General features: G+C 39.9%; 9 protein-coding genes and 1 long non-coding RNA gene across 22 annotated transcripts; 3 read left to right on the plus strand and 7 right to left on the minus strand.

The window, feature by feature from the left end:
• Positions 1 to 14977: 14977 nt before the first annotated feature.
• On the minus strand, positions 14978 to 34923 carry cry2 (cryptochrome circadian regulator 2). Of its 3 annotated transcripts, none has more exons than XM_005454272.4 (13): positions 34612 to 34923; positions 29135 to 29243; positions 28319 to 28461; positions 27105 to 27289; positions 26830 to 26918; positions 25082 to 25222; positions 22703 to 22828; positions 22247 to 22432; positions 21975 to 22126; positions 21405 to 21607; positions 19758 to 19838; positions 19207 to 19658; positions 14978 to 17646 (listed from the first exon to the last, which is right to left on the minus strand). In XM_005454272.4, exons 1-12 carry the CDS (start codon positions 34767 to 34769, stop codon positions 19213 to 19215), a joined length of 2019 nt encoding a protein of 672 aa, XP_005454329.1. In that variant the 5' UTR covers positions 34770 to 34923; the 3' UTR covers positions 14978 to 17646; positions 19207 to 19212. The 3 variants fall into 3 exon arrangements, with proteins under 3 accessions (XP_005454329.1, XP_019216760.1, XP_005454330.1); XM_019361215.2 differs by having other exon boundaries at positions 34875 to 34905; XM_005454273.4 differs by lacking the exon at positions 34612 to 34923 and adding an exon at positions 30181 to 30308.
• A 10976-nt stretch (positions 34924 to 45899) lies between these two features.
• On the plus strand, positions 45900 to 68167 carry tango6 (transport and golgi organization 6 homolog (Drosophila)). The gene is made up of 18 exons (XM_005454271.4): positions 45900 to 46112; positions 46679 to 47319; positions 47523 to 47639; positions 47891 to 48035; positions 48318 to 48424; positions 48893 to 49055; positions 50056 to 50123; positions 50802 to 50914; positions 51292 to 51468; positions 52248 to 52374; positions 53774 to 53974; positions 56001 to 56144; positions 56897 to 57382; positions 59537 to 59594; positions 59671 to 59829; positions 64120 to 64271; positions 65874 to 65987; positions 67764 to 68167. Exons 1-18 carry the CDS (start codon positions 46061 to 46063, stop codon positions 67938 to 67940), a joined length of 3201 nt encoding a protein of 1066 aa, XP_005454328.1. The 5' UTR covers positions 45900 to 46060; the 3' UTR covers positions 67941 to 68167.
• A 2803-nt stretch (positions 68168 to 70970) lies between these two features.
• has3 (hyaluronan synthase 3) lies at positions 70971 to 91714 on the plus strand. 2 transcript variants are annotated; one of them, XM_025909402.1, is made up of 6 exons: positions 70971 to 71189; positions 71383 to 72423; positions 80104 to 80197; positions 80288 to 80823; positions 82680 to 82781; positions 84946 to 91714. In XM_025909402.1, exons 3-6 carry the CDS (start codon positions 80104 to 80106, stop codon positions 85873 to 85875), a joined length of 1662 nt encoding a protein of 553 aa, XP_025765187.1. In that variant the 5' UTR covers positions 70971 to 71189; positions 71383 to 72423; the 3' UTR covers positions 85876 to 91714. The 2 variants fall into 2 exon arrangements, with proteins under 2 accessions (XP_025765187.1, XP_003449238.1); XM_003449190.5 differs by lacking the exon at positions 70971 to 71189 and having other exon boundaries at positions 71219 to 72423.
• chtf8 (CTF8, chromosome transmission fidelity factor 8 homolog (S. cerevisiae)) lies at positions 91469 to 95569 on the minus strand. The gene is made up of 3 exons (XM_005454270.4): positions 95329 to 95569; positions 94257 to 94380; positions 91469 to 92962 (listed from the first exon to the last, which is right to left on the minus strand). The coding sequence occupies exons 1-3, from the start codon at positions 95346 to 95348 to the stop codon at positions 92696 to 92698; spliced, it is 411 nt and encodes a 136-aa protein (XP_005454327.1). The 5' UTR covers positions 95349 to 95569; the 3' UTR covers positions 91469 to 92695.
• Positions 95570 to 95705: 136 nt separating this feature from the next.
• Positions 95706 to 109285, plus strand: utp4 (UTP4 small subunit processome component). The gene is made up of 17 exons (XM_003449247.5): positions 95706 to 95856; positions 97286 to 97450; positions 99328 to 99516; positions 99626 to 99710; positions 100109 to 100198; positions 100313 to 100524; positions 100607 to 100778; positions 102588 to 102679; positions 102896 to 102992; positions 103580 to 103644; positions 104693 to 104812; positions 105298 to 105454; positions 106446 to 106552; positions 106639 to 106734; positions 106822 to 107007; positions 107772 to 107882; positions 109048 to 109285. The coding sequence occupies exons 2-17, from the start codon at positions 97292 to 97294 to the stop codon at positions 109162 to 109164; spliced, it is 2055 nt and encodes a 684-aa protein (XP_003449295.1). The 5' UTR covers positions 95706 to 95856; positions 97286 to 97291; the 3' UTR covers positions 109165 to 109285.
• Positions 109190 to 111107, minus strand: LOC112847569 (uncharacterized). Its single transcript, XR_003221178.1, has 2 exons — positions 110856 to 111107; positions 109190 to 109369 (listed from the first exon to the last, which is right to left on the minus strand). It is a non-coding gene; the product is annotated as an uncharacterized LOC112847569 (long non-coding RNA).
• Positions 111108 to 116684: 5577 nt separating this feature from the next.
• On the minus strand, positions 116685 to 122987 carry il17c (interleukin 17c). Of its 2 annotated transcripts, none has more exons than XM_025909404.1 (3): positions 122395 to 122987; positions 118472 to 118707; positions 116685 to 117429 (listed from the first exon to the last, which is right to left on the minus strand). In XM_025909404.1, the coding sequence occupies exons 2-3, from the start codon at positions 118675 to 118677 to the stop codon at positions 117186 to 117188; spliced, it is 450 nt and encodes a 149-aa protein (XP_025765189.1). In that variant the 5' UTR covers positions 118678 to 118707; positions 122395 to 122987; the 3' UTR covers positions 116685 to 117185. The 2 variants fall into 2 exon arrangements, with proteins under 2 accessions (XP_025765189.1, XP_003449294.1); XM_003449246.4 differs by lacking the exon at positions 122395 to 122987 and adding an exon at positions 118842 to 118968.
• A 2781-nt stretch (positions 122988 to 125768) lies between these two features.
• On the minus strand, positions 125769 to 184405 carry zc3h18 (zinc finger CCCH-type containing 18). Of its 9 annotated transcripts, none has more exons than XM_005454263.2 (20): positions 184267 to 184405; positions 182378 to 183336; positions 177851 to 177935; positions 169399 to 169547; positions 169100 to 169195; positions 168039 to 168181; positions 166836 to 166865; positions 165176 to 165290; positions 164233 to 164507; positions 152849 to 153031; positions 150452 to 150577; positions 149968 to 150060; positions 147651 to 147935; positions 136516 to 136632; positions 136292 to 136300; positions 135997 to 136202; positions 134070 to 134284; positions 131312 to 131411; positions 128353 to 128440; positions 125769 to 126922 (listed from the first exon to the last, which is right to left on the minus strand). In XM_005454263.2, exons 2-20 carry the CDS (start codon positions 183290 to 183292, stop codon positions 126712 to 126714), a joined length of 3441 nt encoding a protein of 1146 aa, XP_005454320.1. In that variant the 5' UTR covers positions 183293 to 183336; positions 184267 to 184405; the 3' UTR covers positions 125769 to 126711. The 9 variants fall into 9 exon arrangements, with proteins under 9 accessions (XP_005454320.1, XP_005454321.1, XP_005454322.1 ...); XM_005454264.2 differs by having other exon boundaries at positions 182378 to 183303; positions 184267 to 184401; XM_005454265.1 differs by having other exon boundaries at positions 182378 to 183303; positions 184229 to 184389.
• A 33830-nt stretch (positions 184406 to 218235) lies between these two features.
• LOC100708003 (aminopeptidase Ey) lies at positions 218236 to 237579 on the minus strand. The gene is made up of 21 exons (XM_019361212.1): positions 237286 to 237579; positions 235733 to 236033; positions 234751 to 234893; positions 234405 to 234541; positions 233218 to 233344; positions 231816 to 231970; positions 231256 to 231369; positions 231019 to 231162; positions 230877 to 230942; positions 229271 to 229336; positions 228688 to 228860; positions 228396 to 228472; positions 226855 to 226988; positions 226709 to 226764; positions 225179 to 225326; positions 224997 to 225088; positions 224533 to 224640; positions 222236 to 222403; positions 222007 to 222147; positions 220962 to 221043; positions 218236 to 218776 (listed from the first exon to the last, which is right to left on the minus strand). Exons 1-21 carry the CDS (start codon positions 237554 to 237556, stop codon positions 218618 to 218620), a joined length of 2862 nt encoding a protein of 953 aa, XP_019216757.1. The 5' UTR covers positions 237557 to 237579; the 3' UTR covers positions 218236 to 218617.
• An 11344-nt stretch (positions 237580 to 248923) lies between these two features.
• Positions 248924 to 272842, minus strand: LOC102079959 (aminopeptidase Ey). The gene is made up of 21 exons (XM_019361211.2): positions 272530 to 272842; positions 270120 to 270420; positions 269110 to 269252; positions 268757 to 268893; positions 267604 to 267730; positions 266186 to 266340; positions 265626 to 265739; positions 265389 to 265532; positions 265247 to 265312; positions 263960 to 264025; positions 263543 to 263715; positions 259431 to 259507; positions 257482 to 257615; positions 257346 to 257401; positions 256373 to 256520; positions 256191 to 256282; positions 255645 to 255752; positions 252312 to 252479; positions 252083 to 252223; positions 251242 to 251323; positions 248924 to 250069 (listed from the first exon to the last, which is right to left on the minus strand). Exons 1-21 carry the CDS (start codon positions 272822 to 272824, stop codon positions 249911 to 249913), a joined length of 2886 nt encoding a protein of 961 aa, XP_019216756.1. The 5' UTR covers positions 272825 to 272842; the 3' UTR covers positions 248924 to 249910.
• Positions 272843 to 274400: the final 1558 nt, after the last annotated feature.

The raw sequence follows: 274400 nt of genomic DNA on the forward strand, positions 1-274400 counted from the left end.
TTTTTCCTTTTCCCTGCTCTCGCCAAATACTCCGCCTGCACTACTACATCTCTCTTATTACCCTTTATTCACCCAAAATACCCGTGCTTGCACCTCTTCATTCCTCAACTATTTGCTCGCTTATTACTCCACCTTGGACAACCTGCACTTTCTCTCTTCAGGCTAACAACTCTGCCTTCATTTTTTCATACTGTCTCCCACACTTTTACAGCAAATTATTAGCACCTAATAAGCACAGCCTTGTCCTCAATATTCACATCATTAATAGAAAGTACATGCACACACTCAAGCTTTTTTTAAAAGAAAAAGACAATCTTTAATGCATTATTTACATCCCGTCATTTGGCCTTTTCTTTCTACATTTTGTCTCAATTGACTTCAAATTCGCATCAGCCACTCATGTGCCAACAAATGTCTAAACCATCACTGCTGCTCCTCACACTGAGCAGGATTTGCAGTTAAGCTCCTCTAAGGAGCCATAATGCCTTTTCACATTGTAAAGTCACACATACATACAAGTACAATAAGTACAACCTGAATATTTTTTTTTTATCTTCATTTTTTTTTAGTTGCTTCTACTTGGCTGCTCTATCATCATATTTCAGGATGTATTTTGCATCATATAACACAAGGCTGTTCATTGGGCTAAAACCTCATCTTTACAGCTTGACTGGCAGCTGCAGTCACGGAGAAACTTGCTCATTCTGTTCGGGAATGGCAGATAGAGCGGGACTCCACTATTTACTCCACTGCCAGACTAAAGAAGAGTTGGCAGTTTTGGCACGCGACGCTGAGAAGGCATTGACCAGATCGAATGGCCCTATTTGTTTGAAATATTAGAAAGATTTAATTGGGTTAAAAAAGTATGGCTTATGAGAAGCTCACTTATCTGGGCATTCAGGTTACAAAAAGCTATTCCTCTCTATTAAAATCTAACTTTTCTCCCTTAATATCTGAGCTTCAGTCAAGTAAACAGTTCTGGAATACGCTTCCTAAATCACTCATTGAGTTAATCATATAAAGATGAGAATTTTGCCTAAGTGGTTGTACTTTTTTCAAAATCTCCTTGTGTTCCTTCCTAAAACATTTTTAAAAACCTAAATTCACTCATCTTACCTTTTTCATGGGGCAATAAAACACATGGAATTGCTGGGAAAAATCTTTGCAAGTCTAAAACAGAGGGTGGATAATATATGAGTAGAAAAACCTAAAGAATAAGCCATTCCAGATGAAAATAACATAGCTCAGGTTTTAGCTCAGGTTTTCTGCAACTGCATTTCAGAAAGTGAAAAACATTGTTCTCATCAAAGGAAGCATTACATTTAGAAAGTTTGGGGTCCTGAGCAATGACTCTTTGGGTTCAAAGGGATGAAAAGCTGCTGGAGTGTGTGCTAATGTCTATAGAAAAAGGTTTTTATGCAACTGGACGTGTCACTCTCTTTTCAGGAAAGTGCAAATTTGATCTAATCATATTAGAAACGTTGTGTTTCAGACACAGATGTTGCTAGATTTACTAATTTGGAGCGAGTATAATATTTTGTATAAGGATGAGGGTGTTTATGTAAGAACTGGAACAAAAAGTGAAGATTTCTTACAACGTGACGTGTCACTCCCTACAACAAAAGTGCAAACTGGGTCCAGTTATGTCTTGATGCATGCTCAATCATCTAGGTAACTAAATCCAAAAGGTTCATTCTGTTAGATAAGATAAGATAGATAGATAGATAAGATTTTATTGATCCCACGGCGGGGAATTTTTGCGTTCCTCAGAGGTACAGATAGCAGAAGGAAATACAAATAAAATACAAACAAATATAAACATAGAATAGAATAGAATAAACCTTTATAATCCACGGATCAGAAATTTCTAACCTTACAGCAGGGAAAATAAATATCAAAGGAGACACAGGGTGGTCCTATGAACGTAAGCAACCGAAGTTCGTATATACAGGTAACAATGTACAGAATATGTATAGAAAAATTGTACGGCGATATGTATAAATGTAGAGTAAACTAACAAGCTGCTGAGTAAGATGACCAAGAATGTTAAGCTGCATTATAGAGTCTGACAGCTGCTGGTAAGAATGACCTGCGGTAGCGCTCCTTCCTACACTGTGGCGTAAAGTCCACTGCTGAAGGAGCTGCTCAGTGCTCGTACAGTCTCATGCAGGGTGGGAGGTGTTGTCCATGATGGATGTTAGCTTAGACAACATCCTCTCCTCCCCAACCTGCTCGATGGACTTCAGCGACAGTCCAGGACAGAGCTGGCCCTCCTGACCAGCTTGTTGAGTTTCCCCTGTCCCTCTCTGCCATTCCACACGCCAGCAGACCACAGCATAGAAAATAGCCGACGCCACCACAGTGTCATAAAATGTCCTTAGGAGTTCCTGTTCACCCCCAAAGGACTCAGCCGCCGTAGCAGGTGAGACGACTTAGACCGTAGAGTGGTTGAAGGAGAAGGAAAAGTGGGACAGGTGAGGTGCATTTCATGTCCCCGGTGCTATGGGGGCTGCAGAGAGGTGTGACGAGCTCTGGTGGATGGGGAGGGAAGGGCTACTGAATCAAACCTGTTAAACAACTGGTTCAATCTGTTAGCCAGAACCTGGTCTCCAGATCTGGACCCCCTCCGCTCACAGTGCTCCGTCCAGTGATGATGTTCAGTCCTCTCCACATACCTCTGGTGTTGCTCTATGAACAGTAACTCTGGAGCTCTGTGGAGTGTGCAGATGATCTCATGACTGTCTAAAAATGGATAACAAAACCGAAGGAGTGCTGAATCATTGACAAATACAGAGTAACAGGTGTGCAGCATGGCTAACTAGGTAGCAACAAGCCTCTAACACAGCGTGTATGCTAGCGGCTAATCTAGCGAAGAAATGAACAGAGTGCTTTTAGGTGTTGTAGAAGGATAAGATGATAAGCTGTGTGTGTTTTTCAGAATGACCTGCTTGTATTTACCTTCATTGATGAGTGGGACTAGGTAGGTGTGCTGAAACGAGGCAAAAAAGCCGAAGTTGAAGAGCGTGGTGTAAACATAGTGGCGCCGCCAGCAGGTTTCCGAGCAGGAAAGCTGATTCCGGGTAGCAGGAAGGCTTTGTCTTGGTAAGCCGTCCAACATTGGCAGTCCCATTTAGTGAATGGCAATGGAAAAATTGCTGGGTTTCCATGTGTAATTTGTGTGGAAGAATATTGCAGAAGAAAGTTAATAGGTCATTTAGAGAGCCCGCCCTGCCCCGGCCCGGCCTGCCCCGCCCGCCCCAAAGAACAAGTGTTAAAGAACAGAAGATAAAAGTCCTTTTTTCCCCCTATTTTCCATGCCGGCAGTGTGGCGTAAGACGTGTGACGGAGCGCTCTGGAGCAGAGCGTCCCGAGTTCGACTCCCTCACGGACTCGCTGCCACGGCCCGGACTTGGGGACGGGGAGGCGACAAGTCGCCTCTCCTTTTTCCTTTTCCCTGCTCTCGCCAAATACTCCGCCTGCACTACTACATCTCTCTTATTACCCTTTATTCACCCAAAATACCCGTGCTTGCACCTCTTCATTCCTCAACTATTTGCTCGCTTATTACTCCACCTTGGACAACCTGCACTTTCTCTCTTCAGGCTAACAACTCTGCCTTCATTTTTTCATACTGTCTCCCACACTTTTACAGCAAATTATTAGCACCTAATAAGCACAGCCTTGTCCTCAATATTCACATCATTAATAGAAAGTACATGCACACACTCAAGCTTTTTTTAAAAGAAAAAGACAATCTTTAATGCATTATTTACATCCCGTCATTTGGCCTTTTCTTTCTACATTTTGTCTCAATTGACTTCAAATTCGCATCAGCCACTCATGTGCCAACAAATGTCTAAACCATCACTGCTGCTCCTCACACTGAGCAGGATTTGCAGTTAAGCTCCTCTAAGGAGCCATAATGCCTTTTCACATTGTAAAGTCACACATACATACAAGTACAATAAGTACAACCTGAATATTTTTTTTTTTATCTTCATTTTTTTTTAGTTGCTTCTACTTGGCTTGCTCTATCATCATAATTTCAGGATGTATTTTGCATCATATAACACAAGGCTGTTCAATTGGGCTAAAACCTCATCTTTACAGCTTTGACTGGCAGCTGCAGTCACGGAGAAACTTGCTCATCTCTGTTCGGGAATGGCAGATAGAGCGGGACTCCACTATTTACTCCACTGCCAGACCTAAAGAAGAGTTGGCAGTTTTGGCACGCGACGCTGAGAAGGCATTGGACCAGATCGAATGGCCCTATTTGTTTGAAATATTAGAAAGATTTAAATTGGGTTAAAAAAAGTATGGCTTATGAGAAGCTCACTTATCTGGGCATTCAGGTTACAAAAAGCTATTCCTCTCTATTAAAATCTAACTTTTCTCCCTTAATATCTGACTTCAGTCAGTAAACAGTTCTGGAATACGCTTCCTAAATCACTCATTGAGTTATCATATAAGATGAGAATTTTGCTAGTGGTTGTACTTTTTCAATCTCCTTGTGTTCCTTCCTAAAACATTTCTAAAACCTAATTCACTCATCTTACCTTTTTCATGGGCAATAAACACATGGAATTGCTGGGAAAATCTTTGCAAGTCTAAACAGGGTGGATAATATATGGTAGAAAAACCTAAGATAAGCCATTCCAGATGAAAATAACATAGCTCAGGTTTTAGCTCAGTTTTCTGCAACTGCATTTCAGAAAGTGAAAAACATTGTTCTCATCAAGGAAGCATTACATTTAGAAAGTTTGGGTCTGAGCAATGACTCTTGGGTTCAAAGGGATGAAAGTGCTGGAGTGTGTGCTAATGTCATAGAAAAAGGTTTTTATGCAACGGACGTGTCACTCTCTTTTCAGGAAAGTGCAAATTTGATCTATCATATTAGAAACGTTGTGTTCAGACACAGATGTGCTAGATTTACTAATTTTGGAGCGAGTATAATATTTTGTATAAGGATGAGGTGTTTATGTAAGAACTGGAACAAAAGTGAAGATTTTTACACCGTACGTGTCACTCCCTACAAACAAAGTGCAAACTGGGTCCAGTTATGTCTTGATGCATGCTCAATCATCTAGGTAACTAAATCCAAAAGGTTCATTCTGTTAGATAAGATAAGATAAGATAAATAAGATAAGATAGATAAGATTTTATTGATCCCACGGCGGGGAAATTTTTGCGTTTCCTCAGCAGAGGTACAGATAGCAGAAGGAAATACAAATAAAATACAACAAATATAAACATAGAATAGAATAGATAAACCTTTATATCCCACGGATCAGAAATTTCTAACCCTTACAGCAAGGGAAATAAATATCAAGGAAGACACAGGGTGGTCCTATGAACGTAAGCAACCGAAGTTCGTATATACAGGTAACAATGTACAGAATATGTATAGAAAAATTGTACGGCGATATGTATAAAATGTAGAGTAAACTAACAAGCTGCTGAGTAAGATGACCAAAGGAATGTTAAGCTGCATTATAGAGTCTGACAGCTGCTGGTAAGAATGACCTGCGGTAGCGCTCCTTCCTACACTGTGGGCGTAAAAGTCCACTGCTGAAGGAGCTGCTCAGTGCTCGTACAGTCTCATGCAGGGGGTGGGAGGTGTTGTCCATGATGGATGTTAGCTTAGACAACATCCCTCCTCCCCAACCTGCTCGATGGACTTCAGCGGACAGTCCAGGACAGAGCTGGCCCTCCTGACCAGCTTGTTGAGTTTCCCCCTGTCCCTCTCTGCCATTCCACCACGCCAGCAGACCACAGCATAGAAATAGCCGACGCCACCACAGTGTCATAAAATGTCCTTAGGAGTGTCCTGTTCACCCCAAAGGACCTCAGCCGCCGTAGCAGGTGGAGACGACTTAGACCCAGTAGAGTGGTTGAAGGAGAAGGAAAAGTGGGACAGGTGAGGTGCATTTCATGTCCCCGGGTGTATGCTATGGGGGGCTGCAGAGAGGTGTGACGAGCTCTGGTGGATGGGGAGGGAAGGGCTACTGAATCAAACCTGTTAAACAACTGGTTCAATCTGTTAGCCAGAACCTGGTCTCCAGACTCTGGACCCCCTCCGCTCACAGTGCTCCGTCCAGTGATGATGTTCAGTCCTCTCCACATACCTCTGGTGTTGCTCTATGAACAGTAACTCTGGAGCTCTGTGGAGTGTGCAGATGATCTCATGACTGTCTAAAAATGGATAACAAAACCGAAGGAGTGCTGAATCATTGACAATACAGAGTAACAGGTGTGCAGCATGGCTAACTAGGTAGCAACAAGCCTCTAACACAGCGTGTATGCTAGCGGCTAATCTAGCGAAGAAATGAACAGAGTGCTTTTAGGTGTTGTAGAAGATAAGATGATAAGCTGTGTGTGTTTTTCAGAATGACCTGCTTGTATTTACCTTCATTGATGAGTGGGACTAGGTAGGTGTGCTGAAACGAGGCAAAAAAGCCGAAGTTGAAGAGCGTGGTGTAAACATAGTGGCGCCGCCAGCAGGTTTCCGAGCAGGAAAGCTGATTCCGGGTAGCAGGAAGGCTTTGTCTCGGTAAGCCGTCCAACATTGGCAGTCCCATTTAGTGAATGGCAATGGAAAAATTGCTGGGTTTCCATGTGTAATTTGTGTGGAAGAATATTGCAGAAGAAAGTTAATAGGTCATTTAGAGAGCCCGCCCCGCCCCGCCCAAAGAACAAGTGTTAAAGAACAGAAGATAAAAGTCCTTTTTTCCCCCCTATTTTCCATGCCGGCAGTGTGGCGTAAGACGTGTGACGGAGCGCTCTGGAGCAGAGCGTCCCGAGTTCGACTCCCTCACGGACTCGCTGCCACGGCCCGGACTTGGGGACGGGGAGGCGACAAGTCGCCTCTCCTTTTTTCCTTTTCCCTGCTCTCGCCAAATACTCCGCCTGCACTACTACATCTCTCTTATTACCCTTTATTCACCCAAAATACCCGTGCTTGGCACCTCTTCATTCCTCAACTATTTGCTCGCTTATTACTCCACCTTGGACAACCTGCACTTTCTCTCTTCAGGCTACAACTCTGCCTTCATTTTTTCATACTGTCTCCCACACTTTTACAGCAAATTATTAGCACCTAATAAGCACAGCCTTGTCCTCAATATTCACATCATTAATAGAAAGTACATGCACACACTCAAGCTTTTTTTAAAAGAAAGGACAATCTTTAATGCATTATTTACATCCCGTCATTTGGCCTTTTCTTTCTACATTTTGTCTCAATTGACTTCAAATTCGCATCAGCCACTCATGTGCCAACAAATGTCTAAACCATCACTGCTGCTCCTCACACTGAGCAGGATTTGCAGTTAAGCTCCTCTAAGGAGCCATAATGCCTTTTCACATTGTAAAGTCACACATACATACAAGTACATAAGTACAACCTGAATATTTTTTTTTTTATCTTCATTTTTTTTAGTTGCTTCTACTTGGCTTGCTCTATCATCATAATTTCAGGATGTATTTTGCATCATATAACACAAGGCTGTTCAATTGGGCTAAAACCTCATCTTTACAGCTTTGACTGGCAGCTGCAGTCACGGAGAAACTTGCTCATCTCTGTTCGGGAATGGCAGATAGAGCGGGACTCCACTATTTACTCCACTGCCAGACCTAAAGAGAGTTGGCAGTTTTGGCACGCGACGCTGAGAAGGCATTGGACCAGATCGAATGGCCCTATTTGTTTGAAATATTAGAAAGATTTAAATTGGGTTAAAAAAAGTATGGCTTATGAGAAGCTCACTTATCTGGGCATTCAGGTTACAAAAAGCTATTCCTCTCTATTAAATCTAACTTTTCTCCCTTAATATCTGAGCTTCAGTCAAGTAAACAGTTCTGGAATACGCTTCCTAAATCACTCATTGAGTTAATCATATAAAGATGAGAATTTTGCCTAAGTGGTTGTACTTTTTTCAAAATCTCCTTGTGTTCCTTCCTAAAACATTTTCTAAAAACCTAAATTCACTCATCTTACCTTTTTCATGGGGCAATAAAACACATGGAATTGCTGGGAAAAATCTTTGCAAGTCTAAAACAGAGGGTGGATAATATATGAGTAGAAAAACCTAAAGAATAAGCCATTCCAGATGAAAATAACATAGCTCAGGTTTTAGCTCAGGTTTTCTGCAACTGCATTTCAGAAAGTGAAAAACATTGTTCTCATCAAAGGAAGCATTACATTTAGAAAGTTTGGGGTCCTGAGCAATGACTCTTTGGGTTCAAAGGGATGAAAAGCTGCTGGAGTGTGTGCTAATGTCTATAGAAAAAGGTTTTATGCAACTGGACGTGTCACTCTCTTTTCAGGAAAGTGCAAATTTGATCTAATCATATTAGAAACGTTGTGTTTCAGACACAGATGTTGCTAGATTTACTAATTTTGGAGCGAGTATAATATTTTGTATAAGGATGAGGGTGTTTATGTAAGAAACTGGAACAAAAAGTGAAGATTTCTTACACCGTGACGTGTCACTCCCTACAAACAAAAGTGCAAACTGGGTCCAGTTATGTCTTGATGCATGCTCAATCATCTAGGTAACTAAATCCCAAAAGGTTCATTCTGTTAGATAAGATAAGATAAGATAAGATAAGATAAGATTTTATTGATCCCACGGCGGGGAAATTTTTGCGTTTCCTCAGCAGAGGTACAGATAGCAGAAGGAAAATACAAATAAAATACAAACAAATATAAAACATAGAATAGAATAGAATAAACCTTTATAATCCCACGGATCAGAAATTTCTAACCCTTACAGCAAGGGAAAATAAAATATCAAAGGAAGACACAGGGTGGTCCTATGAACGTAAGCAACCGAAGTTCGTATATACAGGTAACAATGTACAGAATATGTATAGAAAAATTGTACGGCGATATGTATAAAATGTAGAGTAAACTAACAAGCTGCTGAGTAAGATGACCAAAGGAATGTTAAGCTGCATTATAGAGTCTGACAGCTGCTGGTAAGAATGACCTGCGGTAGCGCTCCTTCCTACACTGTGGGCGTAAAAGTCCACTGCTGAAGGAGCTGCTCAGTGCTCGTACAGTCTCATGCAGGGGGTGGGAGGTGTTGTCCATGATGGATGTTAGCTTAGACAACATCCTCTCCTCCCCAACCTGCTCGATGGACTTCAGCGGACAGTCCAGGACAGAGCTGGCCCTCCTGACCAGCTTGTTGAGTTTCCCCCTGTCCCTCTCTGCCATTCCACCACGCCAGCAGACCACAGCATAGAAAATAGCCGACGCCACCACAGTGTCATAAAATGTCCTTAGGAGTGTCCTGTTCACCCCCAAAGGACCTCAGCCGCCGTAGCAGGTGGAGACGACTTAGACCCAGTAGAGTGGTTGAAGGAGAAGGAAAAAGTGGGACAGGTGAGGTGCATTTCATGTCCCCGGTGCTATGGGGGGCTGCAGAGAGGTGTGACGAGCTCTGGTGGATGGGGGAGGGAAGGGCTACTGAATCAAACCTGTTAAACAACTGGTTCAATCTGTTAGCCAGAACCTGGTCTCCAGACTCTGGACCCCCTCCGCTCACAGTGCTCCGTCCAGTGATGATGTTCAGTCCTCTCCACATACCTCTGGTGTTGCTCTATGAACAGTAACTCTGGAGCTCTGTGGAGTGTGCAGATGATCTCATGACTGTCTAAAAATGGATAACAAAACCGAAGGAGTGCTGAATCATTGACAAATACAGAGTAACAGGTGTGCAGCATGGCTAACTAGGTAGCAACAAGCCTCTAACACAGCGTGTATGCTAGCGGCTAATCTAGCGAAGAAATGAACAGAGTGCTTTTAGGTGTTGTAGAAGGATAAGATGATAAGCTGTGTGTGTTTTTCAGAATGACCTGCTTGTATTTACCTTCATTGATGAGTGGGACTAGGTAGGTGTGCTGAAACGAGGCAAAAAAGCCGAAGTTGAAGAGCGTGGTGTAAACATAGTGGCGCCGCCAGCAGGTTTCCGAGCAGGAAAGCTGATTCCGGGTAGCAGGAAGGCTTTGTCTCGGTAAGCCGTCCAACATTGGCAGTCCCATTTAGTGAATGGCAATGGAAAAATTGCTGGGTTTCCATGTGTAATTTGTGTGGAAGAATATTGCAGAAGAAAGTTAATAGGTCATTTAGAGAGCCCGCCCTGCCCCGGCCCGGCCTGCCCCGCCCCGCTCCCCCCCCAAAGAACAAGTGTTAAAGAACAGAAGATAAAAGTCCTTTTTTCCCCCCTATTTTCCATGCCGGCAGTGTGGCGTAAGACGTGTGACGGAGCGCTCTGGAGCAGAGCGTCCCGAGTTCGACTCCCTCACGGACTCGCTGCCACGGCCCGGACTTGGGGGACGGGGAGGCGACAAGTCGCCTCTCCTTTTTTCCTTTTCCCTGCTCTCGCCAAATACTCCGCCTGCACTACTACATCTCTCTTATTACCCTTTATTCACCCAAAATACCCGTGCTTGGCACCTCTTCATTCCTCAACTATTTGCTCGCTTATTACTCCACCTTGGACAACCTGCACTTTCTCTCTTCAGGCTAACAACTCTGCCTTCATTTTTTCATACTGTCTCCCACACTTTTACAGCAAATTATTAGCACCTAATAAGCACAGCCTTGTCCTCAATATTCACATCATTAATAGAAAGTACATGCACACACTCAAGCTTTTTTTAAAAGAAAAAGACAATCTTTAATGCATTATTTACATCCCGTCATTTGGCCTTTTCTTTCTACATTTTGTCTCAATTGACTTCAAATTCGCATCAGCCACTCATGTGCCAACAAATGTCTAAACCATCACTGCTGCTCCTCACACTGAGCAGGATTTGCAGTTAAGCTCCTCTAAGGAGCCATAATGCCTTTTCACATTGTAAAGTCACACATACATACAAGTACAATAAGTACAACCTGAATATTTTTTTTGTTTTATCTTCATTTTTTTTTAGTTGCTTCTACTTGGCTTGCTCTATCATCATAATTTCAGGATGTATTTTGCATCATATAACACAAGGCTGTTCAATTGGGCTAAAACCTCATCTTTACAGCTTTGACTGGCAGCTGCAGTCACGGAGAAACTTGCTCATCTCTGTTCGGGAATGGCAGATAGAGCGGGACTCCACTATTTACTCCACTGCCAGACCTAAAGAAGAGTTGGCAGTTTTGGCACGCGACGCTGAGAAGGCATTGGACCAGATCGAATGGCCCTATTTGTTTGAAATATTAGAAAGATTTAAATTGGGTTAAAAAAAGTATGGCTTATGAGAAGCTCACTTATCTGGGCATTCAGGTTACAAAAAGCTATTCCTCTCTATTAAAATCTAACTTTTCTCCCTTAATATCTGAGCTTCAGTCAAGTAAACAGTTCTGGAATACGCTTCCTAAATCACTCATTGAGTTAATCATATAAAGATGAGAATTTTGCCTAAGTGGTTGTACTTTTTTCAAAATCTCCTTGTGTTCCTTCCTAAAACATTTTCTAAAAACCTAAATTCACTCATCTTACCTTTTTCATGGGGCAATAAAACACATGGAATTGCTGGGAAAAATCTTTGCAAGTCTAAAACAGAGGGTGGATAATATATGAGTAGAAAAACCTAAAGAATAAGCCATTCCAGATGAAAATAACATAGCTCAGGTTTTAGCTCAGGTTTTCTGCAACTGCATTTCAGAAAGTGAAAAACATTGTTCTCATCAAAGGAAGCATTACATTTAGAAAGTTTGGGGTCCTGAGCAATGACTCTTTGGGTTCAAAGGGATGAAAAGCTGCTGGAGTGTGTGCTAATGTCTATAGAAAAAGGTTTTTATGCAACTGGACGTGTCACTCTCTTTTCAGGAAAGTGCAAATTTGATCTAATCATATTAGAAACGTTGTGTTTCAGACACACTCATTCTGTTAGATAAGATAAGATAATTATTGTACCGCTATGTATGTGTGACTTTACAATGTCTTATCACAGGTTAATTTTTCAAAAATATTAACAATGATTTAAGCAAGGAAAGGGCTACATGTCAACATACAACTCTTTATTTCTATTAATGTCTTACTTCATTCCTACCTGATTGACATGTTGAGGAATTATGAGTGATTGGCTCACTGTAGGGGTAAAAGTTGCTACCAATCAAATTATGATATGTTAAAGTTAAAACAAAACACAACTGACTGTTTTATATTATATCTAATATATGTTATGTAATTATCCTTATAATTACAAAATGTTTTATGTAAGATTTATGCACTTGCTTGATTTTGTTTAAACAATTATTGCACACTTTTTGTAAATCCAGTAAACTTCTTTTCACTTCTCAAATATCACTGTGTGTGTCTCCTGTATGATATATTTAACTGACATTTTTTATTGTAACAACCAACAATTTATACAGGAAAATAATGGCTATTAACAAGGTTGCCCAAACTTTTCCATCCCACTGTATTAGTATATTCTGTCATTAGTATAATATGAAATAAATTCTACATGTGTCAAGTCGTGTGCCAACATTTGCTGTGTAGTAGAACTGAGACATTAGTCATTATAAAAATTTATTTGAAATAATGTTAAAATTCTCAAACAGAAAAACATTAAACATAAATATATAAAATATAAGTATTTACAGAGAGACAGGAATAAAAAGGACCCAGCTGCTCTCCAGAGCAGGAACAAGGCTGAGGAGGAAATGCTCCATTGGAGACTGGTGTGGCCTCTTCAGGGACACCAGGATGGCCAGCTCCACCGCCGATGGACCGTCCTGGGACCAGTCCCTCATCTGCCTCGGAGCTGTCCTCCACTCTGGGCCTGTAAAACAGCACAAAACACAAAGAAATGAGAAGGCTGCTACTAGATTTTAATTTCAACATTGAAAAACAAAAAAAACAAAAACAAAAACAAAAAACAGGATATAATCAGATTAGTTGTAGATATTTAGTAAAGGTGATCACAAGGGAATCCCACCGAGTAAAAAGCTATCAGTGCTTGCTGTACATATGGTGCTACAATTGCATACCTGTGGGTGCAGCAGCAGGAGCTCAGGGACTGGGGAGCAAGGAGAAGCAACAGGGGATGCTCTGCTGCAGAATCAGTTGGTTCTATAAATGTTAACAGGTTGAATACAATAATCATAGAGAAAGTATATACAGTGGTCCCTCATTTATTGCAGCAGGGGTTGTCAGAATAACTAGCCCCTCGCCACGCACTTTATACACTTTTTTCCCCACACACATGAACATTAGTCACAGTTCTCACAAGTTGATTCTCAAAGTGCAAACTTTTGTAGATTGCAAAACGTAAAAGTATTATGCCGTGTTTTGTCTTCATCTGCCTGCCACTTTCGTGCGCCTTTTTCCCTCGCGGTGCAGGTGTCTATTTCCGAATGAGGGTCATAGTTATGGGTGTTTTTGTGCTGTTTTATCTATTGGACATGATGGTTATAAAAACAAAACATGATAGATTTGACAAGCACAGGAGACACAGCACGGAGGAGATTTGTCAATCAGGCTGCAGAATGCAATGCTGTACTGTGCAAAAAAAAAAAAAAAAAATCAGCGAAAAAGCGAGGCAGTGACGGATGAGCGGGACCACTGTGTGCTGTTTATTAATAAACAAAATATATTCCTATATGACAACATGCATACATACATGCATGCAGCCAAGCAACCAAAGGGTTCAATGCTTTGTAGATCGAGTGGCAGTCAGAGGCAAAGGTCGTGGTGCTCCAATCCTCAGCTTCCAAAACTGGCCTTTGGTACAATGTCACCTTGCAGGTAGGGAAGGAACCTGAGCTGGTGCGTGAGGTTGGGCGATACCAATTAGATATAGTCAGGCTCAGCTCAATGCATGGCTTGATCTCTGACACCAGTTTCCAGGTTGGATTCTGTTCCACTCTGGAGTTGTTAGGTGAGAGGCGCTGAACAGGGGTGAGGATACTTGAATCCCCTTGGTTTGCTGCCTGAACGTTGGGGTTTTCCCTTATGGACAAGGTGGTTGCTTCCCTGTTCCTTCGGGTCAGGGGAATGAGTCTTGACTGTCAGTTGTACCTATGCGCCAAACAGTTCAGAGTAGCCAGCCTTTTTGGAATCACTGTGTGCAATGCTGGAGAGTTCCTCACTCAAGGACTCTATTGTGTGACCTGGAGGGGTGTGAATGGGAGGAACAGCCTGTCCAAGCTGAATCCAAGTGGTGTTCTGTCACTGCTTATTTCATAACAAACATCATGTTCGAGTGTAAGGGTGTTTGTAACTGCACATGGCACCAGGATGCCATAGGGTGAATGTTGATGATTAACTTTGTAACCGTATCATCAGATCTGTGGTTGTTTGTCTTGGACACTTGAGTGAAGAGAGGTGCTGGTTGTCATCTGATCACCACCTAATGGTTAGTGGATCAAGTGGTGGGACAGACTTGGGGTAGCCAAACATATAGTGAGGATGCATTGGGAACATATGTCAGAGGCCCCAGTCTGTGAAATCTTCAACTCCCACTTCCGGCAGACTGGATTTCGAGAGAGGCTGGGGACATCGGGTCCAAGTGGACCATGTTCTGCTCCATGTAGCTGCAGATGAACATGGAGCAGAACATCGACCATGTTCTGCTCCATGTAGCTGCAGATGAACATGGAGCAGAACATCGACCATGTTCTGCTCCATGTTCATCTGCAGCTACAAGGTTCTTCGCACAATTTTTGTGGTGGTGGTAATCCCAGAATCATATGGTGGACAGGTGAAAGAAGCCACTAGGCTGAAACAGGAGACTTATCCGCACTTGACAGGTACAGCAGGCCAAGCAGATTGTGGCTCTGACAATGATTCATACAAACTCTCAAGTGTGGGAACCGTTTACCCAACCAGTCCGCATATGTTTTTTGGACTTGGAAAAGGCATTTGTCTGTAGCAAGGAATCCTTTTACAGACCAAGCTGAGACACCGCATCATCAGTGCAGAGCACATTATCAAAAACAAACAAAGAAATAAAAAACCCCACACACATTCCAATCACAACTTTTCATCAGTTTTAATCAAAATAAACATTTTGTTTAGAATACAAAACAAATAAATATCCATTTATTTCATGCTGGACTCAGGCAACACATTATGCTGTCAGCAGGTAGAATGTGAAGGAGCACACCAGCATGTCAGCACTGCTGCTGCTTTTAGGAAAAGTTGGAACTGAACTTTTCTGGCCAGCGTACAGTTTCCACTTGTTTTTTCCCCTTTTGAATTTTGGTTGTGTGGCTCCTGCAGGTAAATTTGACTTGTGCATGGTTAGGGTGGGGGTGTTGAGCTCCTACTATGGCTATTTCAGCTTCTTTTATTTCTGTCTATCAATATAAGTTGGAGATGTCTATAGTAGCTTTTTTTAAAAACAAACAAACAAACAAACCATTTCCTACATTTTGTTTTGGCGTGACTAATTATGACTAATTATTCATATAAATATTTTATGCTTCTTGTAGTCTCACATGATTTTTTTTTGAGGGGGGGGGGATTATAAGGCATTTTAAGGCATTTAAAGTTGTCACCTAGAAACATGTTTAATTACTAATAATCAGCAGATAGTGTATCAAGAGCGAAATTATTGGCTATACCAATGTGTGTCAGTTTATTTATTTGTTGCTGTTGAGCCATGATCCAGAATATCTTTGAAGTTTGCTGGTGAAAGAAAGTGATTACGCTAATCCTATTTATTTAAAAAGTAATACTTTTTCTTTTTAAAACTGTTGGTTGAAGGAAAGAAGGGAATGATAGTCAGTTTAACTTTGTTATTATTATTATTATTATCATTATTATTATTATTATTATTGTCGTCATTATTATACCCGCAGGTTAAGAGAAAGAACAAGCTGTGGAATCACTGTAGTACACTCACTGCTGGATCTGGTGTTGCCCTCTAGTGGACACTCTGGGCCGCCATGAGCCTTTAAGAAACCCTCTCAATACTATTTCTATGAAAATAGACAGGTTATGATATTGAATTTTATATACAAACAGATAAATGTGGGAGAAAAGCACAACACTTGTTTCTGCTATATTCAGGTGACACAAGCAGGATCTTAAGTTGCCACAGAGGAAAATGACTTTCTTTCATGCCTTGCATCCCCCTGCGCCATATCTACAGGATCCACTGTCATATTCAGTCAGCCATCTGCAATTTTTTCCACAAACCACCAAATACACAAAGGATTCATGGACTATAAAATATTAGCCAATTGCCTAGTTAACATGGTTAGTAACAAAAAATATCAGATATATTCAAAATTGGGCATTTACAGTATTGACAAACAGGAACTCTTTTACAAGAGCTTTCTCCAACTGTGTAAACAAGTTCTTCCTAAAAACTACTGTCTTCACACTGAAGCCACATGCAAGATTCAGACTGAGGAAAAGAAAAAAAGAAGAAAGAAGAAAATAAAACAGCTGATTTAATGCTCAACATGAGCATAAAACCATTTCAAAACCATTTTACGTCTGTGTATTTTTTGAGTAGAAGAAAAGAAGTCTTGGATGCTTTTCTTCATCAAAACTATTTACAAAAACAAAAAAAGTCCCCGAAACTTTTTTAGACTTAAAAAAATGACAAATTTAATTTGGCTGTATGTGGTACAGCAACTCCAGTTCTTCAGGTGTTTGAGCTTTAACAACTAGATTTAACAACTAGATTTAACTTGGTCGAGAGCACCCGCTTTTTTATAATCTGTTTCTTTGACAAGAAAATCCATGTTACATGGGCTAATGCTCAGTCTTTGGTAGGAAAAGATGGCAAAAAGTTGAAGATACAACTTTATACAGTGCACAAAACAAAACCAATCTACCCTTGGTCTTTCCTTTAAAGGGAATGCTGCAAAGTCTGAACCTAGTGTATAACCCAGTGAAATTTGTTTGAAGCTTTTGCTGGGCTGATACCTGCAGCGGTAGTTAAAGATGAAGACCCAGACTGTTTGGTATCAGTTCTTAACTGGAACGGTTCCCCATGTTACAACAAGTGCACAGTTGTCTACTGCTAACCATCTTTGTAGAAAATATAATTGTGGATTCTCAAGATGGCCGGCCTATGTCAGGATGAACCTGAAGAAGTGACATTGAAGTTCCTCTATCAAACAGCGCAAGATGGTTTCCACCATACTTAGCTTTACTTGTGCATCTTCATTTAGTTAGCGATTCAGATCATCACTCATTAAACATTGTAAAGCATAGTAACAAGTCACTGTATGCAAAATCTTCATTTCACCCAGAAATATGTGCAGAAATATGACAGACACATTCAGCGCTAAGGGAAGAACAAGCAGGTGACTGCCACTGTGTGTTGTATGGCTTCAGTGTGAAGAAGTCGACATTGCTTCTTATTCACCGTGTGTGCTTCAGAGGTGGAATTCTATAAACGTTTACTCATACTTAAGAATTTCTGAGGGAAAAGAACGTCCACATGCTGTAATCAGTTTCAGTCAAATTACTTTTAATGATATTATTAAAATGCTCATCTAGACAGCTTTTTAGCAGTTCTCTTGACTGAAGTAGGATCTAAATGCTTTTGTACAGCTTTCACTAGTGTTGTATACATGCTTCTGTTTGTATTTATCCACATATCCAGAACATTGTTCTTTGTGTGTCTTTACGTGTCCAGGTGTCCGGGATGTATTTCTTCCCCCATTCTTCTTTTACATTCCACCTAAAGAAAAAACAGCAGGAAACTTATTTTAAAATCGCAAAACAAACACAATTATAAAAAAAAAGTACTAAAATAATAATCAGCAGTAGAATTCACGTCTGTGCCTCATAGTAAAGGTAAGAGCATTTCGATATGCAGAATGTAAAGAGAACAAGGAATTAAGACTTCACTGTGTTACACTATTATCATGGCTAAGGGTATGTGACGATACCCTGAGCAACATTTTGGGCAACATTTTGCTTAGTAACCACGTATACTGTAATAAATGTTTGCTCACAGTACATCCCATGTGACTGTGCTTCTGACTCTATTATTATCAATAAAAAAATTGAAGCAACTGTGTGGAAATAGATATTTTGACTAGTAGTTAATTAATAAGAATTTATCGATTCAGATATCAATATGACTTTTCGATTCGATTCCTTATCCATTCTCATTAGATTCTCATTAGCTCTGGTTAGAGGAGGTATTTCCCATCTTTGTTGTGATCAGTGTCGAGGTCGTTACTCAAAGAAAGTAATTATTACTCATACTACACAGAAGACCTTTCTTTAAAAGGAATGCACTATGTTACTCCAAGGACAAAGTAATTCATTATACTACTTGTATTACTTTCACTTTACTCTGTAAAATAGCTGAAACACACTGTCTCATAATCATCATTTACCAAGATTAACTCGAGGCTTCTGACCCACACACCAACACAAATCCCTATCTCTACGAGAACACACGTATGATCTTTCTCTTAGTATTCAGGTATCAAAACAAAGCCAAAAAACAAAGCAAAAGTAAAAATGAGCACAAAGACACTTCTAAGCAATTACCAGAGTGATTCTACTGTAGAAACACAAACAGGTAGAAACAGCTTGACTGCTCATCAATTTGTTACCTGTTGAAGTTCAGGGTCAAGCTGCTGGGCTGAGGTCGGCACTCACTAAGACACTCACTTAGCTTTCACTCTGGGTTCTTGGGTAGCTTAGCATTAGCATGCTATCTGGGTCGCTTAGAGTTAGCTTGCCGTCTGTGCAGTTGTTTGCAAAGAGTCGAATTTGTGTTAGCTGCATAATGTAGCAATTTCTGTCCTGGATCAGGTTGAACGTACCATTGCGCTCTTGTCTTTTTGTGCAATAAAAATTTAATGTTATTTCCATTTTCACTGCACTGGTATTTTCCTCCTCTGACACAAACTGAAATCACCTGATTGTAGTGCAAGTGCAACTAGAATTGATACGTGAGATCGACAAACAAGCAGACTAACAATTCCAAGGAATGGGACAATCGGTTCTTGACTCTCATCCAGAAATGTGACAATGCACAAGCTTATCGAAGTGATGCGATAGCATACATCATAAAAGCTAAAGGTGCTGAAATGCCATATTAGAATGTGTGACATGGTACAGGAGCACAGAATAGCTTAACTTCAACTTTTCAGTATTGTTCTCATCTCTTTTGGTGACTTTGCTGAGCTTGCATATCAGTCACTAGCAACAAAATCCGCATTTTGTAAATAATTATTTGTTTCTATGTATTGAATACAAATGCAGACACCAAATGTTTCACCTTTTATCACTCTAGCTGTCCTGCAGTTTCTGCACAAGTCTCCTCTTCCTCCTCCATTCTTTCCTCATCCTGCTCCATATCCTCCTCCATCGTCTCCTCTTCTCCTGCCTCCTCGCGAGCTGTTAGAGTGCAGTACTGTCGCCCTCGCTGCCTTTGCCCACGTCGTACCTTGCGGCTAAGGCCTTTTCTCTTTGTTCCCAATGAGGATGACTGAGATGAAGAAGAAGATGAAGGGGAGGATGGTTTGGACTTTAACAGGGGGCTGTGGCCCTGTGTTGAGGAAAGGGAAGGAGGATGACTGGGATCAGTGTGGCAACCTGAGGAGATGCAAGGAGCCTGGTGCTCCTGGTCTGGATGTGGGGCTGATGTGGAGGATGGACAGACTGTGGAAGAATCAGGAGCTTCATAGCAGCCAGCTCCCTCTGTATTTGCAGGAACTCTTTGAGGAGAATCTAAGAAAACAGAAAACAATAATGAGCAAATTGCATACAGTTTATTTGTGAACATTCTTTTAGGGAGAAAATAAATCTTGGTTCTTTGTTTCTTCCGACCTGGACCACTGCTGGTCTGGGACTCATCAGTCATCGGCGGCTCTGCTTCTTCCTGGATTGTTGGTACAGATGCTAGCAGACCTAACATGCACACATACACACTTTATAAGTGCAATGTTGATTTAACGTCCTGTCTAATGATAAAGTGATAAATCTTTTTATATTGTCCCAATTATTTGTTATGTCGAGATATACTGTGGTAGCACTGTCATTGGTAGATAATGACATGACACTCCCTCCGTGTAAAAAGGTGTTTATTATTAAGGGGGGGAAAAAAAAAAAAAAAAAAACTTATATGGCCCTGTGTGGAAAAAGTGATTGCCCCCTAAACCTAATAACTAGTTGTGCCACACTTAACAGCAGCAACTGCTCAAGCGTTTGTGGTAACTGGTAGTCATTCACAGCACTGTGGAGAAATTTTGGTCCACTCATCTTTAGAGAATTGTTTTAATTCAGCCAGACTAGAGGTTTTTCGAGCATGAACCGCCTTTTTAAGGTCATGCCACAGCATCTCAATCAGATTCAGCTCTGCGTATGGTTTATTTAGCAAGTCACACAACAGTGTCAGTACAGATTTTTCTGTTTAACTGCCGCCTTCTTGGATTGTTAAATCGGGACTGGTGGGGCTGCTTTTCAACTTTCCAAACTAAAAGTCCAATTTGGGGGGATATTAGTTATTTTATATTTTGACTTGGGGTGTCTGTGTGTTGTCAGTCTGTTCAGGTTATCGACAGACAACTGTCATGTCATGCTGCTACTGCTACCATGTATGAGGTGCATGCATGCATGCAAAAAAAGTTATGTCTAATAGAAGTCAATCCACAGTAGCCTCTCTCTTATTACTCTATTTGAATTGCACATTCCTACAATGAATTACTGATGGAATTTTCATGGAAAAAATGAAATATCCTGGAGCGGGGTTAGGCCCACAGTTAAAAAATCTTGAGGTGTAGTAGGAGAGCAGTATCAGAAGCTGTGTAAAATACGAAAAATACCAAAGTACATAATATTGGGAGGAGGATGTAAGTTGAGACCCGCTTTGAAATCATGTTTGTATTATCACTCGTCTCTCATATTATGGCTAATTTTGAATCCATTTTGAAATGTTACTGTTATAATGCCATTTTGACTTTTCATAATGGACATTTTTGTTGTGTTGCTTTATTGTGCAGTTTTTAGAGTGGAATGGTGGAATGGTCTGTGCACCCAACGCGTCCCTGTATTACCTTAATGGTGCACTTCAACCGAGACTGGACACTCTGCAGTCAATGTTTGTACACAAGCTAGATGCCTGACAAACATACAGGAGCAGTAATGAAAGGCAGAGGCCTCAGGGAAGTACTTGCGTGACTGCATAGGGTCATGTAGCGTGTATCACTACATGGTAACGCCACATAAGCCCCCATGTTCATTTCATTTTTGATTTATTTAAATGTAAAACAGAAACAGTGCTTTCGATGTAATGATTACATTAACTATTTAACATATGTACAGAAAATGCACTGTGATGTGATATATGTCGTAATCCAGGGAAACAAATTCTTATACCAGGACCAGTGAGATTCTAGTCATATTGCACTGCCCTAATCCAAACTAATCTCAGCATGAAGGGAGTGGCACACTTTGCCCTTTGGTATGATGACTTACTGAGTCCTCTGTAGTGGGAAAGCTGCTGGTAAACTTGTTTCATCCTTTCAATGTTGAGCCTACTACTCTCTGCATGGTTGATCATGGGTTTGGGGTAATCCACTCCCACCACACAGTTGGCTGCTTTCTGTAGCGACTCAGGAGCGTTCCATGGCTCATAGATATACCGGTTCGGGTAGTCCTTAAGAATGGGGATGTAATGCCTGCAGAGATTTCAAAAGAATATAATCTTAACTTTAATATGGCATGTTTTTCACTTCAAATCACTTTAAGTCAGCCTATAGCAGAGCTTAGTCATCTATTCCAGACATTTTTAACCCTTTTCACATGAGTGCATTACGACATCAGTTATCTACATGCTCAAAAGCCTCTGTAGTCAAGCTTATATTGGACAAAAAAAGAAAACAATTTGGTCCTCATGTGCACAGTGTTTTGAGCTGTTATTGGTATATACTATAACACAAAATTTGGAAATTATATCTTAAAAACTTTGGATGCTAGACTGTCACAAAACAGACTAACAAGCAAACAGAATTGATTACGTGTTCGGAGTGTGATGGTACGAGATACCTGATGTAGTCTCCCGTCGGGTCAGTTCTCCTTCCGAAGCCAACAGGACAGTAGCAGTGGAAGAACTGCTGAAAGAAAGCACTACAGGACAACCACATCCAGCTACCAGCATTCACACTCCAGTCTGCATCCAGCAGCAGTTCCTCAAACACCTGCAGGAACACAGAACCAGATTGCAAGGAGCACTGTTACTGTCTTATAAGGTCAATTTACATGTTCACCACCTGAGAGACAACAGGTTTCAGATTGAATGAAAAAACAGACGGTCCTACTTTCATGCCACTCTCCCAGCTGATCCACAAGTCTCCCCTGGTGAGAAAGCAGGCCACAGCGTGCCGCGCCAGGTGGTGGATCCAGCCCTCTTGTCTCAACTGGGTCATGATGGCGTCGATCCAGGGGAAACCAGTCCGACCCTCAGCCCACTTGGCCAGTGCTTCTGGGTTCTGGTCCCATGGGATCTGAAAACAAACATATTACATAGTAAGTAACTGTGTTTAGACAAATATTTAGGCTGATAAACATGTTTCCTGTACTTATAAGTTGAGAAATCAACTTTTCAGTCTCTCTCACCTGGTTCCAAAATTGATAATGCAGCTGTTTATCTGATTTTTTTTTTTTGGGCTTATTATAAAATGTCAGTTTGTGGCACTTTATCTAGAGACAGGTGCTAATAACTCTGTTACCTACAGTAATGCTTATTTACACATCCCCTCCCTGCAAAGGTTCACCTGGACACAGATGGGGTTTCCATCCATACGGTCAAAATTTGGGTTGTTGGTGGCTGCCGTGTAAAAGAATTCCCTCCATAAGAGCTGGCCGAACAGGGACAGAGGAGGACTACAGCGTTTGCGGACCTGATGGAAAAACAGACAGGGGAAAAACTGGGATGAGAAAGTAATTCATCTTCAGTTAACACTGTGTTAAAACACTGTGTTGCTGTTCGCACATATTTAATAATCAGCCCTGGAAACGATTTGAAGAAGAGCCCAGCCTGTTGCAGAAAGCATCTTTGTGAAAAATTTATCTGAGGAGAACTTTGTAAACATTTTTTTAGGTTGACCCCACTCCCATCCGATAACACACAGGAGACGGCGTTTATGACCTAATCTGCAGCCAGACACCCACCACAGGGTGATAGAGACATTTTGGCTTCATTTTTGGGGAGCTGTCAGGTCATCCATGTTTTCAACAGTGACCAGGAGTTCAGGAGAAAGACTTGAGTTGAGTAGAAAGAGGCTGAAGAGCAAGTACAGAGCCATGAAGAAGGAGACAGACATAATAAAAAAAAGAGATGATAAATCTAATATATAACATTTTTTTTGAAAATTCCCCTCTCGCCCCTGCGGGCGGTCTATCCTCCAGCTCGGATCCTCTACCAGAAGCCTGGGAACTTGAGGGTTCTGCACAGTTTCTTAGCTGTTTCAAGCACTGCACTCTTCTGGACAGAGATCTCCGATGTTGTTCCTGGGATCTACTGGAGCCACTCGCCTAGTTTGGGAGTCACCGCACCTAGTGTTCCGACTACCACTGGGACCACCGTTACCTTCACCCTCCACATCTTCTCAAGGGCTTCTCTGAGCCCTTGGTACTTCTCGTTTTCCTTCTTCCTGATGTTGCAGTCATTCGGAATCGCTACATTTACCACTACTTGTCTACCAGTACTATGTCCGGTTGGTTAGCCACCACCATTTTGTCGTGGGGTCTTGCCTGGTGTGATAGACCCCAGCCTCTATCCAGCCTCTGGATCTTGTGCTCAGAGCTTGTTCCTGTGCTGCCATGATTTGTGCCTCCGTGCTGTCTATCAGTCCAGCTTTGTCCAGCCACTGATAGAGGAAGTGGCTGACATCCAGAAATCCTATCTGCCGGTGGTACATACCGTGCAGGGGCCTGTTCTTCCATGACGATTCTTCCTCTTGCTCCTCTTGTTTGGGTTTCTGCTTCCTCAAGTATTCATTGAGCATGCGGTTGGTCATGGACATCTCCCTGGTGTACTTATGGATGTTCATTGTGTCATCCTCGACCGTGGTACTAATACTCACTAGTGTCTGGCCTCCTCCTTTCCACTTGGTGTACAGTTTCAGGGTGCTGGATTAGGGGTGAAACCCTCCGTGCATGGTGAGTAGCTTCATTGTCTTGACACCGGTGGCTTCCATCTCCTCCTTGATTACTTGATCACGGGCATGGTGTGGGTGTTGATAGCCCAGCTCTTGTTCTTCCCATTCATCTGACTCCTTAGGACTTGCCTGACTCTCTACAGGTATTTAGTGGTTGCGCGTTTCCTAGCGGCCTCTTCGTGGTTCCCATTTGCCTGTGGGATTCCCATGTACTTGCAGCTGTCCTCAATGTCTGCAATGTTGCCTTATGGTAGTTCAATCCCCTCATTTCTGACTACCTTCCCTCTCTTTGTTACCATCCGACTACACCTCTCCAGTCCGAATGACACTCCACTGTCACTGCTGTATATCAGTAGTGAAAAGTTACTACCATCAATGGGAATAAAGCTCTTGTTTACAGGGAACAAATGGACAGTAACAATGGGCCAGAGATCCCATACTTGGGAAGCCCCCCCCACTGGATACGTCAAAGGACTCAGTCGAATGTCTTTTCCATGTCAACAAACCATTTCTTTAACTGGTTGGACAAACTCCCAGGCACCCTCGAATATCTTCGAAAGGATTTAGAGCTGGTCCAGAGGTCCGCAAGCAGGACGAAACCCAGATTATTCCTCCTGAATGCAAGACTCTACAAACAGATGGACTCTCCACTCCAATACCCTTGCATAGACTTTCCCAGAGGTTGAGAGAGTGTGATCCCCCTGTTGTAGGAGCACACCCCTCGGTGCCTATTCTTAAACAGGGGAACTCTTTGGCAAAAGTAATTTTAAAAAAATTAAATACATTTTTTTTAAACTAATAAATACATTACAAAATAAACTGAATCACTGTCTGCTGGAAATTCTGATGTAGTCAAGAGAAACATACAATAACTATCCAATACAAATTTAGGTCAATTTAACATTTTTTAAGGCCTTTTTTTAGATGAATATTAATTGAAGACATTTTAAACCACCCTGCGGTTGTTTTGAGTCATTTTATCTGTGACAGTACCTTCATGTAGAGCTCTCTGAGGTTGTAGTACAAAACTCTGCAGGACAGACACCCGAAACGCAGGTAGGGGCTGAGACCGGTGGGACTGGCATATAGAGAGCAGGTGTTAACACGGGGGTGCTCCAAGCTGGTTACCCACACCTAAAGAGACAGACACAATCAGGAATCATCAAGCTGAGGCTGTATCATGTGATAGAAAAAAAAAAAAAAAAGCTTGACCCCACCAGTGTGACCGCTCAGCTTAGCAGATACACCTATGATATCAATTTGAAGCTCCTACAGCGCCTCATTCTTGAGTTATCACATTTACAAACTTAGCTATCCATGCTGTCCACAACACTTAAATTAAAACCTAAAGCTTATCACTGTCCAACCACTATGCCAAAAAGTACTTTATATTTTATGATATATTCTCTACAACCCAAGTGGGGTGACGCAAATATCTCATCAGCATTTTACATGTGAGGGGTAAAAACTGAAAAGAAGCAAGAAAAGACTAGCTGTGTAATGCTTAGAGAAATATGTGTAGTAACTCTAAATTAATTGCTACAGGTAAACAGCACAACTGGATACAAACAGAGCATCTTAAAGACACTAAGCCTTTCAGGAGCCAAAGTAGGGAGTGATTCACAAACGCAAAATTACAATGGAAAAAAAAGTATATCAATGAAAGCCTTATGGAGTCACAATCATGATATTATTTGGCTATATCACAATATACGATATACATCACCATATGTTTCAATAAACTACAAAAACACATGTTATTTTCTACCATATAGTGCCTGAAATTGCACTGGCATACTCATTCAAATCAACCATTCAATGTTTTTTTTTCTACTCTGAATACAAAAACCATCAGTTGCACACAGGTTTTTCATAAATGACAACACTGCCACAGTAAGTCTCTTTCTGTGGTCAACACTAGACCTTTAATAAACAAAAGATCATAACAACAAAAAAAACTACATCAAGCAAGAATTCATGAGACAAAAATTAAACAAATGCACTTAAAAATGTTTGATGCATTTGCAGTGTGTGGGAGAAGAAAAGAAACTCAGTGAATTACATGCAAACAGGCTTAATGCTGCCATGGCAACTTATACTCGATTGTTACGATAAAACCATTTTAACCATCATACACGGAAAAACTTGCAATGCATCCGAGTATATTCGATATATCACCCATGAAGGCTAAACTCCTCAACCTCCCTGGGAAGCTCTATGCCAGGGTACTGTAGGGAAGAATCTGTCCGTTAGCTGAACAAGGCAGTTGTTCTCCTGGTTAGAGAAAGCTGGATCAGTTTTTTATCCTGTGAAGGATACTTGTGTGGGAGGTTGCCCAAATATGGAGCAGCCGACCTGTTGCCAGGCACTCAGTACCTGCACAACAGCAGTAAAAGCATGGTTAAGTCCATGGTGATAATAACTTCTACCTCGGAATTGAGCAGTCTGCAGCCAAGAATGAAGAGAAAACATTTCCAAGTTCAAGGTCTCAGTTGGGAATAGGTTAAGAATTAGTTGCTGTCTCAGGAGATTACCAGGTAAGTAGGTATGGATAGCAGAGGCAAGGAGGCAAAACTGTCAAATTACTAATTTATCCCTATTCTGTGGGCATTTACTGAAAGTTTAAGAACAAGGAGGACTTCAGCAAACAAACAAAAAAAAAAAAAATCAGCCAATGCAACTTAGCATTCAAAATAAACTCCTGGATTAGACCAATTAAAGCACTTTGACTTTAGCTTTACCTTTTTGTCCAGATGTTTACTGAGTCTGTCCAATGCCTGAGACTCTCCTCCACGCCACACAGCTGGAGGTAAACCAGCTGTCCTGAAACCTGGGCACATCAAAATAAGTTCAAATACAGATCAATGTGTTAACTTTAGATTCAAGTTAATTTACTCTACTTTAAGGAAAGTAGAGTTGTGTAGTGTGCAAACCATTAATTCTTCTTCTTAAAATCAGATTAAAAAACATAAATGTTATAGAAAACCTTTAAGTGAAAACATAAAATTATGCATACCCAATTCTTCTAAAGAAGGGATACTGTATAGCTGGTCATGGTTGTCTCCTATTTTGGTGTGACATTTGTCCATTTGTTGCTGAGTGATGGGAGGCAGAGGTCTCCTAGGCAACTCCAGTCTGCTCACAATAGTCTGAAAACGCTTAAACGTCAGAGGAGGACTGTTGTTGTTCATCTCTATTATCCTGTAGCAAAACAGAAAAGGAAGAAAATTTGAGTAACACACAGCAACATATCTGTATCAGTTTACCAGTGGCCTCTCTGGGAGAGAAGTCTGGGAAATACAGTGTGCCGGTAATATGTAAAGGGGGTACACACGGCGTGATGACACTCTATGCTCAGCACTTGACCAAGTGATTAAAAGTGATGGTCACTTGGTGCGCCCTGATGTAACACTGACATTCCCACATTTTTTAATGATTAGGGGCAGATTGCATTAAGTGAGTTGCCAGTTGTTGGTACAAAAAAGCCATCAGGAAATTATTTTCCAGGTGAACCACACAGTGATATTAACCAAGGAAAACACTGAGTAATGTTACAACAGTTAATAAACAAACTATTAATGAACTGTTCTTAAGATGTAAGTTTGCAAGAGCATCTGTGTTTAATCAGCTAGCTGATTAATTTCACATATTTTTTTTTATATGATTAGTCAGTCACTTGAGTTCAGTTTGACTGAGCATGTGATTCACTTCCTGAATACAAAACTAAGGAAAGTATTCAAGTATCAACCAAAGACAGCAGAAGCTAAATCTAGGACATCACCTCAAGGCAGGAAACCCAGTCATCAGTTTCAGTATTAAAGGTGAAGGTCGACACTTTAATTCACAACTGCTTAATTTTAAAGCCACTGTTGTTGTTGTATGAGGTCAAAATTGTCATTTTCCAAATGGGCTTGAATATACGTAAACTGAGAAGTGAATTAACAAGTAAAAAAAACCAACCAAACAAAAGGAAAATGATACCCAAGTCCATAAGCTTGCTATCAAATACTGGTTACAGCAGACTATGAAGACTTATTCATCACCTTTTGTTAAGGTAAAAGAATTACTTTTTAAAATTACTTCTCAAACACCTGTCAATAAAGAGCTCCTGTCGTTATACAAGAATGGACTGCTGATACAGGAAAGAAGAGACTAAATGGAGTTGCATAATACCTGCGTTAGTGGTGGGGATACCATTAGAAATAGACTAATTGTGTGGAAAACACAAACCTATCTAGATTGTAGAGGGTATGAGAGTTTCTGACAATAGTCTCCACTCCAAATTCTTGAGCCATCTTAATGATTGCGCCATCCCTCTCTTTCCCATAAGGCTCTGGGTCATATTCAAAGGTCAGCCTGGTCACGTTCCACTCCTGTAGCAAAGAATAAAAGAATTCGAAAAAGGATTTTAAATAGTAACAATGATCAAGGAACTAATTAAATCTTAGGCTTTAACAGTTCGTAAGTCTTGTATAGATCTACCATGTGCCTACTTATAACCCAGACCACCAAGTCAAACTTTTGTATTCAAGTTGTGCATTCAAGCTTTGGTTTATAATGCCAAACTGGATTGTTCCAAATGGGTCAGTTTGAACAGAAATAAGTAAACAAAATGAAATGTATGTGACAGCCACTTCATCTGTTGTGTTTCCTGTTCACACTGATGGTAGCAGATGATGATAATAGCGAAACACATGACTAGCTTAAAAGAAAAATTATCTGAATTGGTTTGTAAATACAGCATAAAAAATGTTACCTAATAACTAGATACATGGTTAACAGAGAGCTAAATTAATTGTAATAGATTAGCTAAAAGCATTGAAAACATAGATGAAAGGTTTAGTTTTAGTTTTAGTATGAATGTGAACTTGTTCAGTTCTAGATCTTTAATCTAATTTTAGAAGCAGAAAAACACTAGAACAGCAATTTCAGTGAGAAAAATATGAAAATAAATATATCCCACATGCAAATTCTGCATCTGTACTATCTGAACTTTCTTTGCAGATGAGGAATAACAGAGGAGAGGCAACTGACAGGAATACAGACCTTAAAAAGCCTGGGGAACACATCAGTAGGCTGCCCTCTGACTACAAAAAGCCTGGAGTTGAGCTTCTTGAGACTGCTGTCCAGGTCCTCCAGAGCTTCCAACAGAAACCTGCACAGACATAAACATGAACATAAACTCCCTTGTGGGGTGTTCCCAGTTTGCAGTGATCAGCACCTATCAAAAGTGGTTCGCATCTGTGAAAAGTGGTCCAAGGAAAGAACAGTGTATGAATGTTAGTTAGGTAGCACTGAAAGCCTAGAAAAGTGCTTGTGTGAATGGGTGTGATTGGGTGAATGAACAAGTTGTATAAAGCGCTTTGAGTGCTCAGAGTAGAAAAGTGCTATATAAGAACCAGTCCATTTACCATGCTGACGTGAGAGTTTTATCCACATTTGTGATAAAAAAAAAAAAAAGAAAAGAAAAAAAGATCTGCAATAGAAACATACTTGGGAGCATGCCTGTGAATGAAAAGTACGACTACATTACACAGCTCCCAATTTTTCAACAAAAAGACTGATGACGAAGACACTGTGTTTAATGTGGAGTGGATTCCATCCACACACACACACACACACACACACACACACACACCACGAAGAGCAAAGCGGCAGAGCCACTACAGAGAAGACGGTTTTTCCTAGCATCCAAAACAGCAATACTGTTTCTGTAATTACCATTAAAAACTTGGAATCAGCTGGTGGGAATCCTTCATCAAACCAGCTGATCAACAAAGTCCAATGTGAAGAAAAGTGAACTTTGTAGCAGCTTCAATCCAGCACTGTTTGTTCTACAGCAAGAAAATCTACAGTAAGCCTCCAGAAGTTGTACTAAAATATACAGACCGCAGCTGTAGCTGCTTATCTATTTAGGCAACAGAAACTGTGCGTAGTAGGCTACTCCGACCGTTTTGTCCCAGCAGGTAAGGGGACTTGATTGCCCCATTTACTACATCAGCCGCAAACTGTCTGAGAGAGAGGTCAGATACAGTACAGTGGAGAGAAAGTGTCTGGTAATCCGGTGAGTGGTAGACTCCCTTTGTTATTACCTCCTGAGACGCCCGTTCACTCTCTGCTCAGACAATGCGCCGCTGCAGTGGGACGTAGTGATATCTGGCCCTAGAGACATTTAAGTTCAAGGTGGTCGATAGGCCAGGGGTTTAGTCATATGGGAGGGGCTGAGAGTAGAGGTGCTACTCCTCCACACTGAAATGAGCCAGCTAAGGTGTTGCAGCTGATAATGTCCTACTGAGAGGAGGTCCTGATGTAGACCCAGGACACACTGGAGAGATTACTTACTATTGGCTGGGCAGGGAAAGGCTCGAGGTTTCCTCCAATTGTTCAATTATTTTAGGTTTTAACTTTTATTAAAGTAGCTGTCAATGAGCTTTGAACAGTGTGGACCATTCATAATCCACAGCACAACGTGCCACACTTTTCAGTCGCAGCTTTTTAGTTTTTTGGATGTTAATTTGTCATATTATATTAATACGTGAACATCTTTTATAGTAAGAGGTTAAGATTGGTTTATTTTAAGTGTTTTTCTTCTTGTCTGTTTGGAGTTAGGGCTGGGTGATATGAGGAAAATCTAATTTTGCAATTTTTGTGGGCTATATAATGATACATGATACATATCGCGATATGTTTCAATAGCATCCTAAAAAGTTTTTTTTCAATCATACAGTGCCTAAAATTACAGAGGTATACTCATTCAAATTGACCATTCAATATTTGCACACAGATGTTTTTTCACAAATGACAATACTGCCACAGTAAGTCTCTTTCTGCGGTCAACACTAGACCTTTAACAAACAAAATATCATAGCAACAAAAAAAACTACATCAAGCAAGAATTCACGAGACAAAAATTAAAGAAATGAACTTAAAAAGGTACTCTTTGTGCTTTTAACATACAAAAACTATAAAATAAAAATGTGATGACCTCAAATTACTAGGGATGGGTATCGAAACCCGGTTCTTGTTGAGAACTGGTTCCCACTGTTTCAATTCCTTGGAATTGTTTGCCATTTTTGCAAACGATTCCCGTATCGATTCCAGTCGCCCCGAAAGACGTCACCACGTTGCGGAGCGTCATTTACCTGGCAGGGCGCTGAAGCGGCTCAAACGCTCAAAAGTTTGGTTATACTTTACGAGAACGGATGACAACGGGGCAACTTGCAATACTTGCAAAGTAGATATTTCATTTAAAGGAGGAAACACTACGAATATGCAAAAGCATTTGCTCACAAAACACGCGATAACCTTAAATGAATGTCGTGTTTTTAATTCCGCTCCGGACTCGTGAATCTCAACCCAGCAGCAGCGGTAACGTTTGCACGTCTTCTCCCGTTAATGCGGCAGGTAAATAATCAACTAACAGTGCATATTATGTTAGCGCGATCTGCCTTATTACAAAACCTGCCATTACTGTGCGCTGCATTTAGGTGACCATGATGAGAGAGGCAGAATCTGGCTGGCAGTTCTCGCTGCAGTCTACCGGTAGTGTCTCCTTTCAGGCCAGGATAGACGAATGTCACCGAGCAGTGACTAAGTTTGTGGTCAAAGGCTTGCACCCATTTGCCACAGCAGATGCCCCCGATTTTCGGTAAGTGAATGTGTTTAATTGTAGGCAGGGACATTACTGGATATTCTTGTGTAATTGCTACAGAATAATTTATGTTATACTTTGTTATTGCTACAGAAGAATATTTATTTTATTATTTTACATTTACAATTTTTTTTCCTGGGGACCCTGTGACACCCCATTGAAGAGCCGTAGGCTGTGGATCTCTTAAGATCTCACTGTTGGGTTTGTAAGGCCATGTTACTCCTAAATTTCTATCTTGTTCAAAGAGAAGATATAAAACAAAGTTCTAAGCTAATCGACCTTAGTGTTCTCCTTTTTTAAAAATAAGAATCGATAAAGAATCGAATCGTTAAACAGAATCGAAAATGGAATCAGAATCGTGAAAATCTTATCAATACCCATCCCTACAAATTACAGAAACATTCAGAAACAACAGTCGCAGATATCAGAGCTGGTTTATTTAATGTTTTCTTTGCTGTGTAGGGAGACGCTGATATGCCGCGTTTAAAACAGGCTTCATTTTGCAGTGGATGACTTTTCAGCTGGTTGAATAAATTAGTGTTACTGCTACTTTTTGCAGCAATAGTCTTTAAGGCATGTTTTGGTAATTATCGCATTTTGTTTAACATCCTCCTAGTGAAATCCAAACGACAGCAAGTGTCATTCTCTCACTTGTCTGAAACTCCCGCTGTCGCCATATTTTTCCCTATTTGGTAGTATATGAACACGCATGCTCAGCGCAGCATGCGGGGTAGAAGATTTTCCGGTTGGGAAGCGGGGTGGTTAATGTTGCATTCGCAGTGTGTGGGATGGTAAATAGTTAATGGACTGATTCTTATATAGCGCTTTTCTACTCTCCTGGAGTACTCAAAGCACTCTAAACAACATGCCACATTCACCCAATCACACCCATTGACGCAAGCACTTTCTTTCTATACTTAGTGCTTCCTAACTTCATTCATACACATTCAGATTCCGATGGATGCATCGGAGAGCAACTTGGGGTTAGTATCTTGCCCAAGGATACTTGACATGCAGACTGGAGGAGCCTAGGATTGAACCACTAACCCTGCGATCAGTAGGTGACCTGCTCTAAACGATGCGAGGTGCTGCATGATTCATTACTGAAGAATGGGATTAATGGGTTCAAATATCTTTGTTGTTGGTTTTTTACACTGTCCATTAAACAGTTCTCAAATTTAACGTAATATCTGAGTGTTTCTTAGTTTTAGACAAGTCAACTAAAAAATTTTTTTTCTCTAAACTAAACATTTTTTTAGTCGACTGGGAAATTAGTTGCTGGAAGTATCGATAATTATTAATAATTACATATTAACATGTACAGCATTATAACTTGTTGTTTTCAGCAGCACAAAATTTTGCATCAACACAAAAGGCAAACTTCCAAATGCTGATTTGGTTCCTTTTGTTTATTGCAGCCACAACATACTCATTTAAAGGCTTACAGACACACAAAATATACACTAAATGACTTAAACACGGAGACACACACACTCACACACACACACACATACATATAAACAGACACAAAATCCACCTCATCCAGGTGATATAATACTGTCAGAATGCTTTTTGCCTTCTATTAATGTAAGAAAGCCTAATAAAGCCAAATTTAATTTATGCCTTAGTCTAGATTGGTGTGTACCTTATTTTATTTGACTGACCTTTGACTGTACTTGGGATTATTTTATTTTTTGCATTTAAGAAATGTATGCAATTAAACGTAAAAACCTTATGAATTCTATATTCCAATCCAATGAGCAGTTCATTTTGAAAGACCCGTGGGGTTTTTTCTTTTAATATTTATCAATTACTCAAATATATGACGGAATAAGTGATAGAATAGACAGATTACTAAAAATAATCCATAGCTCCAGTACTATTATTGAGTGAACACAGTACTTTGTATTACCAAATACCCATATCCAAGCCGCTGGTATATTATAACTAGAATAAATTAAATTGATGAATATGCAACAACCTTAACATATCTGAACCAATAACCAAAAATTGTGAAAATATATAGAATTTTAAAATACAAAAGTAAAAGTATCAAACTGTTACGCTTGAGAAGCACTGACATTTGAGGAAATTTATCAAATGTGTCGCCAAATAACTGTAGTAAACAGAAAGTACAGCGTTCCCTTCTGAAACGTGGTGGAGTGTTGGGGTTGATGTAGTGGCCCAAGGGGCGGGACCATTAGTGCAAACACTCGTGGATTCATGTTGACGTTTATGCAGTTTTTCCAGCTATGTCGTGTTGGAGCGTCATTATCAATTAATTTACTATAGCAACCTCTATGTTTCCTTGGCAGGCTTGACAATCAATTATTTTGTAATAATTTTCGCATAGCTACTCACTAAGCAAATCGAAATTGACATCCAACTCCCATAGTGCACCTCTCTCCGCTTGCGTGATTAACCAGGCTTTGCCATTTCATGCGAACCTTTCTTTTACTCATGTTAAACTGACGTCGTTGTCTCCGTAGTTTCTGTACCAAACTGTTGTGAGTTAACTTGGTTAGCAGAAACCTTTCAGACACCCTCAAGAATTAGCTCCAGTGTTTTTAAATGTAATTTTGATTATAAGCCGAACAAGAATGTACAGTATTTAATTTACGTTAAAACACTTCCTCTTCTAAGTGGACATACTTGGCTGATATACGACAATAAGTTAAAGTTATGTATTTCTTCAATGGCGCTCAGCATTAATCGGGTTCCATTCCATGCTAGCATTAGCTAAATGACGTGGAGCAGAGGCCCAAGAGTAATGGATCGTGTAAATAGTGACCTAGTAAATGCTCTTCCTGTATTTCACTGGGTTGAGTTAGCCTTTAATAACTCCAAACTGTAACAATATGAAGTCACAAACCTCCATCGGTTGATTCCCACGTTAGCAGCTCCAGCAAAAAAGGGGTCTAGAATATAAACACAGCGCACTGCGTCCGCTCCATTCAGGGCCTCCTGCAGCGCAGGATTATCGTGCAACCGCAGACCTTTACGAAACCAGTGGACTGAATTCACCACCATGCTTGTTATTCCATCGTTATAGTAAAATCCGAAAAAAACAGGGGAAATTAAGCAAAAAGGTTAAAATCACTGACAATTCAACGACTCCCAACAAACTTTACTCACTGTCAAACGAAAACCCACACTCAGGGGCGTGGCCTGTTCCGTGGGCATGGCTATAGGTTAGGATTGTTGTGTCGGTTTGCTGGTTGGACAGAAATGAAAACGTGAACATGAATTACAAAACTGGAGACTTGTAGTTGGTCGAAGCTGCAGATGCAGGCAGCATCAGTGAGAGGTTGTGTCGCCTTTCTGATACAGACCAGCACGGGTGCCTGCAGGGATTTGTAGACCCGTGAAAACAAATATCACCTTGGGCCTCACCGTTTAATTTTGGAAACCATTTCAGCACTAAAACTATAGCACATTGCAAACATGGATATATATTTTGCTTAGGTTTTGATTTTGCCCAAGATTGTTGAGATATGTGCCTCTTTTTTTTTTACATTTTATTTTTTAATGTTAAAGCTATTTATTTATTTACTCATTCATTTAGTTTACATTGATTGGTACCTTATACAAAATAAAAAAGTTTTTTTTTTTACTCCTTAAACAGGTTTATGTATAATATTTAGTATTGGGAAGTATAACTTTAATGATCCTTTGGATATTAATTTTCAAACAAAGTATAGTCAACTAAAATATGTCTCTGTCCTTAGACCTAGTGAAACTCAAAAAAGGTTTTAATCTAAATTCCCAAAAGCCTTTCTGCAATTAGACACAGTGTTTTACATAAAAGAGCTCACCTATAACTAAGTCTGAGCCAGGGGTTTGATCTGTTTGGCCTGGCAGCGGGTTGTCAGAGAATTGATTTTGTGTACATATGTAGAAAGGGTCTGTCTGCACCGATTGCATGTTGGCTATATTAACAGAACACATTATTTTCTGTTAGAAATGAATTCAATTAAATTAAATTCAATTTTATTTATATAGCGCCAAATCACAACAAAAGTCACCTCAAGGTGCTTTATATTGTACAGTATACTCTATAATAACAGATACAGAGAAAAACCGAACAATCATATGACCCCCTATGAGCAAGCACTTTGGCGACAGTGGGAAGGAAAAACTCCCTTTTAACAGGAAGAAACCTCCAGCAGAACCAGGCTCAGGGAGGGGCGGGGCCATCTGCTGCGACCGGTTGGGGTGAGAGAAGGAAAACAGGATGAAAGACATGCTGTGAAAGAGAGACAGAGATTAATAACAGATATGATTCAATGCAGAGAGGTCTATTAACACATAGTGAGTGAGAAAGGTGACTGGAAAGGAAAACTCAATGCATCATGGGAATCCCCCGGCAGCCTACATCTATTGCAGCATAACTAAGGGAGGATTCAGGGTCACCTGGTCCAGCCCTAACTATATGCTTTATCAAAAAGGAAAATTTTAAGCCTAATCTTGAAAGTAGAGATGGTGTCTGTCTCCCGAATCCAAACTGGAAGCTGGTTCCACAGAAGAGGGGCCTGAAAACTGAAGGCTCTCCCTCCCATTCTACTTTTAAATACTCTAGGGACAGCAAGTAGGCCTGCAGTGCGAGAGCGAAGTGCTGTAATAGGGTGATATGGTACTACAAGGTCATTAAGATAAGATGGGGCCTGTTTATTTAAGACCTTGTATGTGAGGAGCAGGATTTTGAATTCAATTCTGGATTTAACAGGAAGCCAATGAAGGGAAGCCAAAACAGGAGAAATCTGCTCTCTCTTTCTAGTCCCTGTCAGTACTCTTGCTGCAGCATTTTGGATTAGCTGAAGGCTTTTCAGCGAGTTTTTAGGACATCCTGATAATAATGAATGATAATAATGAATTACAGTAGTCCAACCTGGAAGTAATAAATGCATGAACTAGTTTTTCAGCGTCACTCTGAGACAGGATGTTTCTAATTTTAGAGATGTTGCGCAAATGGAAGAAAGCAGTCTTACATATTTGTTTAATATGTGCGTTGAAGGACATATCCTGGTCAAAAATGACTCCAAGGTTCCTCACAGCATTACTGGAGGCCAAGGTAATGCCATCCAGAGTAAGAATCTGCTTAGATACCATATTTCTAAGATTTTCAGGGCCGAGTACAATAACCTCAGTTTTATCTGAATTAAGAAGCAGAAAGTTAGCGGCCATCCAGGTCTTTATGTCTTTAAGACATTCCTGCAGTTTAACTAACTGGTGTGTGTTATCTGGCTTCATGGATAGATAGAGCTGCGTGTCATCTGCATAGCAGTGAAATTGTATGCTATGTCTTCTAATGATGCTGCCTAGGGGAAGCATGAATAATGTAAATAGAATTGGTCCTAGCACTGAACCCTGTGGAACTCCATAATTGACCTTAGTGTGTGAAGAGGACTCTCCATTTACATGAACAAATTGGAGTCTATTAGATAGATATGATACAAACCACTGCAGTGCACCACCTGTAATACCTACAGCATGTTCTAATCGCTCTAATAGGATATTATGGTCAATAGTATCGAACGCTGCACTGAGGTCTAGCAAGACAAGCACAGAGATGAGTCCACTGTCAGAGGCCATAAGAAGATCATTTGTAACCTTCACTAAAGCTGTTTCTGTGCTGTGATGAGCTCTGAAACCTGACTGAAACTCTTCAAATAAATCATTCCTCTGCAGATGATCTGTTAGCTGTTTGACAACTACTCTTTCAAGGATTTTTGATATGAAAGGAAGGTTGGAGATTGGCCTATAATTAGCTAAGACTGCTGGGTCTAGAGATGGATGAGGTAAGTGAAGTAAGCTAACTGATACTAGTAAATGTCAAACTGTTTCTTTCATGTGGAGCTTGCTATGAGTTGAATTTCCACTGTCTCCCTTTTCTTTTTTGAAACCCAGACTTTACTTTTAAGGTGCCATCCTTACTTTAATGCTCAGCATCAGCTCCACTTGGACCAAACCAAATCATGAAATAAGGAGGGGGGAAGCAGGGTCAGAGGCTGACTTAATTTATTCTTTGTTGCCAAAAATAAAATGCTAGGAAATCAACACGTTCCAGGTTGTGACGTTCCAAGTACCATGTGAAGCAAACATTATTTTATTGTGATAGGCTAATCATTTTCATTAAAAAGAAAAGAAAGACTGTACAGCCCCTGTCAGGACTGAGCTCTTTGAATTGTCATCACTTTTCTCCCCTTACCTGGGGAACAGCTTTATTCTAATACAGGGTTCAGCAGGTTCAATTAGTTTTATTTCTAGCAGTTGTACAAGACCATCATTGTAGCAAAACGTTTTGTGCATGTGTGTATTTTGATTTGTGTGCAGATTTGCATGCAGTTTTTAAATGTTTTGAATAAATCAGTAAATTTGTACAGACATTTCTGAATTTTCACAGGAATCTGTAAATGTGTATTTATAGTTCCAGAGCAGCAACACTCAATTTTAGCATAAAAAAAAAAAAATGGCATTGAAAAATAAAACTGTTTTACATTTACCGTTTCTTTTTTTCGCTTTTGGCTGTAATGTCACATAATTTGCATCGGACAGACCTAATAGCTGCCCATTTTTACTGAACAACTTTGTAATGAATGTTTTGAGTTCAGGTGAGACTCAGAAAGCGCTATAAGGGTTTGTGCTTTTTCCTTGTTATCACTTGGAGGTGGACTGGTTTACAGAGGTCCACTCTTAACTAGCTTAGTAGTTGCATTTGACAAACAGCTGCAAGATGAGCTAGATGACCTTCCTGCGGCGCCCTAAGCCCCTAGGAGTTAAAAGCCATTGGTACTGCTGCACAAGCATCATAAAGCTGCCTGTCATTCCCAAGGCTCGAGTCAGACTATTTTAATAAAACATCCTTTAACCTTACTTCTGTGCCCACAGCAAGCTATATATAAGAAAGCCTCCAAGATGACAGTAAAGTCCATTTTGTCTTAGTTTAGATTGCATGGATCAACTTATTGACATTTGATCATTTTTGGACTTAAAGTCTTTTAATAATATATATATATTTATAAAATAGTGACAAGAGTGCCAGTTTTTGGAAGATTGCCTCATCAGGAAACATGGCAAAATGCATCAGAATTGATTAAACAATTTAAACCAAAGTCATTTATTGACAAATTTTCAGTCATAAGCAGTAGAGACACAACATTAACATCTGCAAGGTAAAGACAAGTCCATCAACCATCACTAGCTTAAGAAACCCAATTCAAAAGAGCTAGTCCCAGATCTTCCGTACACAGTTTTGACAGTGTGAGGACTGCCTCATGGAGCAAACATGTAGCTGGTGTATGGGAATAGCGGCACAGACAAACCAAGAGATTCTGTGGGGGTGTAGCGGGTTTGGGCGAAGACCGCTCTTCCTTTGTGGTAGCGTGAACGGGAACTTATGGAGTAAACTGGCTCCAGACCAGACACGTCACTGAAAACCAGCTTGTTTTCGTCATCGCTGATACCAGATTGAGTGTTAAACTGTGTAGGTCCTGTCTGATACTGACCCACCGCATATCTGTCCGATCCTACTCCTGGAGCCCCATACTGACCCACTGTATATCCCAAAGAACCAGCTGCTGGAGCTTCATACAGAGTATATGGAGGAAGGCTTTGTACTCCATAGCCACTACTAGTACGTTGTGGCGCTTTGTCAGAGTCACTCCCCAGTTCAGAACTCCCCGTTCCCCTGAAAGTATACCAAGGAAGAGTTTGTGTTTCAGCACTGTTCAGTCCCAGCCCTAGAAGAGAAATTAATAGAAGCTAAGACTTAGCCAATACAGCCAAGTTCTAATTAACTTTAACTGGTCAATCATTTAAGTTTAGTAAACCGCTTACCTTTTTCCACAGGTGCACAAGTGATGCTTCCAGTGAGACATAATAGCCACACCAACCTGCAGACCAGGGGTTTAAAAAAAAAAAACAAAACAAAAAAAAAAAACCCCCCCCCCCACACACACACACACCACAACAACCACACCCACACACAATCATGATGTTTATATGTAGTACACATCATTCAATCCACACCCATAATGCACCCTTGCAATGAAGCATCACTGCACATTAACAGTTTTTCAAATTTCAGATTTTAATACAGATACTGCTGGATTATGGCACTCTTCTTTAGTTGTTTTAAAGCGTCACTTACCTCATTTTGCTGTAGTTAAGGAGTTTCAACCTCCCCAAGAGCCTGTAACAGGACCCAAAAAACCAAAAACATGTTAACTGCATAATAGACCAATAAACAAACTACACTGCATACTCAATACCAGCACTGTACCTTATTGCAACAGGAGCTTCCACATACTGACTAGAAACAACAAGAGCTGATTTTATATGATCTTTGCTGCAGAGGGGACTGATTGCTCAGTGGTAACAGCTGCCTGTGTAGTTAATTGGAAACAGGTAGCTTCTCATTTGTGGAAATGTCCCCATGTTTCCCTCACTTCCCTTTTATTCTACCATCTTAAGTTGTTTCTACATTGTCTTTCCACCAAATTTTGTCCTCTCTCTAAACCTTTCATCGCCAACACAGTTTTGTTCCATCCTTCTCACAGCTTCAAATCAGACCAGATGCATTTCACAATTCACAAGCATTTGGAGTTTTAATTTAACTGAGTTGATCCAACCCATGCAAATTACGTTAGTCCTACAAAACAACTTAATGCTAATAGGAAGCCATTTATTAATGTGGAAATCCTTTCCACGTTTAAAGAGTTAACCTTTGAAGTGTTTGAAAAAGTCTAGTCTGGTTAATGGATTTAACATTACCAACTTCCACTCCAGCGATCCTCTTATCTTTATCAGGGTTGCAGACAGGGGCTCTGGCCTATCCCAGATGTGATAGGGTGAGAGTCAGATTACACCCAGGTCTAACACAGAGAGACAGACAACCATTTGTACTCACATTCATTTAGAATCACCAGTTAACCTAACCCTAATAAATGCATGACTTTTAACTGTGGATCTGCTGCAAACTCAGCCAGAGCGCAGATTTGAACCCTAGACCTTCTTGCTGTGAAGCAACACTGCTAACCACCATGCCACCAAGCTGTCGATACAGCCTTTAAAAAAGTAGGAAAGCTGTAATTACAAGGCTTGATATGGAATTTTGGTCATTTGGTTTTTGTACTTGTCAGATTAAACCACACTAAATAGCTGCCTTTTTTGACTCCAGTGATTTTCCTGTGGTGTGAAATCTCCCTCTAACTGCATCATGGCACCTCAGCAAGAACAAATTGATTATTTGAATTATTTTTTCTTGATGGCAGTAAACAATTTAAAAACTATTTTAATGTTTTATAACCCTTAATATATGATCATAAAACAGGACACTTAGCCTACACTGTACTTGCTGACTATAGTTGAGTCTCTTTTATTCTGCTAGAATTGCAGCTAGAACACAGGACACATCAAGAATATCTGTTCAGTCAAGCAAATTAATTTTACTTTGATCTGCATCAGACTGGAACGATTTCCACATCTGTGTTATTGTAATGTAGGACAGTAAGTTTAATGTTTTAATAGTTTCAGAGCTCTAATGTGCAGCCATCACTTGGCCTTGTATATTGAAGGGAATACATACATACACCAGTCATTTTCTTTTTCATCCTGGTCTTTTTCCACTGATGAAAACCCTTGGACTGATAAACTATGCTTTCTGCCTGAGCTTGCGAGCTCTTTCCACAGCTGGCCACAGCAGCACTCTGGCCTTTTTCTCATCTTTTCCTTCAGTCCTCACCAAAACAACACTTCTTTTTCAGGAAGGACCTGTTCTTTGCTCTCTTCCAGATGATGTCTCTCACAGAGCAAAAGGCAAATGGACGATGATTGCACACTTGTACGTGTGTTCTGAGAGAACACACACACAGATTTCAACAGGCACACACAAATCTTTACAAAATACACACATGCAGACTAAGATAGGCTCACACAAAAATCTTTTTGTTACAATAGTCCCATAAAGGTCAGCATTTAGACACAGACTTCAGGTATTAATAGTTAGAGTACTAAGTAGTGATGGAAGCTGAAGCTCCAGCACATTTGTCAAAAAAAATCAATACACTGCTTCAGAAACACTATGCCAGGGCTTTGTTAGTCTGAACAGTCACATGATCAATGACGTCCGGAGCTTAATTCAGCACGTCACTACCTCAGTACCCGATTCAGTGGTTTATAAGGAATTGAATCATTAGCGGGATTTGTGCTGTGTTTGGGTGATTTTGTGTGAGCGGGAGCGAACCAGTGTGCGTCATAATTAGAGACATGGAGCCAGGAAAAGAGGACACGCTGCCTGTTCCTAAATAAAAACCAGTTCATCAGCACTTGTGCTCCCAGGTATAAAATGTACATAAGGATTACACTACAGGCTACTTATAGTTATAATTATGGAAGTTATAGTATATTATAAATCAACATACCTGTCCACTTGTTAATTACATAATCACGTGGAGGCAGGGACTTCACAGCACAACTCCCAACCTATTATAAGATTGTGTTGTACATTGTTATATATAGTGTATTTTAGTTTTAGTTAAAAAAAAAACAAACATCAAGATGTCACAAGGAAAAAGGAGAACACGCCGTGGCACATGTTTAAACAAGGAAGGTTTATTTGTCTGAATTATTTATTATTAAAATAGACATAAGATAATTTTTTCACCCCCCAAAAACATATTCAAAGCACCATTACTCTGTAGAGTGGGCAGTCATAATGAAGCAGTTCATTATAAGTTGAGGATTCAAGCTGCTCTTCATATTTCTGGCCACCAGATGTCCCTAAAGAGGACTGTGTTAAAAAGCTTTGAGTAATGAGCTGTTTTTCAGTACAAACTTCCTTAAACCTCAAATGCTGTTTTGTAATACAGAGCTAAGGTGATTATCTGGTCCATTTATCAGTGTAAATAAATGGATCGTCAATTATAAGGGTAAAAGCGAGGAAACTGAGAAGCCGACTGTTTGCAATTAACTTCAAAGGCAGCTGTTATCACTAAGCAATCAGTTCCTGCTGCACTGAGGATCATATAAAAGCAGCTTCTGTAGGTTGCAATAACTAAGGAGAAGCTCTTGGGACAACTTACAGGGTTGGTATAAGCTATGAGTTTGTGGTTGATTGTTTTGGCTGGCATTATTGATGCGTTATGGTTGACCAGGTTTTCCCCATTTTTGTATTAGTACAGGCTCTCAGGGGCAGGTCAGAACTCAAACTGCAGCAGAATGAGGTGAGTAATTTATGTTGAAGTCTAAAGCTAAATTTTAAAGGGCCTGTCTGATGCATGAAGATAAATGGGTACTAAAGCAATGAGGGTAAAGTGCTAAATATTGGCTTAAAACCTTATGTTCTGAAATTATTGTTTACAGGGTTTTGTGGATTTCATGTATGCTGATTGGAAGCATCGTCTGTGTTCCTGTAGAATATGGTATAATAACACTAACAAAATGGAAAAAGCTGAACAAAGTTAAGTGGCCTCAAATAAATTCTGGGTCTTGCCTTGTTTCTCCTCAGATTATGGATTTGATATGGAATATGAAGATATGGGCACATACCCCATGCAGGAGGGAGCATTTTTTTATGACCATTCCCAAGAGAGTGCAAATTATGAGGCAGATGATGGCTATGACCACATCGCCACAGGCTCCAGTGCTGGTCCTCGTAGCTCCCGGAGTAACGAGATGGTTGGGGATGACTGGTTCACTAGTGGCTATACAGGGGGGAACAGTGCTTACACTGATACCAGTGGTGAGGAAAACAAGCCTGTTTTTAGTGATGTGTCTGGTCTGGAACCAGTCTACACTACTGGCTCTCGTTCACGCTACCAAAGAGGAAGATCAGTGTTTGCCCAAACCCGCTACACCCCCACAGAGTCTGTTGGCTTCCCTATGCCACTATTCCCGTACACCAGCTACACACTTTCTTAACATGCAATCTTCAAACTCCAGTCAAAGCTGCCTATTAACTCTTGGTGAGTTCAGTTACTCTTGGCTTTTCATTTGAGTGGTCTGAATGTTAACTGGTTGATTAACTTGTCTGCTCTGATTCTCTATTCTCAGGTATGTCCAAAGAGTCTTTGCCCAGTTGCCAAAATACTTAATAAATTGCTTTAAACTTAAACAATGGCACTTATTTCCTCCTAAGCAGTTTATTTATACTGGTGTTTAACAGGTTAAGGGTTAATTGCATATAGATGCATGTTTGACAGTTCTGAAAGTTTGCCAAAAATATCAAGTGTTGATATCCAAGCAGAAGGCTTTCTACAATAAAGAATTATAATCCTTTTTTTTTTTTTTTTTTTTTTTCCTGGAAGTCCATTTAAACTTCTTTAGAAAGCTGCTCTGTTGAGCATTTAGACATGTGGTGTATTGTAAGGCGCTCTCGAGGTGGCGAAATGCAGGGTGGCTGCCTGGGTTTGTTATGATAGCTGGTTAAAAGGTATTTGACTTTTTATTCCCTCTGCTCAAAACAGGGCAACTGCAAAGAAATGGAGAGCTTAACCTCCTAGTGTGCCCTGTTGGACATGGCTAATGCTAGCATGTAACCTAATGACTGTAGACCGTCCTACAGTCATTGCTGTAGCCCCACTCTCAGGCTCGTGTAGTGTATGTGGATAGATTTCTACGGCCATTTCTCAATGTGAACTGTAGCCCTGGTATTGGTACGGTTTATATAGTTGCAGTCAGCTGAGAGTGAAGTCACTTGGGGACGAAGCTATGCTCCATCCAGATGAACAGAATGAAGTTTTGGGGGGGGCGAGAAATCAAGGTTTTGTCTGGAGACATTTCCACCCTACAAAGAGCTTTCTTGGCTCAGGCCCAATGAAATTTTTAAATTAAGAATTTATTTTTGCTTCTTTACCAACACATTTTAAAATGTTTCATAAGCTTTCATGTTCAGCTCTCATGACTGATCATGGTGCAGTTTCTGTCAATTTAAAACCTGAAGCAGAGTTAATATTTATACAAATATTGGACACTTAATGCAAATTTTTAAATGAGTATTGCATGGTGGTGACAATATTCAATTGTTCAATTAAAAGGTTAAACTAAAGGTGAGCATCTTATTGGGGGGGGGAGTTAGTACTGTCTACGGCAGGAAGACAAAGGCCTTTTATTTCTCAGCTTGAGCTATATCTGAAAAAGAAATGTGACTGATTTGAAAACCGACAATCTTGGCTCCCTTTATTAAAAAAAAAAAAGGAAAAAAATGGCTTTGTCAAAATCACCAGGACAGAATGGTTTAACTGATTTGTTATCAGTATATTCAGACATGTCAGAATTTATTTTTTTTGAAGCAATGAAAGAATGTGTACAAAATAATTCACCTTTAACAACGGGGCAAGGAAAATTTACTTTATAATTAAAAATATTGATAATTTAAGAACATAATTTGATGTTGATTAAAAAATATTTACTACTAGCTAGACTACAATTGGGTATCAAAATTATTAGTGAAGCAATCTGGCTTTCTCCACAATGGATTACTCTGTAATATCTGTCTGATGCTAGATCTGTTAAGTTATGCAGAATGGATAGAAGATGATGGGGGGGGGGATTTTTTTTTTTTTTTTTTTTTAAACGAGAACCCACCGAGTGTCTACATGTTCTGTCTCTGGGACACTGTCCCTCTCCTGCCTCATTGGTATGCTGACTGGGAGGTGTAAGCTCTTCCTCATTTCAAGCCATGTCTTCTCTCTCACACTTGCTCGCTCTTTTCTCAGTCTCTTCCCTTTTGCTTTTCTCTCTTTATAAGCACATGGTACTGTTAACTGACATTAAAAATCTTGAAATAACAAATTTTCATTATTTTCTTGTTATTAATAGATTTTTGTAGCCATGTTATTTTAATTAGTATGGCTTTTTTTTGGTTTTGCCTTTTTGTGAACAGCCAAAACTGTTTTTAGCTAGTGGGTCTCAGTAACTGTTCAGATTAACCCTCATATATTTCACTGTAAAAATACATATGTATGTAAACACGCAATTGTATGTGTTATGTAAATAAGAGAAATTAATGCATTTAATAATTTCCCAAAAGTGACTGTCTCCATTTAAAGCAGCGGTAAGCACTGCTGGAACTGTTTTAAGTCTCCGTGCATCACGTGACACCCCGAATTCTGAACCCACTGTTGGGAACGACCCTCTGGCACTTGCCAGCCAATCCCATGAAAGGAGCGTGCTGACGTCTTATTTCGGCGCCCCTTGGAAATGTTTTTAATAGCCTTAGCCGTCTATATCCGACGATCATCTTATTCTGTCTTACTTTAAATCAAACGCTGAAGTCGTACCCAGACTTGGAATGTAAAATTTGTAATCTGTATGAAAGTCAAATGACTTCCGCGATTATATGTGCGATAAACATCCTCACCAGACCTCTGAAAGGTAAGTGGACTGTTTGACAGCGTTAACCTAAATAAACGCATGTATTCCGGAAGCACATCGGTTAAGTACATTGAATAATGTATAGCAAATATTTTAGCTGTCGTAACTTTTGCCTTTGGTCTCACAGTCGTGTAGAGAACGTCTTTGGTTTACGGCTACAGCTGATGATTTGTAAAAACAAACAAACACAAAACAAAACAAAAAAACCCCAAGTTGATTTATACATTTTAATTTATTTTCCAATACCTGCTTATAGAATTATGATTTTGGAAGCTAAACATTTCAAAATACTGCACCCCCAAAAGTCAAAAAGGATGACAGATGTACTTGAGGACATATTTAATGTGTATATTATGATGTTTAGAGAAAACAAGCCCAATTATTATATATTGTTGTAGGGTCTACCTTACAATATAAAGTGCCTTCAGGTGACTGTTGTTGTGATTTGGTGCTGTGTAAATAAAGCTGAATTGAATTGAATTTACTATTTTTCTCTCATAAAAAAAAAAAAAGTTTATAGTGCTGTATAGAATTTTTGTGGAGTGTGATGTTCTGTATGTCTGCAGAGGTATCTGCACATGAGGCTCAACTCTCACATCAGGAGGTCCTTCTGGCAGCTCTGGGGGCCAACCGGGCCCATCTCCTGGAGCAGCTTCAAAGGGAGAGCAACTTTGAGGATGTGAAGAGGCTAAGGGAGGAGGTCAAGGGAACAGCAGATTGGTTCTGTGCTGATACAGATGATGCCACATGGGCTTTTGTCCAGGAATGCCTCCTGCTGCTACTCACATTATCACGTCACCTTTCTGATGAACTGGAGCGTTTCCAACAGGATCAGTCTTGCTTGGCACCAAAAAGTCGTACCCCTGAGATGGCCCCACCTTTAGCCCCTGACGTTCTCAGCATCACCCAGCAGAAGACAATTGGAGCTGCTCTGCAGTTTGTGGTTTGTCTGGGGCTCTGCCCATACCTGGCCCCTGGAGTGGGTGTCCCACTAGGACGGAGGTCAGCTTTTGGAGCCATGGTGGAAAAACTAGTCCATGTGGGCCCGGTGTCTGCAATGACACGCCGCCTTCTTACCACCACTAAGGTCCTGTTGGAGCTGGCAGAGTTGTCGTCTCTTGCCACGCTCGTGTTCACACGATATCTGGGAGACATTATTGCAGCAATATGCCAGCTTGGATACATGCCACGCCACAAGGATGAAAAGGTAATTATTGTTCTCACTGTCAGGATTATTTTTGCACAAATTGAAATGTCAGGGAATAATGACTTAACTGACTTAATAGTGGGGTAGGCGGGGTGGGAGATGGGTTTTTGGTTTTTTTGGTTTTATTTTTTGAGACCCAGCGGTCTCTCTGGTAGATACTGTTTTAATTTTCTTTCGTTCTTCTTGAATGTTTTTTAATGCAGCTGCTCAGTGCTGAGGAATGTCAAACATGTAAGGAGACCCTCAAGACCCTCCTTGGAAAAGTGTACCAGCCGATTGTCATCAAAGAGCTCCTTATTCTCCAAGGAGGAGCCAAACAGGTGATAATGACGGCATAGTTTTTATTTGACAAATATAAATTTGTGCTGCTGGATGGTGATTTGTTTGCTTGAAATCACCCCAGAGTTTAGACAAACGTCATCAAGGGTTATTGTTCTGATTTACTCATTTGGGCTGCTGTGTAGGTCATGTTTTTTATTCTTATTTGATCTTTGTAAGCCTGTTTGTTTATCACATAATAATAAATATGTTACTTCAGAGGTCTCACTTTAGATGTCGCCTTCCTTTTCAGCCTGGTCCAGTTCAGAGCTCCAGTGGTTGTAGCTCCAGGGCTCCAGCTTGGCTGAGGCGTCTGTGTGGTCAGCTGCTGTCTGAGCGACTAATGCAGCCCAATGGTGTGCAGGCTGTTATCAGAGCAATTTTAGAGGGTGGCACAGGTGAGAAGTGTAAATGCAGCCATCATGCACAGTATTTTGAAAAGAATTAGCACAAACATGCTTGTGGAAATGTTGTGGTTGGTGTATCACCAGCTTGTGATCACTAATTCATCTATGAAATCTGAATCATATCAAATACTGCCAGAAGATAATGTGAGCTCAGAAACACAGCAGCAAAAAGGCTTCAAGTGCAAAGTCCAGAGACCAGTGGGTGATGCCATTTGTGCCAATATATGTCTGTGGTTCCAACCAAACAGAAGAACTGTTTCTGTCCTGTTTCAGGGGGTGAGTCAGACTGGAGGAAATGTGATGCTGTGGCAAAGATCCTCATTGCCTGCCCTCAGCAGTCTGCCTCAGCTGACGCCTACTTCAGACACATCTGCCCTCAGGTCATCCTCACATAGTTGTGTTTGTGGAGAGTACATCACAATGACACTAACCTGTGTTACACCAACCTTAATCAGTATTTGACTGATCCTTACCTTTACTCTAACCTTAATCTAAAACTAACACTCTCCTTATGGACTCCTTCTTGCTTTAACCAGTTTTCTTTATTCAGTTTTCTGTCTAGTCTATTACTAGTTTATTACTTGTAATATAATGTATTTCTCTTTTATCTAGACTCTTAAAAGTTGAATAAAATATAATTTTTGTTTACAAGGATGCAAAATGAAATGCATACAAATATAAAACTATAAAAGCTATAAAACATTTTCAGGTCAAACTGGACAATTTTTCCTAAATATTACAAGCCAATGAAATGCATTTGATTAGTTTTATCCCCCCCCCAAAATTACAAAGTCTTTTATTTCTTGTTTAAATAAATCAACTTGTTTGTTGTTTGTGTTGTTTTCCAGATCCTCGAACTCCTGCACTTCAAAGACAAGCTGACAGCCCGTCAATTCCAGCTTGTGGCCACCAGGGCGGTGCTCTTTATGGTGCAAGAAAGATCTAGCTTTGCTGAAAAGTACCTTCTCAGCCCTCTACTTGCTGCACTGCACCGTTGCACCACTATCCCCAGTCAGTAACACACCATCTTCATCTCTATGTCATAATATGACAACATAAAATGAAAAAAATATATATATATTTTGGGTGTAAGTAAGTAAGTAAAATTTTATTTATATAGCACATTTCTAGATAGAAATCACAAAGTGCTTTACAAGATATAACAGATTAAAAAGACAAAATACAAACAAAGTTAGCAAAAAGCAATTTTAAAAAGATGTGTTTTCAGCTGTTTTTTAAAAGTAATCAATGAATCAGCGGATCGTAAGTCCTGAGGAAGGGAATTCCAGAGTGTAATTTTTTTTATTGCCCAACATACTTCTCTAAAAGGTTCTGCAAATTCTCTTCTGGAGTCCCAAAAGGTTGATTCTGTTCACCTGGATGTAGCATTTTTGGTGGTAGAAATGTTTAGTCACTCATCCAAGTTACTGAATGTTTCTCCCATTGAAAATGCTACGTCCAGATGAACAGAATCAACCTTTTGGGATTTACTTCCCTGGATGATTGAGCACGCATCAAGACTTCTCTTCTGGAATTTAATATATGTAATAAACTGTAATTTGGCATCTTAATAAAAAAAAATAATAATGTGCTGTCTTGGTAGACAGTAAACAACAATTGTATTTTATCATGAAAGTTTTGATTTGCTTAAAGAGCTTGAACACACTAGTGGATTGACCATTGTATAAACATCCAACATTTGTTAATACCAAAAATGGCAATACTATTAATTTAGGCCAGCTGTGGCATAAAGCTCACATTGGGTTAGTAGTCTTATACATTTGTTAAGTAATGCACATGACTACGGCATATGTTAACAACTAAAGCCAGTATCAAAAGGTGAGTTTAGATTGAAGATGAGGATTTACTTTGTGTAATTCACGTAGGAAGATGTGCAGGCTGTTTTGTCAGCACTTTGCATCACCTGAGGTTCTTTAAAGGTGCTTTATAAATAAAGGTGGATGGATGAGCAGTATATGGATGATAAATCAGTTTATGTGCATTTTTCCAGATGAGGGTGATTCCCAAAGTGCTGTGGAGGAGTCAGAACTGACACAGTGTGTGGAAGATGTATACAAGGTGAGGACGCAAGGCCTTTACAGACATGTAAAAGCAAGAATGTAAGAGGGGTGAATTTCTTTCATCTAACAGAGCTCTTTGGGAAGGATGTGTCTGGCATTGAGGATGTTGGTAGAGTAGAATAGGGCCATCAAGATGATCTCTGAATGTCCCATCCAGCATCTTCCTAATAACTAGGTCCAGTGTATCCCATTTTTTAGCCAGGCTACCCATGCTGCATTTTTGTATTGCCTCTTCCTATTCTTCTGCTTTAATCCACCTGAACTGTGGTCTTTGAGTAACCTGGGTTTGAGTTTCATTGAATTGCTGTTGCAGATGAGTCAGACATGTCTTCTCAGTGGTGTTGAAGTAGCATAGAAAAAAGTGCTTGTGCGAATGGGTGAATGAGGCAAGTTGTAAAGCGCTTTGAGTGCTCAGAGTAGAAAAGTGTGACTATAAGAACCAGACCATTTACCATTTACGAAGACCACAGATTAACTTTTGTAACAGTATCTGGATAGTGAAAACTGCAGATCTTGAATAAATTGATTTGAATGAAATGCCATGAAGAAAGAACCATCAGCTGACTTCATGCCTGTTCCTGCAGCTTGTGGCTTTGGTAAACAGAATGTTTTCACAGGGTGAATCCTTGTCGTGCTGTTTACTCGATGCTTGTCTTGTGTCTCCTGTTGCTGTCAGATCTGCATGGTTGAAAACACTCCCTCAGCTTCTCTTCTCAGAGCTCTAGAAGAAGTTCTTCCTGTTATCTTCACACTCTTCTGTTTTACCAAGAAGAATGTTTCTCACCTCCGGTAAATATTTTCTGTGTTTTTTAGCTGCGATTTAACTTTGTTTCACTCTTCAGCTTCTCTTTTCATCAGTTTGTGTATTTAAATGCATTTATGCCTTAGAGTGTGTAATGGATGCAGCTATAATAATATTACCCATTGCCGTGTGGATCACTGCTAATAGTTTGGATACTTTGACCGGCTCTTTTTTTTTTTTTTGTAAGCCTGAGTTTTGGAAGAAAGGGTGGAGACACAATTCGAGTTCAGTTTTGGTCTTAGTGTAATCACAATTAAAATGTCGCCCAACAAACATTTTTTTAGTCACTAATTTTGTTGAAAAAGTTCAGCTGATACTGGATGTAGAACACAGTAATTACCTGTGTGCGGTCTGTGCTCCACAGCGCCCCCTGTCAGGAAATCTTGCTGTGGTACTTGACCCACGCTGAGATGTCTGCAGCCTTGCCAATGCTGAGGCAGCTTTCAGGCCTCCAGAGAGGGAATAACCAGGTGGCAGCAAACTTCCACTTCACTGCTGGCAGTGAAGGAGGGGTCAGGCTCAGCTCCAGAGAGAGCTGCAGGTAATGATGTTAAACATACAGCTGACAGATCTTAAGTATTAAAAACCTCTATTTACAGTAAAAATAAAAGTACAGCAATGTAGAAATGTTATATTACAAGTAAAATGTTAAAGTATTACAAGTTAAGTGTTTATTAATACATCTTTAATGACTTGCAAAAGTCTGAATTTATTTTTGATTTTCGTCTAATCCACAAGGTGTCGACGGTATACAAACAACTAGAAGCACTCGGACAGCACAAACCTGACAGGCAGTGTTTAGTTTTAAGGGAATATTGTTATATTTTGCTTTGAAACATTGTGCAAACAAGTAGATAATGAACATTTGGTATTAATTTGTAAATAACTGTACACGAACCACTTGAGCTTATTATATAATTTTATACTATAGTATATTTCAAACTAACTAGGCAGCTTATTCTTTCAATACAAACACAGGCAGTATTTGAACTTGCAGAAGAGGTCAGAGCTCCAAAGTAATATAATATTTAGAATCTCAATATATCGTTCCCTATATGCTCACGTAAGTTGTCAATATGAAGAAAAAAGCATTAAGAAACATAGTTTCAAATGCCTCTGTATTTGAAAATCTCATATCATCTCATATGGGAGATGATTTAAAAATGGGGCAAGTTAGAATAATGAGGGCTGTAGGTGTGTGATCACTTATAATGACTGGTTTTATTTAACCAAATATTAATGGGGCCAAAAAAAACCCCATAATGCTTAAGCAGAGTAGTATATTAAATATGTTATTTTCTTTCTGATGCTGTTTCCCAGTGATGAAGATGATGAGATGTATGAGAGACTGTCAGGGGACCAGTGGAGAGTGGAGTGTCTGATGCACCTGCTGGCTGAGCTCAAAGACTGTGATCTGCCAGGAGACTTTTTCCTTGACCTGCTGCAGGTAAACGGGGATGCACCAGGATAGACCGCTGACCTATGATGGCTCTTAGTTCCTGCAGTGCAGACATGATTAAGTGAGGGTTACTTCCAGCATTCAGTCATTACCTCTGAGTCTTAAATGACTGATGACATATTATTATCACCCTGCCAGGTGGGCGGGTGGTGTGGAAACCCAAGTTTGTGAATGCAATAACTTGAGAACAAGGCAACATAGGATTTTGAAATTCATACCATAGGTGCCTCTACTAAAAATCTTTGATGAGTTTAATTTCAGTGACCTCGACCTCAAGGTGACCTCTGACCTTGACCTCATGTTCGAGGTCAGAAGACAAGCTTTCTGAAAATTTTGTAAATGCAGTAACTCGAGAAGAAAGTCACCTTGGACTTGCACACTCATACCATGGCTGCTACTACTGAAAATCTCAGTTTGAATCTCAGTGATCTTGATGTCAGGTTTGGAGTTTTTGGGGGGTTTTCCCTACAAATTTTTTCCAAGAGCCTCAGGAAAGTATTAACAGGTGTCTTGCACCTGCAGGTGAAATTGGCAGCAAACTGACATGTCTTATGTACTGTACTGTGTGGACACCTCCACTCCCATCAAGATCACCTAAATCACCAGATTTCAAACAACGCAGAGTGTTGATGATGTTATAAGAATCCACAATCTGCCCAGAAACCCCAGTTGGTCACAACCAAAAGCAAAAACCAAGAAGCCAAGAACACCAGAGTGCTGTGTGAGAGAAAAGTAGAAAAGTTTCCACTAAGGTCCACAGCCTCTACGGAGATCCAGTACAAGCCAACCAGCACATACAAGGTGACATAGTTACGAGAGAGGGGCCCGCAGCATCGCTGAAGCCAAGGGACAGTGAAGCCCCAAAGGGACACCAGCCAGCACGATCCGCCACGGCAGTCCAGTCCCACGGGTCCCACTGGGCCCACCCACACTCACCAGACAGACCATAAGCACCGGGACAAGGAGAGAGACAGTGGTAGTGAAAGACAGTGACACGGGGGGCCAACGGCACAGCTCCCACTCCCGGGACCCCACCAAGCTGGACAACGATCCAAGTCAACTCTTACATGTCCTCCAATTTCCTGATTTCCTGAAATAATAATTAATCTAATTAGTTGAACAAAAAAATTTGCAGTGAAAATCAGAACAAAACGTTTTAATTTGCTTTATTTATCTTATTTTTTTGGCCATTTTCATTTAAATATGGATCAGTTTCAAAAGAACTAAAACTCATAAACAGTGCTTATGTAAGCATTCATCAGCCTGAGTAGAAATTGGTAATTTTATGTTGTTACCATTGGGAACGGGAGCGTTTTATGTCTAGATTATATTACAGTGTTTGTTCTGTGAGAGAAAGTAACCTCAGATAACTTTGCTCCTTCTGTAGGAGCTCACCAGCTGGGCCGTTGCAGATGAAGAAACAAAGGATGAAGAAGAGGTTGACATGTCAGCCATGACGCTGCTGGAAGTGGAGCAGCAGCTACTGAGTCGAGCTGAGAAACAAGCCCAAAGACTGGCTCTGCTTCATGTACTGGCTATGATGGTTGAGTCGCTGCAGCACACTCATCTACTGAGAAAAACAACACAGGTGAGTGGAGACATACAGAAACGCATGAAATTAGTCTTAAAAGGTATACAGATCTGTACGATGTGATCCAGAGGTGTAAAGTACAACAATTATTGTGTATATATTTTGAGCACAAATGAGTGTACCAGTCCATACACTAATAGAGAGCAATTTAAACACATGTAGCAGTATTTTACAATCGCTTATGTGAAAATGTTAATAGTGATAATTTACACACAAATTTTTAAGGTCAGTGTCAAAAATCTGATTTCTGCTCTCAAAAAGCTTCTTGTGCATAAAAATGTCTTAAAAAAAAAAATTACATTTCTGACATTTCTTTTTGCTCACTTGCGGATTCTGCACAATACACACAGGTCACATGTGTAGATGGGGTTTGAGGCTCCTCAATGTTTCAGTAATATAATGTGTGTTCAACTACTAGTAGGAAACGGGGAATTCAACTTCCTGTGAATTCCTGTTTTTCTAAATAAACAGAACAACTGATCACCCCTCTACTAGAAAACATACATTTACCAATACCAATATTTCACCCCATCTCTGTCACCTGTATAATCTGTCACTATTAACTATTTCTTTTAAATTGCTCAGTATTAGTGTATCAATCAGAGCATGCATGTGTGAGTACTCAAAATGTAAACACAACTGTACACATTTTAAAATCTTAGTTTATCCTTGTGAATCTTTTTTTACATTTGTAAACCTTTGTTTTTACTAATTTTGCTCTATACAAGATTTGTGAGTGGAGATAATGAGATCTAATGCAGCACTCCATCACTCTGCTTCTTGGTCAGACAGACCTTACTCACCTTGGGGTCGTTTTCCTGCTGAAAAATTAATGATTTTCCCAGTAAGATCAAAGCTGTGCTGCAGCATGTTGTGGTAGCCATGCTGGCTAAATGTCACCTTGAATTCTCAAATAAACCTTCTGGTCTGGGCCTTCTGGACCAAACACAACATTTATACAGCAAGCCATTACCATATTAGATTTGAATTGACTCGATATATGTGATTTAGTTTCTCCTAGTCAGAAGGAACAGAATGGATGTCTTCAGTGTCATTTTTCCTAAAGCAGATTACTTCAGTTTTACACTGTCTTTCAGTTACAGCCACTAAAAAGTGTAGTTGTAGTACAGTAAGCGGCTCTGATCCCATGTAGTGCTTATATTATAGTTCTTTCTGTGAACGATGAGCAGTGTTGGGGCCACTGCTAAAAAATGTATTGCATGTATTACACATTATTATTTATTTTTAAATAATGTTTTAGACTACAGTCCCACACTAACACGACTCTTGAATTATGATCAGAAATGTGGATGTTTGGGGAAAAAGTTGACGGCACAAGTGGAGGCCTGTTACTGGCTTTGGAGCAGTTGGGACCTTTTTTGCAACGTTCTTCATGCAATTGAACCGAAAGCAATATCAATATGTGCAGTCCTCAAAGTTGTAGACCACTATACTGCCCTACACAAAACCTGAAGTCAGGTGAAAGGACACATTTATTACCCATCAGTTTCTGGAGGTCACATTTTTGAACCTCGCCACACTTACCATGTTAGTTTTTGGAGGTCGTGCTTGGATGAGAAGATGGAGGGCTACATTACTGGTCTATGTTAAGAAGCTTGGTTATCAAGATGCATCCACACACTGCACAGGTGCAACACACACACACTCATTTCTGCTCATTTGTACTAAGTGAAAGGCTAAAAAATACTATAATTTTACTTCCCAACAGTGAAGCATAAACTTCTTAGAAGTTTCAAAGAAAAAGAAAAATTAAAAAAAATAATCCATCTAAGAGTTATTTTTCAGTTTTGAGTATAAATTTTAGTACTTTATTAGTATGTTATTTATGATATGAGGTATTTATGATACACCTATGCTAGCTAATATCTTAGCACATCACCCTTTTAAAATGAATTTTGTCACTTCAGTTTTTCACATTGCTTTTGTTGTTTTTAGTCTTTCTACATTTGCCTGCCTGAAGTTTAATCACTGAGTAACTTACCCCTGTTTGGGTTTGTTATAGGTTGTGGACTTCATGATGTCTCTGCTCCAGAGGGCCTGTGTGGGCCTGGATCAGACCACTGGGCCAAATGCTGGCATTGCAGTAGAGAGCCAGACACTGAGAATGGGGATGGGTCTGGTGTCTGCGCTGTTGTCTGAACCTCAGGTATGAACAAGTGACTGACAGCTCCATTCTGGTGCATGTGGCTCATTCACGTACAGTTCATCATGTTCTGTAGTTTCATTTTTTGTAGCTTTGATTATACGTTATATTTGTACAATAACAGGGTATCTGCTGTCTTGAGCATTAATTTAGCTCAAGACAGCAGCTTTAATTAAATTTCAAAGGTCATTTTCTATGTGTTTTTATAGACGGCTACAGTTGGTAGTTTTTTGTTGGGTTTTTTGAAATGTTTTTATTACCTCCAACCATAAAAGGCGATGTAGGAGCTTCATATTGTTAATATGGGCATATCTACTAAATATCTCAGATCAGTCCAAATCTCAACCTCTCAGAGGTTTTCTGAAAATCTTGTTAATGCAATAACTTGAGAACAAGGAGATAAAGGATTTTTAATTGATACCATAGGTGTGTCTGCTAAGAGGCTGAGGGGTAGCACCGGTGGTCACCAGTATTTTTAAGTCATTCTAAGCCTGTGATGTTCATATGTTATTTAAGGAGCTTTTGAGACTCTTAGGATGTACATATGCCTGTTATATGGAGATCTAATCAAGTAGTATAATTCCAGCTTTAGCTATTACGCACTTCTGTTTGTGTACATGTGCAAACAATTTGACATCAGTTTCTTGAAGAACATTAAAGCAACATTAAAAACAAAGTTTTAGAATTTTAACACACTTTATAACAGTAAATGCATAACAGAAACTCTCAAGAAATCCTTACATTTGACTTTACAGTTCAGTGCGGACGACTACTTGTCGATGTCAAAGCTGCTGCCACCTTTGGAGATACTCTCTCAGCAGCATCCTGACGTGATTATTCAGGAGCTAGCGTCCAACCTGAGAGCTGTCATTGCCACTCATGGGGCCTACCGCCCTGACAGCAGCAGCGAGGCTATCTCTGTCACTGATGCACCGCCCCCCAGAAACCATAAAACAGCTGTAAAAAATGTAGTGAAAGGTGAAGCAAACGACTCACATAAACCTGCCAAAAGCCATGAAAGACTTACAGCATCTTCTGGAGGGTCTGGAATAAGTCCAGGATGTGAAGGACAGATCTCTGGCTCCAGTGACTCTTGTCCTCCTTCCAAGCCCATCTCTGATTGGCTGCTAGAGGCATGTGACCCAGACGTGCCAACAAGAGCATACGCCCTGAGGATACTGACACAAATGGTGCAACGTAGAAATCCAGAGGCCATCCAGGCACAGGAGAAAATCCTGACGGTAAGTTACCTGGTAGATGCTTTGTTTGTTTTTTTGTTTTAAATATGTTTTGGCTTTTTTGGTGTTTTTGATTTTTTTTTTTTTTTTTTTTTTTTTTTTTTTTTTGTTCTGTTCTTTTTTTGTTTTTGTTTTTTTAACTTAGGATTTTCTTTTCTTTTTGTTTGTCAAGTTCAGTAGATGTTATGTTCTTCACAATTTGCAAGTTCTGTATTTGATTCAAGTACTTAATTTAAAAATTAAATAAATGATTATCCACACATATAGTATGCAGGAGTTGGAGGGGAAATGGCTCACCTATCCCACTTACAGAAGAGTTCTTCTTAAACTGCTCAGATACGAGGGTGGGGTTGTGGTGGCCTGTGTAGAGCGGGCGAGATACTGAAGCGTTAGTTGCTCCCAGTGTGTTCATCTTAGTGTGACTGTATGTCAGTGTTAAATAGAAAACACTTAGACATTAAATAGAAAATCAGTATATAAGAACCAGTATCTTTGCCATTTACAGTACTGTACAAAGGTCTTCAGTTACCCGTCATTTCTTTATATATTTTGCTAGGAAGGTTGGAACTGCGTCCAGCAATTTATTAAAATTTGTTGAAACTGGTCACGAGCTGTGGGTAGTGACCGAAAGAACGAGATCGCGGATACAAGCGGCAGAAATAAGCTTTCTCCGAAGGGTGGCTGGCCTCTCCTTTAAAGATAGGGTCAGAAGTTCAGCCATCCGGGAGGGGCTCAGAGTAGAGCCGCTACTACTCCACATCGAAAGGAGCCAGCTGAGGTGGTTGAGCCGTCTGACCAAGGATGCCTCCTGAGTAAAGTGTTGCAGGGATGTCCCACTAGGAGGAGGCCCTGGGGCAGACCCAGGACACACTGGAGAGATTATATCTCTCGGCTGGCCGGACAAGCTGGAGGAGGTGGCCGGGGAGAGGGAGGTCTGGGCTTCTTTGCTTAGGCTGCTGCCTCTGCGACACAGCCCAGGATAAGGGGCAGAAAATGGATGGATGGATGAAAAGACCATAAGTAAGGGGAGAAAAATGTTCTAAAGCTCTTCCTAAACATCAGTGTCACCACCTTGACGTAGCCTCCACTGTGTGGCTGTAGACACTCACTGTACTGTCCTTACAGACCTCATCTGTACATACTGATGACAGTTTTAACCAAGTTTTGATTGTTTTTTTTATTTATTCATTTATTTATTTATTTATTTTTACCAGCCACTTGGTTTGATTTGGCATTAGTCCCCTCCCCACACCCCTGTTTTCTTCTGATTTGTCACTAGGTCATTTTTTCCCCCCCAAATTTTTCAAGTTTGGATTCATCGCTCCATAAGACCTGTTAAGCCTCCCATGGTGTACTAGTTAACACTTTCACTTGACAAGTGAAAGGTCACTGCAAGGGCATCCAGCTTGAAGCTCTGCCAAATCATGCAGGGGAGCAGCCAACGTAGCTTTTACTCCATAAAACCTGTTGTCACTGATTCTCTGCCCAGTTCTTGAGTAATCTGGCGTACCATAGCTTTCCTCCCAGTTTCCCTTCCTATGGAACCACCTCTTCCATTGAGACCATTTCTGTTTAGGCTTCTGTGAACAGCTCTCAAATCTGTGTCAAGTTTTAAATGGATTTTTTTTTTCTCTTTTTCATGACTTTTACTGTTTATCTGGTGTGGTTTTTAGGCACATGTATAATAACATCTGTCACAGCGTTTTATTGTTCTTTGTCTCTTGAGACTTCTATAATAAATGAGGGAGCTGAACCTCTTTGAGACAGCTCAAAAGAACTTTGAGCTCTTGGGGCTTGTTAAGGTGGTATGGGCAAGAGAAGATACCAACTAATGTATTATTCTATTTGATCAGAAGCCCATCCCCTTCAACCATCCTTCAGCAAAAACCCCCTTTATTGATTTTTCTGCTTTGTCACACAGTTGAGTTTTCTAGGACTTTGGAGGTCACTTTTCACATGTATTGTCTTTTCTCCTTATTTTAACTGAAACTACAGTTGTTGTTTTTAAAATATGTTATTTGTTTGTTTGTTTGATTAATGTATGGAGTGGTGTGTATTCTTCTTGGCTCTGCAGTTTGTAAGTGTTTTGATGTTGTTGTTTTTTTACACAGTAGACCGTGTGGTTATAAATCATGCTGATGGTCTATTTTTCTCCAGCTCTTCTTAGAAAACCTGGAGCATGTCGACTCATTCGTCTACCTGTCAGCCATTCAAGGTAATCTAGTGGTTCATCCCAGTGTTGATGAAGTATTCAGATGTTGATTGATGGACTCGTTATAAACCTTCTTTAGGTCTGGCTGCATTGGCTGATTCCTACCCTGACAGAATACTGGAAAGGCTCCTAAAAGACTTCCAACATGGACCCTCCCTCCTTTCCTCCAACAAAGAGCGCTCTGTGGAAACCCGCCTTAAAGTGGGAGAAGTTCTGATGAGGACAAGCAGGGCCATGGGTGAGCATCATCAGATTCAACCTAACAATTATGCTGTGATGTTACTTTTTTGGTTGTTGTTGTTGTTGTTGTTTCTGTTTCATGTCTGTCGTGTCTGGTTTCTCTTGTGTGTTGAATCAGGATCTGAACGCACTGTTTTGACAAACATATTTGCTTTTCCAAGATCGGCTCTATAGACTCTATAAGCTCATCTTATTTCTGTATATATAAAAGAAGAAAATGGGTGAAAAGATAAGAATAAAAACACGTGTCTCTAACTGCTGCACCTGTAAGAAAAAACACATACAAGAAGGCAGCAGCTGACAACAATCTTGTCAGTGTATGTGTGTGTGTTTGTGTGCCTGTGTGCCTCTGCATGTGTGTTTGTCACCAATTATACTTGGTAATGATGGTTAGAAGCCACACTAACTGCGTCTCAGGAGCCAGAGGCAGACAGAGAAAGACCCAGGAGACCTGAGCCATCTGCAGCCTCCAGACTATGAAAAATGTTACTTAAAATTAGAATGAAATAAGATATAAACACTATATAAACTAAGGCATAAAATGTACCTGTTCTCGACCTCTTTGACATTAATAAAAGGCAAGTTTTTGTGTTGCTGAAAACAGATGGTAATTAATATTAACAATAGTTCACTTGTCACCGTCAAATCCTTCAAGTCAGTGGCTCAGAGTTTTACTGGCCCATGTACATCTTTATTGGCTTGGGAAAATAATTTTATTCTATTTTAGTTCACATTTTCAATGCAATTTAATGAATACAATATTTTATATTATTTCACTTTTAATCTTAAAAATGTTGTGAAATCCTTGAAATATATATGGCCTAGTACACCCGTGCCCCCCTTTAGACTCGCCCCTGTTATGCAGAATAGGTCAGCTGCCGTCAGCCTTCAATAAGCTGTGTAATTTAAACATGCTATCAGACTAAGTTAACAGTTCATCTGCATATTTCTGGAGGCTTTCTGCACATTTTTCACTGTGTAAAACAAACGGTGTGGATGGAGCAGCTACAAAGTTTGTTTTCTTCATATCAGAGTTTGTTGATCAGGTGCTTTGATAAAAGACTCCTGTTAGGTGTTTCCCAGTAAAGGTTTGAAAGGTGATTACAGGAGCAGTGCTGCTGCCTGAGCTCAGTGTGTTGGTAATGGCTCTGCCTCTTTGCTCTTCGCGGTGTGTAAACTCTGGCTCCACATTAAACTACACGAGCATCATTATCACTGCTGCTGTTGTGTTATCAGGTTTCTAACAATTGCTTCTGAATATTTTTGTATCACAGGTCTGTTTTTAGTTGCAAATGTGGGTGACACGCTTGCATTTACATTGTTTAACACAACGATCTGCAGCATAGCTGTGCCTTAAACCAGGGGTGGGCAACTCCAGGCCTCGAGGGCCGGTGTCCTGCAGGTTTTAGATGTGTCCTTGATCCAACGCAGCTGATTTAAATGGCTAAATTACCTCCTCAACAAGTCTTGGAAGTTCTCCAGAGGCCTGGGAATGAACTCATCATTTGATTCAGGTGTGTTGACCCAGGGTGAGATCTGAAACCTGCAGGACACCGGCCCTCAAGGCCTGGAGTTGCCCACCCCTGCCTGAAGCATCAAAGAATTTCTGTCTAGAATTTTTTATAATAGAATTATTTGAATTACTTGTTGAATTGTTACAGCCCTAGATGTAATGTTCGATTTAGTCATACCAGCTGCCAAGCTAATGTGTGTGGTGGCATTATAATGTTAAAGCTGTGTTCAACATCCTCAAAAAGCTGTACAAAACAGGAAATGGCATTCTCACACCAAAAAGTGCTGACCAAAGAGCTAGCTGCCTGACAAGTTGGTGAAACATGGCACATGTCTGCATGGTGTGCTGTGTGTCCTTAAAAAATGGAGGAAACTGGACAAGTGAAGGGTAAAAGTAGTGTAACGTCTAAAAACTATCCACAGCAGATAAACAATATCTGAATATCATGTCCTTAAGAAACGGGTAAAAAAATGACTACTTTGTTGTAGTCATCACAGCCACACAAAAACCACAGTGCATGCTTGTTTTCTTTGCAGATCCCCATCAGAAGGAACCCTGTGTATAAAAATCTTTCCTGACAGAAACCCCCCCACCCCACTCTGTTTTAATGTGCCAGATTGCCATCGTACCACTTCTCTGGGACAATTAGATGGTTTATATCCTTGCAGAGAGATTGGATTGAGATTCAGTTTGTTGCACAGGCACCCAGAGAGCTCCTCTGTTTGGCTAAAATACTCCCACAAAACTGGCCAAGATTCGGCTTTTGCCAGGCCATCGTTTTTAAGTAAGAAAGTTCTGTTAATTGACTCGCCTGGTTGAGCAAATGTTTAATAAATGAATGTTTGGTTTGCTAACTGTGGCTGGCTTAATGGCCTTGCACAGTCCTGTGAACTCTCATAGTAACCAGTGAGAGGACGTACTGAAAGGGAAGAGCTCTGAACCAGCTGCTGTTCTCAAAACATGATGTTTATCAGGATGTACAGGAAGAGAACGTGCAGATTTATTTGTTGGAGTGCATCAGTTTTACCAGCTTTACCAATGTTGAATATTAATGTGTGTAGTTGAGACACACACTGATTTATTCAAATGCAGCTGAGAATAGGTGAGTCTTCAACCTGGATTTAAATAAACTGAGTGTTTCAGCTGATCTGAGGCTTCCTGGGAGTTTGTTCCAGATATAAGGAGCATAAAAGCTGAATGCAGCTTCTCCGTGTCTGGTTCTGACTCTGGGGACTGATAACAGACCGGATCCAGATAACCTGAGGGATCTGGAAGGTTCATACTGGGTCAGGAGGTCACTGATGTATTTTGGTCCTAAACCATTCAGAGCTTTATAGACCAGCATCAGAACTTTAAAGTCTATCCTCTGACGGACAGGCAGCCAGTGTAAAGACCTCAGAGCTGGACTGATGTGGTCCACTTTTTTGGTCTTAGTGAGGACTCTAGCAGCAGAGTTCTGAATGAGCTGTAGTTGTCTGACTGATTTTTTAGGTAGACCTGTAAAGATGCTGTTACAGTAATCAAGCCTACTAAAGATGAATGCATGGACTAGTTTTTCCAGGTCCTGTTGAGACATCAGATCTTTTATCCTTGAAATATTCTTGAGGTGATAGTAAGCTGATTTTGTTATTGTCTTAATGTGTTTTTCTAAGTTTAGGTCTGCATCCATCACTACACCCAAATTTCTCGCCTGGTTTGTGGTTTTTAGGTGTATAGATTGAAGTTCTCTGGTGACCTGTAATCGTTTTTCTTTGGCACCAAAGACTATTACCTCAGTTTTATGTTTGTTTAGCTGGAGAAAATTGTGGCACAACCAGTCATTAATTTCCTCAATGCATTTACCAAGAGCCTGTACAGGGCCTCGGTCTCCTGGTGACATTGTGATATATATTTGTGTGTCATCTGCGTAGCTGTGATAGTTTATTTTGTTGTTCTTTATAATCTGTGCCAGTGGGAGCATGTAAATGTTAAACAGAAGGGGTCCCAAGATGGAACCTTGGGGAACTCCACATGTGATACTTATCTGCTCAGATGTGAAGTTACCTATTGATACAAAGTATTTCCTGTTTTCTAAGTATGTTTTGAACCAGTTTAGTACAGTTCCTGAAAGACCTGCCCAGTTCTCCAGTCGTTTGAGTAATATGTTGTGGTCAACTGTATCAAATGCTGCACTGAGATCCAGTAGAACAAGCTAACACGATTAAGGTGCAAGGTGTCTGTTTCTGGATAAGACAAATATAACTAGCTCTGTGTAGCATACCCACCCACATGAACATGGGTCAGGCGAGTCTGATTTAGGCTTCTGTGAAAACTCTACATCATAACTTATGACATAACCAGAAACCCCCTTTGACCCTGTTCAGTTACTTTACTTGTAACTTTACTTGGGCTGCCACTTTGTGATTGAGTGGTTCTGAAATGCTTTCACTTTGCTGTAATACCGCTTACAGTAAATTGTGGAATATCTAGGAGAAAAATTTTTTACAAATTGATTGTTGCAGTGGTGGCATCCTATTACAGTACCATGCTTGAATTCACTGAGTCCTTTAGAATTAGCCCACTCTTTAACAAATGTTTGTAAAGGCAGACCGCATGACTAAGTGCTTTATTTTTATACGTCTGTGAAAATTGGACTGAAACTTTTGTCCATATAGTGTATTTTCCACAGAAGATGACTAGAGTCACCTAGAGAACCGCAGACATGACATCATCTGATAAATGGTCAGTTTTATGGAGCCTTAGATCTAACCTGTCTGCTTGATGTTTCTCCTTTAGGGGAACTAGCTCCCCACCTTGGCCGTCCTCTGGTAGGAATCTTCCTGCGAGAAACCAGAGACCCTGACCAAAGCATCCGGGCTAGCAGTCTGTCCAACCTGGGGGAAATCTGTCAGAGACTGGACTATTCCCTGGGGCCGCTAGCTCAAGAGGTAGGGTTAAACAATAGACAACAGAAAATAAACATATTAACATTTTAAGGAACCCATTAAGCAAAAAACAGGTTATTGTTGGATTATAAATTAAATGATATGAAATTCTAGAGGCTTCATCTGACTGTTCAGTGGTTGTTGCTGCTGTTGCTCAGGAGGTAGAGCGGGTTATCTACTGATCAGAAGTTTGGTGGATCGATCCCAGGCTGCTCCAGTCTGCGTGACAGATATTCTTGGGCTAACCCCATGTTGCTCTCCAATGCATCCATCGAGTATGAATGTGTGTGAATGTTAGATAGAAAACTATGATTCTTGTATGAATGGGTGCTTTGAGTGCTCCTGGAGAGTAGAAAAGAAACAAAACAAACAGCTGTACAGCTTCAACTGACAAAAATAAAACCAACAAGATTTTACAAATAACCATTTTACAGCATTATATAACTCATGCCTCATACAGGACGACAGATGGAACAATGTAAACACAGGACAATAATCTACAATAGAAAACGTGAAAAGATAATTAGTAAAAGAATTGAGTTGAACAGGCGGGTTTTCAAGAACTTTGGTTTAACTTCACTCTGTAAACTGGCTGACATGTTGGTTCCATGCTGCAGCCAGCTGGCATGAATGAGCAACCTCTGTATAGGTCTGCAGCACACAAAGAGATCTCACTCTAAATATACTGAATGTTTGTCCTGAGAATGCACAGCTCAGCTCTATAGTGACTAACTCTCTATAATTTGTAATTGTTGTTAAATTAACAACAGACGTCATGTCTGTAATAATTACATGGCGTCAAAATATTACACTTTCTAAATAAAAGAGCTGCATGTTGTATGTTACAGTTTTAATTTCATTTACAGTGTGCGAGACAAAAAGGTCGGTGTTGAAATTTTTTAACCCAGAATGTGAAAAAATGACAAAGAATACAGCAAGTTAAAAACCCAAAAGACGCGTGATAATGAATCTGTCTCACTAAGAAAAACAAAAGATCTTAAGCTCTCATGGGAAATGTTGGCCTACAGCTACTAAGATGACAACTATTGGAAAAAGGGGGGCGGAGCCCAGCCAGGCTTTCAGAAGCTGATGGAGGGTCTAGCAGTCCCTCCTAGTTTGCCTGAAATGAAAACTGCAAAGCACACAAAAATACTTAAAATACACCAATTTTTTTTCAACCAGGCTGCAATAACCAACAGGATGTATTTGTGATTCGTGGTTATTTTGGTTTGGTAGGTGATATTTTGAGAGCAGCTCTGTGCAAGATAAAGATGGTAGGTATTTAAAATAAATCAAACTGCACTAAGTCCAATTGGGAAAATAATTTTGTGTTTCTGAAATATGAGACTCTATGCTTCCACAGTTATCTACAGTTGTGTTATCTGTGCTTGTTGGTTTAAAGCATTAATAATTAAGCATTAATTATTGTGTAAAATAGGAACACATTCATAGGACATATATAAAATCATTTACATTTGACTATTTCATGCAAAGTAACTCAATTCATATTTGATGACAACAGCATAACTAAAAAAGTTGGGACAGGTGCAGCAAAAGGCTGTAAAAGTGCTTAAAAAGAACATCTTGCATTCTGTTTTTGTGCAGATTAGCTCCTGTCTGACGTCACTGATAAAGACGGAGAAGGAGGCAGAGGTGAGGAGAGCTGCTGTCCACGTTATTGCGTCGCTGCTCCGTGGTCTTGGGGACAAAAGCACACAGGTACACTCTCACAGCTCACTGGGTATTTTTTTAAAATGTCTTAAGAAGCATTGAATTCAGTTTTCTAAACCCAATACCAGAAGACCTTAGGATGAGATGTTACTTCAGATTTGGTAGGTGTATTGCTGGGGACCCACGTAAGGTACAACCAGACATCATGTTGTTAATGAGAGACTAATGTAAGGTAGTTTCAATTCTCAGCACGCTCTTTTCATTTCCTGAGTCCTTTTCAGATTTCCTACCCACTTTTGCTTGACCTCAATGATGTTTTTATCAATGACATTTTTATCGAGGTCAAGGAAAAGAGGTGAGGAAGAGGAGATAGGAGGTACTTTTGGAATGCACCAGGCAGAGTAGAGAGGAGAGATAAAAATAAAATCCAGTGAAGTCGCACAGAGAGGACTGAGGGACCATGACGTAAAACTCATGTCTGCAGCCACTTTCACTCTGTCTTTTTAGCTGTAAGTGGTTCTTCATTGTTGTCTACCTGAACTGAAATGGGAAAATCCATCTGTTAGCCTTAATGTTAGGTTTTGTAGGTGTAGAGCACTTTCTGAATGAGAACTATGTGGAGAATAGACTGTTTGAGTCAGCTACACAGGTGATTCACTAGACCAGCAAGCTGCTCAGCAACTAAATCCAACGGTGAAAGCAGGGAAACAGTCACAGAACTAACTAGAAACATCTGATGAAATAACAAAAGAACACCAAAGAGTCCTGGGGTCTGTTTCTTACACAGAACCCCCCCACCCCCACCTTGCAACCCATAGGAACCAATCAGCACAGTACATCCTTACAGTTCCTCTGTCTATGGCCCAACTGATCAAAGCCATGAAAGAGAGCTAATAATAATAGGATAGGCTGGCGGTTTTAAAGCTGTAATTGCTGGTTGTATGTAAAAAGCTGGCTCAGGTGTTATACAGCTTTTAATAGCCTGTCATGACCCCAGTGATGTGGCTAGCTGTTTGACTTAGTCCAGGTTGTATAATTACTGGAACAGCTGGAGAATGGTGACACCAGCTGCACAGCACTAATGACACACAGGGACATTATTGGAAGATAAGACTGGGAAGAAACCAGAAGGACTGTTTAACCCCCCTCACCTCCCCCAACGACAGAATCCATTTGAAGGCTGGAACATAATTTTTTGTGAATCATAGTTTTCGAGGTAAATTAGAAATACTGAATGTCGTGTTCCTACTTTGTTTAATCAGACACTAAACCAATTTATAACAATAAGTCAGATTTTTTAAAAATTCCAGATTTTATGTAAACTGGTTTCTACTTTATGTAAAAATGGGTTGTGTTGATTAAACTACTTTAATGAATTTTCCAAGGTAGCAATTGCCTTACAGTATACGGGGCTGAATTCAGGGCAATTATCAATTGGTAATATAACTGGAAAAAAATTATTTTGGTCAATGTTGAGACCAACAAATAAAGTTTTCCTTGGCTTCGAATTTGACGATACTTTAAATAATGTCAAATAGAAAACAGTAAAAAAAATAAGTCAACAAAAATAAACATGCTAAAGCTGGGTAAATATGAATGAACAATAGTTGAAGTACAAATAAAAAAAGGAATGTAATTCAGTTAAGCAGACTTTTTATTAAGTAGCCAATTAATATTGTGCTTTTTTTTTTAATGTATGGGAGGATAAGGAATGTTTTGAGTCATATGGTATGAAATGTACTTGGCAGGAAACTCAGCACCCCCACATTTGTGTCACTTTAGTGTCACCTATTCCAAAGTTTCATTAGTGTCTGTCTCCTCCAGGTTCTCAGTGATGTTTTGCTGGACCTGTACCGAGCTCTCAAATGGGTGGTTAACTCTGACCTGGATGAGGTATCTGTGCTTCATGCCCACCTGGCTCTGGAGGAGCTTGACGACATAATGAGGAGGTTCATCTTCCCTGAGCAGAAGCTGGAGAAGAAGATTGTCGTCCTACCATAATAAACTAATTTCCGTGGGCTCTTTGCACTACTATTTATGCCTCCATGTATTGAGGATTTAGTCTTTAGAAATGTAGTTGACCACAAAGAACAGAAAAGGACTGTTACCTAGTGTACCACCCTATTCCACAATAAATATTTAAGCATATTTTCTGTGATTTGTGATTTGAAATATGCAAAATATTTTAACTTTTGATTTATGTGAATAAAATACTGTAATAATACTGACTTTAATATATATTCATGTTAAATAATAATCCCCAAAAGGTCTATTCTGTTCATCTGGACGTAGCGTTTTCAGTGGGAGAAATGTTTCGTCACTCATCCAAGTGACTTCTGCAGTTTCAGCTGACTGCAGGTTTCTCCAATCTTATAAACAGTACATTTGCAGAATGACTGAAACTAGCACTCCTGAATGAACAATGGGCTGTGAGGTCAGTACCTTGATCATTAATATGCAAATCATCATGATTAACAACCACTGATCAATGGCCATAAGTACAATTTACACAGAGTTTGGGAATGGCTGCAATCAAGGCACTGTAAGAACGTGAAAAGACCCACGTCTGTATGATCAACTTGGTCACCTATAACAGCTCAAAGTTTTTGGCTTCGATCCTCAACCCCTTGGTAGGCAGCTCTAAACACCCCCACCCACTGAAAACGCTACAACCAGAAGAACAGAATCTACTTTTTGGGATTTCCTTACCTGGATGATTGAGTATGCATCAAGATGTTAAATATTAATCATATTGTAAACCACAAAAACTATGAAACTTTAAGCCCATAGAAAACCTCATGCCACAGTACCTCCCTGAACTTCTGCACATTATCACACCCATTTCCACTCACCCATCTCCACTTCACTACCACAGGGCTTTCTGAAAGTGTGGGAGGCCATTATCATAAACAAAAAAAATTTAATTGAAATTGTCAAAGAAGAAATTTGCAAGATAGGAGGAATCCAAATTATGATTGAAATATGGTACAATTACATAGTAATAAAATAATTAAAATAAATTTTTATGAAATAGCGCTAAATCACAGTGACAGTGGGAAGGAAAAAATCCCTTTTAACAAGAAGAAACCTCCAGCAGAACCAGGCTAAAGGAGGGGCAGCCATCTGCCACAATTGGTTGGGGGTGAGTGGATGAAGACATGCTGTGGAAGAGAGAGAGAGTTTAATAACCAGTATGATTTAATGCAGAGAGATCTATTAATAACACAGTGAGAAAGGGGACTGAAGAAGAAATACTCAATGCATCATGTTAATTCCCCAGCACCCCCAGCTTAACTAAGGGAGGATTCAAGCTCACCCGATCCAGCCCTAACTAAATACTTTATCAAAAAGGAAAGTCTAAGCCTAATCTTAAAAGTAGAGATAGTGTCTGTCTCCCATATCCAAACTCAAAGATAGTTCCACAGAAGAGGGGCCTGAAAGCTGAAGGCTCTGCCTCGCATTCTCCTCTTAAATACTCTAGGAACCACAAGTAAGCCTGCAGTGTGAGAGCAAAGTGCTCTAATCGGGTGATACGGTACTACAAGGTCATCAAGATAAGATGGGGCCTGATTATTTAAGACCTTGTATGTGAGGAGCAGGATTTTGAATTCAATTCTGGATCTAACAGGAAGCCAATGAAGGGAAGCCAAAACAGGAGAAATATGCTCTCTCTTTCTAGTCCCTGTCAGTACTCTTGCTGCAGCATTTTGGATTAGCTGAAGGCTTTTCAGCGAGTTTTTAGGACATCCTGATAATAATGAATTAAGTAGTTCAGCCTGGAAGTAATAAATGCATGAACTAGTTTTTTAGCGTCACTCTGAGACAGGATGTTACTAATTTTAGAGATATTAGGCAAATGGAAGAAAGCAGTCCTACATATTTGTTCAATTGAAGGAGATGAGTCCACTGTCAGAGGCCATAAGAAGATCATTTGTAACCTTCACTGAAGCTGTTTCTGTGCTGTGATGAGCTCTGAAACCTGACTGAAACTCTTCAAATAAACCATTCCTCTGCAGATGATCTGTTAGTTGTTTGACAACTACTCTTTCAAGGATTTTTGAGATAAAAGGAAGGTTGGCGAATGGCCTGTAATTAGCTAAGACCTTTAAGTAAAGTAATGACATTTTCAGTAACAGTTTAACTAGCTCCAGCTTGAAAGCCTGTGGTACACAGCCGATTATAGAGATAGGCTGAGCATATTTAAGATTGAAGCATTAATTAAGTCTCTGAGCAGTCTTGTAAAAATGGGGTCTAAAAGACACTTAAAGAAAATAGTAAGTGGTGAGGAAAAAGGCTTTGTAGAGAAACATATAACGTAATCTCTGCACACTGCCCCTGCTTACCTTTCTGTGTATTCAGTTACAACGTTTTGGTCTTTGAGACCTTCGTCAAGTACTGAAATGTTGTAACTGAATAAAAATAATGGCAGTTCAACTCAGTTCAATTTTATTTATATAGCACCAAATCACAACAACAGTTGCATCAAGGTGCTTTATATTGTAAGGTAAAGACTCTACAATGATAGAAAGAAAACAGAAAACCCCAACAATCATATGACCCCCTATGAGCAAGCGCTTGGACAGCAGTGGGACGGGCGAGACAGTGTGCAGGGTTATATTATATGTTACTATAGCCAACTAAAACATATCTCTGTCCTGAGACCTTGTGGAACTCAAATAGGTTTTAATCTGATTTAGCTTACTGAAAGATCTCATCACCTGCAACAGTCACAAGCAGTGTGCAAAATATATGTAGAGCAAATACACACTTCTCTGTTTATGTGGATTATACTTTTGTAATAATGGATTGTTATTACACAATGAATAGTGTGTGGAATAGAATTAATTTCCCAAGGAACCTCCTCGAATTAGACACAATTAGACACAGTGGGGCTGGTTCAGTGTCAGGAGTGTGGGTATGGGGAGATGGGAGTGGGACAGCTAAGCCTGAGCCTGGGTTTGTCTGTTTGTCACTTAACTTCGTGTTGTGCGCATGCGCAGAAACAACGGGTAGGACGGTTTCTCAGGTAGGATGGATTCCCAGAACACCGGCACTAAGTTGTCCCATAAGTTATTTAGTGTATGGAAAGTCAAGTAGTTTCCTTCATGTGGACTTCTCTATGAGTTTAATTTCCACCTGTCTCTCTTTTGTTTTTTGAATCTCATACTTTGAACTTTTCACAGAGCCATCCTCCAGTCTTACCGCTCAGCATCAGTCCGGAGCGCGTGCACCTGGACCAAACCAAATCGTGTAAGAAGGAGGGGGGAGGCGGGGTCAGAGGCTGATTGGATTTTATTTTTTGTTGCCAAAAGCAAAACAAAACTAATGCTATAAAATAATCAAGTTTACAAGTATCCTTGTGAATCAGACATTATTTTATGGTGATAGGTTAATAATTTTCTTTTAAAAGAAACGACTAATTGACCGTTTTACTGTTTTCTAGAGCCCCTCGTCATCACTTTTCTCGCCTTACGGCGCCCCTGGCTAAAGTCATGCGACTTCTATTACAATAACTACTACATCTCACTATGTGTCATAGAGAAAGATAAAGTGTACAAGTTAAGTGTATTCTGTTACCTGGTATGGATAGTGAAATGTGTTCAGATGGCTGTGTTTAGATCGCTGTGCTTTGCCAGCCATCTATCGATTCTCCAGTGCATGCTGCAGTTTGTCCAGGTATAAGCGTGTCAGCAACTCAGCCTCGAAGAGGAGAGGAAAAGAGAGGGAGGGAAGATAAATAAGCCCATAAGGGCTGCTTTGAGTAAGGTAGAGAAGTGAAAGGAGCACCCAGACTTGTTAAAGACTGCTGGCTGCATTGCAGAGAGATCGGGTGCTGGTTAGGATGCCCAGGGAGGGGAGGGGAGCAGGTGGTGAAGGAGCCGCTCAGCAGTGTTGGGCTCTCAGTCGACCAGATTGGACAGAGTGATAAAGGAGGACGCTTTCAGCTCTGCTGAAAACAGTAGGTGCAAAATGAGCAGAGACTGCAGAAGAGAGAAGAGAAGCTAGAGAAATCCCCTGACAAAGAAGATGTCAAAACTAAGGCAGAGACGGAGCCTCTTGCTTTGAATCTCAGGCATCTTCACTTTGCTCTGACCATGTCCATGGGATGGAGAGCAACACACGCAGACGGCAGAATAACTGCTGCTTAACACCGACAGAGACTGCACCAACGTCAGCTGCTGGCTGAGCACCTCTGATCACATCTCAGCTTGGGGACTTCATCCCCTGGGAAACTCCTGGAAGATCGAAGGAGAAGGAGGAGGGTGGCTTACAGGCGCGTCGGTTGGAGTGTGGTGGTCAAAGCTGCCTGGTGTATTTTTGGATGTGAATTAAGCAAGCAAGCTGGAATAAAGATGTAGTGTGAGCTGGAGGAAGGAGGGGGAGAGAACAAGGAAAGTTGTGTGCAGAGGAGAGGAGAGGGCTGGATGTCCTGGCTTGACAGACTGAAAACTGGAAAATACAGAGGGGGCACTGGTTCAGGAAGGTAAGGTCTTTAAAATGTTTTTCACTTGCCCTCAGGATAGAAAAAAAACAGTCATTTCTTATTTCTGTAACATAACTACACTAAAATGTGGGTTTATCTTACAAAAGCTCATTAAATAGACTATGATTAGGTTTCAGTTTTGGATACCTCTTCAGATTTGGTATGTAGTTATAAAGATTAACTAAATGACAGTATAAAGAAAAAGGTTGAAGAGAGACAAAAACTGAATGAAAAGTTAGAAAAACTGGATTAATCAATAGTAACATTGTAGGATAGTGTTCAGGCATGTGTGGTGAATGTTTGCAGTGTATGGTAGAGATTTCTTTTTCTGCCCTGCACTGTCAGTGAGTTTACTTAGCTTGAATTGCTTAGCTTGTTCTGCTTTAAAATTACACTGAAAACTAAAAAATCAATATGAATCAGTCTGAACATAACATTGTTATTGTGTCCTTGTGTTAGCTCCTGGCATATGCCACATTTTTCCCTGTGTGGAAGAAGACAGCAACTATCTGAAAAAATAGCCAAAGAGTACCTATTTGAAGCTTCTGGTGTCTCCAATGAAAAACCTTGTACTGTTTGATTTTCCACAGCATCACTGCTGTGCTGGACCGCCCTAATGTGCTGGTCCTTTTTGCACAATGCCTGCCATTATTAGAGAGTCTCATTGCATACAGTAAGAACTTAAGTAAAACTAAAATGCCTAAGACTGTGGAACTTTCATGCAAGAATCAAAATATTCTTCCTATTAAAAATATGAAATTAATCGTTCTTTGCTACAACCTTATTTGGTGTGCTCTGTTATATGATGGTAGCTCTAACAGTAGCACATTAGCAAGCTTTAATTGACTTGAGACAGATGTCAAAGATGAACATTTCAGAGTATTTTAGGCACAACAAATTCACAGCGTTGTGTCAGGGCTCTTGGTGTTTTGTGTTTTGTAGTTTGGGACATAATGCTGTTTGTTTTTTAATAATTATTGTGATTCTTAGGTTCATAATGGTCTTAGTTCTCCCTCACTCAGTGTTTATCTTCTCCTGTGTATAGTCAGTCCCCGTGTTAATTTACTCGTGTCTCCCTAGTCACCGTGTTAAGCTTGGGTGTCTTGAATCTGAGTTGTGTGTGTTTCCTGCTTTATTTTGATAGTCCCTTGTTGCGTGTTCAGTGTATTTAGTTTTGCTTCCTTCCTGTCACATTGTGTCTGATTACGTCCGGCTGTGTTCCCTCCTGTTATCCTCTGTGTATTTAAGTCCTCTGTGTTCCTTTGCTTATTGTTGTGTCGTCCCATGTGCTGTGTGTTTTCCTGTGTGTTCCTTGGTACCCCAGTTTATTCTTCGTTGTTCTCCCTAGCTGTTTACTTCTGTTTTTGAGTTTTTGGTTATTAGTGCTTCTATGTTTAAATATCGTTATTTCAGCAATAAAGCTGCCTCCTTTAGTTCACTCCTTTGTTTTGAGTCCTCTGTTTGGGTCCTCATCCTGTCTGCCACACAGCGCCACCATGACGCGTTGGTTATTGATGAATTCTCTGAGGCAATTGATGAGCACATGATTATTTTTTACAATGAACAAAACTTCCCATAAGTACAACACAATAGCAGTTCTGTGTTACTATTGGCTACCATTACAATTTAGCAATCAGGGTTACTAATAGACAATAAAAAAGGCTCATCTGTAACAAAGTTTGTTTTATAACATTCACTGAAACCAGCAAATTTCTTTTTCTTTTTGTTTTACACTACACAACAAACATATTAAAACAACTTCAAGAAAAATTTTGAAACTTGTTATTAATGCTTAAAATATGTGGGGTGCCACACCCTGACCTATTTGATAATAAAACTCTGTTAACATGTTTTCTTTTTCATTACATTTCTTTTCACTCCTAGTGCCTGTCCCTGAGTAACAGTTATGGTTGTAAACATTAACTGTTCGATAAAACATTTTCCACACTGTGTTACGTTCACCAAATAAAACCCACAGTAGCAGTTAATCATCAGGTGTCTTTGCCAGGTATACATTATTTTTCCTGTCAAGATCATTAAACAAGTTCATCACATTAGTATGAATTTTCTCCTGTAACCAGACTCAATATTCATCCAACAATACACTCTACCACACTTATCTTTGTTTGCATATTAATGCACTTCTGTTCATCTTAGTGTCTTCAGTCTGCATCAGTTTCTTATTACTGTCTCTCACACCTTGTATGTATATCTTCAGTCCATCAAGACCTCACAGTCCCTGGGGGCAAATAGCTCCCATCTTAAATTAATACGTTGTTGAACTTCTTCCTCCTTTTGTCTCAGGCTTGTCTCTTTTTTTGTTTTGTTCCCATCTGTATGGTTTTTCCACAGGCAGGCTGGTACATTGATGGAACAGGTTCCTGTGTATCATGTCACTCTTTCCTCCCTTTTGTGGTTTGAACTCATAAACTGGGATGTCAGGGCTTTTTGACTCACTACCACATACACTGCATCCCCCCAGTATGACCAAAGCTTGTCTGGACTTCTCTCTTTGAGATTGCCAAGCTTCTTTTTGAGCTATAATAGGTGCAATCTCATAAGCCTCCTTCATTTGAGAGTGCCATTTTGTCACATACTTCTCGTAGCTGGCTTGCTGCTCCTGTGAAGGCAAGTTGAACAAGACATCTACAGAAAGCCGAGGAGTGTGGCCAAACAACAAATAGTATGGGGAAAACCCAGTAGCCTCCTTCCAAGTGTAGTTGTAGGCAGGCACTATGTTTGGCAGTGACTCTTTCCAATCTGCTTCTTTAGATAAATTCAAATAATTTCAATTGAATTAAACTTAATTTATATAGCGCCGAAACACAATAACAGTTGCCACAAGGTTCTTTATTTTGTGAGGTAAAGACCCGATGATAATACAAAGAAAACAGATCATATGACCCCCTTTGAACCAGTGCTTTTGTGACAGTTGGAAGGAAAAACTCCCTTTTAACAGGAAGAAACCTCCAGCAGAACCAGGCTCAGGGTGGGGCGGACAGGGGTGAGGGTCAGCATGCATTACGAAATGGTCCACATCTCTTTGCATTCTCTGAGAGCTTGGACAGGAGCTATTTCAGCTGGGTCCTCAGTATGTCCTTTTTCTAGCACCATCTGACTGAGGAAATCCAGTTTCTTCTTGAAGACATCACACTTCTGTGATCTGAGTTTGCCACCGTGTTTTTGGTATCTGATGTGTTCAACATGAGTATCAAATGAAGGAGAGTGGACTAGGTTGTCTTCCAAATACAGCTGACAGATTACATCCTGAAGCCCTCTTAAGCAGTCCTCCATGCTCTACTGAAACTCTGCTGAGGCTCAACTAAGGCATAAGTATGCAGTTCTCCTGCCACAAGCCCCAAGGTGTGATGAAGGCTGTGAGGGGGCAACTTTTAGGGTCCAGGAACCCCTGATGATATGCTTTGCCCTGATCAAGAACAGAAAACCAGAAGCTGCCGTGAAGGGAATCTATCTTATCTTGAATTCTGGAAATGTTTAAATTCTGGGCCTCTCTGGCACTGACGTCCCGTTGAGTCCTCTGTAATCTCAGCACAAACTCAGTTCACCTGACTTTTTTCTAATACGGGCAACTGGGGATGAGTCGGGTGACCGGGACTCTGAAATCCACTCATAGTTCAGCAGATCTTAAAGATAGTCTTTCACTTCAGAGGTTTTGAGACTGATATGTAGGTCTTCAGTGATGTACCTGTCTAAAGTGCAGCTGCATCCAACATATTAATCATCATAAACAAATGCATGACGTGCTTGTCTTTACTGAGATGGGTCTAATTTATCTGGAAGGTCCCACTGAGGTGGCTTATGGCTGGGGGCAAAGGTGGATAATAACTTCATCTATCTGTATATGCGGCTTTAAGGAAATTGGTCCTACTGATCCTGATGTCATGTCTTCTCTGCCAGGACGTTGCCCAGACTTTGGCTTGGGTCAGGTGTCACAATAGTTTAAGCACTGATTTAGCAGTATTTACTGACAGTGAGAAGATTTGGATTATTTTTCAAATGTTGCCTGATCTTTGCTGCCGCTTGCTCCATTTACCCACTCAAATCTGCAACACTGGGATCACCAGATCCCAGAATTTAAACTAGAACCCTGTTCTCAAGGTGACAGTCCAAAAAAACTCTGTCTCTATCCATTCATCATATGGATTTCACTACCATTAGTTGCTAGAGCTACCAGTGGTTCTGTTCCCCAAAGCTCAGCATACTTCCTTCCTGGCGCCTGTTACTCTTCTTTAACCATTTCATGCATGAATTACGACAACCTCAGTCAGGATTTTTATTCATCTTTAGGCATAAAAAAAAGATTTTTGAACTTCATTTTTTCAAACATGTACTTTTCAAAGAGTTTTTTACATGTCCACTTAGGTGGAAAACATGTGTTTTGACTTATGAATTTGGTATGGAGTGACACATCAGTGTCTAATGTAGTGGTTTATGTGCAAGTATACCATCAACACTGACACAAATACAAGAAAACAGCCTTTGAATAGCTGTTCACTGTAGTGACCACTATGTGTGAAAGGGTTAAAGACCAATGCTGTGGATACCAACTGCTTTATTGTAAACATTGGTAGAGTCAGTAGGTTGCAAAATAGTTGTAATATTGCAATTGTAGTCTATTGGCAATTTTTACAGTTGGAACACGTTTTCTAGTGCATCTCTATCTGCATCACCAGAACCTGAATAGATTTTCTGGCATTTTAACATTTGCATTTTTTTTTAGCATTGCATTTAGCATTTGGATCATTCAGCCATCATTCAGCCATCATCATTCTTGCATATTTAGTTTTTGTAGAAAAAAAGCATGTGCTAATGTGTACAGAAACAACTAGTCAAAAGGTGAGTGTGAGAGAGAGTGTGTGTGACTGGCATTCTGTCACACACAATGGGCTTTATAGATAATTGGGAAACGTTTTGGGGAAAATCTGGTCTTATTAGAAGAGATGGCATCCATCCCTGCTGGAGCAGCTCTCATTTCTAGAAATCTGGACAAATTTATGAACCCCCTCTAAAACGTGACTATCCAGAGTTGGGACGAGGAAGCAGAGCTGCAGTCTTACACGCCTCTCTACAGTTTCTCTCTTTCCTTCATGCCTGCACCCCCCCCAGACTGTGTCTGCTACCAAACAGACAGGACAGAAATCTCTGGAGAGCTACCTTTGGCGGCCCATACCCAGGGAGGGGTGATGGGCAGTAGCAGTAGTATTTAAAAATATTAAAAATAAAAAGAAAGAACAATATAATATCCACAAGTACATCAAAGAGTAAAACTGTTAAATGTGGATTATTAAACAATTAGTCTCCCTCCCCTGAGTCCCTGTTAGTAAACAATTTAATAATTGGCTAACATATTGATTTACCTGGTTACAGCAGGATGAATATATTAGTTGAAATAAATCAACGTCCTCGTGATAAACTAACTGTCAGAATCCTCGAAGCACAGGCCAAAGGTGCAGAGTAGCAAGAATCTCCCATTCCAGCTTGTTAACCATAAACACAACCTTGTCCACTCTAATTGGAAAACTCAAAAAGCTGTTCTGCCTGATCCTTATTAAGAGTTTCTATCTGGTTTCTTGGGCTTTTTATCTCATTTAGTGCTCAGTTCAGATAAAATAATTGTTGCGGGTGATTTTAACATTTGTGTAAATACTGAAAATGATAGATTAAACTAGACTCGACTCAGTTGGCTTCTCACAAAATGTGAAAGAGTCCACACACTACTTTAATCCCACTTAGATCTTGTTCTGACATATGACATAGAAACTGAACATGTCAATAGAAAATTGTAGTCAGTATAATCTTTTAATAAAATAAGTTTGCATATGATAGAATACTGCATGATGACCTCTTTATAACTCAGACTGTTTTCGTTCACTGTGACCCGTTATCAAGGAGGGTCACAGGGAAGGAGCAGTACCTGCTAGATAAGAGCTTAATAAGCAGTTTCACTTTGTACCAGGTAGAGGAGCCTCTCCTGGCACACGCACACACGCCACACACACACACACACACACACACACACATATATCCGCACATGCTCACACATCAACATTCCACTAAACAAACGTATTCACTGTTGTATTACTCTTCTTGTGTATAAATAAAGACCAGGGCAGTGGCAGAGCGCGAGTCTCCAAGTGTGAGTGCTCTGTGGCTGCCCTTGCATGCAAGTAAAGCTGTGTGTTTCTCCTCTCTGATTCTCACCTGAAGAAGTGTCTTAGAGTACATCTCTTGACAGAACATTTAACAGTATTCCCCAAAAACCATCTTTTGTCTGACCATTTCCTAATAACATTTAAATTTACAATAATGGATTATACAGCAATGGGGAAACATTTTATCAGAGTAAATGTCTTTCTGAAAGTGCTGTAATTAAGTTTAAGGGTTCAATATAAAAGCCATCACTTGACATAGCTGTCTTAGCTAATCTCCAACCTTCATTTTATTATTGAAAGAGTAGTTTTAAAACTTCCAGCTTATCATCTGCAGAGGAATGATTTATTTGAAGAGTTTCAGTCAGGTTTCAGAGCTCATCACAGCACAGAAACAGCTTTAGTGAAGGTTACAAATGATCTTCTTATGGCCTCTGACAGTGGACTCATCTCTGTGCTTGTCCTGTTATACCTCAGTGCAGCGTTCGATACTGTTGACGATATTTTATTACAGCAATTAGAGCATGCTGTAGGTATTAAAGGTACTGTGCTGCAGTGGTTTATATCATTTCTATCTAATTGACTTCAATTGCTTTAATTTGTAGTTTGAATCTGTTTAGTCTTTTTCTATATTTCTTCATATGTTGATTTTTTTCATGATTCAGACTACTGTAAGCACACTGAGCACAAGGGGAAAGAAATGCCAAAGTGAAAAGGAGAGAGGAGATATTTCAGACGAATTAGAGCTAGTAGAAACACTAAATTGTTGTGTAAATGACTAAATGACTCATGAAAACAGTGATTAAGAATATAAATGTTTTGTGATGTCATGTGATCCAACACCTCTATTTCCTAAATTTTCCTTTCGGTCAGGAGCGCCGATAAGACAGATTCTCCTGATGTAGTCTGCGGGCAGAATGCATGATGCCATGATGTAAATCTGTAAATCCATTCAAAAAAGTGTATAAATCTGCTTGTCCAACAGAGCTGAATGTAATAATGTAAAGAATACACCAGTCTCTCCTGTGCAGTAAGTTAACCCTAACCCTAACCTGGAGAGTTGGAAGAAAGGAGCACCAGAGGTTCTAATGGCAGAATGGGCGATTTAGTTGTTTTAGTAGTTTTTGCTGTTTCTCAGACGTGCGTAGCTCAATTCAGTTCAGTTGCATTTTATCTATATGGCGCCAAATCACAGCAACAGTTGCCTCAAAGCGCTCAACTATTTTGAAAAACACACAAAGAAAATGGCAATTCTGCTTGTATAAATTCATGTTGAGTCTGAGTGACTCTCAGAATAAAGTTTGTGCTTTTTCAAAGCATTTCTTGTTTCATTACTTCCATATGACAGCCAATTAAGATTACACACGTGAGTTTTTTTTCTCTTTTCTTGACCTCTTCTTCCCTCCACAAATTGTTCCCTCTTTTCCTAAACCCATCTCCACTCACTCCCTGGTTCTCATGTTGACATCTGTTGTGGACCCCTCTGCCTCACTACCTGCTCCATCTTCAGATGCCCTCTTGCTACAGGAATGCGCTGAACATTGTGGTCACCACCCTTTTTGCTGCGGTGGTCCTCTTCACCATTCTGTTGGCCTATGTTACAGGTTCATTTCAATCACAAACACAAAAAGTATATGATAATTAAAATGTGTGATCATATTTACTGATTTTTTTTTCCCTTCTTCATTGTGAAGGCTACCAGTTTATCCACACTGAGCAGCACCACCTGTCCTTTGGCCTATATGGTGCCTTCCTCTCCCTCCACCTCTTTCTCCAGAGCCTCTTTGCATTCTTGGAGCATCGGCGGATGAGGAGTCCTGCCCGACCGCAACACCTCCGTCGTTCCGTGGCCCTCTGCATCGCAGCTTATCAAGAGGACCCAGACTACCTAAGGAAGTGCCTGCACAGCATCTGCCGAATCTCTTTTCCAGGCTTGAAGGTGGTGCTGGTTGTGGATGGAAATAGACCTGAGGACCGCTACATGATGGACATTTTCCATGAAGTGATGGGAGGAGCGGACCAGGCTGGCAGCATGGTGTGGAAGGGGAACTTTCACAGGGACGGTAGTGGAGGTGAGGGGAAAAGCACAGCGCACATGGACGAGATGGCACAGGTGTCAAGGATGGTCAGAGGTTACCGCTATTCTTGCATTATGCAGGAGTGGGGAGGTAAAAGGGAGGTGATGTACACTGCCTTCAAAGCGCTGGGGGACAGTGTGGATTACGTGCAGGTAAGGGCTACACAGACACCATCACATATACGTACATTTGCAATGGCAAAAAATTCATTTGAACAATTTAGGCTGATCTGATATATAATCTGAATATTCATCCTGACCACTTATTATGATCTGTATAGTTTGTATAGTCATTCTGACCACTTAGCTACTAACCAATGTAATGTAAAACGGGGTGGCTGTAGCTCAGGAGGTACAGCAGGCCATCCACTAATCAGAAGATCGGAAGTTCAATCCCTGGCTGTCCAGCATGCGTGCCAGATACTAACCCCAAGTTGCTCTCCAATACATCCATTTTTAAATGCCAGAGAACCATGTTTGGTTTGTAACAGATGCCATTTAAAACCTGCACTTATGTCTACCTGTGCCAGCTGTTTCTTCTGAACTACATGCTAATGCTAACACACTAATGTTAAAAACTGGGCAAAATACTGCCTTAGTGCAAGAAGCACATAAGTTCTGTGTGACCAGTAGAAAAACCACACTCACAGTGAAATAGGGTACACAAGATTTATTTTTATTTCAAAGCCTACTAGTGGGCTGACAGTGTAATTCTGACCTGCAGTCCAGAGCCCAAGGATACCACAGTCAGAATTTCAGCCTGGTTTCATACAGGAAAAGGTGGTCACTCAGAGGAACAAGATGTCAATCACACATCTTAATAATCGTAATCTTACATCTTCCTAAGAGAGTTTTCATGTACCTTAATAGGCCTTGTGTTAGTGGAACATGAGTTTCCATACCAGATCCTTGGAATAGAACTCTCTTCTTCTCTGGATCCTCTGGGATTTCAGCACGTTGGCCACCTCCTAATTGCACAGTAGACTTTTGCTCAGAGCCCGACTGCACACTAGATCCTAATGGCAGATTCAGTCCAGTCCTTTTTTAAAAACTTCACATAAACCCTGATTTAAATTGATCCTTCTGTCAAATAAAACTACATTATTTTAAAAATAGGACCAGACCAGGTTACAAACTATGTTTTATAGCCCCCTTCCTTCCTGTTTACCCACACCCAGACCCCCCCCCCCCCTTTATACAAGGGCCCCAAACTAATTTGAATTCTCTACTTCCAGTAGTCTACTCCAAATAGCTGGCAGCTCTCAATTTGAGTAATTTTAGTATATTAATTGATCATGCTAACATTTAATTCATGCTTAATTATTGTAGCTGTAGTATTGCAGCTGAGGCTGTTAGGAATACCAATTTTGTAGATGCTAATTTGTCAGCACCAATTATAACGCACGACTTTTCTTACTAACTCTGTGAAATGTGTTGTCAGCAGTATAAAATCCTGCACACCCCAAAATGACCTCTTTTGTATTTAACATGGCAGTAACATTACTTGTGACTTTTTTCATAGTAAAAATGAACCATCTGTTTATTAGAAGAATGAAATCCTTCACCATTAGTGAAGGGCTTGCAATGTAATGTAAACCAAGCATGAAATCCTAACTACTTTACACAAGTAATAGTCAAGCAAGACTGTTGAAGCTGTTGTTGGTGTTGTTTAACTGCTCATGGAAAGACTTTTCGGGTCTGCATCCAAACCTGTGGGTTAATGTTGGAGATGTAGTTCCTTCTTCATAGCCAACTGTTGCACGCCTTTGTCCTTGCTGAGGGCAAAGGTCATGTCCACAGCTGACCCAGGTGCATTTAAATTACAGAGAACCAGCTGGGATGTTTGTCAGCAGCCTCTCATTTTTCTCCTGGATTTTACAATCAATACCAGCCTGTGTTTGGCAACACCTGGGCTTAGACTTAGACTGCTGGTTGTAATTGTCTGAGCCTGTGTTTAAACCCCCACTAGGCCTCACCTTTTGTTTTTTATGTCATCTTTTTTTTCCCAGGTGTGTGATTCAGACACAGTTTTAGACCCAGCATGTACCATAGAAATGCTCAAGATCCTGGAGGAAGATCCAATGGTGGGAGGGGTTGGTGGAGACGTGCAGGTAAAACAGCACTGCAGAGGAAAAGTGAAATGAGAAAGTCAACTTGAATTTCCTCTCTTGTTATTGATTAAACTCCTAAATATCAGAGTTACAGAATATGGAAGTTTTGGGGTTTTTAAAACCCTTTATGGATCAAAATGGCTTTTATCTACTTTATTACGCTGGGTCTGTGAGTATGCAGTTCATTTTTGCATCAAAGTACAGGGCAAACTGCAGAATGCTAATATGCTCGCTTATGCCCAAACCGCCTCAACTGGCTCCTTAGCGGTGGGTGTTGGACTCCGCCAGGGCTGCCCTTTGACACAGATTGTCACTTTGTCTTCTAGTGTACTTTAAATTGTCTATGGCATTTCCAATGCCATAGACAACTCTAAATCCTTCTCAGTCGTACAGTTATCATTTTACATTGAACACATGTAAAAACAGGAGATATTGTGATTTGGCAAGCAGCCCTACAACTAACTGCCGGATGGATTCACTGCAAGACAAGGCCTTGTTAAATCATTCAGAGACAGATAATCCATTTTCTTTGTCCTTTACGTGGCTATTAACACAACAGTGGCCATCATTCACAAAGAAAAGTTCAGGGCACTTCAACCAAAAACTGAAATTATAGCTAGCCTAGCAAGTGCCAGATGCCAGTCCTGTCCTGGTGTTTTGCCTTGTTGTCAGAAGACTATGGCCATATTGTGAAGCTTGAAGGCTCTACCTGAAATGCAAATTGGTCTCATGGTGTGCTAAAAAATGAGTCAATCAATCAATAAATAAAAAGCAAGAGAGGCTGGAACAGACTTACCAGTAGCTGGGGGATAACGAAAAGGAGATAAAAAGAAGAGCTCTAAAGATCAACTTCACATCCAAAGTGCTGTACAATAAAGGAAATGCCAAAGGGGGAACCCCCACTGTTACTGGCTCATGTTTCTGTAGCCAATTCCAGCAACTAAGAGGATTGAACAAGACAATTAGTATTCACAAAAGCTGAACTTGACAGCTATGGACACTCAAAAACCAAAGTGCTCAGTCAGGCCTCAAATAAGGACACTAAGGACACTGTAATGCCAGTTACACCCACATTGCTCAACAATCTCTCCGTAAAGGGAATGGCAGGTCTGCACTTCCTCTGGCAGCCCAAGCCCATAGACAACTCTGAAGTCCCACACTAGCTGCTGCTCAAGTCAGGCAACTTTACAAGTAGACAGTTCAGTGAGCTACACTTAGGCGAATCATCAGAAGCAAAACACTGTAGGCATAATAATCTGGGGAAACCCTCACAGACATAACTGCTTAAAGCAACCGTTACAGGCAAGACCACAGGCCACGTCAAGTGTGGCCAATGCAGGCTATATATCCATATATAGTATGGCTGCAATGTCAGAAGGCGTCAGCTGGAAACAGAACCCTAAAAATAAAAATCATATTAGTGTATATCTAACTAACAAGCATACTGTCTCCAAAGCTACTCACCAGAGTGAAAGGACGCTGTGTCGCAAATTAGTTATATTGAAGCTCCACAATGACTGGAAATTAATAGCCAGTCACACTATAAACAAAAGTGTTGGTAAGCTGTCATAACGCTAATTATTTAAGCCGATAGAATCAAGTGAACAGACATGCAGCCTACCTATAGCTGGTTAAGCTCGTATATTGCTGACAGCCAAAATCATGCAAAGAGAGACATGAGAAACAGAGCAGGGAGCATAACTAGTCCAGCTACAGCCACAACCTTGAATTACATCAAGTTTTACATTAATTAATGTAAAGGAGTTTAATGAGTTAGATAGATTAATTAGAAATGTAATGAGTTAGATACAGAAATGAGCTGTATCTAACTCAGAAAAGTGGGCTAAGCATGCATATTTTTGCACATTTGAAATACTCAAATGTAAAATCCCCACAGAAAAAACTACAGTGCAGAAATGTATAAGACTTCATTTGAAACGTCATCTATGTTCTGAAAATGTGTCTATTTTATTCTATTTATATCTGGAACAAAAAAAGGTGAAGGCTCCTTGGACAGTTTCAAGACAATGTTCCCTGAACCTGAAAAAAAAGGAAAAGTTGATGGAAAAATCTTAGTTTTCAGTAACTGTTAGGATCCAATGAAACCTGACCGTTCCTTTCTTTCAGTCTTTAATATATTCTTATGCACTTTCCTATCTTCCAGATACTCAACAAGTACGACTCATGGATCTCCTTCTTAAGCAGTGTGCGCTACTGGATGGCCTTCAACATTGAGCGTGCGTGCCAGTCCTACTTTGGCTGTGTCCAGTGTATCAGTGGCCCTCTCGGGATGTACAGGAACTCCTTGCTACAGCACTTCTTGGAACCATGGTACCACCAGACCTTTTTAGGCTCCAAGTGCAGCTTCGGAGATGACCGCCACCTCACCAATCGGGTGCTTAGCTTTGGGTACAAGACAAAATTCACAGCTCGATCACAGTGTCAGACTGAGACACCAACCCAGTATCTGCGTTGGCTCAACCAGCAGACTCGATGGAGCAAGTCTTACTTTCGTGAATGGCTCTACAATGCCTTGTGGTTCCATAAACACAGCCTCTGGATGACTTATGAATCCATGGTCACTGGCTTCTTCCCTTTCTTCTTGGTTGCTACAGTCATCCATCTCTTCTATCGTGGACGGCTGTGGAATATCCTGCTCTTCTTATTGACAGTCCAGTTGGTTGGGATGGTGAAGGCGACCTACGCCTGTTTTTTGCGTGGCAGTCTGGTCATGATCTTCATGTCACTTTACTCACTTCTCTACATGTCCAGCCTTCTTCCTGCCAAAATATTTGCCTTGCTTACCATAAACAAGGCTGGATGGGGCACATCAGGCCGCAGGAAGATTGTGGTCAACTTCATTGGAGCTGTGCCAGTTACGGTTTGGGCTATGGTGCTGCTTGGAGGTGTGGCATATACAGTTTACTGTGAAACACAGGAGCCATTCAGTGAGACTGAGAAAGCCTTATTGATAGCAGGGACGATACTCTACGCCTGCTACTGGCTTATTCTTGTGGTACTGTACTTGGCAATTGTAGCCAAACGGTGTAATAAGAGGGAAGAACAGTATCATCTGCCATATGAAGAGGCCTAAACTGGAAATATTGCTTGTCTGAGTTTCACTGCAGTATGATACGAGCAAGGTCTCTACTCACCTTGCTGGAAATACAAACATTGAACAAGGAACACACATCTTCATCGCTGGTGCTACAAAACTGTGATTCTTAAATTTGAGAAGCATGACTCTAGTGGTGGGGACTTACAGATCCATACAGTTCTTCCATTTATCCCATGTTTTATGGTGCTTCACAGTGAAAACCTTAACCAAGCAGAATAGTTCATAATGTTATAAAATATCCATATACTTGCTACGAAGAACATCAGGTAATTGATGGGTACAGGTTACTTTTTTTGTAATGAAAAGTGTCATACAGTGTTTTACATTTACAAAAATACATGTGAAACTTTTATATTTAAGATGTTTACTTAGATTAGTCAGAGCACCTGATTTGGAAAAGAGAAGGGAGGCTCAGTAGGTGTAGAGTCCAGACAGAGACAAAGCAAATTTAAAAAAGAAATATGAACCTGCCAACAAATTCCACTGAAGATGTGTTTAACATGGAAGAGAGGAAGAGCTGAATTTGTCCTGGCCAGTCAGCATGAATTTAAAAATATAGAGAGGTAGGAAGTAGGAAGAGTCTTTAAGAAATAAACAGAAAATACAGTAGTGTGTGAGTTATACTTAAAAAAACATCCATACTCTGTAACATCCTAAGATCTGTACCGTTGGTGCATGAAAAAAAATTACATAAATATTCTGTCTTAATTTTGCTACTTCCATTTTTACAATTTATACTTTAATAGTATATACATTATACTATGTATCTACTAGAGTAGTGTGTGAATTTCAGTAAAGTAACATTGTCTCAAATTGTCTGTGTAGGTTCTCAGATGTCCAGGTGATGATAGTCTAAGGAGCTTGGAAAGAAATCGTCTGAACTTCTTTAAGCTTCTTTAAGACTTTTAGGCTCTCGTCTGAGAAGCTTCCTCAGTTCCACTGCTCATTCACAGTGGGCATAGATGAATGACCATCTTTGTACAGAGGGGATGGCTTATGACACCAACTGTCTGCCACTTACTATGCAGGTCTGAGTTCCCTTCCCAGGCGCCTCACCCTCCACTTAGCTCTTGCATCAGGTGATCTCAGTGGGTCAGATAATAGGGTGAGGCGAGGCCTCACAATGGTTTCAACCGAAGCCTCTGCTGATAGTGACCTTTTTTCACACCTTGGCGCATGTTGTGAGGCACAAGATCAAGTTAGTTTTAGAACTGAAGAACCTTCTCAGATAAGATGTGAAACATCTTCAAGTAATTAAGAAGTCCAGTCGTTTTCTTTCCAAGCCATTTAGATCATTGTCTCAGATAACAAACAGTAAATTGTGAAGGTAACAAAAATAATGTTCGTAAGGTTTTACCATGATTGTGCACCAACTGCCACCTTTTGTAATAATTTGAAACATTGATCCTAAGATGATACATATTGCTAAATTCATCACCAAACACCACCATAACGTGTTGTATTAGTGCTTGAAAAAGATCTGCTGTGTTTACCTCGTTGATTAGCATTGCCACATAGCCATGTGTGTTGATAAAGAATCCTTCCACTAAAGATGCTTTTTCACACTGATTTGTTTAACTCTCTTTCAGTTATGTAGCCAAGAGTAGATGAAAAAGTATAGTTCACTCTTAGCTTTGACCGGTACCTGTAGGGCTCTTGAGATTTAGCAGGTGGGTGAACCACAAGATTTAGTTTATCAGCCGTTCATAAATGGACTGGCTGGATGATCATCCTGCTGCAAAACCCAAGTGCGCTTTACTTTGAGGTCATGAACAGATGGCCGGACATTCTCCTTCAGGATGTTTTGGTAGACGGCAGAATTCATGGTTCCATTTACCACATCAAGTCTTCAGGTTCTGAGGCAGCAAAACAGCCCCAGACCATCACACCACCACCACCAAATTTTACTCTTGGTATGATGTTCCTTTTCTGAAATGCTGTGTTACTTTTATGTCAGATGTAATGGGACACACACCTTCCAAAAAGTTTAACTTTTGTCTCATCAGTCCACAGAGTATTGTCCCAAAAGTCTTGAGGATCATCAAGATGTTTTCTGGTAAAACTGAGACGAGCCTTTATGTTCCTTTTGCTCCACAGAGAGTTTTCATATTAAAACTCTGCTATGCAGGCCGTTTTTTCAGTCTCTTTCTTATGGTGGAGTCATGAACACTGATGTTAACTGAGGCAAGTGAGGCCTGCAGTTCTTTAGGTGTTGTTCTGGGGTCTTTTGTGACCTCCTGGATGAGTCATCAATGTGCTCTTAGGTTAATTTTGTTCGGCCGGCCACTCCTGGGAAGGTTCAAAACTGTTCCATGTTTTCGCCATTTGTGGATAATGGCTCTCACTGTTGGCTGGAGTCCCACAGCTTTAGAAATGCTTTATAAACTTTTCGAGACTGAGAGATCTCTATACTTTGTTTCTCATTTGCTCCTGAATTTCCTTGGATCGTGACATCAACTCTGGCTTTTGAGGATCTTTTGGTCTACTCCACTTTGTTTGATTATCTGAAACATTTGAGTGTGACAAACAGACAAAAACATAGGAAATCGGGAAGGGGGCATTGAAGACATTAATATCTTTTGTGCTAGTTAGCAAGCTGGCAAATTGACTAAAGCAATAGGCCTACAGATTTTACACTGCCGCAAACTGCCACTACAGCATGGCACTACAATTCTGAAATTCCTGGCCTGGGGATAACCCTACAAACGGGCGTTTTTCCAGTAATGTGTTGGCATGCCAATATAAACAACTGTCTTGAACATTGTTGTGATAACATTTTGAAACAACTGATTTTGCAGCAGCTATGAGGAGAAAAAATCCATATTAATACCTTTAATGATTCAAAGTATGTGGTCGAGGTGCAGCTGTCATTTGCTCTACTGGGGTATTAAAGTCTTCTTGTCAAAATCTAAAAACAGTGACCATCTTATAAGACAACAGTATGTTGACACAGCTGTATTCACGTTTAGTGATGTTTTGAAGTTATAGTTATATAATCATTTTAGACAGTACTATGAACCTCCCTTCTGCATACATGCTAAAGTGTGTACTGTATCAAAACCAGACCTGAAATCTATTCCTATTGAGACAGTGATTGCATTTGGAAGTATACAGGATAGGTGTGGAAGTTTTCTAGACCTTGCGCGTTTCTCATGAATCACGAACAGCATTATCATCCACTATGATTTACCAGAAAAGAGAATCCAAACATCTCTGAAGGTATGGCTGCATTTTGGTGTGGCTGAGCAGTGTCAAGTTATTGTTAGAATTGTTATTTTACAGTTCTTGGTGTGTTGTAGTTTAATTCAGAAGTTTTTTTTTATATAATGAAAAGTTGCCATATTATACCTATGTGTTTTTCTGCTGGATACAGTTCTGTTAATGTGGGTCATTTACACGTTTTACACTAGATTTTGATTTTGTCTGTTCACACCATCAAAAAGATTAACACCAAAGTTTTCTTCTAGGATATGTTCCAAAACCTTATCTGTACGTTAGGTGTGAGAAACATCTGCATAATGGACACTTTAGAATATTTAAGTTTATTCATATTGCTTTATTTTGAGATGTAAAAGTTTCAACTTGAAAGGTCAAAAGGACACATACATTTAAAGGAACTTATGTTCGGAGGCCAACTCTGACATTTTGCAGCTGTTGTTTCTTGATCTTCTGCTGTTTCCATCTCTGGCATCAACAGGATGCTGAAAGTCATTAAAATGCTTTCTATTTAGGACACAAAAATCCTATTCATATGATACAGAAAATGTCTCATTTAAATGACTACATGGATTTTCCCCGTTTAAAATAATTTTCTGTCTGTTTTTTCATTGTATTGTTTGTTCACTTGAAAAGATAAAATTCAGTTTTAATAATTAATTCTATTGTTGTTAAGTCACTTTGGAATCGTTGTTTAGTGTCTTCACTCTTCAGTCTTTTTTTTTGTGTATTTTCTTATCTTTTTCTGCAATCAGCAATATGTTTGCCTTTCTCGCTGCTATTTGGTCCATTAACATACAGTACAGACACAGAAAAAGCAAAATACACATTAAACAAAGATATACAGAGACATACAAGACAGACAGACAGACTGAGTGAACACAGCATGTTGCCCAAAGATAGCTTGGAGCAGCCAGGGACAGAACCACCAACCTCCCCATTTGTACATGACATGCTCTACTACAGCCTTCCCAGCTGAGAAAACTAAAAGTGGAATTGAATTAAAGAGTTGGTAGGAAGACACAATTTCTGGTGCAAAGACTGTGTTTGGAGAACTCGAAACATCGCAATAAATCTGCAAAATCCCTTGCCAACCAGATAAAGCAAAAATAGGGAAAAGTTAACGGGATAAATTACATAAACTGGGAATTCTGATAAGCGGTTCTACACAAATTTGAATTAAGTTCATCCTTCCAGGCTGGATCAAAACATTATACAGTTCTTTATAGCATCAATCCTACTGCACTTTATTTGCATATGAAACAGAAAATTCTCAATTTCAGTGTATTAACTCTTTATAAATATTTGTAAATATTCTAAATTTCTATAGGTTTTATTTTTTGCTTTTTTGTACAGAATTTTTTTCTTATTCATTTATTTTTTCTGATATATCTTTAATTCGCTTTTCCTTGCTGCTATAATGTGAATTTCCCAAAGTGGGATTAATAACATCTATGTCCTGTTCCTCATGAAGCTTTCTGAAGGAGTCATGTGAAGGACAGTCTTGGATTCCACGCAAATGATTTCAAAGTTGCAGCCCTGCTTTTTCAGAATCAGAAGACTTTATTTATCCCCGAGGGGCAATTAACAAACACTGCTCCCTGCACTTCCTGTAAAATAAAAGCTTTACAAATTTCTGATATATACAGTGGAAATACAATTTACTAATTACAAGAGAAAGCTGGAGTGGATACTCCAGCAGAACAGCATGAGGCATGTGGAGTGGCCTGAAGACAATCACTGGATTCCTGCCATCCAACAGCAGAAGAGCTGAGGGTGGTGAGGACAGAGCCAGTCTTTAACAGATTCAACACTGCAGTTAATTCTCAGCCCCCTGCTGACCTACCCGTAGTCAGCCTGCAATCCAAAGCCATGCCGCTATAGCGTCTTTTATATTAGCCCTGTCACCCCAGGACTGTGGTCAAAGCCTTGCCAGCTGGTAAGGATCCTCACCAAGCTGTTCAACCTCTCCCTGACTCATGCCAGCGTTCCCACCTGTCTGAAGGCCTCCTCCATCATTACCTGCAGTCTTTTATCCTGTCTTTCTCCCATCACCTCCAACTGACTGTGGGAGATGGCGAACCCTCCTTAAAACTGGTTCCGCCAGAAGTTTCTTCCTATTAAAAGGGAGTTTTTCCTTCACACTGTCACCAAATGCTTGCTCCAAGAGGATTGTTTGTTGGGATTTCTCTATATTATTGTAGGGCCTTTACCTTATAATGTAAAGCACCTTGAGGCAACTGTTGTTGTGATGCTATTGAAATCAAACTGAACTAAATTGAATATCCAGATAAAACAAAAATACATTAGACAATTACAGTATTACATATTGAATTTATTCATGTACATACTCTTAAACTGCCCATAAACCTTTATTTTAAACTGTATTTGTTTCAAACATCACATTTATTCAGTTTTAACATCATTCAATTTTATCATCTACACTTGAATTTGTTACATTACAACTGCTGCATTAATCCAAAGACAGTAAAGAAACACAGAAGGGATGAGAAGATAGCTCAGTAACTTCCAGTGTGCATGTATCTTTGGGGAATATACTGAACCCAAATCCACGGCATCTGTGAGAGTGTGTGTGTGCCAAGTACCAGTCCAATCACAACATCATCATGTACCTGTAAACATTTGGTTTCTATTTAATTAAAAACACTTCACCAAAAGATGGGAACAATGATTCAATTAGATCTGAGACAAGCAGACACTCAGAATTATTCAAAACGCTCTCAGACTCTGGGCCACTATGTGATGCTAGAACAAATTCAGTGTGCACTGGCAGATTTCCCAAATCTCTGGAATGATCAAAATGTTTCTTTAGCAGAAAAATGAGTTACTCCGAACAAATGCGTATTGATTTGCAGTGCCCTTTCCCTCCAGAGTGGAAAAGCGAACTCAAACCACAAAACAATTGGCGTCATCTGTTTTTTATCTCGATGAATCCATTTTAATTAAATCTATTTTACCAAAAATAAAAGTAAAACACAAAGTGAGAGTACGTCTAATTTCTGGTTCAAAGGACCTAAAAACTTTGTCTGCACCAGTATTTCTTTATAATATATATATATATTCATGACTGCACATAAAAACTGCTGTTACAAACATCTCTTTCACTTATCCTTATCAGGGTCACAGGTTTAAAGCCTATCCCAGCTACCACAGGCGGGGTACACCCAGGAAAGGAAATACGGACAGGACAAGACCCACTGACTGCAGGCCTTCATCCTGCGGGAGGAAGAGAAAACCTTCTTGCTGTGAGGAACCGCATCCGTGCATCAGTTATTATGTATAACAAATGTAATTTTTGCCTTCAGACATGCTTCACCTGTCCATCAGTCCGCCCTGCCTATACCGTCTTTCCTATAATTAAAAGGAAATGAGAATTTTCATTTGTTTTTCTTTAAATTTGGACAGAAAGTCAGGTAGTGACAAACCCATTGATATCTTATTTTGCTTTCCAAAAACTGCCTTCAACAACATTCAGATCAGAAACCATCACAGTATAAATACTTCTTAGAATAAGACAAGTCAGACAGGGACTCTGTCCCAGCAATGAAATGTAGTCCTGCTACACCTTCTTGGGTACATTAGTGATGATAGGTTTGGGGCGGATCTTAAAAATCAGTTTTGTTTTAATGAGTGCAGACACCGAATAAGATGTGGAAGCAGAGCCTTGTTGGTCTGTTTCCATTGCTTCCTGCGTTATGTCATCGTTGTTACTGTTGTGACTGCCCTGTGAATGGCCCGAGTGCTTGGTGAGAACAGCAAAGGGTTTCTCCAGTTTGACCTGCTTCCCGTAGATAATGTGATGTCCTACAATCAGCACTGGCACCCCCTGGTGGATGGGAAACAAAATAATAATTCAGTGGCAGTGGATTCTTAGCTTTCCCCTAACATGATGACCATTTACAAGCGGAACTTAAGTACCACTTTTTCTTTGATCTGATGACTTGGTTGTTTACTGACACAATAGGACTCATGGGTTTATTTTTGGAAGTCTGCTGTCTTAGCACTAAAAAGGGGTATCATAAAAACAGACGCTTAAGTGCCAAGTTGATGGCAGTCTTGTGCAGACACAGGCACAGCCCAACTGAGACAAGTGGAAGCGAATATTGTTGTTACTTCAGCTGCACATGTTGATATTATCATCAAGTATGCTGACTTCACATATGTACATGTAGAGTACTGTAGAACAACAAGTGCCATCATGCTTCCTGCTTTCAAAGCTATTTTCATAGTTTAGTTCATAGAAAGCTACGATTCTGTGTGGCTGGTATGACCGTGGTGTTTATGCTGGGAATGGAAAAATCCTAAGCATCTAATTTTCTCTCACCAGCCATTTTTGCACTGATGTGACTGCATTTTGAAACTGAATTAAATTAATCAAAGTACGCAGATGTTTTCGACATAGCAGCTGTTTCTTCACATTCTGTTAACACTCTTACCTACGTTTCTAGGCTCTAAGGCTGTAAACTATTTGAATTTCTTTAATTCATCTTTGTATTATCCAAAACTTGCATTTAGGTGACACAATGACAATTCAAAACAAAACTGAAAAGAAAAAAAATTTGGAAAAAACAATAAAGGGAACAAAACAGCAAATTTTAAATCAAATCATCAAATTTTAAGGAAAAAAAAACCCCGAGGGAAATGATTATTGTTTTTTAATGTCATTGTTTTTCCTATTCTGGTTTGCATTTTCCAAAACTTTGTGTTTTTCTTTTTCTTGATTTTCTTACACTTATAAAGCCAACATATTTGGTATTAGTTTTTTCCTTAGTCTGGGATTACCTGACATGGCCACTGAATACGTTTCTGAATTATGGTTTGCCTCCAAATTCCTAGAATTCCAAATGAGGCAACAGAGCTTTTCATGTCAGTCTGTATTTTGTACCAATACTGTCCCATTTCATAAATAAACTTGCTTTATTACTACCTACAGTACTTGCTTCTGTGTGAAATTGTGCTATTCTCATATAAAATTAATTGATCAATTGATTTATAAACACTGCTATTATTTTTGTTCTCCATCTAAAATACTAATTGAGGGAAATGATGCTGGTTTTGGTAAATGCATAAATGATCTTTTTTGGGGGGGGCTATACTGTGTTTTTCAGCATGTTGTGTACCTCTCTGGTATACAGTAGATCTCCCATCACATTTCCTGCCAGACCAGAGTTGTGTCTAGACACCATCTCCCCCTGTAATTCCACCACCAGCCATTCAGGGGGACTGCTGCCATCCGGGCTGCCTCTGCAAGAGGAGATGCATATCAACAAATGTAAAGCAGTCATACTCAGCCTGTTTAATTTGGTAGATAAAAGAGCACATGTTATGTAGTTTGTTTTTAATTAACATAAAAAACCCATCAGATTAAAAGTTATCTTTCAAGAGCAATACAACATCCTTTCAAAGTTGTGTTTAATAATGGCAATGCTGGACAATTAAGCAAAACTTTCTGATAAAATCCTGCCACCTTGTGGTGAAAGATTTCAATACATTTTACAATTATAATTTTCTATAATAAAAAGGTACCCCTAAAAACTTTATTATAAAAAACAAACATTCAAGTGTCAATATATTCTAAAAAGAAAAAATATAAATATTCACACTGTTAGTTCTACCACTCAGATGTACGAAATAGATTCAACTTTAGACTTAAACCTTGACTTCCCTCATTCTCCTACAAACTTATTGAGCTAAAACAAGTGTTTTGTCTCCGCATGTATAATATGATAGCAATACTGTATACTGCTGATATAAATTTCCAAAACCTAAATTTGTTAAAATGAAAAAACAAAACAAAACAAAAAACCATCTCATCCTCTCATAAATGCACCTGTCCAAGCCTACACAGGGATGTCTAACATTTCTCTCCCTCTCTGTCAGCATCGTGGCAAAACCACAGGAGGATTTACTGGAGCTTGAATACCCGGGTCCTGAGTTTTTAAGAATGAGCCTTTTCTTACTTTTAACATACAAAACATTGAGCCTTTCAACGGTCTAGTCTTTGTAAGAAGTGTTGCTGGACCATAAATCCCGCTTTAATCCTACAGTATAAATTCTATTGTCCTATTAAAATGTCGCTAATGACACTATATTTGTTCCGATCATTAGCATGAACCTGCCTTTAGTATTTCCCCCATAAACATATATTTGGCACTACGTAATGGAAAGATAAAGTTCGCTCTTCACTCTTACCTGATCATTATTTGAACCATCCTCCGGTCAATAACGATTAGCAATAACACTAATTAATTTGCTACCGATGCAGCGCTTCTGCTGCACTCACAAACCAGCACTCTTTACTCGGTTCGTATTCCGACAGTATTTCCCGCCCACTGTGAGCGTTTCTTCTTCGTCGTCGTCTTCTTCTTCGGCGGTTCGGCGGACACCAACAACCAGGTGTATTACCGCCACCCACTGAACTGAAGTGATGTAACAAGACTCCAGAATGTAATCTACAGCACATGATGGGAGATTCCCATTCCACAAAGAATCCATGCACCAATTACCCACTCCCTGATACTTGGAGCAGTTGAATGAACCATTCCAATAAATCCATATGCAACTACTATCCACTACATTTTATCCAAGACGTTGTCCGTACTATCGACGTGATGACGTATGTCCATGAATCCACTACCGGTTCAAAGGGTAACAACGTGGGTCCTGGCGTGTCTCGGTTGGTGTTCAAGATAGTTTGGCGACAGCGAAGAGGCACAGTTGGTAACTTATGTTTTAAATTAATAATGAATGCAACTGAATTACACGACGTGTTTTTAATGAGCTGTAAGGTGTTACACTTTGCCTACGAATAGGTTGCCGTAGTTCGTGCTTCTTATATTAACACACAGAGCGAACACTTATCTTTTTTTTACCTAGATGTGTGAATTTAATGATATTTGGTTGATAAATATATTCCGCGCAGCGTGTGAGAGATTTTAAACTCGTTTACTCATTATGTACCTCAGGTGGCAGACCGGCGTTACAGTTCACATTAACTGGTTATGTTTATCCACATGTCAGCCCGTTGTAATGAACAAAGTAGAACATCTCAGGCTCCCCACACCTGGGGGGCTGAGATGTTCTAAGAGAAAGGGGGAGTCTAAGACACACAGACAAACAAGCACACAGAGACACAAACATGCATTCCCACCCTCATGCACGCATATATAAACACTCACCCAACATGGAGACACAGAGATGGACGCCGTACACTCTCCATACAAACTCTGAAGTCCCCAGGAAAAGACCCTAGGCCTCACTCCGTTCACTCATATGTGGTGTTGATGCAAAATCCTGTTTTTCCTCGCTTTTTCTCGAACGCGCTAACTCGGGAGTTCGAGGTATCTGGACTGGGCATTCAACATTCCCTGAGTTAGGGTCCGCGGCAAGATGGTGTAGGGAGCAGATGTATTGTAAACAACTCCACATAGCAAGATCCCGATGCACCAGAAGTTGTCACCCTCTCACCAAGCTCCTTTCTGATGGTCTTGTAGCTCATCAGAGCTCATCTGACATCCTTTGGCAGCTGTTTTGTCTCATCTATGGTGATGGAAAGCTTTATACACATGAATTGAGATGTGCCACAAGGGGGCATAGCCAATCTGTGGGAGCCAGAATTTTGACTGGGCTTTAAGGCATCAAATAGTTGTTTCACTTTATCATGTACAAATAATTTTAGCATTTGTATCTAATCTGTTGTTTTCCTGAATTTTTGGATGATATTTTTTTTTTTATCTCCATTACAGTGAAAAGACTGCTCATTTCTGTGTATTTTATGAACTGGAGATGGCAAACTTTTCATTTTATTGTTTTGATACAAGGTCTTAATCTTGTCAAACTGTGTGATATATACTGGCAGGCAGAGGTGACTGCTTGTTGAAAATGACGAAGCGTTTTAAATGATAAAACTGCAAATTGTAAGAAACGTCTTTATGCATTCTAGGTACATTTTCAGATCAGCAGTAAGTGTTTTCAAACAATCATATTGGGCTTTTTGAAATTGTATAAATTGTTGTGTAAATTTCTTACTAAGACAAACCTTCAATGAACTTTGTAGTCAAAATGCAAAATAAGGTTGTTTTATAAGTATTGTTTTGCTTCTTTTGCCCAGCTGTCACTGAAATTAGACTGCCTTTTTTCTTTTTTCTAGTCAATAATGGGCGAGTTTAAAGTACACCGAGTCCGCTTCTTCGACTACATGCCAAGTGCTATCCGGACCATGGCATTCAACAGTCAAACTGAGCGGCTGGCTGTGGCCCGGGCTGATGGCGCAGTAGAAATCTTCAACTTCAATGACAATTTCTTCCAAGAAAAGGTAATGGCATTAGATGGATGACATCACTGCACACATCCAAATCATTAAACTCAGGTGTTCGAATCGCTTCTATGGCTACAGGTATATAAAATCAAGCAGCTAGGTATGCAGGCTGCTTCTACAATCATTTGTGAAAGAATGGGTCAATTTCAAAAGCTCAGTGAACTCCAGCATTGTACTGTGATAAGATGCCACCTGTGCAACAAGCCCAGTTGTGAAATTACCTCTCTACTAACTATTCCACAGTCCACTGTTAGTAGTACTGTAAACAGGAACTCAGCCACAAAATGGTACGATATGTGAAATCACCGAGTTGCTGAGGTGCATAGTCTGCAGAAGTTTCTAACTTTCTGCAGATTCATTTGTTACAGACCTCTAAACTTCATATGGCCTCCAGATCATATGGATCGTTTTTCCATCTAGCAATCCAATGGATGAGTCTGGGTTTGGAGGTTACTAGGAGAATAGTACTTGTATGATTGTATTGTGCCAAGTGTTACGTTTGGTGGTGTGGGGTTGTTTTTCAGGAGTTGGGCTTGGTCCCATAGTTCCAGTGAAAGAAACCCTAAACCCTTCAGCATACTGACACATTTTGGGCAATTTCATGTTCCCAACTTTGTAGGAACAGTTTGGGGATGGTCCCTTCCTGTTCCAACATGACTGCACAAAACAAAACTCATAAAGACGTGAATTGCGAGTTTGGTGTGGAAGAACTTGACTGACCTGCACAGAGTCCTAATGTCAACCCAACAGAACATCTTTGGGATGAATTGGAGCGGAGACTGAGCCCAACCTCCTCATCTAACATTAGTGTCTGACCTTATAAATGTGTTTATGGAAGAATGATGAAAGATTTCTGTAAACACACTCCTAAACTGTGGAAAGCCTTCCCAGGAAGGATGTTGCTGTCATAGCTGCAAAGGGTGGGCTGACATCATATTGAACCCTATGGATTAAGAATGAGATGTCCCTCAAGTTCAAATGCGTGTGAAGGCAGATAAGTGAATACTTCAGCAGTATAGTGTAGTTTTGGTAATGGCTAGAATATGCCTGGAAGATTAATTGTAGGGAACCCTTCACTGCTCTGTATCACTTTTTGTCACACTCTTGGACCATGGTGTTATTTTTTGTGCAGTAATTTCCCTCATTATTGAAGGAGTCAAGGATGAAGCCAACAGACACACTGAGTCTCCAACTCCTGCATCTGTAACAAATAGGTTAAAAACGCACATATAGCACCTTAACAAAAAACAAAAAAACAAAAAACAGGAGATACACAAACATACAGTTCTGCTGTGTGCGTTTGTGTGTGAGTGTGTGTGAGAGAGAATGTCAGGAAGCTCCCATGACAAGTGGAGAGTGACAGGCATAGGAACCCCCTCACCCCCAGTAACCATGTCCAAGAGCCTAGCCAGACACTCGAACTGCACAAAGAGACACATCCACCTCACCGTTTGAAGTGTGGATGATGGGTGGGTGTTCAAGACCAAGGCTTCTGGTTACTGTGCAAATTTTTTGTTAATTTTTTTTTATTGCTAAAGGCCGATGAAAAGTGGCTGCAGGCATGATACTCACTGCTGTGAGTGAGAGGTGTGTCAGGTGCCAAGGCTCAGGGGTTTACACTTTTCTACATTTTACCAAACCCCTCAATTATATAATGGAGTTTTGTAAAAGTGGTCTTGAAGGTAATAATATGATGCTAATAAATTATTATTCATTTTTGTTTTGGGTATTTTGTACTTTGCTTTTGTGTTGTGTCTGTTGTTTCTGTAATGGCAGAGGGAAGGTAAATGACTCACAGCTGCAGACCAAATGTGCCTACAGGTACAAATAAAGAAACCTGGACCTAACATCCACACTGGTTTTAATTTTCTCAGGTGATCCCAGGACAGGATGGCCGAGCTATTGAGGCTCTGTGTTGGGTGGGCCATCGACTGTTCAGTGCTGGTTTGAATGGAGAGATCACAGAGTATGACCTGGAGAACCTGAGGCCCCAGTATACTGTAGATGCATATGGAGGACCAATCTGGACCATCAGCAGCAACAGCCAGGGAACACAGCTGGCAGTGAGTGTAGACCTTCTGGATGTTATTTTACACTTCAGATATTTCCCGTGTCGGACTCATCAGTAAGTCTCGTTGATACATTAATCACAAGAAATGTTTTCTGGGTCAGGTTGGTTGTGAGGACGGGACTGTAAAGATATTTGCAATATTGGAGGAGAGGATTCAGTTTCAAAGAAACCTCAACAGACATAAAGGTAAGAGGACAAACTAGTTCACAGGTCTTTTCTTTAAAGAGTGTAAATTCCTGTGTTTAAAATGGCTACAAACGTTAGACAGTGAACAACAGAACAGCTAATATTACTACAGCTGCTAGCGTCCGAAGCGTCTGTGTGTTGTATTGAAGACAGATCAACTGAACTTAAAATGGTGTCGGGCCGTGCTTTTGCATAATACAAATTTGTACCACAAATGGTGCATCGAGTTTTTTCTGACTCCAACTTGGAGTCCGCACTCTGAAGAGACAGATACGGCACCTATACTCATGTGAAGATAACGTAATTTGTGTTAATAACCACTGGATGACAAAACTGTATCTTAAACAAATATTTGTGTTTGTGAACCCGCCTGATTCAGTTGTATCTGACCTCTTTAGGACGCATCATATCTTTGTGCTGGCATCCATCGAGTGCACAGATTGCTGCTGGAATGACTGACATGATCACAATCTATGATGCAGAGACAGGTATTTTCTCCTTGAACTGCTTTGCACAATCAATTAAAACTGAAATGGAGTTTCAGTTTTAAGAAGAGATGTCTGTGTGTTCTTTACTGATGTGATTTGTGTTTGTGACTGCAGGGCAGGCTACACGCAGACTGCTGGTGGACAGGGCTATGGGAGCATCCAAGAATAAAGAAGTGGTTGTTTGGAGCGTTGGTTATCTGTCCGACCACACCATCATCAGTGGGGATTCTGCAGGAAAGGTCCAGATCTGGAACGGACTCACAGGAACTCTGGTTAGAACTTACCTGGTCACCAAGTGGGATGTTCTGGTTCTGTCTGTTTCGAAGGTGAGATGATACACACACTCACTGCTGCAGCTAGCTATGGGTCCACACACCTGTGGAGTCACTGATTATAAATGCTTCACAGGATGAGAGCAGTGTCATAGCTGGAACATCCGAGGGCACTGTCATCCAGTTCCAGTTCATCTCCTCAACTCTGGACCAGCATGATAAAGAGTGGGTCCGAACCAGGACCTTTCGAAACCACTCCCATGATGTCAGTGCACTTGCTCACACAGACACCGCAGTGGTTTCTGGAGGTAAGTGTTAAATCTGCTTTTGGTAGTTTCTATATGTAATCAGTTATTTTTGATATTTCAAAGTTTGTACAGGTGACGAGTCCATGATTCTGTCAGTAAAGATGTTCTTTTAATGTTGCCATTGACATGATGGCTGGTAGTGATAGATGAGTTTTATAGGTGAAGCTGTAACTGAAAACTAGTTTTTGATCTACTAAAGGAGTCGATCTGCTTTATCAGATTAAAGGTACGGTCTGTAATTTTTAGGTCATTTAATAGGAAGAAGGGATATTATGCTCAAATTTACAGAGATGAATGTGTAATTAAATTTTCAAACAAAGTGATGCATTCACATAAATTTATCCTTTAAAAATACATAGGAGTAATCACGTGGCCTCATATGTAGTACACCAAAGGCACAGGGACAGAAGTCAGAGGTGTTCGCGTGCCATAGAGACATTTAAATGTGTGCTAGCATGAAGGTTCATACCGTTTAATCATCAGAGAAGGGCTCACCAATAAATGAATGAGAAGGAAAGGGACAAAGCGTCTTAATAAAATGTCATCCTCCTCATCTCAAGCAAACATAGAAGTTGGTATTTGCAGCATATTTTAACATGTCTTTTTTGTTTTTTAGCCAAGTATTTCAGCCTTGAAGTTTCCTGTGACCTGCTCTGTAGAGCACCCATTCCCAACTTCAAGAGTGCTGTGGCCTACTTAAAAACAAGAAACTCCCATAGAGCCCACCCAAGCTTAAATCTTCACTCTAATCAAAAGATCAGAGAGAACTGTGTCCTTGTGAATGTTACCCAGTCATATGCAAAGTGTTAAGGACAAAGTGTGACTCACCTGCCACTTAGACACAAACCTAAATACAAAAGCAGTAAATTCAGGTCAACATAATGAATAATATCACAAACTAACCACCTCAAATTACCTGTTTTAATTAGCTTTTTATATAAATAAATAAATACATTTATATAAATATGTAGCTGTACACAGAGTAATTTCAAGCTGAATTTCTATTATTTCTGCAGCCCATCTGCAGTATCTTTGTGGCCACCAGAGGCCCCCAGCTCACTCTGGCAATCACTGATCTAGAGATGAATGTAGGAATGCAAGTATTCAACACTATGTGCTGATGCGTTAGCTAATTTTTAACCTACCAAGTCTTTGATGTCAGATTGCCTGATGTGCAAAGTGTAGGTAACTGTGCATTTACCTCTACAAAGAGGGCATCATCAGTGTTGCCTCCAGTGCATCCTCTCAAGGCAGCTACCTCATCTAAGTAACAGTGAGTATTTCCACTTGTCCAGAAGCATCTGAACCAGAGTATTTTCTGTTGTTTGGTATACGTGAGAAAGGAAGGCTGGAAAATGTGGAATATAAAGGATGGCTAGCTTCTGGGCCAGAAAAGTGAAGCTAAAGCCAAGTGCTTCAAACCTGTGCTTATTCTAATGGCCAGTAAAGGCAACAACCCTGGTTGCACAAAGAAGTCAGCTTGTATAGAAGTCACATTGAACACAATGTCATGTCCCTATTAGTGGTCTGTTTGTGGTTATGGTGGTGTCCAGATGGATAATAGAGCTGGGTATAGAGAGGGCCTGTCTTTTAAAAGTCAAGTTGCTGTTGCTGCCTTTAGTTTTACATTCAAATTCAGTCATGCTGGTCTCATGATGTGTGTTTGTAAAAGGTTATGGTGACAAAAGGAAAAACCATTTGTGATGATACAAATCAGTGCATTAAATCAAAGTGGCTACAGAAACAACCCAGGGATTTAAAGTTTAGATGTAAAGTTGAAAAAGATGGTGTTTTGATATCTTCCTTCAGGTATGGACACCCAGTTGGTGGTGCGCCCATTGCTGGATAAGGTGGAGAAGAACACTCAAGAGTCAGCACTGCGCAAAATAGCGTTCCCACATGTGAGTAGAAGAAAACCTCCAACAAGTCAACTCAGCTAAAGTGGAGTCTTTAAAATTGAACTAACCTGTTATTCTATCTGTATTTCATGGATTAGCCTGTTAACAAATTATTTTAAAGCACTTTAATAATGTGTCATACCATTTATTAAAACCAATGTTGTCCGTGACTGTTCCTATTACAAGGTGCGGTGACCTTTTTTTTCTGTCTTCTTGTAGAGGAGCCTGGTTGGCTGTGCAAAGAAAGCTGGACTCCTTCTCTTCCAGTTCCCTGATCGCTTAGAGCTGTGGAAACTTGGAGAAAGTGAAGGACATGGTGAGCAACACACACACACACACACACTTGCATAGAGAAACATTTAACTAAAACTTAAGGAGCTCTTTGATCTACGTAGTTAATCAACAGTGAAACAAAAAAAATTCTACTGCTATTGAGAATAATCCCCTTACTGTGTCTGCTTTAGCTTTGTTCGTCATGCTAATTGTGCACTCAGCACCTTCACTGTATAGAAGACTTGCTAACAATAAAAATTGCCCATGAAGGGACAAATAAAGCGAATGATTATTTCCAGTTCCACAGTTTATTCTTGAATACTACAGCAGCTTTGCATGAATTACAGTCCAGTAATCAGAATCCTTGATGAGTAAATAATAATAATAATAATGATAACAGCAGGTGTACCATGGCCTTGACGACCTCCATCTCTGTGCTGTATTTGTGTTGCATATAAACGATGTCACAGGACTTTTGGCTGTGCTGCTGTAACAACCCCACATGCACTCCGTGGTGCTCAGTTGTAATAGATGTGGCAGAAACTGAGTAGAGTTTAATCTAGTTGTGCCGAGCCGAGTAGGTACTGGTGGAAAAGCTAGAAGTGTAAGATTTCCATTATGTGCACACAGGAAAACCTGGTGACCGTCTACCTGTGAAGAGGAAACCAGAGAAGCTGATCGAGCTGAAGAGGAAGGTATGTGTTGATATTTTCAATGTATCCGTAGTTTCATTCAGAGCAACATTTGGTTTGCTGCAACGCTCTAAAAGATGGCAGCCCACTTTCAAGCTGTGACTTCAGGGCTTCTCTGTTCAAAAGGAATGCCACATTTTTAGAAAATTTACAGGGAAAAAAACAATTCTCTACAATCATGAAATCTGGTAGCTTATCAGTGTTTAGTTGACATAAACACTAAAATATATAATCTGTCTTGTTTGTGTGTTTAACGCCCTTATTTGTGTGAGAAATGTTTTTTGTGTACATTCTGTGACTCAAAAATAACTTTATAGGACAATTGCTAAAACTGCTACAGCATGATTGCACACCTTGTGCACATTTATAGTTAAGTGTGCAAAAGTGAAAAACAGTCTTGTTTTCACTGAAGCTCAAGTTTATAGCGTCTTTATTGGGGCTTTGAGTGCTGGTCAGAAGTAAACATTTAGATGAGACTACTCGATGAAACACCGTCTTGGAACTTACTTTTATTGTGACTTACTTTTTTACAATTGGCCATCAGAGTTGTTCCCAGTTAATTTTCTCATTGGCAGTTAAGAGTTGGCTTCCTGAGGGTGGGGTGTCTGAGGAAAACATGAAACTGCCCTGTAGTGGAACTTAGTAAGAGTCCAGCAAAACATTCTTTGCTCCTTAGAATAGAAAAATCCTTTATTGTCATTGTACATGTGCAACAAAATTGTGGATGCACTGCAATTGTATTATTATGTCTTTATAGTGTGTTAAATAAATACATAAATAAAAAAAAAAAAAAAAAAAAAAAAAAAAGCAGACTTTGGACCTTCTAATTCTAATGCGACCAGCTTTAAGTATTTGTAGGTAAATATAATTACATTGTATCTTCTAATAAAATACATTTAATTTAATTGCAGGGAAATTATGCCCCTAGTGTTTCAGTGTGGCCTTTGTGTTTCCTTTCAGTCAGAGTGAACAAGAACAATGACTCTTGAAGATTTCGTTTTAGGCACTAGTCTGCTTGACGTATCCGTACTTTGTGTGTCGCTTCCTGCAGGGAGAGGATCACATCTGCTGTAGTGCTTTGTCTGCATGTGGAGGCTGGTTGGCATATTCCACTGTTTCCAGTGTTCGTCTCTACAGAATACAGTATAACAAGACCATCAGCATTAACAAGGTGGGTACCTTAGTGCTCAGCAGCAGGAGCATGCCCGTGACATTGCACTTAAATAACACAACTTTAAATCATAGCAGGAGTTTTTGTTTTTTGTTTTCTTTTGTCTTTTTAAAGTTTGACACTCATGTTGCACAGAATCTTTTTATTTTGAAAACTGACTGAGTGCCATTCCAGTGTCTGACTTGTCTAAGTACTGTGTGGGATGTCCCTCTTGTCAAGAACTGTGAGTGCAAACAGTGCACAGTTAACACAGCTCTCCTCTCAATGCACCACAGAGTGGCTAAAACTAACATTTACACCCCTTAAGAAGCTACCGGGGTGTTCAGGTAAACCGTAGGTTCACTGGATGTATCGATTTACCATCCAACAAAAGTTTTTACATATAAAGCTGCTCAAATAATTACAGGTGCTTTAATAGAGTAAATTTATGCCTTTGACTAAATATAACAAAGAGCGTGATGATCTCTGTGTCTTCATCTCTCCAGGTGCCCAAACTGCCTAAAGAGCTTCGCTCGGTCCACCAGCTCTGCTTCTCCTCTGACTCCTCCAAACTCTTTGCTTCCTCCTGCCAATCTTCAGTTATTGTTGTTGCTGTCAGTCAACAGGAGTGCAGATATCTTCATACCCTTAAACATAAGACAGGTGAGTGGAAAGCCAGGAGCACAACCCACAGAAGCCAAACCAAACGGAAAGACAAGACAGTACCTTAAACACAACATATTGGGTACATGCTTCATATTTTGAAGTGAATTAATGCCCAGGCCTGAGTGATATCACCAAAGCTAAAGTTCCAAAAATGCATTCGCTCTAATGCATTTTTGGAACTTGAACCTGGCTCCTAGACTCCACGCTCCGGGGAGTCCAACACACACATATACCGTTGTGTGCATTTTTTTCCACTTTTCTATCCAGGTATACTTTTACTGCGCTGGGAGACTGTTTGGGATCTTTGTCATGCTGATAAATGAAACCACTATTCAGATGATATTGCATGGTAATCAAAAATCTGACAGTGATTGTGTGTTCATTTAATTACAATTGCAATAATTTTGACAACACTTTTGGTTGAAAAATAATCCTAAGCCATGGCCGAGTTTCCACCATGCTTTACAGACGCCTGTAAACTCACTGCTGTTCTGACCTCCTTTATACATATTTATGACACATCAAAAATATCAAATTTGGATTCATCACGCCTTCTTGTAATAAGATTACAAGAAGGTCTGGCCCCATGGAAGGAAAATATGAAGAAACGATTGCACTAAACGCTCTCCCTCAAATGTCTAGGGACGGTTCTGTAAAGCCCTGTATTTACAGGGACAGATCAAGGCCAGACTTAAACGGTCGGTAACCATCCCGACCTGATGCAGCTCCTTCTGTCAAGTTTTTGTTTCCTCTTCGTAGATTGTAGCAGTATACTCAGCTCTTGATTACCTCTCCTCGGGCTTCTTGCCAGAGATCCTCACTGCTTCTGCTCCATGATGCAAATTGCCAGTGTGGTCACATGTAAACGAATCCTAATGCATGAAAGTCATTCCCGGCCACTGCTGCATGCAGCTATACTGTGCTATTGTAACTGTTTGATAACATCTTGTATAACTGGTGTGTCTATGTATGTGTGTTGGATATAAAGGTTCCAGACAGCCAGTGCACCTCCTTTGTGCTAGTGATGATGGTAAATGGCTTGCTACAGCAAACACTGACTGTGAGATCCACATCTACAACCTCCACAAGATGAAGGTGAGTTCTGATTTATTGATGTGTAAAACTTGAATCATTTTTGATACATTGGAGTTTGTAAAATTTTAATTTCTGTTTGTTTGTAGCTCCACTGTATGGTTCCTGTGTACAACTCCTGTCCGACTACAATCGCCATCCACCCAGTGACCAACAATCTCATCTCTGTGCATGCTGACCAGCAGGTCAGAAACAGCTTAAGATTTTGTTTTACTCACATCTCGTAGTAACCAACAGATCCTGTAACTGCATGTGTTCTCTGTTGTGTGCAGATCTTTGAATTCTCCTTGGTGCAGAAGGAGTACACACAGTGGAGTCGAAGACTGCAGACACAAGGACTGCTTTCCCTGTGGCTGGAGCGGGACACACCCATCACCCACATTACCTTCAATCCAAAAAACCCGGACCACATCATTCTGCACGACACATACATGTTCTGCATCATTGATCAGAGTCTGGTATGTGTGTGCATGTCCATAGCTGTGTTAAAATAGTTGGCCCAAGCGTCAAAGTGTGTGATGGAGATGGAGGAGAAAGCTGAATATGATTCAATGGTCTCGATAAGCTTTAATAACAGGAAGTCTAGAAACGGTGGCAGCCTTGATCATGTGACTAACACCACTGTGCTTGCCTCTCTCTTCATGCTACATCATTATAACTAATTCAGCAGTGTTGTTTTTGAGCACACAAAACTACAAAGCACTGCAGACGTCTGTGGAGAGCAGCAGCTGTTTCTGTTATGGAGACCACACCAGTTTAAACATCTGTGTGTGTCTGAGTCGTGAGCAGACATTTTAACCCACTCCAAAGATTTCATGGACAGTTCAGCAGTTATTTCAGACCTTGTTGAACATTCTGTGGTCTGCATTTATACTCATCTTCACTGGACGTTCCCTTGTATGACTGATTAACTAATATCTTTGGATTCGTTTGTATGTATGCATTAGGACAATTAATCGAGAAGTCGGATAAGAAATACTTTTGTTTTATCATAAAGAAGTTATAGCAATTATACATATTCAAAAGAGAAAAAAACACAGGTGTTTCAAAATGAACTGCTCACATTTTTGCTTTGTGTTGAACAGTGTCCAGAGCATCTTTGCACAGTCTGCATTAGCTGAAGATCTGGCTGTGTTTTTAGAAATATTTTTGTGAGAATCTTGAGGCTTTACTAATCTCTCTCTGTCACTGTGTATTTCTGTGTCTTTGTATCTACATGCAGCCCTTCCCAGAATTGAATGCAGTGCTCTGGAATCAAATGACATTAAAGAACCTTCCTGTGTCACAGAGGATTGGACAAAGCCATGCCTTTAAGATCTGTAAGATTTTCCAGGTAGGATATTTATGGTGACTACAATGTTTCATTTTACTGCTTCAAACTGTAGCGACCTCTTCACACTCAGCTATGTTTATAAGCGAACATGTAGTAGTTTTAAAGGATGAAATCCCACCTTGTGAAATGCACATCATCACAGTCAGACAAATAATTCAGAGTCATACGATGGTCAAAAAGCAAAGTAACCACCTTGTTTCAAATGAGACATTTGATCAATGTCATTGTTGTGGCAACAAATAAATAAACAATAAACCACAAATAATAAAGAATAACTTTTAACTTCCATTAATCCTTCACATGAAGCCGTTATACTAGCTCGCACACTTGTAGTCACATGTCACTAAAGTGTGACTGTTCTTCACTGTGAGTGAGGAAGATACAAAGTTAACCAGAGGGAAAAAAGAGAAAGGGGTCAAAGTCCTGGTATTGGCTAAAGTTATAAACATGCTGGAAAATAATGCAAGTAACTGAAATTTGTTTTTTTTTTATATATATATATATATATATATATATATATATATATATATCTGTTTCATCTGTTTTTGTAACTATGTCAGGTAAGGGTGGATGTACAGCAACTGTTTTCAGTTCTTTATTTGTAGCTCAGTCCAATAGCAGAGCACTTTATTTTTAGAGTCGTGTAAGGGAGAGAAGATCCTGGAAGTTTAGAACTAGCAGTTCCTTGTTTGTCTGAAATTTCAAGTCCCACAGGACCTTACCTCTGTTGTTCACAACCACAGCCGGTGATATCTTCCAGAGGGAGACGGCGGACTTCTAGTCCATATGCGGCACAAATATTCCTGTACACTATCACAACCACTTGGTTGTGTGTCTCAGTTTATACCGTTCCAACTTGCATCTCACGTTGTGCTAATGTGTGTTGTAGATTGTAGCACTTGGGTTCGTTGGCTGTGGCAGACTCCTGCCTCTGTGGATATTATACTGGTTATACATTCTTGCATAACCAGTGCTTGGGAGTTTGACAGAATTTGTGGTTTTTGTTTGTCCGCTCGCTTCTTGAGGATTCACTGCAAGTTCTCAGTGGGTTTAAGTTCTGTGGCGTTTCCTGGCCATGGATCCAGAATTTTGATGCTTCTTTCACCAAGCCACTTGGTTACCACTTTTCTGCTAACATCTCTTCTACTGATCTTTTGTCCCACAGCACCTCATGTGTGTCAGTCTATTGGAGGATCTCTCTCTGGTGGTAGTGGAGCGCCCCCTACTGGACATCATGTCTCAGCTGCCAGCACCTGTCCGCCAGAAGAAGTTTGCAACCTAAAAGTACATGTGATAGGATGAGATTGTTACCTCGTTGTATTAATAAGTATCCATTTTGTAAAAAAGGTTTTGATAATGTAATTTGAAAATAAAATAAAATATTTACTGTTATCTGTGTTGGATGCAGGAGTGCGCTGAAATCTTTGTCTGTTCTTCACTTAATTTTATGAACTTGCTGGAAACCAAAAGTGTAAACAAGACTGGAGCTATATGATGAGAAAAAGACACAAATGATACAGCAGGAACGTCTCAAAGACCTGGATTTCTTTTTCCTTCAATGTGGCTATTAAACAAATATGTAGGACTGCATTTGCACAAGATCTCTATAATTGGAAACATCCTGTCTCAGAGTAGTGCTGAAAACTAGTTCATGCATGACTTATTTCTCATAGAACTGTATGCTTTTAGAGAAAATAAAGCCAAATGCCACTCAGATTACAGTACTATACTTCTAATAGTTATTTTGAACTGTAATCACAGAAATGCTGTTAGACATATGAAGCGAACATGTTTTTAAACCTGTGCTTTGGTGTTAATTTGTATTTTTAAATGTTCATGTTAGTCCCTTTATTGGTTTCATCATTATTCTGCACAGTTGTGAGGCAACGACTGTGCAGGGGGGGAGGGGCAAAAGTCTATAGTATTACATTACTTGAAGTATAAAAAATGGTAAATATATTCTATTAAATCTAAAACTTGTCACCTCTCAGTACAGATGGTCTTTGATTCACTCTCCTTATGTAGTGCAAGGGCTAACACAGAGAAACCGACGACCAATTTAGAATCACCAGTAAACCCTGACCCCACTGACTGCATGTCTATGGGGTGTGGGAGGAACCCCGAGAGGACCCACCAAATGAGGGCTGAGGATCTTCTTGCTGTGAGGCAACAACTGTGCTTACATGTGGGTAATTAATGACTGTGAAATATCCATAAATCAATTTTATTTTTTTTTCCCTAATTCAATGATGTCGATAAGCTAAAGCATGGTTACCAAGATGTGGTGGTTATGATGATGTGGTGTTACCAAAGATGTGGTGGGCTGCAGAGAGTCACAGAGATACAGACAATAATTCAAAAAATTGTTAGAAAAATGGTAAATGGCCTGTATTTATATAGCGCTTTTATGGTCCCTAAGGACCCCAAAGCGCTTTACATATCCAGTCATTCACCCATTCACACACACATTCATACACTGGTGATGGCAAGCTACATAGTAGCCACAGCCACCCTGGGGCGCACTGACAGAGGCGAGGCTGCCGGACACTGGCGCCACCGGGCCCTCTGACCACCACCAGTAGGCAACGGATGAAGTGTCTTGCCCAAGGACACAACGACCGAGACTGTCCGAGCCGGGGCTCGAACCGGTAACCTTCCGATTACAAGGCGAACTCCCAACTCTTGAGCCACGATCGCCCCAGTCAATGAACCGATTGACATTGTTTTTTCTGTCCGAGACGAGAATAATATCCACTGTATATGCTTAACTGTATTTACTTTAAGTATCCTCCAAAATAATAACATTACTGGTAACTATGACACATAGTGTTGCCTCTGCAGCCACAACTTTGACTTGTGTAGGGACCAAAGATATCTAACTACTGACGGAAGTTTGCCTATTTTTTCTAAATCTACACAGGAAATAAAACTTTCCACGGGCAGAGTTGGGGTCAACATTGGGCAGTCGCATACCTGCAGCGACGCAGTCATGCTGGTGAAAACCAATCTCCCCCCTCTGTCTGACCGAAAAGTGTAGGCGGATGGACACGTACATTTGTGGGATTTGCCTGAAACTGTTGCTCCTTCTCCACCTACTGTCCCGTTTTTTCAAATGATGATTGTGTATTGTCTGGGAATTCCCAGGTCCCCAGGAGAATTAGCAGCACTGACAATAGTGGGTGTATTAGTGGGAGGCGCACACCTGTGCACCAGGTGTGGTAGGTCTTGCGCATTGAGCAAGTGTGGGAATTTATGGCCGTTTATCAATGCCCAAGTACGCGAGTACGTACTCGCGTTCTCGGTGAGTACGTACTTGCCGAGAACGCGAGCACGGACTCCTGCGTACGTGATGATGTCACAGGTCCGGAGTTTTTACTGCCGTCCCCTCCTAATTTAACTGTGAGTAACATGTTATGAAGCTTAACTGTAATCACAGCCAAACCGGTTTACTCAGGAACAAATAAAACACTGAAATAAACCAAACATTAACATTTAGAAGTGATCTAAGTGACTTATATATCATTTTTAACCTCAGTAGTGAAACCTCTATTAATAAAAATAGTGTACATGTACATACGTGTACATACCTTAATAAAAACAAGCAGGTGAGATGTTAGAACGCTTTTATTTCTATTTTAGTGGACACTCAATAGTATAGACAGCTGGGGGGGGGTTGAAAACGATGTGCCGGGAGTCCGCTGTTGAGTTTTGGACGAAATGCATTCTGGGACATATAGCTGTCCGAAGTCCACACCGATGCATGCTCGATAAAACGGGCGGATCGAGCATGCATCCGGGACTTTTTCGCGTTCTCGGCTTGATGCGTACTTCGAATTGGAACAGTACTTGGTCTCCGACTGATGACTTATCACGAGTACACGAGAACGCAAGTACGCACAAGTACGCATATTGATAAACGCCCTCTGTCTTCCTCATCTCACCGCAGCCGGCCACAGCAGATGGCCGCACCTCCCTGAGCCTGGTTCTACTGGAGGTTTCTTCCTGATAAAAGGGAGTTTTTCCTTCCCACTGTCGTCAAAGTGCTTGCTCATAGGGGGGTCATATGATTTTTTCCCCTGTTGTACTAGGGTCTACCTTCCAAAATAAAGCGCCCTGAGACTGTTGCTGTGATTTGGCGCTGTATAAATATAACTGAATAGAATAAACATGCACAGCACAATTCCAAACAATAATACCACAATTTCAATTGCGATCAACAAATGTTTTGGAGAAATCGCCACAGAAACTAGGCTAGAAAAATATTGTGACTCTTAAAAACAGCAAGCCCAAATATCTCCCTCTGTTAACGCTCATGTTTTTGACAGTAACTCATTTTATAAAGTCAAACATACAGAGAAAAGACTGCTGTGTTTACCGTAATAACGACACTGGTTTACAGCTTCTTTTGGACTCGTTTTTTACTCACAGCCCTCAAACTCTGGATGTGTTTGGTTGATTTTTAAGTTTTCTAGTTCGTGTGATCAGGTTTGTTCTACACACTGTCAATCAAAGAAGCTGGTATAGCATTAGCTTTAAAAAAAAAAAATCGTTTTAAAAATATATGTTTAAATTAAAAGACTACGTGTTTTCCTTCTTTACAAAAGAGTAACATTTATCACATTTTCATGAGCTAATTCTGGCCAATCGTAACCGTCCATTCCAAGTCTTTAGATCATCCTCTGCCCAGCAGCCTCTGCCTCCAACTTTCCGTAACTCCACACTGCTGTGGACGCTGTGTCTGTGACACTGGCATGATGCTTGAACATAGAGTTTTGGTTATAGTGACCCTGAAGCTTCCTGTTGTTTATGAGATGTTCGCACCAGTGGGAATTAAAAAAAAGAGGGAAAAGGAAAAAAAATAATCTGTCATGGAAATAGTTAAGAAATAGTTCGCCTGTAATTAATGGACTTGTTTTTCTACTTATTCTTTTTCTTTTCTTTCTTTCTTTCTTTCTTTCTTTCTTTCTTTTTTTTTTACAGTATAAATATATTCCTTATGGCAGCACAGTGTGTGGGTAACGGGTGAGAGTGAGGATGACGTCACTTGTTACGTCAGCAAATAACATTTTCAAAGTAGAAAACAACTAGAGAACAGACGGAGTCAGAGCTGAAGAGTCCTTCCGTTTTATGTCCTCACTGAAAGCAGAGGCGTTTTTTTTTTTAACTCAGATATTTTAATGAATCTCTGTTTTTCTCGCTTTCTCACATCTATATGACAGTAATCACTGAATACGATACTTATACATTATCTCTAAATATTTATTTGATTACACTTTGAATTCCAGTCTTTAAGTGATCAGATATTCAGATCAGATCAAATATTGGTCTTCACAATCCACAACAAAAAGGAGGGTATGGCTTCCTTTTAAACAAGCGGTAGTATCACAAACATTAATTCAGTAATTACAAATGACTGTGGTTCATTAAAAAAATCATGCTGGCGCCTCGCAATGGCCAGAAGCAGCGGGTATGCCATCTGTCGGAACTGGGGTGAAGCTTTAGAGCCACGCTTTGGAGCAGTGTTTCGAAATCTTGTAAATTCCAAATTCAGATAAAACTGCGGTTATTGTACCCGACCCTAAAACTCATAGAAATATGGTACATAACCAGATTCGTACTCTGGATGGCATTACCTTGGCCTCCAGTAACACTGTGAGGAACCCTGGAATTCATTATTATCAGGATGTCCTAAAAACTCCCTGAAAAGCCTTCAGTTGATCCAAAATGCTGCAGCAAAAGTACTGACAGGAAAGAGAGAACATATTTCTCCTGTATTGGCTTCCCTTCATTGGCTCCCTGTTAAATCCAGAATTTAAAGTCCTGCTCCTCACATACAAGGTCTTGAATAATCAGGCCCCATGTTATTTTAATGACCTTATAGTACCGTATCACCCCATTAGAGCACTTTGCTCTCAGATTGTGGGGTTATTGTTGTTCCTCGATTATTTAAAAGTGCAATGGGAGGCAGAGCTTTCAGGCCCCCCTTCTATGGAAACAATTCCCTGTTTAGATCCAAGAGACAGACACCGTCTCTACTTTTAAGCTTTAAGAGGCTTAAAACTTTCCTTTTTCATTAGGGCTTGATCAAGTAAGCCTGAATCCTCCATTAGTTAAGCTGCAATAGATTTAGGCTGCTGGGAGCTTAGAAGTAGGATGGGATGGAGAGCCTTCAATTTTCAGGCCCTTCTTCTGCTGGCAGTTATTTCCTGTCAAATGGGAGTTTTTCCTTCCTACTGTTGCCAGTGTGCTTGCTCATAGGGGGTCATATTGGGTATTTAGTTGTATGTGTTATTATTGGGTCTACCTTTCAATATATAGCGTCTTGATGCGACTGCTGTTCTGATTTGGCACCGTATAAATAAAATTGAACTGAAACATCTGTGCTTCGGGAGATTGACACAGTCTCGAAACATCAGTTTCGAGCTTCCCATCCCTACTTTTAACTTTTTTGTTTCCATGTTGTCCACTTTAGATATTGTGTTAGTGATTTTAACCCTGGTCCTGCTGTTATCATTGGGGTTTTCTGGTAACAGCCGGGTTTATGAAGTTTTGTGGTGGAAACTGGTGTGGTAGTGGAATTGTGTGTAGTCTGTCTGGTTGATTCCCAACTGAATTCATAGTAGAACCAGTGGATATGTTTCTTTGTTAATTGATTTACATTTTTTAAATACTCAATAAAGCTGCTTGTAGCAGCAGTTGAAATGGGCATTTCCGACTGCAGTGTTTGTCTTAACATTAAAAAGACTGACCACCTCTCTGCAGGGCCACTAGTAGCATTGTCAGTACCAAAAGCTGAAAGGTCACAGTCTCATGCAACAGCTTTTGATAGAGTGGTCTATATTGATATTTTAATATTTAGATTCAAAGTGATGCGGGAGAATGTTGTGTTTTACTGATGTTGTACCGTACCTTCTGCATTGGTTCGGATCATAAAATGCTTTTTTAAGTAGGAGAGTAAGAGTTCCTCGTCTATTTCTCTTACCTATGGTGTGCCACAAGGTTCTGCATTTGGCTCTTATTGTTTCTATTATGTCTGCCCCCTCTTCTGCATATTCTGAGCACCTTTAAGGTCATTTATTATCACTGCTATGCAGATGACATTCAGCTATACATCTCTTTTTAACCCCAAGATGTTTTTAAGCTGCCAATCCAAAATAAGTTCTTAGACTCTCTTCAAAGTTGGATGACTGACAACTTCCTGCAACTTAATGAAGAAAAAACAGAAGTTCCTGTGTGTGCCCTGACAGATTTCTGCCAAAGTTAGCTGTTTGCCCCCTTGCAACATTTGGTAAATCTTAATTTCAGGAGCATTAAAATTTTGACTCTTTGTTCACTCTTGATGTTCATGTGTAATCTCTAAGTTGCTCTTTTTGTTTTCGCTTACCAAGTTAAGTCCCATTGTGTCACTCTCTGAACCTGAGATTATTATTGATGCATTTTTTTCATCATGTGTGGATTATTGAAATTCATTGTTCACTTGTCTAAGCAGAAACTCCTTGGAACATCTGCAGGTTGTTCAGTGTGAGGGACCAAGCAGCCAAGGCATAGAGGACACAGGAAAAAAATGTCTTCAAAAAGGGTTTTCTTTCTTTTAACCCTCAAAAAATTCAAAAGACAAAATTCAAAAACATAATTAGCGGGGCCATAAAAGAGGACAACTAAATATAACTCTACAAAAAGTAATTCTCAGAAACTTAAACAAACAAATTGGACACGACTTAAATCACAAACTGACCTAATTACAAAGACACAAGAGGGCAGCTTTTATAGTGGTTTGGCCAAACCATTTACACACAATAGCGGGGAAACAAAAATATACACTAATACTAACTAAACACAGAATAACATAAGTAAACCTAAAATATCCCTCTTCCTGATGAGCACATGGTTGGGCCTGCTGAGCAGCTATTTTGCTCTCAGAGTCCTGAGCCGCGCCTTTTGCCCAGACAGGAAACAGCCACCGCCCCAAACCAGGTAACTCAAAGAAAGAGAAACATAATTAATATAACAGAAAACATTTTTAGAAAAACCACAGAATGCTATTATGCGTGCGCCTCATAATATCAGTGTTAGGTTTAAATAAAAATGATTAATGAATTATATTAATGAAGAAAACTACAAACCAAACAAATAAAGTGAACAAATGGACTGATTTACCCATGTGTGGCTGATGCCATCACATTCAGAACACTACTGTGAGGCTTCTGGCTTATTCTTCTAAGTACTTTCATACCACACCACTGCTGACCCAGCCCCACACTGAATTCTGGGTCCATTTTAAGATTCTGTTTTTGACTTCCAGAGCTCCTCGTGGACGAGAACCAGCTTGCATCAGTGAAATTTTGCCTCCACACATTCCCAGCAGCTCCTTGAAGTCATGTGATCAGGGACTACTTGTTTTAAATCATACAAGACTGAAAACTGGAGTTTTGCCACGGTGTCCCCCAGACTGTGGAACTCCTTCCCTCTGAGCTTGAGATCTATGGACTCAGTGGTCTTTTTCAAGAAGCAGGTAAAAATGCATCTTTTTAGACTTACATTTGGAATTTTTTTTTAACAATTTTTAAAATTAAGTTCTGTAGTTTTTTTGTTGTTGTTTTTTTGTGAAGCACGTGGTGGCTATAGGACTATATGTGGAAATTCTAACTTTTGAATAAATACTAGAGATGTGTTGACAATACTAAACATGTTTTACATATTCAAATCAGTGAAACCTACTGACGCTGGGGATTTTGGAACATTGTGTGGTTGTTTTACACGAGCCAGTAACAGAAACACATACTCATTTTTTTAAATGCAGACATTTTATTTATTTTGCTTCAAAGAAGCTAAACTTTAAGTCTTCACTAGACTTATATAGTCCCACTAGGACAAAACCTTGAGTATAAATAAATATAAAGTAGAGTAGCAAACCAAATAAATAAATCATTCTTGAAATACCATTAACAGTTCAATTGTTATGTAACAAAACTATATAATAGCTTTTTTTTTTCAATGAGAAGGTCATCAATATGAATAAAATCAAGTAATAAAATACCCAGATTACATTTACTGCATTATGCAGAAGTCTGTAAACAAAACTAAGAGAGCAAACAGCTACAAAACATATTATTGATAAATAAACAGAAAATAGCTAGGTGTATAAATAGGCTTTAAATATTCCCAGCGATGTTCCTTCTAAGTCACAGCCTGCTCACTATGAGCATGCTGCAGGACTTCACACCGCTGATTAGACTTGGTGCATTTCATGAACTTCATGCATTTTATGCGTGTCATGTGATAACAGGTCTGGATGGTTCTCCCCTAGGAACTCTGGGGTCTGACACAGGTACACCCCACAGCTACTTCCACATTCACTGGTCTCAGACGGTAAGTCTTCTTATCGTCACAGAGCTCCTTTTTGAGAAACACTCTGTTCTGAACGATGGGAACTGAGTTGTAGTCATAGTCCTCAATCCCTTTACCGTTTTTGAGCTGGATGCATCCTGAACACAGGCACTGAGCAGCAACATATGTCGAAGGAAAGTGATCTTCCTTCATGTGAGTTCTGTTAAAAACAAAAGAGGACTCTGTGAGCTGCAGTTTATTCAGACGTGGAGTGTGTGGTTCTACATGTCAGTGACAGCAGATGGTCTTTTCAGCCAAGCTGGTAAAGCAGTAAATACAGAAGCCCCGTCCAAAATGTTAGGAAAGCAATCCTAAGAACAGGGCACATTCATCCTGTGCTATTTTCTTTCTTTTCTTTTCTTAAAAAAAACCAAACAAACATCAACGTGTCAACAAAATTTAATGAAACCATTCACCACAAGATGGCAGCGTTTGGCTTGAAGGTTTCAGCGTCACTTGAGCCAGGATTATCTATTTTGTTCTTTTGAAGTAACTTTTGTATCGTTACCTGAAGAGATGACTCGTAAATCTCATTTATCTATCTGTTTTCTGTTCTCTCCAGTTATGGTTAATAAAGAGATACAGGATGCAGTCATTCCCGGCAGCTATGTACCAAGAGCGCCACAGTCACTGCAGGTGACGCAAGCATTGGATGAACCGGGAAATCCCTGGTTCATCCAATGTTTGCGTCACTTGCGCTGGAAGGACCAGCGCCAATTATCACTAAAGGCACGCGAATAAGCTGGACTGTGCGCTAATTATGGCTTTATTTTACTTGTAGCCGTGTGATGCCTGAGTTATTTATTCACTTATCTGTTTATGTCTCTTTCAACATTCAAAACAAGAAGTTCTAGTTTCTAGCTGCTGTTCATTTATATTTGCGCGCAGTCGACCGGTTTGTAGTTAATGATTTTACTACGTCATAGAAAAGAAAATCCGAGCTTCTGGTTTGAACTGCTTCTCTCTGTGTGTAAAAGTCTGACTCTAGTCTAACGTGACAAAGACCCCAAACAAAATGTAAAGATGGAATTTTTTGTAAATCTCTTTCTTTTAAGACACTTTGTTATCTTTCGGGAACTTCTCTCTCCCGCTGTTTGTGGGAGGTTAGAAAGGACTTTTAAAGCCTTTAAAAAGTCATTTGATTCATATGCTGCATGTTAAATACTGAATAACATTTAAAATGTGCTCAGGCTGCTGCTTACACGAATCTCCAGGGGGACAGAGACCTTTCTCGCTGCTCCTCTGGCAGCGGCGTCTTGTAAAGATCCAGGGGACAAGAGTAAGATGAGCTGTGAGCCGTTGTCCGTGGAGCCTCTGTGGGCTGCAGGTAGTGCGTCCTCAGCTTCCTGTGCGCCGCTGCCTGTAGCTCCTTGTCGTTATAGCAGCGGAACATCTTGGACGACCACATGGGCACGATGAACAGTACGAAGATGAGAACCTGGGGAGACGCAGACAAACCATGTCATTTCATTTCATTCATACAGCTGTTTAAAAAAAGGCAGTAGTCTGGAGGTGGAAACAGGGAAAGCAGTGGTGGAGGTAGCAGAGGCAGATGTCCCGCATTGGACTCACCTTTTTTAAATCCATCCTCCGACTCTGTCAAACTCTGTCTGACTCTTTCCAAGGTTAGCCGGTCGGAGTTTATATGGCATCCAGTCATTCATCTCTTATTTATGGATACAAAAGATGGGGGCGTGGGAGGGGAAGGGGGGGGGGGGGGGGGGTGCTTTTACTTCCTTGTTTCCGGCAGTGAAGCAGCTGTAACGCCGGCAGTAGGTAAGGACTACTGTCATAGAGAACACAGACCTGAAATTTCTTCTCTCTCTCGCTCTCTCTCTCTCTCTCTCTCTCTCTCTCTCTCTCACACACACACACACACACACACACACACACACACACACACACACACAGTGACAACTGAGTCACCTGTGTGGTGCCTGTTTTTACACCTTTTATTTAATGTTATAACAGTAAACATCAGAGAAACACAAACTAATCTTTCGAGCAGGGGTATCCTACTATCAGATTACTGTCGAAAAAAAATACATGTTATAAATATTTATAGAAGATCTTGGTGAAAAATATCAGTAAACATGTTGTCACTCAAATGCATCTATAAATATATTTATACGTGCGCAGGGAGAGAGACTGTAACCGGAACTGTACAAAGAAAAATCATCCCAGTTCCTGTGATGGTTGGGTGTAGTTAGGTTTTAAAGACATCGCAAATTACTCAGAAGAGTTATTCACTTAAACATTTTTAATTTCAGAAATTCACGTCCACACACAAGGGGGCACTACAGGGATTAAACAAGTGGGTCAATCCTACATTCCCGTGGGTTTATCCACACCAACTCACGTGGCGATAAGTTCTAACTTTTTCCTTTGAGGTAAATGTGACTTTATAAAATCTCAAAGCTACAGCAGACATTTGTGTGATTCCCCTAAAGCTTAACCAGTAGCTTAATTTTTACATTGGACTGAAACGTGGTTTTACTGTAACAAAGTCTAAATGATAATTTACAGCTAAATTGTTCCTAAAGCTTTACAATGATAAAATAAATACTCCTACCGTAATGAAGAATCTTTATTTTTCTCCAATTATTAGCAAAAATAAGAGAAAAGAAATAAATGAAAAAAGTTGACTCTTGCTATAGCTTTTAAGATAAAAACCCTAAACATACACTGATGATCCAAAGTGCTGTAGTGGGGTGTTAGGCTACCATGCTCTGCCAGAGTAGCTTCTAGTACTGATTCCAAGTCTGACTCTACTGAAGGGATGAACACTATTGTTTCAAAAGACATTTCCTCCTGTGGGTTTTTTGATGATGATGCTGGAGAGGACTTTCTAATTTGTCATAGCTGGGCAGAGATCTGGTTGTTGTCATCACCTTTTGTATGCTATGGATGTGTGTAGTATCATTGTGGAAGAGACCACTTGCATCAGGACATACAGATGAGGAAAAACCTGTTAGCTTGCAAAAAGTCTTTTAATTTAATTTAATTTAATTTGTTTGTTTTTAACAGAGCAAAGGATTTTCAACACAGAATTTCTAAACACAGCAGTTTTCTTTAGAAAGCATAAATTACTCAGTTTCATACTTTTATTAAGCACAAACCACTGCTGTGCAGTGAAGTTCTTTAACTTTGTAACCTCCAAAGCTTCTAAAATCAAGAGAACACGCTTTGCTGTCACCCTTCTTGACAAGGGGAACCACCCCAGTCTACCAATCCACAGACCCTGTCCCTGACTGTTGCAGTCAGTGTTGCAGAGGTGCGTCAGCCATGACAGCCCCACAGCATCTAGAGCCGGATGAATCTCATCCATCCCAGGAGCCCTGCCACCGTGGAGTTGTTTAACTGTGACCTCACCTCCATTGATGGAAAAATCATTCCTGTCACTGCCTGATATAGTCGGGCGAGTGGTAGAAGGAATAATATCTGGAATAACAGCATAGTCCCACCCCCAATATACACAGTGTAGGGAGGAAGCTGCTTTCCTCTCCTGAATTGTCTAAAGGCTTACCAGAATCACTTCAAGCCCTGCTCAATTGCTTCACCATATTTGTCCCATTCTGCTTGGCCTGCCAGTAGCTTCCAGCTGCCTCTAGAGTCCCACAAACTAGCCATGCTTGATAGAACTCCTCCTGAAGCTTTGCAGCTCCTTTCACCTCCATTTGGTTTGGGGATTACTGCCATGACAAGCACCAGCCGCTTTGGAGACACGACTCTGCACAGACCCACCAGCAATGAAGATGCAGAACATGGTCCATTCAGATTCACTGTCCCTAATTTCCCTCCCTTGTCCTGTGTCTCAGGGATTCTGACAGTTAGTGTGATTCATGTTGATTCATTTACATTAGCATATTACAATGCTGCAATCAGGACTTATTAAATAATTTATTTAACAAGAACTTCATCCACATTTCACTGTTTACTACTCTTTGCATCTGGGGATTTTATATTGTTCGGTCTATGTGAGTTTTTATGCTTAAATTGTTTTTTGCTAATTTGAAGTCTCTGATCACCATGTTGTTGCTAATCCCTTCCTATGTAAATGCTCCTTAAAGATTGGTATTTTGTCTGTCGCTGTGTTGGGTAACCAGGAGTGGTAACACTAGCAACCTTGGTTAGCAAGCGGCATTCATAAACTATACCGGTACAACACCTAGACAGACATACTAAGTGCTGAGTAATCTTCTTGTAGTGTCTGTACTGCACAGCAAACCATATCATTTGTCAGATAATTCCAGTGACAAGTAGAAGTGGTCATGCCCATGCTATAAAATGTATTTAACACAGGGGTCTATGGAAATCAACTTACTTTTTGAGAGTAATTTCAGTTTATGCCACCTCCAAACTGGCTTCAATTACTAGTCCCAGAGGTTGACGATGCACCTACCCTTTAAGCTTCAGTACTAAAATCTCTGTCTAATTATTCTCATTAACACAAAAAAGAAGGCTCCCTGGAGCTGTCACTGTTTGGACCTCTAATAAATAAGACTCTATCCAATCACAACCAACAATGAAAGTTCCTACATTCTCCTGTGTATTATGCTGATGTACTTTTGATTTCCACAGTTCCTCTTTGCCTCAGCACCAACAGTATCAATGATGTCTTCTTGTTTTTCAGCTGCCATTAGGACACGTGCAATAAATGTAAGAAAGCACCTGCCAGCCTAACCACAGTGTCCAGAGAACACATGGTACCATGCCGTTATGTCCATGTAGATTCCACTGTTCCCCTTTTTTCCCTCAAGGACATTCAGTGTTTTCAAACAAACCCCTTTCCAACACATGAATTGTAAAAAAAACAACAACAAACAAAACAAAACAAACAAACAAAAACCCCTCCATTTAAACTTCCCATTAAAAGATGTAAACACAACAAGTCATTATATCTTGGCATGAATGAGTGTCAGCAAGAAAATGGGAAACTATCACTGCCCTGCCCCATAAAAGTAAGTGTGAAGTATCTTCAGTGAATATTTTTGCTCGCATCTTAGCATCATCTCCTTCTCATATTTTCTCATATACTCTTATGCCATGTCATGAATGCTACTGTAATAATTGTTATTATTACCTAAATAGTAAACACAGTAGAACAAGAAAAAAAAGTATTCACCTTCACGTTCTCCACTTGGCCTTGTTGCTCATGCTGTCAGATTTGGTACCAGTCATTGAGTTATTTTACACGCAAGTCACATTTTTTCTTTTGACGTCGTTTCTGTCCTGTTCAGTTTCTCCCATAGCTGAAAGGTATGAAGACATGGATGCTGTATATTAGCAATAATATTGAGTAGTTGTTTCATGTCCAGTTTAAAGAGATTTAACAAAGACTCCAAATGGCTTTTTCAAAACAATAAAAAAAAGATATGGTTTAAAAACAAACAAACAAACAAAAAAAACTATATCTACTGTACAAGAGTACTCAAAATTTGTTGTTTTTTTGCCTGGGAATCTTACTGTCACAGTGTCTGACCGCATTGGGGCATTTTGTCGATATGTTGGTTCATTTATCAACAGAGGGGAATGTCCTCTTATCTAATTCAGGGGCATTTGCAGGTAACTTTCCAGTGGTCATTCTACTTAGAGGCCATTCAACATTGAAAAGCTTTTGCAGATGCAAACGTGAATGTCTCTAGACATCTGCAAATCACAAAGAGCCAAAGTGACTTCACTAGAGTTGGCCGTTTCACCAACTTAATTGTGTATCCTGTCTGCACCCATTTAAGTAGGCTATAAATGCAGGCCTATGTAGCCAACCTTGCTGCATCGTTTGGCCATGCACACTATTATTACTGCAAACATTAAAACATCTCAGCTGGCAGGCACCCAGATTTTAATGTAAATGTTTGAAGTTCATTATGTTTTCAGTTTTACAACCATTTATTATATATAATTTGCTACCAGTTCTAAACATATTATTGCTATTGTGAAATTTTAATTGACAATCGTTAGTATGTAAAGGAATAAAGAATTAATTGTAGACTTTAGTAATGATTTAAAACTTGACAAAAGACTTTGGGGTCTTAACTCGGGACTCATAAGTCATGATTTGAGAGTCTTGATTTGGGACTTGATCACCTGAACTTGTGTCCTCTAAACTACAATGCATGACATCCTCCTTCAGACAAACTTCAAAGAAGTATAACAGGAATAGCGACTCTTCTGTGGTGTTGGCCATGTCCATGTCTAAAAACAATATTATCTTTGCATAACAGAGCTGCAGCCAAGTAGACTCACAGGTTAATATGGACCTTCACCAACCTAAATCCTTAAATTCAATGACAAGTCATAACCACGTTGGAAGCATCACTTACATCACCTACCTGTTGGCAGATTTGTTTATTTATTGTGGTCTGGTGTTTCCCCTAACTATGTACTCAGGGTGTTCATAGTTCCTATTTATGAATTCCTCCAGGATTATTTCTTGAGTCTGTAGGTGACTTTTCTCCATGACTGCAAAGTTTATGTGGTTAATTTTTCTAAAATTTCTCCAAAAGTGCAATAAAAGTGTTTCCACTACATGCCAAATGGGCTGTTCGATGTTAGAGAGTTGTTTATTCAGTTATGTCGACGTTATGGAAAACTAAACAAATTTTTTGGTTCAGATACAGGTCACATGTTTGGAAGAGGAATTTCTAAATGCAAAACACCTCATGCATCCAGAAAATACCCCACATAGATCACATAGCTTTGAATATATCTATCTATCCACACACACACACACACACACACGAGGTACAACACACCTATCTATATATCTAGCTATATCTATATCTATATCTATATATATCTATATAGATATATATATGAATAAAATTCCCCTCTCGCCCCTGTGGATGGTCTATCCTTCAAGCTCGGGTTCTCTACCAGAGGGCTGGGACTTGAGGGTCCTGTGGAGTCTGCGCAGTATCTTAGCTGTTCCTAGGATTGTGCTGTTCTGTACAGAGATCTCCGATGTTGTTCCTGGGATCTGCTGGAGCCACTCACCTAGCTTGGGAGTAACCGCACCTAGTGCTCCGAGTACCATTGGGACCATTGTTACCTTCACCCTTCACATCATCTCGAGCTCTTCTCTGAGCCCTTGGTACTTCTCTAGCTTCTCGTGTTCCTTCTTCCTGATGTTGCTGTTATTCAGTATCGCTACGGCTGTTTTCTTCCACTTGTCTACCACCACTATATCCGGTACTGCTTGGTTAGCCATCACCATTTCGTCCGTCTGTATCTGGAAGTCCCGCAGGATCTTAGCTCGGCCATCCTCCACCACCCTAGCCAGCGTCTCCCATTTTGACCTTCGGTCTTCCAGTCCATACTTGCACAGATGTTTCTGTACACTATGCCAGGCACTTGGTTATGGCGTTCCATGTATGCCCTGCCCGCTAGCATCTTGCACCCTGCTGTTATGTTATGTGACATGGATTGTCTCAGGGGCATCTTTACACAGCCTGTACCTGGGGTCTTGCCTGGTGTGATAGACCCCAGCCTCTATGGATCTTGTAGAGCTTGTTCCTGTGCTGCCATGATTAGTGCCTCTGTGCTGTCTTTCAGTCCAGCTTTAACAAGAGATGAAGACCTGGATGACATCTAATTTTCTTCTCCTAAATTAGGACAAAACTGAGGTTAGAATCTTATCAATGTTGTATTTAACTGGATGCTTACTCTGGATGGCATTACCTTTAATGCCAACTGTATTCTTGTCTCGCTAATAATAGTAAAAATGCTGTGCTCAGTGATATCAAACACTGCACTGAGCTCTAACAGGCCAAGAACAGAGATGAGTCCACTGCCATAAGATCATTTGTAAATTCTGAAAGATGATGGAAAGTATTCAGATAAACCAGTCTTTGGTAAATGATCTGTTTTTTTCCTGCCAAGAATATTTGAAATGAAGGAGAGTTTGAAGATTGGTCTATGAATAGCTAAGACAGCTGGATCAAGTAAAAGGATCTGAAAAGCCTATGGTGTACTGCCAGTTAATGCAGAACACCATAGTGTTTGCCTCTATCCAAAAGATCGACATAGCCAATGTGATATCACCCACTGGTTGTTGCACCACTGGCCATTGGCGAAGTGTAGACTTAGATCACTAGGCTCACTTTTCCTCCAGCACCAGGTTTTTCTCTTTGTAGAACTGGTAGCTGCTGAGAAAGTGCAGTCAGGACTGCAGTGTTGACTGACACTGCCCTGTCAAAAGCAAAACTATGACAAGATCAGCTATGACCTCACTGTGACCTTAGAAACAACGGCTTAACGAATACAAAGAAAGTGATAGTGACTTTATTAGAGATGGCAGATGGGAATTTCTCAACACTCAATCGTGATGGTTCAATGCTGTGAACAGCATTGCTAGCTTAAAAAACCCTGGACGTTCTTAACAAACAACAAACTGTATGCTGTTTAAATTGAACAATGCTCCTTTCAAATGATAACACATTACTGTGGATCTGTACTATAACACATTTTTTTTCAACAGTAGACAGCACACAAAGGAAATTGTCTTATCAAAATAGTTTATTTAGAGGCTTTTCTCACAAAAGCAAGACATACGTTGTCTCTAAATGTTCCCATTCCACCTCAGACTCCTCCAACAAAAAATGTGACAGAAAACATTGTTTTATCACTTAAGAGCTAAGAAAACAAAACGTTGGAATTTTTTAAAAAGCAATACTTCACATCAATGTGGTTTATAATGATATGCTTGAAAGGTTCTGAGCTGTGAAAATGACCACTATCCTAAAACACAGTAAGGAGGCGAGGCATTGGTTAAAGAGGGAGCTGGGCCGAGTATGGATGCTTGTGAACTTGGAGATTTGTACAAAGAAGCGCTCTGAGGTCCTGTGGGCTGTTGGTACCCTGTAGAGCTGAGCCAACAGTCACACCACTGCACATACAGGAAAAAGGAGAAAAAAAATGCAAGAACAAGACAGTAAAAGAGAGAGAAACGGCTCAGTGTTTATAGATCTATTATTCATCACACCATGAGGAAAATGCTTCCATTCTAGTGAGGGAACAAAGTGAGCAGCAGGTAAACACAGTACCCCTTTACTATCCTGTCTCTGCATTATTAAGTCTAAACATATTGCACTCCATTCCTGAGACGTCCCTTTCCTTGCCAAATGCCCAGATGACCTCTTCTATTTGTGAGGTAATATGTGGCCGAGACATTAAAAGGATTTTAACGGGAGCAAACTCGGGAACATGGAAGTGATCAATGTTCGAAAAATGAAGCAGAGCCCATCAAGCCCAAGGTGGTTTTTGTGGCAATTACTTCCTGTTCACTCACACAACAGCCTTTATAACCAAACCATACAAGATTTTTACATGTCCATTGGAGATCTGAGAAAAAACAAAACAAAAAAGCAGTCCACCCCGTGACCCTCATGGTTGCCCAGGCAGACTTTGCATGTGGATGAACAGGTTAGGGCTGTGCTGCCATTTATTTGGCAGGAATCTTTGCTCGTTTACGGGCGATGGCGTCTTCCACAGCCTTCAGCTGTTTCAGAAGCTCCTCGCGCCGGGACAGCGTGTTACTGGGTTTGCTAGAACCCGATCCGGCAGCCGATGCTGGACTCGGTGCGACCAGCTTGGCCGATGGAGCTGCTGGGCTTTTCCCAGATGATTTGGGAGGTGGAGACAGAGGACGTTTTCTAAGAAGACAGAAAAAGTTAGGGGTTATAATTACCAGCCAAGTGCAGATGAGAATACATGACTAAAAACAGGAAGAGAAATGGCCAATGAGAGAAACAGAAAGAATGAGAATATGATTCTGTAGCCAGAGAATGTCTGAGAGCCATTCCCTGCATTCACTTCTTCCACTACTGAATCGGCCTTTTGTTTGACAATTAAGTTAGATGACAGCACACATCATGCCTTCCATTTTAAACGGGATGTTTTGTTGATTCATCGACTATCATAAACCCATTCAGTATTTATCTACATCTGGGTGTGTTTTAACTGTTAAACTGTTTAATCCTAGCTGTTAAAGCTAGTTATCCGCTAACTTTAGTTATAACTAGATCCCTGCAAGTTTCAGCAAGTTCAATATAAAACTTTGTCAGCTTTAAAGTAATTACATACAATTCTTAATAGCACATATTTAACAGGTTAAATATAGAATCAACCAACCAAAATCAGACATCATACTGTTTAGTCTTTAGACTGCTAACAAAAGTAAAGAAGTTTAAGCCACAATTTTGAGCTAAAAAAACCCAAAACAACGCAAACAAAAAAAACCTCTATTTGCATATCACTCAATGAAAAGCAGAAACAATTCTCAGTTTTCAGAAACTAGAAGCAGTTTTGTGGAAGCTTTTTTTTCATTTCTGGTTAACTGTGCAGACTGAAAATAGTACCTGCTGAGCATCTAATGAACTGTTGACACTGTCCCTGAACCATTTTAAAAATCTTTTGATCAAAAGCCTTTTGGTAAATTAGATTACTGAACAATGTTGACATTGTTTATGATACTGGCCTTTTAGTTAATTAAACAATTACTACTATTCGGGTATACCAAAGTTTAACAATGCCTATAGCGTAGTACAGCATTTGATGCTTATTCACCACATAGTAAAAATGATTACTTTTTGCATTTGGGACTGTTGGTCAGACAAAACAAGGAAATGGAAATGGTCCCTTTGATCTCTTGATTTTCACAAGTCTGTTCAGAGTTTTACTAAGGCAATTCCCTGGCCCCAATATAACCCTCTATGTTAAATGTTATTTCAATTCTTTCATTTGGTTTTGCCTCTGTGCTCAGAGTACAAAACAGGATGCTAGATAACACAACGGAATTATTTCATAGAGGGGATTTCGCACAAGAGACAATGCATACTACAACACGTGCAGGGAAGGTTTACTACTGTGGGCCTGTTCCTCATTTTGGCTTATGAAGTTTGCCAGACCACATGACATGACAGACATGTGTTTGGGCTGAGTCACCATGATCACTGCTGCCTATACAGAGGCTGTACAACACAGAGAAAGGTGATTTAAGAAATTCCACAGTTCTAGCTGAATGTTTGTTGTGTTCAGTGAAGGTTTAAAAACCACAGGCCTTCAGCAACAATAAGCCACCAACCTGTCTCCCTGTGGGGGCATGGGTCGCCCTCTGGGTCGATCTATTCGAGGAGAAAGTGGGAGTCGGCCAGGTATCCTCTTATCGCGGCCTAAAAAACACCAGATTAAGAGATAATGAGGCAGACAGACTAAAGTACATTAAAGCTGTTCATATGAAAACAGGTGCAATTTTTTCCGCTGTCTTTATCACCCAAGTATCAAATTCCAAATAATTCCCATATTTCCGGAAACCATTGGAATCTTCTCTCTATCCCAAAATAGTTGAGGAGTTACGATAATATGAAGGCACATGGTAAAATCCAGACAGCTGATTTTTCTGTGTTCACACAGTACCTTGTGAATGCTTTGTGGTTCTGGGATACATCAAATATCCCCGTACAGACTGTCTTCTTTTCTTTCCAAAACAGTTTTTCTCTAGCACAAATGGTAACAGAGTTATTTAAAGAGTGCTTGCACAATGGACCCTCTGTCAGGTTGATGGTTTAAAAAAACCAAACACACAACAAAAAAAAAAAAAACCCAAAACAAAAAAAGATTTGAAATATCTACACTTCCACTTTGGGTGAGGCTCAATTACAATGTGGGCTTGTATTTTTGTAATATAAGTTAACAGAATGGAAGCTGATATTCAAATCAACCCAGCCTGTCCTGGTGCAGCCACACTGGTAGTAAGAATGTACAAGCAGGTTGGCCTATACTAGCATTTCTTTCACACAAGTCCTGGGAGCATAGATTCCAAGATGGCACAAAGAGTTTATTGCTATTATTGGAAAATAATAACAGCAATAATATGAGCTGTGTAAAAACAAAAACACTTCCCTGTTACTTTGTTTACTGTTTTGACCTAATTAAAATCTGTCACTAAGGCAATGGGTCTTAGCCTCTTAGACTGAATGGGTGGATGATGTTAGGTGTGTGCATAGGGGAATCCACAAATATGTCATAGTGCTGCTCGGGAAAAAAATACAAGGGCAAAATGCATAGAGTAAAGGCTGCGGTTTGCTCTTTCCTGGGGCATCCCTTAATTGCGGTGACAGATTTGCAGGAGTTCATTAACCTGTTGGGGCAGTGTGTGGAGATGCATTCACTTGCATGGAAGACGAACACACCCAGTTGCTGGTGCCAAAAAGCCACCGAGAAATTATTTTCCAGGCGGTTCATTACAACCCAATGGCATAGAAGATTGTGGGATATAAAAAAAAGCTAATAATGACTGGGCATTCGGGGGATGTGCAACAATAATGCACCTTGTCCTGACTGTTAGATGGTGAACCAGCCCGGCATTCCAAAAGCACCTTTGTGCCCATTACTGCTAACGGAGGTCCTTTTTGAGTGCATGGACTAGAGCTGGGCAATATGACCCAAAATTCATATCTCGATATTTTTTAGCTGGATGGCGAGATAAGATATATATCTTGATATTTTTTTAAAGCCATAAAGTAAGAACAAAAAGAGAGTTCTTAGTCAAAGCTGTGTCCCAGATGTCACACAGGCACTTTTATTAACATACAGCATAGATGTACATGAAAAAAACTACTCAAAAATAAATTATGAGCATTTATTAAATAATGATGCTCTATAAATAAAAGAAAACTATGTTGTTTTGTGCATAACAAAGAGCTCACAATTGTGCAGTCAAAATGTAAACTAAAAGACGCTGAGCATAATAACATAGACAGATTTCACAGCTGCTCTGTTCCCAACTTCTACTGCGTGACTGACAGCCTGGAGTTTGAAATCCGCTTCGTAACCGTGTCTCTGAACAGGAGCCATTTATGGTCCTTATACACACACAATACGGTAATATTACGTTGAAGCACAGTACGTATTACTCCGCGAGGCTCCTCGGTAGCCGTAATGCTCCGACAATCCATCAAGCGGTGCAGCTCCGTAGCTTACCAAAGTCGAACTAAAACATTTTTTGACAGGTTGCTGAGCGCTGTGTATCACATCAAATCGGTTCGCGGTCATCAAGCACAACCAGAATTCATACAAAAGGCGCGCAGTCAACTTTTGAGAAAATGAAAGGATTTCAGGCCGTGCATGGCGTTAGCGTGGTTAGCTCGTTAACACGTTGACGCCGTCCAGTCCCACGCACGGGGCGATGCGCAGTAACTCATTAACGGAGATTTGCCGTGTCCATCTTGTCGCTGCCTGCAGGTGAAGCGATGGGGGAGGAGGGGGAGTTGTGTTCAGTGAAGGAGAGGCGAGGTCGAGTAACGTTGCGTAAAGACAAAAGTGGACGAAAGAGAGGCAAACTTGCGGCTCCGCAACTATAATTATAACGTAACATAGACTATATCGATATAAAGGATATTGTCACATCTTATATCTCGTATAAAAATATATCGATATTTTTAAAAAACTCGATATATCGCCCAGCTCTAGCATGGACCTCATTGGGCCATTTCAGAGAGCACATTGATATCGCTTTGTATTAGTTCTGGTGCAACGCGATATCCTGAAGCAGTGCCGCTGCAAACCATTTCTTTAAAGAGTGTAGTGCAAGCGCTGTTTTCAGATCATCTTCCCGAGATACTGACTGACCAGGGCACACTGTTCATGTCTCTCACACTAAAAGAACAATACCAATTATTGAGCATTAAATCTCTTTGGACCAGCATCTATCACCCTCGGACTGACGGGTTGGTGGAGCAGCCGAATAAGATTTTAAAGTCCATGATTCTTAAGTTCATTCACGAAGGATGAACGCAATTGGGATCGCTGGTTAGACCCTCTGTTGTTTGCAGGTTCCCCAGTTAATGTTTGGGGGTTTTAGACCTAATTGAAGAAAACTGCAAGGAAGGAATGAAATTACGTTACGTTCCGGACCTGAGAGCAAAGCTAGACACACTGAGTAGATTTTCCTGGGAGAATATGCTTCAGGCCCAGGAATGTTGGCAGCTCCTGTACAACAGAGGAGCAAGAGTGCTTGTATTTAGTCAAATAATGTTTCTCACCTTTGTCTGGAGACATAGCCATTCTTTTGTTGAGGGGGGAACCTGGCCTGTCTTTGTCTCCAGGCAGGTACCGCTTCCTGTTGCCTTTGTCTCCCTGCTGCTGAAAATCGAACAATTAAAACATTCAGGAAAAATTACAGAACAAAAGCAAAAAATGAGTCCACACTGGAATGGAAATCAAGCTCAAGTAAAGACTCAAATTGTCTATTGTTTCATGCAAAAATACAAATAAACTTGCTGAGATGACACTTCCTGGAAGCATAGATATTCTCTATCAGATACAAGAGGAGTGATTGAAGTTAACCAAATATTTAGGTTAGGTTCCTTATTAAGATTAACATTTGTTTAAAATATTTTAATTAATTTATTCTAATTTCAGGATTTAAACCAGAGGCCCCAAAGTGCCACTAAATACATTACAGTTGGACAAAGAGTAGTGTGTTCAAAATGCCAATTTTTAGGTAAATGTGGAGCTCTTCAGTGTACAGGCTGCAGGTCTTTGGCTTTTAAAGAGTTGTTTCAGTTCTTCTGATGAGTTTCAGCCAGGATTTCATCCATCATAGCACAGAAACAGCACTAGTGAAGGTTACTAATCTTATGGCCTCTGACAGTGGTCTGTGCTTGGTTTCACAGTAGCACCTGACACCACTGAACATTTTACTTTGGAGACTGTAACAGACAGTGAATTAATTCAATGTTCTTTATTGCATATTTGTAAGAAACATTTTTTTAAAATTTTCCTTGAACTGCATACTGTGAAGATACTTCTGTTACGTACTTTCTTCTGTTTGGTTACAATTGGCAATGAGGTCAACGTGTCTCTGTTAGTTTGAGTTTCCATGTAAAACGTGATAAAACAAGCATTTATGTATGTACACTTGTATTTGCTGCATTAATCTTGGTAACAATGTTTTTTTTTTAAACCATGTCTCATGTGATGGTTTAAATCATTTTATTTTCACTGAGTATGTGAGACACGCTAAAAGAGCATGATTGTTTTATGCTTAGGAAACTGTTGAGATTTCTAAATATAGTTACTTTCATTTTATTTGTTCTCACAATAACAATGCTGAGTGATCCTGTTGGTGAGCTTGGAATAACTGATATGTAAACAAAGAACTTCTCCTTGTGGTAACTGATGGGAGTAACAGAGACTATAATACAGCATTTGGTTTAACAGTAATGCATTCCACTAGCTTGAATCATAATTTTCAGATTGATTCCAGTCTGTAAACATACTGCTTTTTCTTAAACTCAAAAGCTAAGTGACAAGTTGGTCAAGATTCTTTTCACGTTGTACATACTTTCTAGAGCTGGGCGATAGAACGATAACGATATGTACTGCGAAATAACTTTTTCTCGATAGAAAAATTAAACTATTGCGATAGGCCTCATCTCTCTTGTCCTCTTAAAAGAAAAAAAAAGAACAGCCAATCCAAATTAAGTAGCGCAGAGCCGAACCAATCACAGCCGCAGCGTCATGTCACGTGACTTGTTACGTACAGCACAAGTGCCAAGGCGCACATGTGTATTTGTTTGGGAAGCAGCCAGCCGGGCTGCCCGGGTAATGAAGGAAATGAGTGTGCCGACTAGAGAAAAATCAACCGAGAGCGTGAGCGAAGGTTACCGAAGAAAAAACAGATGATGGTTCCAATTCCGGAGAGATTGTCAAACGGAATGGCCACAGAAGTTCCGTAGTGTGAAGGTATTTCGGCTATTTCAAGTCTGACAAAAAACAGAGTAGCGCGCACTGTAAATTGTGCCGAAAGCAAGTCTGGATATACAATAAAGCGGTGCATGCTCAATCTCTGACTGAAAGCGCTAATTCGTCATTCGGCTTTTGTCAGACTAAAGTCACTGTTAAAACTGTTTGAAAAGCTAAGCTATACAACAAGGAGAGATTGAGAATTTCCTTTTAGTTCTCAGTTTATTTGATATTGACAAAAGTTAGTCAATTTTGTCTGTTCTTCTGTAAAACAAACTAAGATTTATTTTTAGAATTAAAAATTTTGTTTCTAAGTGGAATTGACAATTTAGTGGTCTGTTTTGTTTGTTCTGTTTTGAAACTTAAATGCTTTAGCGGCTGCCTTTTGTGTAGTTTGCAATATTTGCCTTTATTTATCTGAAACTGAAGTCTCATGTTCCTTAAGTACATCTACCCTGTTGAACTTATTATGGGAAATAAATATTTAAATCAAAACAAGCTGCTGATTATTTCACATTTTACTTGTGAGCAACGGCACATTTAAATCTTACAAATATAGTTATTTGGCTTATATCGTGATATATATCGTTATCGCCTGAAATGAAAAAAACATATCGTGATATGAAAAAATCTTATATCGCCCAGCTCTAGTACTTTCCTTATAAATGTTAATTAAAAACAGTGCATACATTCAATTTACGATGGAGATGACACCCAGTTATGTTTATCAGGCCAGATGCCACACTGATAAAGGTTATAGTTGGGCCTGGATCAGGTGACTCTAAACCATTTGTTTATGTTGGTTTGTGTTGTTGGTGAATTTCCATGATTTACAGAGTCATGATGTCTATTGTGTTGATGCTAGTATGGATTGTCAGACTGTGTCAAAAGAGGCTATTTTTCACTTGTATAGATGTCAGAAAGTACATTTTCTTTAAGGACTTATTGTCTTGAACATTAAAGGTTCACAAAAAGCCATTAGAAACAAAAAAGGTGAGGTTTTCTGATTTAGATAACCAGACTCCTTTAAATGTAAGAAAGCAGAATATTAACCTTGTTAAGGAGGGTGAGCTTGATGTCTCTGTGGGAACTTGAACCGCCATAGTTTCCAGGGGGGCCCATGGTGCCAGGTGGAGGATGTACTGGGTGCCCCCCCCTGTTACCAGGCCCTGCTCTGGGCATGGGATTTCCTTCTCTGGGTGGGGGACCAGACTGGTCGATCTTTCTTCGATCTTCTCTGAAGGGTTCATCCTTTTTCGATGGTCTTTCTTTAATGATGAAAAAAAGAAATATGAGAATGTCATGTGTGCAGACCCAATGTCTGATTTAAAAACACATGAGGACTTACACGTAAGCTTCCAGTTTCTTCCAGTTTATCAAATCCCAAGGAGCAGTCCTTCCCTTTAAATCTAACCTCTCTTCTTCCTCTCCTGTAATGTCCTTCTTATCTTTCTCCATCTCTGAGTGGTTAGTGGATGTTAGCTCTCTTTCTTTTCACTCTGTCAAATATAGCAGCTGGACCTTTAGCTAGCAGTACACTGTGCGACAAACTGCACATAAACAGTTTGTGTGTTTGCTGATGTTCGTTGAGCTAATTGCTGCTCTTCAGTAGCACTAGCTAGATGCTGAAGTACCACAACCGCAATTTACCCCCCCCCCCCCGACACACATTCTCAGACACACATTGTTGTGTTTGTCTTCAACAACGTGTGTCTGACAAGGTGATAATCAACACCAGGGTACCACAAGGGACCGTCCTCTCCCATTTCTTATTTATCAAACCTGTGATCTTCTGAAACTTTGTGATGACTCTGCGGTCGTTGGATGCTTCAGTGGGGGTGATGAGATGGAGTACTGGGCTAGCATGACAAAGACCAAGAAATTGAGTGTGGTCTTTGAGGCCCAGAAAACCAGTGCCCCCTATTTCAATCCAGGGGGTCGATGTGGACACAGTAGAGGACTATAAATACCTCTGAATACACATTGACAATAAAGTGGACTGGGTTAAAAACACCACTGCACTCTACAAAAAGTGCCAGAGCTGTCTCTATCATCTGAGGTGGCAGACATCTTTTAACATCTGTTGGACAATGCTCAGGATTTCCTACAACCTGCTGTGGCCAGTGCTAGATCCTCTATGCTGTTGCAATGCTGGGGCAGCATTGGACAGATGCCAACAGAGTCATTAACGTGATCCACAAGGCCAGTAGCATTGTGTGGATGGAGCTAGAGTCTCTCAAGATGATGTCAGAGAGGTGGATATTGTACAAGATAAGGACAATGCTAGACAAAATCTCCAACCCACTCCATGACATGTTGGCCAGTCACAAAAGCACATTCAGTGAGATGACCTAAATACGCCACTCAGCGTCACAGGAAATAACTTCTGCCTGTAGAAATGCACACCCATAATAGATGAGTGTACTTCCTTTTTACCTTGACTGTGTATTCAACTAAATTTTGTCTCCTTTCTACTATAGCTTTTATTCTGGCCTCATCTCTCTATGCTCTCCTTTTGTTCTCTTCTCTTGTCCCTCACCCCCCAACTGGTTTCAGCAAATGGCTGCCTCTCCCTGAGCTTGGTTTCTGGTTGGGGATTGTGTCACTGGGGTTTTTCTGCCATTACAGGTCTTTGCATGAGACTGTTGTGAAGAACTGGTGCAACCTAAGTAAAAGTGAACTGAATTCATTAATGCCAGTTGTACTTCGTAGTAAACCATTTTTTAATGTAAGACCAACTGTATGATTTCAGATTTAATTTCTAGTTGTTAGATAAAAAAAAATTTTCTTAACAAACTTTACTTAAAATTAAACGTATGAATATGGGCTACGTAAAACTGAGAACAGTCAAACTTTGGGAAGAAATTGGGAGTTGAAAACAATCAATCTGTTATTTTCAGCAGCACTACATTTATGCTTGCATGGTAGGCTGTTGGGTCCTGTGTTCCAGCTGAATGGGTGCTAGGTGGCTTGTACTAACCCCTATTCTTGTCTCTTCCATGTGGGGACCGATCGCGTGGAGGCCCTCGCTCCTTGCGAGGGTGATTTGGTGTGGGTGAGCGTGAGCTGGCAGAGGATACTGGGCTGGCCAGGTCGGCATACATGTCATCCGAGTCTGCGCTGCGTACAGAGCTGCTGCTGGATGACGCTGATGACACAGACGACACGCTGCTCACACTGAGTGATCTGCAACAAGAATTGACAGGTTGCCCTGTGAATACACAAAACACCATACCCAAACACAAAATACAAAGCTTGAACAAAAACTGTCATACCTGGATTTTCTGCAGGATTTTCCAAGAGAGGCAAAGCATGAAAGCAAGAGAAGAGAAAATATAAATTACTGAAATATAAATTACTGATATTAGGTTACAACGTTAGTAAATACAGATCAATAAGGACCAAGGCAACAGATAAATAAGATATGATAGTAATAATAGTACTCAACTCTTAACTGGCAAAATGTAGTACTTAGGACAATGACTGTGTGAATAAGTACCTGGATTTCCTGGATCCAGAGTGTGACCTTGAGAGGGTGTTGGATGAGGATCTAGATCTGGAGCTGGAACCAGTATAACTGCTACCACTTTCACTAATACTCCCACTCATAGTTCTCCTGCAGCACATACAGAGACAAAACGAAACGAAAACCAGAGTAAGACATAGGAATTTATTCAGTAGCTTTCACACAAGCAGATCATCGCCAAAAAAAGAAATCTGAAGGAGAGTACATGCTAGTACATCTAATTTATTATTGACAAATGTTCTCTTGATTAATGTTAATTCTGGGAGACTTATCAAGTCACCACCCTCATTATCATCAAATAAATCATTGCTTATTGATGTATTTTTTCTAAATAACACGCTGGATAATCATATTGGTAATTTTGCAAATGATGTCAGTGTAGCTGCTGTCAATCGAAGCTCCCAAAATGAAGACCAAAAATAATTTTTCAATGAGATTTTAAGGATTTCTGTGAGCAGGTTTTCAATTTTTTGTGTGCAGTTAGGATGGAATTTTTAAATACGTTGCCCCTGTTTCCTAGAACAATCAACAGTGCGAGCTGAAATGATCAGAACTGACTACAATGGGGTAGGTTAAGCCCATTTTAAAGGAAAATAGCTTTTAGTGTGACTGTTTTTAATGTTGCTAATAGGGGTTATAGAAAAATTTAGCAGATTAGCCCTCTAGAACAGAGATGTCAAACTCATTTTACATCATGGGCCACATACAGCTCAGTTTGATCTCAACTGGGCTGGAACTGTGAACATTTTTATGAAGAAGTTGAACTATGCATTTAATCCCCGAGATATAGTAATATAAGAAAAAGTGCAATTTCAACAGTACATCTCAGTTTTTCAACACGATAAAGAAATACTGTTGTTTAAGCTAAATGAAAGAAATATGTCAGTCACTCTTTGGACTTAGATCAGGGGTCGGCAACCTTTCTGATGATGAGTGCCATCTAAAATTTCCTCAGAAGTCAATGTGCCATATGATTGCATTAGCAATAAATTTAATAATGCTCTATATTAACAGTTACACACTATATAGAACAACTTTAGAGAATTATATTTGTTCGCAGATGTTGGCAACTATCAGCGAATAGTTATCAGCTATTTTGAAACAAAAAAAGACACTTTTTATCCATAACAGCAAATGAACTGTACAACAGAAAATGCAAATGCTATTTATGGTCTCCTCACAACAATGATAAGAAAAATAAACTGGGCCAATATGACATGTTTGTTAATACAGGGATACACATGCAGGGCTCTAGAGTGCGACCAATTAATGATCATTATATTATAATATATAATGATATATTAGCATGATAGACTGTCTGAAGCAGTTGGAACAAGACAAGGCTATTGACCGGACCTCATACCACAGGCTGTACCCAGGGGAGTCTACACCAAGTCTGTATGGTTTACCGAAAATACATAAGCAGGGTGCACCTTTAAGACCTATTGTCTGCATGATCAACTCGGTCACCTATAACATCTCCAAGTTTCTGGCTTCGATCCTCAACCCGCTGGTGGGCAGCTCTGAACACCACATCCAGAACACCCTGGATTTTGTTGAGAAGGTGAGAGATGTCATTATGGAGGCAGATGAAACCATGGTCTCGTACGACGTTACATCTCTCTTCACTTGCATCCCAGTCACGGAAGCGTTGGAGGTAGTCCGTAAGAGATTACAGGATGACACCAACCTCAACAACAGGACCACCCTCAGCATCGACCAAGTGTGTTTGCTTTTGGAACTGTGTCTTCATTCCACCTACTTCACATACAAGGGTCAGTTCTACAGGCAGAAACATGGGTGTGCCATGGGCTCCCCAGTTTCACCCATCGTGGCCAATTTGTACATGGAAGAAGTGGAAAAGAGGGCGTTGCTATCCTACCCTGGAACACCACCAAGCCATTGGTTCAGATATGTGGATGACACCTGGGTGAAAATCAAATCTCAGGACGTACTACATTTCACGGATCACATTAACTCGGTGGACCGACACATCAAATTCACCAGGGAGGATATGAAAAGTGGCAGGTTAGCCTTCTTAGACTGTGAGATTTCCATCAGTAATGGGGGACATCTAAAGGCTGACGTGTACCGTAAACCTACACATACGGATCAGTATCTAAGGTTTGACTCTCATCATCCACTGGAGCACAAACTGGGTGTCATCAGGACGCTCCAACACAGAGCGAACACCATCCCCACTGACACAGCAGCCAGGGAGGCAGAAGAACAGCACATCAAGAAGGCCCTGAGTAAATGTGGTTATCCCAGCTGGACTTTTGTCAAAGCGGGAAAGGCACCTAAAGAAAGCTCCAGCTGATCCAGGAGAGAAGGACAACCGCTGCCCAGGCGAAAACCTGTAGTGATCCCATATGTGTCAGGAGTATCGGAACAGACGCATTTTTTCTAAACACCGGGTCTCTGTGGCTTTTAAACCCCAAAACACGCTGCGCCAAAAACTGGTCCACCCCAAGGATCGGGTCCCCCAACACAAACAGAGTAACATAGTGTACGCTGTTAAGTGCCAGGAGGATTGCCAGGATTTATACATCGGGGAAACCAAACAACCTCTAGCGAAGCGGATGGCACAACACAGAAGAGCAACCTCATCAGGCCAGGACTCTGCAGTCTATTTACACCTACAGGCCAGTGGACACTCTTTCAATGATGAGGATGTACACATCCTGGACAGGGAGGAACGCTGGTTTGAGCGCGGAGTCAAGGAGGCCATTTACGTGAAGAGGGAAAGACCATCTCTGAATCGAGGAGGGGGCCTAAGGGTACATCTTTCGCCATCTTACAACGCTGTGATTGCAGCCATTCCCCAACTCTCTGTGGATGGTACTCATGGCCATTGATCAGTGTTCTTTGATCAGTGGGTTTTGGTCAGTGATTGTTGATCAATGGTCATGGGAATTTGCATAATTATGATTAAGGAACTGACCTCACAGCCCATTGTTCCTTCAGTGGGCTGGTTTCAGTCATTATGCAAATGTACTGTTTATAAGGTTTGGGGAAACCTGCAGTCAGCTGAGACTGAAGAAGTCACTTGGATGAGTGACGAAACGTTTCTCCCACAAAACGCTACGTCCAGATGAACAGATTCAACTTTTGGAGATTTACTTTCCTGGATGATTGAGAATGCATCAAGACACTCCACCTTTGTGTCTTTTTTCATTCTAGCTGTAATACGCAACAAACTGTGTTCCTTTTCAGCTCAATACGAAACGCGTAATATTTTCTCTGAATACGGGACGATTCCGTTTTTTACAGGACGGTTGGCAACCCTACTAACCTTATGAATAAAATAAAGTTCACTATCAGTAACATCATAGCACCCACCCAGCTGTATAGAAACTCCGTCATGCTAGCTAGTACGCAGTACGAGTTATTATAACTGACGGTAAAAAGTCAGCACAACGAAAATAAACTCCACCTAAACTTGGTTTATATCTGACCCAGACAGACTGCAGGTCATAACTTCTTACCTGAAGTTCAGTTCACCTGACACTCGGACCGGCGGCCGCCTCGGGTCTCTCCTCCCCCTGCCTCTCCTTTCCCTCATCCACCTGCTGGCCTCTGTGGCAGCTCCGCCACAGCCACCACCAAACAACTGAGTTATTCTTACACATCGGCCAGCATCTGGCCAATCCACCACCTTTCATTGTTTATACCGTTACACACACACACACACAAAAAAAAATCATCGGCCCATAAAAACGAAAAATCACCATCGGCCCACCGGGCAAATGCCCGATGGCCAGTCCAGCTATGGTTGTGCCATCAGTTAACCCTTCGCGTGCCAGCTGTGGCACAGGTGCCCAGGGTTGCCGACCCCTGACTTAGATTGTAATAAATAAATGTTTAAAATTCCAGTAAAGGTTCTGGTAGTTTATTCTTGTAATGATAAAACAAAGGTTCTGTTAATTCACATAGAATTTCCTTGTGTTAATATTATTATTACTTTAAAACAAACAAAAAACAACAAAACCAAATAAATTTCTATGGTAGAAAAAACAGGACTTTTTGTGTTATTTATTAGTTTTTATATGAATTAATTAATTAATTGGTGTAGTATGAATGGCCATTAGCGAGGTCTTTATCAGTAGGAAAAGCTGTAAAACTTGTGAAAATACAATTAAAAGTAAAAAAATGATGCCTTCACATCTGGAGTCAAGGTTATAATTGGCCATTTTTGACATTTATATTTCACCTGCCTCGCCTTGTTTGCTGTCACTCTTTTCAGCACAAACTCACAGCTGACTTTTTAGGGGTTTTTTTTCACTTTGACATACTGTTTTAACACAATGGACATAACATCAACAAAAATGTATCAGTTGGAACACGAGTTCTTTCTGAGCTAAATAGGTGGACAATTATCTTGCTCTCCCTACTAAAAGTCAACACTGGACAATGTTTTGGCTCTTAAACAGCAAATCTTATTCCTCTGCATCAATTTTTCCCTCGTCAAATAAAACTGAAATGCTGTAAAATGCAGTGCAAGTAGCGCTGCAGTTATTTATTTTTTTTGATGAGCATATTCTACTGACTATTCCATTGATTAATTGATAAGAAATACTTCCTCAATAATAGTAATAACAACAAATAATATTAATATAAATAATATATTCAATATTATTTAATATTCAATAATGAGCAATAATAAATATTCACCAGAGAAAAGTTGTAAGTCTTTCAAAATGAACTGGTCATTGCTTTGTATTTTAGAAATTGAGTGAGCGTTTTAGAAATTAAAAGGTTTTAAAGACAAAGGCAAAAAAAAAAAAAAAGCACACATGCAACTTAAACCAACGCATAAAAAAATTGCCTATGCTCTGTCTTTAATTGGAGGTAAAAAGAGTTTTGACAGTATCACATCTCCTGGATGAGGTGGATGTGGTGTATGCTTGGCACCACTTTACTTTTGTGGGTAAGGAGGCGCCACATGACCGGAGAGCAGCAGCCAAGTCTAGAGCAGGGCAATATGGCCAAAAATATTTATCCCCGAATATATTTGAAAATTTGCCATAACAATATAACTAACGATATAATTGATGCAAGACAAAATAGAACTCCACAACTTTACTAGCGCAAAAAAACCCATCCATTTATTTTCACTTAAACAAGCAGCTGTTTTTTATGTGCATTAAAGCTATATAAAAAAATTTAACAGTGGAAACGCAAATCCCTTGCTGAAAGTTTAACCAAAGGACATATCCTGAGGATAACCATGTATAATATCCACTGAAGTTAAAAAGAGGTGCTTTGCAACATCAAACTGCAGTGTGCCAAATAAAAAAGTCAAATACGTATTTTTCAGACCGTAAGGTGCACGGGATTATGAGGCACATTGAGCAAAACAAAGCAGTCAGATGAATCAAACTTTATTCAACTCATTCTTCTTGCTTCCTCCACTTCTGTACCATTGATTCATTAATGCTGTTATTCTATCACAGCTGCTCTATTCCCATGTTGTTGCAGTGTATTAATGACTAACTTCGTATTGTGGATGGATTATCTCAGTTGTTCTCCTGACTGAAGTTTCGTCTGTTTACAGCATCCTGCGATTGCATTTGTCTCTAACCGTCAGGAACCCTCACGTTAACTTTTATCGAGTGGAAAAGCGTTAGCGTTCATCCTGCAGCTTCACTGTTTATGTTATGCTAACATACCTGTGTTGCTAGTGATCACGTAGCACATCATTATATACCAGCTAGTCCAACTTCAGTAACCCTACAAACGTTACTGCTGTTTAGTTTTCCGTCTTCATTAATGTTGGAAGTGATAGCAGAGCTGTACGTTTGAATTTTTTCAGAAATCTCTCAGTCAGAACATGCTATATCATGCTTAGGTAACTAGCGAAACTAGCGAGCTAATGTCTGCTAACTTCTAACTCTGTTAAATGTAATAAATTCTGTTTTCATGGATGCCTGGATGTTAAACTTAATTGTTACACCTGGTAGAGCACTAACGCTGATCATTTTATTAAAGATGAAAGAATTTAGACAGTTTTTAACTCGCAGTGATGCCGCAGTGTTCTTTTGACTTTGGGACCTTAAAGGACGGAGTTTAGGACCCAGATTACTTTATGAGCACCTTAGTCCGACAAATACGGTAATAACGACGGTCTGCCTGCATGTTGTACAAAAAAATGTGCTTTGGTGGTTATCTGACAAAAAACACCAAACCAGTTCCACATCACTGAAGTTGCACCATTTTTACAAACCAATTCTGGTTCATCCGTTTCACTCAACGATCCGCTTTCCCCATTCTCATTCTCCGTTGCCCCATGCTTTTTCGGCCATGTGATTATGAAAACAAAGGCACTGCGCATGCGCGTTTTACCCCTTTTCTGCCTGATATTTCATTTTCTTATCGTTGCCTAACATTATACCAGTATTACTGTGAACAGTATAATATGGCCCAGCCCTAGCCAAGTCCATCCCATACAGTAGGATACAATATGAGACCACCTTTAGCTTTTCTGTTCCATAAATACATTACTTAAAGCGTAGTCACTTACAAGTGATAAAAGCAAAAATGAAGTGGTGGAGTCATAGCAAATGCTGTATGGTACCTGTCTGTACAAGACGTCTGTGCGACATTTTTGGTAATTCGATTCTAGTAATGCCTTTTTAGTCCTGTACTGAGAACCAGTTACTGAATATCTGTGAGTATAGCCCCTTTTCCATTAGTACCAATTTGGATTGACTCGCCACAGTTTTCGGGGGTTTCCATTAGGTTATAGTACCAGGTTCTAAAATGGTGCGTGCTTGCCAGCGTGCTTTCTTGGATCCAAAGCGATCCAAGAAAGTAAAACGTGACGTCGTCCTCCAATGTAGAGGTCTGAGCAGCCCTTGCTGCACTCCACAGCATACACCATGTTGATTACTTTGTGTTTGCGAATTTTGTCGTTGGAATGAAGTGGTTTTTGTCTGAGGGTGTGGCTGGGTCTAAAGTACACTGGCACGTCATGCTTGGAGAGGATTTTCCCAGAGTTTCACTGATAAACCTGTTACATATAAGGGATGACAATGTTATTCTGTTTGTCATTCTGTTTCTCCCTAGCTGGCTGTGTTTACTGTGCATCTTTGCCAATTTGATGAAAGCCCAATTGGGATAATCACATTTTTAAAGATCTTTCCCTTCTGCAGAGCAAATGTTTTCTGTCCGGTGTTGTAGAGTCCTGATTACTCCAAGTTTGTGTTCCAGCAGGTGGTGGGAGTCAAAGAGTGGGCACTGGTCTGTGTGTGGGGGGCTTTGGGTAAACTTCAATGTTCAGGCTTCCAATCTCCTCAATGTGCACAGCACAGTCCAGAAGTGTCAAACTATTATCCTTTGTATCTTCCCTGGTGAACTTTATGTTTCTACCCAATTAGTTGATGTGAGCAGTGAAGGTTTCTGCTCCTTGGGTTTTGATTATGACCCAGGTGTCATACATGTATCTGTACCGGTGACTAGCCTTATGCTGTACACGTACATTTTACACAGCCAACTTGCTAGTCAAGCTTGCTAGCCTTAGCCAATACCTTAGAACTAAACCAAATATAAAACGAAAAAGATAAATAATAAAAGTAAAAAAATAATATAATGCAAAGCCCCAGAAACTAATCTTTTATATACAGTTTAATCTAAATTTAAACATCTAGGTGACCAGTCACGCCCACTCATACTCTTTTTAATACTGTAAATTTAAGTATCTTTAAACCATCGTGTTGAAGAGGCAGACAAAACGTTACATCATATATATATCTGTTCATCAGAGGGAAGTTAAAGGAAGGGAAGTAAACAGAATAACAAGTGCTGGAACTGGTTTTCCTGGATTGTTTCCACATGTAACTTAATCAGCCCACAAACTTGCACCCACCCACACACACACACACACACACACACGAAAACAGCCTTGCACACACAGACTGTTCTTCCCTGCCCTTTTACTCTTCCGCTTTGGCTGATGTTGCTCTCTGCCACACTCTCATATAAACAAACACAAACATAAGCGTACAAAAGAGAGGTTTTTCCTCAAACTATGTACCCACTCACTCGCCCACGTGTGAGCTCTATGGTCTTCCCCCAAAGTGGAATACATCTGCATTATCACTTACATTACAAAAATATGCAAATAAGAACACAGTTCTCCTTACTGCAAATGAAACTTTTAAACAATGCCTTTCACTGTCTGTGTGCTTCCTTGAAAACGTGAGTAAATTAACCTCCTAGGTAGGGCTGGGCGATATGACCCAAAATTTATATCTCGATATTTTTTTAGCTGGATGGCGATATAAGATATATATCTCGATATTTTTTTAAGCCATAAAGTAAGAACAAAAAGAGAGTTCTTAGTCAAAGCTGTGTCCCAGATGTCACACAGGCACTTTTATTAACATACAGCATAGATGTACATGAAAAAAAACTACTCAAAAATAAATTATGAGCATTTATTAAATAATGATGCTCCATAAATAAAAGAAAACTGTGTTGTTTTGTGCATAACAAAGAGCTCACAATTGTGCAGTCAAAATGTAAACTAAAAGACGCTGAGCATAATAACAAAGACAGATTTCACAGCTGCTCTGTTCCCAACTTCTACTGCGTGACTGACAGCCTGGAGTTTGAAATCCGCTTCGTAACCATGTCTCTGAACAGGTGCCATTTATGGTCCTTATACACACACAATACGGTAATATTACGTTGAAGTAGGGCTGGGCGATATGGCCTAAAATCAATATCACGATAAATTGAGCAGTTAACCTCGATAACGATAAATGGACGATAACCACCCCAAGTGCCAAAAAAACAAACGTTGAAACAAACGAATCACATGGTTGTGCTGCAGGTGGTGGAAGAGGTTGGTTGTGTTACCTTGACTTGACGCAACAGTCTTTTTGCAGAGTTTACATTTAACAATTTTTTTGATCAATATCATCCTTGTTGAATCCAAAATGTTGCCAAACGATTGATGATGCATTTTTTTTGTTAACAAGCGTCTCCTCTTCCTCCTCCACCAGCTCTGCCTCCATCGCTGCTGCTTCAACATTTAAATCATCCTCCATTTGTTCACCCGTGTCTCGTCTTGTTACAGGTAGCAGTGTTGCCAACTCCTCAGTAAGGAAAATCGCTATTGGCTGTCCTAAAAGTCGCCAGAAGTCGCTAAATGACATCATCGCCTAATTTGCATAATTGGTCATGCTAATATAATTGTAACCTACGTTGTTGGAGAGAGAAATAACATTGTGGAAGAGACATAAAGTGAGTAAAAAACGTCCTAAATGCATTTAGAATTTATTTAGAACTACAAATTAAATTTATTTTAGCAATTATTGTTTTTTTTAAAGTCAGAATTCCAACCCTGCTCCTTTATCCGGGCTTGGACCGGCAAAAAAGACCCGAAATAGGCACTCTGGTGGAGTTACTGTGTGTGTGTGTGTTTATAAGTAGTTTTAAACCTCGTGATCCACAAAACAGCATAACAGTAAAAGAAGAACTGACTGCGTTACAGTCAGTGCGGGAGCAGCGGCTTCGCTCATGCGCGATTCATTTGCAGTTCGGACGCATAGGTGTGAACATCGTCTGCCCTGATAGCAGCTGGGGGAGGACTATCCTCCGCCTGTGAGCGCTTTGGTACGGGCGAGGTGCCCACGGCAGCACCCGCTGCTTGTTGAGAGTAAAAGCGATACCCACTTTCACGTCAAAAAGTCGTCATAAATAAATCTCCAATAACACCAGAAAAAGTCGCCAGATTTGTCGCTAGTCGCTTTTTAGAAAAGAAGTCGCTAAGTTGGCAACACTGACAGGTAGTAGAGTCATGTGACTCCACCCCGTCAAGTCTGTAACGTAGCACAGCGTCTTAAAGGGACATGAACATCGCCAACCTGCACATGCCTTTTCTTTTTTTTTTTTAAATACCGAATTTACCGACATGGGCAAAATGACGTCGATGAGAGTCATAAATTTCGGTAACGATAAATTTTTGATATATCGCCCAGCCCTACGTTGAAGCACAGTACGTATTACTCCGCGAGGCTCCTCGGTAGCCGTAATGCTCCAACAATCCATCAAGCGGTGCAGCTCCGTAGCTTACCAAAGTCGAACTAAAACATTTTTTGACAGGTTGCTGAGCGCTGTGTATCACATAAAATCGGTTCGCGGTCATCAAGCACAACCAGAATTCATACAAAAGGTGCGCAGTCAACTTTTGAGAAAATGAAACGATTTTAGGCCGTGCAGCCCCTGCGGGCTGCATGGCATTAGCTTGCTTAGCTCGTTAGTGCAGTTAGCTCGTTAACACGTTGACGCCGTCCAGCCCCACGCATGACAAGATAGACACAGCACGGAGATCTGCCGTGTCCATCTTGTCGCTGCCTGCAGGTGAAGCGATGGGGGAGGAGTTGTGTTCAGTGAAGGAGAGGCGAGGCGGAGTAACGTTGCGTAGAGACAAAAGTGGACGAAAGAGAGGCAAACTTGCGGCTCCACAAGTATAATTATAACGTAACATAGACTATATCGATATAAAGGATATTGTCACATCTTATATCTCGTATAAAAATATATCGATATTTTTAAAAAAACTCGATATATCACCCAGCCCTACTCCTAGGACCTGATGTCCACATATGTGGACATCATATTTTGGGTTGTCTCGACCAAAATACTATACCAAAAAAAGAAGTATAGCAACATATATTCCAAGATGTGTTTAAATTTTAACATCAACAGATTAATGCAGTCCTCTTATTTAATGCTGATTCATTGACATTGCATTGCCTCATAAAGGTCTTGTGTCTAGTTAAATGCCAAACCAAATTAGGCGTGCAGACAACTTTTCCTGATTCCTGAAATAGCTTAAATTCCCTTTTCAGTGTCATCTCTTTTATTTATTTATTTATTCATTCATTCATTCATTCTAAATGGGAACCAAAATCCACAACAGGACCTCCCTGGGTTTGTACCCAGGAGCCTCTTGCTACAAGACAACACTGATAACTTCTCCTAAAACGCTGAAAGTGAATGATCTTGTAGCAGATCGTGTCAAATGTATAAGTATACAACCATTTTTGTGAATTTCTGTGTCCTGTAAAACAAAACAAGCTTTAAGATGAGATGCTTACCTCCGGGGAGGATGCTGCTGTCGCTCCTTCCGCCTGCCTTCCCTCAAGTTGACAGGTTTTCCAGGTTCCCTTGGTGGCAGGGGTTTGACGGCTCCACCAGCTCCTGCACCTCCTGCACCTCCTGCACCTCCAGCATCTCGGGGATTGGTAGGAGGCTTGCCTCCATCTGGCAAGGGTTTGGATGGTCTGGACTGCAGTCCAGAAGGCGTAGAAGGGCTGGAAGCTTTTTTCATGGGAGGCCTGTCCCTGCGAGGAGGGGGCATGGCATCCTGCTTCAGTGGCATGCTAGGGAAGGAAAAGACATCTTTAAAGTATACAGACAGTAATGGCAGGCATGTGATAGTAGCTAGCATGCCACCATCCAATCCAATCCAACTTTTTTTATAAAGCGCTTTAAAACAGCCAGCACAGGACCAAAGCTCTGTACAGTTAATAAGTTAAGAACAGTAGATAAAATGAAACAAAAAAATAAAAACTAAATAAAACACATCATACATAAATATTAAAACAGTCCTATATTAAAAACAATATAAAACAACTAAATATAATACAATCAACTAAAAAACAAGAAAAAGAAACTACAAAACAAAAACGTCTCACAACGTGTCAAAGGCCAGGTGAAGAGATGGGTTTTCTGAAGTGATTTGAAAACAGGCAGAGAAGAGGCCTGTCTAATCTCTAGAGGCAGTTTGGGAGCTGCGGTAGTAACCAGACCGAAAAGCAGCGCACATTTCGGTGCTTTATTTCGGTGCTTTTTTTTCCTGAGATGTCATACACTTTGGATTCTAGCCAATCAACCTTTCCAAGGATAGTTGGCGGGCCCAGGTACGTACGTTCTTTTAAAGCAGAGCTAAAAACGCCCAAGGCGAAGCGGTCAAAGTCTGGCTGTACTTCACAGCTAAAGATGCAAACTCAGCAGCCTGCAACAAGTGCTTTAAGCTGATACTGTGATACTGTCAAAGGAGGTAACACCTCGAATCTGATGAAACACCTGCCGACCCATAGCGTTTTTTTAAAAGCCGAGAAATGCACCGTATTTGATAGCTTGCTGCAAGAACTCACACAGAGCACATCTACTGCGGGTGTGGTGCCTGTTATCGGACCCGGAGTTAGCAACTTCTCCCAAGAACCCGAAGAGTAGAGTCCTGGCCCCTAGCCCTGTCAGTGTAGCAGAAATGATGACGGATGAGGATGGCAGCACCAGCCGTTCTTCTCTGCGTGAGTAGCTTAATGTTGTTCGTGTGTAATTTACGTTGAGTAGGCTAACCATGCTATTAAATTAATGCATTTAAGGTGAACTAGCAAACACCGTCGTAGTTACATGCGGCTGTCTTCTTGTTTGATGGCAGATACTCCCTTCACCCTGGCCAAAAAGGCTAAAATGACCAAAGAAAAAGTGGAAAACAGCTAAACATGAGAGGTTTTTGGACAAAGTTGTTTTTTTCCATTGATTAAGCACTGCTTAATCCTAAAAGGAAGTGAAGTGAAGCTAAAATAGGGGAAATGTGCTCAAACTTTCGAGTGCCAGTTAAAAGACGAGCTGCAGCATTTTGCATCCTCTGTAGATGAGTAATGGATGAAGCACTGACCCCTATATAAAGTCTGTTACAGTAATCCAGCCGAGTGGTAACAAAGGTGTGGATAACTGTCTCAAAATGCTGCCGTGAAAGAAGTGGCTTTATTTTAGCCGCTTGCCTGAGCTGAAAGAAGCTTGATTTTATGAATGCCTTATCTAACTGTTAAGCTTAAGTTCAGAGTCCACTTTGACTCAGAGCTTCATGGGCTCATTATACTGGGCCAAGGAATCTAAATCCACATTGGAGGTCTCAGTGGGGCTACCAAAAAGCATCATCTTAGTGTTTTTGTCATTGAATTTTAAAAAGTTACGAGACATCCAAGCTTTAATGTCATCAAGACACTGAAGTCATGGCTGTACGGAATATTTGCCTTTTTCTTTACATAGATCTGACAGTCATCAGCATAGAAGTGAAATGCAATGCTGTGTTTGCTCAGTATAAAACCAAGAGGGAGCAGCTACAAAGAAAAGAGGAGGGGGCCTCTAACTGAGCCCTGTGGGACACCACAGAAGAGAGAAGTGGAGGAGGACACATGGTTACAGAGACTGACACAAAAACTTTGCTCCAACAAGTAGGACCTGAACCACTCCAGTGCTGTGCGTCTAATGCCCACTGCATTGCACAGCATAGCAATGCAGCCTTGCAGCTAACGATCAACAAGAAGCACTTCAAGCGCAAACCTCCGCCAAAGCAGCTCACTCTCTGCTCAGGATTTACATTGAAACGTTTTTAATATTTACCCTTTGGCTACAACAGGCTGAAGGTCTGCTTTGTTCTTAGCGTTCCTCAGTGCTGCTGGACTTGGTGAGGGAGATGTGGAGAAAGACTGAGACCTAAAAATTGTAAAATAAATTAGATCAAATCAGATTAGATCACTAAAATGCACAATGGATTTATGATGCCACTTTATGCCAGAGAAACAATGTGATTCATAGCCAGTTGCTTGTTTTCAATTTTAGAAATTCTCGAGTGGCTTGACATATCTTAGCAGAATGTGCAGTGTCAAAAAATGGTGTTGAAGATCTTGTCAAAAATGGATGAAAGCAGAAAAATGCAACTCTACAAAGGAGGTTTTATAAACAACTCAAAATAATGCCCCCATATTAAACTTCATCTGCCATTCCATTCTAACAACAACACTAAACACTATCACATGATCCACAAATAAATCAGACAACTTTATTTTCCTATCTCTTCTTTTAATTCTTATGTATACAGAAATACCTAGAGCGGCTGCCACTGAAGGAGCTGCGTTGGGACGAGTGGCTGGAGTAGGAGCTGAATGAGGAGGAACGGCTGCGGGAACGGGACGATCCGGAGCCTGTGTATGATGAAGAGCGGGACGAGGACCTGAAATGCACGTGGAATAAACTCAATTAAAATTCTGAATGGGCTATTGAAGAATAATCAAGCATTTCCTTTCTACCTTCTACACTTAAACAAAAAGTAACCAGAACAGGACGAAGGTTGTTTTTGGCTCTCTGTGCACTCCATTCGTGTAACTTCCGGAGGGTACTGAGGGGTGAAGTATGAGAGGCAAATGACCATTCCTGGAGTTAAATTAGTAAGAAACTAGATTAAAGTACCCTGGACAAGTTATAGGCTTTTACAACCTTTAGGAATTTAAGCACTACCAGGCTTCTGATACATTAGCAGGCATTCCCCCCCTTACCATTTGATAATGATATTAATTAATAACAGAGTGGGTGCATTACATTCTCGAGATTTTATGCTGTTTTTTGTAAGATAAAAACATATTCATAGAATACCCTGTGTGTGTGACAACAACTACTTTGTGACTCAATCTAAACAATGTAGCTCACAGTCCATCACAGTTCATAGGTTATTGCCTGTAAACCAACAAATGTGACCCTGGCCTCGAGTCGAAAGGCCCCAGTATACCCGCTGTGTTGGCTATTTTGCGCGCCGCCTATAATGTCATCATAGCCACTTTATGCTCACTGTTTAGGCCCTCTAAATGGGTGTTTTATAAACTAAAGCTATTTATTTATACAATGCCAAATAACTACAACAGTTGCCTTAAGGCACGATATTCTGGGCAAAGGCTCACAAGGGTAACTTGACTATATTCTGGCCCCATTATTGTCGGAATAAAGACTCTTGAGAACTGGATATATGGTAAACCCCTGCCATGGCATAAGCTTACTGGTTCTTTGGCCAAAGGTAATGTAACAATTAGTATGACAAATTACTTTCTCACTGGAATAATTAAGGAACGTACTGCATTACTTTTAAGAAATGTATTCTGTATAATACACTCATTGTAATACATTACCCCAAGACTGATCACAGTGATGGTGGTGACTCAAAGCGGAGCCAGTGAGAACCCAATGAGGAATGATAAGGAATCAAATTGATAAGCGATATCGATAACGGAATGATATCATAGTCTCTAAAAGTTGAATCTGTTCATCTGGACGTAGCGTTTTGTGGGAGAAACGTTTCGTCACTCATCCAAGTGACTTCTTCAGTCTCAGCTGACTGCAGGTTTCCCCAAACCTTATAAACAGTACATTTGCATAATGACTGAAACCAGCCCACTGAAGGAACAATGGGCTGTGAGGTCAGTTCCTTAATCATAATTATGCAAATTCCCATGACCATTGGAATTTGCATAATTATGATTAAGGAACTGACCTCACAGCCCATTGTTCCTTCAGTGGGCTGGTTTCAGTCATTATGCAAATGTACTGTTTATAAGGTTTGGGGAAACCTGCAGTCAGCCGAGACTGAAGAAGTCACTTGGATGAGTGACGAAACGTTTCTCCCACAAAACGCTACGTCCAGATGAACAGATTCAACTTTTGGAGATTTACTTTCCTGGATGATTGAGAATGCATCAAGACGATATTATAGTCCTATTATTCTTATTTATTTATGGACACGTTAGCATAGAGCTGTATAGAGAGAATATAGAGCACGTAAAATATTTGAATATCATCAAAAAAAGACATAAAGGAAAACCACACAACAAAAACAAGAATGTCAGCAGTTATTTGGAACACCTCTGCTTCCTCCATCTGTCTTTATGTTCCTGAATGAGTAAGACAGAGTTCATCCCAAAAGACTGATCTATTACCTGGATAGGTAGCATTATCCAACATACTATCAAGAATTTGTTTTTTCACAAATTACTGTGACAAAAGCTCTGTTGAGTTTGTTGAGTTTATTTTTCTATTAGTTTTGGTCTTATTTTAATCCATTTTATTTATATGATCAGAAGCATGAGTGAGCAGGGTGCAGTTAAATTCCCATCTCAATATGCTCTTCAATGCTAACATTAAGCATATTATATAAAACAAACTTTGAAGTCAAATGTCATTAATTAATCAGTTTAGTGTGGATGCAATTATAAACTGTATATTGCTGAGCGCAAGCAATACTAGTTATAAAGGAAAATCATAATTCACTTTTAATGTTACATCAAAAACAGACTAAGTTGTTTAACAGTCTTGTTTACTTGTCAAATTTGGTCATCAGCAAAAACTTGTGTAAGCTTGACACACACAACCAGAGAGGAACTAAGATGTGCTGTGTTGTCTTGGATAAAATCCCTTATTATTAGGCTCCATGTTAAGCTTAATATGGAGAAGTCCGTACCTGGAGGAGTTGGACACAGAGATCGAAGAGCCTGATGGTCGATGACGCCGGCGGCCCCGTGGGGGCGAGCCCAGTGCCGGACGTCTCCTGGGGGATTTGGACCGTCGCCATGGGTCCTTCCACTCATCTGGTCGTCTCATGACTGGAACAACCTCCTTCTTTGATGGGGGCTCAATCGGCCTGCTGACAAAATTGAATAGTTGAAATCCAATTGAATTTTTTAAATGTTTTTTTTTTTAATAACAATCAGCCTAGCAGCCACTTGTGAGATAAACATCCAAAACGTGTCCATATGTCTACTCTTCTCTTCCACACAAGCATTTACATTTTAGTTGTGTTTTCATGAGAAACCGGGAGCATGGGAGATAGATGCACTATTTTCTGGGGCAGATCAAAGGTGCGGGTCTAACCTTAGAAGCAACCTCCTTTTCCACTGAGTGAAGAAGTAGTCAGTGCACCATTGAAATCCCCAAGCAGGCTAAGCCTACTGAGGCTAAACTAAGAGAGAATTCAAGGTCATCTGATCTAACCCTAACTATAAGCTTAATGAAAAAGAAAAGTTTTAAGCCAAATCTTGATAGTAGCGACTGTGTCTGTCTCCCAAATCCAAAATGGAGGTCATTCTACAGAAGAGCTGCCCTGAAAGCTAAGGGCTCTGCCTTGCAGTCAACTTTTAAAAACCCTAGGAACTACAAGTAAGCCTGCAGTCTGAGAGTGAAGTGCTCTGGTTGGGGTGAATTGGTATTAATCAAGTATTTAAGATAAGATGGGGCCTGATTATTCAAAACCTTGTATGTGAGGAGGATTTTTAAAAAGATTCTGGAATTAACAGTGAGCCAATGAATAGAAGCAAGTATGCAAGAAATAGGATCTGTGTTTCTAGTCCCTGCAGCATTTTGGATAAACTGAAGGCTTTCAAAGAGCCAAATATTATGAATTACAATAGTTGAGCATGGAAGTAATATATGCATGAAGGCATTCAGGGAGTCACGTGACCAAGACAACAGCTTAATAGAGTAGCTCTGGAAACCATGGTCTACATTTAAAAAAAAAAAAAAAAAAAAAAAAAAAATCCTTACAAACTGTCAATCTCTCTGTATAAGGACACAGTATGTCAAAAACCTACAGCAGCTAGGCATCATACAAAGGGAAATGCCAGTGTTCAAAACAGGTTCGGTGTTTGGTGTGTGCGAGTGCTTCAATATTTAATGTATGTGTAAATTTGTGTTTTTTGTTTTTATTTTGTTGGGGGGTTTTTTGGTGCACAATCCAAAACACACCAGAATAATATAATAACAACATACGGCGAGGACAAAACAGGAAAGTTTCAATGTTAATATAATGATCTGGAATGTCAGGGCAAGGAGAAAACTAAGTGAAACAAGTATTCAATAGAATAAAAGACTTTAAATCTAAGATGATCATAAATGCAATAAATGCATCTGACAACATCAGACATAAAATTGCTGACTAAATGATGGCCAGGTTATTTCACATGTGTCTTAACAGTTAGGCTAGAGGGGTTGCCATCCCTATACAGTAGTCCATTAATTTCAAACTCCATATGGGAGTTACATTGTCATTCAAGTTAATATCCTATCACAAAAATAAATTATCTCTCTATATATCTATCTGTGTGTGTGTGTAGCCCCAATGATGACAACCCATTTTTTTGAAAGAATATTTTTAACACTGTCTGCTTTAGAAGGAATCTACACTATAGGAAGGGACTTTAACTTTACCCAGTAATGGACAGATCCATCCAGACTGACAAAACATGCAAAACCCAGAAAAATATTACATAATTATATACCAGACTTAGAATTATATACCATTCGCACTCACATTCACACCTATGGGCAATTTAGATTGACCAATTAACCTAATCCCCACTGACTGCATGTCTTTGGATTGGACTGTGGGAGGAAGCCGGAGTACCCGGGGATAACCCACGCAAACACGGGGAGAACATGCAAACTCCACACAGAAAGACCCTGGCCTGATGGTGGAATTGAACTCATGACCTTCTTGCTGTGCAACAGTGCTAACCACTGTGCTGTCCATAAGACAATCCCAAGTAAAAAAAAAAAACAGTTTCTATATTAGATGTAGTATTGTGATTAGTGATCACGCTGTAGTCTCTATGCAAGTTCAAGCAGATGGAAACTGCAAACATTTTGGTGAAAGGATCTAACTTTTGGTGAATCTGTAGAAAAGTGCATAGACAAATACTTTGAAAGAAATAAGGCTGAAACCACAGCCAGTATTATGTGGAAGGCTTTTAAAGCCCATCCTGGTTCCTGGTTGCTGTTTCTTTCTATCTACTCTATTTTGATTTTTGATTTTTTTAAGAGAGCAATCATTCATAAAAGCCAGACTAAACAAATCCTTTTTTTGGTTCTTATCTGCTAACCTGTTGTGCGTCAGACATGTAATAATGGCTGAATAAAGCATAAAATATACCTGTTACTGTTTTGACAAGTCATTGATGTGACCTGCACATTATTATGTGTATGCTGTATTTATTCAAAGCATGAGATGTAGAGGTTTAATCTAAACCTTCCAATGAGTAGGGAACATGCTCTACCTTCTGAGCCACAGCTCATATGAAAACATTTAATCAAGAAATTGATATGGACATGAGAATTATATTATGAATTAAACAGCTAATAATGCTAAAAATAGTAAAAAGAATAACATGTCATAATTTCAATATTTATCATTTCCCATTATCCATCCATCCATCCATCCTCATCCGCTTTATCCGAGGTCGGGTCGCGGGGGCAGCAGCCTAAGCAGAGAAGCCCAGACCTCCCTCTCCCCGCCACCTCCTCCAGCTCATCCGGGGAACACCAAGGCGTTCCCAGGCCAGCCGAGAGATATAATCTCTCCAGCGCGTCCTGGGTCTGCCCCGGGGCCTCCTCCCGGTGGGACATGCCCGGAACACCTCACCCAGGAGGCGCCCAGGGGCATCCTTGTCAGATGCCCGAACCACCTCAACTGGCTCCTTTCGATGTGGAGGAGCAGCGGCTCTACTCTGAGCCCCTCCCGGATGGCCGAACTTCTCACCCTATCTCTAAGGGAGAGGCCAGCCACCCTTCGGAGGAAGCTCATTTCTGCCGCTTGTATCCGCGATCTCGTTCTTTCGGTCACTACCCACAGCTCGTGGCCATAGGTGAGGGTCGGGACGTAGATCGACTGGTAAATTGAGAGCTTCGCTTTTACACTCAGCTCCCTCTTCACCACGACGGACCGGTGCAGCGTCCGCATCACTGCAGCCGCAGCACCAATCCGTCTGTCGATCTCCGGCTCCTTTCTCCCATCACTCGCGAACAAGACCCCGAGATACTTAAACTCCTCCACTTGGGGCAGGAACTCACCCCCGACCCGGAGTGGGCACTCCACCCTTTTCCGGCTGAGAACCATGGCCTCAGATTTGGAGGTGCTGATCCTCATTCCCGCTGCTTCACACTCGGCTGCGAACCGTTCCAGTGCGAGCTGGAGGCCTTCACCCGATGAAGCCAACAGAACCACATCATCCGCAAAAAGCAGAGATGAGATTCTGAGGCCACCGAAGTGAAAGCCCTCCGCCACTTGGTTGCGCCTAGAAATCCTGTCCATAAAAATTATGAACAGAATCGGTGATAAAGGGCAGCCCTGGCGGAGCCCATCACCCATCGGAAACGAGTCCGACTTATTGCCGGCAATGCGAACCAAACTCTTACAACGGTTGTATAGGGATCGAATGGCCCGTAGCAATGGGCCAGACACCCCATACTCCCGCAACACCTCCCACAGGACACCCCGAGGGACACGGTCGAATGCCTTCTCCAAGTCCACAAAACACATGTAGACTGGTTGGGCAAACTCCCATGCACCCTCAAGTATCCTTGAGAGGATAAAGAGCTGGTCCAGTGTTCCGCGACCAGGACGAAAACCGCATTGATCCTCCTGTATCCGAGGTTCGACTAACGGACGAACTCTCCTTTCCAGCACCCTGGCATAGACTTTCCCAGGGAGGCTGAGGAGTGTGATCCCCCTGTAGTTGGAACACACCCTCCGGTCTCCCCTCTTAAAGATGGGGACCACCACCCCGGTCTGCCAGTCCAGGGGTACTGCCCCTGATCTCCACGCAACATTGTAGAGGCGTGTCAACCAGGACAGCCCTACAACGTCCAGAGCCTTCAGGAACTCGGGGCGGACCTCATCAACACCAGGGGCTCTGCCACCGAGGAGTTGTTTAACTGCCTCAGTGACCTCGACCCCAGAAATTGGCGGGTCATTCCCCTCATTCCCAGACTCTGCTTCCTCCTTGGAAGACGTGTCAGTGGGATTAAGGAGGTCCTCGAAGTATTCCTTCCACCGTCTGACAATTTTCTCAGTCGACGTCAGCAGCGCACCGCCAGCACTATACACAGTGCAGGTAGAGCACCGCTTTCCCCTCCTGAGACGCCTGACGGTTTGCCAGAATCTCTTCGAGGCAGTCCGAAAGTCTTTTTCCATGGCCTCTCCGAACTCCTCCCACACCCGAGTTTTTGCTTCAGCCACTGCCCGAGCCGCATTCCGCTTGGCCTGTCGATACCTGTCAGCTGCCTCTGGAGTCCCACAGGCTAACCAAGCCCGATAGGACTCCTTCTTCAGCCTGGTGGCTCCCTTCACCTCTGGTGTCCACCATTTGGTTCGGGGATTACCACCACGGCAGGCACCAACCACCTTGTGGCCGCAGCTCAATGCAGCAGCTTCGGCAATGGAGACACTGAACATGGTCCATTCGGACTCAATGTCCCCAGTCTCCCTCGGAATGTTGTTGAAGCTCTGCCGGAGGTGTGCGTTGAAGATCTCGCGGACTGGGGCCTCTGCTAGACGTTCCCAGCACACCCTCACTACGCGTTTAGGTGCACCGGGTCTGTCCAGCGTCCTCCCTCGCCACCTGATCCAACTCACCACCAGGTGGTGATCAGTTGACAGCTCAGCCCCTCTCTTTACCCGAGTGTCCAGAACATATGGTCGCAGGTCTGGTGATACGATTACATTACGATTACATTTCCCATTATGTTCTTGTTAAAACGCACATTGGTATTTTTGTTTAGCTTCTCTGTGTACGTAATTTAGTTAAAAACATATACATGACGTCTTATTTTATAGTGAAACCTGTTGTGTTTTATCTAAAGCACACTGTGGATTTACACGCTAATTATATTGACAGTATTCTTTCCCTGTCTTTTTAAAGATTCACTAGCTTAGCTTGTAGCCAACTCACAAGCAGCGTGGCCTCATCACCTGTCCTTCCTGCACTTTCCTGCTCAGTGTGCCAAATATCCTGAGCAGCCAGAAAAACTGGACAGCTGGGTGACGGTAAGGAAGAAGTATTGTCCTAAACAGAAGCCTCCAGTACACCACCAACCTCTTCATGTGTCTAACTGAGGGAAATTTAAAACGGCTGGCTAAGGGGCAAATGTAAAATCCGTAAAATTATAATTCACATTGGCAATAATGACACCTGGTAATTTGAATCGGCCACCAAAATTGATATTGAATGGCTGTGTAACTGTATCAGTTAAAGTCTAAGGAGCTTGGAAAGAAAAGCGTCTGGACTTCTTTAATTTTCTTGAAGACACCTCACCTCTCATCCAAGAAGATTCTTCAGTTCTAAGAGCAACTGGTGGAGAGTCCCAGATTTTTAAGTCCTATTGGGAGAGTTCCTAAGAGGGTCCTGGACCCCCTATTGATCCTCTGCCTAATCACACGAGCCAAGGTGTGACGGGTGGCTTTCTGTTGAGTTCCACATTATAATGTAAATAGAACAATTCTATTTACATTATACATGCTTCCCATAAGCCCCTTTTCCATTAGCACCTGCCACAGTTTTCAGGGTTTTCCATTAGGTCAAAGTACCTGATACCAGGTCTTAAAATAGTACCTGCCGGGGTTACAAGCGACCCTCACAGGTACTAAAATTTGACATCGTCAGACTGCATACTGCCAATTGGCTGGTCTGTGGCTTCACTTGATGAGTCATGAGACCCAAGAAATTTTCATGACAGTCCTGAAAATCAAAACCGCCATTTTTGAAACCTTGCAACAAGGGAAATAGCTACAAAATACAACACCGTGCTCCCCGATAATGATGAAAAAGAAAAATTTGGATCCAGCACCTTTAAGGCCCTTTGGACCTCCATGTCATCCAGAGAAGAAAGCTGAAGGGTTAAACCGCAGATTCAGTTTAAATGGCTGCAGAGAGAGCATGCTGTTCATTAAGCCGTTATAAATCTAGAAGAAAAATTCAAATAAATACCCTGAAGAAACAAAATGTTCATTAAAGCAGTTAATACAGCTAACAAATTATTAACTTATTAACTAATTTTTTTCTTCTCTTCAGTTTTGCTACTGTAATTTGAGTACTGTGATACAGAAACAGGATATGGCCATGCTTTCCTACATTGGCCACTGCAGTCACAAAACAAGCTCTACTAGAGTGAGATGAAAAGCTGCTAAATGCGTACAGATATTCAGATGCAATGAGCTAACTTCCTCCTCATAAATGACAGAAAGAAAGTGGAAAAATATCAAGAGCACATCATGAAATATTTTTAAAAATGTACAAAAGGTCATGTTTGATGAGTGAATCAATTTTGTATTTTTAGAACTAGTACTTAATACCTAAGAAAACTGTCAAATCTAATTAATGAAGAGGAAAGAGCACAACTCAAAATCATTTCCCAATACAGACCTGGGAAGTTTTCTCTTTAGATTAAAACAGGTATGATGCAAAAAATACATCAATCATCACTTGATGCCGCTCAAAAAGTTCTCCATTGTGACATAAAGATTATTATTTTTCCACCTGTTACAAAAACAAAGCAAAACAAAACACTGAGGAAATCCAGTGTTTTCACACAACAATACTGATGTATAATATTAGGATTTATTATTCCCTAGCCTACATCTCCCTATTTCCCAGATTGTTTTGGACAAAGGTATTAAAAAGGTCAAATGCCTAACTGTTATAATTTGTGTAGCCCATTTTAATTTTATATCATAATCAGAAAAATATTCACTGATAAACCAAACTTTCTTTAAAATTTAAATCAATCCTTAAATAAATAAGTCAAGTATCAACTGTCAAAATGTAATTTATTTTTGTTTGATATTGTGTGTCTCTTAAATAGAGTTAAATACCTCTAATATATTTATATTTACTCATATCAGTTTTCATAGTCGATAAATAAGATCTTCCATGATGCATCCCTAAACAGAAGCCATCTGGTTTATCCTAACCCTAACCCTGAAAGGCTGACTAGCACAAGACAGCTAGAATATTTAAATACGTAAGGGATTTTCCCTATGTTAGCAATGATTGTTTAGTTTTGTTTAAACACTGCAAAGGTTCCAGTGATCATCTTCAAGTGTTTATCATGTAAATATTTGTTGGAAGAAATGAATATTGGTGGATATTCCTACTAAAAGGGAAACAGTATGGTGGTATATAGAACTGCTTAAAAAATGCTCACAGGAAGCCTTTTGTGGTTTATTATTATACTATATGTGTACCCTGCAAGCAGTTTGAAGCAGTTACCTAAGATTACATCGGATACAAATAAAACAATAATGACTGCAGGTTCTTTGCACTCGCAAGTAAATAAAAAGAACACATTGCCTAGGGAACGAGAAATTCCACTGTGATGTGATGCAAGAGCAATGAAGTCATCTTACGAGATTACAACTCACAGATCTAAAAATAGAACTACAACAAAACAAGTTATTTTTATCTCAAAACTCTTATTAACAAAATGTTTCCCCCGAGAAAGGATAGAAAAAAGGAAGTTGGGCAATTAAAGCCAGGAAGCCCATGGTATAAACCAAAGGTTATGGGATATTTCCAGAACTTTATAGGTGTAATCAATCAGATCTAAAAAGTCTTCTGGAAAGCACAAGCCAGATTAGATTTCCACATTTATTAATTCATTTGTTTCTACGTGTATTTACTTACACACGACTTATTGCTTATTACTACTTATTACTTGTACATCTGTTTTTTTTAAAAAATTTGTACTTGTAATTTGTATTACTTTTTTTAAATTTTAATGTTTGCATGTTAAAAAGGCAGAAGGCAATAATCTCACTGAAAGTCATGGCATTAAGAATAAGGGTTGTAGAACACGTTTGTGTCTATTGTTTTCACGAGACTGGTTTGCCTTTATCTGGTTTATCCAGATGAGCAACCTACTTCAGACTTAAGAATTAAGATGGTTAACAAAAGAAAAGGCAACTACACATTGCTTGCATATTAAAACAGTTACTGTTACAGAAGAAATAGATAGTACAAATATGCTTGGCAAAAGAGCGAAAGGGCTAGTTCTGTGGTTTTATTGTATGGTATTTATGGTATGGTTTGTCTGTTTACTTATTACCTTTCTTTATATGTAGGGATGGGTATCGAGAACCGGTTCCCGTATCGATTCCAGTCGCCCCGAAAGACGTCACCACGTTGCGGAGCGTCATTTACCTGGCAGGGCACCTAAGCGGCTCAAACGCTCAAAAGTTTGGTTATACTTTACGAGAACGGATGACAACGGGGCAACTTGCAATACTTGCAAAGTAGATATTTCATTTAAAGGAGGAAACACTACGAATATGCAAAAGCATTTGCTCACAAAACACGCGATAACCTTAAATGAATGTCGTGTTTTTAATTCCGCTCCGGACTCGTGAATCTCAACCCAGCAGCAGCGGTAACGTTTGCACGTCCTCTCCCGTTAATGCAGCAGGTAAATAATCAGCTAACAGTGCATATTATGTTAGCGCGGTCTGCCTTATTACAAAAACTGCCATTACTGTGCGCTGCATTTAGATGACCATGATGAGAGAGGCAGAGTCTGGCTGGCAGTTCTCGCTGCAGTCTACCGGTAGCGTCTCCTTTCAGGCCAGGATAGACGAATGTCACCGAGCAGTGACTAAGTTTGTGGTCAAAGGCTTGCACCCATTTGCCACAGCAGATGCCCCCGATTTTCGGTAAGTGAATGTGTTTAATTGTAGGCAGGGACATTACTGGATATTCTTGTGTAATTGCTACAGAATAATTTATGTTATACTTTGTTATTGCTACAGAAGAATATTTATTTTATTATTTTACATTTACAATTTTTTTTTCCCAGGGACCCTGTGACACCCCATTGAAGAGCCGTAGGCTGTGGATCTCTTAAGATCTCACTGTTGGGTTTGTAAGGCCATGTTACTCCTAAATTTCTATCTTGTTCAAAGAGAAGATATAAAACAAAGTTCTAAGCTAATCGACCTTAGTGTTCTCCTTTTTTAAAAATAAGAATCGATAAGAGAATCGATAAGAGAATCGATAAAGAATCGAATCGTTAAACAGAATCGAAAATGGAATCGGAATCGTGAAAATCTTATCAATACCCATCCCTATTTATATGCGAAGGCTAGTTTTGCATTAAATCTATGGTCTGGCAACCCTAAGTTGAATTAGTGAAGGAGATACAAGAAAAAGAAAGAAGGAAATAAAAGTCCCATGATTTACTCATTTTCTCCACCATGATAAAGTGAAAGAAACTCTTCAAACATGTTTAGAAAAGACTAATTCCACTGTAGCCAGGACACAATAATGCATACATACTGATGACTAGAGACTATGAGTGGGGAAAAAAAACAATACAGATACACACACACACACACACACACACACACACACACGTATTCTTTTTGAAAATAATCCATGTCACACACACACACACAATATATATTTATTTACATTAAAATTTAAAACTAAAAAACCTTAAATATTAAAACTAAATAGTAATTTCATAATAATAAAGTCGTCTTTGTAACTTTTCTTCCTTCTGTCACCTCTGCCTTAGCTGATGTAACAAAAACAAACAAATAAAACAAAACAAAACAAAAAAACCCAAGAACTGGGAGTTGCTAGTAAAAATATTGATACAATAATTTCAAATTTTCCATTGGTAACATCTCTCCATTGTGACTTACAAATAAAAATAATCCTACCAATCATTCTTTAATGAGTCATTATGATGATACTTGTGAGGAGTCACCTTACTAAACGTTTTGGATGTTTTAATGTCCTGTGTGCACAATGTTGATATTATTATATTGTCGTGTTTACTTTAACAATGCACAACATTGTATATTTTTAGACAATCTTTCCAGGAAGACACCAACGGTGCTACGAAATAATGTACTCATTAAAAGTGTCCCAAATGAGGAGCAGAATAAAAAAAAACGAAAGACTCAACATATACTACTACTACTACTAATAATAATAATGATAATATAGGAATATTAAAGAGATGTAGAAAAAAGATCAAGTTGCAGTTGAAATATATGAATTAATTATTAAAATAAACTTTCTATGGAACATTATTTTTTGTATTAATATACATTTCAATTACCATGTGCAGCACAGGGTTTGACTGACAGATGGCTTTCTGGGGAACTTCATGGTCATAGTAATCGCTAACACAGTGCTTACTAAAAATATTAAACTATCATTCAATATAAGGTTTATGGCACAGCTGCACTAAATTAACAGTATTAGCAATTGCCAAAATAATTTTTTATGTTCCTGAAATGGTCAATTCACCAGTATGTGCAAGCCCTTTAATCAAAGGTTTTATTTTAATGCTTTATTTTAATAAAGTAAATTTTAAATGAACCATTTCACAAATGAAAAATATATAAATAAACAAAATAGTCAAGCACATTGTAATGTAATGCTGTAATAATGAAATTATTGTATTTTGATTAAGACACACTCACTCACTCCACTCCCACCTCTGTGTAACTATGTTGGTCCATAATCATTTTCACATTGCAAAACAAGAGAACAAATATAAGGTTTTGCTGTGACCATGACCAAATACTCCAGTTTAAATGTGGGGGACAGAGCCTTGTCACATGTGAGAAGTTTGGTCCAGGTTGGACAATGTACATGTGAATAAGAGCAAAATAAAATTTCATGGTGAATAATCGAAGTTTGCCATGGCGTTTACATGCACTCAAAAGCTCTGCAATTTAATATGGCCTAGGTCTTTACTTTAGACTGACCAAATGTGAAGCTGATGAAATAAAAGCCCTAAGAAAAGTTCACAAAGGTGTAACGAAATTGTCAAAATTGCACAGTAATATTAAAATGGCCCACTTCCTGTTGGGTTTGGGTCACAGGTCCCATGGGCTTTTTTGTGCATCTTGGGTTGTTACATTTATGTACCAAATTTCAATCATATAGCTCAATCTATGTGCTGGCAATACTTTCATAGGTGGTGCCATAGAGCCATTTTGCAACACCCATGTCGGAAAACAATAAAATACATACTTTTTGACCAGTTTGCCTGAACAATTTTACTCACTTTGGAGGAAGGCTGATTGGAGAGCGTGGTTTCAGTTTGTCCTCATCTTTCTTCTCCCTGGTGTCTCGAGGAGGACGCATCCTTGGCCTTTCCTTCTCATCTCGCTTCATCCGGTCCCGCTCCCATTCTTCTTTCCGCCGCATCCTCTCTTTCTCACGCTCCCTTTCTCTCTCCCGCTCCCTTTCTCGCTGGCGCCTCTCCCTCTCGCGATGGTCTCGCTCCCTCTCTCGATCACGGTGCCGCTCCCGAGGGTCGCGATCGCGTTCACGCTCCTGCTGAGATGGGAGTTTTAAAAAAGAAAAGTGGTCCTTAACAATGCATATGTTCTGATAGAACACACACACACACATTCAAATATAATTATTCTACATTATTTTTGTTGTACTTCATCTTTCTTATCTTGTCTCTGAAGAATATACAATTAATGTTTTACAGTAAATGCATACCATTTCAAATTATTGTGTAAAGTAACAGTATGATAACAGATCACACTTGACAGCATGAATGATTCCTTTTTAATATAGGGAGGCCACTGACCTCACTGGGGCCCTTCAAACAAAACAAAGTTTGGGATGACTTTGGTCACAGCTGTGCTTCGACTAAACAGACATTTGCATGACCAGATACAAAATTCAGGCCATTGCCATATTGTCCATGGTAACATTTTGCGCAGCCCGCAAGGGAAAGAAATGTCTAATAAGGCAGCAAAGAACAAAACGGTCTATGAAAGAGATATACTTTGACACACTCTTAGCTGGCCTCATAGGCCACATAACAAACTAGAAAGGACCACCAATAGCACAGCAGCCCACCTGAGGTAAACTGTTATGTTACAGTTCAATCCAGAAGACCAAACTACAAGTGTCTGGCTCTGCTTGTATTGCATACCTTTGCTTTTAACAATCTTCAATGTTTTTTAGAGCATAGTGGGGTGGATACTCACACTGTAGTGGTAAGGAAGAGGAGCTTCAGTGTACTGCACTCTAAAATTTTCATATTGACCACCTCGCCACAGGGCTTCCATTTCATAGTCATAGTATGGGTCAGCATATGGATCACTACAGGAGGAAGAAAGAAAGTTTAAAAACTTTACAGAATTTAATATGCCAAACTTTTATGAATGATTTTGCTTCCATGAGCAATAATTTCATCTGTTATTACTTGTTTCCACTGGTCCCTTTTGGGGTAGCAGATCAGCTACCTTGATCTTACCCTATCCTGATTCAATTCAATTTTAATTACATATCACCAGGAGGATGCTATACATTTTGGTCTATAAATTGATTAAATGATTTCTTTTTTAACTCCAATTGCTTATTTGTACTATGCTTCCATTTCAGACTGAAATCAAACATCACCCTTCCTACTGTCAAGAACTTCCTTATGTATAAAGCTTGTAGTTGGGGTTGAATCAGGTGAACCTGAATCCTCCTTTAGTTATGCTGCAATAGTCTTAGGCTGCTGGGGGATTCCCATGATACACTAAGTATTCCTCCTTCATTCACCCGTTTACTCACATTGTATTTCTTCATCATCATCATCACCTTTATTTATAAAGCACTTTAAAACAACCACAGCTGATACAAAGCGCTGTACATTGGAACTATATAATAAAATTACGTAAGATATAAATAAAAGCCAAATAAAAGAAAAAGTAAAATAATTAAATAACTAATTTAATTACAAGAGAAACTAAGTCTCACTGAGGTTAAAAGCCAAAGAATAAAAGTGGGTTTTAAGACTTGATTTAAAAGTAGACAGTGAAGGGGCCTCTCTAACATGCAAGGGCAAATTATTCCATGATTTAGGACCCACGATAGGAAAGCCTCTGTCCCCTCTGAGCTTCCTCCTGGAACTCGGTACCTCCAGGAGCAGCTGCTGAGCTGACCTGAGAGTCCGACAGGGTGTGTGGAGAAGCTCAGAGAGGTAAGGTGGGGCAAGATTGTGAAAGCATTTAAAAAAATTTTTTAAAAAAATGAAAATTTTAAAACAAACTCTAAAAGACACAGGCAGCCAGTGCAGAAAGGCCAGCACAGGGGTTATATGCTCCTTTACAAGTTCCTGATAGGAGTCGTGCAGCAGCAGACATGAGAGCAACGACTGACTGATCCCCACATAAAGTGAGTGGGGGGAGGAAATAAAAGCATGGATCACTGTTTCAAGATGCTGCCCAGAAAGAAAAGATTTCACTCTTGCCAGTCGCCTTAAATGATAAAAACTGGACTTTTTATACAAAACCTTGCATTTAATCAACAGCCATGGTTCTGCTGGAACTTTCTTCCTCCTAAAAGTGAGTTTTTCCTTCTCACTGTCGCCAAAGGCTTGCTCAAAAGGGGGTTGTTTGATTGCTGTGGTTTTCTCTATTATTGTAGGGTCTTTACATGGCAAAATAAAGTGCACTGAGGTGACTGTTGTTGTGATTTGACACTATTGAAGTGAATACTGTTTCTACACAAGTGTTCAAAGAAGGCATGACCTCCTGTGACAAATTCATGAAAACCATTACAAAGCTGCTCAGTTGACTAGTGAAAATATAGATTTTGCAACTTATTCAAACTGAAACTGGTTTGAAAGCTCTGTGTTATGAGTTTTATTACACTTACCCATATATGGGATCTCTGAAGTCCATTTCACTGAAAAGGAGAAGCAGATCAGCATCAACAGAAAATAGTATGATGTGTGTACTAGGAAATAATGGTGTTTATAGTTAACGGTAAACCGGTACGAGTTTTGCTGTCTTGACAGCTACACTATATTGCCAAAAGTGTTCCCTCGTCTGTCTTCAGGCATATGAACTTGAGCAGCATCCCATTCTTAATTCACAGGGTTTAATATCATGTACCACCCCCCCCCCCCGCATGTATAACAGCTTCAGCTCTTCTGGGAAGGCTTTCACAAGGTTTCAGAGTGTTTTTATTCTTCCAGAAGTGAATTTGTGAGGTCAGAGACTGATGGTGGACGAGAAGGTATGGCTCACACCATCTGCTCTAATTCATTCCAATAGGTTGAATTAGCAGATAGGTTCATGTCAGGACTCTGTGCAGGACAGTCAATTTCTTCCATGCCAAACTCACTTCTCTTACCTTGCTTTGTGCACTAGTGTGCAGTCATGTTGGAACAGGAAGGGACCTTCCCTTTGGGAGCATGAATTTATCAAATTGACTACCACTTCGTGGCTGACTTGCTTTTTGTTTCCAATCACTTCCACTTTGTTATCATACCACTTATAGTGGACTGTGGAATATTTAGTAGCAATGAAATTTCACAACAGGACTTGTTGCACAAGTAGCATCCTATTACGGTACCACGTGTGAATTCACTGGGCTGAGATGAACCACTGTTTCACAAAAGTTTGTAGAAGCAGCCTGCATGACTAGGTGCTTGTTTTTATACACCTCTGGCTATGAAATTGATTGGAACACCTGAATTCAATGATTTGGATGGTTGAATAAATACCTTTGGCAATATAGAGTATATTATGAGCGCATGATAAGAAAAAGCTGCCAGTAGTTAGGGTTTCAGGATAACTTTAGGAACTCTGAAAAAAATGACTGTAATCAAATACACCAATATCTAAAATCCCTGTTGGGATGGGACTTGTGGCCTATGAAGGTGGGTTCAGGTGTAATCAGAGCAACACTTGACTTTTTGTTTATCACCTGTCTTTCTATCGACATCAACAAGTCTAAGATTCCAGCTAAACTTCAGGGGGTTTCTATTTGAGACTTATGCTTTGTGCGAATGCTACTGTCATGTGGGCTACTTTTAGGTGTTGACAGAAACTATATGATGTGAGCAAGTCATACTCTCTGATAACACGGTAGCTGCGTTCTCTGAAGAAATCATTTTCTTTGTCAAACTCTCTTTCATCCTCTCCAATCGTCACATTAAACCGTTTCTCCTCAAAGTCAGGCTCCTGCTCCTTACGAATGGTGGCCTTCTTTAGCACCTGTGAGATACAAACAAATACAGAACAATCTGAAATACTGTGTTTCTGTGATTGATGTCATCAATTAGCACACAGAAACACACAAAGTTTCATCATGACAGGAAGATCGGTGAGACTGTGTTCCAAGTTCAGTATGTCTAATACTATGAATGGCGTGCTGAAACTGGTCAGTTCAGAAGTTAGGTACCCCCTTGTAAGTAAAACAATTACTGTCAAAAGTCTGTTGTTCTTTTCTCTCCAGAAACAAAAAGGGCTTGTTTCACCAGCACTGTTTATACAGTGCATCTATTTTTGTCCAAAATGATGTTAACATCTATGCAAACTAATTTCCAATACTTGACCCCGCAAGTGATTTTCCCTTTTAACTTCACTCTCTCATGTTCAGTGGAATACTTGGTAAAAACCTTACATTCCATTTACAGTAATGTTGTCATAAACTTGATTATTATTATTATTAATATGATTGCGCCCATCTTGTTAATTTCACTCTACATGAAAAGGCAAAATCATTAGCAGTAAAGAATCTCACTATGCGAGAATTTTGTCCACACATTTAAGTTCAGTGTGAGTGTCTTCACTTTTACGCTTTCAACTCAAAACTGGCATCTGAGCAGATTATTATTATTTTTTTTTTTTTTGCTTAAGCTTTAACTTTGAACCTTGTTGGCAAAATGCAAGAGATCAAAACACATTTGGTTAACAAATTAGGCTTTATAAATGTTTACCAGGCTAAAGGGTAAGGCTTTCCCACTACAGGAAAATACAATAAATTCTATTTGCAAGCATTTGCTTGGAATGCCGTTAAACAGACAGGACTATAGTGGCAGGTAGTTAAAACACACACACCGCAGTGTGATGGGCATTCCATTTGGAGGAAGCTCAATTTGGTTTCCAGTGACAAGCAGTGGAACTGTTTACCTCTTTAGCATGGCGCAGTCCTCTCTCCCAGGCACTCTCCACAGGAGGTTCCACTGGAGGTGGTGGTGGAGGTAGCTCCTCCACAGCAGGAGCAGCCTGAAACAGCGAAGAATCATTAATTGATCTCACTTACAGAGATATACAGAAGAAGCCTGATGAGATTCTCAGCAGAATTCAAGCTAGCGCAGAATTCACAACAATGATTTACATCCTACAATTTAAAAAAAAGAAAAAGAAAAAGCATGATAGACAGGTCTTAGTAGTACTATGTACAGTCACTGTAAGAGAGGCACACATACCCAAGGATTATTGGGTATGAGTGGGTGTGGTCCTCCAGGAGGTGCCCCATTAGGTGAGAAGAGGTCTGGCTTACTGATGAGGGAATAGTTTCCTTTGTCATTGACTCCAGGGTGGATAAAGCGACAATTCATTCCCCAGGTACAATTTCCTGAAGAAGGCACAACAGTATTTATTATTTAATATTGTAACTTTGATTGGGGTTTACAGAGATTTAAAAAAAAAAAAAAGTTTTATATGTTAACATTGATACTTTCTTGAATTCAGACACCAATATGAGAGAAAAATTCTTTAAGAAATCCCTCCCATAGTATTCCATTTTCTTAATCTGAGTACTATTCTATTAATTACTGTCAGGAAGTATGTTGTGGGCTACTGTTCATTTCAAAAGATAAATGACAAATCTTTACTATCATCTTGGAGCAAATTAAGGTGATACTAAATCTACGTAAAACTTTAAAAAATGAGACAAAAATTTTGCAGTCACAGATATAATGGATCAACAGTTTCACTTAAAAGTTTCTTGTTTTCAAAGTTTCTTTTTAAGTACATGTCTCTCTAAAAGCAGAGGGGAAAACTTAAAGCTGAATAAAGTTTAAAGTTCAATAGCTCCCTCTACTGTAGATAAACTGAAATAATCAGACAAATATTCTTAATACTAGAGATGGCACGATACCACTTTTTTATGTCCGATACCGATATCATAAATTTGGATATCTGCCGATACCGATATGAATCCGATATAGTGTGTTTTTTAATCAATAAAACTGTTTTTTTAATATCTTGCTGCATTTTGTATAAGTTCATACTCAAGTTTAAATAAACAACAACACTAAAGCTATTCTGTTATACCTGTATGTAAAAAATACACTGTGCCCAAAATATTTCATAGTTCAGCAACACTGATCAATCTAATAAACTTAAACCTGCACCATCCTCCCTATTCTGGTATTTTAAAGAGTACTTAGCAGAAATATTAAGCAACCTAACTAATAGGGTTACAAAGTCCCAGCAAAAGAAAAAAGGGAACCACCCCCCACCCTCAACCTCATGATGCTTAATCGATGTAATCAACTTTAATTTGATGCAGGGTGAAAAAAAATGCACAGAAATAAATTATTTTTCAAGAATAATTAAATAGATTCAACATCTTTCTTCAACAGAATTGCAGAATTCACAGATGGTACCTTCCCAAAGGAAAAAGTACTATAGCTTACTAGGGTATATTAGACTTAACAGTTACTATACACAGTAATAGACTTCTATACATTTTACATCAGATTAAAACTTTGGGTGTAAGATTCAGATAATTATTTATTAAAAGCTAGATATTTTAAATGAGAATAAGAAAGAAAACTATGTCTTTGTGCCCCCTTTTCCCTGTTAATGCCATATCGGCCCCCCTGGCTAAACTTTGCTAGATCTGCCCCTGCACAGTTACCAGCCGTCAGCTACGTAGAAAAGGATCCTGGTCTAGAAACTAATATTAAATAAATTCTAACAACAGCTTATCAAGCTTAAACGTGCTGCTGTTGTTCAGCCGCTGGTTTCCTCTTTCTGGTGCAAAGTGGGCCAAATACAAAGAAGAGAGACGGACTCGCGACAGAAAAGCCGATCAGCTGATCATTAATCAGTTTCACGATTGAAGTAGCCGCAGGAAGGGGAGGGAGAGAGAGATAGGCAGTCGCTCCATATATCGGTTGTTAAGCTTAACGTGGGAACGCTTTACAAACATTCAGAGATGAACTTACACACTTGCTTTACTTCTCTCTGGGATAACTTCCTCGGAGATGAAATGCTGGTTTGGTAGCGAGGCTACAAATACACACAGCCGCTCTATCACGTGATGCACACTGCTCCGACGTGCTACGGTTATGAGCCGAGTTACGCCATGTCGCAAGTTTTGTGAGGTGTTTTTTTGATATTTAATGGATCGGATTACATTTTTTATTTCTCGCCGATATCCGATCCAGTAATTTAGGTCAGTATCGGACCGATATCGATACGTAATATCGGATCGGTCCATCTCTACTTAATACACTCTAAAAAGGCTAAAAAGTTTGTGGGAGTTGACAATTTCTCACAGCTGGTGCTGTCAGATGGCAACAGCCATCATTCTTTTGGAGACTGTCACTGTCACTTAGGGTGTTTTCTTGAAGTTTAAAACAATGATTTACTACTATTTACTAAGTAGGAATACTTTGTTACTGTTCTTAACTAGAATTTTCTGGTATGTGTACTTCGAGTATTTATTTTTTCTGAAATTGTACTCCCTATGTTTTTACACAAGCATATGTACTTTCTACTTGTTTTGCCTAAAGTTTTAATTACTATTATTATCATGTTGATGCACATTGTCAAAAATCAAACCAATCCGAGTCTGAATGAAGGGAAGAGCAAAACATAAAAAGAAAATTCTGATAAATCCAGGATATATCACATACAATGACATGAAAGATTCAAAAACGTATAGTTTACGCATAATTTATACAGCTATAATCAGGGGTCACAGTGGGTTGCAATGGCGTTTGTGGTCACGCAGCTTCAGCAAGTCTGCTAGCTAAAGGTACAGTTGCTGTATTTAACATGGAGAAAAAAAGTGTGTGAAATAACTTCTCACCCTGGTGAAGAAAGATGTTTTTTAGAAAAAAAAAAAAAATTGAATTCTCTGCAGTTTAGTGCTGGAAAAACAGATTATCTTATGAAGAAAGCTCATGAAATATTGTTACATCATGATGAATCCAGTTGTATAAATCCACAAAGAACATTTAACATCAGAGCAGCAGTAAGCACTAAGAAAATTTCTTTCAACTCACAACAGAAATTATCATGAGTTGTGATTCTTTTCCCCCCCACACCAAGCCACTAAAGCTGATCTTAAGGTTTCCACAACGGCAGAATCGCACTTTAACCCCAGACTGCACTCATTGCTCTGTTTAAGTTTCGGCAGAGTCACCCTTTACAATGTCGGCAATAGGAAATAATATTAGCTTTTCAAAAACTACTATTTCATTGTTACATCAATATAGCACAAAGTAGAGCTAGCTTAGCAGAAAAATAGCTGGTATAAATGTCCTCCAAATAACCATTTTACTTTATTACTTTGAGTACATGTAACTGAACTTTTTCACTTTTACTTTAGTAAAAAAGAACAACTAAAAAAGTATAGTAGTGCCACATATACATTCAATTATTTTTTTTTTAGAAATAGGATATGGCATTGCTCAGAGAAAAAGAATTACAAAATGTACATTTTAGACAAGATATGAAGGTTTTTCACAGGACATTAAATAGGAACAGTCACTGAGTGAATCCGTGTAATGTATTTTCCGCACTATAAGGCACACTTAAAATCCTTTCTCCTTTTCTCAAAAATCGACAGTGCGCCTAATGTATGAATTCTGGTTGCGCTTACTGACCTCAAACTGATTTTATGTGGTACACGGCGCTAGAGCTGGGCGATATATCGAGTTTTTTAAAAAATATCAATATATTTTTATACGAGATATAAGATGTGACAATATCCTTTATATCGATATAGTCTATGTTACGTTATAATTATAGTTGCGGAGCTGCAAGTTTGCCTCTCTTTCGTCCACTTTTGTCTTTACGCAACGTTACTCGACCTCGACCTGAACACAACTCTCCCTCCTCCCCCATCGCTTCACCTGCAGGCAGCGACAAGATGGACACGGCAAATCTCCGTTAATGAGTTACCGCGCATCGCCCCGTGCGTGGGACTGGATGGCGTCAACGTGTTAACGAGCTAACCACACTAACGAGCTAATCACGCTAACGCCATGCACGGCCTGAAATCCTTTCATTTTCTCAAAAGTTGACTGCGCGCCTTTTGTATGAATTCTGGTTGTGCTTGATGACCGCGAACCGATTTTATGTGATACACAGCGCTCAGCAATCTGTCAAAAAATGTTTTAGTTCGACTTTGGTAAGCTACGGAGCTGCACCGCTTGATGGATTGTCGGAGCATTACGGCTACCGAGGAGCCTCGCGGAGTGATACGTACTGTGCTTCAACGTAATATTACCGTATTGTGTGTGTATAAGGACCATAAAGGGCACCTGTTCAGAGACATGGTTACGAAGCGGATTTCAAACTCCAGGCTGTCAGTCACGCAGTAGAAGTTGGGAACAGAGCAGCTGTGAAATCTGTCTTTGTTATTATGCTCAGCGTCTTTTAGTTTACGTTTTGACTGCACAATTGTGAGCTCTTTGTTATGCACAAAACAACACAGTTTTCTTTTATTTATGGAGCATTATTATTTAATAAATGCTCATAATTTATTTTGAGTAGTTTTTTTCATGTACATCTATGCTGTATGTTAATAAAAGTGCCTGTGTGACATCTGGGACACAGCTTTGACTAAGAACTCTCTTTTTGTTCTTACTTTATGGCTTTAAAAAAATATCGAGATATATATCTTATATCGCCATCCAGCCAAAAAATATCGAGATATGAATTTTGGGTCATATCGCCCAGCTCTACACGGCGCCCAAAAATCTGTCAAGAAAATGTTATAGTACGACTTTGGTAAGCTAAGAAGCCGCACCGCTTGATGGATTGCTGGAGCATTATGGCTTCCGCAGTCAGGAGCCTCACGAAGTAATCTGGGTCCAAAACTCCCTCCTCTTCAGGTCCCAAAGTCAAAAGAACACTGCAGCATCACTGAGACTTAAAAACTGTCTAAATTCTTTCATCTTTAATGAATCAGCGTTGCTGCTTTACCAGGTGTAACAATTAAGTTTAAAATCCAGGCTCCCATGAAAACAGAGTTTATTAAATTTAACGGAGTTAGAAGTTAGCAGAAAGTTAGCTCGCTAGTTTCCACCTAAACATGATATAGCATGTTCTGACTGAGAGATTTCTGAAAAAATTAAAACGTACAGCTCTGCTATCACTTCCAACATAAATGAAGACAGAAAACTAAACAGCAGTGATGTTTGTAGGGTTACTGAAGTTGGACTATTGCAGCGTGACTAAGGGAGGATTCAGGGTCACCTGAGGTCAACGCTAACTATATGCTTTATCAAAAATGGTAGTGCTACTTTGAGTAGTCTTGAAGGAATTGGATCTAACAGATGCCTTGATGGTTTGGAGGAAATGATTACAATCAGAAGAAATAATTTTAAAATATCACTAGTATTGTATGTAGCTGTATATAATCATACATTTAAGTCCTAACATTAATTAATGCTTTAATCTTAAATATGATCAGCCTATCTCTATTAATCGGCTATGTAACACAGGCCTTCAAGCTGGCACTAATTAAACCGTTACTTAAAAAGCCATGTCTTAACCCAGCTGTCTTAGCTAATTATAGGCCAATCTCCAATCTTCCTTTTCTCTCAAAAAATTCTTGAAAGAGTAGTTGTTAAACAGCTAACTGATCATCTGGAGAAGAATGATTTATTTGGAGTGTTTCAGTAAGAACTTATCACAGTACACAAACAGCTTTAGTGAGGTTACAAATTAGGGGTGGACGACATATCGAATATATTCAATGGATTGCAAGTTTTTCCATGTATGATGGTTATGATGGCTTTATCAAAACCATAGAGTATAAACTGCCATGGCAATATCAAGCGGTCTGCATGTAATTTACTGTGAGTTTTTTCCTCCTACGTATTGCAAGTGCATCATGAGCAGTACCACGAATTTATCCCACCAGCTGAAAAGTCATCCACAGCAAAATAAAGAGGGTTTTAAACTCTGCATGAACCAGCTGTGACTGTTCTTGGTCAGTCGTTTTTATAGTCAATGTCTAGACTGTTGTTTCTGTAATTTGAAGTCATGACATTTTTTATTTTGCAACTGTAATACATTTTAAGCACACAAAAGCACCTTTATAATTTCAGTTATTTTTTAATTTTGTCTCGTGAATTCTTGCTTGATATCATTTTTTGTTGGCATGATCTTTTGTTTGTTAAAGATCTGGTGTTGACCACAGAAAGAGACTTACTGTGGCAGTATTATCATTCATGAAAAACCTGTGTGCAACTGATGGTTTTTGTATTTAAAGTAGAAGAAAACTATTGAATGAGTATACCAGTGCAATTTTAGGCACTATATGGTTTAAAGTAAAATTTGTTTTTGGAGTTTATTTAAACATATTGTGATATATATTCATGTATTGTGGTATAGCCAAAAAAATATTGTGATATGACATTTTCCTCATATCGCACAGCCATATTACAAATGATCTTCTTATGGCATCTAACAGTGGACTCATTTCTGTGCTTGTCCTGCTAGACCTTTATGCAGGACAAGCTTTTCAATGCTGTTCACCATAATATTTCACTTCAGCGATTAGTGCATGATGTAGTTATTAAAGGTACTGCACTGCAGTACCTTTAATACCTAAGGTTAATTATGGAATTCCACAGGGTTCTGTGTTAGAACCAATTCTGTTTACATTATACATGCTTCCCTTAGGCAGTATCATTAGAAGGCACAGCACAGCTCCCTGTTAAATCCAGAATGGAGTTTAAAATCCTTCTACTCAAATACAAGGCCTTGTATAATCAGGGCCCATCTTATTTATTGACCTTATAGTACATTATCACCCCAATAGAACACTTCATCCTCAGACTGCGGGCTTACTTGTGGATATTTAAAAGTACTATGGGAGGCAGAAACCTTCAACTTTTAGGGTCCTCTTCTATGGAAAAAAAGGTCCCAGTTTGGACACCCTCTCTACTTTTAAGATTAGGCTTAAGACTTTCCGTTCTGACTAATCTTATAGGTAGGGCTGAATCAGATGACCCTGAATCCACCTTTAGTTAAGTTGGGGGCTTCCCATGATGCATTGAGCTTTTCTCCTTTTCTCACCCCTTTTCACATAACATGTGTTTAGACACTGTATTTTCACTTTTTTCCACAGCATGTCTTTTGTCTCGTCTTCCTCCCATCACCCCCAACCTGTCGCACAGATGGCTGCCCCTCCCTGAGCCTGGTTCCTTCAGCGGTTTCTTCTTGTTAAAACAGAGTTTTTCCTTTCCACTGTTATCAAAGTACTCAGTCATAGAGTGTGATTAAAGTGGTGGGTGGCTCTCTAACATTTTGAAAGAAGCCAATTTAGCCTAGCCCAGGGGTGGGCAATCTCAGTCCACGAGGGCCGGTGTCCCTGCAGGTTTTAGATCTCACCTTGGGTCAACACACCTGAATCACATGATTAGTCATTACCAGGCCTCTGGAGAACTTCAGGACATGTTGAGGAGCTAATTTAGTCATTTAAATCAGCTGTGTTGGTTCGAGGACACATCTAAAACCTGCAGGGACACCGGCCCTCGTGGACTGAGATTGCCCACCCCTGGCCTAGCCTTAGCCTCAACATGCTTTGAGTCACAGTGGCTATATACCAGGGGTGTCAAACTCCAGGCCTCAAGGGCCGGTGTCCTGCAGGTTTTAGATCTCACCCTGGATCAACACACCTGAATCAAATGATTAGTTCATTACCAGGCCTCTGGAGAACTTCAAGACATGTTGATGATGTCATTTAGCCATTTAAATCAGCTGTGTTGGATGAAGGACACATCTAAAACCTGCAGGACACCGGCCCTCGAGGCCTGGAGTTCGACACCTGTGCTATATACAGTGCCTTGAAAAACTATTTGCCCTTTTGAAGTTTCTTAGATTTTCTTTTTCTTTGCGTATTTGTCACATGGAAATGTTTCCGATCAAACAAATTTTGATATTAGAAAATGATTCCCTAAGTAAATACAGGAATTTAATTTTTAAAACATTATTTATTAGAGCAAAAAAGCTATCAAATACAGTGATCCCTTGTTTATCGCGGACTTACGTTCTAAAAATAACCTTCGCAATCCGAGAAGTAGCCAACTTTATTTTTTACAATTATTATAGATGTTTTAAGGCTATTAAACCCCACACTACACACTTTATACACTTTTCTCAGACAGGCACGAACATTTTCTCGCTTTTCTCTCTTGTTTAAACACTCAAAGTTCAAACCTTCGTAGAAAAATAAGTGCAGTATTATAGAATGAAACCAAAGGCACCCGCGATGCCTTTGACGGTGCAAAACGTTTCATCGACATTGTTGTGTTTGTTGGGGAGAAAACTTAAAAACATACAGTACAGCACTTCAGAGTCACACAGCTAGCGATCGAAGATTTATGTAAATTTGACAAACTGAACGCATTCTGTACTGTACAGGAGACACGGCACGAGATTGATTGACAATGGTCTACAGCCAATCAGGACACAAAACACAATGCGCTGTAAGAAAAAAAAAAAAAAGCATGCAAAATTGCACCCCCCCTCCCCCCCAAAAAATCCGCAAAACACAGAGACCGTGAAAGGTGAACCGCGTTATAGCGAGGGACCACTCTATATCAAATATGCCCCATGTGAAAAAGTAAAAAGGATCAAGGTAAATACTTTACTATGGCACTCCATCTGCTGTTCACCACCTACCTTTAATGAAAAACCTGCAGATGGGACGTGGTCGGATCTTCCTGTCTGAAGGATCTTTGACCTCCCCCTCCTCCAGATCATCATCCTGCATACACATACACAAGCCAAATCATGACACTTCACAACACATCACTGTATCCAAACTATTAACTTGGCTAGAACTAGTGTTGTGAAGTGTATCTTATTTGTATTTCAAGTGCAAAGTAGAAATTGTTTTAAATGTCTAATGAGGAACAATCACTAGGGATGGGTTTAAAATAAATAAATAAAAAGATTTCCTAATTCAAATCAATTTTAATTTGAATAATCCAATATCGATCAAATCCTGAAATCGATTTTTTTAAATAAATGTATTTTGCCAGAAATATCAGAATCTCAGCTAAAAGCTCACAAAACTATTTCAACAACCACCAAAGAGCTAAAAATAGAAAACAATTAAAGAGCAGATAGACAGATTCTACACAAAGATGTAAACACGCAGCTTGTTCACTCGATGGCACGCACACACCACCGGGTGCTGAAAGCCAACATCTCATCACAGAATCCAAAAATGCAGGTTTCGTCATTGCGAACTCTGAATTTTGCAGCATATTTTCAAGGGGGTTATGTGCTATAAAAGATCAGGCCAGGAAAAACTCCGTTATATTTTTCTGGGTTTTAGCCTCTGTTAACTTTGACACAAAGGCATCTGCTGTGATGCTTACACCTCTGATGAAGTCTCACAAGTGTCAGCATTGTTTTTATACCTAGTTGGTTTACACAAAGTTTGTAATTGCAGACAAATAGTCAATTCACTTTGGGCATGTCATTTTCCAGCGGGAACCTCAGAAAAACCCCTGGGGCTTTACGGGTTAAATAATAAGTCCCAAGACTGTAACTGCTTTAGGATCCGTTTTTCCTAATTTGGAGATAAATGTATTTAATTTACATGGTTTAGAGGGTTCTTTCAAAAGTACATATCCAAGATAAATGATCATAATCATAATATTTCTGACTGAGTCAAAAGTGGAATTGAATCAAACCGGGGCCTTGTGAATCAGAATTGAATCGGTTAAAGAAATCAGTGAAAATAGCCAGCCCTAACAATCACTAGTGTGTGACATTCTGCTGATCCACGGAGTTATTAGATAAAGCCTTTTAGTGCCCATTCTGCCTCTCCACTAGAGGCAGAACATGACATCACTTGGCTGGTTGGTGCTAACAGACCTGTTAGCCCAGTCTGTTGACAGAACCGATAACTCAGTGGGGAAAAAGAGGACACTAAGACTAAAAAGCCATCTAATGGTGGCCACCTTTGCACTTCTCTTGGCTGCAGCAATCAGTTTTATTCTGTCCACTTTTACACTCTGTCTCTTAAGCAGTAAGTGCCTCCTCGTTGTTGGCTAGCTAAACTGAAACAGGAAAATCCACCTGTTAGCTGTAATGTTGGGGTTTGTAGAACACGTTATGAATCAGGTGCACTGACAAGCTGCATTTCAACACACTGTTTTTTTTTTTTCTTGTCAGGTCAGGTGTACAGACCGACGAACACAATCAGCTGACGTCTTCATGATGTGACCTTCGGATGCCCATTGCGCAACATGTCTGACATCCCCCGTTATATGAAACGCGGCCTCCAAACAATGTCAGAACATTTTTTTTGAAACATCAAAGCCCCTTTTCCATCAGTACCTACTCAGATCAACTTGCGACGACTCTCCTGGTTTCCCATTACATTTCAGTACTACCTTATGTGCATGCTCGTCATAGCAATGGTGCAAGCATTCTGTGACGTAATTAATATGCAACACGAATGCTACAACAAAGGTGGATGCTGAGAAAACAATATACATGGTGCTTGGTCTGTGGTTTTTTTTTGTCAGACTCAGGGAACCATGCCGTTGTTTTTGTGTAGCGATTTCCCTTGTTGCCGGGTTTCAAAAATAGTGGTTTTGATTTTCGTGAATGAGAGGCTCTCATGACTCATTGAGTGATGCCACTGACCAACCAATAGGTGGCATGCAATCTAATGACATCACATTTTAGTACTTGCTCAGACCGCTTGGAACCCCGGCTGAGTAAATACCAAAAAAAGTACCTGGTACTAGTTACTATGACCTAATTCTAATATGACCGAATTAAGAATTCACACCCTTAAAACCCTTGTGTTTACATTCTGTAGTGCGCACAACAAGACATGCCTAGGCATGTCAGAGAACAAGAACCCAAAACAAACAAAAAACTAAACCGAAAGCAAAACCTTTTTCACCACTTAAGGCAGAAGCAGGCTACAAATGCACATAGGGCTATGGTGGAGCAGATGTGTTGTCCAGAAGTTGTTGTGGCTGCCTATACTGTGGTGTGAAAAGTGCTTTGCCCCCTGGCTTATTTCCTATTGTTTTATATGTCAGTCACACTTAAATGTTCAGATCATTAAAACAAATTAAGATATTTGATAAACAAAAGAAACCACAAAATTCAGTTTCTACATGAAGGTTTTTATTATTAAGGGGGAAAAAAAATCTAAACCTACATGGCCCTGTGTGAAAAAGTGATTGCTGCTAAATCCATTGCGATAATTGGGAATAAGTCTCTTGCAGGGCTGTGGAGGAATTTTGACCCACTCATCTTTGCAGAATTGTTGTAATTTAGCCACATTGGAGGATTTTTGAACAGGAACCACCTTTTTAAAGGTCACAGCATCTCAATAAGATTCAGGTCAGGACATTGATTAGGCCGCTCCAAAGTCTTTTTGTTTTTCTGAAGCCATTCAGAGGTGAACTTGCTGGTGTGTTTTAGATCATTGTCTTGCTGCAGAAGCCAATTGTGCTTCATCTTGAGGTCATAAACAGATGGCCAAACACTGTCCTCCAAGAACAGAGTTAGCGGTATTTTCCCAAAAGCCTTGGGGATCATAGAGATATTTTCTCTGGCAAAACGTATTCACCTTTTCACGCAGGGTCATGTAGGTTTGGATCCCCCCCACTCTAATAATAAACACCTTCATTTAGAAATGTAATTTTGTGTTTACTTGTGTTATCAGTGTGTAACATTTACATTTGTTTGATGATCTGAAACATTTAAGTGTGACAAACATAGAAATCAGAAAGGAAGTCAGAAAGGGGGCAAAATACTTTTTCACACTAGTGTATAAAATAGGGCTGTGCGATATGACCAAAATCTCATATAAGATATATAAGACATCTATCGTCCTGACAACGATATAAATCACAAAAATTTAACATTTTCTGTAAATTCTGTGAATCTCGGGCAGCTCAACTTGCGGGAAGTGTTTCCAGCTGCGCGTCATGTAGCTGAAGTCCAGTGTTTTAACAGATGCATGCAACAATAGATTTTTAGACATAAGTTGTAACGGCCGCCGTTTTCTTTGTGAGTATTTATTACACGGCGTGCTGGGGGGAAAAGCCTATTCTAACGTTTGAGTCTAAGGTTTATTTTTTAGCACCTGGCGGCTCTTTTTTACTTCTCATCCGTAAATAATCTGCTCTTTCACGTGATTCAGTTTATTTTGAAAAGTCTCAACAGGATCTTGAGCTTTATTGTGAAAGGTTTATGTGGAACATAAACAAGCGGACACGAGGTGGTTTTACCGTCGTTGTTGCTAACCACAACGCATAAAAACAGGCGCTTGTCCGTCCGTAGTGTGGTTATATTAAATATAAGAGAAAGAGAGAACTTTAAGAAATTAATATAGCCACTACAGTGACCATCAAAACGGTGAAAAAAATATTGCCGTAAACAGTTTATTTTGCGACACCACGAAACAAACGATAGTGTAAAATGAAACGATAGACATTTTTATATCGTCATCCGATATATATCGTTATATCGAACAGCCCTAGTATAAAACATCCAAAACTAAAAATATATTTCTAGTTTTAGTTATTTGACAGTATCTGTGCATAGGTTTTACAGGGCCAAGAACTTACCGTATCTTGGCCTGATATTACCGTATCAGTATATGTATTATATTGCAAAGGGACTTGTATTGTGGGCTTTCTAATCCACAGCTCTATTCAGATTTTGCAAGAACATATAAGTCAACTATTAATCAAATACTAACTTAACTCAAATACTAACTCTATTTGGACGTTTTTTTTTGGTTTTCCCTCTTTTGCTCTTCACACAGAGCATGCATTGAAAGCCTGCTAAAACGTGACTCATGAGAAAGATATGGACCTCAAACACAAAAAGAAAGAAAAAACCTTTGAGTTCTGAAAATGTTAAGACTACAAGGCTTCATATTCTTATTTCTCTATTATGAGAGTGTAACACACACTCAACACACTCACCAGTAGCATAAAGAGCATCCAGCCAAATTAGGTCCAGTCCACTTGGAATTTTTTTTTTTTTCAGATTTAACACCACTCTTTATGTTTAATGGCTATTTGTTCTTAAGGTTTATCAATAAAACAAAAACACAGTAGCAGTGCTTCCTGATTAAAGGCTTATTTTCAAACACAACACAATTTACCTGCACTCAGCAAATCAGACGGCACTACTACCAACTGAACTACAATAACTTACATCAATCTCTCCTTCATCAATTTCTCCATCATCCTCATCCTTCTTCTTGTCTCTGAAGGAGTCCTGGCGTATCCTCTCCGGCCCTTTCGACCCATCTGTCCTCCTGGATTCGCTGTGTTTAGGAGATGGTGGAAGGATTGACTTTTTCTCCTTTTTACTGCTTTTGTCCTCGCTTTCCTCCTCATCTTCATCTCCCTCTACTTTTGTGTCTTCCTCATCTTCCTCCTCGTGCGTAGGGATGCCAGGCTCCTCTGGGACCTCCTCATCATAATCAAGCTCATGTTCGTCTAGTTCCCGGGAAACTGACACAGAGTCATCCTTCACTTCCCTTAGCACAGCAGCTCTTCTTGTCTCTTCATCTCTTATTCTTCCATCCTCTTCATCTTTGTTTTTGTAATCCTCCTCCTGATCATCCCCTTCAGCTACCTCACATTCTGCAGAGGCAGCTTTTATGTAGTCATCATATCCTTCCTTCCAGTCTTCTCCATCTTTTCCAGCACTGAGGCTCTTGGCATTTTCTGGCTCAGAGTCTGGGGATAATGGAGTGCTGACAACTCTCTCATCATCCTCCTTTCTTTCCCTCTCCTCCACCACCTGAGGACTGTCTTCATTCCCCTCCATAAGCACAATGCTCTCATCATCCTGTCCCAACTCTCCCATTTCTCCAAAAGGTTCCTCATCCTCTGGCTCCGACACAAAGTCAGGCACCACCTCATCCTCCTCTTCCTCTAATTCCACATGTTTTCCATGCCCTTCCATCACTTCTATGTCCCCTTCTTCATTGAGGATCTCGCTGTCTGAAATGACCCTGTCCTCCTCTTCATTAGGAGACTCCAGCAACTCACTGTCAGAAAGACCCTTTTCCTCCTCCTCAGGAGACTGAGGGGACTGGGTAGGGCTTTCAGGAGTATCCATGTGAATCCACTCTGGTGCAAAAAAAACAACAACAAAACAGCAATCTGTCAAAAGAAAGAAAGAAAGAAAAGACAACTGTATGTCACCAGTAATCTGATAGTAATTTAACACTGTTCAATCTAATGCTACGTGCCATTTGATAATCGATTTAAAAACAGTCAGTTAAAAACAGTCAAAATTAACCAATAAAATGTCTAGAATCAAAAATTAAATTTAAAATGATGCACCACAAAAAAATGTTAATTCTGCTACCAACTGAAAGAAAGATGGTACAGTTAATTTATATAGTAATATATAACTGTCATACACCATAACGCTAAATACTTGTTTTTGTTCATTTGGTGATTGCTGACACAAAGAACGGAGAAAAACTAATTTCTATTAACTTTGATAACACCTTTCCTGAGATTGAGACGTAATTAGATGTTGGTCACAGCAGTATATGTTTTATGAAATTATAGTTTCCGGCGCTGCTAATTCACCAGCAAAGTAAACGTTAGCTATAACACGCTAACTAACAACCACCATTTAGTTTTACGTGTATATAAGTCTCCATATTGCTCCATGGTACAACTATATGTGTATACATAATTAGACAACATGCTCAAGTTTATAAAGACAGGTTTCCCTGTAGCATAATGTCACTGGTAACACTTACAATGGCTGGGTCGCGCTAGTTCGCAACAAGGCCCATAACTTGGCGGCGCGAAGACAAGGCTAATAACGAGTAAAGTGTCCCCAACCTATGGATAGTTTTCTTCAGCGATTATAAACGCTTGGCTTAACCATACAAATAAGTGGACAGTACCGGTTTAGTACGAAGCGTTCGCACCAGTACACTTGGCCGTCTTACGGTTAACAATGTAGCCTCCCCTGAAGCTAAGCTAAAAGAGCAAGTACACTGTGCTAGGAGCTAACAACACATTTTTTAATCACCTTGCCGACACGAAGCTCTATAAAGACCGCGCCTCTACCTTTTCAGCTGCACTCTCCCGCGGATAAAACTTTTTACTGTCTGCAATAAATATTAGACGGTTTTATTTTTAGCCGCTGTAGCGATGAAAATAAAGCACCCTGCACGGCCCAGCGAGAGCGGCCATTACCTCAACGTCATCAACATACGACAACCGTGTGGTTGGAACCGCGCTGAAAGCTAATCGGGGCAGACCTGAGATCAGTATGGGCCAACGTTGACAGGAGAATATCTGTAATATTTTAAGAATGTTGTTAGACATACATGATTTTTAACCAGTTACTTAGAAATCATGGAAGACATTTTTGGGGAGCAGTTAAGTCGTTCCATGTAACTATTATTTTTGATTAATGTTTTCTCTTCTATTCACTTGGTGACCTCTCATCTCTGGTGACAATAACTGTAATATGGATACAGTGTTCCACCACTAATTCTTTTTGAATTAACTATTTGAGTTAACTCATTTAATTTCATTTCTTTCAGTTCTCCATATCCAAAGACAAATTTAACTTTTTTTTAGTTCACTAAAGAATAAATTAACAACAAAGTAATCATATCAGTATTATGCAGTGACTATATGAAAGTAGATTTTCGTCACTGATGTTGATTGTTGCAGTTAATAAACTTTTTAACATAATTCTTGATCATTATTATTTTTTTGCCTTGAAAACAGCAGCTCACAACAAGATTTAAGGTCAACTTACTTAGAAGAAAACTTTGGTTTAAAGGTAAAAGCTCACAGCAAGTTGAGTGGCTGAGTGAAAAACCAGCGCTACCCCTCAGCCCCTAGTAGATGCACCTGTGGCATAAATTTGAAAATCTTAAATCAGTCTTAAATGAGTTGCTGTGTTCAACAGGCAAACCAATATGAACTGTCTAAACAAGAAAGGCCACTTTGTTTGAGCTAACTAATCGTTTGTAGATTATAAAAAATTATTTGGTTTTAGTTTGATTAAACTTAAAATGTCTGTTTATTTCCAAAAACGTCTAACTTGAAAAATTCTTGCCCATAATGAAACCAATCCTTATTTCTTCATATTTTGTTTGTAATATAGAAAATGAGCACAGTAATGTGTAAACATGAATACGGTGTAACTAGGCGGTACCAGAGTTACTATGGGAGGGGCTCAGAGTACAGCAGGAGTCTCCAACACATCACTTGCGAATGGGGCCTTTTTCAGTAGCTTGCCAAAGGGGTCAATAACAAAAGTGGTCAAGAAAATAAGAAATATAATTTGTAGGTTGGCGAAACTGGCCAAGCTTTCCATCCAATCAAAATTAAAGATACCCCTACCCCTCTTGAAATGAAACAATTATTTGTCAACTAACTGTCAATCAAAAGTTTGTGCCGGGCTGCTGTCTGCAATTGAAGCGGTTAGACGCCATATGGAGGTAGCAGGCAGACGAGGTGCCAGGCTATTAGCAACAATGATAGCAGCAGAGTTTGGTTATGCTAGTAAGAGGCAAAAAATTTATTTTCTTGAGGAGTGGGAAACAACTTTTTTTCCCACAAATGTGTGTGTGATCTGTGGCGCGAGCCTTGGTGTCTCTAAAAAAATGCAACGTGGAGCAGCATTTCACCAAAGTTCACAGCAACTTTTCCCAGGACTTTGCAGTGGGAAGCAACCTCTGCAAAGAAAAGGTAAAAGAACTGAAAACTATCCTCCAAAAACAACAATCTAAACAGCCAAAGAATGCTAGCGCATCAACCGAGGCATCATTTAAAGTGGTGCACATCCTCACCAAGCACAAAAAACCCTTCATTAATGTCGGGATCATTAAAGAGGCAATGGCCACCATGGCAGAATCATTGCGAAAATAAGACTGAGATTCTTTCTGCTATCGCTAATGTCCAGCTTGGCTTGAACACTGTCAGCAGATGCAGAGAGAAAGCTAGATTTGGACCTTAACAGGTGCTCCTGGTATTTACTTCAGCGTGTTGAGTCTGTGGACTACAGTGATACGGCACAGCTAGCTGTGCACACATGGTGATGACTTTTCCACAAAGGAGGAATTTTTGACATTGCTGCCACTGGAAACCAAGGAAGTTGACATTTACAATGCAATGAAGCGGTACTTGTTGGAAAAAAAGATTTCCATTGAAAAACTGGTTTCTGTAACAACTGATGGAGCAGCAGCCATGACAGGACATCACTCGAGATTTATTACACATGGCAAAGCGGACCCAGACTTTCCTAAATGTTTGAACTATCACTGCATCATCCATCAGCAGGCTATTTGTGCAAAAGTCACACGGAGGTCCAGTGCTGAGCAAACGTAAGATGAGAGGAGAGGATACCATACTACCAAGTGATGCTGAGTGGCTGATCTGGCTTTCCTGATGGATGTGACTGAAAAAATTAAAAAGCTGAACCAGCAGTTGCAGGATAGAGACAAAAAAGTGTGTGAAATGATCAGTGCTGTGAAGGCATTCACAGCAGATGCAGCAGCCACTATTTTGTGGTCTGTGCTTTGAGGAACTAATGTCTTGTTTATACTCCTCCTGTCTTGCCTGCGTTGTTTTGCCACAGTTACTTCTTGTCCGTGTGTCTTGCTACTTTACCTGCATCATTTGTTTATTTGTACTAGCTTGTTTAGTGATTTGCTCCACTCGCCACAGAGAGTGCTAAATGGGAATTCCTTTTTGTTGTGTTTGAGCTAGGATTACCTGTTATATCAACAGTCACTGGCACAGGCGACAGTTCACCTGTGGAGTGTGTATATGACTCTTTGGCTTGTGTATTTTATTGTAGCGTGTGTGTGTGTGTAAGACATTTTAAAACTGTATGCCTGGAGTGGATTTTAGTAGTTTTTCTTGTATGAGTCTGATGTCAAGTGTCCTATTATATTTTTGTGATTTTTAACATTCTTGCTTTTTATTTTCATGACTGAAGATAAGCCAGTAGCTGTGGGACCTTCTTGGTGGTGGGTCCTTTCCCACAGTCTCTATGTTGTGCAGCATCTTGGATGTAAAACTGGTTTTTATTATTTTAAAATCTGTATTAAAGGACTAAAGGTATTTAAATATTTTAATGGAACCAATCTGCTTCAGTGGTGCATTTTTGAAGCTGTGCAGACATTTGGTTATTTTGTTTAAATGCTTCATCTTTATATTTCCTAGGGGTGAAATTCTCCTAGGTGGCGTTGTTGCGAACTTAATCATAACCCCCCTGACCACCACACCACACTTCTGTGTTTCCCAGATTAAGTCAGTCCAGTCCAGTTCTCTTGGCTTTCAGATCTGGGTTCCAGGGTCTGCCATTCTGGACTATGGTCAATGAGCCACAGGTGTCCTCCTTACAAACCCAGTGTGTTGCCCGGAGGCTTCCATTAGGGGGTGCACTATCACAGCTTCCCAGTCTTCCCATTGCCCACTGCCAGTTTCTGTCTCATCTTTTCATTCTCCATCTCTTTGTGGATGTGTTTGTGGATGAGGCACTGTATTTACCTTTTCCAGGGGTAGTCATCCTTGGTCCCCATCAGTAGTGGGAAGTAAAAAGTACTTTACTGCTATACTTGAGTAGAATTTTCAGGTATCTGTACTTTGTTTTACTATTTATTTTTCTGACAACTTTTACATTACTCCACTATCTACATTTTTACACAAATGGCTGTACTTTCTATGCCTTAAATTTAAAAAAGGCTTGATACTTGTTACTGTTTAATGCATTTAATGCATTTGAGGAAAGTTACAGTACTTCATGATCTAGCTAACGCTACAGAACAGGCACAAGCATAAAGGGAGTAACTATTTTGGAGTGGCAGGTAATTTCAAATGTAATGTTTCTATCAGTCCAACAAAGATCAGTAAAAACACACACTCTGTGTGTGGTTATGTGCAGTTTGTTGCACAATGTGACTGCTAGCTAAATGTACAGCTGATGCATTTCCCAGGGAGAGAAAAGTGACAGATAACTTCACATGTGAGGCAGGAAAGGAAGACAGGTTATATTGGGCGATCGTGGCTCAAGAGTTGGGAGTTCGCCTTGTAATCGGAAGGTTACCGGTTCGAGCCCCAGCTTGGACAGTCTCGGTCGTTGTGTCCTTGGGCAAGGCACTTCACCCGTTGCCTACTGGTGGTGGTCAGAGGGCCCGGTGGCGCCAGTGTCCGGCAGCCTCGCCTCTATCAGTGCGCCCCAGGGTGGCTGTGGCTACAACGTAGCTTGCCATCACCAGTGTGTGAATGGGTGAATGACTGGATATGTAAAGCGCTTTGGGGTCCTTAGGGACCAGAAAAGCGCTACATAAATACAGGCCATTTACCATATTTAAAGGTTAATGCTGATCAATGACATTTTATAGACTGTAAATTTAAATTTAAATACATAATGTCCTCATTTTGTAAATCGGGTATTTACATATCTGTATGTAAAATTGTGCTTATTTCATATTATAAAACATCCTGTGGAACAAACTGACTCATACCAACATTGTGTTATTCAAAATTTGTATGAAAATACTTGGCATTTTAGATCGTGATAAACAGGTTTGTGATATTGTGGCAAATTTAAAGTAAAACACTGTGCTAGACTGGTGGCTGTTAGTTACCATACAATTCATTGTGGTAACTAACTGCAAGTTCAAATAAAAAATATCAATAAATCAAGTGCGTTTGGAAAAAACAATGAAAAAAGGCATATAAATTTGCATTATTTGCTTTATTTGCATTAAAACACGGATGAATCTAACAAAGGTGTGACAGAAATTCGCAATCAGTAGGGACCAGAGGTGGCAAAAATACAGACATTCTGTACTTAAGTAGAAATACATATACTACTACTGTTAAAAATTACTCAGTAGAAGTAAACGTTGAAGTACTGATTCAACTTTGGGTGAACCCTCTGCTCAAGTAAAAGTAAAAAAGTACAGTCTCTGAAATGTACTCAAAGCAAGAAAGTAAAAAGTAGTTCTTTGAAGGACGTTTCTGTTTACTACAAAGCTAACTGAACCTTTTGCTATATTAAAATCATGATAATATAATATCAGTAGATGGGAATACAAACTTTAGTCTAACTTTTTAAAATTCTAATTAAACTCAGGTTAAATCTGAAGAAAAAGAAGGAAAATAAAAAATGTAGCTGTTTTCTGTTGCCTACACTGTAGAGGGTGACTTTGTGTTAAATTGGATTGGTTGTAATGGCTCAGAGTGGGGAAAGAATCACAACTCACAATAATTTCTACTCAGTGCTGCTTTTTGTCGATGTACACAACTTAATTCAACCAGATGTGAGCAGATGTTTCAGGAGTTTCCTGGCTGATTTCCATTCTCTACACTGATTATTATTATTATTATTATTATTATTATTATTACACTGTTTATGTTGTCTTTTTTTACATGGTAAAAAATTGGTATGAAGGTAGAATTCAGTCAGTGGCTCTAAGCATCATCAGCTAAAATTCATATGAATTTCTGCTACACTTGATGTAACCTAACTCTGACCATAATATCAGTCACACACTGTTCTTTACTTTAAATTCATCACAGTACAGCAAACTATTGGCTTCATTTTTGAGAGAGAAGACAAATATGTACATTTTCTTAAATTTATTAAGGAACTCAAGATTCAAGTTAAAAACAGCTGTCGTGTCTCTTTGCTCACTCAGAAGACCCAAACGAACAAAGAGCAGATAGTTTCTTCTTCTGCACATTTCTGAGCATCTCCTCATACGTAGATGACACTTTTGTGAGTGACCATGGTCCTGAAGTCTCTGAGGTAGACGTGCCCACAGCCTACCCGAAGAAGTGCGCGCTTGGACAGAAGGAGGTACAGTATGTGGGAATCACTTGGGAGGCAGGCAGGTGTGCCCTCAGGTGGAGAAAACAACACCCATCACATCCTGCCCACGTCCCAAAACCAAAAAAGAGGTGAGGCAGTTTTAGGAGCTGGCTAGTTACTGCTGGTTTGTGCTGAACGTCACGGAGGTAAACAGCCCCTTAACTGACCTCACACGAAAGGGTGCCACAGCTCTGGTCCAGCGTATAGAGCAGCGCCAGGAAGCATTCATGCAGGTAAAGAAGGCTCTCTGTGGGAAATCCCTGGTCCATACTGCAAAATTTTCCCTCCCTTTCATCCTGCAGACTGATGCATTGAACACAGGGCTGGGGACTGTTTTCCAGTTCCAGCAGGCGAAGAGGGAGCTTCAGGGAGGGTTCAGTGGTGAGCTGTCAGGGACGCAGACCAAAACGGCTGATCTCCATCATATAATCATTCATCCCCTATTTGAATAGGATGAAGAGACCAGACAAGAGAGCTGTGTGATGTGCTGAGCTGGAAGAAGCAGCTGGAAAGCTGTGTGAACTAAAAGTGAAAGCCATTTGTAAATAGCTATTCATGTGCATTGGGTACATTTATTACAAGATTTTTACCTAACAGCATATAGACATTTAAATTTTTTTTAAATTTGGAGACATCAGTAAACGACAGCAGCTGAGTGTGGTCAAGTCCTAAAGCATTGCCTAAGAGTTTTGCATAGATCCGTTTTTCTTCACACAAGACGACTGACTGCATTACCAAAATTATTATACCTACCACTAGAGGGAGCCAGAGCATCAAGTTAAGTCAAATCAAGGGGCTTAACAGAAAATACACATGGGACTACATAAAGTGCAAGTGTGCAAAAATCAATGCAACACCATACAGAACGATACAGACACAACACGGTGAAGGCACAACAGTGCAATAGAAACATGTAACAATGACAGTGGGTTGTGCAAAAGTACTGTGCATTGTGCACCTGAGGTAATGGAATGTAAAAAAGGTGTGTGTGTGAGTGTGTGTGCGTGTGTGTGTGTGTATGTGTGTGTGTGTATCAGCCCAGTCACTGAGTGTTCAGGAGTCTGACGGCTTAGGGGAAGAAACTGTTTCCCAGTCTGGCAGTGAGGGCCCGACTGCTCCAGTACCTCTTTCCAGAAGGCAGCAGGGTGAAGAGTGGTGCATGGGGTCCTACACAATGCTGGTGGCTTTGCCAATGCAGTGGGTGCAATAAGTGTCTGTGATGGAGGGAACAGAGGCTCCAATGATCTTCTCAGCTGTCCTCACTATCTGCTGTAGGGTATTGCGATCGATACAGTGCAGTACATTTTTAAACATTTATTCTAGAAATTTTTACATCCCAAAGTAAGAAGGAAAAGAAAAGAATAAAGTTTTGGAGAATCCCAGTATTAAAGATATAAAAAACAGAAACAGTAGACGCTGACACAAACTTTAGGCTCTTGTGACACTGTAAAATAATGATTCTAGAAAGTATAAAACCTCAAAGATAATTGATCTCAGTGCCCTTTCTAACTTAATGTACCAATTTAATTTATCATAATACTTAAAGTATGTATTTTTTCTAGTTCATCTTTAATCAAAGTGAAGTTTAGCCAAAGTAAACTGATTTTGTTCCGCACGTGATTATTTAATATAAAAATTTTCAGGTCGACCCAACATCTGTTTTCATTTTTAATTGAATGATGAACAAGTAAAAACAGCTTCTTCATTGGGCGTTAGCTTCAGTTGTGAACCAGTCCAGAACACTCTTCTTGTTCTCGTCAACCCATTTAATGTTAGCGACGGTTCTCTCAATGGATTGATCCAGTGCTAAGGTGGCAGAGCCAAAACCAACATCGGAATTGTCAGCCTTGAACTCCTTCAGCTGATGCAACAGAGACAATGTAAATGAGTGAGTAGTTTTAAACAAAAGACATATACTGAAAATGCATGGCTTTGTTCATATCACTCATCTCTTTCTCTCTTTTTTATATTAAAATTATGTTTTTTTTCAACATTTTATTAATGAGACATATTGTTTGTCATTCATAAAATGCTACAAAAACACAAACCTTTTGTTATTGTTATTGGATGAATGTTCTTCTTGCACACAGTCACTGCAACTTTTTATAAACTGACCAAATATTGCAGCTTGGTTATGGCACAAAACTGAATGCTTGCATGTTGATGTTAAAGTTGTCATAGTCCTGGGTCTCTGACCAAGTATTTTTCAGTTTTTGTTCTGGACTTATGATTCTTTCTTTGGACATTTGCGATAAATCATATTCAGGTTTTTGTGTATTGATTTCCTATTACTTGTTTATCTGTTTTTATTCATATTTCTTGGTTACTTGTTTGATTATGTTAGTTCCCTTTGGTGCCCTGTCTGTCACCTCTGTGTCACCTCAGTGTCCATCCATCCAATCATTCGTTTCCCCTTATCGTTTTATATTGTTTGTTTTATCTTTTATGACTTGTTATCTTATGTGCAGTAGTTTGTGATTCTTTCTAGAGAGGTGCTATATAAATAAAATTTTATTTATTTATTTTTATTTTCAAGGTTGCGGGGGGAGCTGGAGACTATCCCAGTTGTCTTAGGGCGAGAGGCAGGGTACACCCTGGACAGGTTGCCAGTCTGTCGCAGGGCTAACACATAGACAGAGACAACCAATCTCACTCCCATTCACCCACCCATTCACACCTATGGACAATTTAGTGTTTCCAATTAACCTGTTCTCACTAACTCAGTGTCTCTGTGGTAATCACAGTGGTTGTCTCCATGTTTGTATCCCTTTCTGTCTCCCCAGTCAGTCATGTCTCTGTCTAGCTCCGGTCCCTGTGTCAAGTTCATGCGTCTTAGTCTGTGTCTCAGTGTGTGTTACTTCTTGTTTTATTTTCTTAGACCTCTCTCTTGTGTGTATCATGTTCAGTTTTGCTTCCCTTGTCTTGTTAGTTCTATTCTTTTCAGCTGCGCTCCCGTGTGTGTCTACTCTGCCCTAATGTCCTCCTGTGTATATATTCTCTGTATCTGTGTTCTTTGTTGTGTCAACCTCTGTCAGTCTGTTTCTATGAGTCAGTCCAGACTAGTGATGAAGCGTCATGAAGCCTTGAATTGAAGATTACCAATAGTTAAGGCTTCACATGGGCTATCTCTCTGGTCAGGACTTTTATTGCCATTTTAACTTTGTTTAACATTTAACTTTGACTCTTTTAGCTGTTGTCTGCCCTGCAACAGTCTGAGCATGGAAATAATCACTAACAAGAATAGAAATAAAAACATGAATGAGTGTGTGTAGTTAATTCATCTAATCTGTTTTTGATTATGGTGTGATAATAGAAGTCTATCAACGCCCCCAAAAGTCGATTCTGTTCTTCTGGACATAGTGTCTTCAGTGGGAGAAAAGTTTCGTCACTCATCCAAGTGACTTCTTCAGTCTCAGCTGACTGCAGGACTGTAATCAGCCATCTTACGTTCTGTATGCTCATACTGACATACACGCTTACTTTACTTACCTGGATTATTGAGCATGCATGAAGACGTTTTAACCCACTTTGGCAAGGACTGCCTAAAGCTTGTACGTCAGTATGAGCAAACAGCATGTAAGATGGCTGATTTCAGGAACCACCTGAGATTCAATCTCAGACGCCAACAAAACAGGATTACTCCTAAAAGTCTGCAAATGAGCTCTTCAGTTAAGGGCTTCCGGGCAACAAAAATCCTTCAGAAGGCACAGCATCAGCTGCTTAATGAATGGGTGAGGCAAACAAATTTTACCATCGATGTACTAAAATCTGAAGATGGACGGATCCAACAGAGACTTACAATGCTTCTAGATACTCTTAAAAAGGTGTTTGAATTCAACTAGAAGGCTTGTCTAGCACAGCACAAGAAGTCTAAGACCAGGCAACAAAGGAAGTTTGACTTACTTGTTGTGTGTTGGAAACCACAGCAAAATACAGAGAGTGTCCTCAGGGGCCAGAAGAGAAAAGGATGCCACACCGAGGATGTGGACAAGCGGGTGAAGAATTTGTCTGACAGACAGCTCACCCAAACAGAGAAAAACATCATTGCTTTGCCTGTGATGCCAAGGCAAATCCCGCTAGTGGAACTGATCACAGTCACAGAAACAGCAATTTGAAACAACAATATTGCAGACGTGGAAGCAGAGCAACTACGGATGAAAGTTTTGGCCTGTCTCAGCAATGAAAAGCCCCCAGCATCCAACATCAGCATGGAGGAGAGGAAGGTACTCACATCATTTAATAATGACAACAACATTATCATCCTTCCAGCAGACAAGGGTGGGTGCACAGTTCTGCTAAACGAGAAAGACTAGCATGAGAAAATTTTGTCACTACTCAGTGATGAAAATACTTATGAGCCCCTGAAACGAGATCCAGGAAGTGGTTCAGGAGGAGGGTGATAGACTGTCTGAAGCAGTTAGAAGAAGACAGTGCTATTGACCAGACCTCATACCACAGGCTGTACCCAGGGGAGTCTACACCAAGTCTGTATGGTTTACCAAAGATACATAAACAGGGTGCACCTTTAAGATCAATTGTCTGTATGATCAACTCAGTCACCTATAATAACTCTAAGTTTCTGGCTTCGATCCTCAACCCGCTGGTAGGCAGATCTGAACACCACATCCAGAACACCTTGGATTTTGTTGAGAAGGTGAGAGATGTCATTATGGAAGCAGATGAAACCATGGTCTCGTACGATGTTACATCTCTTTTCACTTCCATCCCAGTCACTGAAGCGTTGGAGGTAGTTGGTAAGAGATTACAGGATGACCCCAACCTCAGCAACAGGACCACTCTCAGCATCAACCAAGTGTGTTTGCTCTTGGAACTGTCTCTGAATTCCACCTATTTCCTATTTCCACAGATCACATTAACTCGGTGGACCAACACATCAGATTCACCACGGAGAATATGAAAAGTGGCAGGTTAGCCTTCTTAGACTGTGAGATTTCCATCAGTAATCGGGGACATTTAAAAGCTAATGTGTACCGTAAAAATACAGATCAGTACTTAAGGTTTGATTCTCATCATCCACTACAGCATAAACTGGGTGTCATCAGGACGCTATAACATAGAGCAGTTTGGATGGCTGGTGACCCTGGCCAAGGATTAACTGTCAGCGTGGCCGAGAGAGGTGGCAAAGAAGCAAAAACCACCAGCTGGGAGGCAGACAGTTTTTGCTCCGAGGAGGCGGCTCTGGGGTGTTTCACCACTGGGGCCTGCCACCGTGGAGCAGCAGCCACAGACTGCCACTGAGACACTTTTCTCTGTTCTCTCTCCAGAGATCGTAGCAGCTCCTACAACACCAGCTCCACAATCTGAGCGTCCTCTCCAGGGGCACAGGTTCCAGCCAGTGTGAGGCCCCGCTGGTTCCAGGTATTTCAATCCACAGGAGATTTCCAAGCAGTCTTGTGCCTTTGACCAAGAGATAAAAACTGATCTTTACATGGTGCACCCTGACACAGCACTTATCTACGTGCTTTTTGTATTGATTAAAGATATGCTGACACTCGCATGAAAGAGGAACACACCCAGTTGTTTGTGCCAAAAAGCCATCAAGAAATTATTTTCCAGGTGGCTCATCATTACCCCATAGCAGGGCATAAGGGATATGATAAAACTCTGGAGCGATTTATGGCCTGATTTTATTGTCCTAGCATAAATTTGCGCCAGCGGTGTGCATCCTGATGGGAGTTTCAGCTGGCTATTTCAAAAATGCCCTTGTGCACTCTAGTGCCTTGAGTGTATTGGCATGGAACTCATCAGTATCAGGTCATCTACAACAGAGGGGCTAGAAAAATTACAAAGTAAAGTGCTTGTATTGCTCCCTTCTTCTAGCTCAAAGTTACTTGCCAAGTGGCAAGGACTCTTTGTGGTCAAACAGGGAGTGGGTGACGTTTATTATGACACGGGAGGAGCCATGCTGGTATATCACCTCAGTCTCCTAAAAGCATGGCAAGAAGCTGAAACCGTTTATCTGATGAGCCTGGTTAGGGAAAAAGATGAGTTGGGGTGGCAAATTCCAAATTCCGACAAATTCCCTCCATTAGAATGAATGTCTCACAAAGGCCCAGGGAGCGGATGTTGGTACACTGCAACACCCTACCCCTTTCCCCGGGTTGATGGGCTCCTGATGCTCTGCTGCTGCATGTGCTGCTTCCTACCTGGATGATGTGTGTGCTTGGATGGAGTTAGGCACAGTATTATGGATACCACTTGTGTACCTCTTCAGTGGCTCCATTGCTTTGGCATCCAGGATGCCAAAGCATCCTTTCTGCCTTTCTAAATGGAGGGGCATTAACTGCGTGTGTATATGTAAGCGTGTAAAAACTGCAGATAGTAAGATTAATAGTAACAGTATTTTGTCTCTATCCACCATTGTAGAAATTCATCTTATGTAAACAATAACGTGGCGCACAGCGTGACGTGAAAAAAGGCACATACCTTTGACGTTGCGTGATGAACTCTGTAAACTCCGAACATGTAAACTCCAAAACTGAGTTTTCAAAAATCTCCAACCTTACAGGACTTTTAAAAAATCTCAGTTTTCAGTGATTCAAAACGCCGTTTACATGTGGACAAAAGGTCCAAACGCATAGAAAAAGCTGTGTTTTCAAAAATAGGTAGGTGTGGAAGTAGCATAAAAGAGTAGTTTATTTTATTGCTACCTGTAATTTATTGCAGTTTACTTTTATTTGTTTAATTGTCTACTAAATGTTTGACGTGTGAAATTAACTGCAATGGAGTTTGAAAACAAAATATGGGTGTGTGTGGTTGGACTATGTGTTTGTGCCAGGAAGCGGGGGTGCGAAGATTTTCTTGTAAAACAAAGGGGGCTTAGCTTAAAAAGTGTGGGAACCGCTGCTCTAAGGTGAAAGGCAGTGGGCACACGGCCTGCTTTCATGAAGTCTGTTTCTGAGTGTTTGTGCAGTGCTCATTCTATTCTGCTATGCATAAATTAGCAGGGATCTTCTACGGCACTGTCCAGCTCTCCTTGAGTAACCCTGTATTCTGATTCCAGAATACATTCTGATTCCGGAATACAGGGGGCGGCCTGCCACCATGGAGCAGTGGCCACAGACTGCCACTAAGCCACTTTTCTCTACTCTCTCTCCACAGATCATGCCACGTCTTACACCACCAGCTCCAAGAGCTGAGAATCCTCTCCAGGGGTCCAGGTTCCAGCCACTGTGAGGCCCCGCCAGCTCCAGTAATTCACTCCACGGGGGATTTCCAAGCAGTCCTGTGACAAAACGCTACGCTCAGCCTTTGGCCAAGTGATAAAAACTGATGTTTATATGGTGCACCCTGACACAGTGCTTATCTACCTGCTTTTTCCTTTGATTAAAGATAGGCTGACACTTGCACGAAAGAGGAACACACCCAGTTGTTGGTGCCAAAAAGCCACCAGGAAATTATTTTTCAGGTGGCTCATCTTAACACTATAGCAGGGCATATGGGATATGATAAAACTCTGGAGCAATTCATGGCCTGATTTTATTATCCTGGCATTCGGGTAAATGTGCACCAGTGGTGTGCATCCTGACCAGAGTGTCAGCTGGCTATTTCAAAAATGCCCTTGTGGACACTAGTACCCAACTTAATGGAGGTCCCATTTGAGCGCATTGGCATGGAACTCGGTTTCAGGTCATCTCCCAAGTCGGAATCCCGAAAGAGATATTGACTGACCAGGGTACTTCGTTCAAGTCTCACACACTAAAAGAACTGTACGAATTACTGCCATTAAATCTATTCGGACCCGGGTCTACCACCCTCAGACTAATGGGCTGGTGGAGTAACTTTCATTCATGAGGATGAACCCAATTGGTATCACTGGTTAGACCCTCTGTTGTTTTTAGTGCGAGAGGTTCCCCAGGCCACCACAGGATTTTCTACCTTTAACTTACTGTTTAGCAGGAGCCTACAAAAATGAGAGGAAAGGTTCAATCCCAGCTAAAAATGAAATTCAGTATGTTCTAGACTTGAGTGCAAAGCTACACACATTGGGAAGGTAATCACAAGGGAGTATGCTCCAGGCACAGGAATGTCAGCAGTCCCTGTACAACAGAGGGGCTAGACGCATCTCGAAGTAAAGTGCTACTTGGATACCTCTTCAGTGGCTCCATTGCATGAAGGATGTCAAAGCCTGGATCACTCAGTGGTATCTAGCTCTCCAACCTTTTAAGTTCAAGAAGCTCCATAAGCCAGTGCAGGTGGTCGTGGAACAGATGGTCGAGTGGAGGGGTATGCTAGGACGGATGGCTCCCCGGCCTATGTCAGTATGTGGCAGTATGTGTGATTTGTGGCTCAGGTGGAGGGGAAGGTTGGATAAGAGCATTAAGGGTCTGGTGTCACGGAAGATTGACCAGGACAGCTGATGACCATGGTCTAATCATGCCTCAGCTATTTAAGTAGGATGCTGGGACCTCACGGGAGAGCTGTGTATGGTGTGGTGAGGAGAGGAGGGAAGCTGGAAAGCTGCACACTAAAAAGTACCAAAGAATACTGAATAAAAATAAAAATAAAATAAAATAAAATAAAATAAATATATAATAAATAAAATAAAATTCCCTCAGCGTGCAATGCTGTGTGTGGGTCCTTTATTTCATCACAGTGAATTTGCTCTCATCTTTGAAAGTGGTGGAGGAATTCTGGTGTTCTATGGCAAATGCTAATCAGGGTCTATGATGTTAGGCAGTGGGCACAGGGCCCGCTCTCATTAAGGCTGTTTCTGATTGTTTGCTCAGATATTTACGCCAGTGGCCTGCTGGGGGTCGTTTTGTAGGGCTTTGGCAGGGCTTTGCATAACTGAGCAGAGACCTTCTACTGCACTGTTGTTAAGGGATTTTGTGATTTTATGATGTTTTTCCTTTTTGATACATCTTCCTTTTTAATGTTTCATTTACTCAGCTCTCCTTATAATGCTCCATTTACTCATTTACTCATATGCTCCTGTTAAGAAAGGCTTGGAAAGCACATAGTGTTCACATATCTTTATGTTTTGTCTTTTGCTTCTTCTCACACACATACACATGAGCCCCGCAGTATTCGCTGACTCCTGTGAAAGTCTCTTGCAGACACCCTTGGAAACAGGACCCAACTGGCTTCTGTTGTCCTCGAGATAGACACTACACACACACACACACATATACACTGTGTCCCATACATGCCCAGATTGTCTGTTACAGCCTGACAAAACAGGGAATGCTACGATGTATAAATAAAGCTGACTACAAAGCCTCGGGGTGAGTATCACCCGATCACTCACCCGTGCGCACGTAGTTCTCTGAACAAAACTCTGACTGTTTCTGTATTCTTTCAATGTTTAAAAATGTCTTGCCACTGACATTTAATTGGTCCTTCGAGCCGGATAGTTTATTGATATTATTGTATCATCTAACTATTCACAGACGGAGCCACCAGATCCTGGCGTCGTGACTACCTGCACTGCAACCACCGTTTCTAGCGAAGCGAGGAAAAGCCCAGAGTCGTACATTCGCCTACTGGCCAGTGTCTTATACAGGTCCACGACGCCGGGTTCTCGGTGGCGCCGGGAAAAAGAACACAGCGCAACATTGAAGGTGAATATAAAGCAGCCAGAAACACTTTGCGTTGAAAAATCGATTTTGGTTTGACACTGCTCAAAGTAGAAGGGTCCTGTGTGGACCGAAAAGGAAAAGGACAGACGTGTCCTATGTAATATGCTCGCCCGGGTAAGACGAAACAACCTGCCCTGTGGGGGCCTGTTTCGCACCATAAGTAAGGGTTGGTAGCCAGTATATCTCACGCTCGCCTGTGTAAGACGGATTAACACGCCCTGAGAGGCTCAATCCGCAACAAAAATAAAGGTTGGTAGCCAGAGAAGCGAGAGTGTCAAATAAAAATAGGATTTTCTCTAAGCGCGCTAACTGTTTGCTGAATGTTTGTTGAGGAGTAAGTGCTTCATTGAATAGGAGCTCTAGGCTCCTGCACTACTCCTATTGTTTTCCTGTGAGTACTGGATGGTGAGAAAGAGAAAAGGTTGCGCGTCAACGCGTAAAATTAAGTCCGCCCTGAATTTAGTTCAGGGTAGAAGGCTGACTTAATAACCTCCTCTGACTCTAGTACCAGAACGTCTCACAGTGTGTGTTGGCAGTATTAATAAATCAATAAATCAATAAAGTGGTCCTATTGAAATAAAATATAAAATATAATTATTGAGAAGCAGAGAGAGGAATGTGTTGGGAGACTGGCGTGCAGTTTGCGCTGTCAAGGTGGGCGTGTTGCCTGCTTATCTGTTTAACAATGATGAAAATGATATTAAATAAATCTCTTAGTGTGTTAATACAGGAAGCTACGGACCTGGACCAACTGCCCCCACAAGCACAGCGGCCGAAACAAAATTATAGTAATGGGAACCACACCCAGCAAGAATCAGCAGCTGTGAAACAGACAGCAGCGAGGAGAGAATTAGAGGAGAAATTAAGAGAAGTTTTAACACAAAATTGGGGCCAACAGACTTGTGGAGGTTGGGAAGGCGTCCGGAGCATCACAACAAGAGGTGGAACAAAAACACACACGAGCAGAGAAATGTGAGAGAAAGGCTCCTTTTAAGGTAATGCCTAGTTTGAGAAAAAGTTAAAATTAACCTGCCTGAAAATGCACACACATGCAATGAAAAAACAGCTTACACTCATGAACGTGTGAAGATTTTCCAGCAAAGTTAAAACAGCAAAAATTAACATACACCTGTTGTTAAATGATGAAGTTTATCCATTACACTGTAAAATATAACTTGTTGTTTCAACTTAAAAATATCAGGTACAGGGCTGCCTTAAAATTTTAAGTTAAGTCAAGAAATAGAGTTTGTTCTTATAACACAACCAATTGTTATCTTAATGAAAAATCACATGTTGTCTAAACTTTCGTCTTAGTTTAGTTGACTGAGATTTGTTAGTCAGTTCAACTCCTTTAATTGTCATTTTTACTTGGGAAAACCCTTTCAGCTAAATTAAAATAATCTATTGTTTAAACTCTTGTCCTAGTTCAGTTGACTTGGGTTTTTTAGTTAATTCAAATACTTTAGTAGTTCTTTTAACTTAGGAATCTATTTTAGCTTAACTAACATAATCTGTTAGCTAAGTTGATTTAAGTTTATTAATTAACTGAGCTCCTTAAGGTAGCTGAGTGAACTTGTAAATCAGTTTCATTTTAATTATCAGAGTTGATTGACTGGATGTAAAGAAAAATGTGTATTAAACATCTTAAGTTTTGTTTTTGTTTTTTTTAGCTTTCTAACATCCATTTCAGCAAAACTACCTGTTAGGTTTATCTTAGATCTCAGGTTTAAATATCTACATTCCTTTAAATTAATTTTCTGTTGTTTACAGAAAAAAAAATAAAATCCCACAGATTCCATTAAAGTGTATCTGATCATTTCAGGCAGAAAGTTTGTTTTAAGAACATGACAAGACAATTACTCATGAGCACCCAACATTCACCATTTATTGTGCCATCTTAGTCATCTGAGAAACAGAAAAATCAGTGGCGTAGCTCATCAGGCTCACAATCCATCAAAACTCAAAGGCTGCTCCCTGTGAAACAATAAATTTGAACTTGGTCTTGAGCCCAGTTTGGGTGAAGATTAAATTCTGACCAATACTCTAGGAGAAGTAGTGATTCTTGTGAAGTAACAACATAAAGTCTGCATTAATGTAATGTATCAACGGAACACTTGCTATTTTAGAAAAGTTATTCTTTACATTTGCAAAATTTTTAAACTTCATTGTGCTCAGTCACACCTGTTAGCATAAAACTTGAAATATTAAAATAGTACAAAACCTTTGATAAGTGACAGTAAAGATCAGTTTATAACAACTAAGACATCAAACTCTTGTATTTGTCTTCGTTTACAATTGCAACAAATTCCACAGAACCAATATCTCTGAAAATGACTGCATGCTTCTGAAACATTTCATAAGATGGATATTTCAGAAACATCAGTTTGAGTCTGCTCAATTGCAAAACAAAGGAAAAACTACTGACTTGGATGAGATAAGCATCTGCAGAGTCCACCATTATATTGTTGTTCACATAAGTTTCTTAAACCATGAACAAATGAGTAATTGTCTAATCTGGAATGTAAAGTGTAGTCATTTAGTGACATACAAAAGTGAGAATGAGAACTTGCAAGAATAAAAAAAACAAACAGTAAAATAAAAACTGTCCTTAACACTAAGGCAATTGTATGCTGTGAGCATACAATTACAGTTCTGCATGGCTTTCTGCAAGAGTCTGTTTCTTAGACCATGCACTAGTGAGATGCACTGCCTTCCACCAATGTTCATTAGGATGTTCTGAATGACTTCAAAGATGTCCTTAAGTTCCTTTGGATAGTCTATGTTGAGGTCAAAAAGAAGGCCCATCAGCATGGAAATGGCACTTGAGACATCCCTCAGATTAGACAGGATTACTGCCGCCTCAAGGACAACCAACACATCGATGATGTCTTCTTCTTTCACCATCGCAATGCCAACTTTCATCGTCTTCAATACCTGTCGGCTATAAAAGGGTTCAAAGACAAAAAAAAAAAAAAAAAATTACACAATTACAATTACACAATATCCCTTGTGCTTAACAATTCATGTCTTTCCAAAGAAGAGCCATACTGATGCTTTGGATGATGGTGATTGGCTTTGGGTAACACTTATTAGTTGTTAAAGTTTTTTCAGAATGAGATATGCACCCCCATGTTACAAATCCATTTCTTGCTTTAAACAAAGACCATGTTCATAAATAACTGAGCATGTCTTCAATTGCAGAATTCAAACAAAATTTTCAATTTAAATGGTAAATGGCCTGTATTTGTATAGCGCTTTACTAGTCCCCTAAGGACTCCAAAGTGCTTTACACATTCAGTCATTCACACACATGGGTGGATGACTGAATCGTGATTCAAGAGTTGACAGTTCGTCTTATAATTGGAAGGTTGCCGGTTCGAGCCCCGGCTCCGACAGTTTCAGTCGTTGTGTCCTTGGGCAAGACACTTCACCCGTTGCCTACTGGTGGTGGTCAGAGGGCCCGGTGGTGCCAGTGTCCAGCAGCCTCGCCTCTGTCAGTGCGCCCCAGGGCGGCTGTGGCTACAATGTAGCTTGCCATCACCAGTGTGTGAATTTAAATCTACTTATGCTAAATATTGGCTGTGCTCTAAACCAAATCTGGCTGAGAATACATGAAATGTGCAAACTGCAGCTACACTACAGGATCAGATTATGGCTCCATAGACAATGCTTCTTTAATCAGTTTATTGATTAAAGTTTATTTTTTTCCCCCTATATTAACAGCATGAAAAAAGAGCATATAGACGTGGCTGAACAGGTTGCATAATTAGCACTGAATATCAACATCCACCTTTACCCAGCTGCCCAATGACTCTGGGCCAGTAACCTTTAATTGCTTACCCAGTCTACACAGTCTCTTTTCCAGGGTCCAGGACATTTCACCAAAGTATTGCCCCCCACAGCTGTAGCAGCCACTGCAGCCCCTTAAATATCCTAATATCTCTGCCATTACAATATACAATGTGAGAAATCAAACGTAAAGCTGAAGTGAACAGTACAGCAGCGAAATGTCAAAGACCCTGGTGAAGACATGAATAAACACAAGACACTAATAATATCAACGCTAGCTTGCCAGTTAGTTTCTCTGAAACCCAGACCAACTCCAGTGTCAAAGATCTTGTAATAATACATTTGGTGAGGAAAAAGTACACATGTTATCATGTGGCATCTATTGTTTCATAGATGCCACATGTTTCATTTAAAATCCACTGTGGTGCTGTCATTATTAAATTTACTAAAAGAAACAATGCTAACCTTCACAGTCTTGAAAGTGTGTGAGGGATCTTCCTTTAGAAAATGAGGTCCTCTGTCCTCTTCCTTTGTGTAGGGCTCTGGTCAAAGAAGTCAAAAAGAAAACAAAAACACTTTTTAAACAGTGTTTATGAAGCATGTAGACAGCTCCAAATTCACAGCTTTTTGATACATAATTCCATCAATATATGATTATCATTGGAGATTTTGAATCAGGCTTATCAGGACATTCAAGTAGAATATGATATCCAACCTACCACCAATATACATAGATTCTGTAAAAGTTACCACACTAAATGTCCAGTTGTGAAATATGATGACAGACTTTACTTATCAGCTTTCTTTCAATGAGTTCATCAGTTGAACTGGATAACCTAAAAATTAAACAAAGGATTAGATTTTGCAGTTGAACACTTACATCATCACCGAAGCATCTTATGAGCCTAGTTAGCCCTCCTATGCCGCTCTTGATTTTGTACAGCTCCACGAACCTCTCCATAATGGTCAAGCACAGCAAAAAGGAACCCTTTCAGGTCAACAGATGTAAGACGGGCAAATTCTGCTTCAACCTGAGCAATAGAAGAAGAGGGGTGGAGAGTACATGCAGAATAAAAAAAAAGATTCTTTGAGACCCAAATTTAAGCAAACGGTCATCTGAGGCCCATTACAGAAAACACAAACACACAAAAGCAAACAAACAAAAAGATGCACTTTACCTGCCGTTCAGCAAACAAGGAAGTTCAGAGAACAATAAGCTGTCTCGAAATCTTTTAAAGTAGAATGATTGTGAAAATGACTTATGTGATGTAAAACTTTAGTAAACGTGCGATTAAAAAGAACACTGAGTAAAAGGACAAGTAACAATTTCCTTATTCCTCAGATGTTTACCTTGATGAGCAATACTGTTTTAGTCCAACTGCCTCATTAAAGTTACACAACAGGCTTTTTACATTAAAGCCAGCAAGTCCATTACATACTCCCTTTTTAGATCTGAAATACTGTGCACATTCTGTGTATATGTAGTGGACAGCAATTTACCCAAAAGAGTGCAAAGTTTGCAAGTCCACCTCATTTAAATGACAAAGACAGATGTGATCATCTAGACCTGTGAAAATAAATTAATGACAAACTTGCAGTTATGGATGTTATTACAACCACAAGAACCTAAACAGTCTGCTCCACTGCTTTTGTTAATGAATCATTTGTTGGTAACACGTCTGAATATTTAGTTTATGCCACCTGCATGCGATCATCAATAGTGCCATATTACTTCTTAAGAAGTACCCTGACACTACAATCTTTATATCATTTGTTCTACAGAGCTATTAAGTTACAATATAATCTGTGGTGTTTCCAGTATGACAAAATGCACAAATTGTAACTTACCATTTGACTCCACTGACAAAAATAAATCCCCAGCATCAAGTTTGGCTTCACAGACCTAAAATAAGTAAAATAAAAATATATGTTATAATTATATTGTTTTCGCCATTTATTCATGTTTGCTAATTTTCTGACATATAAACAATGTTAGTTTTGTTACAATACAGAGAATGCAGTTTAATTAAAAGGTAAATTATGCAAAAAAAAAAAAAACATGCCAAAAATCAGTGTCTCTGATGCCAATTATTTTATCACTACAGCTCTTTTAGTATGGAAACTCACACAATCTAGTCATACTGATCACAAGAGTTCAAAAATAAGTCAAAATAGTGAGCTGTTGTTAAGCATAAAGCATTTCAGGGTAACAAATAACTGCACAATAGAATTAAAGCAAAAAATAAACACACTGGAGGACTATCTGATAAAAACTAATATAACGCTGGTTTGTAGACCATATTTTGTCTCAGTCCTCAGTGCACTCTTGCAGCTTAGCATGCAGCAGTTAATAACAACTTAAGTGATTACATAGGGGTAAACAGATGACAACAAGCATCGGAGTCCTGCCAAGAAGTTCTTTTTGAACCCAGTCAGTTATTGGAAATATTGCTAAAATGAACTTCCACCAAAATACAACAGCCTGTGAACTTGAAAGAAATTAACAAGTACAGAGACAATATGAAATAAGCTTTATTAATTAGCTGAGTTAGCTTGCTAATATCGCAACAGTGGTTGAGTGCACAACCTTAAAGCTAGCGGCACAATACTTGTGATTTGGTCAGTGCCACATTAAACCCATAAAAAAGGCCATGTGTCAGTTTATTAGGTCAAGTTTGGTCATGACACACAAGCTGGACCTTGTCAGCTAAAGTTACATTAGCTAAAGCAAACATTTCGGTAAAAGAGAAAAACACACATCATGCCATAAATTCAAAACATGTTCCAACTTTTGTAGCTCTCTTTCCTTATAGTTATAACCAATGTTACTCACCTTGAAAGCATATTCCAAAGAAGACGATTAGAAAACGTCCAAGTAAAGTGAGCATGTCGTTAACCGCCAATTCCCCATGATGCACCTCGGTAGCAGTCACGTGAGGCAGTTTTGAATCCTGCTGTGCTCAACTTACCCACATTGTCAAGTTCACATAAGTTGCTGATTTAGCTGGACATGAGTTTTCAAGTTAGCGTTTTTTGGTGTAATTGGGACGTTTTTAACTTGTAATTCTATGTTATAACAACAACTTCAGTCATCTATCGTCAAACTGATATAGAATAATATGTTGAAATAACAAACATCTAGAATTACATTTTACAGTGTACTAACAAATAAACCCTCTGGGTTGCAGGACAACAATTTAACTTCAAAGAAAAAGAAAATAAAGAGACTGGTATGACCAACCAGTGAGGAAACAACAAATTTAGTGGTTAAGAGTCAAATTGTGAGATGTTTTCTGATGATTGAACAACACAAGTGATTACTGACGGAAAGAAAATTTCTCTTTTGTGACTTTAAACATGATCTTAGGAATTTGAACATGTGCATGTTGTCCTGTCAACTTGGTGGGTTATGAGTTGATTATATCGTGAGAAAGAAAAAAAAAGGAAAAAAGGGGGAGAGAAGGCTGAAACAGGGCCTGGCCTGGTGTTTCTCCCCTCTCGTTGTAACACAGCCAACACAACATCATTTTCCTGTTCGTACACTTTTGTTTTGTTTTGTTTTGTTTTGTTTTGTTTTTTGTTTTTGTTTTCTCTTTATGTTTAATTACAGGCTGCTTTGCCGGCCCTGGAAGCCGAGGCTGACCTGGACTCCTGCTCTCCCCTCTACGTGACCCTGACCAAATGCTGCAACAGCTGGACCCACAACAACAACCTGAAAATGTCAACAGTGCTGCAGGAATGCGATCTCATGCAGCAGAGACGGAGAGCATTAAACCTAATGCCCGTTTCACTACACGGGGGAAAATTCACAGACTGCGTCAGCTGACAGAGCTGTGACGACACGCCTGCCAAGCCCGAATGAAAAGTAAGGCCGAACAAAAGAATGCTGACCTTGATAACTCTGCATTTACATTGTGCAGGACAGTGATGGACCAACACGGCAGCAAAATGGGCGTGACAGAGACAGGAGGAGCAACTGAGGTCAACAGGCACCTCAGAATGGACAAAAACACAGAAGAAGATGCAGGTTTCACCTGCAGTGAGCATGGACATTGGAGAAAGGACTGCCCCAATTGGGGTCAGAACCAGGATGGACAGAACTTTGAGCAGCAGCAGCAGCAGCAATGGTCGCAAATAGACTGAAAAGGAGGAGGGCAGGACCCCAGGGGATGCTTCAGGCTGTGGTTTACCCAAGTCACCAGAACAGGAAAGTGATGAACACAAAAACACACAAACACACACATCTACATACACTGATGAAAAGAAACACACACATGAACAGATGTGCACTTGTTTTTTGAGTGAGAAATGACACACGCACACAAATTGAAATGCTGATTCACTGAGAAGTGATCCACACACATACACATACACATGCACACGCTTGTGCAACGGAGAGTGATGCGCACACACACACACGCTGACGCAATGAAGAATGCTTTGCTAACAAATGCTTATGCTGATATGCAAAATGCTGCACACAAATATCCCAATACATAATTTTTATGAGGAGCCATTGATTACCATTGATTACTTAAAATGTGTTTTATGTCACCCAGAGTACATTTATGTAGATTTAAGGGGTAAGGTCTGAAACAGTTTGGTTATGAAAACAATGTCTGTGCGTGATGTCTGTTTATGGCTCAAGGCCTTGACTGAAGTCTTTGCTGTGCTTCACACAGCCTGATGAGGAGCAGAGGCACAGAGTGAAAATGATGAATTAATAGTGTAAGTTTTAGGTCGAAGTACCGCATTTTCTGTGATTGAGATTTAATTCAAGGAGGAACAAAAGGTGCTACGGTACCTGAGGTTCTCATTCCCACACAATATTGTCCCGGCAGGAGGCAAAACGTTCCTGTGAATTTCTGGTTGATTTTTTGGTTTTGTTTAGTGCTAGCTTGATTTTATCAGTGAGCTTTGGGTTGTGTTCTTTCTCGTAAGCGAGAGAGGGATAGTTTTATGCTTGGACATGTCTGCAACGGGCCCTAGTTTGTGTTGTTTTTAGTATTTTGTTGGTTACGTCTGTTTTCGTTTTTGTTACAGTGCGCTGAGATAAGAACATCTGAGAGGTGTGATCCACCGATGGTGATATTTTGTGAGTTCATGATTTAACAATCAGCTCTTTAAACCAGGCCTGAAAGATTGAAATTTAAAGCGCTATAAAATATTATTACTGAACAGTTGCAAAGTGTGTTTCTCCATGATTGTAATTGGCTTGAGAGAAATTCACTTATAGGGGACACTGATCACATGAGAAGTCCTGAGTCTAAAAGGATTGCAGCGAGTCAATCCAGTCCAAAAACAAGGTATTGTTTTCCTTTAAAATGATGACGTCATCTTGCTGGTGATGGATACTCGAATAGGTTGCGCGCGAGACCCCATTATCAGCAACATCTGGTATGAATGTGTGTGAAGGAATGCATGTGACTGGACTGATGACTAAAAGTTTTGACTGACTTGATACTGAGACAATGACTGCACGAACTTTAGGATTAGTAAATGCTGACAAACAATTCACCCAGCCGGCGAGAGAAGGGTGGATGCTTCGCTTTGTGTTGTTTTGTTCTTGCAGGAGCAGGAGGATAAGAGTGACTGAAGAGGAGACGGTAGCTTCACATGAGAGTGTGGAACTGCAGATTTAACCCTTTGGTTGCTAATTTTGAGTTCTGAGATATGGTGTCACTAACCTTCTCTTTTCATTTTCTAGCTCCGTTGAATTGACACATGGGAGTGTGTCAGAACAGGGGAAGTTGAGTTTTAACATCAAACAATGGTTTTATGAACATTTTATGACTTTATTTGTGTTTAATAATTTAGGTATGGTAAAACTTAAGCTTATAATGTGTTAGAAAAAAAATGGTTAATTTGTTTTTGTTTTTGATTTCTTGATTAAACTAAGTGGTTATAACCACTTTCATAAACACATTGCAAATGTGCTCATAATGAGTTAGCACTCAGTCTTTTGAAGGTCATAAGCTTCGTTCGGCGTGACTGTCTGGACTGATATATTGTAGGTATTGACTTTGAGTGCAGAGGATGCAAACACGCTTACACACATAGATGATGATTAGAATAAGTCCCTGGGTCAGAGAGTTCTGAACATAATATTCTAAACCAAATTTGAATCACTAGAAGAGCAATGGATAACAACATTAGATTATCAAGGCTAGGGAGAGAGGTGTTTTGGTTTTCTGTCTCTTACAGAGAGAGGAACAGACACCAGACGAGGACACGGAGATATGAGGACCTTCACAGCAGAGACAGATGTAGGGACTGCCGAAACAGCAACTGGGGTCAAGTGTCATGGCGTTTGGGCTCCTCGAGAAGATGGATCCCATAAACACAGCAATAACCATGAAGGGGTTGGCGAAAATCTAGGAACACCAGACCAACGAGGTTCGAGAGGCTCTTGGCAAAAAGGGGGACACGGCGGTGACCCCAGAATACACAGATCTTTGTTTGAAATCGGGGCAGAATAATCCCCTGATCTGTGCAACGACTAAAGGGTGGTCTAACCCCGGAGGTCGAAGAAAGAAGCTGAGAATCACCCAACTGGAAGATACTGGTAGATGCAGCAATAAAAATAAAGGTTAAAAGCTCCTTAGACAGAGGTTCTAGTCTAAGTACATTTGAAAGGTATAAGGTGGCACCAAAATGGGAGTGGGAAACGGTAGCACCAAAATAAAGCTGTGGGAGAACTGGGGAGTGATGGGAGTGTCATCTGTAACTGCTGTTATGGTTGTAAATCTAATTTTTCTTGCATCTGAACTGTGCAAACACAGAGGTCATTTCACATATGGTCCACCCGTTAAAGGGGGACAGAGGGCCTCAGGACTAACCCGTCACCATTTTGATGGCTGTTTAGCGGGTCATGGAAGTCATTGCTCACTAAAGGACTAACATTCGTTGGGATGCTCCTTCTGCTACTTTGCTTATTTTCCACATGTGTACTGCCTTGTATTCGGAGTATGATAAGCAAAATGTTTACTGTAAGAGTGCAAGCTTACATTGCATTATCTCAAGTTGAACAAGCTCGAGAAAAGGTACAAGTTGAAGAAGATGATTTCTAAGCACTAAACTGTGTAAACCCACTAAAGTTGATCATGTACGTTTTCACAAAATGATACTCTAGTTGAAAATGCTTCTGCAAGTGACTAGTAGTTGAAGTACATAAATATATATGAACAACAGCAGGGAATGTTAAGGGATTTTGTGATTTTATGATGTTTTTCCTTTTTGATACATCTTCCTTTTTAATGTTTCATTTACTCAGCTCTCCTTATAATGCTCCATTTACTCATTTACTCATATGCTCCTGTTAAGAAAGGCTTGGAAAGCACATAGTGTTCACATATCTTTATGTTTTGTCTTTTGCTTCTTCTCACACACATACACATGAGCCCCGCAGTATTCGCTGACTCCTGTGAAAGTCTCTTGCAGACACCCTTGGAAACAGGACCCAACTGGCTTCTGTTGTCCTCGAGATAGACACTACACACACACACACACATATACACTGTGTCCCATACATGCCCAGATTGTCTGTTACAGCCTGACAAAACAGGGAATGCTACGATGTATAAATAAAGCTGACTACAAAGCCTCGGGGTGAGTATCACCCGATCACTCACCCGTGCGCACGTAGTTCTCTGAACAAAACTCTGACTGTTTCTGTATTCTTTCAATGTTTAAAAATGTCTTGCCACTGACAACTGTCCAGCTCTCCTTGAGTAACTGCCAGTATTCTGGAATCACCTCCATGAACTTCTGACTGTGCTGGGAAGCACAGCAAATCTTCTGGCAATGGCACATATTGATTAGCCATTGCCAGGTTTGCTGGAGAAGGTGGACTGTCTCAGGTATGTCAGATATTGCCTCAAGCTACCAGTAGTAAGACGGACCCAAGCCAAATCCAAACTAGTGATAAAAAAAAAACAGTTAGAAAAGATGAGCAGGAAAGTGTCAGTTACCTCCACATGTAAAAAACCCCCAATATTCCAGTTTTGGGAAATGATGCATCTGTTTTTTAATTTCAATAACATTAAAGCAACTGAAATTGAACTTAACTGACGAGATCGTTGTCCCAGACATTAAACTGATTTCATGATATACTCTGATTAAAGTGCTCCATTAATTTTTATGAGCAGTGTATTTTCTTTTTCTATAATGGTTTACAAACATGAAGAAATCTTCTTGACTACAAAACTGATGTGGACACACACCTGTTGCTGCAAGGCAATCCACTCTTGAAACCATATCTTGGTTAGGTTTTGGCATTTCTCCATCCCTGTCCTACTAGCCAGGCTAATTGGATTCACCTGATTATACCTGCAGGATGGACAAATAGAAAACAGGTGTATTAACAAGAACATTTAGGGAAAATCAGGGGAGAGCAATCGAAGCATCAGTTATATCATTGATTTCCGGTTGAGTGAACGTTGGCGCGACTTGCTGCCGCTACTCACCGGTATCCACTGATTACTTTTATTTACTTCTTTTATTCTCCACCAATTTTAATCCTCTGTCCTACAGTATATTGACACTATTGGTGACCTGGCAAAATTCCCAAGCACCGGAGTATCTGGGTTTAGCTCTCCTTGACCGTCTGTTTTGGCTACGGTCTCATTCACCTGGCTGTTTGGCTTACCGATATCTCCGTCTGCGATGTGGACCGGCATGATCTGCGTACTCTTCGTGTGGGTTTGGATTTTCCTGTCATTGGTCTACCGCCCTGGTGCTGGACTTTACCACTATACATCTGCCGAGCTTCTCCGACTCCGTTTCCATCTGCTGCCCCACCGCCGGCGGTGCTTCATCTCCACCCAGATTTCGCAGGGCTGTTTTAATCTATTTTATATATATTTTTTTTAACTGTTTAAATGTAATAAATGATATTTTGTCCTTACAGTTTTTAAATTTGTGTGCATTCCCTTGGCTGCCCCACTGCTCTGTCCGTTTTTAGGAGGGTTTCTCTCTTTTTTAACATCTGTGCGAATACAACACCTTCCCCCTCCGTTACACTTCATCTCCACCCGGATATTGCATTCCTCCCTCGCTGCAAATATATCCATCGGGGCTTTTGCCGAAACTTTCATCATGACACCTCTAAATCAATACAATCCTTCTGGTCCACCTCTCGTCATTCCCCACGGAACTTCGACAGGACTGCTGACCACAGTGTTTTAGCCACCCTGCCCAGGGCGGCTAACACTTTTGTTCAGTCTGACACCACCGATGTCAACTTTGGCCTCCTTAACATCTGCTCACTTACGAACAAGGGTCATCTCGTTCGGGATCTCCTCACTGACCGTAAGTTTGACTTCTTCTATTTGACTGAGACGTGGGAACAGCCCGATGACTTTTCCCAGCTCAACGACTCCACTCCCCCGGGGTTTGTTTACACCTGCCAACCCCATGAGTGGTGGAGGTCTCGCGGAAATCTACCACGAAAATTGGAAAGTCTAGCCGCTGTCTGGGCCTCTTTTCAGTTCTTTTGAATCCGTTGCCTTTCAACTCCCAGGCCCTGCTCCAACTGTGATAGCTGTCATCTATTGCCCTCCTAACTCTAATTCTGTTTTTATAAGTGACTTTGCTGATCTTCTGACTCACCTGGCTACTGTTTCCCTCAACATAATACTCCTGGGTGACTTTAACATTCATATGGACAACAGTGATCATCCTCTTACCAATGACTTTTTATCTCATCTTGATAGTTTTGGTTTAAAACAGTATATAAACGTTCCTACTCATACTAAGGGCCATACCTTGGACCTAGTTTGCTGCTTGGGACTTATTCCTTCCAACTGCAAAGCCGATGAACTACCAATTTCTGACCATTTGCTTCTCTCTTTCAATATCAAATGACATTTTCTATAACCAAAAATCCTCGCTCCATCTCTTTCCGGAATATTAGAAAAATTAACCCTGATACCCTTTCTACTGCCTTCTCTGGGTGTTTGCATTTTAATAACCTGCTTACCCTAGAGGATTTGGTTTCCTATTATAACCACAGTCTCAATAATATTTTAAACTCTGTTGCTCCACTAAAAACCAGATCTGTATCATTTTCCCACTCAGCACCCTGATTTACATCTGAACTCAGGTGTTTGAAAGCAAAAGGTCGACAGCTTAAATATCTCTATAAGAAAACTGGTCTCTCTGTCCACCAGGAAATGTTTAATAATCATGTTTTGCATTATAAGGACTGCATTAGTTAGTCGTCTCCGTCCTTTTCTCTCCCCACATGCCACTGCCTTTCTTGTTCATAGCCTGGTCACTTCCCGGATCGATTACTGCAACTCTCTTCTTTTTGGTCTTAGTCAAAAATTGATCCATAAGCTTCAACGTGTTGAGAACTCTGCTGCCCGTATTATCACCAGGACCCCTTCTATGCACCACATCATCCCTGCTCTGCAGCAGCTTCATTGGCTTCAGGTTAAATACCACATCAATTTCAAGATACTTTTGTATACATTCAAGGCTATCCATCACCTCTCCCCTTCATACCTCTCTGACCTGGTTCAGATCGCCATTCCTTCTCGGTGTCTCAGATCCTCCTCCTCTCTTTCTCTTTCCGTCCCTTTCCCCTGGCTAGCCACCATGGGGCACAGGGCTTTCTGTTGCTCTGCCCCCCGTCTTTGGAACTCCCTTCCTCCTGAGATAAGAAACATCACTTCTCTCCCTCTTTTTAAGTCCAGACTCAAAACTCGCCTGTTCACAATAGCCTATTCCACATAAAATTTTCCATCCTGCTACTTTCATTTATTTTATTTATTTGCTCTAAGTTTTATCCTTATTATTTTGTTAAATTGTTATGTTTGTTGTTGTTATTGCTTGGGTACATTCTCCTTGAGTGTTTTGAAAGGCGCTTTCTTAAATAAAATTATTATTATTATTATTATTATTATTATTATTATTATTATTATTATTATTAGCAAGGGGTTAATAAATATGGATATTTCCAAGTTTAACATCATATAAGCCGAGTAGCAGAGTTTCTAAATTCCAACTATCACATGTGCTGAACTGAATTTGTAGAATTACACATTTTAAATAAAAAACTGTATCCTGGGTCCAGAAAAGAACAACTCCTACAATTACATCACAACATAAATTATTTTTTTATTGAAAATTTCTAACCTATCTATCTGATTTATGAATACAGTTGAGACTGGTGTCAGCTGTATTTTGAAATGTGTCTTCACTCACTGGTTCATGTGTCCATCAGGAACTTTGCTCCAGTTGTCTGTCATTTGCTTGTAGTATTCAAACAGAGGGGAGATTTTTTTCCCGAGATATTCCTGAAAGCAACAAAGACAGAACTCAGAAAATGTGACAACTTATTTGGACTGGGATCCCTGGGGACCCCAAGAATCCCAAAATATAGATTGCTAGTATTATTGCAGTTATAATAAATTAAAAAAAAAAAAGTTTCATTTTTTGATGCAACTTGCAGTTTTTATCCAAAGTACAATTACATAACAGCCTGATTCTGGTATTCAATTCTGTAATTTCAAGAAAATATTATTTGTATTGATTTTTAGATGATTAAACCCTACTGAGGTCATATTGATCCCAATATAAAAAAGCTGAAATAAACAAAATGGTAAATGGACTGGTTCTTATATAGTAGTTTCTTACTCTACCTCAGCACTCAAAGCACTTTATACAACTTAGCTCATTCATAAAAGCACTTTTTCTATGCCTTTTCTATGTAATTGCTTTCTATCTAATATTCACACACACTGATACTCTAATGAATGCAGTGGAGAGCAACTTGGGGTTAGTACCTTGCCCAAAAATATTTGGCATCATGCAGAGTGGCAAGGGATCAAACCACCAACCCCCCTATTACTAGATGACCTGCTCTACTCTATTTAGAGCCTGGTGATGGCTAACTAATCAGACATAGTGGTGTCAGACAAGCAGAAATGGCTGTAGTGATAGATGTAGCTATTCCAAATGATAGCAACATCAGGAAAAAGGAACACGAGAAGCTCAAGAAATAGCAAGGGCTGAGAGAATGTGGAAGACGAAAGCATCAGTGGTCCCCATGTTGATGGACTGAGGGAAGTGACCCTCATATATATCAAACATTCCCTTTAGAAAAGACATTTATTCATGTCTTCTCCATTTGCGGGTAACGGCTCGCCCAGTGATTCACTGGAGTCCCAAAGCCTTAGAAATGGTTTTGTAACTCTTTCTAGAGTAACAAATGACATCTGATTTTGTTCTTTAGTCTTTTAGAACCACCTGTTGCTTTTTTCAAAATGGTAAATGGTAAATGGTAAATGGCCTGTATTTGTATAGCGCTTTACTAGTCCCTAAGGACCCCAAAGCGCTTTACACAACCAGTCATCCACCCATTCACACACACATTCACACACTGGTGATGGTAAAAGTGAAAAGCGTTTGTAAATAACCACTCATGTGCAATGCAAGGCTGTGTGCACTGTGTACTTGTATTACAAGAGTTTTACCTAACTCCATATAGACAATTAAATGTTTTTGTTTTTTTTAAAATTTGGAGACAGTAAATGATAGCGGCTGAGTGTGGTCAAGTCCTAAAGCATTGCCTAAGAGTTTTGCATAGATCCGTTTTTCTTCCTCACACAAAGCGACTGATTGCATTACCAAAATTACAATACCTACCTTTAGAGAGAGCCAGAGCATCAAGTACAGTCAAATCAAGTGGCTTGTCATTGTCATTTCAACCATATACAGTACACAGTGAAGCGAGACACCGTTCCTCCAAGACCATGGTGCTAGATATAACAGAAAATCAACACAGGATTACAAAGTGCAACTGTGTAAAAATTGCTAAAACCAATGCAACACCAGACAGAACAGAACAATACGGACACAACACAGTGAAGCATTAACAGAATGTAGAAAAAGGTGTGTATGTGTGTGTGTGTGTGTGTGTGTGTGACATTGTCCAGATGCGTGCTTGAGATAATGAAATGTATGAAGGTATGTGTGTGTGTATGACATTGTGTGAGGGCCTGGATGCTCTGGTACCTCTTTCCAGAAGGCAGCAGGGTGAAGAGTGTGAGGGGTGCATGGGGTCCTCCACAATGCTGGTGGCTTTGCTGATGCAGCGGGTGCAATAAGTGTCTAATGGAGGGAACAGAGGCTCTTATGATCTTCTCAGTTGTTCTCACTATCCGGTGTAGGGATCCGATACAGTGCAGTTTCCATACTAGACAGTGATGCAGCTGCTCAGGATGCTCTTGATAATCTCTCTGTAGAAGGTGGTGAGAATGGGTAGTGGGAGATGTGCTTTATTCTCAGCAGTAGAGAAAAGTAGAGAGGATTTATTAGTTATGGAGCTTCATAGGTACAGAGAAAAACCCAACAATCATATGACCCCCTATGAGCAAGCACTTTGGCGACAGTGGGAAGGAAAAACTCCCTTTTAACAGGAAGAAACCTCCGGCAGAACCAGGCTCAGGGAGGGGCGGCCATCTGCTGCGACCGGTTGGAGTGAGAGAAGGAAAACAGGATGAAAGACATGCTGTGGAAGAGACCAGGAGATGTTCTCCGCCGGGTGAGCATCAAGGAATTTGTGCCTTTTGACGACTCCCGCAGCAGGGAGAGCAAAATTGTCAACAAAATTAACACATGTCACATGGAGCACTATCTTCACCAAGAAGACCCGCTTTGCATTTCGCATTCACTGCATTTTTGTTTCCAATCAAATTACTTTAAACGTCTTATTAGGAGTTGGTGGGTTTTCTCTGGTGTGGTGTCATGGGTTTGCTTCCTTTTTCAGCACAGGTAGGCGGGGCGGTGTCATTTGATAGGGCGTTATTTTGGAGCAGCGAGCAGCATGGCAAACCCATGTTTTGGATTTTGTCTGCTTACCTGTTGTCCTGTACACTTAGCCGGATTAATTTCCCGCTTGCCTGTCAGCTGCTGGTGAAGCTGTATTTCCGGGATCACTACAGAGATCAGTCTCATCTTTACCTTCGCATCCCGGAGATTCTCGCCCGAGCCTGTACTGACAGTGTGACACGTGAGCTCTCCAACTCTCGCCATGCTTATTGCCGCTTTTTACCGATTGTTTGGTATCTTCCCCAAAAAATTTGTTTTCCTTTTTCTCGTAGATCCACCCTGCGTGCACCGATTATCCCTTTCCCTCCGAGTCAGCCCCCTTCCCTGGTTTCCCTTCGTTTATTTATCACTGTACACAATCTCCCACCCTTTGTAAATAATCCAGACATTGTAAATAAAGAGCACTTTCTGCATTCCCTGCATTTCTGTGTGTTCTGCCGTTCGTTCAGACTAGTACGTCTTTCAAACATGTATGAAAGGGCAAGGCCAGTAACACATCATCAGTGTTGGTGCTGCTAATAATACACAAGCACAATAAATATGCACTCATTGACTACTTTATTAGCTATAGCTTGGTAGTGTAAGGCTGTATCAGCTTTTGTCCTCAGAGCTGCCTTATAGCTTTGCTCAATTGCTTTGTGGAATTCTCAGAGCAGGAATGTCATTTTTACCACTCTTCATGGAGTTCTCAAAATAGTTAATGCATTGTTCATAACCCAAACCTCTCGGTGCAAAACACACTAAAACAATCAAAAAGTTTTTCATATATGTTAAAACATTGGAAGTCCGTCGATCTCAAACTCTGTAACCAGTGAATAAAACCAGGCGCACTATTGTTTTTAGACTTTTTTTTTTGTAAATCAAATGTTACTGATTTTGCCTAATGACGAAGAATAAAAGTGTTCAGACACAAAAATGAAATGTGAAAGATTTATTTGAAAATTGCTGAAATGAAGAAATGCAAAATTGTACTTATGAAACTTTATTAATCAGAATAAAGACAAAGAAAGAAAGATACAATCTGAGGACACGTTGTATAGTCCAGTAAAGTTACACTACATACATTCACCATTAAGAGGAAAACCAGTTGCTTTTTCAGTAGTCTACACTATGAAAATCTGGCATCGTTATATTTTTTTCCTCCACTAGTCTTGTATAAAAGCTATTTTCATACACAAGAGTCTAAAACTGTTTTGTAAAGTAGTTAAAACATTTTTGGACTTAAAAGTTGTAATACGCCCCAAACCATAACATAAAAGGTTTAACAATTAAATGTACTTCATATATATTTCGATCGAAACTCTGTTTTTATTTTTAATTGAATGATGAACAAGTAAAAACAGCTTCTTCACTGGGCGTTAGCTTCAGTTGTGAACCAGTCCAGAACACTCTTCTTGTTCTCGTCAACCCATTTAATGTTAGCGACGGTTCTCTCAATGGATTGATCCAGTGCTAAGGTGGCAGAGCCAAAACCAACATCGGAATTGTCAGCCTTGAACTCCTTCAGCTGATGCAACAGAGACAATGTAAATGAGTGAGTAGTTTTAAACAAAAGACATATACTGAAAATGCATGGCTTTGTTCATATCACTCATCTCTTTCTCTCTTTTTTATATTAAAATTATGTTTTTTTTCAACATTTTATTAATGAGACATATTGTTTGTCATTCATAAAATGCTACAAAAACACAAACCTTTTGTTATTGTTATTGGATGAATGTTCTTCTTGCACACAGTCACTGCAACTTTTTATAAACTGACCAAATATTGCAGCTTGGTTATGGCACAAAACTGAATGCTTGCATGTTGATGTTAAAGTTGTCATAGTCCTGGGTCTCTGACCAAGTATTTTTCAGTTTTTGTTCTGGACTTATGATTCTTTCTTTGGACATTTGCGATAAATCATATTCAGGTTTTTGTGTATTGATTTCCTATTACTTGTTTATCTGTTTTTATTCATATTTCTTGGTTACTTGTTTGATTATGTTAGTTCCCTTTGGTGCCCTGTCTGTCACCTCTGTGTCACCTCAGTGTCCATCCATCCAATCATTCGTTTCCCCTTATCGTTTTATATTGTTTGTTTTATCTTTTATGACTTGTTATCTTATGTGCAGTAGTTTGTGATTCTTTCTAGAGAGGTGCTATATAAATAAAATTTTATTTATTTATTTTTATTTTCAAGGTCGCGGGGGGAGCTGGAGACTATCCCAGTTGTCTTAGGGCGAGAGGCAGGGTACACCCTGGACAGGTTGCCAGTCTGTCACAGGGCTAACACATAGACAGAGACAACCAATCTCACTCCCATTCACCCACCCATTCACACCTATGGGCAATTTAGTGTTTCCAATTAACCTGTTCTCACTAACTCAGTGTCTCTGTGGTAATCACAGTGGTTGTCTCCATGTTTGTATCCCTTTCTGTCTCCCCAGTCAGTCATGTCTCTGTCTAGCTCCGGTCCCTGTGTCAAGTTCATGCGTCTTAGTCTGTGTCTCAGTGTGTGTTACTTCTTGTTTTATTTTCTTAGACCTCTCTCTTGTGTGTATCATGTTCAGTTTTGCTTCCCTTGTCTTGTTAGTTCTATTCTTTTCAGCTGCGCTCCCGTGTGTGTCTACTCTGCCCTAATGTCCTCCTGTGTATATATTCTCTGTATCTGTGTTCTTTGTTGTGTCAACCTCTGTCAGTCTGTTTCTATGAGTCAGTCCAGACTAGTGATGAAGCGTCATGAAGCCTTGAATTGAAGATTACCAATAGTTAAGGCTTCACATGGGCTATCTCTCTGGTCAGAACTTTTATTGCCATTTTAACTATTTAACTTTGAGTATTTTAACTGTTGCCTGCCTTGCAACAATGCGAGCATGGGAATAATCATTACCAAGGATAGAAATAAAAGCATGAATGAATGTGTAGTTCGTTCAATCTGTTTTTGAATGTGGTGTGGTAATAGAAGTCTATCAATGTCAAAAAAGATTGTCAGTATGATTTCAGTCAATGTCTAAATAAATCCAAATAGGATATCATGAGAGGTATATGTTAATACTGTTTGCGTTAAAAGTAGGGCTGTCAACTTTAACATGTTAACACTGCGTCATCACAATTAACGCAATCAACCCATCTGGAGCGCAGAATGATTCAAAATCCCTGAAATGTCTCTGTCAATGCATTTCGGGCAGTTTGTCCAAAGTTTGTCCATTCTGAGCTCCAGCTGGACTGATTGCTTTAAAAATTGTGTTTGCGTTAATCGTTATGACGTGTTAATGTGGCGTTAATGTTGACAACACCAGCTGAAAGAAGATGGGAAAGTGATTGTGCTTATGAATACTGGGGCAATGGGAGACCACTGCACTTTGATGCTGTGGAGGGCCATGACAACCAAAGTGATTTCAATGTGACAATAAGCCACACAGACCTATTTTGATATCACTGTCTTTAGGTTTAAATACTGGTAATGAGAACACTATCACCTAGCAGCAAAATGCCTGTCCTGTCAGACTTATTAGTTCACTTCAGTTCAAATCAAATTAAACCCTTGTAAGGTCTGGAAGGCTTGAAATTAATACTTGAAATTTGCTTTGAGACCAGAGGATGACTTGAGATTTGATAAGACTTAAAGTATCTACATTGAAAAGTAGGATAACAAAATGAACAAAAGTGAAGCCACATTGTGGAAAAGTCATTTCAAAGAAATATCTAACCTGCTGAAGCTCAAATTCAGTGGAGAAACGTTTGGTGACGCCGTTGATGAGGTTGGAGAATGAGAATGAGCCACCACCATACCTGTGAGAGGGACGCACAGTCAAAGGCAAACGTCAGTTAGCAGAAATTGATGTCCTAGTCACTTAAGAACGGTCTTCTCTTTCATTGAGAACGTGATTATCATCTGTGAAATTACTGAACTTCTACATGTTTTCATAAATTATATGAATTAGATATAATTCTTCACAAATGTATACATATATTTAATGAGTATAGATAGATAGTAGATAGTATAGATGATATTTTTTAAATACTCAGGCCTGATCATTTGAAAGTGCAATTCTATCCAAATTGTAAGCTGCATTTATGATGTAAGAAAGGAAATTCAAGAAAACCGTAATAAGGATTTTAGGGGATGAAATCTATTTATCTGAAATTATTTTTTAAAAATCTTGCTGAACATCAAAGTCAGTTACCCCCCCTTTTTGAAGATAATTGTTTATTACTTTTTATCAACTTGAAAGTGACTGAAAGCTGCCTTAAATTTTGAAGGTTAATCGCTTTTATGAAGCCACACAAGCTGAAGTATGAGACATTTTACTAGTTTTTTTTTTTTTTTTTTTTACGAGAAAAATAAATTTTTTGCTTTCCTTTTAGTATTTTTAGCAACTTTTATATAATATCTCGTGATTTTCTCCTAGTCAGTTCAGGCTCTGCTTTAAATCCAACACTTGGAATCACATGGAAAACAAAAGCATCATCAGTCATACACCAGCATGACACACTGTGCACTAACCACAGTGGATCCTCAGCTGATGGTTGCATCAGTTGGCTTTATGTTATGATTATGTTATGGATTATGCTGTAAGTGTTCTTTGGTTCACATAGATATGACACATAACACTTCATATATGTGTTGCAACCTTTTTTTAAACTGTCACTTTGAAGATAAACTGTAATTCTGAATAGTCTTGTTTCATATTAAAACTATCCTTCCTAAACTGAAATTCTGGTGCCTTTTTAGAGGTATTATGTTGTACTCACTGATTGAAGATGTATGACCATTGAGCCCTGACAAAGTCCCATGCCAGAGACTGACCAACCACATTACTGGCAATGTCGACAATGGTGGCGGTGGCATCCTGCTTTCGGATCATGTTTGGATCCAGAGTGTATTCCAGATACCTGAACAGTCACAGAGTAAATATGTGTGCTAGATAGTAACTTTAAGTTACATAATGTGGCATATTTATTAATAAAGCAATGAATGTACCTGTTGAGCAGCCAAGGTTCTTTGGTGCAGGACAGAGCATAGCGAAGTTTATCAGATTCAATAGCAATATTGGCATTCTTAAACTGTGACCAAGCAAAATCCCATTCTTTCTCGCCACCTGCTGCAATAGCATTGCAGTACACAGCAGAGCGCAGGTTAGGGTGGATCCTAGAAAAAGAGGATATTGTCAGACTTCAGTACACCATAGATTATACAGAGTATTACTTTATACTATAGGGAAATAATTATTTTATCCCTCTGCTGAATTTGTAAGATTGCTTAATTAAAAGAAAAGTAAATGAACTGTCTCAAATTTTTATGGTTTCATTTTTCAGTCATTTCATTTCTTCAACTCCCTCCCAAGATTTTCTATAGGATTAAAGTGTGGAGACAGCCAAAGTCACCACATGATCTCTTTCATGTGCTTCTACATGTGCTTCTTCACATTTATTACAAGCTTGTCCTTGAAGTTCCTGGGTTTTCCACCACCTTTCTCATGAGCATCCTCACCCCATGGGGCAAGATCAAATGATCAACCTACAGAGGATAACCCAAAAATGAAAAAAAAAAAAAAAAAAAAAAAAAGTCGCAAGCAAGTCCATTTTACTAAATCTTAATTGCAGCAACTGAAAATGGTACTTAGTCTTTTGTGTGGACCACATGCGCTTGTATGCACGACTGACAACATTGGGGCATGCTCCTAATGAGAACAAGAATGGTGTCCTATGTGGTCTCCAGGATCTGGAGGTCGTCACTGAGCTCCTCAACAGTCTGAGGTGCAATCTGGCGGTGTAAAATGTAAAGTGGCTGAGGGGTGGAGTGGCTAAAATGTAATGACATTCATTGATTAGGATGAACCCATTGGGATCACTGGTTAGACCCTCTGTTGTTTGTAGTGCGAGAGGTTCCCCAGGCATCCACACGATTTTCTAATTTTAAGTTACTGTTTTGCAGGAACCTACGGGGGGTGATGGACCTTATTAAAGAAAACTGGGAGGAAGGTCCAATCCCAGCTAAAAATTAAATTCATTATGTTCTACACCTGAGAGCAAAGCTACACACATTGGGGAGGTAACACAAGGGAGTTTGCTCAAGGCCCACGAATGTCATCAGTCCCTGTACAACAGAGGGGCTAGACATATCTCGAAGTAAAGTGCTTGTATCTGCTAGCTCAAAGTTGCCAAGTGCCAAGGATCCTTTGTGGTCAAACAGGGAGTGGGTGACATTGACCCTTGACACAGGAGGAGCCATACTGGTATATCATCTCAATCTCCTAAAAGTATGGCGAGAAGCTGAAACTGTTTCTCTGATGAGCCTGGTTATGGAAAGAGATGAGTTGGGGTGCCAAATTCCACCATTAGGAAGGCATGCTGCCTCCATTGTGATAACTATGTCACAAAGGCCCAGAGAGAGGATGTTGCTGTATTGCAACGCCCTACCCTTTTCCTCACGTGCTCCTGGTGCTCTGCTGCTGCATATGTTGCTTCCTACCTGGATGATGTGTGCGCTTGGATGGAGTGAGGTACAGTATTATGAGTACCACTTGTATCTTTACCTTTATTGTGTCACAGTGAATTTGCTCTCATCTGTGAAAGTGGTGAACATTCCAATTCTGGTGTTCTATGGCAAATGCTAATTAGGCTCTATGATGTTAGGCATTGGGCACAGGGCCCGCTCTCATTAAGTCTGTTTCTGATTGTTTTCTTAGATATTTACATCAGTGGCCTGCTGGGGGTCATTTTGTAGGGCTTTGGCAGCGCTCATTCTATTCCGCCATGCATAACTGAGCAGAGACCTTCTACTGCACTGTCCAGCTCTCCTTGAGTAACTGCCAGTATTCTGGAATCACCTCAATGAACCTCTGACTGTGCTGGGAATCACAGCAAATCTTCTGGCAATGGCACATATTGATTAGCCGTTGCCAGGTTTGCTGGAGAAGGTGGACTGTCTCAGGTGGGTCAGGTATCACCTCAAGCTACCAGTAGTAAGACTGACCCAAGCCAAATCCAAACTAGTGAAAAAAACAGATGAGCAGGGAAAGGTCAGTGACCTCCACCTGTAAAATTATTCCAGTTTTGGGAAACCGGTGCACCTGTTATGAATTTCATTAACATTAGCGCAACTGAAAGTGATTAACCACCCCTACTGCTGCTTCAGATCAATATCCCAGACATTAATCTGACTGATATACTCCAGTTAAAAAGACTCCATTAATTTTCACGAGCAGTGTATTGTTTTTTAAATGTTTACAAACCTGAGGAAATGTTCTTGACTACAAAATTGAAATGGACACATACCTGTTGGTGCCAGTAACCATCCAATCTTGAAACCATTTCATGACCAGGTTTTGGCATTCCTCCAACCCTGTCCTGCAAGCCTGGCTAATTGCGTTCACCTGATTATACCTGGAGGATGGACAAATAGAAAACAGGTGTATTAACAAGAACATTTAGGTAAAATCTGGGGAAAGCAAAGGCATAATGAATAAGGAAATTTCCGATTTCAACATCATAGAAACTCTTCTACTCAGTTTCCAAGTTCCAACTATCACATGTGCTGAACCGAATTTGTAGAATTACACATTTTAAATAATACATGTAAAAAAACTGTATCCTTGGTCCAGAAAAGAACAACTTCTACAATTACATCACAACATAAATTATTATTTTATAGAAAAAGTCTAACCTATCCATCTGATTTATGAATACAGTTTAGACTGCTGTCAGCTGTATGTTGAAATTTAAAATGTGTCTTCACTCACTGGTCCAAGTGTCCATCAGGGACTTTGCTCCAGTTCTCTGTCATTTGCTTGTAGTATTCAAACAGAGGGTAGACTTTTTTCCCGAGATATTCCTGAAAGCAACAAAGACAGAACTCAGAAAATGTGACAACTTATTTGTGTTTTGTTTCTTTTGTATATATATGTCGTTGGAAGAAGTTCACCTGCATGGGACCATACACTTCGCTGCGGTCAAACATGAGGTAGAAAAAGTCCAGGTTGTTAAGGGCTGCCTTCCATGGAATGTAATCTCTCTCATTATTCAGGTACTTGGTGGTTTCAAGCGCCCGCACTGTAGAAATGATCTTGGCTCTAAGGGGTAGAATATAGTAAAAATTAATCAGATACTTCATGTTTATGTTTTCCATTGTCATAATTTTAAGATATTACCACAAATACTATTAATTAATATCTGATAGGTAAGTATTTAAGCCCACAGCCTACCAACATATTTAAAATACATGGACTGACTGGGATCCCTGGGGACCCCGAGAGAATTCGTAATATGAAAATAAGAATAATAGTAAGGCTTAATTCTTCTCATAGTATTATTGTTACCACATTAATGTCACTATATGAAAATTAGATTATTATTATTATTATTGTTATTACAGTTATAAAATGTTCACATTTTTTTTAAATAAAACATAAGTTTTATTTTTTGATGCAACTTGCAGTTTTTATCCAAAGTACAATTACATAACAGCCCGATTCTGGTATTCAATTCTGTAATTTCAAGAAAATATTATTTGTATTGATTTTTAGATGATTAAACCCTACTGAGGTCATATTGATCCCAATATAAAAAAGCTGAAATAAACAAAATGGTAAATGGACTGGTTCTTATATAGTAGTTTCTTACTCTACCTCAGCACTCAAAGCACTTTATACAACTTAGCTCATTCATAAAAGCACTTTTTCTATGCCTTTTCTATGTAATTGCTTTCTATCTAATATTCACACACACTGATACTCTAATGAATGCAGTGGAGAGCAACTTGGGGTTAGTACCTTGCCCAAAAATATTTGGCATCATGCAGAGTGGCAAGGGATCAAACCACCAACCCCCCTATTACTAGATGACCTGCTCTACTCTATTTAGAGCCTGGTGATGGCTAACTAATCAGACATAGTGGTGTCAGACAAGCAGAAATGGCTGTAGTGATAGATGTAGCTATTCCAAATGATAGCAACATCAGGAAAAATGAACACGAGAAGCTCAAGAAATAGCAAGGGCTGAGAGAATGTGGAAGACGAAAGCATCAGTGGTCCCCATGGTGAAGCACTGAGGGAAGTAACCCTCATATATATCAAACATTCCCTTTAGAAAAGACATTTATCCATGTCTTCTCCATTTGCGGGTAACGGCTCGCCCAGTGATTCACTGGAGTCCCAAAGCCTTAGAAATGGTTTTGTAACTCTTTCTAGAGTAACAAAGTCAGATGCAAATGACATCTGACATCTGTTTAATTGATATATCATTTAAACATGTCTGTTAATAATCAGGCCTGATGTGGCTTGTGAAATTGAACTTATAATAATAATGTATTTAATCAAAGTATTGCAGTTGATTCACGATTTAATAATCATGAAGTGACAAAGCTGGAACGAAAGTAAATAGTTTTTCACAGTAGTGTACATCTCTTAATCATAACGGTTATCATGTACATGTGAGACTACACCAGCAAACTTACCTGGCCAGATTGAAGGCGTCATCCAATATCTGAGCTCTGTTGATGCGTGGAATGAGCTTAAAGAAACATCAAGAAACATGTTTACAATCACTGATAATCACTGATAATGACTGATAATCACTGTGTGTTGGGCTCCTCCGTCTTACCTGATGATTACTCTGCAGAACATTTAAGAGTTTTGCCCAGTTGCCATCATCATAGTTAACCCTGTAGTAACCAACCATGTTGACGTTGGCTAGCACCCACTGATCTCCTGATGTTTTCATAGCTTCAGATGTTTCTAGAAAGTGAAGAAACAGAACTCAAAGTTGGTGCACAAGAACAAAATAAATTTTTACCTAATGTAAGCTAATGATTTACTTAGTGTTTGTGTTCTGGAATTTGTATTAACAATACAACAATCTATTGTTAGATTGTTTCAAATATATACAGTTATGTGTAAAAAAGGAAAAAAGAAAAAAGGTTTTCACAGGACTCTGCAATCCTTTGTAAATCCCTTGACTCTGGTTCTTGCTGTGGAGGAATTCTGATCTACTGTTTCTTATAAAGTTGCCTTAGTTTATTGAGGGTTGCAGGTATTCAGTATGCATAGTTCTCTTAAGATCCTGCAAGAGCCAATGGTGGCAAAAGGACAGCCATTCTGCACTTAAGTAGAAATACAGATACCAGTGTGAAAAAAAATACTCCAGTAAAAGTTGAAATACTGATTCAACTTCTTCACTCAAGTAAAAGTAAAAAAGTACAGGCTTTGAAATTTGCTCAAAGTAAAAGAGTAAAAATCAGCTTTTTGGAGGTACAGGCTGTGATCAGCTGATCTGGGCTAATGGACGCAGCCACAGCTTCTGGACAAAGAAAAAAAACAAAGAAAAAACAAACAAACAAAATAACGAGCTACGTTGACCCCTGACTATGTCACACGCCATCTATTTTTATGTGAGATTCGATGGTGATTAATACTTGAACAGGATTGCCTTTCATGTGTTACTGCTTGATTTATTAAGGCTCAAATTGGTTTGATGTGTAAAGGCTTGTATTGACGTGAAATAATAAATCTCTGCAATTGAACCTGTTTTTAAAATGTAAGGAGTAGAAAGTACAGACATTTGTTTAAAAATGAAGGGAATAAACTTAAAAATCCAACTCAATTAAAGTACAGAGTGGTGCTGTGCTTTGGACAAGTGTCCAGTTATATAGCTCAGTTTTGGCCAAGTTTCAGCTTTTGTCAGTGCGCTGGGGCTTTTGACCCAGCATTTTGAGTTTGAATTGTATTTTTTGTTACCTTTGTATATTTGAAATGAAGTTCAAGTTTTAACTCTCTAAACTGTCAAGAGACTGCAACTGTTTCATTTATGAACACAAAATCACCATCATGTTGTTTGCTTTTTGTATCATCTATCTCAGGGACATTAAGGTACTATAGATGGACCACAAGAATTTAAAGGTAATATAGTTTTAAAAAATATAAATTTTTGAGTCAATGTAAATACTTACATATAAAAAAGAAACAGAACCAATTGTTCAGTGGTTTCTGCTAATGGAGAATCAACTCCAACAAGCAAATTGTTAGAAGGTGAAAATAAATCAGTGAAAACACAAAGGTGACAATACTTAGAAAATGCTTGTGTGATAATTAAAAGATTGTGATTAAAATAATTTGGCAGTCTTAAGCTGGGAATGGATTATCTACCTGATTTGGATGTTAGCCACAGTGGATTCTGCATAGTGCCAGTCTTCATCCATTTGATTGGAACGGTCCATTGATAACTACGGCAGAACATTTGAAACATTATTTATGCAGTTTCTTTCTTTCTTTCTTTCTTTTTTTTTTGCTTTTTATTAACTAAAAACAGCCTGTAACCATTTTGCCATTTAATAAATAAATAAATAAATAAATAATAAAAAATGAAGAACTGCATAAAGAATATGGTCTTTACTTGATATATTAGGAGGAAAGGATTAAAAAAAGGCAGTGCAAATACTTGAAGGGGGATGGAGTGGTGACTACAGCTTCTGGATCCAGAAGGAAGTACTGCTGGGAAACACTTCCAGTCTCAGTGTCAATGGTAACCACAGGAAAGCCCATCTGCAGCACCCAGGTGTTCATTATGTTATCAAGAGTATCAGGAAGCTCTAACATGCTAGAATCAGCAGCCTGTGAAAAAACAAAAAAGAAAAAAGTAAATACATTTTTTTACACACACACACACGCACACACACACACACACACACACACACACACACACACACACACACTGTTATAGTCAAAACACTACCTATTTTGTTAAGATTTTGGTCAGATCTTTTAAACATTATACAAAAGAAACATAAAATGTCAAATGTTATGGAGTGAAAAACATACTCATTGCCAAAAGCTATTTAATGAAATTTTTTTTTTTTTTTAAATACGTGGAAAAGATTATTTTAGTTTCAATATTTCTACAGCTGATGCTCTCTGATGTTTCAAAAGCATTAGAAAACAATTCTAGGCACAGGTGGTAATTAATCAGTAATAACGTAGATCTTAACTAAATATTCAAAAAGAGCAGAGAGATGATAACATGCCTTTTGCAGATGATTCCAAAGGTCTGTGTAGACTGCATTCCCAAATCTAAATTGAGTCAGATAGGACTGCAGAAAAAAACAGGTAACAGAGAGATGTGTCAGATATACTGCTTTGGATACATGAAGAATTAATGCGTTGGCAAAACTTTCAAAAAATGTGTACAAGTGTTCAACATTTTGCTACAATGTCTTCCAAGTTTTTTCACTGAAAGGGTTATCCTTTTCACAGATGACAGGGTATGTACCATGCTGTGAATAAGTATTTGCCCCCTTCCTGATTTCTTAGTTTATTTATATTTCTCACTCACCATAGGGCAAATTGTAATTTGACAAAGATAACTGGTGTATCGATGGGTTATATAAGACATGTATTTGGTGATTAGACTCTGATGACCCATCATGGCAGAATGGAAACCCAGTGGTGACAGGATTCAGGACAGGGCCCCCCAGAGTCGAAATGCTGGAGGTGGTGAAGATGAAGACTGACGCTTGGATAGAACTCTTACTGAAGTGTTTATAAGTTGCCCCTCTATATTAGGCTGGGCCAAATGCTTGAAAATTTCAAATCACTTTTAAAAACACATCTTTTTTCCAAGGCGTTTTAGGAGTAGTACCAGAGTCGACTTTTCTTCTGTTTTATTCATGTTTTAATATTTACTGAATCATTTTAATCTTTTTTTTAATTTATTTATTTAGTTTATTATTATTTAATTTTTTTTGTCTGTTTAATGTAAGATTTTAAACTTTTTTCACTGTTTTTTACTGGAAAGCATTTTGGTCAACCATGTTACTTTTAAAGTGCTCTATAAATAAAGTTGGATTGGAAAGTTGGAGTGTCTGTGAGGTGGCGATGGGGAGGAAGTGGGCTGAACAAATACAACTCCACATGTGGCTGCACAAAACAAAACTTTTATAGAGGTTTTGCAGACATGTGACCGCTTACCACATACCATTAAGTTGTTACCCATTTTGGACACACAGTATTCCTAAATCATACTCAAAAACCTACTAAACCTTATGTAGATAAGATAAATTATGGAAAGTATGGTTAAAGAAACAAGTGTATATACTCTCTCAAAGGAAGTAAAACACTTTCATGACTAACATCTTGCTTTTTATGTGCAGAAACTGGGCAAGGGAGGACTGAAGATGGGTGTTAACCTATGCCAGGTTGATGCAAGGATATGAATGCTGGCTGTGGCTGAAGCAGTGACAAATTATATCTGCAAGTGAAAGTTGTATTGCAGTGAAAGTTTAGATAATTATTTGAGCGAGAAGATTTGTGCTTTTGCAACAATCTTGGTAACCAGCATGACTGAGCTGGTGATCACCTTCTGCATACAGCGGTCTTCTGCAAGATGTTTAACTGTTGATATGGTGTTGATTTTCTCCTTCTTGTTGAACCATGAACACTGACCTTAACTGAGGCAAATGCAGCATGCAGTTCTTTTAGTCTTCTTCTGGTACTTTTTTAAAACAATGTAGATACTATCCTGTTGCTACATGTGTGACTGAGCCATTACAGCAAAAACCACTGCAAGGATGACTGGCTGGTTGAGTCACCTTCATAGAAACACATTGTGTTCTGTTATATTGTGGTCCTTACCCTCAGACCCAGCCGGAAGACATCTTCAGTCAGGAAATCTGACAACATCCTGAGGACAGATGCTCCCTGATGAGGAGAAAACACACTGTTAAGTTTTTTGTTTCTGTTTTTTTGTGGTTTAGAGGGTCTATGTGGGCTTTACCTTGCTGTATGAAATAGAATCAAACAGCTCATTAATCTGTGCTGGCGTCTTGATATCTTCTTCTTTAGATGACAGAGGGTGAGAAGAAACCAGGGCATCAATAGCAAACACCTTCTGAATGTCACCGAGCACGAAGAGATCACCCTATTATGAAACAAATGAGACTGTATACTTAACAACATGTGTCGAGCACCAACACTTATATTCAAGACAATTTAGTGTTAATGAACTTCTTACCACATTCCAGTCAGGTTCAGCATAATTTGCTCCCAAGTACTCAACATAGGATGCAAAGCCTTCATTCAGCCACAAGTCATTCCACCATCTGAGTGTCACCAGATTACCAAACCACTAGAGGGACAGTTCAGAAAACAAAACTTATAAATGAGGCACAGGCAGTTTTAGCCCAATAAATAATTATTTAGCACAAACTCAGCTTGAAATTGTTTCTTAGGGTTAATGCAAATTTAAGGCTTGTGTTTTGACAGAATGTGAGAATTGACGAATTTGTTTTTTGAAGTTTTTTTTCACTTGAGACTCAACTTGAAGTTATTTTCTGGCTCTTCAACCCTTTGCTATGACATATGAACGGGTATGAATGGGTGAATCAGCCAAGCTGTATGTGCTCAGGTAGAGTAGAAAAGCACTATATAAGAACCAGTCCAGTTACCAGTTACTTGGAAATATATCTGAAATTGCTTTCTAGGACCTGAGAGTTGATATGAATGTTTTCCAAATTACTATATGCAACATCTCAAGAATCCTCTTAAACTTTATTTCCAGGACTTGAAACTCACCATGTGAGCCAGTTCATGAGCAATGATTGTAGCGATCCTTTCCTTGTTGGCGTTGGAGGAGAATGCTTCATCGTACAGTAGAGCTGTCTCCCGGTATGTGATCAGACCCCAGTTTTCCATGGCCCCTGCATTAAAGTCGGGGATTGCTATCTGATCTGTGTTAGGACAAAGATTATGTGGCTGATTAATTGCTTGAAGTGAAAGAGATTACCAGTTTAAAACAGCAGAAATACTGAAAACCTTTATCCAATCACAGTGCAACAATATAAATTTAATCCACTATGGGTAAAAAAAATTAATGATTAAAATCCTACTTAATTAAAAGTAAGTAAAATAATGTAAATAAAAAATTCAAAGGTGTCATAAATATCAGTTTATAAAAATATAAGAAAATGTAAAATAAAATAAGTACAAGTAAATCAAATCTTGGCCTGCAACATAGGACAGGCTAATATTATATAAAGATGAAGAATCACATTTTACCTGTTAATAATTGATAATGAAGATAACCTTCTCATAACATGTCATAAAAAGTCACAACTGAAAGATGTGCGTATGATAAGAACATAACGGAGCTGACTGGATGCTGCAGCCAAGGTCTTGGGCTGTAAAACTATATATTTTACAGTTTTGCCATAAATATACACCTGATGCCAATAAACATGAGACCAAAAACTGATGACCACTGAGATTAGATCAGTACACTGAATAGACACATGTCCCCACTTCACATGTGAGCAGAGAAAGGTGCATTGGGCACATTTATTAGGAAACAAAATGAACTTCAAACAGGACACCATAAAGATAAGGCATTGCTTTAAAGAAGATATGGAATCTGTTTTTTGTACACCAACAGAAACTGTGATGCTGCTGAAGTCTATCATATCAACTGGTAAAAGAAAAAGTATGGCATTTCTATACCTCCCTGTTTTTTCATTGCTTTGTCATTTTGTTGTATTTAAAAAAAAAAATATATAATCTCTTCCAAATTTTGTCCCATTTGCATAAAAACAGCAAACAAAAAATAAAAACTTGATGTTATTTTGAATCTTTTTAATGGAATTTTGCATTTGCTTATGGTCATTTAATGTCACTATAGGATAGGTTTTCTTGCTCTCACAGTCTTTTATTTGGGTTTAGTCACTTATGACAAGCAAGAAACATAAAGTTACTTCATGACAAGGCCTCAGATCAGGTATTCACTTAGTACTTGATATGTTAGTATTGTTACTTATTAAATATAGACTTTGATCGAATTAAATGTACATAATAGATATAAGATTAAGATTTCATAGACTTAGGAAATCCATGCTGGTGCACCAGGACAGCTGTACTGACTCAGCTAAAAAGTGTGAAATTGTAAACATATGTATATGTCTAGCTAATTGTGTGGTGGTCTTACCAGATTTGGGTAGAGGGTACTTGGAATCGTAATACTGCTCAAAGAATTTAAGGATTGGTCCAGTTTTGCTAAGGGCATACTGTCCTTGACCAGCTGCAATGGCGGACTTCCGGGCAAAAATGCGGATCTAAACCCAGATTACACAAAACAAAATAAAATTGAAAAGCACTTTACACCACTTTGCAAAGTAACATTATTCTATACACCTGTATTTCAAATAACTTAAATCTATAGTAAGAGTACAGGGTACAGTCTAGTCTATGATCGTGAAGGTACAGTCAATCATTTTTTGCAGTTCTAAGAAAAGAATAATGTTGTACTGGCAAATATTCATTGATTAGTGTGACTTATGTCTTATGTACTCACTTATATGAACTCAGAATGAGTCCATTAAAAATGCATAGGTGTGGGCACTGGTTTGTGGAAGCCACAAGGTTGCCTGCTACTCTGGAATACAGTCCTCAAGATGGACATCGCTGTTCTGTCTATATGTATTTTATGTATGCGGCTAGAGACCAGCTATTTATTAGTTGATGGTTTTCATCATTTTATTTCTGAGCATGTCTTGGGATTCTGTATCAGGTCCTGATTGTTTGGTGTCCCAGCCAGCTAATACTGCCAGGACAAAGTCTGGGTTTAGTGAGCTGACTCCCAACACTGTGTGTTTCTAGACTGTTTATTCTAGGACTTTTTGTTGTTCGGCCGTTTATGTCTTAAGGGCTGCCTTAAGACATAAACTCTGCCCGGGTCATGGCCAGAGACCAGGTTTAAGGTCTTAGTTAACCCCTGGAGGTTTTCATTCCTGCCTTGCTCAGGGCTCAGCCGAGCCTGCCCAGCCTCTGGGGCCTCCTGGGGGCCAGATGTTAAATTGAATTGATGCTATTTACTTGATTAAAGTGTTCCTTTAAATTTTCTCAGCAGTGTATGTTAAGAGTATGTACTGTGTAATACTTGAGCTATGGCTCATGGGAATCATCCAGACACCGCCTAACTGTAGTATCTTCAGTTGGATGAGCTCAAGAACCTTTTACTAATTAGTTTTCTGTTTTACTAATAACATATTTGCTCTACTTGATCGGAAGAAAAAGGCAACTGTGGAAATTACTGAAATTCACCTGTGAAAGTTTCTTGGAAATTCAAACCACTTTGATTAAAGAATGTCAAAATTATTATGGGACAACAATTACCTCAACGCCATCAATGCTGTTACCGATATAGTCGTAGTCACTGACAATGAATGCCAACAAGTAAGTCGACATTTTCTCTGTTCGCTCAAAAACTGTCTTAAGCAGATCCTGGCCATCAAGGTTGATTTCAGTTGTTTCTGAAAAGAAATAAAATAAAGAGGTAACATTTTTATTTGATTGCTTTCCACTTCTTACCATATTACTGACTAGACACATAAAGTGTTATTATACATTATTGTTGTTGACATATTTTATTGTTTAATTATGTGTTACATTCTCAATGTTTTATTGACCTTTTTTTAAAAAACAAAAATATCTGCTCTGTTCTCACTGTGGTCAAACTAACCTATTTCCTTGCCATTGGACAGGGCTGTAGTTCCACGGTCATGGATCAGCGTAATGTAGAAGTAAGCTTTCATAGCTGGCTCATCAAAGCAAGGGAAAGATTTCCTGGCATCTGTAGGCTGCATCTGGGTGGTAGCCATGACCCTGACAAGAAGCAGATAAATTAGCCTTGTGTGTAAAGAAAGTGCTACAGAATTTAAACAAAATGGTTGACTGAAGGTTCGCCAAAATCTAAATGATATAATAAGTATATGCCCAAAACTTTGTTAGGTAAGCAAAAACAACAACAACAATAAAAAACCAAGTAAAGTAGCTGGCTTAGCTTTAGACAAATAAAAAACAAACAAACAAACAAACCTTAAGACTCCAAAGTTGTCTTAGATTCATTTCTGAACCAGCAGCTAATGTCATTTTGTAGTTTATCCTATTTGTGCGAATTCAGTATCAACGTTAGCATGATGACAAATGTCATCATTTAGAAAAAATTATAACTATATATGCACTAAAAACAAACAGTGACTTTTTTTGTTGTTCAAACTTCTAGAGAAATTCAGATTTAAGTGACGTTTCTGTCTTTTATCCATGTAATTCTTCCCTTTATGTAAAAATGTCTCCAGTTTAGAAGAAATTCAATTTACTATAATAAGAAAGATGAGCTAGTTTAACGAAATCCCACTTTTTTTTAAAGTCCTCAATTACAAAGACATGATGCCTTTTGTTATCTTGTAAGACAGTAAAATTTTTATTTTCAGACACTTTGTCAAACAAAATCGAAACTGCTGATTTTAGTTTTAATATGTCTTCTATGTAAAAAGAACTATTTTATAGTTGTTCTAGATGTTGTTAAAGTTTGGAGAGAGATTAACCTAATGATTCAAACAAAAAACTAAATGTAATTATTTAACGAGTACTCTTTAAAAAAACAAACATTTTTATTGTTTCTTATGTTGTTTTCCAGGTTTGTTGACACTATATACACTTACCTTTTCTTTCCATCCTCCACGTATTCACTCCTGTAGAAGCCTCCAAGGTCATCAGCGAGTTCTCCAATGAATTCAGTGTAGAGGCGATACTTGTGTCCCTTTTTCAGTGTACCATCCAGCTCCAGGACCAGGTACTGTGTGACATCTTGGAACCAGGAGGACTTGATTGCGGGGGCTTCAACACTGCTCACTGGCATGAGTCTTGCCAACTGGTTCTCAAATTTGGTGTAATTCAATTTATTAGAATGGATAAGAATCAGGTCAGTGTCCTCCACACATTCAAAGTCCACAACGGAATTGCCTGAAACACCAAGAAATAATGTGCACTTTAATCAGTTGTTTAAACGTAGAAACCTTCAAATTATTTGCAGTCACTTTAGGATATGTGACTGGTTTATCCAATCCATGATTTTGTTGCCAAAAAATATAAAAATGTCAACTCAGTTGCATCAGGTAATGCTAATAGCAACCCATAGCTAATACACTTTAGTTCACCTATCAAAACTTTATAAACACCTTAACTCTTTTGCTACTAGAGAATATTCAAACAGCACACTGAAAAAACAAACAATTGGCTGCACACCTAAAAAGGACTTTAAGTTTCAGACACTTTCAGATGCTTTATTTATTGTTCTTCATTTTGTGTTGTTTACTATTGTTACATTTAATTTTCTCACCTGTGTGATCAGATCTAAACTTTTTTAAAAGATGAGAACTTTTTTTCATTAATAGTTTTCAATATCATAGGTGTGATAGTTATAAGGTCAAACTCAAGCTTTTAATGTGTTTTTAATTTTTGCAAAAGCACATGTAACAGTAATTTAAAAATAGCAGCATTGCGTTGGTGTCATATAAATCCAAACTAATTTTGTTTTTAATAGTTTTTTACTTCAAACTGTATTTGTCTTTTGTGTTTCTAAAGGTCAGCATAATTTAAGATAAAACAGTTTTGTAGCTTAAATCTATCATTTCCCTTCCGCTTATCTTTTTCAGGGTCTTGGGGGGGCTGGAGGCAGAGTACACCCTGGACAGGTCACCAGTCTGTCACAGGACACAGACAACCATTCACACTCATATTCACTCTTGTATTCATACCTACGGGCAATTTAAAGTTTCCAGTTAATTTCACTATAGCATTCTAAGCCTTTCCACTGCAAATGTTCTTTTTACTGTAAGTATTGTTGTCTCTGTTGTTTAACTGCAACCTGTTTTTTCAAGACAGTTTACCATTAAGATGTGCTTCATTTGTGCTTAATAGTATTGTGCTTAATGTCTGTTCCATATAGTACACAACAGTTAGTTGGGCTTAGAATGGATTCAGCAACTCTCATTGACTTAAAAGTGTTATCACTGTTATTCATTCTATTGTCTGTTCTATATTATGCATTTTCAGTCATCCTCTGGAAAACTAATAAAAAGCATTACAATCATACTTCTCTACCTCTGAGAAGAATGCTGTTAAACACCCTTTGGTTTTAGTTCTTGCTGATACCCGGAGGGTCTATTATATGAAAGTTACAGAGAAAGAGAGAAAAGTACTCATAAAGCCTTACCTAAGAAGATGTAAAGTCCAGTTGTTGGGTCTGGAGTCAGTCTTGGCCATAAGGTGACATTATATGTCTCTGGCACCAGGTTCTTGGGCAGCCGATACTCGTCCCAAGGTTCAGTGGGTGATGTGGCAAGGCGTTTGGAGATTGTTGGTTCTCCATTTCTATGATTGTTTTTCCCCCTTTCCTGTGAGGGAACAACTGAGGCTAAGGCTCCCACACCTATGATGATCCCCAAAATCCCAACAGTTTTACTAATAAAGAAACCTTTCCCCATGTTGCCTGCCTACCCAGGAGCCCCACACTGAGACACTGAATAAAGGTGAAATTGAATATGTAGCTGTGGGTAGCATTTCTCCTCCCATTTACAATAACAGGTGATACATTAACAATAGCATTGTAAATACCTACGTCATCTGCTGAGGATACAGATTTTTCTTGCAAGAAAACAAAACTCAAGAAAGCCTGTCAGTTACCTCAGGATGATTACATTTGATTGTTCCTCACTCACTCCTCACTTTCAAATATGACTGTTCCTTTCTGATGAGAATTGGTTTTGATATTTGCTCTTGCATTTAATGAAAGAAGATTTCATTAATTTTTATTTTGAGCATGTCAAATCCATGTTAGAACATAAAATTCCTAAAGATCACTGAACTGAACTATTTGTTGGTATTGATACTTTACCATAATTCACCATAACTTTACTGCACTTCTAACTTAATTTTAAAGCCCAGAACATATTACTGAGGCATGCAAAATAAGGTTAGATGTGTAAAGCTGCCATCCAGTCACAGTGAAAAATTTTTGGAACTACATTTGCATTACTTAGAAAACAAGACAGACATAGTACACCATGCCATACTACATACTACAAGAAAGTTTGCTATCTTCTCACTTGACAAAGAATCTCATAAACTAGTGCAGGGGTCTGCGACCCTGGGCATGCTGCCACAGCTGGCACGCGAAGGGTTAACTGATGGCACGACCATAGCTGGACTGGCGATGGTGATTTTTCGTTTTTATGGGCCAGTGATTTTTTTTTTTTTGTAACGGTATAAACAGTACAAGGTGGTGGATTGGCCAGATGCTGGCCGATGTGTAAAAATAAGTCAGTTGTTTGGTGGTGGCTATGGCGGAGCTTCCACAGAGGCCAGCAGGTGGATGAGGGAAGGGGAGGCAGGAGGAGGAGAGACCCGAGGCGGTCCGAGTGTCAGGTGAACTGAACTTCAGGTAAGAAGTTATGACCTGCAGTCTGTCTGGGTCAGATATAAACCAAGTTTAGGTGGAGTTTATTTTCGTTGTGCTGACTTTTTACCGTCAGTTATAATAACTCATACTGCGTACTAGCTAGCATGATGGAGTTTATGCTGCTGGGCGGGTGCTGTGATGCTACTGATGTTGGACTTTATTTTGTTCTTAAGGTTAGTTAGTACAGTTGCCTTCCCGTAAAAAACGGAATCGTCCCGTATTCAGAGAAAATATTACGCGTTTCGTATTGAGCTGAAAATGAATACAGTTTGTCCGTAATTCAGCTAGAATGACAAAGACACAAAGCTGGAGTTATTCTGTCTTTACTATCAGCTGCCTCTTCATCTCTCATTCTCTCCTCTCCCTCTCCTGTTGCTACTTCAATCATGAAACTGATCAATGATCAGCTGATCAGCTTTTCTCTCTTGTTTATTTATCGCCCACTTTGCGCCAGAAAGAGGAAACCAGCGAATGTCGCGCTAAACAACAGCAGCACGTTTAAGCTTGATCAGCTGTTGTTAGAATTTATTTAATATTAATTTCTAGTATCAGCTGATGTTTGCTGGAGCCACAGCTGTAAAAACTGCTGGTCATGATATCGGTTTGTATATGTGGTGAGAGGGAAACATGAAGATGAAACCAGGAGATGTCCTTAGTGAATCATCAGAGCTGAACAGGTGATGGAGAAACAGGTTTACCTTTTAGGTGACATGGATGAGTTGAAGGGAAGTTATGAACTGTTTCTGAGAGACAAATAACACCAGGATCCTTTTTTATGTAGCTGACAGCTGGTAACTGTGCAGGGGCGGATCTAGCAAAGTTTTGCCAGGGGGCCAGGTAGGGCATTAACAGGGAAAAGGGGGCACAAAGACATACTTTTCTTTCTTATTCTCATTTAAAATATCTAGCTTTTATTAAATAATTATCTGAATCTTACGACCAAAGTTTTTATCTGATGTAAAATGTATAGAAATCATACATATATCAACAAGACAGTGTACATCACTGTCACAACAGTGTTTGCTTTCATTCAAAGGCTTTATGGCTTTAATACCTGGTGGGCTGGTCTGTAGTCAAAATGCCCGGGCTGATTTTTTGTCCCAGTCCAGCCCTGAACATGACACGCAGTGAGCTAATCTGAGAGGGTGCATTAAAAAATAAATGGCCAGGCCAGCGGTGCACATGGCAAATTAGCTCGCATACACACATTAGTTGTGCCGCTTCTTAATGACGGTATTTTAGCTAACAACCCAAACTACCAGATTCAACTTGTAATTGGCTAAAAATAACTCAGCCTACCGGTGAGAGCAGGGGTGGGCAATCTCAGTCCACGAGGGCCGGTGTCCCTGCAGGTTTTAGATCTCACCCTGGGTCAACACACCTGAATCACATGATTAGTTTGTTACCAGGCCTCTGGAGAACTTCAGGACATGTTGAGGAGCTAATTTAGCCATTTGAATCAGCTGTGTTGATTCGAGGACACATCTAAAACCTGCAGGGACACCGGCCCTCATGGACTGAGATTGCCCACCCCTGGGTGAGAGGGACGTTGCTAGCTGGCAGTTTTTTCAAGCGATGTTGAAATTTCCACATTCCAACACTTCAAATGCTTCAGGAGCTGTCCGCTCAGCGCTGCATCAGCACCACGGAAATACATGGATACATCCGTAGACTCGAGACAGAATTCACAATGTGTTTTCGGGACTTTCAGGTGTATGGACCAATGTTTTCTTTTCTGATCAAACCAGAAAGCTTTAATGAGCAGCTGGATTTGTCTCGCATTAACTGGCTGAGTTAATGCCAGTTAATGCGACATCGAAATGCAGCTGATTGAACTGAAAACCTCGACGCTGTGGGGGTCAAAGTTTGCAGAACTACGAACGCAGCTGGAATCCATAGCTGTGCGTGTTCATGGAGCTTGCATTTTCACCTGCTGGACATCACTACCTGACAAGGTTAACTGTCTTCAAAACATTGCAGAGGCCTTATTGACAGTATTTGGCTCTACATATCTGCGTGAGCAGATTTTCTCTCACATGAGTATCCTCAGGTAGCCGTCTGAATGCTGGACACTTGGAGACCTGTGTCTCTGAGTGGGAGACCAGAGATCACATTAACATGTGTATCCCTGGTCTCCCTCCAGGTCCAGACGGCTATCCTGCAGAATTCTACAAAGAATTCTGGACGATTCTAGCACCAGTTTTTTACAGAACGTTGTTCGAAATCAAAGAAAATGGCAGACTTCCATCAAATATGAATTCTGCAAACATTAATCTCCTGCTAAAACCAGGCAAAGACCCTGTATGTCCCTCAAGCTATTGTCCAATATTCCTTATAAATGTAGACCTTAAAATAATCTGCAAAGCTCTCTCAAAGAGATTAGAGAAAATAACCCCCCTCTTAATTCATCCTGACCAAACTGGTTTCATAAAAGGTAGGCACTCATCAACAAATACACGTAGATTACTTAATTTGATAGTAAAAACATTGAAACTACAATATTTTCTTTAGATGCAGAAAAAGCATTTGACAGAGTTAACTGGAAATTTCTGTTTGCAACTTTACACAAATTTGGTTTTGGAACCTCTTTCATTAACTGGTTAAAAATATTATACAATTCCCCAACAGCTTGTGTCAAAACAAATGACCAAACATCCTCCAGCTTCTGTCTCCTGAGGGGCACCAGGCAGGGATGCCCACTCTCCCCTTCATTGTTTGCAATTTTTATTGAACCACTAGCAGCAGCAATTAGACAGAATTCAGCAATTAAGGGCATAAAATGCAAGAACGTGGAACATAAAATCAGCCTTTATGCGGATGATGTCTTACTTTTTCTCCAAAACTCACAAACCAATATCTCTGGGGTGATTGAATTGATAAACTCTTTTGCAAGAATATCAGATTACTCAATTAACTGGTCAAAATCTACAGTCCTTCCGATTAATTGCTCCTTCCATAATTCTTCTTCTACACCACTGCAGTCGGGAAATATAAAATATTAAGGTATTAATGTTTCTCCCAAGCTTGCAGATCTAACAAAATTAGACAATATCCCACTTTTAAAGAAAGTAGAAGGCGATCTGGCTAGATGGAAATGTTTACCCATGTCACTCATGGGAAGGGTTGCCGCTATAAAAATGATGGTCTTACCAAAAATAAATTATTTATTCTCAATGATCCCAAGTAAACCGCCACAAGATTGGTTCAGATCTCTAGATTCATATATGTCCAAATTCCTTTGGAAAAATAAGCCCCCACGTATAAGCTTAAAAACACTACAAAAGACCAAGGATAAAGGAGGATTAGAACTACCTAACTTTCAGCACTACTTCTTAGCCAACAGGCTTCAATTTATCTCAGGATGGCTAAAACATACCCTCTTAGATGAACCTTGGCTAGATGTAGAACAAGCACTTTGCAATAATCTAGAGATTTCAGATCTACCATTTATCAGCTCAAACATCCAACGACATGAATGCTTCAAAAGCATCAGCATCAGCTCTTCTCTGACAGCATGGTGGGAGTTTCTAAAATTGACGGAGTCTTCATTAATCCCATGCAAACGTACACCTATCTGAAACAACCCTGACATATTACAAAACAATAATATGATAAACTTTCCAGATTGGAGTGGTAAAGGAATCAAATATTTAGAACATATACTAGAAGGAACAGAATTTATTCCATTTGACAGACTAGTTACACAATATGGGATCAACAAGAAAAGATTTTTAGAATATCAACAAATTAAATCCATAGTAAAAAAGAAATTTAAACCGGGTCAAGTTGAACTACAAACACCACCAAGTGTGGTTCAATTTCTTACTCTTAAAACCCCCAAATTACTATCCAAAATTTACAGAATGCTTTCTAAAACAGATGAATCAATATCCCTTCCTATTGCAAAATGGGAAGCGGATTTATCAGTTAACTTAGACCATAACTTCTGGTCTCAGATATGCATAAAAACCTTTCATTTAATTAGAAATCCCAGTCTTCAATTAATTCAATACAAAATACTACACAGATGTTCAAGATGGGCTTTACGTCTACCAACAACTGCTCACACTGCCAAACCAATTCACCGGACAATTATATCCACGCTCTTTGGTTCTGTCCACTAGTTCAGAAGTTTTGGCGCGAGATATGTGAAGACTTATCAAAGTGTCTGAAATGTAACATTCCAACTTCCCCTTTAGTGTGTTTGTTGGGCAGCTTAGATAATGTCACTACAGAAAAGAATATAGCGCATATGGTTTTCACTGCCCTATGCATAGCCAAGAAAACAGTCCTCATGAACTGGAAAAATAAAAATAATCTTAATTCTAACCAATATAGAAATTATCTATTAGATTACATTAGTCTTGATACAGCCTCTGCCACCACATCAGATCAATTGCTCTGGGCTCCTTTGATCAGCTCCATAGCTCCATCACCTAGTGGGGGTGGGGGGTCATAGTTTGGTCCCACCATCGCTGTTATGATTGGTGTGGGGGTAGGGACAGGCTTGGGGCGTCGGGGGGTTCCCCGGGAGCATCTTCCTTGGGGGGCTCAACCCGGGGTTGCGGTCATGGCCTATTAAGGGCTCTGTTGGCTCTTAGATGACAGTTTCCTCGTGGCTGTGTGCAGCAGGGCTAGGGGGAGGGTCTGTGCTGACGGACGTGGGTTACTGACCTGGTAGCCTGGCTGCCCCTGGGTGGGTCCGGAACAGGTGTGGGGTTCTGGGGGCGCTCCGTCTCTGGGCTGGGGCCCTGGCCGGGCCTCGGGGGCTTGGGTCCTGGTTGGTGTGTTGCCGGGGTTGTGGGCGGGTGGGTGTATGGGGGCCCAGCCCTGACGCAGGGTGCCGCCAGTGCATCGAGCCACCTGGGGGGCTCTTCAACTGGTGGGGAGGCTGTTACATCTTGCAGGAGGTCTCCTCTCTTCAGGAACTCACTCTGCAGGAGGGGGAGATATAGGAGAGGTGGAGGAAGATCTCAGCCTGGGCGTCTATTGTCTTGTGTAGTCTGGAAGATGAGTGGATGATGGGGTGGGTGCAGTTTTCTCTGTAGTGGGGTCGGGTGGGCTGTCCCGGGCTCTGTGGGGCCAGGTGGCGCTGCTGAACTGGGCCCCAGTCCGGATGGGCCTGGGCCCCCTTTCCCTGGCGGGTTGCAGAGTATGGGGGTGCCTACTGGGGTCAGCAGGGGAGCTGGCCCCAGGGAGGGGTCACTTGCCCCTCCCTTCCTTCCCTCCCCATCTCCAGCTTCCTCCCTCTTCCCACACATGCAGGGCATTGGAGTAAAGGTGTGTCACCAGGGTGCAGGGGAGGCATCCCTCCCCTCTGTCCCCTTCTGGCTGCCTGTGCCTCAATTTTATCCCACAACTTAGACATTCACATTACTCACACTCTCATAACACATACATATAGGATCTTCGGGGTGGGCACGCTACACGGAATCCAAATTACCATCAGGGTGTACACCTCACCCCTGGCGTCGTTGCCCACCTCTCAATTTTAAATACATGTAGACATTGAGGGCTATCAGGAGGGGCTATGTGCTTACCTGCTGCTCTCTGGCAGGTAGCTCCATGCCCTCCTGGGTTTTAAATGCACCTTAGAACACACATGCATCAACACTACATATGAGCGGGTGGAGGGAGGTTTGGAGTCTTCACACACCCCCATTCTCTGCGGCCTGTTGGAGCGGGGGGGCTGGGAGGAGGAGTTGGCCATCCGATTGGGGTCTGGATTGTGGGGCCTCCCTGCTGCTGCGGAGTCGGGGCGGTCTGCTTCTCTCCACCCCAGGGAAAAGGGTAACACTACCTGGGTCTGGGTGCAGTTTCCCCCTCCAGGGGCAAGGGTACCCAGACCTGGGGCTTAGAGTACGCTTGGGGAGTGTGATTGTGTGTACAGCGTCTCTTTTTGTCTGTCTCCATGTTGGGTGAGTGTTGAGTAATTGCATATGAGAGCATGAGGGTGGGAATGGATGTTTGTATCTGTGTGTGCCTGTATGTCTCTGTCTATATGTCAGGTTGGGTATCAGACGCCACCTCTCTAGGGACATCTCAGGCCCTCCAAGGTATGGAGGTCTATCTCCCCCCACCACTTCCCCAGCCAGTGGCAGACGCCCTCAGACATCGGTGCATTGGTGGTTCTTTGTGTCCAGGGATGGGCGTCCAGGTACACACCGGCTCACTCCTTGGTGGCTGCTTGCCGGGGCCTGGAGCCTGGGGCTCGCTCGGCCCACTTCGGGGGTGGGGTGCCCTCGGCCTCTTCGCCTGGGGCTCGGTCACTCTGGCACAGCTGGCTGCCGGCGGAGCTCACGGGCACGTCACTGCAACCTCCCCTGGCTTCTGCTCTGCGGCTGCTGAGTGACCCCTCATCTGGGGCTCTCCTCAGCTCTTTCTGGGATAGTAGCACGGCTGCCCCTCTGTTGGTCTACCTTGGTCTCTTGTGTTCTGAGGGCCTCTGGATGTCTGGAGTCTTGATCTCCTCCATACCTGCTTCATGCCCTGGAGGACGGGGCTGTGGCTCCCCACACCCTCTAGCAGATCATTACATGAAGGAACCTTTTAAGTACATGCGCGCTAATGCTCACAGGTGTACACACGGGTGCTCACACACACAAACTACACCCTTTTTGGCTCCTACCTCAAAGCACACTGTGCGCTGTCGATCTTACATGCTGCACAATAATGTTTAATATTTAGTACTTACTGTTATATTCCCATAGATCATCGTGATGTTGTTTATTATGTTGCTCTTTTTTTTTCTTCTGCTTGTTTTCTCTTTTTTCTTTCTCAACAGGTGATCCAGGTGATTGATATATGTATTTTTTGTCTGCTTATTTTGTTGGTTTTTGTTTTTTGCCCTTTATCCCCATCCCTCTTCCCCGCTGTTTTTCTTTCACTCTTTCTTTCTCCCTTTTCTTTTCCCCAGTCAAGTCTGTCCCGTATTTAGCAAGTGAAAATAAAATAAAATAAAATAAAATAAAATGAACAATAAAAGGTGAATCAAATAGACCATTACGGCAAGGCTGGGATGGTCCATTTGGTAAAGTAAATTCGTTGGGCATCTGTCTTCGCCTTTAGACAATAATTCTGATGGCAAAAGAGCCAAACAGGACACAAAAAAAACAAAACAAAAAAAACATGTATATCCCTGTATTAACAAACATGCCATATTGGCCCAGTTTATTTTTCTTATCATTGTTGTGAGGAGACCATAAATAGCATTTGCATTTTCTGTTGTACAGTTCATTTGCTGTTCTTGTTATGGATAAAAAATGTCTTTTTTTTTTTTGTTTCAAAATAGCTGATAACTATTCGCTGATAGCTGCCAACATCTGCGAACAAATATAATTCTCTAAAGTTGTTCTATATAGTGTGTAAATGTTAATATAGAGCGTTATTAAATTTATTGCTAATGCAATCATATGGCACATTGACTTCTGAGGAAATTTTAGATGGCACTCATCATCAGAAAGGTTGCCTACCCCTGAACTAGTGCATTTCTAGTTCCATACCTTTGTTTAAAGGCTTTTAAAGTGCAGCATGATTTTATTTTGTTATTTATGGTCCCATTTAGAGAAAACAGAAAACAAAACAGAATATAATATAAAACAGAGGACCTCCTTCGGATATGAGCAGTGGGTGATTTTGGACCGGCTGAGCCTCTCCCCTGAGGATCATCAGTGCCGCTTCTGGGAGGGGCATATGGGGTTGCATAAGCCCACGGTTGATGCACCTCTTAATTTTGGGAACAGGATTGGTGGTGTGTGAGGGTGCATTCGCAATCAGTAGGGAGCAGAGGTGACATTTTGTACTTAAGTACATATATTACTGTTAAAAAACTTAAAAAAATACTCAGCAGAAGTAAAAGTTGAAGTACTGATCCAACTTTGGGTGAACCCTCTGCTCAAGTAAAAGTAAAAAAATACATGCTCTGAACCTTTTGCTATTTAAAATAATGATAATATAATATCAGTAGATGGGAATACAAACTTTAGTCTAATTTTTAAAATTCTAATTAAACTCAGCTTGAATTTGAAGAAAAAGAAGGAAAATAAAAAATGTAGCTCTGTTTTCTGTTGCCAATGTGGCACTATGTTAAATATAGAGACATGAAAATAGTAGCCCCCCATTTTATTCTACGCTCAAAGACACTTTCTTTTGGTAAGACCACTGTAATGTCAGTTTTACTGTTATATAAATTCCGCCAGCAGAGGGCGCTCAGTCTCGTACGCATCGGTAGCTCACGCTTCACTAGTTTGTTTTTGTCACTGTTTGTCACTGTTTTTACAGGTTAGCTGGGTGGTTGATAATATAAAACAGATTTTCTAAAGGTGACAGACAGCAGTGGCGATTGATGATAAATGTCTTGTTTGTGGCGAATGTTAAGCTAGAGAGCTAATTTCCAAGTTGGTCCTGTTGTTAGCCTGTGTTAATCCAGTTGTGGATTAACTATGCCGAAAGTCTGTGAGCTCCACAATAAGAAAAAATGTTCACGCTCACGTTTCTTCTTCTGCACCTTTCTGGGTATCTCCTTATACAGAGATGGCACTTTTTTGAGTGACCATAGTCCTGGAGTCTCTGAGGTAGACGTGCCCACAGCCTAACCCGAAGAAGTGTGCGGTTGGACAGAGGGAGGTACAGTATCTGGGGAACCACTTGGGAGGCAGGCAGGTGTGCCCTCAGGTGGAGAAAACAACACCCATCACATCCTGTCCACGTCCCAAAACCAAAAAAGAAGTGAGGCAGTTTTAGGAGCAGGCTAGTTATTACTGCTGGTTTGTGCTGAACGTCACAGAGGTAAACAGCCCCTTAACTGACCTCACATGAAAGGTTGCCACAGATGTGGTCCAGCAGAGAGACCAGCATTCATACAGGTAAAGAAGGCTCTCTGTGGGAAATCCCTGGTCCATACTGCAAAATTATTATACCTACCACTAGAGGGAGCCAGAGCATCAAATCAAGTGGCTTGTCATTGTCATTTCAACCATATACAGTACACAGTGAAATGAGACAGCGTTCCTCAAAGACCATGGTGCTACATATAACAGAAAATCAACACGGGACTACATAAAGTGAAGGTGTGCAAAAATCAACTCAACACCCGACAGAACAATACAGACACAACACGGTGAAGGCACAACAGTGCAATAGAAACATGTAACAATGACAGTGGGTTGTGCAAAAAGACTGAGCATTGTGCACTTGAGATAATGTATAAAGGTGTGTGTGTCTGTGACATTGTGCAGATAAGTACTTGAGGTAGTGACGTGTATGAAGGTATGTGTGTATATGTGTGTGTCAGCCCAGTCACTGAGTGTTCAGTAGTCTGACGGCTCAGGGGAAGAAACTGTTTCGCAGTCTGGCAGTGAAGGCCCGGATGCTCTGGTACCTCTTTCCAGAAGGCGGCAGGGTGTAGAGTGTGTGTGAGTGGTGCATGGGGTCCTACACAATGCTGGTGGCTTTGCGACTGCAGGCGTGCGATAAGTGCTTATGATGGAGGGAAGAGAGGCTCCAATGATCTTCTCAGCTGTTCTCACTATCCGTTGTAGGGTATTGCGATCCGATACAGTGCAGTTTCCATACCAGACTTTGATGCAGCTGCTCAGGATGCTCTCGATATTCTCTCTGTAGAAGATGGTGAGAATGGGTGGTGGGAGATGGGTTTTATTCTCAGCTTTTGCAAGAAGTAGAGAGACTTTGTTAGTTATGGAGCTGGTGTTGAGGGACCAGAAGAGGTTCTCCGCCAAGTGAACATCAAGGAATTTGGTGCTCTTGATGACTTCCGCAGCAGGGAGAGCAAAAGTGTCAACAAAATTAACACATGTCACATGGAGCACTATCTTCACCAAGAAGACCCGCTTTGCATTTCACATTCACTGCATTTTTGTTTCCAATCAAATAACTTTAAACACCTTACAAACATGTATGAAAGGGCAAGGCCAGTAACACATCATCAGTGTTGGTGCTGCTAATAATACACAAGCACAATAAATATGCACTCATTGACTACTTTATTAGCTATAGCTTGGTAGTGTAAGGCTGTATCAGCTTTTGTCCTCAGAGCTGCCTTATAGCTTTGCTCAATTGCTTTGTGGAATTCTCAGAGCAGGAATGTCATTTTTACCACTCTTCATGGAGTTCTCAAAATAGTTAATGCATTGTTCATAACCCAAACCTCTCGGTGCAAAACACACTAAAACAATCAAAAAGTTTTTCATATATGTTAAAACATTGGAAGTCCGTCGATCTCAAACTCTGTAACCAGTGAATAAAACCAGGCCCACTATTGTTTTTAGACTTTTTTTTAAAAATCAAATGTTACTGATTTTGCCTAATAAAATTGTTCAGACACAAAAATAAAATGTGAAAGATTTATTTGAAAATTGCTGAAATGGAGAAATGCAAAATTGTACTCATGAAACTTTATTAATCAGAAAAAAGACAAAGAAAGAAAGATACAATCTGAGGACACGTTGTATAGTCCAGTAAAGTTACACTACATACATTCACCATTAAGAGGAAAAACAATCGCATTTCAGTAGTTTACACTATGGAAATGTGGCATCTTTACAGTTTTTTTCCTCTCTACTCATGTATAAAAAATATTTTTAAGAAGATACAGACTTGGTTTTCATACGCAAGAGTCTAAAACTTTTTCTTAAAGTAGTGAAAACATTTTTGGACTTAAGTCATAATCTGTCCCAAACTGTAACATAAAAGGTTTAACAATTAAATGTACTTCATATACATTTTTCTATTTAAAAAATCTGTAAAGTAAGAAGTAACTTAAGCTTCATCTGCATCTAAAATATAAAGCAATGGAAGTAGAAAGCAAAAAGTAAAAAAGCAGTTTCAGTGCTGAAGCAGAGTACAGTTGCATCTGTATTGTCCACAGTAAATCCATTTCGTGTCAGAATTTGTGAATCTTTTTCTTTATGTCAAATTTTTTCGTTTGAGGCTGTTCAGAATGAAGAACAAAAAAGATAGGGCTTAAAATTATTGACATTTTTAAACATTTATTTTAGAAAGGAGAAAAAGAAAAAAATAAAGTTTTGGAGAATCCCGATATTAAATATATAAAAAACAGAAACAGTAGACGCTGACACAAACTTAAGGCTTTTGTGACACTGTAAAATAATAATTCTAGAAAGTATAAAACCTCAAAGATAATTGATCTAAGTACCTTCTAAGTACTTAATGTATCATTTTAATTTATCATAATATTTAAGTATCTATTTTTTCTAGTTCAACTTAAATCAAAGTGAAGTTTAGCAAAAGTTCGGTAAACCGGTTTTGTTCCACAGGTGATTATGTAGTATAAAAATTTTCAGGTCGATCGAACCTCTGCTTTCATTTTTAAACGAATGATGAAAAAGTAGAAACAGCTTCTTCATTGGGCGTTAGCGTCAGTTGTGAACCAGTTCAGAACACTCTTCTTGTTTTCTTCAACCCATTTAATGTTAGCGATGGTTTTCTCAATGCATTGTTCCAGTGCTAAGGTCCCAGAGCCAAAACCAACATCGGAATTGTCAGCCTTGAACTGCTTCAGCTGATGCAACAGAGACAATGTAAATCAGTGAGTAGTTTTAAACAAAAGACATATACTGAAAATGCATGGCTTTGTTCATATCACTCATCTCTTTTTTTAAATATTAAAATTGTGTTTTTTCCAACATTTTATTAATGAGACATATTGTTTGTGATTAATAAAATGCTACAAAAACAAAAACCTATTGTTATTGTTATTGGATGAATGTTGCAGCACACTGACATATTTAGTGTTTTGACTATTTCTTCTTGCACACAGTCATTTCAACTTTTTATAAACTGACCAAATATTGCAGCTTGGTTATGGCACAAAACTGAATGCTTGCATGTTGATGTTAAAGTTGTCATAGTCCTGGGTCTCTGACCAAGTATTTTTGAGTTTTGTCCTAGGCTTCTGATTCTTTCCTTGGACGTATGAGATAAATCATATTCAGGTTTTTGTGTACTGATTTCCTATTACTTGTTTATTTTTTTTATATATATATATTTCTTGGTTTCTTTTTTGATTATGTTAGTTCCCTTTGGCCCCGTCTGTCTCAGTTTCATCTCTCTGACCTGTCCTTGGTGTCTCCCCCAAAACTTTTATTGTCATTTTAACTATTTAACTGTTGCCTGTCTTGCAACAATGTAATAATCACTACCAAGAATAGAAATAAAAGCATGAATGAATGTGTAGTTTGTTCATTTATCTAATCTATTTTTGAATGTGGTGTGGTAATAGAAGTCTATCAATGTTAAAAACTTGTCAGTATGATTTCAGTCAATGTTTAAATAAATCCAAATAGGATATGATGAGAGGTGTATTTTAATACTGTTTATGTTAAAAGTGTTTTCAGAAGATGGGAAAGTGATTGTTTATTATGAATACTGGGGCAATGGGAGACCACTGTGCTTTGATGCTATGGAGGGCCATGAGAACCAAAGTGAATTCAATGTGGCAATAAGCCACACAGACCTATTTTGTTATCACTGTCTTTAGGTTTAAATACTGGTAATGAGAACACTATCACCTAGCAGTTAAATGCCTGTCCTGTCAGACTTATTAGTTCACTTCAATTCAAATCAAATTAACATCTTGTAAAGTCTGGAAGGCTTGAAAACAATACTTGAAATTTGCTTTGAGACCAAAGGGAAACCACATTGTGGAAAAGTCATTTCAAAGAAATATCTAACCTGCTGAAGCTCAAACTCAGTGGAGAAACGTTTGGTGACGCCGTTGATGAGGTTGGAGAATGAGAATGAGCCACCACCATACCTGTGAGAGGGACGCACAGTCAAAGGCAAACGTCAGTTAGCAGAAATTGATGTCCTAGTCACTTAAGAACGGTCTTCTCTTTCATTGAGAACGTGTTTAAGTAATTTCACAGAAATTACTGAACTTCTACATGTTTTCATAAATTAAATGTAATTCGTTACAAATATATACATCTATTTAATGAGTATACTATAGATGATATTTTTTTAAATACTCTGATCATTTAAGAGTGCAATTCCTTCCAAACTGTAAGATGTTCAAGCTGTTTATGAGAAAGGAAAGAAGAGAAAAAAAAAGAAAAGAAATTAAAGAAAACCGTAATAATGGTTTTGGGGGATGAAGTCTATATCTGAAATTATTTATAAAAATCTTGCTGAACATCAAAGTCAGTTATCTTTTCTTTTTGAAGATATTTTGTTTATTACTTTTTCATTAACCTAAAAGTGGTTAATGGCTAATGGCTTAGGGTAATGGCTCCTATGAAGCTACACAAGCTGAAGTATGAGACATTTTACTTTTTTGTTTATGAGAAAAATAAATTATTTGCTTTCCCTTTGTCATTTTTAGCAAGTTTAATATAATATCTGGTGATGATTCTCCTAATGTCTCCTAGTCAGTTCAGGCTCTGCTTTAAATCCAAAACTTGGAATCACATAGAAAACAAAAGCATCATCAGTCCCACACCAGCATCACTTTAAAAAACTATCCTTCCTAAACTGAAATTCTGGTGCCTTTTTAGAGGTATTATGTTGTACTCACTGACTGAAGATGTATGACCACTGAGCCCTGACAAAGTCCCATGCCAGAGACTGACCAACCACATTACTGGCAATGTTGATAATGGTGGCGGTGGCATCCTGCTTTCGGATCATGTTTGGATCCAGAGTGTATTCCAGATACCTGAACAGTCAAAGAGTAAATATGTGTGCTAGATAGTAACTTTAAGTTACATAATGTGGCATATTTATTAATAAAGTAATGAATGTACCTGTTGAGCAGCCAAGGTTCTTTGGCGCAGGACAGAGCATAGCGAAGTTTATCAGATTCAATAGCAGTAGTGGCATTCTTAAACTGTGACCACGCAAAATCCCATTCTTTCTCGCCACCTGCTGCAATAGCATTGCAGTACACAGCGGAGCGCAGGTTAGGGTGGATCCTAGAGAAAGAGGATATTGTTAGACTTCAGTACACCATAGATTATACAGAGTATTACTTTATACTATAGGGGAATAATTATTTTATCCCTCTGCTGAATTTGTAAGATTGCTTAATTAAAAGAAAAGGAAATGAACTGTCTGAAATTTTTACAGTTTCATTTTAAATGATATTATTGGCTGCTGCTTCAGAACTTGAAACTTCAACTCACTCCCAAGATTTTCTATAGGATTAAAGTGTGGACACTTCCAAAGTCACTACATGACCTTATTCGTCTGCTTCTACGTGTGCTCCTTCAGATTATTAACAAGCTCATCCCTGGATCTATTGGATTTATGTCAGGTAAACGTGAGGCCCAGTCATGCATATTGATTCCTTTATCCTCCTGGTACTGTCTGCATACATACTCTTGCCATTTAAGGCCAGGCATTGTTGTCCACCAGGAGGAACCCAGGACTCACTGCACCAGTGTAGAGTCTGACAATTGTACCAAGGATTTCATCCCAGTACCTCCCAGTATACTGATACGACATGTATGACTGTATGTTGTACGAGTGTACATCTCATAATCCTGTCTTTATGTTTTAATATGTGCTCAAGGTGAATGTTCATAGTGGGGATCCCTGTAGAGACCTCAGAGTGGGTCTGCTGGCACCAGCTGGCCAGCTTGTCTGTGCTTTTCTCTGCTCTCTGTGATGATTTTCCAGGTGGCTCATTATAACCTCATGGCAGAGCATATGGGATATGATAAAACTCTGGAGTGAATCATGGCCCAATATTATTGGCCTGGCATCTGGGTGGATGTGTGCCAGTGGTGTGCATCCTGCCTGGAGTGTTCTTTTTCAAAAGTGCCCTTGTGCCCACTAGTGCCAACCTTAATGAAGGTGCCATTTGAACGCATTGGGATGGCTCTCATCAGTTTCAGGTCATCACCCTAGTCACAATCCCGAAAGAGATACTGACTGACACTTCATGTCTCACACACTAAAAGAACTGTACGAATTACTGCCATTAAATCTATTCAGACCAGGGTCTACCACCCTGGTCTGAATAGATTGACTGACAGGCTGGCAGAGTGGCTGAATAAGACTTCTATTCACGATGATGAACCAAGTGGAGATCACTGGTTAGACCCTATTTTGTTTGTAGTGGGATTTCTTCTCCCTTCAAGTTACTGTTTGTCAGGAACCTGCGGGGTGTGTTGGACCTTATTAAAGAAAAGTGGGAGCAAGGTGCAAGCCCAGCTAAAAATGAAATTCAATATATTCTAGACCTGAGACAAAGTTATACAGATTGGGGAGGTAATCACAAGGGAGTTTGCTCCAGGCCCAGGAACCTCAGCAGTCTCTGTACAACAGAGGAGCTAGACTCAGACAATTTTCATCTCAAGGGAAAGTGCTTGTATTGCTTCCTTCTTCTAGCTCAGAGTTACTTGCCAAGTGGCAAGAACCCTTTGTGGTCACACAGGGAGTGGGTGACGTTGACTATGACAGGGGAGGAGCCACACTGGTATATCACCTCAATCTCCTAAAAGCTGAAACTGTTTCTCTGATGAGCCTGGTTAGGGAAAGCGATGAGTTGAGGTTCCACATTCCACCATTCCCACCTTCCTCCATACTATCTCACAAAGGTCCAGAGAGCAGATGTTGGTTGCATTGCAACACCCTACCCCTTTCGCCTTGGTTGATGAGCTTCTGGTGCTCTGCTGCTGCATATGCTGCTTCCTACCTGGATGATGTGATTATACACAGTGACACCAGCATGTCCAGTGCTGGCTGTGGTCCTGGAGTCCCTGAGGCAGGTGGGGCACAAGGCCAACCCGAAGAAGTGTGGAGCAAGGTACAGTATTTGGGGTACCACTGGGTACGTCTTTAGTGGCTCCATGGCATGAAGGATGCCAAAGCCTGGATCACTCAGTGGTATCTGGCTCTCCAGCCTTTTAAGTTCAAGGGGGTCCATAAGTCAGGGGAGCAGACGGTCGTAGGGAGGGGTAGGCTAGGACAGATGGCTCCCTGGCCTATGTCAGTATGTGGTGGTATGTATGATTTGCGGCTCAGCCGGAGGGGAAGGGTGGAGCAGTGGCTTCAGGTTGTGGTATCAGGGGTCATTAACCAGGACAGCTGATGACCATGGTCTAATCATGCCTTGTCTATTTGAGTGGGACACTGAAACGGGAGAGCTGTGTATGGTGTGGTGTGGAGTGGAGGGAAGCTGGAAAGCTTACAGAACTGTGGATCAATATGTTGTCATTGTGCAAGATGATTAGATCATTAGCAAGAATGCTCACCTCTGTTTTCCACACACACCCATCACATGTTCACTGTCGCAGACACACACGACACATGTTCACATGTGAGTGTTTTATCTGTCACATGATTAATGAGATGTTTGTGTAACCACTGAAGTTAATAAAAGGGCTGCGAGGGAAGGCTGGAGTTTGGAGTTGGGCTAAGATCAGATGAAGAGCTTCTCCCCTTGCAGCAAGTAAAAGACAGAAAGTGCTGTGGTTTTGCTTTTGTACACAAGTGATTGGTCGCTGAGTCAGCAAGGTTTAAGTGTTAGACCCAACACCTGTGTGCGTGGGTCCTGTATTGTGTCACAGTGAATTTGCTCTCATCTTTGAAAGTGGTGGAGGAATTCTGGTGTTCTATGGCAAATGCTAATCAGGGTCTATGATGTTAGGCAGTGGGCACAGGGCCCGCTCTCATGAAATCGGTTTTTGATTGTTTGCTCAGATATTTACGCCAGTGGCCTGCTGGGGGTCGTTTTGTAGGGCTTTGGCAGAGCTTTGCATAACTGAGCAGAGACCTTCTACTGCACTGTCCAGCTCTCCTTGAGTAACTGCCAGTATTCTGGAATCACCTCCATGAACTTCTGACTGTGCTGGGAATCACAGCAAATCTTCTGGCAATGGCACATATTGATTAGCCATTGCCAGGTTTGCTGGAGAAGGTGGACTATCGCAGGTATGTCAGGTATTGCCTCAAGCTACGAATAGTGAGACTGACCCAAGCCAAATCCAAACTAGTGAAAAAAAAACAGTTAGAAAAAATGAGCAGGGAAAGTCAGTGTCAGTGACCTCCACCTGTAAAATTATCCTAGTAATTTTTATGAGCAGTGTTTTTCTTATAATGGTTTGCAAACCTGAATTGACATGGACACACACCTGTTGGTGCCAGTATCCATCCACTCTTTAAACCAGGTCTTGGTCAGGTTTTGACATTCCTGCATCCCTGTTCTGCAAGCCTGGCTAATAGAATTCACCTGATTATACCTGGAGGATGGACAAACAGAAAACAGATTGACAAGAACATTTAGGGAAAAACTGGGGAGAGCAAGGGGATAACAAATACGGATATTTCCTAGTTCAACATCATATAAGAAGTTCAGACGCTTTTCTTTCCAAGCTCATTAGACTACGATGACCTGGATGACTGAGAACCTTCACAGACACAACATCATATAAGCCGAGTAGCAGAGTTTCTAAGTTCCAACTATCACATGTGCTGAACTGAATTTGTAGAATTACACATTTTAAATAATACATGTAAAAAAAACTGTATCCTTGGTCCAGAAAAGAACAACTTCTACAATTACATCACAACATAAATTATTATTTTATAGAAAAAGTCTAACCTATCTATCTGATTTATGAATACAGTTTAGACTGCTGTCAGCTGTATGTTGAAATTTAAAATGTGTCTTCACTCACTGGTCCATGTGTCCATCAGGAACTTTGCTCCAGTTCTCTGTCATTTGCTTGTAGTATTCAAACAGAGGGGAGATTTTTTTCCCGAGATATTCCTGAAAGCAACAAAGACAGAACTCAGAAAATGTGACAACTTATTTGTGTTTTGTTTCTTTTGTATATATATGTCGTTGGAAGAAGTTCACCTGCATGGGGCCATACACTTCGCTGCGGTCAAACATGAGGTAGAAAAAGTCCAGGTTGTTAAGGGCTGCCTTCCATGGAATGTAATCTCTCTCATTATTCAGGTACTTGGTGGTTTCAAGCGCCCGCACTGTAGAAATGATCTTGGCTCTAAGGGGTAGAATATAGTAAAAATTAATCAGATACTTCATGTTTATGTTTTCCATTGTCATAATTTTAAGATATTACCACAAATACTATTAATTAATATCTGATAGGTAAGTATTTAAGCCCACAGCCTACCAACATATTTAAAATACATGGACTGACTGGAATCCCTGGGGACCCCGAGAGAATTCGTAATATCAAAATAAGAATAATAGTAAGGCTTAATTCTTCTCATAGTATTATTGTTACCACGTTAATGTCATAATATGAAAAATAGATTATTATTATTATTACAGTTATAAAAATGCATTTTTAAAAAATAAAACATAAGTTTTATTGTTTGATGCAATTTTATCCAAAGTACAATTACATAACAGCCTGATTCTGGTATTCAATTCTGTAATTTCAAGAAAATATTATTTGTATTGATTTTTAGATGATTAAACCCTACTGAGGTCATATTGATCCCAATATAAAAAAGCTGAAATAAACAAAATGGTAAATGGACTGGTTCTTATATAGTGGTTTCATACTCTACCTCAGCACTCAAAGCACTTTATACAACTAAGATCATTCACAAAGCACTTTTTCTATGCCTTTTCTATGTAATTGCTTTCTATCTAATATTCACACACACTGATACTCTAATGAATGCAGTGGAGAGCAACTTGGGGTTGGTACCTTGCCCAAAAATATTTGGCATCATGCAGATTGGCAAGGGATCAAACCACCAACCCTCCTATTACTAGATGACCTGCTTCACAGCAGTGTACATCTTGTAATCATAACGGTTATCATGTACATGTGAGACTACACCAGCAAACTTACCTGGCCAGATTGAAGGCGTCATCCAATATCTGAGCTCTGTTGATCAGTGGAATGAGCTTAAAGAAACATCAAGAAACATGTTTACAATCACTGATAATGACTGATAATCACTGTGTGTTGGGCTCCTCTGTCTTACCTGATGATTACTCTGCAGAACATTTAAGAGTTTTGCCCAGTTGCCATCATCATAGTTAACCCTGTAGTAACCAACCATGTTGACATTGGCTAGCACCCACTGATCTCCTGATGTTTTCATAGCTTCAGATGTTTCTAGAAAGTGAAGAAACAGAACTCAAAGTTGGTGCACAAGAACAAAATAAATGTAAACTTTTACCTAATGTAAGCTAATGATTTACTTAGTGTTTGTGTTCTGGGATTTGTATTAACAATACAACAATCTATTGTTAGATTGTTTCAAATATATACAGTTATGTGTAAAAAAGGAAAAAAGAAAAAAGGTTTTCACAGGACTCTGCAATCCTTTGTAAATCCCTTGACTCTGGTTCTTGCTGTGGAAGAATTCTGATCTACTGTTTCTTATAAAGTTGCCTTAGTTTATTGAGGGTTGCAGGTATTCAATATGCATACTTCTCTTAAGATCCTGCAAGAGCCAATGGTGGCAAAAGGACAGCCATTCTGCACTTAAGTAGAAGTACAGATACCAGTGTGAAAAAAAATACCCCAGTAAAAGTTGAAGTACTGATTCAACTTCTTCACTCAAGTAAAAGTAAAAAAGTACAGGCTTTGAAATTTGCTCAGTGTAAGAAAGCAAAAATCAGCATTTTGGAGGCTTTTTGTTTCTACCAGCTATTTTTGTGAAAAGATTACTGAGCCTTGTGCTATAATAATGTAATAATGAAATAATATTCGAAAAATGGAAATACAAACTTTATTGTCATTTTTAATTCTAATAGTCCTCAGCTTGAATCAGAAGAAAAAGAAGGAAAATTTAAAAAAATCTAGATTTTCTTAGGCCAACATTATAGAGTGTGACTACCTCTAAAGTGGAAAATGAGCACAGTCAGGGATTAAAGTGGGATTCAGCTGGTGAACCCCAAAATCAATTGTACTGGCTCAGCATGGGGAAAAGAAACACAACTTCAATCATTTCTGTTGAGAGCTCTGTTAGATTTTCTTAGTGTACAGGCTGTGATCAGCTGATCTGGGCTAATGCACACAGCCACAGCTTCTGGACACCTGCAGTCGTTCCAGTATTGTGCAAAAACAAAAAACCCAAACAAAGTAACGAGCTACTTAGACCCCTTACTATGTCGCTGTTTTTATATGACATCACCTGGTGATTAATACTTGAACAGGATTGCCTTTCATGTGTTACTGTTTGATGTATTAAGGCTCAAATCAGGTTGATGTATAAAGTCTTGTATTGACGTGAAATAATAAATATCCGCAAGTGAGCCTGTTTAAAAAATGTAAGGAGTAGAAAGTACAGACATTTGTTTAAAAATGAAGGGAGTAAAAAAACCTACTTAATTAAAGTACAGATACCTTAAGTGGTGTGCTTTGGACAATTGTCCAGTTATATAGCTCAGTTTTGGCCAAGTTTCAGCTGTTGTGTCAGTGCGCTGGGGCTTTCGACCCAGCATTTTGAGTTTGAATTGTATTTTTTGTGACTTTTGTATTTTTGAGATAGTTTAAGTTCAAGTTTTAACTCTCTAAACTGTCAAGAGACTGCAGCTGTTTCATTTATGAACACAAAATCACCATCATATTGTTTGCTTTTTGTATCATCTATCTCAGGGACATTAAGGTACTATAGATGGACCACAAGAATTTAAATGTCATATAATATAATTTTAAAAATATACATTTTAATGTCAATGTAAATACTTACATATAAAAAAGAAACAGAACCAATTGTTCAGTGGTTTCTGCTAATGGAGAATCAACTCCAACAAGCAAATTGTTAGAAGGTGAAAATAAATCAGTGAAAACACAAAGGTGAAAATACTTAGAAAATGCTTGTGTGATAATTAAAAGATTGTGATTAAAAGGTTGCTGGGCTGCAGAGGACCACCACATTTTGAAAATGATCCGGCAGTCTTAAGCTGGGAATGGATTATCTACCTGATTTGGATTTTAGCCACAGTGGATTCTGCATAGTGCCAGTCTTCATCCATTTGATTGGAACGGTCCATTGATAACTACGGCAGAACATTTGAAACATTATTTATGCAGCTTCTTTTTCTTTATTTTGCTTTTTATTAACTAAAAACAGCCTGTAACCATTTTGCCATTTAATAAAAAAAATCGCATGTTATCGCGATAACAGCGTATGTCCCCCCCTCGGCCAACGTGGATGCAGCCTGTGACTCTCTCCACTCTGTGGTCAGCAGACTGCAAACACAATCTCCGAGAGCCCTTCTCATAATATCAGGGGACTTTAATCATGCCTCACTGAACTCCACACTGCCCACCTTCACCCAGTATGTGACCTGCCCAACCAGAGACAATAAAACACTGAACTTACTGTATGCCAATGCAGAAGAGGCATACAGTTCATCACCTCTCCCTCCACTGGGCAGATCTGATCACAACCTGGTGCACCTTGTCCCTGTGTATGAGCCCTTAGTGCGCAGGGAGCCACCAGCCACCCGCACAGTGCAGAGATGGTCGGAGGAGAGCGAGGAGGCTCTTAAGGATTGTTTTGAGTCGACTGTGTGGGAGGTGATCTGTGACGACCACAGAGAGGACATGGACAGCCTTACTACATGCATTACTGACTATATTAATTTCTGTGTGGATAACACCGTACCTACCAGGACTGTACGGTGTTTCTCCAACAACAAACCTTGGATTACCCCAGAAATTAAAGCTGTCCTCAAGCAGAAGAGGAGGGCCTTCAAATCCAAAGACAAAGAGGAGTTGAAAAGGGTGCAGAGAGAGCTGAGGGGACTGATAAGGAATGGGAAGGACAGCTACAGGCAAAAGATGGAGAACCAGCTTCAGCAAAACAACGTTGGTGAAGTCTGGAGAGGCCTCAGAACCATCTCAGGCCACAAACATCAGAACTCTCTGCCTGGGAGGGATGTGAGGTGGGCAAATGAACTGAATCATTTCTTCAACAGATTTGATTCAGCCATGAGGCAGTCTCCAACATCGGCTGCAGACTCACCCACCCCCACTGCTGCTGTTCCACCTCTGACACCTCAGACACTTCACACCTCCTCTACTCACCCTGCTCACCCCTCCCCACCCCCAACAACAGCATCCAATACACACTCAACACAAGGCTCCAGCCTGTCTCTCTCAACCACCCAGGTTAGGAGGGAACTGAGGAGGATTAAAGCCAAGAAGGCAGCGGGTCCAGATGGCATCAGCTTGAGGGTCGTCAGGTCCTGCGCGGACCAACTGTGTGGGGTGATGGAGCACCTCTTCAACCTGAGCCTGAGGCTGGGAAGAGTCCCACAGCTCTGGAAAACCTCCTGTGTTGTTCCAGTGCCAAAGACTTCACGCCCCAAGGACCTCAACAGCTACAGGCCGGTGGCTCTGACATCCCACCTGATGAAGACCCTGGAGCGGTTGGTCCTGGCTCAGCTTCGGCGCCTTGTGAGCTCATCACTGGACCCACTTCAGTTTGCCTACCAGCCTGGCATTGGAGCGGATGATGCCATCATTCACCTCCTACATCAGGGGTCTGCAACCTTTTACACCCAAAGAGCCACTTGGACCCGGTTTCCATGCAAAAGAAAACACTGGGAGCCGCAAATACTTTTTGAAATCTAAAATGAAGATAACACTGTATATATTGTTTTTTACCTTTGTGTGAACAACTAAGGTGTGCTGCTTATGAAATCCATGAAGTGCTACAGAGAAAATTACATTTTATTTATGTAATCAACACATTTTGAACTCTTAAAGAAATATAACAAAAGCAAAGACACCAACCTGAACTAAAATGATCCGTGTAGCAAACAAAAACTGTTGTGAGCCGCCTCCCTTATATCTCCTTTGGGCTTTTGGAGCCTTGACCTGACTTTTAAAAAATAATTGGTAAAAAAGCACTATGCTGCTGAAAAATGAAAAATAGATATTTGCAAAATTCTGCCTATTTTACCTGGTTAATGCGTGCGGCGGGGGCGTGGTCTGCAGCGCCGCTGCAGGGGAGGCGGACGCACCTGAGCGGCACCTGCAATCACGCCTCGCCACCTTAAAGTCTGTGCTCTCTCTGCTGTTGTTGTTGGTGGTGTGTGTCGGGCTGTGAGCTGCGAAGCTACAGCCGGCTGTATGCGTACAGCAACCGTGTGTGAAAAGTGGTCAATAAAGAGATGCTGAAAAGCGCGTTCATGGAAACATCGTCGGGTCTGCCGTGATGTGTTTACAATGGGACTTCTGCTCCTGAACCTCTGCTCACAGCGTCTGCTAATCGGTGCTGTGCGAAGTCAGTTTACGCAGGACTGTAAGCTGTCATCTGTCGTCTGTGAGGCGTGAGCGGTGTTTGTCTTTAACATAGTTCACGGTGGAGCTGCTGACATAATGTGGATCCGAAGATCCATAATTGGCCTACCTGGGGTTGAAAGTCTCAATAAATGCACGGCGTTTCGGCGGGAATACCGGCTTCCACGAGTGTGACGCTTATATTGAGCGAGGAAAAAATAATAGAATATAATTTTATATTTATATTTCAATAGCACAATAATCTTCCAATTTAGAACTACAAGTTTAAAAGAACTAACATAAATAAAATACACTTCAGCGAAATACTTCTAATTTATTTTCCCAAACCACGCAGAGCCGCACTATAAGGACTAAAGAGCCGCATGCGGCTCCGGAGCCGCGGGTTGCCGACCCCTGTCCTACATCGTTCCCTCGCGCACCTGGAGACCGCTGGGAGCACTGTGAGAATCATGTTCTTTGATTTCTCCAGTGCCTTCAACACTATTCTTCCCTCGGTTCTGAAGGACAAGCTGGAGAACTCTGGAGTGGACCATCACCTCACTACCTGGATTCTGGACTACCTCACCGACCGACCACAGTATGTGAGGACTCAGGGCTGTGTGTCGGACAGGGTCATCTGCAGTACGGGGGCCCCACAGGGAACGGTTCTGGCTCCGTTCCTCTTCACCATCTACACTGCAGACTTCTCCCACAACTCCACCCAGTGCTTCCTGCAGAAGTTCTCTGATGACTCTGCAATAGTCGGCCTCATCACTGATGGGGACGACAAGGAGTACAGAGGACTGACTCAAGACTTTGTGGACTGGTGCCAGCTGAACTACCTCCAGATCAATGCCAGTAAAACCAAGGAGCTGGTGGTAGACTTCCGCAGGCACAAACATCCTCCACTGCAACCACTGAACATCCAAGGTATGGACATCGAGGCTGTGGACAGCTACAGGTACCTTGGTGTTCATCTGAACAACAAACTGGACTGGACTCATAACTCAGACGCCCTCTACAGGAAAGGGCAGAGCAGGCTGTACCTGCTGCGGAGACTCAGGTCGTTTGGAGTGGAGGGCCCACTCCTGAAGACCTTCTATGACTCTGTGGTGGCCTCAGCCATCTTTTATGGTGTGGTCTGCTGGGGAGGCAGCATCTCTGCTGGGGACAGGAAGAGACTGAACAGGCTGATTAGAAGGGCCAGCTCTGTTCTGGGAGGCCCTCTGGACCCAGTGGAGGTGGTGAGTGACAGGAGAATGGCGGCTAAGCTGTCATCCCTGTTGGACAACATCTCCCACCCCATGCATGAGACTGTGACAGCACTGAGCAGCTCCTTCAGTGGGAGACTGCGGCACCCACGGTGTGGGACGGAGAGATTTCGCAGGTCTTTCCTCCCCACTGCTGTCAGACTCCACAATAAAGACTTTAACTGATCAAACACACACATCCACAAATGTGCAATAACACTAATGTGCAATAATCTTTTCTGGCATCGTTGTATTTTTACTCAGTTGTATATAGCATTTGTATTCTATTTTTATCTTATTGTATATTTTATTCTATTTTATTCTATTCTGTACAGTTGTGTACTGTATTTATTCTTATTTTATTTTATTCTAATTTTTGCTTCATAACTTTTGCACTGTCCACTTAATTTCCCACGTGTGGGACTAATAAAGGTTATCTTATCTTATCTTATCTTAAATTAAAAAATAATAAAAATTGAAGAACTGCGTAAAGAATATGGTCTTTTCTTGATCTATTAGGAGGAAAAGATTAAAAAAAGGCAGTGCAAATACTTGAAGGGGGATGGAGTGGTGACTACAGCTTCTGGATCCAGAAGGAAGTGCTGCTGGGAAACACTTCCAGTCCCAGTGTCAATGGTAACCACAGGAAAGCCCATCTGCAGCACCCAGGTGTTCATTATGTTATCGAGAGTATCAGGAAGCTCTAACTTGCTAGAATCAGCAGCCTGTGAAGGTCCAACACCAAAAAAAAAAGAAGAAAAAAGTACATCTCTTTAACACACACACTGTGTATGTATATATACGTATGTGTATATATATGTATATGTATATATATATATATATATGTATATATGAATATACATAAAATTGATGTTTCAAAAGCACTAGAAAAAATATTAGATACAGGTGGTAATTAATTAGATTTTAACTAAATATTCAAATAAAAAGAGCAGAGAGATGATAACATGCCTTTTGCAGATGATTCCAAAGGTCTGTGTAGACTGCATTCCCAAAGCTAAATTCAGTCAGATAGGACTGCAGAAAAAACCAGGAAACAGAGAGATGTGTCAGACATACTGCTTTGGATACATGAAGAATTAATGCGTCAGCAAAACTTTCAAAAAATGTGTACAAGTGTTCAACATTTTGCTACAATGTCTTCCAAGTTTTTTCACTGAAAGGGTTATCCTTTTCACAGATGACAGGGTATGTACCATGCTGTGAATAAGTATTTGCCCCCTTCCTGATTTCTTTGTTTATTTATATTTCTCACTCACCATTGGACAAATTGTAGGTTTTAATTTGACAAAGATAACTGGTGTATGAATGGGCTGTTTAAGACTTAAGACAGGTTGATGCAAGGATATGAATGCTGGCTGTTGCTGAAGCAGTGACAAATGAAATCTGCAAATGCACTTTGAAGTTACATTATTTCATATAATTTGGTAATGGAAAAAAACTAAACACACTTATGCTGAAAAGTTATTGCAGTGAAAGTTTAAATAATTATTTGAGTGAGTAGTTTTGTGCTTTTGCAGCAATTGTAGTAACCAACATGACTGAGAACACTGAGCAGGTGGGACTACATAGGTCAGACAGGGGATGTACCCCTTAGCCCTCATTTTACTTAAATTAAATTAAATTAAAGGTCATTCAACAGGTGTGCAGCTAGTTTTAAACCATGACCCTACTGAAAAATGCAAAACAAATAAGAATGTTGAGAATATTGAGCGCTCAGTTAACTAATCTAGAGTGGCTGGTCAACTTCTGCACACAGGGAAAGGGTCGCTCCTGATGCTTTGCCTCTGCAATGTAGGATAGATTTTATATTGTACTTTTATAACTGTGGTTAGATTTTACTAGGAGTGTACCATACAAATATAGATGGCAAAGTGACTTAAGCCAGTTTTCCCCCTTTAAGTTAGTTGCTCATATAGAACATACGGGCAACTGCTGAACCTAAGACTGAGCTGGTGATCACCTTCTGCATACAGCGGTCTTCTGCAAGATGTTTAACTGTTGATATGGTGTTGATTTTCTCCTTCTTGTTGAACCATGAACACTGACCTTAACTGAGGCAAATGCAGCATGCAGTTCTTTTAGTCTTCTTCTGGTACGTTTTTAAAACAATGTAGATACTATCCTGTTGCTACATGTGTGACTGAGCCATTACAGCAAAAACCACTGCAAGGATGACTGGCTGGTTGAGTCACCTTCATAGTAGCACATTGTGTTCTGTTATATTGTGGTCCTTACCCTCAGTCCCAGCTGGAAGACCTCTTCAGTCAGGAAATCTGACAACATCCTGAGGACAGATGCTCCCTGATGAGGAGAAAACACACTGTTAAATTTTTTGTTTCTGTTTTTTTGTGGTTTAGAGAGTCTATGTGGGCTTTACCTTGCTGTATGAAATAGCATCAAACAGCTCACTAATCTGTGCTGGCCTCTGGATATCTTCTTCTTTAGATGACAGAGGGTGAGAAGAAACCAGGGCATCAATAGCAAACACCCTATGGATGTCACCGAGCACGATGAGGTCTGTCTATTATGAAACAAATGAGACTGTATACTTAACAACATGTGTCGAGCACCAACACTTATATTCAAGACAATTTAGTGTTAATGAACTTCTTACCACATTCCAGTCAGGTTCAGCATAATTTGCTCCCAAGTACTCAACATAGGATGCAAAGCCTTCATTCAGCCACAAGTCATTCCACCATCTGAGTGTCACCAGATTACCAAACCACTAGAGGGACAGTTCAGAAAACAAAACTTATAAATGAGGCACAGGCAGTTTTAGCCCAATAAATAATTATTTAGCACAAACTCAGCTTGAAATTGTTTCTTAGGGTTAATGCAAATTTAAGGCTTGTGTTTTGACAGAATGTGAGAATTGACGAATTTGTTTTTTGAAGTTTTTTTTCACTTGAGACTCAACTTGAAGTTATTTTCTGGCTCTTCAACCCTTTGCTATGACATATGAACGGGTGTGAATGGGTGAATCAGCCAAGCTGTATGTGCTCAGGCAGAGTAGAAAAGCACTATATAAGAACCAGTCCAGTTACCAGTTACTTGGAAATATATCTGAAATTGCTTTCTAGGACCTGAGAGTTGATATGAATGTTTTCCAAATTACTATATGCAACATCTCAAGAATCCTCTTAAACTTTATTTCCAGGACTTGAAACTCACCATGTGAGCCAGTTCATGAGCAATGATCGTAGTGATCCTTTCCTTGTTGGCGTTGGAGGAGAATGCTTCATCGTACAGTAGAGCTGTCTCCCGGTATGTGATCAGACCCCAGTTTTCCATGGCCCCTGCATTAAAGTCTGGGATTGCTATCTGATCTGTGTTAGGACAAAGATTATGTGGCTGATTAATTGCTTGAAGTGAAAGAGATTACCAGTTTAAAACAGCAGAAATACTGAAAACCTTTATCCAATCACAGTGCAACAATGTCAATTTAATCCACTATGGGTAAAACAAATCATTGATTAAAAACCTACTTAATTAAAAGTAAGTAAAATAATGTAAATAAAAGTTTCAAAGGTGCCATAAATATCAGTTTGTATAAGTATAACAAAATGTAAAATAAAATAAGTACAAGTAAATCAAATCTTGGCCTGCAACATAGGACAGGCTAATATTATATAAAGATGAAGAATCACATTTTACCTGTTAATAATTGATAATGAAGATAACCTTCTCATAACATGTCATAAAACGTTACAACTGAAAGATGTGCGTATGATAAGAACATAATGGAGCTGACTGGATGCTGCAGCCAAGGTCTTGGGCTGTAAAACTATATATTTTACAGTTTTGCCATAAATATACACCTGATGCCAATAAACATGAGACCAAAAACTGATGACCACTGAGATTAGATCAGTACACTGAATAGACACATGTCCCCACTTCACATGTGAGCAGAGAAAGGTGCATTGGGCACATTTCTTAGGAAACAAAATGAACTTCAAACAGGACACCATAAAGATAAGGCATTGCTTTAAAGAAGATATGGAATCTGTTTTTTGTACACCAACAGAAACTGTGATGCTGCTGAAGTCTATCATATCAACTGGTAAAAGAAAAAGTATGGCATTTCTATACCTCCCTGTTTTTTCATTGCTTTGTCATTTTGTTGTATTTTTTTTAAGAAATATAATCTCTTCCAAATTTTGTCCCATTTGGATAAAAACAGCAAACAAAAAATAAAAACTTGATGTTATTTTGCATCTTTTTAATGGAATTTTGCATTTGCTCATGGTCATTTAATGTCACTATAGGATAGGTTTTCTTGCTCTCACAGTCTTTTATTTGGGTTTAGTCACTTATGACAAGCAAGAAACATAAAGTTACTTCATGACAAGGCCTCAGATCAGGTATTCACTTAGTACTTGATATGTGAGTATTGTTACTTATTAAATATAGACTTTGATCGAATTAAATGTACATAATAGATATAAGATTAAGATTTCATAGACTTAGGAAATCCATGATGATGCACCAGGACAGCTGTACTGACTCATAATACAGTGAAGCTAAATCATGTGCAGTTGTAAATGTGCAGGGATGTATATGTCTAGCTAATTGTGTGGTGGTCTTACCAGACTTGGGTAGAGGGTACGTGGTATTATAATACTGCTCAAAGAATTTAAGGATTGGTCCAGTTTTGCTAAGGGCATACTGTCCTTGACCAGCTGCAATGGCGGACTTCCGGGCAAAAATGCGGATCTAAACCCAGATTACACAAAACAAAATAAAATTGAAAAGCACTTTACACCACTTTGCAAAGTAACATTATTCTATACACCTGTATTTCAAATAACTTAAATCTATAGTAAGAGTACAGGGTACAGTCTAGTCTATGATCGTGAAGGTACAGTCAATCATTTTTTGCAGTTCTAAGAAAAGAATAATGTTGTACTGGCAAATATTCATTGATTAGTGTGACTTATGTCTTATGTACTCACTTATATGAACTTAGAATGAGTCCATTAAAAATGCATAGGTGTGGGCACTGGTTTGTGGAAGCCACAAGGGTTGGAATACAGACTGGAATACAGTCCTCAAGATGGACATCTCTGTTCTGTTTAATTGTATTTTATGTATGCGGCTAGAGACCAGCTATTTATTAGTTGATGGTTTTCATCATTTTATTTCTGAGCATCTCTTTGTTTGTTGGGATTCTGTATCAGGTCCTGATTGTTTGGTGTCCCAGCCAGCTGACTCCCAACACTGTGTGTTTCTAGACTGTTTATTCTGGGACTGTTTGTTGCTCAGCAAAACAGAGCTCCTTTGAGACATAAACTCTGCCCGGGTCATGGCCAGAGACCAGGTTTAAGGTCTTAGTTAACCCCTGGAGGTTCTCATTCCTGCCTTGCTCAGGGCTCAGCCGAGCCTGCCCAGCCTCTGGGGCCTCCTGGGGGCCAGATGTTAAATTGAATTGATGCTATTTACTTGATTAAAGTGTTCCTTTAAATTTTCTCAGCAGTGTATGTTAAGAGTATGTACTGTGTAATACTTGAGCTATGGCTCATGGGAATCATCCAGACACCGCCTAACTGTAGTATCTTCAGTTGGATGAGCTCAAGAAACGTTTACTAATTAGTTTTCTGTTTTACTAATAACATATTTGCTCTACTTGATCGGAAGAAAAAGGCAACTGTGGAAATGACTGAAATTCACCTGTGAAAGTTTCTTGGAAATTCAAACCACTTTGATTAAACAATGTCAAAATTACTATGGGACAACAATTACCTCAACGCCATCAATGCTGTTATTGATATATTCGTAGTCACTGACAATGAATGCCAACAAGTAAGTCGACATTTTCTCTGTTCGCTCAAAAACTGTCTTAAGCAGATCCTGGCCATCAAGGTTGATTTCAGTTGTTTCTGAAAAGAAATAAATTAAAGAGGTAACATTTTTATTTGATTGCTTTCCACTTCTTACCATATTACTGACTAGACACATAAAGTGTTATTATACATTATTGTTGTTGACATATTTTATTGTTTAATTATGTGTTACATTCTCAATGTTTAACTATGTAGTGAGATCTATTTTTAAAACAAAAATATCTGCTCTGTTCTCACTGCGGTGAAACGAACCTATTGCCTTGCCATTGGACAGGGCTGTAGTTCCACGGTCATGGATCAGCGTGATGTAGAAGTAAGCTTTCATAGCTGGCTCATCAAAACAAGGGAAAGATTTCCTGGCATCTGTAGCCTGCATCTGGGTGGTAGCCATGACCCTGACAAGAAGCAGATAAATTAGCCTTGTGTGTAAAGAAAGTGCTACAAAATGGATGGAGGTTCATCAAAATCCAGATGATGTGATAGCTATATACCCAAAACTTTGTTAGCCTAGATAAGCAAAAAACCCACCACCAACAAAAAACCAAGTAAAGTAGCTGGCTTAGCTTTAGACAAATAAAAAACAAACAAACAAACAAACCTTAAGACTCCAAAGTTGTCTTAGATTCATTTCTGAACCAGCAGCTAATGTCATTTTGTAGTTTATCCTATTTGTGCGAATTCAGTATCAACGTTAGCATGATGACAAATGTCATCATTTAGAAAGAATTTTATAAATATATATGCATTAAAAACAAACAGTGACTTTTTTTGTTCTTCAAACTTCTAGAGAAATTCAGATTTAAGTGACGTTTCTGTCTTTTATCCATGTAATTCTTCCCTTTATGTAAAAATGTCTCCAGTTTAGAAGAAATTCAATTTACTATAATAAGAAAGATGAGCTAGTTTAACTAAGTCCTCAATTACAAAGACATCATGTCTTTTGTTATCTTGTAAGACAGTAAAATTTTTATTTTTAGACACTTTTGTCAAACAAAAGATATCAAAAGTATGTACTGTAGGAATTTTCCATTAATTTATGATCGCATTCATCAATTCATTATTGAAATAACTGTGAAACTGTAAGTGTTGATTTTAACAACTATTTTGTAGTTGTTCTAGATGTTGTTAAAGTTTGGAGAGAGATTAACTTGATGATTCAAACAAAAAACAAAATGTAATTATTAAACAAGTACTCTTTTTTGCTATCTTCATTGTTACTTATGTTGATGTTTTCCAGGTTTGTTGACACTATATACACTTACTTTTTCTTTCCATCCTCCATGTATTCACTCCTGTAGAAGCCTCCAAGGTCATCAGCGAGTTCTCCAATGAATTCAGTGTAGAGGCGATACTTGTGTCCCTTTTTCAGTGTACCATCCAGCTCCAGGACCAGGTACTGTGTGACATCTTGGAACCAGGAGGACTTGATTGCGGGGGCTTCAACACTGCTCACTGGCATGAGTCTTGCCAACCGGTTCCCAGATTTGGTGTAATTCAATTTATTAGAATGGATAAGAATCAGGTCAGTGTCCTCCACACATTCAAAGTCCACAACGGAATTGCCTGAAACACCAAGAAATAATGTGCACTTTAATCAGTTGTTTAAACGTAGAAACCTTCAAATTATTTGCAGTCACTTTAGGATATGTGACTGGTTTATCCAATCCATGATTTTGTTGCCAAAAAATATAAAAATGTCAACTCAGTTGCATCAGGTAATGCTAATAGCAACCCATAGCTAATGCACTTTAGTTCACCTATCAAAACTTTATAAGCACCTTAACTCTTTTGCCACTAGAGAATATTCAAACAGCACACTGAAAAAAAAAAACAATTGGCTGCACACCTAAAAAGGACTTTAAGTTTCAGACACTTTCAAAAAAAGGGCTGGGAAAATCATCAAAGACCCCAGTCACCCATCACATGGACTCTTCACCCTCCTGCCCTCTGGGAGGCGCTACAGGAGCCTCCGGACTAAGACCACCAGGTACCGGAACAGCTTCTTCCCCACAGCTGTCAGACTCCTGAACTCTGCCTCCTGACATCTGACCCACGTTAAACTCATGGACTGAACATACACACACCCACAACCACCTACACACACACACAATGGACAACTGTACCCTCAAACACACAATAATAACATGGACTGAACCACCACTCACAACCACTAGCACTTTATACAGCCTCTGTAGAAATTATCCACATATCTCACTTATCTTAACTGCACTACTGTATAGTTCTGTGTAAATAATCATTCTGTACATACAATAATTTTTAATCCTACAACTGTTTATAACTTGCATAGTTCACATTTCTGTATAACTGTATATCTCATATTTCTGTATAGTTTTTTTTATTTCATATTTATAGCCTGTACATAGCTTGTACTCACTACACCCTGTACATACTTATAGTTACAGAATATTCATAACATACTTCATACCGTGTACATTATAACATACCATAATAGACCCATTTCTGTAATATACTTACATATCTATATTATTGCTAATATATATTGTAATATATCTATATCATGGCTAAAGCACTTCTGGATGGATGCTGCATTTCGTTGCCCTGTACCTGTGCATGTGCAATGACAATAAAGTTGAATTCTATTCTATTCTATTCTATTTATTTATTTTTCTTCATTTTGTGTTGTTTACTTGTTACATTTAATTTTCTCACCTGTGTGATCAGATCTAAACTTTTTTAACAGATGAGAACTTTTTTTCATTAATAGTTTTTAATATCATAGGTGTGATAGTTATAAGGTCAAACTCAAGCTTTTAATGTGTTTTTAATTTTTGTAAAAGCACATGTAACAGTAATTTAAAAATAGCAGCATTGTGTTGGTGTCATATAAATCCAAACTAATTTTGTTTTTAATACTTTTTTTCAACTTCAAACTGTATCAAACTGTATTTGTCTTTTGTGTTTCTAAAGGTCAGCATAATTTAAGACAAATAGTTTTGTAGCTTAATAACTATTTCTGATTAATTCAAGTCCACATTTAGATTCACGTTCAGCTTTAAGCATTTATTTTTGACAGTTTCTGACAATTCATTGTTGGAGCACCACAGGCTGAAACTGTTGAACTTTAGTTGAAATCTGCTGTTAAAAGAAATAAAATATCCCCTCCATCGACTTGGTTTTGTAGTTTTAAATAAGCCCCTGCACCTGGACTTACCATTGCTTTAACTATGTCAAGACTGTATGCATATTTCACTATAGCATTCTAAGGCTTTCCACCACAAATGTTCCTGTTACTGTAAGTATTGTTGTCTCTGTTGTTTAACTGCAACCTGTTTTTCCAAGACAGTTTACCATTAAGATGTGCTTCATTTGTGCTTAATAGTATTGTGCTTAATGTCTGTTCCATATAGTGCACAACTGTTAGTTGGGCTTAGAATGGATTCAACAACTCTCACTGTGATGTTCTTCAAAGACATTTAAAGTGTTATCACTGTTATTCATTCTATTGTCTGTTCTATATTATGCATTTTCAGTCATCCCCTGGAAAACTAATAAAAAGCATTACAATCATACTTCTCTACCTCTGAGAAGAATGCTGTTAAACACCCTCTGGTTTTAGTTCTTGCTGATACCCGGAGGGTCTATTATATGAAAGTTACAGAGAAAGAGAGAAAAGTAGTCATAAAGCCTTACCTAAGAAGATGTAAAGTCCAGTTGTTGGGTCTGGAGTCAGTCTTGGCCATAAGGTGACATTATATGTCTCTGGCACCAGGTTCTTGGGCAGCCGATACTTGTCCCAAGGTTTATTGGATGGAATGGGTGTTGTGGTAGGGGGTTTGGAGGTTGTTTGTTCTTCATTTTGATTATTGTTTTTCCCCTTTTCCTGTGAGTAAACAACTGACAAAGCTATGATAGTGGCTAAGGCTCCCACACCTGCGATGATGCCCACAATCCCAACAGTTTTACTAATAAAGAAACCTTTCCCCATGTTGCCTGCCTACCCAGGAGCCCCACACTGAGACACTGAATAAAGGTGAAATTGAATATGTAGCTGTGGGTAGCATTTCTCCTCCCATTTACAATAACAGGTGATACATTAACAATAGCATTGTAAATACCTACGTCATCTGCTGAGGATACAGATTTTTCTTGCAAGAAACAAAACTCAAGAAAGCCTGTCAGTTACCTCAGGATGATTACATTTGATTGTTCCTCACTCACTCCTCATTTTCAAATATGACTGTTCCTTTCTGATGAGAAGTGGTTTTGATATTTGCTCTTGCATTTAATGAAAGAACATATTGAACATTTTTTATTTTTATTTTGAGCATGTCAAATCCATGTTAGAACATAAAATTCCTAAAGATCACTGAACTGAACTATTTGTTGGTATTGATACTTTACCATAATTCACCATAACTTTACTGCACTTCTAACTTAATTTTAAAGCCCAGAACATATTACTGAGGCATGCAAAATAAGGTTAGATGTGTAAAGCTGCCATCCAGTCACAGTGAAAAATGGTTTTGGAATAACATTTGCATTACTTACAGATAAAAGACAGACATAGTACACCATGCCATACTACATACTACAAGAAAGTTTGCTAACTTCTCACTTGAATAAGAATCTCATAAACCAGTTCATTTATAGTTCCACGCCTTGTGTTTAAAGTGCAGCATGATTTTATTTTGTTATTTATCGTCCCATTTAGAGAAAACAGAAAACAAAACAGAATAGGTCCTGGTGCCTTGTCATTGACGAGTGGCTTTAGTTTGGGTGCCCCTGGGTACATCACTAACATGTCTCCGTGTCTCTAAACATAAATGGACCGTGTCTGTATTCTAACAACCTTTAAAGTCATATTTTGTTATACCCACCTATATTCTTCAACACATCCATAACTCTCTGTCTTCTTAATTCAAATTATTTTTTAATTCAATTCAATTCCGTTTTTATTCATAGTGTCCTCCAGGTGCTTTATAATGTAAGATAAAGTCCCCACAATTATAGAGAAATCTGCTACATGTGTAAGAAAAAACAAACATACAGCATCCGGAATACAAAAAATAGAAAATACATAATACACAATATACATAAATCAAAAATTTTGTCGTAGTGTGGGTCAGTGAGAAAGAAAGAGAGAGAGAGAATGTCTTTGTCACAAATGTACTTGGTAATGAGGCAGACGTAGATGGAACCAGGACAACCATCCGCAGCTCCCAAGAGTACCAAAGACATGGGGCCACATGTCTCAGCAACATCTGCGCGTTCGCCCGTTTCTTTTCTAACTTTAACTTGAACCTGTTAGCAAAGAATTTCCAGATTTATTACCATGTTCAAAGTTCTTCAAACGCAGCCTTTGCATCAGACATTTTGTTCTCTCGTTAATTATGTCATTTTATTCTAGTTTTAGTTGTTCTCAGGTTGGTAATTATATGTTCTTGTGGTAAAGCAACATAGTCCTAGTTCTGATACAAGCCTTTTTTCCTTCTTTTTCTTATATGAACAGTAAATTTTGCTCTACATTCTTCCCTTTCCTGTTTCCCATAGAACAAATACAT

Source organism: Oreochromis niloticus, linkage group LG7, assembly GCF_001858045.2.
Source record: "Oreochromis niloticus isolate F11D_XX linkage group LG7, O_niloticus_UMD_NMBU, whole genome shotgun sequence".
Lineage (NCBI taxonomy): Eukaryota > Metazoa > Chordata > Actinopteri > Cichliformes > Cichlidae > Oreochromis > Oreochromis niloticus.

Excerpts from the sequence above, each read along its gene's own strand:
- tango6 (XM_005454271.4), top strand. The coding sequence starts at position 46,061 with ATGACTTCCGCGATTATATGTGCGATAAACATCCTCACCAGACCTCTG. Across the intron at positions 49,056-50,055 it reads CCGTTGCACCACTATCCCCA|ATGAGGGTGATTCCCAAAGT; the intron begins GTCAGTAACACA and ends GCATTTTTCCAG. Across the intron at positions 50,915-51,291 it reads AAGAATGTTTCTCACCTCCG|CGCCCCCTGTCAGGAAATCT; the intron begins GTAAATATTTTC and ends TGTGCTCCACAG.
- il17c (XM_003449246.4), bottom strand. Across the intron at positions 117,430-118,471 it reads CTGTCCCCCTGGAGATTCGT|AACTCACATGAAGGAAGATC; the intron begins GTAAGCAGCAGC and ends TGTTTTTAACAG.
- utp4 (XM_003449247.5), top strand. The coding sequence starts at position 97,292 with ATGGGCGAGTTTAAAGTACACCGAGTCCGCTTCTTCGACTACATGCCA. Across the intron at positions 100,525-100,606 it reads TGGTTCTGTCTGTTTCGAAG|GATGAGAGCAGTGTCATAGC; the intron begins GTGAGATGATAC and ends AATGCTTCACAG. Across the intron at positions 103,645-104,692 it reads TGATCGAGCTGAAGAGGAAG|GGAGAGGATCACATCTGCTG; the intron begins GTATGTGTTGAT and ends CGCTTCCTGCAG.
- chtf8 (XM_005454270.4), bottom strand. The coding sequence starts at position 95,348 with ATGGTTCAAATAATGATCAG. Across the intron at positions 94,381-95,328 it reads ATGGTTCAAATAATGATCAG|AGGCAGCCCGGATGGCAGCA; the intron begins GTAAGAGTGAAG and ends CTCCTCTTGCAG. Across the intron at positions 92,963-94,256 it reads ATCTACTGTATACCAGAGAG|GGGGTGCCAGTGCTGATTGT; the intron begins GTACACAACATG and ends CCCATCCACCAG.
- cry2 (XM_005454272.4), bottom strand. The coding sequence starts at position 34,769 with ATGGTGGTGAATTCAGTCCACTGGTTTCGTAAAGGTCTGCGGTTGCAC. Across the intron at positions 25,223-26,829 it reads GTAAACATCTGGACAAAAAG|GTGTGGGTAACCAGCTTGGA; the intron begins GTAAAGCTAAAG and ends CTGTCTCTTTAG. Across the intron at positions 19,659-19,757 it reads CCAGACCAGCAGTGGTCCAG|ATTCTCCTCAAAGAGTTCCT; the intron begins GTCGGAAGAAAC and ends CTGTTTTCTTAG.
- has3 (XM_025909402.1), top strand. The coding sequence starts at position 80,104 with ATGCCCTCTTGCTACAGGAATGCGCTGAACATTGTGGTCACCACCCTT. Across the intron at positions 80,824-82,679 it reads ACAGTGTGGATTACGTGCAG|GTGTGTGATTCAGACACAGT; the intron begins GTAAGGGCTACA and ends TTTTTTTCCCAG. Across the intron at positions 82,782-84,945 it reads GGGTTGGTGGAGACGTGCAG|ATACTCAACAAGTACGACTC; the intron begins GTAAAACAGCAC and ends CCTATCTTCCAG.
- zc3h18 (XM_005454263.2), bottom strand. The coding sequence starts at position 183,292 with ATGGATACTCCTGAAAGCCCTACCCAGTCCCCTCAGTCTCCTGAGGAG. Across the intron at positions 136,633-147,650 it reads CAGCAGCATCCTCCCCGGAG|GAGAACTATGAGTGGGAGTA; the intron begins GTAAGCATCTCA and ends TATGTGCTGCAG. Across the intron at positions 128,441-131,311 it reads GGCTATGTCTCCAGACAAAG|GCCGCGATAAGAGGATACCT; the intron begins GTGAGAAACATT and ends GGTGTTTTTTAG.
- LOC102079959 (XM_019361211.2), bottom strand. The coding sequence starts at position 272,824 with ATGGGGAAAGGTTTCTTTATTAGTAAAACTGTTGGGATTGTGGGCATC. Across the intron at positions 269,253-270,119 it reads ATGGAGGATGGAAAGAAAAA|GGTCATGGCTACCACCCAGA; the intron begins GTAAGTGTATAT and ends GCTTCTTGTCAG. Across the intron at positions 266,341-267,603 it reads GTACCCTCTACCCAAGTCTG|ATCAGATAGCAATCCCAGAC; the intron begins GTAAGACCACCA and ends GTCCTAACACAG.
- LOC100708003 (XM_019361212.1), bottom strand. The coding sequence starts at position 237,556 with ATGGGGAAAGGTTTCTTTATTAGTAAAACTGTTGGGATTTTGGGGATC. Across the intron at positions 231,370-231,815 it reads CTCATGAACTGGCTCACATG|TGGTTTGGTAATCTGGTGAC; the intron begins GTGAGTTTCAAG and ends CTGTCCCTCTAG. Across the intron at positions 226,989-228,395 it reads GTGGCTAACATCCAAATCAG|AAACATCTGAAGCTATGAAA; the intron begins GTAGATAATCCA and ends TTCACTTTCTAG.